This window comes from Cavia porcellus, unplaced genomic scaffold (genome assembly GCF_034190915.1).
Source record: "Cavia porcellus strain 051 isolate PalLab524CR breed Dunkin Hartley unplaced genomic scaffold, mCavPor4.1 scaffold_14, whole genome shotgun sequence".
NCBI lineage: Eukaryota > Metazoa > Chordata > Mammalia > Rodentia > Caviidae > Cavia > Cavia porcellus.
The window spans coordinates 67,307,477-67,587,538 of NW_026947497.1; the positions used below are offsets into that span (position 1 = coordinate 67,307,477).

Consider the following 280,062-nt stretch of genomic DNA (forward strand, 5'->3'; position numbering starts at 1 on the left):
GCAATGCCCAGCAAGCATTTAATAGTTTGTCTTCCTTTCCTTCCTTCCTTCTCAGACCTAGTATGCCCTTTAATTTGCCTCTTCAGTATTCCACATTTTTCACAAGTCTGCTCCTTCCCATCTCTCCTCGCTGCTGCAAAAAGTCTTTTCATGTGAAGATGAAATTAGGGGATAGGAAGGTGTAGGGTGGTGGCAGAGCACTTGCTTAGCATTTGTGAGGTCCTGTGCTGGGTTCCTAAATAAATACATAAGGAGAGCTTTGGGGGCTGGGGATATAGCTCAGTGACACACAATAGTGTGAGTTTAATCCCCAATGCTATCAAAAGAAAAAAAAAAGGGAGCTTGGGGTTCTGACACAGGACAGTCCCTTGGAGACTTTATGTGCACAAGCAGACAATCATCACTGTTTATCTCTCCTTAAACTTCCTTAGCCTATTGTCACCTCTTTTTCCTCTAGAAGACCTGGCCTTCTTCCCTTGGCTTGGCTCTATTTCAACGTCAAACCTTCTTTGAGGATCTTGTGTTGTATAAGGTTTCCTTGGTATTGCATATTAATAAATATATTCCATTTTTTCCCTGCTTGTCTATTGGACGTTCATTACATAAACTGAAATCATCCAGCTTCCAGAGGGGAAAGTCAATTAAAATTTTCTGTACACAATTTGCAGTAACCACGTAGTGTTAGCCTTTCTTTGGGAACTCAGTGGGGCACCCAGGTCATTCTTAGGATTGGTGTCCACCTGCAAGATCTGCCCTCAATCCCTAGGCTTGCCGCAGCTCGTGTCAATCAGTCAAAGAAGTGCAGTCAGGGAAACATATGTAGGGCATGAAAACCTCTGAGATCTCCCAGGATCTTTTAGGGGAGGGGAACTGATTAGCGTGTAGTTCTTTCAGCCCCACTGCACTTTGCACACCGCTTTACCACAGCGACCAACGATCTGCATTATAATTTGCAATTATCTACTTCCGGGTCTCTCCCAGTACCCGGACCTCTGGGGCACTGGACTGACGCTGGGATTCTTTCCCAGGCTCAAACTCCAACAGTGCCGGTAGATAGCTTCCTGATCTTGTGTCATTCGATTTTCCTTGTTCATAAAAAAGACGTAACATCTCTATTGTATTCGGTTTGAGGTAGATGTGGAGACAATCCAAAGGGCTCCTAAGACAGCAACACTTGTTAATTAACGTGGCCTACTTTTACCGCGAAAACACAAAAATCCAACACCAAGCTCTCGGGTCCCTGGAACGCTTGCTCCAGAGCCCAGAAACAGCTCACGTGGTCTGTGGGCCTTGTCTCGGGCCGATTCATGACTGGACAGAAAGAAAGCCCCACCCACATCCCTCCGGATCTCATCAGCGGTTGGCTCCGGACCTGGAGCAGGCCTTCTTGTTGCTAGGCTCACGTGGAGGGGGCGGTGCTAGGTTGCGCGTGCGCAGCTCAGGGATGAAGGTTTCCGGTCGGGCGGGAGGAGGTGACGTCAGGAGCAGTGGCGGGCGGGCGAGCTGAGGCCCCCTCTGCGCGGGGAGCGTGGAATACATGGGCCCTGGAATCGCGTCACCAGCCGGCGACTGTGTCTTGGCGGTGTGGGCCGAGGCGGGGAAGGAGGCGGCAGCGGCGGCGACAGCTCTGGGGTTTGCGTCTCGGGGTGTGTCGGCCGCCGCTGCTGCTTGGGCTTGGTATGTACAAATGGCTGGTTAGGATCCTCGGCACCATTTTCCGTTTCTGCGACCGCTCGGCGCCCGCTGCCCGGGCCCTGCTGAAGAGGCGGCGCTCGAACAGGTGAGAGGGAGAAGGGGCCGAGTAGGCAGCGGCGGCGGCGGCGGCCCGGGTGGCCCCTCCCCCACGGGCCGCGGTGTCCCAGTGACGTCGCCGCGCGGGGCCGCGGCTCCCGGGAGGGAGCGGAGCAGAGCAGAGAGCTCAGCGTCTCTGCAAGTGGCCGGCGATCGTGGCGGGGGTTTTGCATCCTGCACGGTCCGAGCAGGTTGCATTGTCGTGGTTCGCTGCTCTGAGGCTCAGAAGCAGGGGGACGCGGTGTGGCGGCGCCTTGTTTTGCAGCGTGCACTCCTCCAGGTGTCATCCGCGGCCAGGCGAAGCGCGGCCGAGGGAAAAGACGTTCGGAGCTTTGCCCAAAGTCGCTCTGACTGCACGCACTGTTCCCAGAACAGCAGCAGTCTTGTTCTGAAACAGCTGTCAAACTGTGTGTTGGGGCCCGGATTGTGTGCTTTAGAATTAGTTAATGAGGAGAAAAACAAAAAGAAAGTATTAGGTACCATCCTCGGTTTAAAGCTCACTAGGTGTACTCTAAAGTTTAGGGGAGAAACTGCAAATTTCTCTTGCTTGCCGTCTGCTACCTCGCATTGCTCATTTTATAGTATCCTCCCACCTTTGCCTAAGAATTAGTACAAAAAATAAAACCCTATGCAAATTCTACACACCTCCTAATTTTTGATGATCTAATTTCTCCTTTTGTTCCCTTTTAGTTTTGTTTTCTTTATTTTGCGACGCCAGGCCAGCTGTGTTGGCCACTCTTCCACAGCCACGCCCCCAACCTGATTCTTTTCCTTTTTCTCCTTTTTCCTCTCTTGCCTTCCTCTTCCCTCTCCTACCCTTCCTCTTTCTTTCTTCTTACTTCTTTTTTGTGAGCAGGATTTACCAAGTTGCCCAGGTTCAAGCCCTCTATCTGCGTCAGCCCCCCAATGATCTGGGATTACAGAACCTGGCTGGTTTATTTTTTAGCCTCAGGGTCAAGGGAAGTAGCCTGAAAGTTGGTATCTGGGAGCTTGAGGAAACAAAATGACTAATAGATGAGTCTAGAATGTAGGTCATGGATGACATTGACTGCTGACTAAACTGTAGTATGCTACAGTTTACCTTAAGTCTGAAGGTACTTAATTAATTTACTCTTGCTTTTTTTCAGTAAGGTTGAGCTTGGCACATATTTATTGAAGAGACTGTTAACTCATTGTCTTTTAAACACCACCCCCCCCAGCAGGGTGTGGTGGAATATGCCTGTAATCGTAGTACTTGGGAGGCAGAGGCAGGAGGATTACCATAAATTTGAGACCAGCCTCGGCTACACAGTGAGGCCCTGTCTCAATAAATAAATAACCCCTCCACAACTCAAGATTGAACCCAGGGTCTTTGCATCGAGCTACATTCCCAGCCTTTAAAAAACATTGTCTTTTCTTCATTTTGACACAGGGCCTTGCTAAGTCACTAAATTGTCCATGCTGGGCTTCCTCAACTTCCCAGAGTGCTGGGATTATAGACTTGCACCATGGCTGCTGCACCCTGTTCCATATTGTCTGTCTGTCTGTTTCTCTCTCTCTCTCTCTCTCTCTCTCTCTCTCTCTCTCTCTCTCTCTCACTGGGTCTCTCTGTGTAGTTTAGGCTGGCCTTGAGCTCACTTTGTAGCTCAGGCTGGCCTTGAACTCTCACGATCCTCCTGTCTCAGCCTGCCAAGTGCTGGGATTACAGGCAATACAGGCATTACAGGTGTGAGCCTCCACTTAATGTCTCTTTGGTGTTAATTCTGCTAGTCAGTAGGAATCAGGGTGTGGAAATCAAGCTCCTATTTTTTTCTATCGGTGCTCATATCCTGCAGCTAAAATAACTCAGTGCTTGGGGATGTAGCTCAGTGGTGGGGCACAATATAGAAGGCCCTGAGTTGGAACCCAGCCAATTTTCAGTTAAAATGAAGCCAAGAGGTCTTGGGGGGGAGTGTTTAAATTTATCATCTAGCTGTGCATATGGCACAAACCTGTAGTCCCAGCACTCAGGGAGCTAGAGCAGGAGGATTTCCAGTTTGAGGTCAGCCTAAGCAACATAGCAAGACTATCTTTTTTTTTTTTTTTTTTTTTTTTGTCTTTTTCATTTTTATCGGTACCGAGGATCGAACTCACGACCGCCTGCTTGCAAGGCAGGTGCTTATGCCGCTGAGCTAAATCCCCAGCCCCACAAGACTATCTTTTTTTAAAAAGGCAATATAGAATTATGATCTCTCATGGAATCTCCTTTCTGCTAATTTTTTCTAAATATGATTAATCTTAGGGATTCAGGAGAATGATTGGTGGTAAGTCTTATGTCTTTAACCTTTTTTTTTTTAAATTGCCTTTAACCTTCTTTACACAGGAGTCTAAAACCATTCCTGAAGCCCAAATTATTTATTATCACTGAAATAGTCTTGATTCAGGTGTAAAGATAACACCTTTTTCTAGCTAAGAACTGTTTTTAATGGTGCTTGTATTGTTACCTGAAGTGAAAGATAATTTTCTCTGCAGATCATCTTTCAAAAGGAAATTGTTTACTTTCGTTATTTGAATTTTAGCCGGGTTACAGATTATTATGTGGCAGGGATTTTTGGATCTCTCTCAAATAGTTGAAACCATGGTGTTAAATCCTCAAATGCTAAAGGCTTACATGGCATAGCATTCATTCTATTTTAAAATATCTGTCTTTTCTGACAAAGTGAATAGAAGACAGTTGTGTTGGATGATATGAAAAGGAAGATTGGTTGGTTTTGTTTGTTTGTTTTAGTGCTACAGATTGAACCCAGGACATTGGACATGTTAAGCACATAATACTACAAATGAGCTACAACCACAACCTCGACCACTTAAGTTTATTTTTAGAAATGGATATGTGTACATATTATATACATATGTACTTACATTCTTTCTGTCTTTTCAGCTCTGTGTTTTCTACAGTGGACACTGATGAAATACCAGCTAAAAGACCAAGATTAGGTACTAAATATAAATTTTGAAAATTAGTTTGTTAATAGAAAAATATATGTGGAATGAAATTCAACAGGATAAAAGTGCATGCAGTGACAAATCTCTTTCTTACTCCTTTGTCTTTCACAGAGGTAGTCACTGTTACTAGGGACTTGAGTGTTTTCCAGGTAAATCAGGTTTTGAATTGAGTATGCATTTTAAAGTTCTAAGTCCTCCTATAAAGAAAATACTTTTTTTGTATTTTTGAGGAGGAAACATTGTACACACTGCTTCAAACTAAGTGATTAAGTTTAGACAGCTGAGTGAAACCAATCTAATTTATTGTCACAGATCTTTTACTTACCTATTAACTGAAGAGTTGAAAGAGAATAAAGCTAGATTAAAGGGGAAAGGCACAGTAGAATACTATATTTCCCCTTTGCAACAATGACAATGCATTTGTGTCTACTCCAGATGTGATAAGTGTGGACCTGTGTTACTATTTCACTTAACTCCAGCGAATACTTACTGAGCATGTCTCAATGTAAGTAATGTGTTAGGTCCTATCAGAAGTACAAAAAGGGATGAAACCTGGTCTCAATGTTTAAAGGACTTTTGTGATTGTATGGTAAAGGGTATGAGATAAGCACTAAATAATGAAGACACAGGAACCAAGAAAGGCAGAATAGTAATCCTATGTGATTTAAAAGTGAGAGTCTCAGTAAATTTTTTTTTTTTTTTTTGGCAAGGTCTTGCTTTGTAGTTCAGGCTGGGCTTGAATTCACGGCAATCTTCCTGCCTCATTCTCCTGAGTGCTGGGACTACAGGCGTGTACCACCATGGCAAGCCATTAAGATTTTCTGAAAGGCAGTCTGTAGAAAGAAATCTAAGCCAAGGAAAAAGTGGTGACTAGCAAATGGAAACTTTTTAGTGAGTTTGTGAAATTCTGTACCTTGTTGACGAGTAGAATATCCTGCGATGATGGCTGCTGAGCATTTGAAGTGTGGTTACTTTGAATTTTGAATTTTAGTTAATTGAAATAAAATTAGTAGGTAACCACATATGGCTGTCACCTCTTCTGTTAGGCAGTACAGCGCTTGGATATTTTTGAGAGGAAAAAAAGAAGAGCAAGAGGAAAGAAAAGGGATAGCAAAGCAGCAAACTCATGACTTTACAGGTGAAAGGAGATCAACTTGGTCTGGTCCCAGGAAAATAGTCATCCTTTATCCATTCATCGCACAGAGAAGCAGACCTGCTTTCCTCCCATTTTAAAAAACTTGGTGAGGTCCTTGACATAATCTCAAGGCACACCCAGTTGTAAACAAAACTTGTAAGAAAATAAAATATTGCAGTAATTTTTGTGGCCACTGCTGACTGCTCTCCAGGGGCCAAGAGGGGCCTTGGAGTCTGGACCGTGGGCTGTGGGGTGAGCATCACCTGCCGAAACTCTTCGCTCACTTAGAAAGCACAGCTTGGGGCTGGGGATTTAGCTCAGCGACATAAGAACCTGCCTTGCAAGCGGGTGATCATGAGTTCGATCCCTGGTACCGATAAAAAAAAAAAAAATAGCAGGAAAGCACAGCTTGTGTCCCTCAGCACTGCCACAGGAAGAACGCGCAGTTCTTTGCAGTTCCAAAAACAGCAGTTTATTTGCAGTCTTGGTACTTTTAACTTTTCATAAGCAGCAAATTATTTCAAAGTTTATTCTACTTTACCTGGTCATCACATTGTCTCATTTGCTTAAGTTATTCGCCTGTCTTTCTGAAAAGTATTTATTTTGTATATTTTGGAGCTCTTACTGTGTAAAGCCACCATTTTGGGTAATTTTTCTGCAAAGTGATAATTAGCACATTAGAACACCCTTAATTAGGATGTGGAAGGAAATTATAGAAAACATAAGCTGTGTAGGAATTAAGAAGGTAGCATTGTGAGAGGAGGAAGAGGGAGAGCACTGAAATCTGTCTCCCCTTCCTCCTTGTTTACTCCCTCATTTTGCAATCTTTATTTTAGGAAGAGATGACTCTGAGGTCACCTAACATATCTACTCCAACAGAGGGGCAGCTGTGTTTTGTCATAGAGTACTCAGAGCCGCAGATATGTTGTGTACTTCCCCTAGCCAAGATTTACTAAAGCCCTGCAAAAGAGCTTAGTGAGGAGTTATTACAGGCACCTCTATTGTTACCTGCCTGAGGAATCAGGGCAAAGCAGCAATTTAGATTCCGTAAACCCCCCGGTACATGTTCCTTGGTTAACTATACCCTCATCTCTGGTAAAAACGTATTTTATATATTCTGGAAAACTCACTGCTTCAGAGCTGCCATTGCAAAACATTACTTTGTGATTCAGTTTGTCATTTGCTAAGGTGACAGTTTCATGGTTTTGGAGGATTTCGGTTATTTATTAAAAAAACAATCACAGTATTGGAATTCTAGTTATTCGGTTATACAAAAATACTTTTTAGATACTTTGTTATTTCAGTTTTTGAAATAGATTTTTTAATACAAATTAAAGGAGGTTCTTTCCAAGTGGTAATGTTTTCTTTCTTCACTAGAAGTTTATCGCTCTTTATTTATAGTTTGTGGCACTTTCTAGATTGCTTTATTCACCAAGTGAAAAGCCACCTCTACAATGCTGCCAGCTTGTTCGGGTTCCCATTCCAGCTGACCACAAAGTCCATGGTGACTTCTGCGTGTAACGGGACACGGAATGTGGCCCCTTCGGGAGAGGTAAGTGGGGTGGAGCTCCGCTTGGGGATACTGAGGGTTCTTGGCTTTTTTGTTTTATGTGATGCTAGGAATTGAACTCAAGGCCTTGTGCATGCTCCACAGGAGTTCTTTCACAGAATTACACCTCACCCCAAAAGCTGTCTATCTTTGTACTTGAAGTTAAATTGAAGTTAAATTTTAGAAATACTGCCTTTTGAGGAATGAATATGTAGAATTAATTCTTTCCAGAAATATTCATGTCTTTATTACCCATGCTATAAAGATAAAAAAATTAAATGGAAGAATTTAGATATTTAAAAAGCATTTGTAAAGAAAATTGGCTGGGCCTGGTGGCACACACCTATAATCCTAGCACTGGAGAGGCTCTGAGGTAGGAAGACCACTGGGAGTTTGAGGCCAGCCTAGGCTACATAGTGAGTTTAAGAACAGCCTGAACTGCCTAGTGAGACCCTGTGGAAAAGCCAAAAGAGTAAATAAATAAAAATTATTGCTTCTGATTTTCTTAAGTTTATGTAAACAGCCTGAATTTGTCATTTTTTATATCATTTTATGATCTTAACAAACATTTGAGCTTGATATCACTTCTTTGTGCTAAGAAATAATTGCTAATAGTGATCTTTCTGTGTGATAAAATCTTTTCAGTTACAAAATTTAGGTGCTACAGAGGTGATTCTGTTTGATTTTAAGGTATTTTCGAACTCTTCATCTTGTGAACTAATAGGTTCTGGATCCAAGAACAACATGCTGAAACTGGGTAAGGTGGTCAAAATATTTTTGCTTCCTTGTATTTTCTTCTGCACATTTTCCCCTAAGTTTTGAGAATATGAAAGGAATATGAGTTAGATTGAGATGAGAATGAAGACATATATTCTCTACCATTCTAAAAAGCAGGTACAGGTTGAATAAGTATTATCTGAAGTGTATGGAACCGAAGTGTTTCAGGTTTCAGAGTTTTTAGGTTTTGGAGTTTACCAACTCAGAAATCTGAAATCTGCAGTCAGAAATTTTTTAGGCCTCGGTACTTAGATTTTCAGATGAGGATCTCAACTTGGACCTTTCCTTTAGAATTAATGTCTGTTAATTTACTGTTGTGTTTTGTGTTTGTTTTCTCAGCGTGCTTAATGTGACTTAGATGAAGCCTCAGTCATTAAAAAAATGTTTCCCGAGAGCTTACCCTGTGCCAGGCACTATGCTAAGTTATTATCAGTGATACCAAGTAATGAAAGCTGTCCTTGAGGGGCTCATCATTTGCTTGGTGAGCAAGATTAGACTCCCAGTTCCTGCACTTGTGTGGATTAGGGACTTTTCCATATCATCATTAGATTCTGCAGTGAAATCACAGTTATTGTCTATTCAGTATAAAATGATATGTTGAGGAAAAGTAAGGAGAAGCCAGAGTTCTGAGAAATGGTGAGGTATCTGCTATATAATGAGACTTGTAAAGTTATAGAGGAAGGAGAAGTTAGGAAAATGATGTGTATTAGTTTTCTCTTGCTGGGACAAAATACCTGGCATCCACAATTTAAAGAGGAGAGGTTTATTTTGGCTCACAGTTTCAGAGGATGCAGTGCATAGTTGGCTGGATCTGAGGGAGAAATGGCATGGCAGAAGAGCCTGGTTGGGGGAAGGGCAGCTGTCCAACTCACAGCAGCCAGGAGGCAGAAAGGGAAGAGCCAGAGTCAGAATTGTGCTCCCCAGTGACTTCCCCAGTGACCTGCCGCCTCCAGGCCGGCCCTACTGCGGAGAGCACATTCAGCTGTGCACCCACCAGGTATCAACCCTGCACTCATCCCGCCACCTTCCAAATCCGCTCCTCTGAACATGTGAGACTTTTGCGAAGCATTTTACATCTAAACTACAACATGATACTGGGAAGGCTGTGGGCTCCACGGTCAAAAGTGTAAGAAGCTAAGAAAATGATGTGTACTTTGCAGTTACGCTTCTCAAATTCTTTTGGTAAAGTATCTCTGGTGCAGAGTAAATGCAATACCTTACTGAGGATCCAGTTCCAAAGGACTTGGAACAAAGATAATGTTGGAATTCTTGTATTTCAGAAGTTGATGGAAGTTGAATTCCATCTGTTCACATTGTGTGAATATTACATTGTTGTGGTTACTGTCATTTGTTACGGTGCTCCAACCCAGGGTCTCATGCATGCTGTGCAAGGCTCTCCCACTTGAGCTGTTCCCAGCCCATGTCAGTGCTTTTCATTAACTTTTTATAACATTTCTGCTGGATTCATATATATATATATTGTCTTTTTCCTTTTTATCAGTACCGGGGATCAAACTCACGACTGTCTGCTTGTAAGGCAGGTGCTTATGCCGCTGAGCTAAATCCCCAGCCCCCATTTCTGCTGGATTCTTACACTGTTTATTCAGGGAGTTTTAGAAAACAAGATACTTAGTTCTGTAATATAAATTGCTCGCAGATTTTTTGTCCTAATGCAGGCTGCTCACCAAAGTTTTTTTCTTCCTTTCATAATTGCAAATGTGTTCTTAAGGTAATAAGTCCCCCAATGGCGTGAGCGACTATCCAAAGATCAGAGTGATGGTGGCACGCGATCAGCCGCGGAGAGTCCTGCCCTCGTCTGGGTAAGCGTCGGATTCCGCCTCTCTGTAAGGGGAGACTTGGGCTTCTCAGGTGCTTGCTCCTGTCACGCACGCTCGCTGTTGTGCTCCTGTGTGGCACCTTGTGGACTCACCCATGTCACACAGCTAGTTAGAGACTTGAACTATTTCTTTAGGGGTTTTTTAGGCGTTCCGTTTTGTTTTGTTTTATTTTTTGAGATGAGGTCTCACTGTGTAGTGCAGGTTGGCCTCAAACTCACTGTGTAGTTAGGTTGGCCTCACACTCACAGTGATGTTCCTGCCTCAGCCTCCCATACGCAGGGACAACAGGCATGTGCCACAGCATCTGGCAGTTGAACTTTTTTACTGTGTGATTTGCCAATGGCCTGATCTGATTGAGAGCCTTTTAAAAGAATTGTTACTTTCTGAAGTTTTCAGGGGAATGGGACATGCATATGGAGAGGTATGGACGTCAAGTATGTGAGTTTCAGCACACTGACCCCCACACCTGTCAGCTCTGTAAAATGTTCTCCCACCCACCCCCAGTACGGGGATTGAGCCCAGGACCTTAATATTGAGTTGTAACTTCAGACCTTTATATCTTTTGAGGGATGGGGTCTCATTGAGTCGCTGAATTTCCCAGGCCAGACTTGCAGTCCTCCTACGTCAGCCTCTGGGAGTGCTGGGATTACAGGCATATACCACCTTGCTTGGCTTCTTGGCTTCTTATTTGATTACTCATTTTTCCCTCCTCTTTCTATATTCTTCCTTTCTAGTATTCTGATGTGTAGATGTTAGAGTTTTTGAATTGATACAGTTTTCCTGTTTGAGAGTATACTTTGTGGTAGCCTTGAATTTGAGGTCTGGTTGTTTTCTTGTGCACATAAGTTGTACATATCGGTGAATTGCCCTTTAGTTGTTTGGTACCTGGATACAGCACGCTGTGGTCGTTCTACCTCCTCTTACCTGCTAGCCTTTCCAATCCCCCTCCTGTTCTCTTCCTCTTTCCTAACAGTCTTGCTTCTACTTTTATTTGTCAGTCTCTGTTTTTTGGTGTTTTCGACAGAGCCTTGCTGTGAAGCCCTGCCTGGCCTTCAGCTCTTCATTCTGCCAAGTGCTGGGATTACAGTGGACCCAGGCCACCACCCCATCTTTCTCTTTTTTTACTGTTTTGTCGTGTTTTTGTAGATCCCACATGTGAGAGATAATACATAATATCTCTCTGACTTATTTCCCTTAGCATCTCAGGCCCTGGTCTGGTCCATTGTCCTATAGCCTGTAGGTGATGTGACTGTACCTGTGGCTGATAATACTGCACTGTGTACCTAACAGTTTCTGCACCCATCTGTGGCTGAGCACCTGGGCTGATAGGGCAGCTGAGCTCCTGGGAGTTGGGCTGCAATAGATACGGGTATGCACGTGTCCCTGCCCATGCAGGCTGATTCTCAGGGAATGTACCTGGCAGTGGCAGCCTCGGTCAAATTGTAGTTGTTTCTAGTTTTTTGAGGTTTCCTCCATAGTGCTTTCCATAGTGACTGTAATGACTAACATTGCCACCAAGAGTGTCTAAGAGATCTTTTTTCACGACATCCTTGACAACATTCATTTCAGTGCTGGAGTAGAAAGATAGAATCCAGTTTTTAAATTTTGAGACAGGATTTCACTAATTGCTCAAGGTAGCCTTGAATTTGAGGTCCTCCCGCCTCAGTTTCCTGAATAGTTAGGGATTACAGGCATGTATCATTGTGTCTGGCTGACCTGTGATGATTTCAAAGGCTCAGAGTATGTTGTTTAACTTCGAACTATTTGGAACATTCCAGATGTCTGTTACTGATTTCTAATTTAATTCTTTTATGGTCAGAGAATATACTTTGTGTAATTTTAGTTCTTTAAAGTTTGTTAATTTTTTTTAAACTTAGAACGTGGTCTTTTTACATGATTTTCCAGGCATCCTTAAAGAGAGTATGTATTCTGCTATTAGATAGGGTATTTGTAAATGTCAGGTCAGGTCAGGTTGAGTTTATAATGTTTTCTGGTTTTGCTCATTTTTTAATCTGCTTTTTTATTGATTGATGAGTAAAGAATAAATGTTGAAGTTTTCTACGTAATTTGAGTTAATCTCAACTCATAATTTGAGTTAATTCTCCTATTTGTATGTCACTTTTTACTCCATAGTTTTTTGAGGTTTTGTTTGTTTGGTTGTCTGTTGCTTGGTTGATTTGATTTGGCTTGGTTTTTGATACTGGGGATTGAACCAAGAGTTTTGCAGTGAGCTACATCCCCAACCTACTTGTTTATTTTTATTTTTGAGACAGGCTCTTTCTAAGGCAAATTTTCCCAGACTGGTCTCAGATTTGCAGTCCTCCCAGAGTGCTGGAATTACAAGCATGTGCCAACATGCCCAGCTATTTTCTTTTCATGTATTTTGAAACTCTGTGAGGTTTGGTTTGGTGTTTTGAGACAGGGTCTCGCCATGTGCCCCAGGTTGGCCTGGCACTCTTGCCTCAGCCTCCGGAGTGCTGGGACCACAGGTGTGTAGCACCACGCCCAGCCCTTGACCCACTTTCACCAGTTGTTACTCTGCTACGCCCAATTTTATCCTTCTCTGTCGTGAGTACATAATTTTTTTTCTGAACAGTTTGAGAGTATATCTTTGACTCTTACTCTTTAATTCTAAATAGTTGGGCTTATTTCTTTAGAACCAGTTATTTCCAGGTGTGGTGGCACATATCTGTAACGCCAGTTACTTGGGAGGCTGATGCAGTAGGGTCATGAATTTAATCCCAGCTGGGTGGCTTACCCTGTTGCAAAACTGAAAAATGCTGAAAAAGGGCTGGCGATGTAGCTCAAAGGCAGGCTGCTTGCCTCCGGCAGGGCAAAGCCTGAGTTCACTTCCTGCCCCGCCCCCAATAAAAAGAGGAGAGCTGGGTTACGTAATCGTAGATTACAAAAACAGAAAATGGAGCCTCAGTATAGTATTCTTATGTAATCTACAATCTCATTTGAATTTATCCACTATAGCTCTGCCTCCCACCCGAACCAGGCTCCAGTGCAAACTACACAACTCTGTCACACCTCCTTAGTCTTCCTTTGGCGTTCACCGCACTGATGTTCTCTTTTAGTCTGAGTTTAGTCAGGTCCTGCCTCATGGTGGTCCTTTCCAGAGAATCATGGCAGTCGGGCGTGACATGCTTGTTCTGTCACTGGTCACAGCAGGAGAGGAGATGAGTTCTGTCACCAGTTTCAGTGCCTTGAGCAGTTCCATTGCTTTGGTTCCTTAGCATTTATTAATTTTACCTGTTGTTTTTCATATCAAAAAGAGTATCACTTTAGGGTTGGTCATTCTTTTTTTTTTTTTTTTTTTTTTCCTTTCCTTTTTTATCGGTACTGGGGATTGAACTCATGACTGCCTGCTTCCAAGGCAGGCGCTTATGCCGCTGAGCTAAACCTCCAGCCCCCAGGTTGGTCATTCTTTATAACTCTCCAATACTGGTTTTTTGGAGACAAGGTTACACATAGTTCAGGCTGCAGCGGTCCTGCTGCCTCAGCCTCTTGAATGCTAGGATCACATTTTTTTTAAAAGCAGTGCTGGGAATTAATCCTGGGGCTTGAGCGCACAGTTCAGTCACAGAGATATGCCACCTCCTCCATTTTTCCCTCTTGATACAGGGTCTCACTGTGTTGCAGAGGTTGGCCTTGAACTGCAAGCCTTAAGATACCCTCCTGCCCCAGCCTCCTGAGTAGCTAGGACTATAGATACATGCCACCGTGACCAGCCAAGCATTTATTAACTTAGCATCCAGTAGAGTGGCTCTTGGTATAGATCCTGTACCAAGAAAGGGTGATAAAAAGATGTAGTGTTTCTTGTCATAGATTTAAAGTTCAATGTGGGGTATGGACACAAAGAATCTCATCAATAATTAATCCCTGTGTTGCCCAGTGACTAGAGAAATAGTGTTGGAGGGCTGATGGAGGAAGCTGCCTGAGGAAGGGGGCGTCAGTGAGATGCAGCCCATGTTCTACAGGAGGTGGCTGCTGCGGGACATGAGGCTGGGTCTCACGGGTGACTCTCGGCAGACGCAGTCAGGGCCTGTCTTCGCGCGTGGTCTGGGAGCTTAAGTTTCAGCCCTAGAAGCGGAAGCTTTGATGAGATTCTTTTTCTTCTTTTCCTCAGGTTTTCTTTGAACTCAGAAGGCTACAACAGAAGACCTAGTGGCCGTCGCCATAGCAAAGGCAACACCGAGAGTTTCCTGCTGTGGAGACCGCAGGAGCAGGCTGTCACCGAGATGGCACCTGAAGAGGGTGGCAAGGGGCTGCGGCGTCCCCACTGCACTGTGGAGGAAGTGAGTCTTCTCGGGTTGATTTCTAACGCTTTTTTATGCATGATTGAGCACGCGTGACCTCCTGGGGCAGCTGCAGACCCGTGCCAATCAGTTCCTGGAACGGGGAATACAAGGAATCCTAGGGAAGGAGACGAGGTGGAGATGTTTTTGGTTCCCGAATTACTCTAACTTGTCTCTTTTCTAAGCGTTCATAACGGTGACTCAGTAAACGGCACGTGTCTCTGCTTTTTCCTTCCCCTTTCAGAGCACTTACTGTGGTGGAAAGACACTCCTCGCTTGTCTCTCAAAGTCTTCGTTTATTCCAGGAGAATTGAGAATTATTCTACAGGGCCATCAACTGTTTTAATTTGCTAGGTGATTTTCAGAGATACTTGTTTCCTTTTCTTTCTTTTGTCTTTTTGAGAACAGGGTTCACTGTGCAGTTCAGGCTGACCTTGAACTCACTTTTTAGCCAAGGCAGTGAGCCTGCCTCGGCCTCCCAGGTGCTGGGCTTATAGGTATGCACCATCATGCCTGGCCTCAAACACTGTCACAGAGCTATGTATTTGAGTTCCAGGTTCTGAGCTAGTTGCCTGCAGTTCAAACTTTTATCTGTTGCTTGCCCTATAGGTGTTTTGATATAAATAATTATAATTCAATAAACAGGAAGGTAGAGAGAGGAAAGGACCACAATGTGGAACAGATTTGTAAGAGAGGAGTTAGAGATGTCCGGGTGATGGTGAGGAGCTGGAGGATGGGCTGAGCGAATGGATACGCAGAGGACAAATTCTGGAGATGCTTAGATAAAGTGTGGTGTGGCACAGGGAGAAGAGCCCGAGCCCCAGATCGCAGTCTTGGATAAACGCGTGTCACTGACCAAGATGCCCTGCCCTGTGTGTTTAGGCAGAAGATGTGACCTTAGTTGTTGTGGACATTGTTTAAAGTACCCATGAAACTCGCCAGAAGCCTTCTCCCGTAGACTCTTGGGTATAGGTGGTGGCAGATCTGAGAACAAGGCAGGGTTGGAGGCACATTCCTGAGGTAGTTGTGTACTGATATTTAAATCAAGGGAGCTATGATATTCTTCAGGGAAAGAAGGTAGCAGGAAAGAGATTTGGGCAAAACCATCAGAGTTTATGGTAGGTGAAGAGGGAATACCCTGCAGTGGAGACTGAGAAGAAAGTGCATCCACTTTCCAGGCGGGAAGGCAAGGTCAGCTAGCAGAGGTGCAGATGGCCTCACAGTCTCACTGCTGAGAAGGGCCTCTCGGACATGGCCATGGAAGGTCACTGCTGACTTCAGAAGCTGACAATTCTGCTTATAAGTAGAGTATTTCTGCTCTGTTTCTGTGTGGTGTATCTTTTCATTCAGCCCAATCCTGTCAGAAACCCAGATGCCATCAAAATCTAGCAGACTACGTAAGCCCTGTCAGTCAGTGCCTGGGGTGGCGCATACATGGCCCATCTGAAGGGAGTCGCAGATTGTGGGTATGCTTTTCAGTAGAGGCCAGAATTTGGGGTTGTGGTGTGGTTTTTTGTCTTTGTTTTTTTTTTTTTGTTTGAGACAGGGTCTCTGTGTAGTTCATTCTGGCCTTGAACTAAGGACTACTCTCCTGCCTCAGCCTCGAGTGCTAGGATTATAGGTGTGCATCACTATGCCAAGCTGGTTTTCGGTTTTTAATTTATAAAGTTGGAAGTTAATTCAAAGAAAACTTAAAAACACTATCCTGGCATGTGAAACACATCTGTAAATAGCATTTGACTTGTTCATCTCCAATCTTGATTTAATTTTAAGTTTCGTGCACTAGTGTTTATCTAACATGCTTTCTTTTATTCAGGGTGTTCAAAAAGAAGAAAGAGAGAAATATCAGAGGTTATTAGAGCGACTTAAAGAAGGTAGTCACGGAAGCTCTGTGCCTCCTGTAACTTCACATCATCACAGGTAAAATGAGCTAATAAGGTAAATGCTTTGTTAGGTGTTGTTTGCTTTGTTTTTGGAGAGGGCTTGATAAGAAGGACCTGTATAAAAAGGCTATTACTGAGCAGACAGCAGCGCTGCACACCCATAATCTCAGCACCCTCAGAGACTGGGGCAGGAACGTGGCAAGTATGAGCCCAGCCTGCGCATCTTAGTGGTCCAGAGACCTGTTCTCTAAGTCAGAAGCCCGAAGTGGGCTGAGATTGTAATGCAGCGCGACACCTTGGGTTCAAGCTGCAGCACGGCAAGCAAGAAAAGAAAAGACAGCTGACTGAGAGATGCCGCCCTGGAGTTTGCCTGGAGCCAGTGTCAGCAACACACTGTGCCGACCCAGGGGTTTTACCCCGCAGACCACTGGTGTTCTTTTTGCAGTGGTGTCATTAAGCCTCGAACTCATGACCCCCACCTCAGCCTCCTGAGTAGATGGGACTGCTGGCGAGCGCCACCAGGCCTGGCTCCAGAACAGCTTGTTAGCTTTCAACCACTTTGTCCAAGAGGAGGCTTAGTGAAATTCTGCTCTGGGAAAGCCGGTCGCAGGGGGAAGCAGCTTCCAGATGTGGAGCTTTCGCAGCCTCCTTGACACGTGTCCCCCATAGTCCCTGTCTCTCTCGTTCTCCCCTTCTCCTGCTGAATACAGGAAACTGTTACTTTGGAATTTTAATTTTGGTTGTAAACTGTTTTATACTTTTATTTGTTTCAGTCTTAGAATACTGAGTCAGAATGTTAAAACTTTCCTTTTTTTTTTGTTTTTTTTGTTTTTTTCTTTTTTATCGGTACCGGGAATTGAACTCACGACTGCCTGCTTGCAAGGCAGGCGCTTATACCGCTGAGCTAAATCCCCAGCCCCTAAAACTTTCCATTTTGATGAGCAGTATGCTTAATGAATTAGTTTGTCACTTTGACAAAAATCTTCAAATGGTTTTGCTTCTTTATATTCTTTCTTTTAATGCATTGTTATAGAATTTATTTAGATACAACAGCTTTACATCTTTCTTTATTTTATTTTTATTTTTCTAGTGCTAGAGATGAAACCTAGGCCTTGCACATGCTGTACTCTACGCCCCCAATCTTTTTCATCTTTGAATTTGAGTTTCATCACACTCAAATTTTTTAATCAGGAGGGCACTGTGATAGAGAACATCCAGTTTTAGAGATACACTGGAGAAAGTGAACATGGTGGTGCACACCTGAAATCCCAGCACCCGGGAGGCTGAGGCAGGAGGTTGGTTGCAAGTTCAAGACCAGCCTGGGCTATGTAGTGAGTTCAAGGCCAGCCTGAACTACATAGCAAGACCCTGTCCCAGGAAAAGAAAGAAAAAAATCCGTTGGAGGTTAGGTGGTGACTTGACCAAATAGTAGAATCTGAGTTAGACTGTACCGTGTCCCTTCCTCTTTGTTGTGGTTTGATGTTACAGAGCACACAGTGACCCCTCTATGGAGGAGCTCAGCAGACACAGATGATGAATATTCATGGTAGACTTTCCTTTTGTGTTTGATCTTTCTCATTTTTTGTGTTTCTAAGTTCTCAAAGAATTCACATGGACACGTTAAAGACCAAAGGCCGGGTGGAAGAGCAGAACCACGGAGTCAGAGCAACTCAGTTTGTTCCAAAACAGTGTGAGTTCCCAGCCTTCGCCCTGTTTTATCTCCTGGCCTTAGTCCGTGGTAGCATGTGCCGATGGTGGGCTGAAATTGACGCTCGCAGTGTGATCAAAAAATACAGTGAATGCTGCCATAAGCACCTTCCAGTGGAAAAGCAGGGATCTTTTTCTTTTGGGAATGGAGAATCAAACTCAGGACTTTGCGCTTGCCAGGCAGGCACTGTGCCACAGAGCTAAATGCCCATCCCCTAAAAGCAGGGATCTGGAGATTGAGAAGTGGCACCTCAAACCTTGAGAACAGCGGGCTCAGTTCGGTGCAGTCAGTAGCTGTGAGCTACAGTTGGAAAAAGGTGTGTTTTAAACTATGCCATAGGTCGTGGATCCCAGGCAACGCATTTCACTGGTGTCACTCCTGCCGTGTCAGATCCTAGCTTTGTAAGAGATGTCATCACGGGAGATGAAACTTAGGTCTATGATTGTGATCCTAAGACGGAGGTTCAGATTCTCAATGGAAGTCACCCAGTTTCCAAATGCGAAAAAGTGCATCCGTGGAGTTCCAGCACCAAGGCGATGTTGGTTGTGGTTTTTGACCTTGATAGAGTGGTGTGAGCTAAGTCTGGATCCAGGAGTGCAGCATTGAACTCCAAATACTGTAATGACTGTTTATATAAGAAATGGGATCACTCAGGAGGACCATGAGTTCTAGGCCAGCATGGACTGCGTAGTGAATTCAGGGCTACTTCGAATATGTAGAGAGACCCTATCTCAAAACATAAAAAGAAGAAAAGCCGAGAGAAAAAGAAAGGAAGTGATGTGCGTAGCAAAATGGCCAGACAGTTTCTTCCTCTACTGTGACAGTGCTCCATGTCCACGTCACTTCTGGTCAGCAGTTTCTGTCAAAAACATGACACTGTGTCCTCTGCTATCTTGTTTACTGGCTGTGCACCGTGCGACCTCTGGGCCATCTCCAAAGTCGGAATGACCATGCATGGTGAATGTTTTGAACCAGTACAGGACTCCGAGGCAGCCACAACTAACTACACGAAAAGGACTTCCAGAGCTGCTTCAGAAAGAGGCAAGAGTGACAAACACATTCCAAGCCAGGGGAGGTATTCTAAGGGAGGCGAATCGCAGTGTAACTCACTGTCATTGTTTAAAAATTTTTGTAGATATTCACTGTATGTTTTGATCATATTCACAAGTGAGATGGTGTTTCAAGCTTTAAAAGACCGTCAGATCTCAACACATTGACTGTACCACTCCAGTACTCAAGAGTTTCACTTTAAAAACTGTTTAAAAATAATACCAAGTGAGTGCTCTTGGTATTTATCCTCGCTCCCGCCGTGTGCACTGGTGTGTTTTGTGAGCCTGCAGTTCATGTGTGTTCCTCACATCGTCTTCCTTGTGTCTGTGCACTAACTGCCCACTGACTAAGTCTGCATGAGGCAATGCTAGTTGGTGCCAAAGATTCTGTTTAACGGACAGAGATTTATCCATTTTAAAGTTCTTAAGAAGGTCAGTATTTTTGGAATTCGTGTCAGCATTTTGTTGTAAATAAATGTCATACTTTGAAGACTGTCAGTTCAGATTATAGCCCATAATTGATTGGTAAGCAGTTTTTTCTTTTCCATTCTCACAGATAGAGCTTTCGAAACAAGGGGACCCTTCTGTCCAGTGAGAAGTGAAAAAAGGTACATGGTTCAGGTCACCCTAAGTTCTCCTTCAGTATGCATCTGTTCGCTCACATTTCAAGTTCCATCTATACTAACGAGGCCTGAGGACTTGGGCACTCTCTCCAGCCCTGGGGCTGTTGCCAAGTGTGAGTGCGTGGTAGCTGTTGATGTGGGTGCCAGCCCTCGCTCGGGTAGGTAGCCCTGGTCTCCTAAGGGCAGGGTTTGGAGACCTGCGGGGATGTTTCTTGCAGGGTGGTGGAGCAGCTCCTGTGATCACTGTTTCTAATATAGTCTCTGTGGGCCTAGGGCCTTGCACTGTGCTGAATAACAGTTTGTCAGCTGTGGCCAGAGGCCAATCTGGTCCGCCTCTATTGGTACAGTTGTGCTCATTCATTTACATACTGTGACTGCCTTTAATGTGTCCGTGACAGGCCAAAATTCATGTCTCCCTGCCAGGCGGCTCTGATTTAATTTTATTAATAAAAATGCTGCTAAACGTGATTGGATCCATTTGAACCACCGGTGGTTCACACCGGCTGGAACACGTAAAACTGCGGCAGGGAAGAAGAAAAGTCGTGACTGAGGCAGCAGTATGTAGGGTCTTGTTTCTTCAGAAAGGTGTGTCCCCACTGATTCAGGGACTGTACAAACTCAAGGCTTTTGTGTGTATGAATTAATCTTGATTCTAAAACTAGTCAAATATATATCAAAATCATCTATATGGTATAGCCCCTTAAAAAAGCATTAATGATGTTATCCCTATAAGTAAGTTTCCTAAAATAAATAAAATCCAGTCACCCAGCAGAAATCTATACTCTCTTAATATTTTCCCTCAGGTGTTCAAAGGGGAAAATTACTGATACAGAGAAGATGATTGGAATCAGGCTTGAAAATGAAGGTGTAAGTACAAGCTAGTTAAATTCTACCCCTACTGTCTCACCAGACTTGTATTCTGGTTTGCATGAAAGCTAAGAAAACATGATGTTACTTTGATTTCTAATTGTATTGTTTTCTTTGCAAAAACAGCAAGTTTCAAAGATGTACACTTTGTTTTCTTTCCACATTGCTGAATTTTTCCATCTCTGGTAGTCGCCCTATTTATGAGAGATGAGTCTGACAGCATGCATATGTATTGTATTACTTTTGGAAAATTGTTTAAAAATCATCTCTAGGAAAGATACATGTTCAGGGCTGTTTTCAGTTTCCTATTTTAATTTGGTTTTTTTTTTTTTTTTTTAATCTTTTTCCTTTTTATCAGTACCGGGGATCGAACTCACGACTGCCTGCTTTTAAGGCAGGCGCTTATGCCGCTGAGCTAAATCCCCAGCCCCTCCTATTTTAAGTTTTATATTTATTTGAAAACACTAGCAATCCAATGCTTTACTGGCTTTTACATGAAGTAATAAAATAAGTGTTCCAGTGATCTCCTTGTCAGCACTGACAGTTTTAACAGTGGCAAACTGTTTTGTTAAACATTTGCTACCTAGCAGAAGTGTATTCTGATCTTAAATGTAACATAAAGTCCTAGGTATTGATGATTTAGGTAGGTAGAGCTGCAGGAGTACAGGGTCTGCTTTAAGCCTGATTAAGTTTGTATTCTCTGATTGTACTTCTTAAGAGTTAGTCTTTGGGGAAAAAAAAAAGAGTCTTCAGGGCTGGGGATATAGGCTCAGTGACATAACATCTGCCTCGCAAGTGCAAGGTCCTGAGTTCGAACCCTGGTACCAAAAACAAAGTTTTTAAGCCAGGTTTGTTGGTGTACACTTGTCTTCCCAGATATTTGGAAGGCTGAGGCAGGAGGATTGAGAGTTCAAGGCCAGCCTGGGCACTTAGCAAGACCCTGTCCTAAAAAGGGACTGGAGGACCAGGGATTTAGTTCAGTGGCATGAGCACCTACCTGCCTTACAAGCGCATGGTCATGAGTTCAGTCCACACCACCAAAAAGGAAAAAACTGGGGATTTAGCTCAGCAGCATAAGCATCTGCCTGGAGAGCACAAGGTTGTAAGTTCCATCCTCAGTACAAAAAAAAAAACAAAAAAAAAAAAAAACCCAAAACAATAAATAAATAAAAAGGGGCTGGAGATGTAGTGCAGTGTTAAGAGTGCTTGCCTAGTGCTCGGCTCAACCCCCAGTACTGAATGAGCAAAAAAAAAAAAAAATAAAAAACCATCAAAAGGCTGAGTCGAGTCTCGTTGTGAGCTTTAGAGCTTCTCTTTCTTTAAAGTTCCCATTTCCATTAATTGGGAGTGGAGTTAATTATTATTATTATCTATCACCTGGAGAGCACAAACTAAAATACACCTGTGTTCACAGCAACATAGGGAGCTGAGGCGGGAATCACTTGAGTCCAGGAATTGGAGACCAGCCTGAAATCTCTTCAAAAAACAAAAAAGGAAATTAAGAGAAGGGAACTACATCTGAGCTGACAGAGTCCGACTCAGGACCCATCCTGCTCAGCCCGTACCAAAGCTCAGGAGAGACACCTGGCAGCTGGCTAGAATGAAGCTGCCTGTGCGCTATCTTTGAGCTATGGGATTCAGTCCTCGACTCTTATTTCTAAATATGTCTCCATTTTATTTTTTCCATCTTTATTTGTCAGCACTAAGGTGTCACACATGCTAGGCAAGCCCTCCACCAGGGCTACAGCCCAGCCCTGAATTTCCTAATTTCCAAACAGCTTAACTGTAGGTGACTTAAATCCAGTATGAACAGTTCCGTAGGTGCTGGTAGGGAAGGGACTTAGCCAAGTTCTGGGATGTGTGGAATTCCTTCCTTTGACTGTAATAGTCTTGTAGCCCAAAAACGAGCCCCCCAACTTGGTGTCCAAAATGGGGCAAGACATGTTTTTGAAGAAAAAGCAGTGCTGATTTATTTTACCTGGTACCAGGGACACAGTGCAGTTGGAGTTCGCAAAGCTATGTAACTCGCTTAAAACTTTCACAGACTTCCTTAGAAAGAGCAATTACAAAGTGAATGGCTTATGGGCGTGGATCAGGAAATCAGAAAATCCTTGATCCACAAAGGAATGAGGAAGACCTTTGTTTCCCTTTGCAGAGGACAGAGAGGTCTCACAGGAATTTACAATCCTTTGTCAACTAATTTTAGCACTTAATTTTAGATAACATCTGTCCTTTGCAGAGGGTCCTTTGCAGAGGGTCCTTTGCAGAGGGTAGCAATGGTTAACATATCAATCAGGTCACCCAGGAAGATGGCACATACAGAACAGTATGAGGGAGCGTTTGCAAAGGGAATTAACAGGTAATTTGGTCATATAACTTGGGCATTGGCAAATATAACACAAACATAACGAAGTTCTTTTTGTTAGTATATAACAAATAGCAGCCACATAGGTGTTCAATTTCCGAAAAGTGTGTTTTCATCATGTGTTTTTTTTTCCCCCTATCTACCTATTTGTTATAAAGGATATTGTAAAGAAGAAGAATGACCAGCCAGATAGAGAGGCCAGGGATGGGAGAGGTGGCCTAGGGCATCCGTGTCCTCTAAGCGTGGCCTCCCCTGGGCAGTTGTGCTCTGCAGCAATCTGCAAGCACCCCAGACCCAATGAGCTTTTGTGGGGGTTTCGTTACATAGGTATGATTCAATTAAAAAGATGAGATAGAATGTGTTTACTTAGTGCAAGGATAACCAAAACTTCTCAGCGATGGGTTATATAGGTCATAGTTTTTTGCTGTTTTAAACTTTTCAAAATGTGTTCTACCCCCATTAATTTTAAATGGGATAGAAGAATTGAAAATACTTTTTTAGGCACTTCCAAAGACAGTGGTATGTTCCATTTCATGGTTTGTTTTTTGAGACAGGGTCTCACTGTGTAGTTCACTGGATAGCTCAAACTGGCCTCAAATTTACTGTGAATCTGCCTTGGTCTTCTGAGTGCTGGGGTTACAGATGTGTCCCTCACAGCTGGCTGCTTTGTAATTGAGGTACCCTATGCACCCTAACTCAGACTTTTTGTTCTTCCTTACTAAAACAGTCAGGTATGATAAGTCTGCTTATTTAGAGACTGGCTAATTGTTGTTTCTCTCAAGATTATGACACTATCTTATGGTTCATGTGTGATGTATGTAACATGTGCAAGTGTGGGAGACAACTGGAGTGACCCCTCTTGAATGCAGAACATTTGCTGCGACTTTGGTTATATGGAGACTTACTTCCTTACACTGATGTGTTCAGAGCTGGCTGTGGTATTTCCTTCTCTCTTCAGTTGGCTTTAAGTATTGCAGATAAGGCCAGTGAGGTACTGATACGTAATCTCTAAAGCTACCAGACAGTCTCCTGTTTCCTTGCCTCGTGCTCTCTGTAAAATATATAAGCACAGTCAGATGTTAGAGCCCTCAGATCCCAGAATGTCAACTGGGTATGAGCCTCAAGGTAAAGAGGCTGTGATGCCCCAGGGCACAAGAGTTTACATAACAAAAACTAAAGGGACAGCCTCCCACAACAATTTAGTTGCTACCTTAATTAGATTATGTGAATTGATCTTTCTACATATCTTTATCTCTGCATTTTGCCCAGATGCTTTTCTCCCTACCTGGCCAGCTCAAGTTACTCACATAATTCCTGCCATCCTGACGCACTCATCCTTGAGCCGCCCCCCTTCTTCACAAGATAATAAATTGTGGGAGAGGCCTAGGATCAGGGTCTTTGTCCACACATCCTCATGGGGATTGGACTTAGGGCCCCTTGGCTGCCCTCGACTTGGAATCTGTTGTCTTGGTGTCTTTACTCTCGCCATGGGTTGCATTGGTTGTGGTAGATTGGAATTGTCTTGCTGGAATTCCAAAAATGTGTCAATGGAATTACAAATATAGCTTTTTGGATTGTGAGGAAAACTGGAAAAGGGATTGTGATAGTTGGATAACTGTACTCAGTATTTGGGATTACAATATGCAAGTATCAGATGTGGCAATAGAATATGGAAACCTTTTGCTCAGAGGAGAGGACACCAGCTGGAGCCTGACCTATCGGAAGAGGTGTCGGCCCGACTCCGCCTGGGCAGCGGCAGCAATGGCTTCCTCAGGAGGAAAATGTCCATACTGGAGGCCAAGGAAAAGAATTTCACAGGCAAAGAGAGAGACAGAAGAACAGACGATCTCCTTGAACTTACAGAGGTACTGTCCCTCGTGCTGGTCAGAGCAGGAGGCATGTTTTAAATACCTTTACTTACTCTATCCTCTATCTAGACTTGAATGTTTTGTTTTGAGGAGTTTCTCCAGGTGGAGCATAAGTCTATGAAAATAAAGATCAGACTCCAGGTCTGCTCACTTTGGTGAGCTTGGTGATCTGCAAAGGTGTCTCACAGAAGAAACAGAATGGATTCTGTGTAGATTCTTTTTCTATATAAACACATATAGGATAGAGTATGGTATTGAGAATGAGTGCATTGCAGATATTTTTAAATGAATAAATAGCACCCAAAACATTGCTTTCATTGATTATTGTAGTTGAAAGTAATAAGGCTTATAGAAGACAAGAGAATGAGAATAGTTAAGATTCTCATTTTAAGGGTGACCCTGCACCCGGGTTCTTCCTCTGTGGCTGGCTTGGTAGGTGCAAGTCCCAGTAGTGTGCATCTCTTGAGCATTCCTGCATGTTGGGCCCAGAGGTGGAGAGAACACCATCAGTAGCAGTTGTGCGCCATGGAGAGAAGCACTTGTAAAACTATTTGGATGAGAATAATCTTGATCGGGTCTACAGAATCAGTTTCATAGCTTAGCTACGCATTTATCTGCACACTCTGGAATGAGGAAGCCCACTATTCAGTAGAGAGAGAGCCATTGGCAGGAGTGCTTTGCTTTGCTAAGTTTGGACATTTTTATGCCACTTGGTAGGTCTCGGAAAGTATGTTTTTCTCAAGGTTGCAACTTGTTGACCTGAAAAGCTTTCTTCCGTCTCCGACCCTCCTACCTTTCTCTCGCAGGACATGGAGAAGGAGGTCAGTAACGCTCTTGGCCACGGCCCGCAGGATGAGATCCTGAGCAGCGCCTTCAAGTTGCGAATCACTAGAGGAGACATCCAGACCTTAAAGAATTATCACTGGCTTAATGATGAAGTAAGCTGTCTTCCTCCCCCACCGCAACCAAAGCCACCTATCACATTCACTCTCTGGGAGCCGCGAGCTCTTAGTACATCCCTGCTGCTATGACAAAGCACCACAGACAGATGCATGATTTCTGGACAACAGAAATTCATTGCTTACTGCACTGGGAGCCTGTGGTGATGAAAGTGGGTGCAGGGACCTCACGCGTGGTACAAGGGCACCTAGGACCCTCGTAGTCTCCCTTCAGCCTCTTTTCTGAGGACTCCAGCGTCACCCCGATGGTGGCGCCCTTGAAGCTGAATGGATTTCCAGAGGTGCCACTCGAAGTCCTCCCCAGGCCACCTCGTCCTCCCAAGCCCACTTAGTCCTGCCTAGCCCGCCTAGTCCTCGTCATGCTGCCTAGTCCTCCCCAGGCCACCTAGTCCTCCCCAGCCCACCTAGTTCTGCCTGGCCCACTTAGCCCTCCCCAGCCCACTTAGTCCTCCCCAGTCCACCTAGTCTTTCCCGGCCTGCAAAGTCCTCCCCAGGCCACTTAGCCCTCCCCAGCCCACTTAGTCCTCCCCAGTCCGCCTAGTCCTCCCCAGGCCACATAGTCCTCCCCAGGTTGCCTAACTCAGGAGTGCACTCCTCAGTGTTTCTGTGCACTTCCACGTTCTGGTCCTTTTATTCCCATTTTTAGTCCACTCATCCCTGCGTGTCTCATTCCTACTGACTCAGACAGAAGTTTAGTTTTGGTGATGTATTTGCCACATTCCAGCCTGTGTACTTGCTTGGTATTTTACAGGTTATTAATTTTTACATGAATCTTCTAGTGGAAAGAAATAAAAAGCAAGGCTACCCAGCACTTCACGCATTCAGTACTTTCTTCTACCCTAAATTAAAGTCTGGGGGTTACCAAGCCGTGAAACGATGGACCAAAGGGGTAAATCTCTTTGAGCAAGAGCTGATCCTGGTGCCGATTCATCGGAAGGTGCACTGGAGCCTTGTGGTGAGTGGAAGGCCTGAGGCGCGTGGGGCCTGGCGGGGTCGCTCAGGCCTCGGGAAAGTAGCCGCGTGCTCAAGGGGCTTTTGTTTAGAGCCAAAGGGTTTTTGTTTTCATTTTTGTTTTTGCTTTATTTAGTTTGTTTATAAGATGGTACAGGCCTGTTACAGAAAAATGAAGGTAAAACAGAAAACTAAAATCTCTCACCACAGTGGGAGGACTACTGATGTTTTGATGAAAAATTTTCTAGATTTCATCTAGGAGTGGAAATTATTATGCTCATCATCTGTGACTTTCTGTAACTTTTCTTAAAACTAAAGAATGTGTCAGGAGCTCAGTGGCACAAGTGGTGCCTACCTAGCAAGCACATGGTCACGAGTTTGATCCCCAGTACCAAAAAAAGTGGGGAGGGTGTGAAATTCATTCACGTTGGGTTGTTCAAATCATGCTTTTCTTTTCAAAAGTGAAATTGTTACTTCTATTAATGCTTAAGGTCTTTCTCTTTCTGGATGCTGTATTTTCCTATCACAGGTGATGGACCTAAGAAAAAAGTGTCTTAAGTATCTGGATTCTATGGGACAGAAAGGCCACAGGATCTGTGAGATTCTCCTGTAAGTACGGCTGAAACTGTCACTGTTGGCTCGATATACGTGTGGGAGGCGATCTTTTTATGTAGCCCTGGGAGGCTCTAGCTGAAAGTCCTTACTATACAGTTAAGGCTGTTTTCTCAGGGATTTAGGACTTTTGTTTCATTTTGTTTTGTTTTTTGGTTCTGGGGATCGAACTCACGATTTCATGTTTGCTAAGCAAGTGCTTATGCCACTGAGCTAAATCCCCAGCCCTGGTTTAGGACTTCTGAATCCATCTTTTTATCTAAAAATAACTTAATACATGATCTCACCTGAGAACTCCTACTCAGGATTATCATTGAAAGCAAGTTCTTTGCGTGTGTGTATGCAAGTGTGTGTGTGTGTGTGTGTGTGTGTGTGTGTGTGTGAGAGAGAGAGAGAGAGAGAGAGACACGAAATTGAACTCAGGGCCTTTTCACTGATCTACATCCTAGTCCTTTCTCAGTTTTTACAGTCTTACTAAGTCATGAGTTGCCCAGGCTGGGCCTGAACTTTTGATCCTCCTGCATTGGCCTCCCAGAGTACTGGGATTACAGGTATGCACCAGTGTGCCCAGCTAAATATATCTTATAAGAACCCTATGACTTGAGGTAGATTTCTGTGGGATTGATACATTACAGTAATACCTTGGTTCACGAACGCTTCTGTTTGCAAACAGAAGCATTCATGAAATTTTGTTCCCATTTATAAACTCTGCACTGAGTGATGAACACTACCATGGCCATCTTCCCCAAAATCGTGGAACAGGTTAAGTTCAGGAGCCGAGGCACCACTGTATTCCAGATTTCTAAAGAACTGTTCGCTGGGGAGTATCCATCATTTAAATTCAGAAGCCGACTCATGTTTGTGCTTTCTATTGATAGTTGGGTTTATCTCATAGAATTTGTTTTTTATGTTTGTAATACTAGAGATTGAACCCAAGTAGCCTTGAGCTACATCTTAAGCCTTCTCAGGACTTCTTTTTTTATCTTGTTGAGACAGGGTCTCATTATGTAGTTCAAGTTGGCTTTGAACTGTCTAGCCCAGGGTAGCCTCAAACTTGAGGTGATCCTGCTTCCTCAGCCTCCTGAGTGTGGGGAGCACAGGTGTGTGCCACCACACCCAGCCCTTTTCTCTTTAATTTTGAGTTAGGGGTTTGCCAAATTGCGCAGGCTGGCGTCTGGTGATCTCTCCATCTCAGCCTCCCAAGTATTGGGATTGCAGCTCTGTACCAATGCGGCTGGCTCCCAAGGGCATTTTTCCATTAAGGTGTTTGATTTGTAGGCAGCTCTTAACAGATCCACCAGGCATGTGTTACAGGTGGATGCTGAACCCTCAGATTGTACCAAGTCCTCTGTGTGCTGTTCGTTCCCCTTGCCCTGCACTGCTGCCTCTTAGGACCAGAGTCACTCTCTTTTTCTGTGTTTTATGCCTGGGGCTGACTTCGCATCATTATTTTTGCTCTCTGGGCCCACGAGGTAAAATAAGACTTAGTTGAGTACAGCACTGTGACACCAGACAGCCGATCTGATAACCGTGATGTCTGTGACCCGCAAGTGGGAAGCATGCAGGTGCAGGTGAGGAGATGAGCCACATCCTGTACAGCGTGAGCTTTCTTCATGTCTCTTAGAAACAGTGTGCAATTGAAAACTTGTGAATTACTTCTGTAATTTTTCATTTAATATTTTTAGACTGTGGGTAAACTGAAACTACAGAAAGCAAAGCCTCAGATAAGAGGGAACTTCTGCCAGGTATGGTGGCACACACCTGTAATCCCAGCACTCCAGAGGCTGAGGCAGGAGGATTACCTTGAGTTTGAGGCCAGGCTGGGCTACATAGTAAGCCCAGGCCAGCCTGAACTGTACAGTGAGACCCTGTCTCAAAAAGACAAAAATTAACTAATAAATAGACCAAATTGTTTGTAATCCTTCTAGTCTTTCCTATGTAAGATACTACATGCACAGAAACTGCTTCCTGAAATCATATAGCAGTTTTACTGCTTCTAACAGAATTTTTAAGAAGTACAGAGTTTTATTACATTCCTACCTTTTCCTTTCTTGAGTTCTATGGGCATCTGAGTCCACTTTTCTTGATACCCCTAGTCCAGTTTTTCTCAGCCTTTTTTAATTATTACCTTCCTCTAGGAGAAAATTTTAGTTTAATTTCTCCATAACAAGTAGAAATTAAGGAATAAGACTTAGCTGGCTCAGCCTTTAGAAGACCACAAACCACTGGAATCCCTGAGATCTTTACTTCCAGAGAACCAGTCTTCACTGGGTGGTGCTGTGATTGCTCCGTGGAGCGTGCGCATCCTGGCGTGTGTTGGTTGGCTTCTCATCAGTGTTGCCAAATACTGACACACACAGCATGGAGGAGGACAGGTGTATTTCAGCTCACAGTTTCAGATATCTCAGTCCACAGTTGGCTGGCTCCAAGGCGGAGACATGTGTCACACCAAAGGAAGGCTACACACTTTATCTTGTGGTAGCCAGGAAACAGAGAGAGACAGGGAAGGAAAAAAGAAGGAAAGAGCTGGCAACCCGAGTAGACCTTTCCGGTCACTCCCCAAAGACCTCCTTCTCTGCCCAGCCCCACCCCCTAGCTGCACAGTCATTCAGCTGATCAAAGGACCCCCGTCATCTCTGCCTTCCGAATGTCCTTATCTGCACTCAAGAGCTTTTGGGGGACATTTTAGATCAGACCATAACAGCCTGAGGCAGGCTTACCTTATATGCAGGTTGAGAACCGAGGTGTCTTCGTATTGAATTTGATAACCTGGAGATGTAGATAAAAATTAATCACAGAAAAAAGTTAGTCACTTAGTACTTAAGAGTGTATCTCCTAAAACTAAGAAAATTCTGTGTAAGTACAATGGTATCATCATACTTAAGACAATTACCAATGTGTAACATGTAATGTATGGTCCATATCTGAGGTTTTGTGTTATCTTCTATAGCTTTTTTTCCCCCGAGTTCAGGAGTAAATCAGTGTTCAGGAATGTCTTGGCCAAGAATGGTGGCACAAATCTGTAATCCAGAACTCAGGCTGAGACAAGAGGATTGCAAAAGTTTCAGTCCAGCCTAGGCAATTTAGCAAATTAGGGAGACCCTGTCTCAAAATAAAAAATAAGAAGGCCATAGCTGAGTGGGGAAGAAAGAGAGAGGAAAAGGACTCAATGTTTACATAGTGTCCTTTATTTTAGAATAGTTTTCTTACCTTTTTTTTTTCATGGCAATACTTTTTTTTTTTTTTTAGATTCCAGGCCATGTATTTTGTTTCTCATTTATTTCAAAGTGAGAAGAAAAGGTGTAAAAACTTCATCTGAACTGAATAAATTATGTGCTCATAATTTGTGTGTATGGTAATAGAGAGCTAGAAAAAAACAGCAAGTTGGCAGTCATGATTACTCCTACAGTAGTCATTGTAGGGGTCTTTCTTGTGAGTTTTTGTTTTTTTGTTTTGTTTTCCCGTGTGGTTTGGGGATTGACCCCAGGGACACCACCACAGAGCTGCATCCCTGGGCCTTTTTATTTGGAGACAGGGTTTTGCAGGGTTCCCCAGGGTAGCCTCCAACTTGCAGGTCTGCCTCTGCCTCCAGAGTAGCTAGAATTACAGGGTGGTGCCACCCTCCCTGACTTAGAGGGATCTTTGTCTTTTACCTCATTGTATATGTTTTAATTATTTAAAACAAGCATATGCAGTTTTGGTTAGTAGAAAAAGGCTTTCAGAATTAAAAACCCTAAAAGCAGTCACAGTTCTGAAAGCCCAGTGGGTGTCGTTTTTAGAATGGCAGATCCTATTAAACAACTCAAGTCTTTTGTAGTCATAATGCTTAGTCTCATCTGTATAACCTGTGTTGTTGTTTTCTTTAGTCAGTATTTACAGGACGAAAGCAAGACCAAAAGAAACATTGATCTGAACCTTCTAGAGTGGACCCGCTACAGCATGAAGCCACACGTAAGTGATGACCGAGCTTATTTGCCAGATATTGCATGTTGTATTATTCAAAAAGTCCTATCCTCCAGGCCAGGGTGGGTCTGGTTCACCTCAAGCTAATAGCAGAGGTGAAGATTCCAGGCCCATTCTGCACTCACCCTGCCCGGATCTGGCCACAAACCCCTGCAGACCACGAGGGTGGTTTTGTCTGTTTATAGTGAGCTGCGAAGAGAGGGCATGATGAGGGTACTCAAGGTAGTGGCCGTTATGAGTCAGGATAGCCACAGTGGTGTCTAGCTTGGTCCCTATGCATGTGCCAACATGTCTGATAGGGAATTGGACAACGGAGCATTGAGCTCAGCATCTCTTCCTGATTATTGCAAGGTCTTGGCCAAAGTGTGTCTGGGGATTTGTTTATTTAGGTCCCAGGGCCCCGTGGCATGGTCATCAGGAGTCACGCAGGCTGCCTGTGATGCGCTCTGCATCTTACCAGGTCCACGTGTCAGTTTGTACTTGAAAGGTGACCCGGCCTTGGCTCCTGCTGGCTTCACTTTGAAGTGAGCCACACAAATTCAGTTCATTCCTGACCTCTGTAGGGTGCTCAGCCTTCTTCATCCAAAGTATCCAAAGTTCAACACTGGATCACTTGAAAAGTCAGCATTGACATTTCCTGAGGAAAAGACAGAAGCAAGAGTATTCGGGGGCTGGGGATTTAGCTCACGGCATAAGCACTTGCCTTGCAAAGTCTGTATGAATGACCACCATGTCCTGGTACAGGAAGTGTGACAAAATCTCTTCTTTGTAGATTGGGATCTGTACTTCTTCCTACTCTGTGTAGCGCTAGACTCAGCAGAAATATAAGGCCCCAGCATGTGTTGTGCGTATTCTGTCTTTTTGAATGATGGGCTGCTTTCGTGAGTACGCACTCAGCTGCTGTCATTAGTGTTGGCCTGTCCCGTCCATTTTCTCTTACACACCTCACACATAGCTGCAGGTGTGTGACGGGGGGCCCTGGCCTGGGACTGTGAGCCTCTCCTCAGAGAGCTCCAAAGTGCTGCCTCGGGACTGGCCCTGCTCAAGGCACAGTCATCACCAGGAGAGCTGACCTATGGCTTCTTTCTCTGCCTCCCGAGACCGTAGGGGGCCAGGGCCAAGGCCTGTCATCCAGCCTTGGCGGAAGGAGGCGCTGTCTCTGCACTGTTGCAGCGGGTCCATTGTGTTTTCGATTGGCCCTCACTGTACCTTAACAGTAAAAGCTGTGTTCTTCTGTCTAGCATTCCTCTTAGGGCACCTTCAGTTCTGCTTTGTTCCTGGCTGCTGCAGTCTGGGGAGGGAGCTGGAGCACATGCTGGGCGGAGCCTCATCCAGCCCTCGACTGGTTTCCTTGAGTGAGAGCAAAGAGAGGGCCCCACTTCGCTTTCCTCTGGTTTTTTTTTTTAACTTTTTAAACTTTTTATCGGTACCGGGGATCGAACACACGACCGCCTGCTTGCAAGGCAGGTGCTTATGCCGCTGAGCTAAATCCCCAGCCCCTCCTCTTTTCTTCTGAGACCCGTTTCCTGTGGGGCCCCCACTCTAGGTTATAGTAGGGTTTTACACCACATGGAGTAAAGCTAATTACATCTGTGTGTGCCAGTTTGTGCGATAGCAGACTGAGCATTTACCAGGTTGTCATTTTCCCCAGCTATATGTAGAAAAAGCACAAGGAATTTATGTTGTGTGATATTTTACCTCTTTTCCCCTTCTGTTTTTGTAATTTTAGGAGATTCCTCAACAGCTGAATGGGAGTGATTGTGGAATGTTTACTTGTAAATACGCAGACTATATTTCTAGGGACAAACCTATCACTTTTACACAGGTGAGTGCAGGCCCTCCCCTCCACTCGCTTCTGTCCGAGACGACCGGCTGCCAGTGCCACACGCAGGAGGCCTCGGTGCAGCAGCTGCTCCCTGAAACGCCCATAAACCCCTGCTCGAGCCTCTGGCTGAGCCCTGCTCTCGCTGCCCTCAGGTGTCTCCTGCTCTTAGTGGCCGTGAGGATACAGCACAGCTTGATGCCTTGGTCCCTGTGAGTGTGTGAAAGCAAGGGAAAAGCAGGACTGTCAATACCACCTGCTCTCTGTGTTGCTTAGTTTGGGTTCTCCATGGTTCCGTGTCAGAGTAGAAACCCAGGCGTGTTGGGAACACTTGAGAAGCTCTGTTTCTAACTGCATTTGAAACCTCTTTGCAACCACCATAGAGGTGTAGCTTCATAGCCACTGTTCTCCAAATACATTGATTTTGTAGAGTGTCAGGACGGGTAATCCTGTTCTGAGTTTTGGTGCAGTGTCTGTAACCAGGAGCCCACACTGAATTCAGGCAACTCTAGTTTAACATAAAGGTGCTTATCAGTGACTCAACTCAGCAGGCTTACTAAGAATAAATGTATATTTTTACCAGATGTTTTGAACTATTTAAAATAAGAGTTGTAGGGGCTGGAGGTTTAGCTCAGTGGCATAAGCACCTGCTTGGCAAACAGCAAGGTTGTGAGTTTGATCCCTGGAACCAAAAATAAAATAAAATAAAACTTGTGTTTAGACTTACACATGCATGCACACACCACAAGCTCCCTGAGTGTCCAGTAAAGCTCGTTCGCTGTCCAAGTGTTCACAATGATAGTGCATAGCCCAAAGGCATGAGCCCCCCCCCCCATCTTATCATCAGGGACTGGGCAGCTGACTTGCAGGTAATCTTGGCGTCCTGTTGTGTCTGGCTGCTACTTTGAAAACTGCCCCATGCCATGATTAGTGGTTACAGCAGTAGCACATTAAGCAAAACATTTCATTCTTTGATGTTGTTAAATAGCAAGGTGTCTCTGAACCTAAGAATGTGAGGCTTCAAGAAAAGCTGTTTCTTGAACAGCATTGACCAAGTGCAATATTTGATAGAACAGAAAGAAATTTGACATTTTTCTTAAAGGTCACTTTTTCCATATGAAAGTGGGTTAGACTCATTCTAGATTATTTTTAAAATACGTGCAGAAAGGCGGCCCATTGTGCCACCATTTGGACTTTTCCATTTTTGCTAATGCTTCTATTCTACGCCGCCGTGTGTGGTTCCTGGTCCCTCTTTGGTTTTCCTGAGCACGCACAGCACTGAGTGTATTAACACAGCAGAGGTAGAAACCTGAGGCTCTATCAGCAGAGATGTCGGGGTTGACCTAAAGGACCTGGGCTCTGCCCTGTATTTACACAGTGACCTGCAGAGCTGGGACAGGGCTGCAGCAGCGGGTGACATGTGTGTTGTTCTCCGCAGCACCAGATGCCTCTGTTCCGAAAGAAGATGGTGTGGGAAATCCTACATCAGCAGCTGCTTTGAGAATGCCGCCCCCTCCTGCCAGCCACTGGTGGGCCCCTCCCAGCCGTCTCCATATACCTCCACATACCTCATGCATCGTGGGTTACCGAGTCCCTGCGTAGTGTCTGTTCTCCCACAGGTACCGTGCATGGAGGCCTCTCCGGGTACGGAGGGGCTGCTTGCCACCCTGACTGTAAGGCTGTGCCTGCTTGGAGCCCTGGACTGTTCAGCCCACACAAGAACAAACGCTAATTAATGTTTTGTTTTAAGAGTCATTTCCCTGGGAATGTGGGAAATGCAGGATCTACTCTATGAATCATTTTTTTCTGTGTGTTTGTTCACATGTATTCATTCGCTCGCTCGTTTGCAAATGTGGGGCGGTGGCCATTTCCCACTGCCTGCCACAGTTAACTCTAAGTGATGTGCTTGAACTATTTATTTCGGAGAGAAATGTCAACCAAGCTACCGCCCCCTGCTGACGACCGGGGGACAGCAGCAGGGGCAGACAGAGCGGTCACTGCCCACAAGAAGGTGGAGCCTTGCACACTCCAGAGGAAGCAGGATGCCACCACTGGGGGTCTGGTTCAGAGCAAGCAGACACTACCGCGTTGGCACCGTGCGACCCCAGCCGAGGAACCGTGGCCATCTATGCTCCCCAGAAGCACACCGAGCTCATCTCAAAGCCACTTCCCCCCAGAGTTGAGGTGACTCGGCTTACTCTGGAAACTGGATTCAAAGTAACTGTAAACCCTAAATCTTCATTCTGTCCGAGGTCCCGATGAGTGTAAACCTCAGAATTATAAGGGCTGGCCTGAGCTGTTTATTCAGAAGATACTGTTCAACTGAAAGCTATTTTTCCTCAAAGATTTTTTTTTTTCTATATACAAAGCTAAATTAAGTTTTGTACTCATTATGACCAATGTGCACACCTGCCCCACCCCCACCCCCCACCGAGATCTGGAAGAAAATGCAGGGCTCGGTTCCGAGGTCGCCGGTTACACAATAGTCTATTTTGCATATGGAAGTTTGTATTTAACTTTTTGTTCATTAAAAACCTTACAGATGTGGTTACGCATTTTTAATTCCAGAAAGTTCAAAGTTAGGACTGACTGCAAGGTCCAGTGCCTGCTGTCACTTTTCTGGCGTGACAAAGCTGAGTGGCAGTGCCTGGAGAGCGCCTGCAGGGTGAGACCCCGCCTGTGCTCCACCTCCGAGGAGAGCTGGGGCTCTCGGGGCGAGGCCAGGCCCCAGCTGACTCTGCGTCTTGTCAAGGGCCTGGCGAGGTGACCTGGGCGTGCACCTATTCCATGGCCAGCGGAGTGGCACAGAGGTCCCGCCCACAGCCCTGACCCTGGGACGCAGTTAGACCCGGGCCCAATGCAAGCAGACAGCCGCCCCAGCGCAGAAGGCCCGGAGGTTTGCGGGTCTCCGGCAACTGTTTCTGCTGAGCCTCCGCCCTGGCCGAGGCTTGTACCGTGCCAGGCGAGTCCTGTGGCCCTGTCAGTTTGTGTTGTGCCCTGGGGGCGGGGCTGGGGCTGACCCAGTGTCTGAAGGGCTTCTTAGGAGCGGATTTCACGGGGTCATTGCCAGCTCTTCAGTCTTCCAGGACCCGGGGCTTCGGAGTGCAAGGTGAGGCAGCAGCGCCACTGTCCTCCAGGCGCTGCCCCCTCCCTCGGGGCGCAGGAGCGTGCTGCTGTTAGGTTCTCTTGGGGTTTTGTTTTGTTTTGGTTTCTTTGGAGAAGGAGCACACTTCCAGTCCAGGCTAATGGTGAACTCACTGTGGAGCCCAGGTTGGCCTCAAATAGCAATCCTGCCTCAGCCTCCTCAGAGTGTTGAGGTTATAGGCCTGCACCGCTATGCCTGGAGGTAGTAGAATTTTTATATCTTAACACTCTACAAGAAAAATAGTCTGGTTATTTAAAAAAAAAACATTCATTTTGTCAGTACCAAATTTGCAACCCTAAATTCAGTCATTCTTTTAAAATTGCAGTAGTGTGAGGGCCTGAAAAAAGGCCATCCCTCTTTTTTTTAATAGGTTGTCTCTGTTACTAAAGCTTGACTGATTTTTTCTTTCTCAATATTTGCATTGTGCCAGAGCTGGGGTTGGGGTGGAAGAGAAACTTGGGGCATTTAAAAGATGTTCTTGGGAGCCCCGTATTCTACCTCAGTTACTGAACGCTGTAGGGATTTCTGAGCTTTTCCCTCCAGAGTCCTGAGCACCTTGGGCCCTACAAAGTGGGGCTCTGGGCGGAGTTGTCCTTAGAAACCCAGAGATGGCCCAATACAAATAAGCACTGCAGAAAGGCAGCGGTGGTGACAGTCTCGGTCCTGCAGGCCTGCTCCACAGTTTCTCGGCTTCTGCGAGCTACCTGGGAACTTCAGCACAGTTTCTTTGAGATAAAACTCCAAGAACCTGCTATTCAAGTAAACTTTTGGCACTTAGCTCCTTGTAGATTGGAGTTTTAGCTGGTTACATTGTATTGGTTTTTAAATTTTAATTTCCTTAATATATACAAGGATGGATTTGGGGTATATTGGAATAGACGTTGACTTTATTTACCAATAAACTCATCTCTTTAATTTAGCGGCTTTAAGTGTTTTTATTGCAACCCATGGTAATTTATTTGCTATTGTGACCAGTACAGTACACATACACACACAATTGTTATGTGATTATATATGCATACAAGAAAAGTTCACAGCATACAATTTATTCTAAGTCTAGTTTTATTTCCATTCCTTAAAAAAAAAAAAAAAATGTGGGTTGTTCTAAGCTCCTGCCTGGCAAGTGCAATGTTCTCGATTTGATCCCCAGTACAAAAAAAAAAAAAAAAAATGCGGGTTGTGACCAAGTGCTGTTTAGTCTTGTCAACTTGATCAGCTTGGAAAGCGGCTGGGAAATGAGTGAAACACATGTCTGGGTGTGTGTGAGAGTGTTTCCCACGTGAGGTAGTAAGTAACGGGAAGACGGGCCTTGGGTGGGCAGCACCAGCAGTGGGGGTGGGCTGACGGGATTGGAAGCAGGAGGAGGAAGCCTGAGTGCATCCTCTGCTTCCTGGCTGCAGGAGGACACTTTCCTCTGCCATGCCCTCCCGCTGTCTAGTTTCTACCTGGAGCCAACCATGAACTGATCCCACTGAAACCATGAGCCAAAAAGACTTTTTTTTTTTAGCTGTTATTGTCAGGTACTTTTTTTTTCCCCACAGCAATAAAAAGCTAACTTGAAACACTAAGTTGATATCTGTGCCTCTAATGAATAGATACTGAGGAGTTTTCCCCCCGCTTTGGCAGTGCTGGGATAGAACTCAGAGCCTTGCACATATTAGACAAGCAAGTGTTCAAAGAACTAATTTTAAAGCTATAAAGCTTGAAGCTGGGCATGGTGCATGCTAGGAATCCCAGCACTCTGGGAAACTGAGGGAGGAGGATTGCAAGTTAAAACCCAGCCTGGGAAACTTAGTGAAACTGTGTCTCAAATATACACATAAATGAAAAGGGGTAGGGCTGCAGCTCAGTGTGAAGATCCGGGTTCAATTCACTATAAAGTTTGAGGGAATTCCAGGGTTGGGGGTGGGGCTAAGGTCTACTCAGACCTGAGAGAACAGGTCAAGAGCTTCCAGACCCTTGATAGGAGTATATGGCATAAACCATCTTGATTCTTCAACTTTTACATTAACGTTCCCTAAAATGTGAGTAAAAGTTACGTCACTCATACACAGGATGAAAAACAAAGGGTTCTATGGCTCAGTAGGAGTCCTCCATTAGAACTATGGAAATTTTGAACTAATTATATCTTAACCTAGCACTTGTCAAGACCCTATGTTGAGGGTGATAGGATTATTTCCAAAAGATGAAAAATATTTCCAAAAGATGAGAAGTATAAAACAAAAAGCGGCCTTTATTCTGAGAACACGGAGAGAGATGACTGGCACCCCCACTGCTGGCGTCCAGCGGACACGTGGTGTGGGGGTTTGGAAGTAGCCTTGGTTTGGGGTGGAACCTAAGGCGGGCATTAGGGATGCACAGGTAGCCCATTGGTCCTAGGTTTCACGCCATAGGTAAATTTCCAGGGGCGGGAAGATGCGTCACAGGTAAATTCCTAGGGGCAGGGGAGTTAGGGGATTCCTGCTTCTGGTTGAGGCTTTCCTGGCTACAGTGTCCTGTCTGGGCCAAAACCCTTTCATATTCCGTCTTATGATTATTATTATGAAAAGGGGCAAAGATTTCTCTCTTTAATTACTTCCTGCTGGCAGAGGGCACTGTACTGGAGCCTAGGGGAGTCGACGGGATGAAGATTGATGCCCAGGTAGACGCTGGTGCCGGGTGTTTTGCCAGGACAACTTCACTGGTGAATGCACGTATGTCAGACTGGAAAAACAGAGAGACAAGATGTTATGAGGAGACATGGCACTGTCATATTTAAGGACCCAGGTGAGGTAGAGGGAAAGGTGCCTTTGATTTAGACATGTTCCATGGTAAGGCAGAATTCTGAAAATTAAACGTGGGGTTAGGAGGAGTGGAGTTATGAAAGGTGATTACTCCCTCACCTGAAAGCATAAAAGTTAAGATGGTAGATGTATAAAATTTGTCTCCAGTACAGGAGTTGAACTGGAAAAAATAGGGGGAGAGGGAAGGCAGTGGCTGTACCAGTATAGGGAAGGTAAGGGCTTAGGCTTTCAGGGATGTCACGTTTAACCAGACAGCTGAGGGTAGAAAGAACTGCGACTGTTACCATATAGAACATTATGAAGATTATCTTACGCATGATGTGGGAGTCTTTAGGAAAGACTGTCAAGAGTCCTGCTGTAAAAATGATCATTAATAGAATGTAAGGAATTAGGAACCAAAGTGGATAACAAAACATGACTTAGCCTGTTAACTGTGGCTGTGAGGCCTTGGTAAGGCAGAGATGAGTAGGAAAAGGATGGTTAGATCTAGGGCTTGAGTGATGTGAAACCAGGATGGCAGTCTAGCAACTTTGATTTAGGCATGGGTCACTGTAACCTGGTTGTATCAGCAGTTTACCTGGTTGTGGGAAAGGCTTTTATGTATCCTGAAAAAGTGTAAACAAAGTGAGAAGACAAAATGTATCTGTCAGTCTTGACCAGGGTTGCCTGAGAAATTGGTGAATAAGAAAGGAAGGGGGTGGTTTTATATCACTGAGGAGAGGTCCACCAGCGACAACAGGTGGAAGCTGTTGAGGCCTCAGTGTATCAAGTGAGCCTGCATAAATACAAGGGAGTGAAAGCATTTTAAGATTTAGGACTGGAGGGGCTGGGGATTTAGCTCAGCGGCATAAGCACCTGCCTTGCAAGCAGGCGGTTGTGAGTTCGATCCCTGGTACCGGTAAAAATGAAAAAGACAAAAAAAATAAAAAAATAAATAAAAAATTAAAAAAACAAACAAACAAAAAAAAAGATTTAGGACTGGGACCTGCACGAAATAGGCTCTGTTTATAAATGGCATAGGTTGACCATCAATACCCCATCATAGAGATTGAGGACTTAATATAGCAGCCTGAAAACTCAGGAAGAACTCTGTATATATGGCCTCTATGTCCACAAATATAGAGAATGTCTTACCTGAGAGTTTTAATGGAACTTGGACTCTTAAGACAGACACCCACAAAGGGAGCTGGCCCTCAGCCCCCTCAATCTTCAGCAGCACTTTTCTGTTGGTGACGAATCTGACAGTGTTGACATTTCGTGTGAGGGCTAGGAGTTAGGATGGCTTACCCACTCTCTGGTGGCTAGAACAGTCCAGCAGCCCTGGAGTAAGGTCTCAAAGAATGCCAGGATGGGGCGTTTTCTTGCCCAATGTCTTCTGCTGCACTTGAGCGTGGTCCATGGGGGGTGGGGGGCAGGCAGCTCCACCTTGTATAGGTTTACCTGCCTCAGAACTCCAAGTGTCAAAAGTGTTAAAAATATGAAAAACCATATTAAGATCTCTCTAAGGTTTGAAGGTCAAGTTTTGCCTTTTGTTTGGGATTTGGACTACAGTAGAATTAAGTAAGTATGCACGAGTTTAATATTGGCATTTCAGATCAGAGAGCAGGCTTTATCTGGATGGCATATCGCTTTTTTATAGGGTGACACGTGGAATTAACAAAAAAGGCTTTAGTCTGCCCAAAAGGCTTTAATGGAAACATTTTGCAGTAAAGGTCTACCAGTCTTATGAATAAATCTATAAAAACTGATCTAATACTGTCAAATTTTGAACACATTTACTTTTTTTAAACCTGTTATTTGCAGTAGTATGAACCAAGACAAATAAAATTCTAACAAAACCCTTGTCTTAGAACAAAGCTAGTGGTTTCCAGCAAAAAGGAATTTATAACCTTAGTTGTTAAACAGGAGATTGGTGAAGGCTTTGATTGATAAACAAGGCTGGTAAAATTATCAGGTGGCCAATAACCTTGATTAAATGGTTTAAGAATTGTAATAAAAAAATAGCATTGCTTGAATGGAGCTGAATTGTAAAAAAAAGCATGCCTGAGTGGAGCCGCTGAGCTGCTGCTTTGCGGCACACTGGCAGAGCACGCCCAGGGTGGGGGTGGGGCGAGCGTCAGGACGTAGCGCACAGGGGTGGGCTGGGACTGCCCCCAGAGACGTGTAAGGCGGTGGCAATGACAGTGCACGGGGGAGGGAGGGCTGGGAGGGCACATGGGGAAGGGGCTGGGAGGCGGCCCAACGAAGCGAGTGAAGCTGGAACTGCTCGCAGTGCATGAGGATTAGAAAGCCAATTTAGGAACACAACTGGGTTTTTATTAGCCTCTTGGAACTGTTTTAAAAGTTTGTTATAGTTAGTATGCTTGTCCTGCTCTGGCACAGCTATAGGCCCAGGGACATTATCAGCAGTGTTTACCTTATGTCTGTGATTAACTTCTTTCTGAGCTGCTTGCCACAGCTGATTCCGTTCTTGTGAGCTGAGAGTGGTATTTAGAACCACATAAACATCCTTAAAATGTAAATCATAACGATTAGTAATAAATTTAAATTGTCTGATATAATTCTGTGGGTCAACAGAGAAGCTACCTAATTTATGGGTAATCTGAGATAGATCAGAAAGGGAAAAAGCCACGTGGATGTTAACAAGTCCCTTGGGGCCAGCTTGCTCCCGAAGTAGTAGCAGAGCCTGAGGAGAAGATTCCGGAGCAGAGGGCCATTGGGCAGCCATCTGTCCAGTAGGCGTGTGTGAGCAATCATCTGTAGAGCGGCTATAGAGCTGCTGATGGTCACCCTGGGAAACACAGGCAGATGGCGTCTCACTGTGTGCCTTGCAGCGAGAGGATTGCTGTTGGCAGCACAATGGAGCAGGGTGGCTGTTGCAGTTCACATGAGGAGCCACAAGGGGGCACCCGTTGACAGTGAGGCCTGTACGAACATGGTGGCACCCGGCCACGTGGTGGAGGGTTGTAACATGGTGACTGTTCCGGCACAAGCCAGAACAATCACACGTCTTGCCGGAAGGGCACAATGACCAAGGGGGTATGGTGGGTGGGTGGCGAGAATGCTGTAGGGGATAGAGAATTCTCAGGAGAACAAGAAATCAGAGACTTTGAGGAAGCGCTAACAGAGTGATTAGAGTTGCTAGGAGAGTTATGGGTCCTGGAAGGTGGAGAGGGAGACGATTGCACAGCAGGAGGTAACTGTGACGCATTGGGACCAGGACTGCTGAGAGAATCAGGCACAGGGGGAGGGGAGAGCAGTCCGGTGGGAGGTAACAGCAGGGAACAAGTTTGGAGGTAGGCAGGTGGCGGCCAGGAAAACACCGGAGGAACGTCCTCAAGCGAATCCTGAGGGCAGGACGGGAAAGTTTGCAGCGCAGTAGAGTTAGCTAAAAGTATCTCAGTGGGAGCACAAGACTTACTGAGAAACTGGCATGTTCTCAGAATAAGAAAGGCCTGAATATAAGGGAGTTCTAATAACTTGTCGCCGGCCTGACAGAAATCATACAAATTCCTGAGAATGCAGGGGTCAAATGTTCCTTCCTTGGGCCAACGATTGCCGATAAGCAGGTAGATTGGCCAGACCTCCCAGCAGTAAAAAGTTAATTGTTTAGTTTTTATGGTACTTTTAATTTTTAGAGTATGTAAATTGGAAATTAGGCATTGTAAAAGGCGTCTCTTGGAAGTTAGAAAATACGTTTCCCATGACTGATTCAGGCAAGAAATAAGCCGTGGTCCAGAACAAGCTGTCAATTGTTTGTGGCACCACACAGTGGCTAAGGTTTCAAAAACTCATATATTCCAATCGTCACTGAGAGATTTATGAGTGGAGCCCACGTGGGGTCAGTAACAGTTTTGCCTGTGAAAGTGCAAGGCTTTAAGGAAGTGAGGGCCTTTCAGTGTGGGCAGTCCAAAAATCTCTGCTTTGGGCTATCCAAACCCAAAGAATGTGAGAGATTTTATAGAGTGTAGACACAGTTTAGCCCAGAAAGAACCCTGCCCTGGGCTGTCCTAAGGACATGAAAATGCATAGACCCACACGAATGGGGGGAACAGTCAACTGGGGCTGCCCAGTGCCAAAAGTTCCCTGGAGAGTGCTCACCTGAAATTAATCTGGCCGATGGTGAGTGCAGGCAGCTGGCAACAAGGACGTCTCGGGAGAGGAAAAAGCACGGAATTAATCCAGGATGTCATCGGCTGGGGACTCAACTGGGTGTGTCCCAGGAGTCAATCACCTGCCGATCGGAGTCACGGCACCAAATGATAGGATTATTTCCAAAAGATGAAAACTATTTCCAAAAGATGAGAAGTATAAAACAAAAAGTGGCCTTTATTCTGAGAACACGGAGAGAGATGACTGGCACCCCCCACCGCTGGCGTCTGGCGCTCTCTCTGGCGGACACGTGGTGTGGGGGTTTGGAAGTAGCCTTGGTTTGGGGTGGAACCTAAGGAGGGCATTAGGAATGCACAGGTAGCCCATTGGTCCTAGGTTTCGTGCCATAGGTAAATTTCCAGGGGCGGGAAGATGGTGTCACAGGTAACTTCCTAGGGGCAAGGAGATAGGGGCTTCCTGCTTCTGGTTGAGGCTTTCCTGGCTACAGTGTCCTGTCTGGGCCAAAACCCTTTCAGAGGGCGTTCCAGGAGACACTGTGGGAGTGCTCAGGGAACAGGCTTAGGAAAGCACCAACAACGACAGCCTAGGGGTCTTGGAAGCCAGCACCTGAAATCCCCACCAGGGGGGGCCCCCCAGTCCGCACAACCTGGCCCTTTGCTAAGCCTCTGACAACAGAGTTCCAGTCCCTCAGCACCACGCTGCCCCCTGGTAGTTTAATTGCATCAGTAAGAAGTACTCAGAGTAGAGAAGTGCAGTCTCAATCGCAGAGAAAGAAAATGTCTCGTGGGCCAGCCGGAGTTACTGCGCCACACCAACGCTCACTGTGACCCTGGCCTCCTGCCCACAGGCCCGGCCAGGCTTGTGCGCATGTGCAGTTCCTGTTACTAACAGACGAGGGACCAGGCTCTCTGTGGACACCCAGGAACTGCGTTGCACTGAGCTTAACCTTGAGTGTGTTTTCACATCCGCGAATGCATCATTTTAATTGCTGAGCAGTATACACAGTGGCCACAGTGCTTACTGCAGTATTACTGGGCACACAACCCTGTCTGTCTGGCTTTTCTTTAGTCAGACTCTTAGAATTCAAATTAACAGTGGCGCATGCTTGCAATCCCAGCACTCAGGAGGCTGAGGCAGGAGGATCATTGCAAGTTCGAGACCAGCCTGCACTACAAAGTGAGCTCAAGGCCGGCCTGAACCGCACCATGAGATCCTGTCTTGAAAAAGACAAAGCATAATAGTCCTTACATGTTTTTTAATCAAGAAACAACATCCATTGGTATTGTTTATTTTTTATTTTCTGCACAGAATAATGATATGTGTCTTGATGGGTTTAACTTTTACAATGTTTTCTCTGTGTAGGCCTCGGTTCATTCTGAGGGATTTACTTTCTCATTTTAGTGGATAGTTTTATCTTTTTTTCAACTACTTCACAAAAGACTCTTTGTTATGGGAATTTCAAGATGCACAGGAGAATAAAGGAAACAGCAGAATGAACCTTTCTGAGGTCATTTCCCCTCCGGCAGTCAGTCAGGGGTGGTTAGTCTTGGCTCACCATTTTCTTTCCATGTCAGACAGTCGGGTCTGGAATGTTCTAAAGCAAAGCCCTGACATCAGACATGTTATCTCACCTACATAATTCAGAATGTCTCCCTACTGGCATTTTTAAAATTTCGTATTTATTTTTATTTTTAAAATATTGCATTGTATTAGTATTTATTTTGACTACAAAGGCTTTTGGCATGCTTGTGGATTTTGCTGCACAAAGCGGGTTCCTCCCTCCCCTCAGCCTGTTCCTGATCCTGGTCCTGTGCTGTGTAAGGACTGAATTTTTGATACTCCCAGCAGCAGAGAGTGAGTGGGTAAGGCTTTTCCTGGGTGTTGTCGTCTGGTCTGGCATGAGTCTGAAAAAACATCAGATGTGAACTTTCAGGATCAGGCTCCCCCCAACTCCCCTTGGTTTTTTTTTTTTTTTTTTAACACCAAGTACATTTATTGGAAAAGAAGGAAGTTCTGAAATATCCTCATATCTTTCCTTAAGAAATTAGAAATAAAAGACAGGGTAAAACCAAAAACAAATGGAAGAAAATAATAAAGATCAGAAAACACAATCCCTTATCAAAATGCCAACATCATTTTTCATGACAATTAACAGTTTGATTCTTACATTTCTGAATAGAAAAGACTCAGAGTAGTCTAAAAAACTTTGATAAAGGAACAAAATCAGAGCTCCAGCCCTCCCAATCCCACGACTTACCACAAAGTTACACCAATCATGACAAAACGCACTGATATCAAGACAGACAAACCACCAAGGTACCAAGATGAAGTCCCAGCATAGATGCCCACATAACAGACCATTGATTTCTGGCAAAGGTGCAAAAGCAATTAAGTGGAGGAAGGATTGTACCCTCAGTAAATGCACTGGAACGACTGGATATCCACATGCAAAAAACCCAACCTTACAGCACGTCAGAAATTTCTTAAGACTCCCCAAAATCAACTCAAAATGGCTCACAGTGGATTAAAGTAAAGGCAGGTGTGACCTGAGTCGTTGCTTTGGCTGAGGTCATTCTCTCTGGGACGAAGAGGCTGGGATGAGGTGCAGAAGAAAAGGTAGAACCACAGAGGTGTTCATGGAAGGGAAGCATTGAATTTGTTTCTGAACAGGCCACGTGGAAGACAAAGGAGGCCATTACGCTTCTTTTTTTAACTATCTTAACTATTTTTACACAAATATACGTACATGTAAACATGTTTTTCTTTTAGGTTGTCACACTAGTGAAATAATGTGATGTTTACACATGTGTCTTATTTATTTCATTAATAGGTATGTTCTTAAGGTGCACCCATTTACCTATAAAAGTGTCCAGTTTATCATTCTTTATGGTTGAGTAGTATTCTATTGTATAGAAATCTTTTTTATCTATTTTTTATCTATTCCTCAGATGATGGGCATTTAGGCTATTTCTAAGATCTGGCTATTATAAACTATGCTGCTATAAACATGATGCACATATATTGCTGTGGGATGATGTTTTTAATTATTTTGGGAGGACATCCAGAAGGGAATAGCATGGTTGAATGGGACCTCCAATCCTAGTTTTTTGAGGAATCTCCAAGCTGATTTCCACGGTGGTTGCACCAGTCTGCATTCCCACCACCAGTAGAGAGGGCTCCTTTTTCCCCACAGCTCCCCCAGCATTTGTTATTGGTTGATTTTTTTCATACTAGCCATTCTTTCTGGGGTGAGGTAGAATTTCTGTGTTTTAATTTGCATCTCTTGAATGGCGAGTCCTGTTGGATAGTCTTTCACTTACTTATTTGCTGTTTGTACTTCTTCATCTGAGAAGTATGTGTTTACCTTGTTTTTGGATTGTGTCTTTAAATTTGGGAAGACTGATTTCTTTTTTAGCTCTTTATATGTGTTTTGATAGTAATCCTCCGAGGAACAGCTGGCAAACATTTCCTCCCACATTGTGGGTTGTCTCTTTATTCTGTTCATGGTTTCTCTTGCTGTGCAAAAGTTTTTCAGTAGGATGACATCCCGATTGTTGATTCTTGTGCAATCTGGGTTTTATTCATAAAGTCTTTTTTTTTTATATTTTTTTTTGGTCTTTTTCATTTTTATCGGTACCAGGGATTGAACTCACGACTGCCTGCTTGCAAGGCAGGCATTTATGCCGCTGAGCTAAATCCCCAGTCCCCTATTCATAAAGTCTTTACCTACACCAATATCTTCAAGAGTTTTACTTACTCTGTCTTCCAGCAGATTTAATGCTTCTGTTTTAATATTAAGACCTTTATTCCATTCTGATTTTAGCTTAGTATATGGTGAAAGATATAGGGCCAGTTTTAATCTTCAGCATATGTAGAGCCAGCTTTTCCAGCACCATTTATTAAAGAGGTTATCTTTCTTCCAGTGAATGTGTTTGGCCCCTTTGTCAAAGATAAGGTAGCTTACTATGTCTGCAGTTATTTCTGCATCTTCTACTCTTGATCTTCAGGTCTATTTTATTACCAGTACCATACCATTTTTATCACAGTAGCTTTATAGCATAATTTCAAGTCAGGGATTGCATGTCCCCATCTTCCCTTTGTTGCTCAGGACTTCCTTTGCTATTCAAGGTCTCTTCTGATTCCAGATGAATTTTAGGATTGTTTTCTCTAATTCTGTAAGATTTGCTATTGGAATTTTGATTGGGATTGCATTGAATCTGTATAATAATTTTGGAAGTATAGCCATTCTCACTATATTGGTTCTTCCTATCCAAGAGCATGGGCTATCTCTCCATTTTCTAATATCCTCTTCAACTTCCTTTTTCAGAGTACTGTAGATTTCAATGTAGAAGTCTCTTACATCCTGCATTAGATAGATGCCTCAGTATTTCATTTTTTTGATGCTATTGTAAAAGGTATTGTTTCCCTGATTTCTCTCTCAGTGAGTTTGTTATTTGTATACAAGAAGGCTATTGATTTTTGAGTGTTGGCTTTGTAACAAGCTACATTAAGTCTTTCAAGTTTTTGGAGTCTTCTATGTAGAGTATCATGTCATCTGCCAATAATAATAGTTTAATTTCTTCCTTTCATATTTTGATTCCTTGTATTTCTTTCTCTTATCTAATCACTCCGGCTAAAGTTTCCAGGACTGTGTTGAATAAAAGTGGAGACAGTAGACAGCCTTGTTTTGTTCTTGATTTTAGAGTAAAAGCTTTCAGTTTTTATCCACTTAGTATGATGACTGACTAGCAATTTAAAAACAAACAACTGTCATTTCACATCTGGCTATAAGAATTTACTAAAACATCTAGTTTATATTAACACCTCCCTAAATTATAGCCGGGATTTGGTGGCACACACCTGCAATCCAGCCACTCTAGAGGCTCAGGCAGCATCTGATCGCTAAAGCCTACTTAATGAGATCATCTCAAAATAAACTTTTTAAAAGGGAGGTGCAGGTTAGTGGTAGAGGGTTTGCCTAGTTTGTGCTAGGCCCTGGGTTCCATTGCTCCCCAAAGTTTTTTATTTATGTAATCAGGATATGTGATGGACAGAACAGGTAGCTGCCTAAAAAGCTCTCTCCACATCTTATAACCCCTAGAACCTGTGACTATTAGCTTACATGACAAAGTGAATATTAAATATTTCCTTATGTGACAAAAGTGTGATTGGCTTAAAGATCTTGAGAATAGCATTGATCTTAGATCACCTGGGTGAGGCCTACACACAGCCACGCATCTTATGTGAGAAAGAAGTTTCTGTTGTTGAGGTGTGGGGATCGAACCTGGGCCTTGCACATGCTGAACCAGGGCTCCGCCACCAAGCTGCTTCCCTGGCTCCTGGAAGTGCTTTCTTAGATCCCGGAAGTGCCTTGCAGTGGCAGGAGCAAGATACAGAGCTGAGGTAGCCTGGGCTCCAGTCTGCCCTGGAGTCTTGGTGGGGATTTGGCTCTGTCAGCAACTTGGTTTCTGATTTCAGCTTCTAGAATTCGGGGAAAATACATTTCTATTTTGTGTAGGCCATCAGGTTTGTCCAATTTGTCAACAGTAATCTCAGAAAGCTAATACAGGATCCAAATAAAATCAACGTGTTGCCTCCCCCCGCCCCACTTTCTGCTCCCCCTGGGGACTGAGTTGAGCCAAGGCCCTGAACGGAAATTCCTCTCAGCTCCCTGAAGAGCTGGGGTTCCAGGCATGCACCAATGTAGAGAAAATTTTAAAACTTGTATTTCTAACTCTAAGCATATTTCTAGCACAGTCTGTTCCCATGGTTAAAAACCTACCGACTTAATGAGCCTTGACACTCTGAGTGCCAATTGTAAGGTAAGTGTAGCTCAGCCAGGAAGAAATGTTTCTCTTGCTTCCAAGTCCCAGGGAATGATAACTGCAAGGACATCTCTGCCTGGTCTCAGACAATGATGGATTTTCCCTCTAAGTTGTACCATAGTAACCTCATTTAGTTGCTGTTTCTATGAGAATAAGTTCTGCCTAGCAACTAATGACAAAGACATATGTAACCAAATGTGGGATATTATGTTATCTGCCTTTTGTGCTTCCTTGTGGAAACACATATAAATGATTGGAAAACTCAAGTCAGTGCTAATGATTTGGACTTGGTCCCACCAGCCCGCTAGTGTAATAAACCGTTGTCCTCTAACTCCTCAATGCAAAGTCTTCCATTTGATTTGATACTGGTTTTTCTGCAACACCAACTTACTTGGCTTTATATTTGTTTAACCTCTTTTGTTCAGTAAGCAGTTCCTTATTATCTCTTTTTTGTTCTTATTTGTTGTTTACTAATTCAGTTATTATTTGTGTGGTATGGGAATTGAATCCAGGGCCTTTGCACTACTTTTTGAGATGCTGGGGTTGCCTGTGGACAGTCACTGTTCCAGATTTGACTGATAGCTCTGACACAGTCCTATTTGTTGTCTTTGTATACCCTGGGAGCTGGTGGGTTTCCAACTCCAGGCAACGCTTTCCTGGAGGGTGTGGGCTGGGATCTGACTGTTCCCCTACAAACTCCAAAAGTTGGACTGAAATAGTGAGTCAAAGTAAAATTTTTTCCTTTTATTATATACTTATTTACTCACAGTATTGGGGTTTGAATCCAGGAACTTTGCACTGAGCTACATTCCCAGCCCCTTTTCATTTTTATATCAAGAGAGTTTTGCTGAATTACTAAGTTTCCCAGCTCATGATCCACCTGCCTCAGCTTTCCAGAGTGCTGGATTTCAGTTGTGCAACACACACCAGGCTCAAAATAAACCTTAATTTTCTCAGGCATTTTTCTGGGTGAGGGAAGGCTGACTGATGTAGAGCCCAGGTTTATCAGGTGAGTGTCCAGGATGGTGAGCCTAGTGGTGCTGAGATCGAGTGGCAGTTCAGACTGTGAGGGCCTAAGATCACCATTTTGTTTCTCATCAATCTGTGATTTGAGTTTTATGTGATTATCTATTATTTCACAAGAGGTACAAAACAGTGATTTTTAAAAATTCTACTATTCCTTTTGTGTTCAGTGGCTTCAATTGTTCCATCAAGCAAAACTTTTTATTAATTATTTGGTTACCTTGAAAGGTAGTTGATACAGAAATTCATTGTAATTTCTTTTTAGTCATTTACCAGTATAATGAAAGCTAATCAGTAGGGCAAGACAATGCACACCTGTAATCTCAGGTACCTGGGGAGCCTGCAGCAACAGGACTACAAGTTTGAGGCCAGCCTGGGCAATTTAGTAAAATGAAAAATTTAATATCTTTGTTTTTAGACAGGGTCTCGGTACAGTTCAGGTTGGCCTGGAATTGGGGTGATCCGCCTGTCCCAGCCTCTCCAGTGTTGGGATTATAGGTATACCTAACTATTAAATACCTTTCTTTAAACTTTTATTTCATTATAAAAATGTGTGGTCATTTTAAAAAAGATAACAAAGAAAGTTACTTTGAAATTATAAACCTGTCAAAAAGTGTGCTTTTCATCACATAGGTCAAGAAGGAAACTATGTTTAATATTTGTGTCCTCACAATGTGACTGACACATCTGTGTTAGGAACAGATAGGAAGTATATATGGTAGAATGACATTTATGTAAAGCACACTTTAAAACATAAAGGAAACCACTCGGGGATGCTAAGGCAGGAGGATCACTGCAAGTTCAATACCAACCAGATCCTGTCTCAAAAACAAAAACAAAAACACGAAAAAGGAAAAAAAGTAAATAATAGTTTTTCTTGAGAATGATTATCTTATTTTAAAAAACAGTATAACTAAACTAAGCTTAAAGCACATCAGGAATTTGTGGAAGGTAAGTTTAAAAAGTCTTTTTAAGTATCAAAGAGATTTTTTTCTAAATAATTTGGAAATAAATATGTTTCATCACAAGCACTATTACATTTTATATTTTCAGGGAGGCGGTGAAACGTGTTGATGCCTAAGGTCTCGTGAAGGAAAGGGGAATGTTTCTACCTCTGGTGCTACCTGCTACTGATCAAACCCCTCACTCTGGACACAGGTGGAACCTGTGGGTCTAGTTGGAGATGACCCGGAAGTACTCCCAAGTGACCCGGAAACTCTCTGAAGTGACCCGAAAATGCTCTGCGGTGACGCTAGGGAGAGAATTGCTTCCCAGAAACACAGGTCTCTCTCTCTCTCTCTCTCTATATATATATATGTATATTATATAATACATTTTATATAATATAAATATATTTAATATCTATATCATATATATATCTGTATCGTGTAGCAGAGATTTCTTTATTGTTTTCGTTTGTGGTGCAGTGCTGGGGACGGAACCCAGGGGCTTGAGCCTCGCAATCCAGTCCCGCTCTCCTCCTGCTGTTCACAGATGAGAGGAGGGTGTTGCACAAGGCCATCTCCCCAGGTCTACGGGCAGGAAGAGGAGGCTTCTAGATCAGGGCTTTGTGTTGCTTTCCGGAGAGAAAGTAAGCCTGGTAGGAAGGAGGCAAACTGGCCAGGCCGAGCCATCTGCCGGCTGCCCCGGAAGCACGGAGCTCAGCCGGCGTCCCTTCTCCTGTTTGGGGAGCAGGACCCCTGGCTGCACCCCAATTACAGGCTCTGCAGGGCGGGATACAGGGCGAGGCCTGCTTTCCTTCACACCCTGCTGGAAGCAAAGCCTAGAGCAGCTGTCTTCTAGCTTGGGAGTTGTCCTAGGATGGGCAGGACATGAGCTGTGTGTGGCGAGACACTGGGGACAGGTTCAAGGCCTCTGAGGTCCTCTCAGAGCTCGGCAGGAGTCTGAGTTTACAAGAAATCAGTACAAATAGTCTTGTGACTAAGGAGGAATCATTGACTCCCACTGGGGGTTGTCCCAGTTACAGAAAGATCCGGGTAGGTAGGGATTGTGAGTTTCTCTTTCTGATCACTAGGGGGTATTCGAGGCCAGCAGGAGTCAGCCACATTTGAAAGACAGAGCTCATGCCCTAAAGTTCACTGGTGGGAGCCAGCCGAGGACTGCGATCCACCAGACCCAGCAGAGCCTAGGAGCACGGAGGTCTCGGTGCAGTGGCTCTGCCCTCGGGCCAGCCATGGTGGGAAAGCAAGAGCCACGCGTAACACTTGGCCTCGGCCCCTAGAGAAAAGGCCACCCAATGTGGCAGAGGCAGCTGGGCAGCAGGTGAGATGCACGGCACACGGCCCATTCCTCTTCCCCAGCCAGTGCGTCAGGGAAAAAGAGAGAGAGGAAGGAAGGAGAGCAGCGGTTGACAGTCCCCACGGGCCTGGTGGCAGTGTCTCTGGACTTTAGCAGCAGTGGAGACGCCTCCTATTGGCTGGAGGACCCTGGAAATTCAGAAGTTCATGGGATGCAGGCTGGGCTCCTTTTACAGTGGACACTTGGTGGGGTGGGGTGGTGCTGGCACCCACGGCCTCCCCTAGGGCCACAGGAACAAGTCTGGGCCAAGTATTTCATGCTCACCTTTCAATCTGCCCGGTCACTGGTCAGCTGTATCCTCCTGATGATGTGAGGTCATGGATTTTCTCCACGTGGCCTCCTGTCCCCAACCAGGTGCTCCCTTCCCCTTCGGTTCATCTTTCCCTTTGTTTCTTTGTCGAAACCCCCCAATTCTCCCAGTGTTGTGTTTTAAAGGTCTCTGGTGCTGCCGATCAGCAACCAGGCTCTTCTGTCTACCGCTCTTTTCCAAGCAGTGTCCAAGCGGGGGGAGAATGAGGCGGGCATAGTCACGGAAACCCACACGAGGACCTATGGGCCAGGGGCCACATCAGCAAGCGGGACCTTCTGTGGGTCGCAGGGTTGCAGGCAACTCAGAGGAGTGCAGCTTTGAGTAGCAGAGGCTGGGGAGGAAAACCTTTCTGCTGGGCCTAGTTTTAATCTGCTGGGCTTTTTTTTTACGTTGGTGTCAATTTATGCATAAGAGAGATGCTCTGGGATGTCACAAGGCCATGATAGGAAAAGCTTGAGACTTATAGCTAAAGACACTAGTGCAAGAGCAGTGCTCTGTCCCCACGTGGCGGGCAGGTCACCAGCACCCACGTCACCAGCCAAGCTGCTCTAGCTGCAGCAGGACGGGAGGATGCTGTCCCCTGGAGGACAAGGACACCTCTGCTGGGGCTGGCCTGGGGGCGCTCCAGAGCACCTCAGCCGGCACCATCACCAGCCCTGGAGCTCGGGAAGGGGCTCACTGTTACAGCTCACCTGTTCCCTTTCCACCTCTCCTGACCTGCCTCCCATCTCTGCAAGCCCAGGCTGCTTTCTGAGCGCTGCAGAGTGAGCCGGGTACTGCCTTGGCGCCTCCTCCCTTTTCTCGCACAGGTTCACAGACCAGCATTTTGGAAATGGGCATTTTAGGAGCCAAATTTGAAATTCTGCCATCAAAACCAAGACCACGGTGTGAAACCTTAGGGGTGGGGCAGAGAGGGTTGGTTCTGGGAAGGGTCCTGTCTCAGGCCCCTGGGGGCCACCACCATGCCCTGGCTTCACAGATGTGGCTGCTCCCTCCATTCGAAGACCCCTCTCAACCCAGGCCACCATTCCAGTCACAGCTGGCTGCCAGGAAGCTGGGCTTCACACAGGCAGGCAGCACAGTCTCTCCCACCTCTGGGCAGGCGGTGGGCTTAATCTTGGACTGGGGAGAGGAGAAGAAGCCGGCACGCAAGAGTTCCCACTGGCCCTGCACACCCAGGTCCACAGCAACCTGGATGGAGGGATGGCATCTATGTGCCAGGAAGTGGGCGAAGTGGAACCCACACATTTGAGCTCAGAAATGACAAAATCAGGTAGAGTATCAATGAACGGCCTTCCGGTGATTTAGGGGGAAAACGTAGTTACTGGGAAGTGCATCAGTTCAGGTCACCCCCTAAAGCCCAACTATCTCTGACAGTGAAGTACTAGTTCTTTTGATTTTTTTTTTTTTTTTGGTATCGGGGATTGAACTCATGACCCTGTGCTTGCCAGACAGGGACTTATGCCACCAAGCTAAATCCCTGGCACTCTTTGTTTTGAGACAGGATCTTACTGTGTCACCCAGGTTCAGTAGCTGGGACCCCAGGCATGCACCCCACTCCTGGCTACAGATTAGTGCCTTTTAGCTCTCTATGTGGATCCCACATGCCTGTGAGCAGCTGTTAACGGAGCAGCATTGCTGGTCCCACTTTCCCAGTGCCCACTTGCAGCCCGTGGTGACCCTGCTTTTGTCCGACCTCTGGGATCCCCCCTAAGCTGTGTCTCTCCTGGAATCAGGAAGTTGCACTTCTCCCGACCAGGGAAGTCTAACCCCTGGGCCAGGCTGGGGGGACCCCCACGGAAGAACTGGTCAGACACACAGTTGGTCTGCCCTTGGGTCCCGGGCAGGGGAATGACTCAGAGGGCCTGCAGAAGCTCCGATACTGGGCTGCACCCCACAAATCCTGGTGTTGGGTGCACCTCGAGATTGTGTTTCCACTAAGTTCCAGATGACACACTGCCAGTCTGGGGACCTTGCTTCTATCTCAGCTTCCTCCAAATACCCGCAAGGACCAAAGCTCACAGGCACCCAGCTCCTGTCTTCCGAGTCCCCGGGCCCCCAGAGCTGGGACCCAGGCCTGCTGCTCAGTAAAATAAGACGCCAAGACACTTGGATCTTGTTAGCTGGATATATTTTTTTCAGATTTTTTTTTTTTTTTTTTTTTCCTTTTTTGTCACAGAACACTGTTTGCAGTAGAGGAAACTGGCATTGCAGTCTGGCAGTAAATGGCTTGTTCACAAAACCAGAGCATGTTCATCCTTTAGCGCAGAAAGCCCTAATGGCGCGTACCCTATTGGAATTCAGGACCTCTCCAGTATTTTCTCTCTCTGTTTTTGTCTTCTTTTTTTCTTTTTAATAAACATTTTCAAGGTTTGTCCAAAAGAAGGCCATACAGGCTCTCGGCTAGCGGAAGACAATTCAGAACGGCTGTCACACACTTGGCCTGTCACCTTCTCCAGGCTGGCAGTTGATTTTTTTTCCAACTCATTTTTATTAAAAAAATAAAAAAATGCTCCAACTATCACTTTTACAAAATCTCTAAGGGAAACACAAGAGCAAGGTGCTGAGGTAAAAAACACCTGAGGTAGCTTTTTTTGTGTGTGTTTTTGTTTTTAAAAAATCTGTAAATTTTTAACGCCCTGGGCCAACAACCTTGTGTAAATTGTTATTTTCCTCCACTTTTTTTTTTTTTTTGTTTTGTTTTGAAAAGAAATCATTTCACTGAACATGGATGGCTTTATACACCACAATGTAAAACGACAAAATACATTCTTTCTCTATGGGCTTTTCCTCGGTTTGGGTGGCTGGTTGGTTTGACGGGTTCCTGTTTTCCTCTTCCGAAAGGCTAGGACAAGTACCACTGACTCTTGTTCTCTTGAGTGACCAAGTGTAAGCTGAGGCTGGTTTGTGTGTTCGCATTTGTTCCTCCTGCGTGATGTGAGACTCAGAGCACTGCTTTGCCTGGGGTGCAGAGATACGGGACGGATACAGAGTGGGATGAGAGACAGAGAGAGACAGAAAGTTCTATAGCAGATGCAAAAAACCAGTTTAAAACCTGTGAAGCCAAAAGAAACAGGTGTGAGCTAGACAGGTGGCGAGGGCCGGGCCCCCCCGCGAGACGGTACCCCTTCTGCTGAGACATGGTGACCCAGCACTGCTGCGTGCATCCTTCGACCAGAATCCCCTCTGGGTGAATTCTGTGGGTGGCCTTGAGGTTTCTTTCTACACCATGAGACCTCCCCCCAAGAAAGACTTTATTCTTTAAAGTCTAGAAAAGCCTGCTTTCTGGTTGAAAAAAGAAAACAAAATTAATAATTAATTGAGTAAAAATTGGGAGTTAGTCGAGTTATTTGATATATTATTTCTAAAATATATTAATGCTGCAGGCACCCTGTATAACCTACAGGCCACATATCTTAACATCTTTCCCCTTCTAATATGTACACACATGTACAGAGACGATTTTCCACAAAAGAGAAAAAAAAAAAAAAGGAAAAAAAAAAAAAGAAAAGAGGGGAATTTGCTTTGCTTTGAACACGTTCACCTATGTTAGTTCAACTAAAAGGGGTAGCGTCGTGGGGGTTGGGGAGGCCCGAGTGGATGGGTGTGATGGCTGGGAAGCCTGCAGAGGCGGGGAGGCGCGGCGGCTCTGGGGACCCCAGATTCCCGGCAGCCCCTCTTCGGCGTGGCGGCGTTGTGGGCGCTGCCCTGCAGACTTCTCGCCCCTCAGGATGGTCTTTGGTTTGCTCCCGATCTGCTGGCTGTGTTTGGTCGAGGCGGTCAGGTGTTGGGAGGGCTACATTCATCCGTTGTTTGCTGGTGCCGGGCAGCCTCACTTGCTGCGCTGTGAGGTGACTCCCTGAGGGTACTTCTGCTCCTGCTGCTTAACCTGCTGTACGATTTCCCTGATCTTGCGCTGTGCAGTCTGCAGCACAGAAGAGAAGGGGGGGGGGGGCAGGTCACTTCCTCCAGCCCTTACTGGGGGCCTTTCCTGCCCAGCAGTGAGTGGCAGAGGCCTCTTGCTCCGCAATGCAGGCCACTGAGGAGCAGGCAGAAATAGGACCCCACCAATTGGCAGCTCAAGGACACAAGGCTAGGTCGCAGCAGAGGGGTCTGGATGAGGGCCTTGTGGGGGACACCCAAGGGTGGGCTGTGTGACAGCTGGGAAGGAGAGGCCAGGCCGGGAGGGCTATGCAGATGGTAGCCAGGGCCACACCTGGTAGAGGCTGCAGGTCCCCACCAGCAAGGAACAGGGAAAACCCCCAAGTGAGGCGGGCATATGGGGGCTGTGCCATGAAGGGCCCTGAATAAGCCAGCAGCAGCGGTGTGCGGAGCTTGAACAGATGCCGTGGAGCAGTGAACAGGAAGTGGAGGGGAAAGCTTGGGTCCCTGCGATGCACACTGAACGTGTTGTGGTGACACCTTGGCACCAGGTCCCTCCAGGCCTTGGGGACCCCACGGGGAGGCAGGTGGGCACATAGGGGCTTTCTACACTGCTAGCTGCCCCACCTCCTTGGCTCTCCCTGCATGTGAGGGGAAGTGGGGAGAAGGAATGGGAGAGTCTCCCGCGTGGCTGGCAGTCCCTGCAGAGCCAGGAAGGGGGGCTACGCTGCAGGCGTTGGTGTAGGTGGGGGTGAGCGCAGCCTGGATGGTGGTGCCCAGCGGCCCCGGAGGAGGACTGGAAAGAAGGCAGCAAAGAGGGGCAGCCCAGAGGGTGCAGGTACCTGGCTGGCAAAGAAATGCCCGATAATCCTGACAATCACTTCCTCATTCTCATCTGGCGTTTGGTCACGAGGCACAATGACTTCAGCGCTGGTCAGGTTCTGCAGTTCATTCACCTGCAAGGGGAGGCAACCGTGGGAGGGTGGCCCCGAGGGAGACTGAGCAGGCCGTGGGGACAAGAGAGGGCGCCCCAGGGGCCCACACCCCTGCTGGTGCAGCTTCTTGCCGTCAGGGCTGCTGAGCACTCATGGTACCAGAGCTGCCCCCATGGCGTTAAGAAGGCCCCTGAAAGGCCAGAGTGCTGGGGAGGAGTGGACAGCTCGTCCGGCTGCTGCTCCCTCACAGGCCACCTCCTCGGGAAGCCCTAGCCTCCCCCAGGGTCACTGAGCCCTTCCTGGGGGGTGGTGCTCCTCCGCTGGCCCTGGCCGAGGTCAGTGAGTACGAGAGGAGCTCGGGGACTCAGGACACTAAATCCTGAGCACCTGTGCAGCGTGGGCTCAGAACTCTGCTCCGGGCTGCAGGAATGGGGCTGCTTCCACCCACAGGGGCCCGGCCCTGGGTCCCGGGACAAGGGCGGCTGCGCGGCTGATACACTAAGGCACTGAGGACTCTAGCCCCATGTTCTGGAGCGACGCTGACTGCCTATCTGATGCCCAGGGCGCCAAGGCAGCCGGTGCTGAGTGGGAAGGGCCAGAGGGCACAGAAGGCGGGAGGACAGGAGCTCCAGAGAGCTGGGGCCCACCAGCTGCCCGCCGTCCACTTACGGTTTTGCCGCCTTTGCCGATCACCCGGCCGGCGGTGGAGGAGGGTACTCTGATGTGGGCTTCCAGCTTCACCTCTTCTTTGGGGTTGAAGAAGTTTTCTTCTTTCAGTTTCCCGAAGATCCGTCCCTGCGCCTAGGGAGATGGTGTGACAGGGACCAGTCAGCTGGCAGCACTGCTCTGCTGGGTTGGGGAGGCAACAGGGCGGGCCGGGCCGGACACGAGGACCCGCATGTCACCTGCACAGCCTGGGATCTGCTGGGCACCTGGGCGCCCCAGCCAGTCCCTAAGTGCAAGGTGGGGGGCTGCAGACCCAGGCCTCTGCAGCTTAGCTGTGCAACAGCCTGTCACCCCACTCTGAAGCCAGTGCAGCCAAGAGGCCATTTCCTTAAACACAACCCCCACCCCCCTTTTCGAGCTTGGACAGACCACGTCTTGTCCACTCACACATGGAAGCAGTTCTGTGTTTGCAGTACTGGGGAATGAACCGGGGGTGCTCTCCACTGCCTTACATCCCAGCCCTCATTTTTTTCCTAAAGCACTCAGCTAGGCTCTATTTTGGGATCCTCCTGCCTCAGCCTCCAAGCATGCTGAGGTGACAGGTCTGCACCATGCAGCCTAGTGGAGGCTTGTTTTTGAATCATTTCTTGTGTTCATTTTATCCTTTTGGTTTAATGTTTTAAGCTTTTTATTAAAAGGGGTGCGTGTTTATAAATTAATACACATTTCTGGTTTTAGAACACTCGTTTATATAATTTTCCAAGAGGAGAGATCAAGGCAGAAAGACAAAACGATGCATCTCCTCGGACTCTTGAGGCCCCAGGCCTTTCAGCTTACACCCTGTGTTGACAACAGCCAGCCCGCCCAGGCCTCCGAGGTCACCCGCACTGACCTTGAACTGGGCTTCAGGGGGTCCGGTGATGATGACCATCCGCTCGCTGACATCAGGGCCTTCGGCCGGGGCAATCTGCAGGTCACCAGGAGAGGACCACACTTGCACGGGGGCTCTCGTGCTCACCTTCAGAGCCACCTCCACCCCCACCCAGCCTTAAGAAGCTGAGACCGTAAAGCTCAGGACTGAATGTCCATCTTCAGCCACAGAGGGATGGGGCGGCTCAGTGGTTCCTGCCTGGGCAGCTGCAGGGGAACCGGCCTCCTTTCACTACGCAGAGTGCCCACCAGAGCCCAGAGCCCAGAGCCCAGAGCCGCAGGGCTCTTCTCTCAGCAAGGACAGAGCCCAGCAGGGCAGGGAGGCGCCTCCTCTGGGCAAGGACCCAGGAGTCCTACAGCACCAGAGTAGGGGAGGACGCCAGGCTTCCAGCCCCAGCCTGGCCCTGAAAGACCCAGCCCTCCCCACACCTCTCCTGTCTCCTCGAGAAGGGTGTAGGATGGAGGTGAAGCACAGTGCCACCTCTGGACTCTGTCTGAATTCTTGTAACACAGACCACAGACCCAGTGAAGATTTCTTCAGTTAGAGGTCACTGTTCTTATTTATTTATTTATTTATTTATTTAATCGGTACCAGGGATCGAACTCACGACCACGTACTTGCAAGGTAGGCTCTTATGCTGCTGAGCTAAATCCCCAGCCCCATTGTTCATTTTTTAAAAATGTATTCTTGTCCTTATTCCAAAAAGATGTAACTTTAAAAAACACAAAATCAAGCCAGGTGCAGCGCTGCACTTACAGTCCCGGCTACTCTGAGGCTGCAGTGGAAGCCCAGGCGTTCACGACCAGCCAGGCAACATAGCAAGGAATACAAATTGAACAAATACAAAGCAAAACCCAATTAGCAAACTGTTACTTTCATTAAAAGTAAAATGAATTTGCAGTACACAGGCTGTTAGGAAGGTCAACATGAGCTAGGAATGAGCTTAGTACAAATAGTGCACTCACAAGGGGTCTCAGGGGGGCCAGGTTCATTTCCAAGGTGTTCTGTTTGCATTTGCAGTACCAAAACTGACCCCAGGACACTGCACTGAGCTACTTCCTAGCGTTTTTTTTTAATCGGTACCAGGGATCGAACTCACAACTGCCTGCTTGCAAGGCAGGAGCTTATGCCACTGAGCTAAATCCCCAGCCCCTCAGCCTTTTTGTTTTAAAACAAAGTGAACTTGGGATCCTCCTGCCTCAGCTTCCTAGAGCACAGGGATTAGTGGCATGCATTACCACTGCCAGCTCCACTTCTTACTAAGAGCAAATATAAAAAAGGAGACAGCCATTTACAGGGTTCCTAATGAAAAGCAACCCTGGCAGCACAGGGGAGACCCTGTTCCTGAGATTGAGCCCTGCTGGGAAAGAACTGGGACCTCCCACCCATGCCACACGTGTGGCTCTGGCCCCCAGTGTCCCTGCCTCAGCCTCTCTGGAAGCTGCAAGCTGTTCTCTCCACTGCTGTGCATCCTCCTCCTGAAGTCTACACTCAAAGACAGGCTCCTTGGGTGGACTCAGCACCCTGGCAGTCCTCAGAAATCACCCCGAGGCGCATGCTGACCCTGGCCTGCCCGAAAGGTAGGGCCTGGACCTGGTCTTTGAAGAGCTCTCTGGCCTTGACAACCACAAGGGTGAATGCACGTGAGACTCAGGTGACCCACAACTTGGCTTCTCAGGGTCCACCCTTCACCACAAGTAGCTACTTCTAGTTTCCAGGCAGTGGCCTCAGCAGCCCTGGGGTCCAGGACCCAGGGTGGGTCTCACACAGCTGGCAGGGGCTGGCAGTGACTAATCCATTCTGGTGCCACTGTCTACTTCCAGGTGACTGTGGTGCTCTGCCTGGATCCCCAAAGGAGCCCCCGCAGCTCTCCTTGTGTGCTTCCGAGGCTGTGGGACCATGTCCCAGGGGCAGGAAGGTGAAGCCTGCAGTGTCCACTGGATCCGAAGGTGCGAGGTGACACCAGGCTCACAAGGGAGGCAGAGGTCACAGAGGATTGGGAGTGGGAAGCCCTGGCCAATACTGTGGACTGTGTTTTGTGCTATGCTCAGAAGCCTGCTGACTGCAGCTCACAGAAAAGGTGGGTGACGGGAACCTGACCCCCATACCTCCTGGGACACAGCCCTGGTCCGGCTTAGCTGGCCATATGCTTGGCTTCCACGGCCCAGTGTGGAGCTCTCCCCACCCAGCAGCACCAGAAGTGCTTGGTTTCCAGGCCCTGAAGACCAGCAAGGCAGAAACCTGGTCTCTCAGGAGCCGGCGAGGTCCCCACCCCGTCCTGACTGCCAAGATGACAGGAATCCTGAGAAGATCACAGACACTCAAAGCAGAAGATTCCTCTTGAAAACACTTGGCTTTTCCAGTTTTCTTCCTTACACAGCGAGGTGTGGCTGAGTAGGAGATCGTAGGGCTCGAGTGAGCACAAAGCGGGCTCGCCCATCCTGACCTGGTGCAGCCCTGATGTCCCTGTCAGGGGTCACGAGCCCAGTGACACGGCATTGACTGACGGTGCTCGTGCAGACTGTGAAGGGTTCTGGGGTGCAGCCCAGGGACTGCGCTTTCTCCCCATTTCTCTACAGGCCTCCTGGGAATAGCCCAGAAGGGCATGAGGGCTCCTGTGGGGAGCAGAGGCAGCCCCAGCTCCTCCATTCTCCAGCTCTGTGGCCGTGGGGGTGTCTGTGGGACCCCCGAGCCCAGCTCCTGGGCAGCAGTGGATTTCAAACCCAAAAGCAGCACTGCTCCTATGGTGCCTGGACCCCGTCCTCATGCTCTGTGTCTGTTTCCTGACTGAGCAAAGGGAGATTTGAGGACCAGACCCCTCAGGTCCCTGCCATGGAAACGGGCTTATCAGGCTCTTGCTGGCACCTCCGACTGCAGCACTGAAGGGTGGGCAAGGCCCTTGGAGCAGCTGGCCAGGTCCACAAGCTCCCCATGCCACATGGGAACTGACAGGCCCCTAGGCGTCAGCGCCTGAGCCAGGGTCCTGCACATTGCCCACACCTCGGGCTCCATCTGCTAGGTCATCACCAGGCCTGGGGAGATAAGTGAGGCCTGAGAGGGAAACGATTTCCCAAGAGCGCATTCCTTCACGGTCTCACAATGGTCCCTGTGCTGTGCGACTCAGAGGGCTTTGTTTTTCTTTTTCCCCAACACACTTGCTGTGGGAGAAATTCCAGCGCTTCCTGGGCAGAGAGGAGAAGCATTCTTTCTCTCCAAGTCATGAGACCTCTTGTTCGGAATTCCGGGTTGTCTTGTGGTAGCAAATTGTTTTCATAACAACGGAAACTCTTGTTTCTGAGTGTTTCTCGGGGCTCGGAATGTGCTCAGCTCAGCGAGCTGCTGGGGAGTTGGGGCCCACAGCTGCTGGGCAGCAGGGCCAGGGCCCCTTGCAGCCACTCGGGGGGACGTGTGGTGGGTGCCGGAGCAGGGCCGTCACTGCGCTCACGCCTGCTCCCGTTCACCCAGCGACTGCTTCCTGGGCCTCCAGCTTTGGTTCACCTGTGATTTTATCATCACTTCGCAGAGTTTTGCATTCAAATCATCCCCACTGGCTGCTCAAGTGTGGAGTCACAAAGGCATCAGAGACAGCCATGCGCCAACAGCTGAGGCTCATAGCCCTGGAGCCCCCCACAGTGGTCCCCAACTTTTCGCTGCACTTTTGAGGAGGAGAGGAGGAAAGAGAAGGGAAGACAGAAGAATAGAGAAGTTAGACTGCAAAGAGGACCTGGCTGGGCTGCTCTTTTCGGTTTTTCTAATTCAGTTGTTAGCCGAATAGAGTAAGCAGAGGAAAATGGGAGGAGCTGGGAGGAGTCCTAGAGGTGACGCTCCCAGTCCCCGACTCTGTCCGGACGCTGTCAGAGCAGCCTGGGACTAGCAGAAGGACATGGGGACAAGGAGCAGGCGGGGTGGCCTTACCTTGATGGAGGCCCCTGCAAACCGCGCCAGCTGCTTGATGTGCGCCCCTTTCTTCCCGATGATGGCGCCGACGGCCTGGGTCGGGATGAAGAGATTCACGATCTCCTGCTCCGGGTACTGGAAAGGCAGCCGGGATGGGTAACACTGTTACAATGGGCCATCTCGTCTCAGCCATGAGCCAGGATAGTCTGGGAGCCCGAGGGGAGGCCACAAGACACAGGGAAACGGCAGGATGCCGCAGGGCGCTCTCTGGGGCCACAGTTGGAGTGGTCCTGCACCGGGCAGGCTGCCGGCCAGTCCCAGCGACCGCTCCTCCTCCGGAGCCTCCAAGGGTGCGGGGTGCCAACAGCTGCCCATCAGACACAGATCTGATAAGTGCTTTTCCAAGCTCCTCACCAAAGAAATCAAAACAGTGCTAAGCACAAGTGGCCAGGGTGCCTGGGAAAGGGAAGGAAAAGGTGCCCAGCCCACCCAGGGAGTCAGGAATCGAATCTGCTCTTGGCAACCACCCCTGCCCTGACCGGGCAGCATAATGACATCCCAGGGGATGGCCTGCCACCCATCCTGGAACCCTTTGGGCAGAGAGAAGGCTCTTGGGCAAGGCAGCCAGCAGGAGTCACGCCCCCTCTGCAGGGCTTTCTTCATACCAGAGACCAAGGAGACCGGGGCGGTGGTGGCAGGGGTAGAAGCAAGGGGCACTCACGGAGTGATGGTGCGGGAACGGGCCGAACTGGTGATGGGGGTACAGGCTGGAGAAGTATCCGGAGTGGGTCTGCGGCAGAACAAAGCAATTGACCCATGAGTAGTCGTTCCCACTGGACCGCTACCCAAGGCCACCGTCACGTCCTCATGCCTGGCCTCAGTGTCTCAGATTTATTTTCTCCTTTCCCTCCCTTGCACCACTGAAAACTTGGCAAGACATCACCTGACCACAGTAACCCTCTGGGCTGAGTGTTGGTTTCTAAGCCGCGCCATGCCGTAGGCTTCCTAGGAACTTGGCACTGGAGTGCTCGTGGGTGCGCACACCTACACAGAGTTCTGACTTGCCCTTGAGCAGAGAGACAGGGCTAGAGGCTTCCATTTCCTGGGGAATTGAGTGAGTCATGCACTACAGGGAACAGAGAGTCCTGGGACAGTATCTAAGTTACTCGGATCCAAGCGGGTGTGCTCCCAGAAGACAGACCACTCAGCTCCATCAGAGAACTGCACACAGGAGAGAGTGGAGAAACTGAGAGAGGTTGCAAAAGATAGCCAGAGAATGAATGAATGGGTGGATGTACTGGATGTGAACATGGAAAGAGGGACCCAGGAACAAGAGGGCAAATGTGGGCAGAAGGGATCACAGCCCCTGATGAGAAGATCTAGTTTAACTGAATACACCCACTGGGTGCCGCGCACTAAGACACACTTTATATATATTTGCAAGTCCTTTTAATCCTCCCAGTCATACTGCAAGACTGGAATGTCTGGTTTAATACATCCCTATGGCCAGAGTCCCTAAGGCTAGCTAACTGCTTCACACAGGGCCCAGTGGCACGGATGTTCTGTGAGAGGAGGGTCAGCTCTGGGTACCATGGCACCCGTGCCTGCACAATGGCACTCTGGGAAGACGGCCACAGCAGTGCAAGACACAGATGAAATTTGGGGTAGGGGACTTAGTTTCTGATGAAGGTCCCTGGCTTGTTTTCTGTCTCCTGAATCTTCAGCTGGACTCAGTTCAAGGTCATAAAGTTCAGCCTGTCTCCTTTGGGACCCAGTGGGACTGATTCTCTTTTGGAGCATGGGGAGAGAGAAGGCAGAGACTCCCCAACCCAGGGCTGCTGACTCTGCAACACGCTGGCCATAATCTGGAAAAAGGCTGCAGTGACACCCTATGCCCACAAGAGGGTGCTACAAAACCAGTGATTTCAAGGCAATCTCAAGGTACACAGCAAAGAGCTTGGTCTGGGGTCCTGCCTGTTTACGGAGAGCTACTTGGGAAGCCCATGGGCTCATGGGATCTAGATCCTTCTCTGTACAGGTCCCTGTCCTGCATCACGAAGGGCAGAAGGAAAATCCCTGCACCCTTTCTGCTCAAAGTTCTGTCCTGGGTAAAGAGCCTTCCACCCTCTTGTTGGAAGCACGGTCCCTGGGCTGTCACCGCAGAAACAGTTCCTTTCCCTTGTCACGTGCCTTCTCTTCTAAGGCTTGTGTGAAACCAAGAGCGTGGTGGCCCACTTTAGGCCCAAACAGGGCTAACGTAACCCTAATCACATGAGACCTACTGCTTGGGGTCAGGAGATTTCATTCACTGTAAAAGGGTAAGAAGGGTGAACTCCCTTCACTCACAGTCACCAGACAGCTGTAAGGAAGGAAGCTTGCAGTCCCTGCCAGTAGAGCCTGCAACCTCTGTGCACCTCTGTGGACACTGATGGAGCTGGAGATCCGGGTCTGCCTGGCCCGTTCTCCAAGCAGGGATGTCTGAGTAAATCACTGTCTTCTCCACACGAGGAATACAACGATCTCCAGCTCTTACACTATGGCTGGGAGGATTCACTCAACTGTTTATCCATTCATTCAAAAGCTCTTGAGTGCCTAAAGTGGGAGGCACCATTCCAGGTACTAGGGACACAGTTATTGGGGCAGAAACTGCCACCAGAGATTCATGATTCCTCAGAAGCAGACACAAAAGGTGACTCTGGAGAAGTGCACTGGCGGAAATAGAGAGGACGCAATGAAGAGGCATGGAAGCCTGGGGGTGGGGGGTGGCCCTCCCTGCAGTGGGGACAAGGACCAGAGGTGACCGAGCTGGAGCCCCGGGCAAGGCCAGGGGAACATTGTGCAGAGTGGGGCTCACAAAAGTCCAGAGCCAGGACCTGGCTTTCACATGTGCTTCCTTGATGCCTGGAAATACTAACCTGCCAGAGACCTGAAGAAAACAGGCTGCAGTCACCTGACAGGGACCCGGGAACCCAACCCAGCGCGCGGCAGTGTCTGTATATGGGAGAAGCTACTTTATCGCAAGGATGTAGGGAGTTTCAGGACAGCAGATGGGCACAGGCAGTGCGGCGGGACAGGTGCCCTGGTGCACCCCAGCCCAACACCCAGCAGACGGTGGCCCGAGTCATCCCCGTCCCTATTGATTTCTAACCCTGCCTGAGGCTTCTCCAGGTGATTCTGCTGGGGAATGGGAAGAGGACCACGCCTCCGACACAGCTGTGAACATTCGAAGGTGCCACCACCAGCCGGGCTGCTTTCACGGCAGAGCGCAGTGTCTGGGCTGCGTGTGGGAGCACCTGACCCGAGACTTCCGGGATGCTCGGAAACAGGAGGAAAGAGAGGAAAGAGAGAGGAACAGGAAGAGTGGGAGAGCGAGGACTCCTGCCCCGGCAGACCAGTCCCCCCGGTAAGCAGGGCCTCGGGCTGCAGAGGAAGGAGACCTGGTCAGAGGTGGCGGTGGGGACTCACAGGTGCCCTGTTCTGCCCCATCTGTCGGAGCGTCTCTGTCCGCGGTAGCTGTGTACCCGCCTCTGGGTGCTCCTGAGGACACTGAAGAGGGCCAGGGGAGCTAGAGACGGGTAAGTTCGCCAAGACGCACAAGAGATGTGCACACAGGTCTCTGTACGTGATCCCGCAGCCTGAGACCTTAACCCAGACGCACAACACTGCACCCATGGGGGTGCTGGAAGTCACTGCTGTGGATGGGGCCTCGGAGCGGGCTGTGAAAAGGCTTCAGTAAAGTGCTTGCTGTTGAGTTTAAGTCAAAATGGGTGACTGAAGCTTACTGGAAACATACCAGCAGAACCAGCCGCATCAAAGATGGGAGCAAAGCAAGCCAGGGACTCCCAGTGAATTTATTCAGAAAGAGGAAGAGCTTTTCAGAAAGTTCTGCTTCTTTGTTTTTTTTGTTTTTTTGGTCTTGAGACAAGATTTCACTATACAGTTCAGGCTGGCCTTGAACTTGCAACAATCCTCCTGCCTCAGCCTCCTGAACGCTGGGATTACAGGTGTGCACCACCATAGTGGGCCAGAAAGTTCTGCTTCTATTTCCTACTGAGATTCAAGAGTGCAGTGCTGAGGTAAAACATGAATAGACTGCTATGAGAAAAGACCACCAGACAGCTACACTGCTGACTCACTCCACAGGGGCAGGCACTTCGCAGAAGACGGTGCTGCAAGCCTACAGACTCAGGAGACACGGATGCAAAACAGCCCTGCAAATCAGAAAGTCAGAGGACAGTCAGACTGGGAACTTCAGAGGAGGTGGAGGAGAATCAATATGGAAATCAGTTATCGTACAGAATTTTATACCTCTGAGTCAAAGAATTTTAACCCTCACAGCAAAACACTCATATTCAGATGCCTGGATATGAAGGTAAAATGCTCTAAGGTCAGAAACCCTTCCGGACAGGGGAAAAGTTTTCTACAAAAGGAAGAGAATCAGGCCGACAGCACATCAATCAGGAAACTGCTAGGAAAGGAAGGATGGCCTAAGCATTTACAGAGACTCGTGAACTTTCATTTATGTTAAGGAGGGAAAGAAACATTTTTAGACACACAAAGGCTTAGAAATGAAGTACTATTTCCTGCCAAAAGTCGTCTGAGGAAATAGTCCAGCCCAACAGCAAAGTGCAGATAAGTAACTCACATGAGAGAATCAAGGACACGAGAAATAAAAGCCACATATATAATATACAGATATGTATGGAGAGACAGAGAAAGATGAAACAGATTTTCATGAAATAGATTTTCAGTACCGGGGATCAAACTCACATCTGCGTGCTTACAAGGCAGGCGCTTTTGCCGCTGAGCTAAATCCCCAGCCCCTGATTTTTTTTTCTTCTTTTTTTGGTGGTATTGGGGATCAAATTTATGAGCTTACAGTGTTAGGCAAACAGTCTACTACTGAGCTCTGAAGTAAACAGTTTTATGGGCAACTCTAAATCAATAAACGTCGTGAAAAACTTGTAAGAAACTGAAAGGGTATGATGGTCTTTCTTCAGAGTTGCTATGCCCTGATGTTTCATAGATGGGATGTATCAAATCTTCAGGGTGCAGAAAACTCCTATATATTCTTTTCCTCCAACATAGAAAAAATTGGCTAGCTTCCCAATTCACTCTTTGAGAGAAAAAACAAACAAAAAACCCACCAAAAACCAAGCTTGCAGTTAAACTCATCAAAGCTGGCAGAAACTCCCGGTAACTGCTGTAGGGAAAGACGTGACTAGAACACTACAGAGTCCAAGAACAAGACCGAGCAGGAACACACGGCATGCCGGAACTGGTGTTTCCAGGGGAGTGGGGCGGCAGGCACTCAGTAAGTGACCTGGGGTAACTGGGAGTCCGCTAGGAAAACGCAGATCTGGATCTCCAAGTGTAAGTCAGGAGAAACGCCTTGTGAATTACAGACATCAACTTCCCAGAGCCAACAACTGAAACTCAGCATAAGGAAACACAGGAAAGTATTTTTTGTTTTGGATGGGAGAAGGCTTTTTCCTTAGCACGACAAAAAACGGCCAAAAAGCTACTTTAAGAAAATGATTTAACCACCTTAATTCTTAAAATTTCTGCATGCTGTTAATGGGGAAAATTTGTGAATAATTAAAATGCACATACCCTTTAATGTGGACATTGTAGTCTTAAGAGATGTGACTTTCAGACATAATTACACACTTACGCAAAGACGCGGGAAGGAGACTCATTCTGATGCGGTTTGTAACAGGGAAAACCTAGGATCAACTGAAATGTCTAAACAGTGTGCTACAAAATTATGATAAATTCATGCACTAGAATATTATGCAGTTGTTAAAGAAGTTAAGTCTAGCTATGGAAAGATAATCGGAATAAGACTTTTAAGATTACAAACCAAAACAAAAATGTAATTCACAGGGTATGGTATTATTCCACTTACATTTGTATGGCTGAATAATGTAACCACATAATACTTAGTCCTGTGCTAAGAAACATTGTTTCAAAACGTGGAAGCATAACAGTGCTGTACTTCAAGGAATTAATGAAGGAAGGCTGAAGGGAAATTTTAAAATTTTATTTCATGTAGGTTCATCTGCTCATTATAACAGGTACATTTTAAATGATACGGCACAAGACACTGTGGGTAAAGCGTGAGCAATGAGAATCCGAGGAAGATGTGTACAGAGACCACTGCTAACAGCCTTGCTAGGTCACGAGCTGCAGGAGGCGAGATGCCAGGAGCAGCAGCTGTGATTTACAGAGTGGTCCCCACACAGGCACCTGCTCAGCCACCCTCTCCACAGCCCCAGAGGTGCTGGTGTTGCCAGCTCTGTCTTCTAGACGGGACACCGACACACACAGAGGCGAAGGCACTTGTCCACGGTCGAGAGCCACGAGGGACAGAACAGGGATTCGAATGTGGGTGGTCTAGTCCAGAACCTGAGCTACTTTGGTACAGAGTAACAGGCAAGAATTACTGTAAGTCAATTTGTTTGAGAAAAAAAAATTTACTAGTGAGGAAAAAAAATGGCCAGAAACCCCAAAACTATTTGATCTTATGATAAAAAAGGTGTATTTTAAATAACAACTACAAAGAATAATTCACTGGTAATGAGCATATGGGGAACTAAACCCCTGCTCTGTCATGTACTCTTGGCACTGAATCCAGGAGCCGGAGCTACTTCCCTGCTCCTCCTTACTGTTTTTATTTTGAGGCAAGGTTTCTCTAAATTGCCCAGGTAATCCTCCCACCTCAGCCTCCCCTCAATACATCCTGTGTCCTAAAACTTACGTAATAGGCATCAATTTGTAAAATCTACACGTTCTTTGACTCGGCACTTCTATTTCTAGGAACTTATTTTGAGGATGAGAGAGTAAAGAGGTAAATATGCAAGAACTCCTCCTGTCAGGTGAAAATTTGGGCTACAAGTATTACATATAAATATAAATATATGTATATATTTTGTCTTTTTCCTTTTTGTCGGTACTGGGGATCGAACTCATGACTTCTTGCTTTCAAGGCAGGTGCTTATGTCGCTGAGCTAAACCCCCAGCCCTCTACATATAAATATATTAACTCTATTTCTGTACCCACGGACATAGAAACACTGGTTATCTCTACGTTGTTACATTACTTGCTTCTTAAATACTCTGCATGTATTAACTTTTTTTTTTTAATCGGTACCGGGGATCGAACTCCTGACCGCCCACTTGCAAGGCAGGCACTTAAGCCACTGAGCTAAATCCCCAGCCCTGCATGTATTAACTTCTATAAACAGAACTAGTGCAGTGACATTTTCATACATACATACTACATACATTTATTTATATTTACATCAAGTTTAGTGCCCACCCTGAGTGTGATGTGACTCAGAGCAAAACAGTAGTTTTTTTTGTTGTTTTTGAGACAGGGTCTCCCTATGCAGTGCAGGCCAGCTTTGAGCTCATTTTGTAACCCCAGCTGGTCTCAAACTCAGCAAAGGATCCTCCTGCCTCAGCCTCCCAAGTGCTGGGATTATAGGCGTGAGCCACCACGCCTGGCTCAAAGCAGTAGTTTTGTGCTGTACACAAACCACCAAGAACACTGGTTCCCTGAAATCTGAATCCTACGTGACAAAAAGACAAGGCCTGGGCTGCGGCAAGGGCATGGCCAGCACTGCCCTCTCATGCATGACTGGTCCCTGCCCAGGCGCCATCCGCTCCAGCTCCACACACAGCTGCGGCACAGAGCCAAGGCCTGCATGCTCTTAAATTAGAGGCTAACATATGGCCAGGGAAGACAGGACTCGGGGCTTTTAGTTGGAAAACGAAATCTTACTTAAAACTTGTTTCATAAAGAATTTCACATTTTAGTAAAATTCTGAGTCTACCACTTTAGTTAAATTATCAAATGTAAAAAGGATTTCTGAAGGCAAAACCCATTTCTAAGCTCATAAAACAGTCTGCTATCACAGGAGAGTGCCTATTATTTGAGCTCAGGAACCAGCAAACTGTTTCTGTAACAAGCCAAATAACCCTCTTACGCTCTGCAGGCTGTGTGGCCTCTGAGGCACTGACTGAACTGTGCCACTGTGGTGGGAAAACATAGTAAAAATAGGTGAGCCTGTAGGGGGTGTAGCTCAGGGGCACAGCTTCCGCCTGGCAAGGGCAAGGTCCCGAGTTCCGCCCCCCTAAATGTGAACAGAGAGTGATCACTGTGTCCCAATAAACTCATTTTCTGATGGGGGATTCCCCAGGAAAGGAACTCAGGACCCTGGGTTGCCAGGCAGGCGCTTTTGTGCTGCTGAGCTATACCCCTGGCCCCAAACTCAGTATCTTTTTCTTCATTTTCAAAAGTACTTGTTGGGCCAGACCTGCTGTAGGCTATAGCCAACTCCTATTCAGTCGACAGGTTTGCAGCTGACCAAGACTGCAGAAGGGCACGTGTGTGCGTGGGGCGGAGGAGGACCAGGGTGCCAGCCGGCATCTCACTCTGCTGGTGAGAGCAGCAGTGGCCGAGGGGACTGACAGACAGACAGACATCTCCTGACCTCACAACGAAATGCCTGCACCATGGACCCCTCCCAGAGGGAAGCAGTGGTCTAAGGTAACCCTCACTCGCCCACCCAGTTCTCCCCTTTAAGCAGCATAAACATGGGAGGAGAAAAAGTGTGCTTAGAGAATCAACAATGCGGACAGAGGAAAGTGAGGAGTTAAAGAGGAGCTGTCAGAGACCCCGAGTCCCCGAGGGGCAGTGTACTTATCCTGACTGATGCTCCAGAGGGAGAGAGACAAGTGGCCAAGATGCCCTCCACATTGCTTTTGTTGTGAACTATATTTACTCCAAAATACTTACTGAGAACCAACTAAATACCAGGCATTGTACTGTTTAGACACAAACACTGTCATAATGTTTTTCCAAAACTGCCTGTTAATAGAATGCATTTGAATTATAGACATATGGAAGCATCCTGTGTATTTTTAAGAATCTTTCAGGTACCCTAATTAATAAGTTACTAAAGCTCATGAGGTTCTTTTTGAGTTAAATCTCTCTTTTTTTCCCCCAGATTAGCAACAGGCTCCCAGTGAATGGATCTGTGAGGTTTTTCTTTTGCAGACACCACACACACCGTGCGTGACAGTACACCAGAGGTGGTGCACTGTAGGTCTGCCCATGTTCTAAGAGGTTCGTCCTACGACTAAGCCCTCGGGAGGGCCTCAGGGGAACAGCTTCCTCCCTGACTCAGCCAGGTGGAGCACTGGTGCTGCCCGGAGGTGCCCAGACCTCTGATGCGCAGCTACTTACGGCGAAGGGGTGGTAGGGGGCAGTGGGGGGAGCCCCTCGGGGCCCTGCTGGTGGAGGCAGCACAGACAGTCCTGTTGAAAAGATGCCAAGTGCGCTGAGGTTCAACCCTGGTATCAGATTGGCTTGTTGCTGGGAACAGAAACGGAGAACACAGATGAGGGGAGGAGACCGGGGAGGCCCAGCTCGGCTGGGGCCTTCTGTCTGGAGAGCCAGCATCTCCCCCTCAGCTCTGCCCTGGCCCAGGGACCTTTCCACTGCGTGCTACAGGAGGACACCCAGCCCCCGCCTGACCACGGATGGCCACGGATGGCGCTCATTCGAAGCTTCCCCACAGCCCTGGCAATGGCTGCCCATCTTAACGTGGAGAAAGAGGGCTTCCTGGGGATCCAGTCTCTCTCCTGCCAAGTCCTCACTCCCACCTGCTCCGTCTGGCTCCCTAGACACCCCACATTCTCTCTCAGCCCCGGGTCTCCCCCAGGAGCTTCTCTCCCACCTGGCCCGGCTTAGTCTTTTCCCTCAGGCACGAGGCCCAAAGGCACTGGCTGCGCCCCCTACAAGTCTGGCTGGTTCCTCAGACCAGCACCCGTCACGCAGAGCTTCTCTCAGCTGCTCACTCCAGTCTTCACTCTGGACTGGAATGTCCCCAAAGGACAGAGGCTGTTTGGCCTAGCTCTGCATCCCAGTGCCTGGTACATAGTAAGTGCTCAATAAATATTTGTTAAAGGATACAGTGAGAACAAATTGGAAACTAACGCTTATTTCCCTAACTAACCGCAGACAGAGCAAGCTCTGCCTTAGGAGACCACAGTGGTAAACCACACTCCGCAGGTGAGGTGAGGAGGGCTCACAATTTCCGTCTCTGCATCATACAGTTGCCGGCTTCATGGTGGTCTCGGCTGCTTCTTTCACACCTAACCCTGGGGCTGCTCCGATGGGCAGAGGCGAGGCCCCGCCTTGCAGCCCATCAGGCCCTCATCTTTGCCTCCCTCAATAAGAAGCAGTTTCTGACATTTCCTACTTTGTTCTCTGCGGCCAGTCTCCCATCGCTCCCCTTCTTTGAGAATGGCTGTACTGGGACAAGAGAACCAGGGTCCTTCGCCTCTTCCCCATTTGCTGTGTAAGACCTGGGGATCGTGTGATTCATCTGTTCGAGCACGGCTTTGGTACAGACATGAATGAACTTAAGCGATGAGCTCAGGTATGGTTTTCTCAGCATCCAGGCCCTTTCAAGCATTTCCAGGTGTGCAGGGAAAGTTATTTCCTATCAAGAGCCCCAACAGGGGAATGAGCCGGTATGACATGGAGGGACACACCCATAGGCCCAGCACTCTGGAAAATGGGACAGAAGATCACGAGTTTGAGACCAGCTTGGGCTTCATGGAGAGTTCCAGGTCAGCCTGGGCTACCACACTGCAAGACCCTGCCTTACAGGAAGTACGTCCCAACACAGGGAGAAGGCCACACCGCTGTCTCCTCCTCCACCCTCCTCATCCTGTCCCGCAGTATGTGGTGAGTGAGGTATTCCGGTAAGGACTGGGGTGACGGAGGGGACAGTGCTGAGTGGGTGAAGGACCCGGGAAGGACTGCAGTGCGGGAGCCAGGGTTGTCCCACAGAGCTGTGTCAGCCTGTCCTACTCTGCTCAGTGCTGCCAGCTCCGGAGTCGGCCGGTCACTGTAGGGATGGGAGTGGGCGGAGGGGCTGGTGGGCACAGCAGGCCGCGGGTCGGTACCCATGGAAGGGCTCAGCACCCTGTGACTTCCAAGTCTCGTAGATGGCACGGAAAGTGTATGGAGCCTGGCTCTGCTGAGGACCAGTTCTTTTTAACATTATCTGGAAGGTGAGATCAGTGTCTCCCCACCATAAAGTGGGAGCTAGATAGCAAAACAGGAAGGATAAACCCAAACTAACCTGCTAGGGGTACTAGTGAGTGCTGGGGGGTGCAGCGTTTATTAGGTGATCCACAAGTGCGGGCCAGCAAGTAAGAGATCCGACTCAGAAGTGAATTTTAAAGCACATACATACAAACTTAAAAAGCAACAAGACGGTATTACTGAAAGTAGGGGGCAGATCCTACTTCCCCAACCTACCAAGATTTTAATTTTTGTAGGTAGTTTCCTAATCTTTTTTTCTAATCGGATTATTGATTAGAAAATCATATTATTGATCCATATTATTTTATATGATTTATAACCCCAGTCTGTTTTCTTAATAAATGCTGTATCATAAGCAGTTTTTCATCATACAGTCTTCAAAATTACTATTTTACGGCTTCACACTATTGCGTCCAGGTTTGTGTCCGAGGTGATTTCTCAGCTGTGTCCGGATGGGCCTCGTGTGTTTACGCTAGGATCTCGGGGAAACTCTACATCCCGCCTGGAAGGCAGCCCCTCCGAGCCCAGCAGGCTCAGGTCCTCCCCAGAAGCACACAGAGAAGTGGTGGCAGCAGCACGGGCACTCACATGAACGGCCAGCATGTCGTTTTCAAAGGCCTCACGAAGCTTCTTCATGATCTCCACTTCGGCGCTGGCGCAGGCTTCCACCGCACCCTTCACAGTGATGGTTCGCTCAGGGTTGTAGATGCTCAAATCCTGCAAACTGGCCAGCGGGAAAAAGAAAAGAGATTATGTTCCAGAAAAATCGCGAATGAGTTTTGGGCAACGGGAAGGTGAGATTTTCCTCCTCAGAAAACCTTGTATCTTATCGGTGACTGAGATGGCGTCCAGCGGGAAATGTTTTATGGGCAATAATGTATTCATTTTTGGTGATGATGGAGACAGTTACATCATTTATGATTATACTTTCAGTCTAGGGAAAACGCGTGGATGAACTGTGCCCGTCACAGTATTCATTACTGGACACAAACTGAAGGGGGGCTTACGATGAGATTGTAATCTTGGTCCCTGTCTCGTGCTCAATTTTCTTCAAATTTCTGCCTTCTTTGCCAATCAGCCTTCCAACCAAGCCATTGTGGGCCAAGATTTTCAGAGGAATCTCTTCGGCTCTAAAAAAGAGAGGGGTGATTATTTAACATTTCAGAGACACGTGATGGCCACCTCTGAAGAGCTGCTGCCCTGCTTTTCTCTGATGAATGGAAGCCAAGCTGTCCAGGTACCTGGCTAAGGGTACCAAGTGGGGAGGCCAGGGCCCCCGCTAAGCGCAGCTCATGACTTCTGATCAACACAAACCAAAGCCATGATCATGCTAATTGGTCGGAAGTGGGTCCACAAGGCAAATCTGGCCAAAGCTATGAATTAGAAATAGAGTTATCCTATAATCCAAGAATCCACTTCTAGATCTGAAAGAACTGCAAACAAGTTTTTAGGTTTAATAAAATTTATTTACTTTTTTGGTATTGGGGATTGAACTCACAACCTTGCACTTGCCAGGCAGGTTACTATGCCACCGCTGAGCTAAATCCCTGGCCCGAAAACAAGTTTTTAAAGAACTATTTACAAAGCCCATGTTCATGACAGTCCTATACACAATAACCCAGAGAAACAGCTCACAATACCCATCAGCAAATAAATAGATACACCAATGTGGTTTATACACATATGTAACTTTTATTCTTCCTTATTTAGAAAAAGAAAACCTGGTGCGGTGCTATACTATGGGTGGACCTCAAGGACAGCATGTCTACTGAAATAAATGAGTCACAAAAAGACAAACACTGCACGATTCCACTTATATAAGGCATCGTCAGTCATTCAATTCACAGACAGGAAGTAGCGCGGTTGTTTACCAGAGGTGCAGAGGCAGGAGGGAGAATTAACGGGTACAGAACCCAGACCCGCACGATGAAGAACTCTGGACCTCTCTTCCACAACCGTGTGAATCAATGCACTTAAACACTACGTAACTGAACACTTTTTTAAGAGGGTTAAAATGGTAGATTGTAAAGATGACCTCCTTTTGCAAGTTCAGTGGATTTTTCTGTGGCAATGCAAGATCTGAATCACCACAACCGTCCTGCCAGTGCCCTGGTAAGGAAAGCGAGGCAGCCAAATGTACCAGTCTTTGGGCCCAGGACTCAACTGACCCTGGCAGGATCATGTTAACTTTATGTGATATGTGACAGTCTTTTTTTTTTTTTTTGAGGCAGGGTCACTTCGTAGCCCAGGCTGATCTGGAATTCACAGCAACCCTCCTGCCTCAGCCTCATGCATGTTAGGATTACAGGCCACCACACCTGGCTTTTTTTTCTTTAAAGTTCTGTCTTACTACTACACTGATTGTGTTTTCTCTTACTGGACACCAAGAGCAGCTCATGGTCACACTACTAGTGTCTCAGAATAAACAGGATGCTTGAAGAAACTCAACTAGGTTTTAGAGGCAGGGGGCTTCTGTCAGCTTTGTTCACTCCAAGTTTGAGCACACAGAATAACGCTGGGATGCGGTACCTGCCCAATACATATTTGGAGAATGAATGAAAAGAGTTCTGAATCCCTGTTCTCCTGCATCTTTTACGTTCTACTTCTCTCCCTCTCCGGGGCTGTGTCACGCCCACTCCAAGGCCTTCGCCGAAATCCTCTCAAGTCCTTTCCTGTCCCCTCAATTCTGGACCAGGGCCTCTTGCTATGCTGCGTCTCTCTGCCAGGGCACTGATCACCTGGCTGCATTACTCACAGGTGTAATTATCTGCTTAATGTGTGTCCCTCCCCCTGGCACCCAAGTGCCACCAAAGCAAGGGCCGGGCCCCGCTGCTTGCTCATTTCCAACCCCAAGTCAAGTGCTTGGTGTGCCGCAGGCACCCGGGAACGTTTATTTCAGAGACATTCAAGCTCTTAGCGTGGCCTACATAAAACATTAAAACCCAATTAACACAGCAGCCTTCGTGACTCCTTAGAATTTTGTAGGTTTCTTGTGCCTAGGTCAAAGGAGCAAGAAAGGTGTAATCATAAAATCCTCAACAATTTGGAAAGAGGGTTTCCTTAGTTTATTTTTAAATTTTTAAAAACTGTTTTTATTCTCAGTTTAAACAAGGGCATCTGCTGGCATTCCAGAAACCTTAAGAAGAGCAACTAACGAGTAAATGAAAGATGAGAGACTCATTCATGGAACTTGAGAATAATTCTGCAGTGCTGCTCTTTTAAAAGTGACTTTCATCCTTTTAGTCTTGCAACAATATGCTTGACATTATTTGCCAAAATCCTTTTACATTTAAGTCGTCTTCCCAGGTTCTCTATAAAACTGCCACTACTGCCCACAGATTGGCCAAAACTACAGTCTTTTTTAAAAAAAAAAAACCTATAGTTTATTCTATTTCTATTACTAAATCAACTCATTTAGTAAGAACTTGCATGCGCCACTCACACTAACTGACATGAAGCTCAACCATACTGTGGACTGGCAAGAAGAATTTCGTATAAACAAGCAGGAGATAGAAGAAAAAAGAGGAAGCAGAGTACAATAACTAGCTTCTACGATCAGGGGAAATCAAATCTAATTTTATGATCTTAAATGGCTGAGAAGCCTGAAAGAGAACATCCTTTTCCGGACATGAAGGGGTGGCTTTGGGGACCCTCTATCTCCTACACCTCCAGTGTCTGGCCACTCACACGGCTTTCACATTAAAATCAGCTCAAGTACAGCATTCAGTGTGTCCACGGCCCCAGTCACCTCACCAGCACCCACAGCAGTGTGTGGCCAGTGGCTGTGTCCTGCGCGGTGGATGCACGAGTTCTACTGGGCAGCACGTGTGTGTATGTGCCTACCGCCAGTGATGGAAACACCAGGGTCACCAAAAGGCCAGTGCAGGAAGCCACCCTGGGGCCGGGGATTAGAGCTCAGTGGCAGAGCAAGTGCCTGGCAAGCACAAGGTCATGAGTTTGATCCCAGTACCAAAGGAAAAAAAAAAAACCCAATAACCAAACCAACCAACCAACCAACCAAACAAACCAAAAAACCCCTACTGTAAATGTATTCTTTTTGGAAACTTATTTCTTAAATATTCATCTCCCCCACTCCAACTCTCGTCTTCTTTCCTGAGTAACAGACTGAAGAGGTTTTTTTGGTTTGTTTTTTTTGAGACAGGACCTCACTATGTACCCCAGGCTGGCCTCCAACTCATGGTGACCCTCCTGCCTTAGCCTTCCCGAGTGTTGGGATTCCAGGCATGTGCCACCACACCCGGTTCCATCTAGAGGCTCTGCCACGGCTCTCACCCTTATTCTGTGGGCCATCCAGCACCGCACTCAAACTCACAGTTTGGTCTCATCAGCCTCCTTCTGCATGATTTCAAGGATCATGCGGCAGGCTTCGGATGTCCCCTCTGGGGTGGCATGGATGGTGACAGGCTTCTCTGCAGCCCCGGAGTTCTCCTTTCTGTGGATGTCTACCCTGTAGGAAAGAGTCGGGAGCCATGAGCAAGTCACCAGCTGGGAATGGGCTGAGTCCCCAGGGCAGTTACCATACCAGTTCCCGTACAGCAAGGACACAGGCAAGAGAGCATCACCAGCACGGTGTCACAGCCCTTCCCGAGGAGGAGGCAAGCAGTGCGGGGTCCCATGCCAACTGTAATCCTCTGCCACTCCTGCCCTGCCCTGTGACCAAGGCGCCACGCCAGCGTGGTGAGGCAGCCGGCCTGATAAATGAGGTGCTCCGTGCAGCCTTTCCTCAACCGCACACATGAAGAGGAAAGCGGGAAAATGCCGCACACTGGCACAGGGCCGGGCTCTGAACCCAAATCCAAACACCAAGTCCAAGCGGGCTCCACAGATGTGCATGTGGACGGGACACAGAGGCAGTCCCTCTCTGCCTCTGGAGGCTCTGGTTCCCGTTCTCTGAGCAGCCTGCCTTCTTCAGGCTCTTAAACAGATGGCTGGCGAGCTTGATGGCTTTATCAGACATCTCGGGGTAGCTTGTTTTTGATAACTTTCAAAGTCACGTAATTGATCACAGCCCTTTGTACTCTGGCTGTGGGAAAAGCCAGAGTCAGTTCTCCAGCCTCCTCCTTAAAAATGGGTACATACTTTGAGAACTAATCTCACTTTGATTAAACTTGTGCCATTTTTTAAAAGTCACCTTATGCAATTTTTGGAATAAAAAGACATACAAATGAAAATAACTTTAATAGTGAAATGAACTTGGTAAGAAAGAAAGGGCTGAGTTTTAAAATGAAAGGAATAGACAGTAACTCTACTACTTCATCATTTCTCTGCTAAGATTGTACACTCAGAACCTCGTTTATACCAGGGTCTCTTCTTGGGCATCACTTGGACACCTGAAGGAAAACAGTATTTTCTCTTTCAGCACACAAGACACTCAGCAAGTGACCTGAATGAAAGGCCCCAGCTCCTGCCCAGAACTGATATGCGTTAGTCACTCGGTGCTGTGCAGTTTACAACGTGCTTTCCTATCGATGATTTCATTCAGTCTGCCTCATTATATGAATTTCCACACTAAACCTGGCAGAACACAGTCATCTTTTTACATAAGAAGCAACTGATGCACGGAGCGGTCAATTTTTCCCCGAGATCACAGAGTCATCAGGTGGTAAACCTGAACGTGACTCACTGCTGTCAAGTCCTATACTGCGGTTTTATGGACACAGTTAATAAAATTGCTAACTCCCTAAGTCACTGCATCCACAGCTCCTTCTACCATTCAGTTCCTTCACACAGAGGAGACCGAGCACAAACCCATCGAACCTTCTCGCTTGCTCCTCGCAGCAGTGACTCACCACCCAGACGTGAGGCTACCTAGGTGGTCTCGAAGAACAGCTGCCCCGGGGCTGTGACTCAGCGCAGCAGAGCTCAGCAGAGCAGGTTCTAGGGCCTCACAGAGCCCCATACCTTGGCTGTTTCAGGCCTGGACACAGTCCCAGCCCCGAGTTAGCTATGGGAACTGCCCTGGCTGTGAGGTCATCGGTGCCCTCCACAGGAGCCCTTAGCTGTTGGGGTGTGTCTGTTACACTATTAGCACAAAAGCTCATCATTCAGGGCCCCCAGCTCGCTGTTAGTCTGTTAGTAGTTCTGCTCCAAGCTGCTGTCCCATTCAGCACAGAACCCATAGTGACCTGAGGATGCCTCAGACCCACCAGCACAGGGGACCCCTGGAAAGAAGCAAAGGAAGCCCCGGAGGCACGTACCGGGACTGCGTCTGCTTAGTGATGTTCTTTATGGTCAAGCCCTCCTTTCCGATGATGGCACCAACAAACTGGGTGGGGACCAGGATCCGCAGCGGGAAATCAATCTGTCTGGCCTGAGAAGAGCCCCCAGGGGCGTGGCCTTGCTCCCGGGAAGAGTGGTCCCCACGCTGGGCTCCCTGAGGGGGCGGAGGGGAGCTCACCTCTTCATCTGGGATGTAGGAAATCTTGAAGGAGTAGTTCTCAAACTGATGCCCACTTAGCTTCTCCATGGCTCTGAAATGAGCAGGGTGGGAGAGCTCTGTCAGAGAGCAGCACTGAGAACGCCTCTCCTGAGGACTGGTGCGGTCACTCAGTTTCCTGGGTGTCCGCAAGGGTGTGGTGCCAGGCCCCAAATCAGTGCTAAGCGAGACAAATGCCATCTTTGCTCCTCAGAGCTCACAGCTTTTTAAGAAACCATCTAAAGCTGCAGCTCTCTCACCAACATCTCTGTCAGAATCATTATAAAGTTAGATTCATTTTTTCTAACTTTAATTCGTGACTATCATTAAAAATAGAAATAGATAAGTACAAATTTCAAAATCCAAACCATCCTGGATCTTTTCTATCTTTCCTAAATATAAATGTGGATTAATACTATACCTGGTATTTTCTAACCTCTAAAGGTTAATAATCTTTCATGCCACATCATAAGTGTCTTCTGATAGAATGTTCAGTGGCTGTGTAACATTCTGTTGATTTCACATTCCATGGGTTTTGCAGCTGATCTTCCACTGTTATACAGTTTGTTGTATGATCCTTTACAGTTACATAGTATCTCTGTGGGCATTTTTGCAACTACGAATTCCTAATTGAATCCTGCATCAGAGAATACTGAAGTCTATCATTACGCTCAGGGGTTGCCCAGAGACCTTCTGGAGGATTTCAACATTTACTTCCCATGGAAGTTTAGTGAAGCGTCTATGTCCTCAGTCCTCCAAAGCATGGAGCATAGTCATTTAAAAACTGTTACTAGCACAGGAAGGTATAATTGATAACCCAGAGCACAGAATGGCAGTGCATGTGTCTACCACAGTGGCAGCTGGACAAAGCCTGCAATGGTGAGCTGCTGGTGGACACACATGCATGCAGAAGTTAACAGTAAATGAACCGTTCCTTTCTTCAGTGCAAAACTGACTTTCTGAAAAGTGTCGGCTTCAGAATGAATTAGTTAAACCTGTCTTTATGTGTGTTGAAAACCTGCAAAAGAAGTACAGTACAGCCCAGGAAGATGTGTAACAGGGGTTACGACACATCCATCAGGGCGACCACTTGTGACTATGGTTTTGGTAATCAGGACCTGACAGGAACTTCAAAGACCTCCCACAAAAAGAAATTTGCTTAATAAAACAAAACAAAACAAAAAAACCAAACTCAATTTTTTAAAAAAAGGGAAAAACCAGCTCAATCCCATAGTTGTTAATAGCTAAGCTGAAAAATTAGCTGTCATGGAAGCAAGTCAATAATGAATCAAAGCCATGTCCCACTCAGACACAGTTCGGCCTATCACTGCCACTGTGGTGGGTCCTCTTCAGCCCTGCACACAGGAAAAACTGATTTTCAGTATCTATCCAGCAGGTATAGAAAGAAAAGGATCATGCACCTTCCTCACGGTGCAGAGGAACCCCCAGGTAAGAGGAGCTTTAAGTAGCTGTCAAAGCAGAGAAGACAAGGTGTCGTGGAGCTGGTGGTGCCCTTGATTTCTGATCATGCTAAGACACGGCCTCTGCCATGGTCTGGATGCCAAAGCTCAACGTCTTTCAGGGAGAATTTCTGTCCAATCAACAAACATGATGGTATGGGTGCCCTGACACTCCACTTACCTGCTGGAGGGTGTAGCAGTGTCCAGGACCTGTACCAGGACATCTGACATACCTCAGGTGCCACACAGCACCCTAGATATTATGGTCCAAGGGATATGACCCTATGGATCTTTCCAGAAAGAGTTTATAAACACAGGCCTCAGCAGAATAGCAAAGCAAAACGAAAATAAATTGGAAAGGAAATGAGCTCAGATCCACTTACATTTTTGCTTCTTCTCTTGTTGCATATGTGACATTGACAACAGCAGTTTCTGTGTCTGTGTTGACTGGGGAAGAAGAGAAAGCGTGTTGTTGTTTTAAAGAAAGCTGTCACCCCATGGCTCCAGGCAGACAGAGAAATGCACAAAACACCTCATCACCTGAACTCTGTAGTTCTTTTGAGTTTCTATATTTATACTCCTGCTGTTCACAGTGATTTGTAACCAACTGCATATGTAACACAGAGCTACTGGTTTCATATATTCTATGAAGACTCCTGTGTGAATACTTACATCTGTCTGTTTGCCTGCTCATGTCGTTTTTAATTCTACATAGAGCTGCTGTCAACAAACGCATGATTTTTTGCCTAACCATTCTTCCAATGGCAAATTAGCGATTCCCAGCTTTGCTATTCTATTATTGCTAAACATCATCTATTACAAAACCTCATTTGATTTGGTATTTTAGTACCAGGAATCAAACTCAGAACCTCAAGCTCCCCAGGCAGGCATGTGCCACTAAGCTATATCCCTGGCTAAGAAATGCTTAGCCAGGAGAGTGACCCAAAGAAGAGCATTTTCTGGACATGCTTTTAATGCATGTTGTGAAGACTGCTTTCTCTAGAGGTTTGGATAAATATTTATTTACTTACTTCCTGGTGGTACTGGGAACTGAACCCAACGCTTTTCTACGGAGCCTATATCCCCAGCACTTTTTTAATGTTGAAACAGAGCCTCACTAAGATACCAAAGTATCTAGGCTGGATCTGAATTTGAGATCCACTTGGGATCTGGATTATAGGTGCATGCCACCATGCCTGGTTTGGAGAAATTTATTGTACTACTATTAAGACATGAATTTAAATTTCATAATTTTCTCTATTTGAAAATAAATGGAATACGAAATTAAATATTCTAATTTTGCACACTAAAGTTTTTAATTGATAAAAACTTTATATTTATAGCATGCATTCATTATGTTTTGATAAATGTGTACACTGTGGAATGATTAAATGAAGCTATTTATATACAAATTGTGAGCTAAATAAATTCTTCCACTTTTAATTTTGGGTGTTGGGTATTTTGCCTCAGCAATGAGAGAAAGGTGAAACAGTCTTGCTACAGCCTTTCACATCAGATATCTACTTCTGCAGTCTACTTTTCTGGGAGCTTCAGGTACTGTTCCCCTACCTTTTAAAAATGATGGTTTATGCTTTAGAAATTAAAAAATGAAAGTGACCCAAAGAAGAGCATTTTCTGGGCATCTGCAGTACTGTTTCTCAGAAAAGTTTTCAGACTTGAATGCACACAAAAATCATTTTAGTGTGCTTCATTCATGAGCTTCTCCCCACAGAGTCTTAGCAGGTCTATGGAGACCCCCTGGGAATCTGCATTTCCACACACACAGAAAGAAATTCCTGGTTTGGGGCCCCACTCCTTGGGAACACTCAATCCAACACTCAATCCAAGAGCTGTTTCTCAGCCAGGAAAAGGAAGGTAGCAACAGTGTAAATCCAGTGACTGCCAAGTCACTTAAGCTCACCCAGCCTGACAATGTTTGTCAAATTGTTAAAAAGGAAAAAGGAACTAGGATGGAGACAAGGGGAAAAGAAGGAAGGGAAAAGAGAGAAAAAAAATGCAAGTTAGTTACACTATTAGCGTCTCTTAGTTCACTGGGAAGGAAGATTTGTGTTTCTATCAATTGGAGAATTTTTATGCCCATATCTTCTACTCTGAGTAACTACTTTAAAGATAATAATATGCAATACATTAACTATTATTATTCTATTATCTTATGAAATTTTGTTTTCCCTTTTTTTCCATAAAAAAACCCTAAGTGATATGACTACATACAGATGGACAGACACAGATGTTTCGCGCACACAGGTACACAAACTTACACTCTAGGAAGCATATTTCAAAGAAGTATGAAATTTACCCTTTTTCCTTAGAGTTGAGCCCAGACCATTAAAAATAACAGGCAATGCCCCTCTGCAAAATTCAGTAGGCTGATTTCCTCGCTTATTACCTTGTTCCACATTCTCCACTGTTCCATACTGAGCCAAAAGTCCATCCAATACCTATAAAAGGAAACTTCAGTGTCAGAATGGGAAGGAAAGATCACAGTGCTATCCCCCAGCAAATAAGTAAATTAAAGCACAACAAGGACATGTACAGGAAAATTTAACAAAGCTGGTAATTCACGTCTTCTGTAACAGAACTGAATAAACACACAGCACTTTCATTTGCTTATTGGCCCCTAGGCAATCTAAGAAAACATCACACAAGTTCTGAATCTTGGTTAACTACATTCACCATGGAGGTCAGAACTCACCAACGGTTCCTGAAATGAGAAGCAGAGTAATAGTACAAGGCTCACTTTTCCTTCTTGGATTCTTTCTTCACTTTCCTCTAGGCAGTTCCTTATTTGTTACAAAGTAACGGCATGTATGCATTTGAAACTTTCCATAATAATAATAATAAAAAAAAACTTTCTTGGTACATTCACAAAAATGTTAAGATGCAACCTTCTTTTAAGGTTTCTTTTGGGTTGGGAAAGAAAACATGGGGCAGTTTGTTTTTAATGCAGTAAGGTCACTCCCTATATTCAATCTTATTTTATATATTAAGATAGAACTCTTATTTAAAAGTAGATTTACAGCTTTGAAAATGTATCTTAACTGTTACTATTAGCAGCTAACTCAAAACAAACAAAATCTGCTCAAAATAACAAAGAACTTTCTGTATCTGTTGGTTTTCCATTGATTTTTTTTTTCCAAATCGTAATGTGGAAAGATAAAAAATCTTATACCAAATCATGAGGTTAAAAAAAAAAAATCACAGGGATATATAGCTCAGTGGTACAGCGCCTGTCTGGCAAGTATGAGGTCGTGAGTTTGAGCCCCGGTACCAAAAAAAAAACCAAACAAATAAACCCAACATTACAGAACAGATCATTCTGTGGCACTTGGTGGCCTGACATTTGAGAAGACAGCGTGAGAGATCAAATCTTATTCTACATAATGACAAGGACAAATAGAAACCCAAACTCAAGAGAGACCACTATACCAGGGTACTGAAAAAGGAAGAGCCAGGATCCAGAGAAACCTGAGGATCTCTTAACTCCTAAATGTGAAAGGGAACTAAAAAAACAGGAACACTGTCCTGGTAATCTAGTAAAAAGTCACGTTGGCTTACCTCCCACTGGAGGTGAGGAGGGATATTTCGAATCTGAATTTTCCTGCTCCTGTAAAGATAAAATCAGACTCTGTAACACTTTCTCCAGGACATCAATTTCAGCAAATAACAAGAACAGGCTTAAAACTGAGTTCACTTTCTCACTAAGGATGTCCTCATGTATGACTGAGTTCTGGTCCTGCAAACAGGTCATTCAATGAATTGGTCATGAAATGAGAACGGTATGAAGTGTGCACGTTACAATATTCAGAACAAAGACACAGCGAAAGAAAACTCCAATCTGATGACTTTGCTCTTATCTGCAACTCTTACATGCAGCACTATAATGTCTAATGGAACACAGAACCACAGTACTGTACCATGCAGTGCAGTACAGTACAGTCGGCAAAATTACAGTGCTGCATAGCAAGGTGCACTGTACAGAAAAAGATACTGAGACTCAATAAACAAGATACAGAACTGATAAAAAAAGATGGGTCTTAAATCCAGTCATTAAACAAGTAAGCCATTAAATGAGGAATATCTGTATTTACCAAGACATCCACAAAAGATTCCTACTGTGAACAATGCTGAAAGGTTTTCAACTATGGAGGATGTTTTCTAAGGAACTCTGGCAAGCTAAAGAGACAACAATTTACATACAGATTTACCTTTTCAATTTCCTATCAATGCATTTATACTTTAAACCACCATTTAGATTCTGTTTGTAGAACTACCCTCTCCACATACAAGTCCTGCAAACGGTCCTTCCCCAAGTGGTAGCCAGGTGAAATTATGTATGGTCAAGGCTCAAACAAGGTCCGATTTCATGGGCTTCTTTTCTGCTGTAATACTTATAATTGTCTCTCAGAATAGGTAAAACACTATAAAATGGCCATGAAGTCTTCCTCCCTTCCACCAGAATACTTTCATTCCTTCTTGGTTCACCCTTCAGTTTGATGGGGTGTTTTATCTTTGCTGTTTTTGGTGCTTGGGACTGAACCTAGGGCCTCTGCATGGGGCTATGTACCGAACTCTATTTTAAATTTTGAGGCAAGGTCGTGGGAAGTCACTAAGTTACTTAGGCTGGGTTCAAATTTGCCATTTTCCTGCTTCAGCCTCCCAGAGTACTAGGATTACAAATGTATACCAATACACCCAGCTATCTTCAGTTTTCATTATAAAAACATAAACTCACCCCTTTCTTATAGAAATTTCTGGATATTTTATATGCTCCCTGCATCTTGCTTTCTCCCCACCAGCAGTAATATTTTGGAGCTCCTTCTCTCTTGGTAGACAGAGTGCTTCCTCATGCATATGGGTATCTCTGCACACATTTAGCCCACACTCTATCGATAGACCTTTGAACCTTTCCCTGTCTTTTTTGTCTGAGGCTGTTGCCAAGATATCCTGCTTGCTGGTCCATAGCCTTGACTGATTTAGATCCTTTTTTATGCAAACATTACAATGAGTCAGAAAAACAATTAAAATGTAAAACTAAGCTGGGTGTAGTGGCTCACGCCTGTAACCCAGCACCCAGAGGCTGAGGCAAGAGAATCATTGTGAGTTCGACACCAGCCTGGGCTACAAAGTGAGCTCAAGGCCAGCATGAACTACCCAGTAAGACCCAGTCTCAGAAAGACAAAAAAGGGAGAATCAGCCAGCATCTCCCGAGAACCCACCATGTTGGAACTTAGGGCTCCCCTGGTAAGCAGCCATGAACCTACCAGTGTGCAGGCGGGGAATCAAACATCCAGGCACGCCACCCCCCATTAGCAAATGGGAGCCAGAGATCTGAGCATCTCTTGGGAGGTTGACGGTATGCAATATAGCAAATGTGGGGGATTTCCTGCTACCATGTCTTTGAAAACAAATATTGTTAGCACTGTTTTGCTTTGTTCTGATTAACTGTATTGTTCTATTCAATACTGTTTTGATACGTTCTATAATGTTCTGTATTAAGGTTTTGAAAGGTTTTTGGCCCAGACAGGACACTGTAGCCAGGAAAACCTCAACCAGAAGCCCTATCTCCCCTACCCCTAGGAAGTTTACCTGTGACACCATCTTCCCGCCCCTGGAAATTTACATACGGCGCCAAACCTAGGACCAACCTGTACATCCCTAATGCCCGCCTTAGGTTCCACCCCAAACCGAGGCTATTTACATGCCCCCACACCACGTGTCCACCCCCTGGTCGTCTCTCTCCGGTGTTCTCAGAATAAAGGCCGCTTTTTATTTTATACTTCTCATCTTTTGGAAATAATCCTAGCAGGTTTGATTTTGCTATACTTGATTGAAAGAACAACTATTGTGAAGATAACGAGATACACCATGGTACCTATTACTGTTATCCCGGTAACCTGATGTTAAGTTCTGTACCAATTTCACTGCATTGTCTCGATTGGCTTTGTTCTGTTGTATTTTACTACCTTCAAAATAATTAAAAAAAAAAAAAAAAGCTGTTCTAGCTTTATGTAGTGTAGCAGATCCCAGAGAGAAGACACAATCGGCATTTAGAGGTCAGGAAGGCGGTTTCATTGAGGAGCATTGAAATCCCATCTGCACTCACTGTAGGGGGTTCCCGAAGAAGGACTATAGTGGTCACGTGGGAATTCCCATTTCTTTCCTGCTGGGCCCATGACTCCAAACAGCGGCCTTACATAGCCCTGTGTTTCCCCATGGCTTTAATCTGGGCAACAATCCCAGACAGAAATGCAGCAATTCGGGGCTGGGGATTTAGCTCAGTGGCATAAGTGCCTGCCTTGCAAGCCCACAGTCGTGAGTTCCATCCTTGGTACCAAAAAAATAAAAATAAAAAAGGCAGCAATTCAAGCAGAGAGGGAAAAGAAGAGAAAGGTTGAGATAGTGAACTAAACACAGGACTCGAGTTTTCTCAGCTCCCTGGTGCATGCAGACCTGGGGATAGAGCCTAGGCCCATGGCTGTAGGTTGCATCTCCAGATTTTTTTTTAAAGCCTTAAGAGCAGGTCTCACAAAGTTCCCCAGGCTGAGCTTGAACGTGTGATCCTCCTGCCTCAGCCTCAAAGAGGGCACACTACCAGGAAAAGGGGAAAGCAGACCACAATCATCTACCTTGGCTGGGAAAATTGGGTTACTTTGGCTGATTCTATATTCCAGTTAATTGGTGCTTACAGTATACAGGTGTAGGTCATCAAATTTGAAGAACTACAAAACAAAAGTACTTAACCTCAACTCCTGGAACTAATTCAACTGATGGTTTCCAAAATGTTCCAACATGCAGATACCCAGGTACTCTCTCTAAATGCTATCTTTGTACTGCAGAGGTCACAAAAGGCTCCAATTGAGTGAGTTTCACATATATTAGGTGTCTATTATTAAGAATATCAAGGGCCTGGCAGAAATTATTTTCTCATGGCAGAATTTGCTGCTCAACTAATTAGGCAGTCATCTTGAGAAATAAAATCATATGTAACACTGAAGAATCACTATGGAATTGAAGAACCATCTCATCTTCTTGACCATCTCTACCAAATAAAAGTACCATACCCACTTGCACGGAGGGAGGCTAATGCTGGGTTCTTCAGGTCTATGGTTCATTAAGTACAGGTTTTATCAGACACCTGGGGAACCCTTAATTCAGGCCCTGACCTCGCACCTGCATGTGTAAGTGGAGAACGAACTAACACACATTGAGGGAGCCCAGCCCCTAGAAGCCCTGGGGGCAGTCTGAGCTCTCAAAGATGACAGGACAGCCTCCTCTGGGTGGGAAATCACAGCCCTGTGGAGCATCATGTGCAAAGAGGGACGTGTGTGTTCACTGACTCCCCTCTGGCAGAGCTGGAACTGTAACTGCCAGAGGTCCTAAGCCCAGCAGCCTCTAGAGCAATGGTCACATTCTACTGCAGGTCACACGCTCATGGGCCTGCGGGCCATTTCACTATTTTCCATTCTGCACTAAGGACATCCTGAGCTATACTGAACTAGGTCCCAGGGCTGCTCAGGGAAGCAAACACTCACTGGTGACAGCCAAGTCCAACCGCCTACATTAAGTTCCTCCTCACCCTCACACACACGTTCTTATGTTCTGACTAGTAGCAGTTCTTTGGGCCCAGTCATAAAAGATTAAGTCAGATACTGTGGTGACCCCTTGCAGATAATTCTGAGCCAGGAGAACTGCAGTTATGAATCCACCATAACTTTCTTTGCTCTATAAACTCATGTCCATAAAACCATAAACCTTCATTAGCCCAAATAATTCATCTTCTTGAGCATGCAAGGACAGGACTTCATGGATGTTCACTCCTTGATTGAAACAGAAATCTGTGACTATCATGTCAGTGTCTCAAGTCTGTGTTGCCTGTAACAAAATGCCACAGGTTGTATAACTTATTAACACGTTCCACGGGCTTGAGCTACCTGCGGTACATGTACCACCATCCCATTCGGCTTGTATCACTGCTATGGGAATGTCCCATGCTGCCCAAAGGACAGTCAGTCACCCAACTGTCCATGGTCATTCAAGCCAGCAGGCACAGAATGTGTCCACTTAGAGCCCCGTTGTTAGTGTGCTAACCAAAAGAACTGTCTTCCTCATGGTTCTGTGGACTGAGAAGTCCAAGACCAAGGTTTCAGCATCTTGTGAGGGCCTTTGTGCTGCATGGACCCATGGTGGAGCAGCAAGCAGGGGAGACAGAGGGAGACAGAGAGGGGCTAGCTCTGCATGTTAGTACTTTGGGAATTAAAATTTCAACGTATGGATCGGAGGTGGTCGGGATACACATCGTCCGATAATAGCAACAGTCCAAGACCTTGTAATTCAGTTACCTCCTCACCCCCTCAAAGAACCCCCTCACTCACAGAGAGACTTGGACTCGGGTGTGGTGAGCAGCACTTGCTATAAATGACTGTCAAGCTTCACCCCAGGGCTGGTATTCCACAAGTCTTTGGAAAGCGATGCAAAGGCCATTTCCCATGAAAAGCAATCAGTGTGTCTGTTCACAGACTGTGGCCATCACACATTGTTTGAGTGAAGGAAATCACCAGATTTCTCAGGTTTAATTTTTACCTCTCTTAAATGAAGACTAACATCTAACATTTTCTTTTTTGAAATTCACAGTCAATTCTTATGGAAGGGGATTCTTTTCCTGGAATAGTGATAAACTGAAGAAAAGATTATAAAAATCTAATTAGAGAAAGAAAAATATTTTTCTTTTTTTTTTTTTTTTTTTGTCTTTTTCATTTTTACCGGTACCAGGGATTGAACTCACGACTGCCTGCTTACAAGGCAGGCGCTTATGCCGCTGAGCTAAACCTCCAGCCCCAAAAATATTTTTCTTTGTCAAAGATCTCCTTTAGGAGACTGGAGGTAAAAATGAAATAAAAAAAACACCAAAAACCGAAACATCCTCACACAGGAGAGCTGTAATACTATGAGGAAGCTTGTAGGTAATTCCCTGCAGAGGACACCAAATCTCTCAGGTTAAATTTTTACCTCTTTTAAATGAAAACATCTAACATTTTCTTTCTTGAAATTCACTCTTGCTTCCCCATCCCTAAATTACTTGACAAAGTCTACTAAAGTTTCAAAGGTACATCAGAATGCTCTTCACAGGGCTTAGCAGAGCGCTTTCCCCAAACCACCACAACTCTCCTGTAAGCTGTACCATTCCCTGTTTTTCAGATAAATACCTGAGGAAGCTGGGTGGGTGGGGCACACTTGTAAACCCAGTTTCTTCCGGGGCTGCGGCAGGGGGCTCACAAACTCAAGGCCTACTTGTGAAATCTGGCAAGACCACGTTTCACAACAAAATATTAAAGGCTGGAAGTATGGTTCAGTGGTTAGAATGTTTGCCTATCATGTGCAAGACCCTGGGTTCAATCCCCAGAAGCACTAAAAAGGAAAAATAGACACCCACACCCACCCCCTCACCCCTCATGACTAGAGCTGATGAGCCCTCCATCGCAGCCTCACAGCTGCGGACAATGCCAGCTCCTAGCTTGCCGCTGTGGACCTGCCCATTCATCCACAGAACCTGCACTGCAGGTGAGTGTTGCAGGTGCATAGTAGACAAGCTGTGTCCTGGGAGGCAAGGCTCAGGACGTTAGCTCAGGAACACATGTCCACCGTTTGCTCTCAGCATTGATCTTACTGTATTTTGTTCAATACCAGCGGCAGGAAAGCTGACCGGAGGTGGTGGATTCACTGTTTTGTTTATCGCTGGTCCCACCCGGCTGTGTCTGTGCCATACGGAGGGGCAGGAGGAAGTGTGAGAACCCTCCCCAGTGTGAGGATTACTCTACAACGGCAGCCAAAGGAATCGCAGACAGCCCATCTTCAGAAGGGCTTAGGAAATGCACATGTTCCTAAGTACAAATATTTGGAATTTGAAAGGTGCAACTTTGAGACAAAAGGCTGTGTTTTTCATGAGCCAAAAACCTGAGTACATACTATCTACTTGTGCTTTTCATGGTCTCAACACAGCAAGAAACAGAAAGCATGTTTTAAATGTTTTTACTCTGCTGTGAAGTTTCTAGTTAACAAAAACAAATTGTTTGTCTAGAAATAATTCATTGTTCTTCTCTGGCTCTCAATTCATTATCTGTAATTAAGATGAATCAGATAGAAATAGTAATTAAGGAAAGTTAAATTCACCTCTCATATATATACCCTTAAGCCCTAAGGAAGCAAGGGAAGGCTGGCCAAATCACATCCTCCTCCTTCTCCTCCACCTCAAACCAGCTCCCTTCCCTTGCTGGGCAAACCCAGCAATACTGCCCACCTCCCGGACGCCAGGAGGCATGTGTACAAACCACGTGTTTGGCCTGGAGATTAACAGACATTTTACCCAAATCTGGACTCCAGGGTGATCTCTAGGCTTAAACTGAAAATCTTGCACAACTTATTTAACAAATAGTCACTGGACAACTATCCGAGTTCAAGCACTGGGTTTTTCTTGGGCTAAATATCTCTGGTCATCAGTGAATATGGCAAAAATGCCCTCATACATTACATTACAGGGAGTAGAAGATAGGACAATACTGACCTTTACAATCCTTAGAACTTGATAATTTTAATAAATATTTTACAGTTGGATGCTGTTTGATCAGCTTGTGTTTTTAGACTTTTTATTTTTTATTTTTTCTAAAAATCAATCAAGGGGCTAGGGATTTAGCTCAGCAGAGTAAGTGCCTGCCTGGCAAGTGTGAGATCATGAGTTTGATCCCTGGTACAAAATAAATAAATAAAAATCAATCAAATTATCTTCTTTTCCTTTTTAAAAGAAATTACCTTTGCAACACATGATATTACATTTGTTTTCAGGAGCTGGTACATATACACTGTGCATCTAGATCACTTTTGGTCCAGCATCCCTCCTCTACCCATCCTCCCTTCCCCTCTTCCATTCTATTTATAATTGGGTTTTTCTTGTATTAAAAAATCACGTGATTTTGACTTTTTGGGGTCTGACTTATTTAGCTCTGTGGTATGATCTCAAGATCCACTCATCTTGCTACGAAAGACTCAAGTTCATTCTTTATGACTGAATGAAATTCGGCCACACAGATAGCCAGAAGCACACAGTGGGCATCTCGGCTGCTTCCAGGCGTAGCTGCTGTGAGTTGTACTGCTATTTATAACATGGGAACGTACGGCTCATGACAGCAGATAGACTAACTCCTTTGGGATCAAATATCTTTAAACACCTCTTTCTGCCTTGTCCTAACCACATGACAGCAGCTAGTAAACGGCACATGGAGTCACCGCGTCCAGGCAGCATGAGCCAGTGAAAGCTGACGCAAGGATCCCGTGTGACCGCCAGGGACACCATCCCTGCCCAGAAGCATGCTGAGGAAGCCTCCCTCCAGAGTCAGGGCCTCCCAGGCACAGAGCTCCCTGATTTCCTCTGCTACCCAAAAGGGGGCTCTGGAGAAAGTGAACAAAACTACCAAAATCCAAATCAAAACTCTAGGCTGAGACTGTTAACTTGCTCTGGACAGTGGAAGAGAAAGGACTTTCTTCAACACTCCAGGAAAAGTGATTTATCAAAATGTAGGGAAAGAGAGAAGAAAAATACCTTCTTACACAAGAGCAATTTCAACAACAGCATTTCGGGGGACGTTTGGTACTTCCTCAGATGTGGAAGTTTGGGCGTGCTGTGAGCACCTCACAGGGATCCACTGGGACTGAGGACTTGGTCCACGTGTGATGGTGTGGGGAGATGTCCTCAGGTCACTGGCATGTGACCTGTTTTCCTTGTGACCCCTTTGGCAGTTCTCACGAGTTCTCATAAAGAAGCAGCTTGGCTCCACACTTTGCTCTTGTTCAAAACACACTCACTTGCTCATTCATGCATACGCTTCATCCGCTGGTATCCCCAAAAGGTGACCGTCCTCACCGGAACTGCACCAACACAGGTGCAGCACCGTTCCACCTCCACACCTGTGAGCTACACAACCTTTCTTAATTATCGAGCTTGCTACCTCACATACAATAAAAAGCTACTCGCAAGATGTTGGTAAAAACAAACAAAAAGAGAATCACCAGTTCTTGGGGTTTGATGTTACATGATTTATATGCAATAAAACCCTCTGGAAGTCTCAACAGTCGACTTTCAAAGCAGATGAATGGGCCTGGCTGTGCAGCTCAGTGGTAGAGGTTTCACCTCACATGTTCAAAGCCCTGGGTTTGATCCCCACCCATGCAAACAAAACCAAAATAAAACAATAAAAACATGTCTAGTCTTGGGACAAAGTAAAAATTATTCTTATTTTACAAAGGACGCATTGAGGTTTCATCTTCAGAACACTTTAAATCAATTCTGAAGTGAAAATTAGCAGGAAGCTAACTTCCAATATACATGTGGCTTAGAATCACTATTGAGAGATTAGACTTTGCACAAAGAACGTTTTCCAGTGGTGCTGATAAAAATGCAAGTTTCCTGGACACCGTCTGCTTCCTGAACTATGCATCCCGTACTCCTATCCTCGCACATCCCCTGGGTGGAGGCTGGGGGCGTCTGACCTGTACACAATCGCTCGGTTAATTTGGCACACAAATGATGGTGCACAAAACGGTTAATGTCTCTGGCACTTAAACACACAATTCCTTCCAGCTACCGATTCACTCTGCCTTGTGAATTCCCTGTTTTACAAAAACGGTAAACACACCAACTGTCTCAGCTGGTTCCTGGGTTTTCACTGCTTCCTCTCAACCCAGGGCCGTTAGCTGGGCAGGCTCCAGGACTCACCAACAATTGGGAAGCGGCACAGAGGAGTCAACACCCGACTTGGATACGGATGAACAAGCTGCGTGGCCAGGCAGGTACCCACGGGAGGTCCCAGCTGCCACGCTCCAAACTCCTTTTCTTACCTCTTTCTTCTTCATTCTTCGCCGGATGCAGCCCAGGACTGACCCCTGCTTGTCAGACTCTGCTCCGTTTCTCATGTGGAACCCCGTCCTCACCAGCAGGACTTGGGGAAAACAGCCTGGCAGGCGCCCTCCACTCAGGTGTCCTCAGGTGTCCTCAGGGCACCGGCCCCCCTGGCGTGGGGATGAGCTCCTGCCATCGCCTCTGCCTTTCACCAAGCCCCAGGGAATAAGGAGGAAGTACTCTACAAGCTGTGGTACACCCTGCTAATGTGGGTATTGGGGTTATTTCAACAAAGGCACGATGCCCCCAAACTTCCCTTGTTCCTCTCATTCCCAGCACTAGTCCTCAAGTGCCCAGCAGAACATTTCCTGGTTTTGTGAAATGTGTGTGAATCTTATTTAACCTGATGAAACACAAGCAGCTACTGAACTTGACAGCTGCAGCCGGCCCTCCACTGAGAAAGAAACTACTGAAGTGACGTAGCAGTCACCTGTGATTCAGGCTAGAGACCCAGTTCCAGGGTAATTTCAGAAGCTGAAAACTGCTATTGTCAAATTGATGGATTCTAGTTTGCTTTTCACTTAAGAGCACTTTTAGTATTGTGCTTGTTAACTGAAAGTACTTTGTTCCTTGCTGAAAAATGCAAGATCTGTAATATTCAATCATGGATACATACAGAAATGTAAACTACTACGTATTACTGTCTACAAGCAAAGCAAAAGGTCTTGATTTTGTGCAGAAAAATGACTTAAAGGAAAAATAAAAATTTAAATGTATTGGTTTTTTTTTTTTTTCGTACTGAGAATCGAACTCAGAACCTTGCAGTTGCCAGGCAGGTGCTTATGTTACTGAGCTATATCCCCAGCCCTCTCTGGATTTTTGAACTAATCTTCCCCATCTCTAAACATTACATTGTTACCAGAGACTACTATTATTTCAACACTGGCAGCTGAGACAAGTAGGGAATTGGAGACCAATGTTTGTATCTAGCTTTATTACAGACAAGTTGTTAGACATTGGATCAGACTTTTAACCTCTCTAATGCTCCAGACACAAAACAGTAAGAAAAAACGACAGGTAGTTAGACAAGATTCCTTCCAAATCTAGGGCTTATCTCATTTTGGCAGCAAAATGTAAGTGCTGTAAGAGAAGGTGAGGAACATAAAGAAGAGGCACCGTGCAGGGGCTACGGACACTGGAATTAAAGTCATCTCAACAAATCTTGCATTTCATCAGAGTCACTATTTTTAATGACCTATTACATGAGTTAGAGAGTGAAGTCCACAGTGTTTGATAATCAGGTGGTTTACAAACAATGGGCTTGTGACTCTACAGCTTCAATTTACCCTATTTCTTCCCTCTTCCATCTTTCTGCAAAAAGCTGTAAGTTTACACTTTCAATACTGCCAGGGTTTCTCTTGTACAATCTCTGGTATCTGCACTTTGCAGGTACACATTATTTCATGAAAATTACTACAGCTAGAAGTACGTATTCGCAGCTGAGAGTGTGTCCTTTCCCTGGAGGTGTATATTGTACGACGCACTTTTGGTGGGAGACCTTGGATGAATATACTGGAATCTGCATCAAACTGCCTCCAAGGAATTTCACTGATGTCATAAACCACCAGATCAAAGCTTACATTTCCACTACACAGAAACAGAACTCTGGCCCATAATTTAGATGCTGGTTAATTAGTACTGTAGTGATACTCTCCTTGTTATTGCAACTTAGATCTACGTAGCTCTGGAAAGCTCACACTCAGTTTCTAAAGTGATGCACTTCAGCAGCGGGTTAAGGAAACCTCAGGCATGGCCTGTTCATTGGAAAAGCAGCAGTGAGTGGCCTGATTCAACAGAAAAACCACTAGACAACTGTGCCCAGCCCCTTCCAGCTCCAGGGGTCTAGATAACCAGGCCCTACAGCAAGACGATGAGGAGAAGCAGGTGACAGTCAACCATCGGGACGACACATCTGCGGATTACATACATGATGCTCTTTTTCCTCATGACTTAACTTACACAGAGCTCGGCAAATCTGAACACTTACTTCTACTGCTTAAAAAAGTATTTTTTTATAAATAAGTACTGCATGTTCTTTGTACAAAGTTCAAAAGCAACCAGAGAACCAAGTAGAAGAATTCTCTTTGCTATACTCATTCTTAAGTTCTTTACTAGGTTTTAAAAAATCCTCCTGGAGTAGCCTCTATTTGGAATATATCATTATATATGTTCTTTTTTCCCCTCCCAAAATTAGTGCTGTGTATGTGATTTTTTTCTTTTTCTTTTCCAGTCTACTTCACACTCCATCAACCACTCCAGCCCCCTTAGCCACTGTTCCTCTTAACTTCTGTGAGGTCAACCACAGAACTTGAGATTCCTGTACTGGGATCATGCAGAGCTTGTCTTTCCGTGCCTTACATCATGTAACATCATCTTCCCTCTGTCCACCCGTGTTTTCTCAAATGATCCAATCTGATTCTCTTTAATAGCTAAATACCCATTTACCCACTGATGGATACTCTGATTGATTCTGTGTCTTGGCTACTGTGAATCATGCTGCAATGAACACGAGCCTGACCATAGATGTCTCTTCCATGTAACGTGATTTAATTCCTTCTGGATATATTTTTCAGTAACAGCACTGCTAGACCTGTGCTTTTTTCTACTTGGATATTAGAAAATGTTATATATATACAGAGAGAGAGAGAGAGAGAGAGAGAGAGAGAGAGAGAGAGAGAGACAGAGAACTTTTTGTCAGCTATATAATACTAAATTTTATAGCTGTACCACAGTTAACTGGCAGACATGTCTCTGATATTCTGCTATTTCCAAAAAGTAAATGTTGAGCACCTGCCTACCAGTATATTTTAGATGCGCTCCAAGAATCGGAGAATAGTCACAGCTGTACAGTGTACTGTTAACACACACTGTAGATGTTGTTTTCCCCAAGCACCTGAAAATGTAGTTATCAAATTTAATTTTGACCCTTTATAGGTAAAATGCTATTTATTTGCACTTAAATTATTAGCAAGGTTAACCTCTTTCACATGTTAAAAACTGACCTCACTCTGCTCACCATGGGAAACTTCATGGAATTTTGCTCTATTTTTTTCTTTTTTCCAGCATTCAGACAGATGACAACTGGCTTTATGAGGTTTTCATTTATTTCACAAATCCTTACTGAGCACTTACTATGTCAGATGCCAAAAAGAGGTGACTAACCTGCTCCCAACCACAGGGCACGCACAGCCTGGCAGGGAGCTGCTGAGGTAGCAGGCCACGCACCCCCCTCATGCCATGGTGTGATGCCAGCCTGCATCATGCCAGAGGGCACCTGAGCAGCTGGCACACCAAGGGGGAACACGCAGGGCTCCAGGGGGAGCAGCACCTCAATGGAGCTCTGAGGTTCAGGAGGCAGAGCAGGCCACGGGCAAGTAGGTGTATAGTGGGGTCAGAAAACACCTTTCCAGTCAAGGGACTGCGCTGTGTGAAGGCATAGCTGCACTCCCTTCTGCTCCTTGCTGGTGCCTGGTTTGTAGCATTTATCACATCCCGCTGCAAATTCACTCTACTGCCTGAGATTTGTCCTCCCCATCATCTAGCTCCTTCTGTGTCCACAGGGTGACTGTGAACACAGGAACAGATGGGAGGCACGGCTGCCCTTTGTACCGAGTCATCAGCCTCTCAACTCAAACCCCTGTGTCAGTGCGGCCCCCCTGCATGGAGAGGCTGCATGTGATCAGGCTCCCTGCAGGTCTTCAGTGGACGTGGATCTCCTAGAGTGAACTCATCCCCTGAAGACTAGACGCCCTCCTTTACTGGGAGGCCACAAGTAGAGTCAGACTTGGCATGGAGGCTGCTGACACACAGCCACCACCTGGGCGTGTGCACACCGGCACTGTATTCCACTTCTCTGGGGCCTAATGGCTTCCCGCTAAGATCCTCTCTGGTGTCAAAAATTCTCCAGAGCTGCCTGCTGTCTTCGTGCATGCACAGAACAGCTGCCCCTTCCTCTCATAAACATGATGCAAGCACTGAACGGACCAAGCAAACTCCTACCCCACTTTTTTTTTTTTTTTTTGGTACCAGAGATCGAACTCATGACTGTACACTTGCAAGGCAGATGCTTGCACCACTGAGCTAAATCACCGGCCCCCCAAAACTCCCTTTAAAGAGAGAATTTCTGCATCTGAGTGCTTTACTCTGAGAATGGGGCTCTTGTTTCAGAAATCTTCATTCAATGTCAGAAACAGACTCTCACCTGTGAGCCAAGGAAAGTGGTTTGTAAAGGCTGCAAGAAAATACCACTGAGCCTGAGAACTTAAAAAATACCTCAAACCCACACTCGCTCTCAGGGAAAGACTGGGAATCAGCAGGGTCACAGCAGGCGAAGCATGAGCTCCAAACTGACACAAAGGCCACTGGCCGAAGGACGAAGGACGGCAAATGGTGTGGAACACAAATGCGGGCGACGACATACACACACCTGGAGTCTGCGGAGGACAATGGACACACCTCCCCCCAGAGCCTCTGGGGCAAGGCGGCACCTCACAGTGAGACACATCAAAGGGCTGCAGACACAGGACTGGCAATCGTCAGGTCCAGTGAGAGAGAAAGGACCCCTGGGGTGCCCAGAGGTGATGTGGGTGTTGGGAAGCATCCACAACTGCCATCCTCTGTGTGCTGTCTATGGAGCACGAAGTCTCAGGTATTGTACTTGAAATAAAAGGATAGAGGGTAAATTTCAGTCAGCTAACATCGCATGTGAAGGGAGAAACTCATATCCTTCCAAGTTCTCCCCTCGCTTTATTAATTTTATTTTTAGGGTTGAGACTTTTAATTCTGCTATCTGCTCACCTCGCCAAGCGAACTGTGAGTTTTACAGGAAGTCAGTTCTTTTAAATCCAAATGTGTTAGCTTTCTCCGTGGCTCTTGCTGCTTACAAGAATATTTCTTTAGCAGGTCAGGGTAGCAGATACACCTATTTACCAGCTCCTCACTCACAGACGCCTCACCAGAATTATGAAACTTAGGGGTAGCAAAGAAAGGCTACCTCATCCCTACCCTGTAGGGAATGAAACCACAGCACAAGAGGAACTCACAATCAGGAAAAGTCAGAGGGCGAGACACAAGATGACCCTGCAAGCTTTATGGTTCCCCCTTCCCCAAACTTCAGGAAAGAGGCTGCGGATGCAGCTCAGTGGTACAGCATTTGCTCAGCAGGCCCAAAGCCCTGGGTTCAACCCTTGGCATGGTAAAAACAAAACAATAGAGACATTACAGCAAGCACTGAATTAACCCTTAGCAAAGCACCGCTGCCGTCTCTGCTGTGAGGACACTATCACCTGTGTATGGTGAGACGCTGATTTGAGGTAAATGGGGTCCTTCAACTTCTCAAAGCTAAGCAGAGCAAAATCTCTCCCTGTTCACCAGTGGCCTCCTCTGCTCTGGCCAGCTAAGAAATCCGAGCGCATCGGGCTTCACTCACCAGTAAACAAGCTTACTGGAGAATTGTAGGAATGGCCTGATGAGTGGAGAATTCGGGACAGATTGCTTCTCTGGAGTGCAATCATTTTTGTAAATATGTACACAAATAACTACATATAACTACATCATTATAATTGAGTTATAAGAGTCCCTGACCAAAGAGTGCACTCAAGACCAGACTTGATTATGACAGAGAAAATTGTCAGTGGTAAGAGCAATGTCTGTCTCATCCCCAAAGGGATCTGTCATTGTGTCTTGTTGTTGCTAATTAAAGAGTTGAAAATCATTGAATCGCTTCTTATCCTGGAAGGAAGGCGGTAAGATTCAAGAGAAGAGATAAGACTCTCTTGATTGGAGGAATGAGTACCACTGAGTTTCTGTGGGGAAGGGAGAGTCTGTTATGATACCATCAAATGCAGCCTGCCACAGCGCCGTATCGGGGCATAATCAGAATTATGCAAACAACTGTGTTTCTGCTCCTTGGAAATTAAGATTATCGGATCAGATTTTCAACACATAAGGTTCACTGCTTAGTTCCACAGCAGCCCCACAGTCCAGTCCCGTCTGACAGTCACCTTCAGGGAGCACTGGGGAGAGGGGCTCTCCCAGGAACACTGCACCTCAGAGAAGCGATTTGTCCAAAGGCAAACAATTGCATTTAGGAAGACAAGCTGCATCTTCTAGCATCAAGAGCCCGACTCTTCATCCCGCCCATGTCCCTAAGGGTGAAATCTACCCGGTGTCACTGCTGGCCCCACACCAGCACGGATGTCCCAGGCTGAGACTTGGCTCTGAACAGAGACTGGTGACTCCAGGGTGAGTCACATACAGTTTCTTCCAGGCTCCTGGGGACCCCAGAGAACTAAACAACAGATTAATACACAACGGGGTGAAAAAAACCAATCTAAAAAAAATGCACAAGTTCCTATGTGAGCTCAGAGACCCAATCGCAGCCTCATGGCAGGTTAAGTAGGAACCTGACCTGAACCTTAATGAGCTGACATCTAGGTAGAGAAGAGGCAAAGGACATTCAGCCGGCAGAGGAATCGGCATTTTCAGGGTTGGGAGACAACCCCAGGAAGGATAACAGGTGCAGCATGGGTAGCTCCGGAGGAGCCATGGCCAGTGAGAAGTCCAACTTCACGGTGACAAAGCATTAACTCTACCTGGGGCTGCAAACACACCCAGGGTGCCCAGGAGTCCTAAGTGGGCAGCACTGTCCATCCAGGCAGGACTGAACAGACCAAGAGGACGCTAAGGCCTTCCAGAGAGCTCATGAGCGAAGCAGTCTGTCAGAGGTCTGCAGAGATGGGAAAAGATACTCACTGAGGTCACCCCCAGGCTTCTTGCATCCCTGGGGCCACACCCTGAGCTGGCTTGAACCATCAGAAGTCTTGTTTTGAGTTGTGAGTCCTCCAGGACAGGTTAGAGTCTAAGTTATAATCAATCCCAACACCTTTTTATAACTTGTCCTTCTGCCTTTCTGTCCTGATGGATATGGAGGTAGCATAACATGGGGACTGAGACTGTGGCCACAGGTCCTGATCTGTCTACTAACCAGGTGACCCTTGGTGGACGGTTTAATTTCCTCCGCTCATTTCCTTCACCTAGACCTCTGGAACTGTAGATGAGATGGGAATGCATAGAAAGTGCTTGAAACACAGTGCTTGGCACACAGGCAGTGTTCTAAGAGTGGTAGGTGTCCTATCGTCCCATCTAACACCAAGTTGGGCAAGATTTTAAAGGGATTCTATCATCCTGGCTTGGGTGGTGGGTTATATTTCCCAAAGAACAGGACATTGAACACTTTCACAGGTTGCTCCTCTTACAACTCTGACATTTCTCCTGCCAAGAGATGAGTTTCTATGTTCACTCACCTGGAATTCAGCCCAGGGTTATGAGCAAAGTGAACATGAGAGTAATTTCTGAAGCTACAACACAGCCTGCTCTCACAGGAATGCTTGTTCTTGGAACCCAGCCACCATGCTGGGAGGAAGCGCAAGCAACCACATGGAGAGGCCACTGTTTAAGCCAACAGTACCAGTTGAGGTCACAAGTCGAATCAAATTCCAAAAACTCAAATGAGTGAGCCTTCAGATGTAAATCACCCTGGTTGTTGAATCCTCCCAACAGCCCCAGACACTAGAGAAGAGAGACAAACCATCTTAGTGGGTCTTTTCTAACTTCCTGACCCACAGAATCTGTGAGTCTGATAAACAGTGTTTGTTTTAGGCCACTTACTTCGGGTTTGCTATGTAGCAACAGATGATCAATAACTGTTTTAATGTACTAGAGAACCTGGAAAAGCTTGGGAATGGTATAAATGCAAAATGAACATTGCTAGCTTGAGTGTGGTGGGCTGAAACTTACAGCAAGGAGGTTTACAGGAGATATGTACAAACCAAATCGGGGCTGGGCAAGTTTACAAGGCACAGATTACATGGGGGTGGGGGGCTGAGCTAAAGAGAGACACGCAAACAACTTAGGGTCTGAACAGTGGAACACTGGCAGATTTAGGTTACCCCAGAGGGGAGTGAAGTTTTCTTCTTCTGGTGGGTAGTGGGGTAGACTGGGGAGCAAATCCCACTCCAAATAGGGTGAATCTGCATAAGACCTGGACCTGTGTAGCAAGAAATTCAAGACTAGAAGCTGAACACTGGTCTTGACTAAAACCTTGAAAATAGGCGAGATTACCTGAGATTATGCTGCGAAAGCACAGGACTAGCTATATTTAAGGGAAATAACAGAGGGACCAAGAGTGACCAGTTCGGAGGCAGAATCCAGGGGACATAATGGTGCAACCAGTTTAGGGGCAAGTGCAAGTATTATCAGTGCCAAGAGGTCAGAGATGGAAGACTAACGCAAGGGACTGGAACCAAAGGACAAATAGCAGCACACAAAGCCCCCTCGGTACCTGGGAGGGTCGCCAGGCTCTGTTCAGCTAGACAGTTTCTGGGGAGTCTGGAAAGGGGACATGGGTAGGAACTCTTACAGTGAGATGGTGAAGTCACATTTCGAAGGCAGACAGTGGTTTAGAAATACCTGCCACTTATCTGCCTCACAAAGATAAAGGAGATTAGTTTCCTCTAAAATGCTTTGAGCTTTCTGGCATGGCAGTAGATCCACCTTGAAGAGGAACAGTTCCTAGCAGCAGCTGAGCTGAGCGCCACAGCATTCCTGGGAGGTAGATGTTATCATTGGATGAGGAAACAAAGGCCACACAGCAAGTCAAAAGCCAAGGCGAGATTAGAGCCAGAGCGGGGCCTGCCTTCCGTGTGGGGAAGTCCAGTTGGCTGGGTGCCTTCTGTGTCAGTAGTAAATTCTTTGATCTGCAACACAGAAGAGTTTTGTTTCTGGGGAGGTTGTGAGAAAAGATTCACTCATTACCATAAGGTTCTATGAAACTCACTGAAAGGGACAGGAGGGAGGAAAAAAAGTGTAGCCACCCAAACTATAGAAATAATAAAAAGAGATTCTAGGAACAGCAAGGGAGATCAGGGCACTTGGGAAAAGTGGTAACCAGGAAGAAGCAGGCATGTGGGGGACGGGCTGGGGGTGGCCTGGAGAGATGGCCACGTGCCAGCTACTTCCGCCTCTTCACTGTGGCCACAGGAGGAAGAGGCTGGCTGGACTCGGATGCTTGGCTCCAAAGACAGAGCAGTAATTGGATTACTCACTGGCTAAATTTGTGAACACAACCACAGATCACAGCACCTCAGGGGGCCCCGGAAACAGTGAAAGGAGAGGTTACGGTTTTGTGAAAGACTTGTCTAGAAACCCCCTGAGAAGCAGCCTCGCCTCACAGTTCATCTAGCACTATTTCCCCTTTTTCCTAAACACTCCGTTTCAGAGCTGTGTGTGGCAGCGCACGCCAGTAATCCCAGCACCCAGGAGGCTGAGGCAGGAGGATTGCTGAGTTCGAGGTCAGCCTGGGCTACAAAGTACGTGAAACCTTGCCTCAAAAAAGACCAAAGCAGAACAAAACCAACCAAACAACAACAATAAAAACACTCAATTTCTTAGTAAAAGAAAGAAAGCAATGACAACACTATTTGAATGTTAGGATCTAATTATAAAATAAGAGTTGGAGTTAAGATGAATGAGGCTGACATAGACCTTTACTGAATGCCCACAGTAAATATGTACCATCCCCCTAAGACACTGGCAGACCCATTCCACAGGGACTAAACAAAGGCCTGGGAAGGTTAATCCTCTCTGCAGGGCCCCACAGCTGTCTGTGATGGAGCCCTGACTTAGGCCCTGACATGCCTCATTCCAGAGCTCACAGACGGACTTTCTGTACACAGCACCGCCTACCTCTCAGCTCAGCCTTAGTCAGGTCTGAGATAATGAGATTATTGTAACGCCCTAGGGGATGACTGCTCCCCAGCTGCAGGACGAGCAGGGAGAGGCTTTCGTACTTACTTACACCAAAATTCTGCCAGCAGCTCACGCAAGGTAAGGTAACCAGGACCAACCCCAGTGCAGGCGAAGGCGCTGCCCCGTACCCTCCCCGTGGGCCTCACTTCATACCATCATATTACACACTGGCTGCTGACATCCTTGCCCCTCATCTTCTCATACAGCACCCCCCTTTCCTCAATTCCCTCAGGACCTCGACAGATTAAGAATTATAGTGTTAATCAAAAAGCCAATCGCAGTCAGGTATGATAGCACATGCCTGCCATCCCAGCCCTCGGGAGGCTGAGGCAGGAGGATGGCTGTGAGCTCAAGGCCAGCCTGAACTGCATAGCAAGACCCTGTCTCAAAATACAAAACAAAACAACAACAACAACAACAAAAAAACTAAAAAAAGCCAATTCCTGCTCAGTTGTTAGCTAACACATTACATCTCCTAAGATACGAGTTTTAAGAGTAAAGTAAAACAGGCAACAAGGAGAGATCTTTTGCAAAAGAGAAGGGGACTGAGAGACAGAAGGAGGGGGAGCGAGAGGAGGGGAAGCAAAAAGAACTGAGATGCATGAGCGCGGGCCCCAACTCCACACAAGGAACGTAATCAAGATGCACTGCAAACTCAGTTAACATGCACTTTGCCTCCAGAGGGTACAAAGGAATAATTACTGTAACAGGTGTCTCTACGACACCTAAGAGAGTGAAAGAGGAAACAGAATAACCTGCCTTTGGCATTTCCTCAGCCAGTCAATCAACTAATCACACAATCAATGAACTAGGTGTTGCATCTTACCAATACCCATTCATGGGTTTTACTGCTGGGTAAGTTAACTCATTTTTTGAAGTACGTACTACTATTATGCCCATTCTGTACAGAGAAAAGAGATTCAATATCCTCCCAAAGTCACACAACCAGTAAGTCACAGGAAAAGAACTAAGATTCTAACTCAGGTACAATCAATCCTGAGCTATATGCTGAGAACTGACCTACGCCGTTCTCAAAGTGATCTGCAGACCTACTGCCAAAACTACTATCCCAGTTACAGGAAGCTATTACGAGCCTTTTCTACGGCACTGATATTTGCACCGATGGTGCAAAAGAAATCGTGGATCACACTGCTAATGCCTGAGCCCACATCAAGGTGATGGCACCAAGCTGTTATGTACACTTAGTAAAGGGGAAAACCACTGGTTTCACCTAAAATTGTCCTTGCTGAAGTGATAAAAAAAATTTCACCTTTAAATACCTCAACCCTAAAATCTAGACCTTTGAAAAAACATTGTGGGGCACAGGGAGAAGTGTGTATAAAATACTTCTGCTGTCTACCTAAGTACGATATCTCCAAGGAAAGATACCTGGATGATTGAGCTGTGAGCTCACGTAGCAAATTTTCTTCAAGAAAAACCACTGCTACCAGCTCATACCTATAGCTATTCAGAATCGGATATGGGAGGGTCATTTTCCTAAAAACCATCAAAGTGAGCCTGTCACTTGAAAAAGTGTTTTATTCCAACGATGAAATCTGACCTCTCAGGCAAAAGTCAGAATTCCAGAAAATTTGTAGTGTTTATCCACCTGAGTTGGTAGCTTCCTCATACAGCATCTGAAAACTTCCAGGGTAAGGCTGCTTATGACAGTAGAATGTGATTTTTTGATACCATCTAGTCCAACGAGCCAACATTTGGAAGAGCTGAATAATTCAGTGAACCAGTATTTTCCAAATGATTAAAGTATGATCTTACAAAATCCTGCAATATTAAAAGCTTTTAATGTAACAGAGTATGAAAGCTCATTCATATGATTTCAGATACTACAGGGCAACTAACCTTTTAAGAGAGTAGGGTAGTAAGATTTTGGTATAGTATAGAAGAACATCCATAAATACCCGAATACATCTGTTCAAATTCCAATACTCCTGTTCAAGTACAGATCTAAGTGAGCCAAATTTCTCTTCATAGTTTTTCCACCCAAACAATAGATACATTGTGTCTCCCGGAACACAGAGGAAGCAACCCAAAGGATACATCTTCTCTTCAGCAAGGAACTAAACACACTTGTAAAAACAGCAAGGTAAAAGAATACCATTATTCTCCTTGAGTTTCTACTGGGTTCAGAATGCAATTATCTTAATAAAATGTTGTTTATGTTTACATGTCTTACATGTCTTATGTATTTCGTTTTTTGTGGTACTGGAGATTGAACTCTGGGCCTCTGCACTGAGTTACAACCTGGGCCCTTAAAAAAAAAAAATTAGATACAGGGTCTCAATACATTGCTAACATACCCAGGCGGGGCTTGAACTTGAGATCTTCCTGCCTCAGTCTCCCAGAGTGCTGGGAATAAAGACAAGTGCCACCATGCCCAGGTGTTGCCCAGCGCTCTCAGCAACTTCAGGGATCCACTTTCTCGGCAGGCTTCATAGCATAAGGACCACGATCACTAGGTTCCTTCTCACCTCTCAGCACTTCCTGGAGAGCCAGTCCCACCTCTGTTCTGTTCATTCACTCTCTCTCTTGTCCATCTGCTGCTCTCCTGTAAGACTCTTTCTCCTGCCAGCACCCTGTGTATTCCTCCCTCCTCTATCCAGCCTGGGGACTGAAGCCAGGGCCTCTGCACTGAGCTACATCTCCAGTCTGGCCATCTCCCTTTTTAAACTTTTTGTTTTCCTTCTAAAGACAGAGTCTTACTAAGTCACTAAGTTGCCCAGGTTGGGCCTGAATTTGTGATTCTCCTGCCTCAGCCTTCCAGAGTGCTAGAATTACAAGCATGTGCCACCATGCTTGGTTTTTTGGTTTTGCTTTGATTTTATAAAGTAATAGAGATTTACATGGCCTGTGACTCTGGTGGATGGAAAATCCAAACAGCATATCCTGGCATCTGATGAGGGGTCCCCAGCTGCATCACAACAGAGTAGGGAAACAGAAGGGACACAGCCACATGTAGAAAGGGACCAGGTGTGCAGCGACCTCCCTTGATAGCAACCTAGTTTCTCAACGGCTAATTTGGTCACTGACTTAGTAACCTTTCTCACTGATAAGAGGAAAGGGTTATTTCAGCTCACAGTTTGCAGAGATTTCAGTTCAAGCTGCCTGGCTCCTAGGCAGGGTGGCCTGGCAGAGGGGCATCACAGAGGAGAATAGTTCATGGCAGCAGCAGGCAGCAAGGTGGCCAGCTACCAGGGACGAGGAAGGGGCCTCTTTCTGTCCCTTATAGCTTACGCACACTTCCTATCCTGAGGGCGGGCAGCACTCACGTCCTCCTTTAATCCTAGCATCGCATCCTTGATCCCAGCATCACACACCCTGGATCAAACAACCTCCAAGGAGCCCCACCTGTGACTTCATGAGGCTTGGGGGGACATCCGGATATAAAGCCACAACAGTCACGGGGTCCTGACCCACTCCACGACACAGGGTTCATCAACATGGAGCCCCACTGCCTAACCACCTTTTAAAAAATCATAGTTATCTGCATACATTAGCACCTGGCTCTGGTATTTTTCTGTCTATCTCTCCCCCACCTGCCATCTCTCATCTCCCTCAGGAGCATGAGGTCTAAAACCTAGAATTTTATCTCTATCACAACATCTTAATCACTCAAAAGAGACCTGTCAAATTAATGAAACCACTTAACTCCCCAACAAACACCAAGCAGTCTTCCCAAAGCAGCCCAGCTTCTCCAGAGGAAGGCTAAGTTGACCAGCTGGGAAAACAGGGTTGGATTTTCAGTATCCTTCACTTGTTACACAGCTGACACTTGACTCACTATCGAGTCTTGTCAGACCAATGTTGGTTTGGAAACTAAAGCTGAGGCCCAAACCCAGGTCTACAAAACCCTCCAAGTCAAGGTCTTGCCATGTGTCACAAGCGCCCTTCCCAGGCAGACAAAGGCTTCCACCTGTGACACTGGACCGGCCGGGTGTGCTCTAAAACCAACCAAATGCTTCTCAGCAGCCATCCTTGAAAAACACGTTTTAGGTAAAATGCAGTGCAAATAAAATGAATTATCAACTCATTATGATTGGCTGGACTTCACCACTCACTGAGGGAAAAACGTTTTTCTTCCCAAATTGAACTTCACAGTGTGTGGGAAGAGCAGATGAGGGATCTGAGAGTCTCTGTGAGCATCTTGAAGAGGGTATCGCACCTCGCACCTCTGCACTCCTCAGCCTGTCGGGCACCCCATCTCCTTCCTTGTCCTGACACGGTACCTAGGAGCTGCGGACAGTTTTCAGGAATAAGAATCTCAAGGCCTTCTCAGGCTCTGACGAAGAATGAGACCCTATTTCTCTCTCACTACAGAGTTAAGAGCCTTAGAAAATCATCTATGTTTATGACTTTATTTTACTAAAAAGGAAACAGAAAATGGTAAAGTCACCTCCCTCAGGTCATTTTGTTGGAGCACAGTTATAATGTAAAAACACTTCTGTAAAACAGCAAACTTAATTACATGATCAATTAGAGCTCTCTAACCAAGTTTCTGTTCTGCTTTTTCTGCTGGATCCAACTGACCCTAACAGTAGCTGAAGCCCAGCTGTGTACCTCTGATGAGCACTGCATCAGAGTAACTGTCCACACCTGCAGGCGGGGGCTGGTCAAAAATGCCTTTAATTATGCTCACTAAAAAGGGCCCTTCCCTTATTCCCCCAGTGTTTCTGTATTAAGGCAAACAATTTCTCTGTAGCAACAAGTTTAATGTATGACTCAATACAATGTAACCAATTGTATAGCTTTTGTCACTTTGTACTCCCCACTGCTGAACTCACTATAATAACTAAACTCTGTAAATTCAGGGCTGTTGCCTTTGAAGAAATATCATGCAACAGTCCCTCCACTGGCTGGCTGGCATGGAGAGCAGCCTTCTTATCTCCTCCATAGGGAAGAGTCTTCCTTTTGGCCTGACTTGGGAATTTTCCCTGCAACATTTCCGGTACACTCCAGTAAAACTGGTGTTAAGAGGAAGGGCGTAGCCAACGTCAAAGGAGAAAAGGAACTGAAGAGTGGTTAACAATACTGACAGTATCCAGTCCACACTGTTTACTAAGCATCTACTGTATATATGCTGGGTGCCAGAGAGGGTCTTTTGGTTCTAATTGAACATCTGTTAAAATTTAAAATATAGGCAAGCCCCATGTATTTAAGTCTTCACAGATTTGAAATCTGAGTAAAAAAATGAAGTAAACGCAAGATATGTACGCATGAAGACACAAATGGGTTTTAATTCCCCAAAATAAATCTATTATGTATGGCAAATATATACTTTAAAAAAAAAGAGGCTTCAGTTCTGAATACAATATAAGGACTCACACACACACACCCCCCAAATAAATATAGTAATCTAGGAAAATAAAAAGCCTCACAAGAAAATGAAGTGGCAAAGAAATGGAAGAGGGAAAAATCCAGTAAGGGATAAAGAATTTATTCATATGTAAATTTAAGAATTTGTTTAGAATTACTGGGAAAGGATTTCTGGTAACCAAAAACCAACATTCTGTTGTTCTGATTACAACATTCAAGTATCTTTCAGATGTTCTTAACCTCTTTAGTTCGCCACAAGAGGGTGCACATTTCCTTACTGATACTGTAACCATGCAATTGCTTATTAAATTTCTCCGTTCCTCTGGGTGAGAGTAGCTCACCTCACTGGGGCACCTCTCCTCCGTACTCTGGGGCACAGGACATCAGATGACGGTGACAGTGAGGTGCCTCTACACAGTTATGGAGATTAAACCCCTTTCACACCCTTTATCTCACTTAAATTTAACATAACTCTTACGGATAGGGCAAAATGCATTAATCCCAGGCAACAGAAAGGGAGCAAAAAGAGCTGTGACTTGCCCTCAGTCAGGGAGCTCTTACTGTCAGAACACAAACTCCAATGAATGCCTTTTGAGCCCCAAATGTTGTGGTGTGTTCCTTATTCTCCCAGAGCATAACCAAAACCCCTATCATAATCATGCAATGCCTCTCGCTACCCATTCTGTTTTTCTAACCAAAGCATCATATACTGGGGAGATTCAAGACTGCCTGCTTTTATAAATTTAAAGCTGTTTTTGAAGTATTAGCACCTGGAAGTTAATTTTATAGCTTTCCAGGGAAGGGGGAAATCTGCCGACACTTGCCACCAGTATTGGAAGATGATAGGAACATGGACTAGAACAGTGTTAAACACTCACAACAGACAAATTAACTGTAGGCTCAGATTTCCTTACATAGATCCCAGAAGAGTCAGGCTAAAATCTAACTTCAAAGGCTTTGTTTCATGGCTAACAGTGGGGCAACGCTCATTAAGGAGTGGATGTGCCTTCTAAAAATCTCCACCATCATGGTTTTTTTCTTTCCTTTTTTTTTTTTTTTTTTGATAGGGTCTCGCCATGCAGTTCAGGCTGGCCTAGACTTTCTATGTAGCCCAGGCTGGCCTTGAACTTGCAGTGATCCTCCTGCCTCAGTTTCCCAAGTGCTGGGATTATAGGCGTGTGCCACCACCCTGAGCTCCACCACCACATTAACTCATTTTTATCATCATAAACTCCAAACTGGCCACTGCAGTGCGGCTCATCAAATTTTCTGAATAAGAAGTAGGACCAGTGGCACTAAAGAAGTGGCACAAACCATGGTGGTGCACACCTGTACTCAGGAGGCTGAGGCAGGAGGATCACTCTGAGTTTGAGGCCAGTCCCAGTTACAGAGTTCCAGATCAGCCTGCACTGCATCATGAAACCCTGTTTCAAAACACAAGACAAAAAACAAAATGCACAAAAACAGGGAAAAGATTAGTTTAAAAACTACCTGCGTATATACCGTTAACTCATCCCAGCTCTCAGGATGGGAAGTAGGGAGCTATATCTTTTGCAAAGCAGCAGACGACCAAGAGATGGAGAGAGGAAGGGAAGGGAAATGGATGAAAAAAGCACTAGGCTATGTTGTGTACAAGCACCAATTCCCCACAAGCAATGGGACCATGATGTACCAATAAAAAATAAAAATGGGAGGATAACTAACAACAAAAGAATGCTGGGCCACTCCAGTAAGGTCCACCTGAAAGCACTCTCCCATCTCCTGCCTCGGGACCTTTTCTTAGAGGTAATGTCACAGACTCCCCAAGGGGCCCTGAGGACGCCTTTCTTCAGTTATGTCCAGTTTTAGGGTTCAGTTCACCAGCACATGAAGGCTTGCTGTTCCGTGCATCCAGCTGAAGCTGCTTAGGTACCTCTGAGTCTACAATGGCACTGGATCTCACTGGAGGTCACTTGAGCTAAGGCAGGGTCTGCATGCCTTCCAGCTCCTTCCAGGAACCCCAACCCTAACCCTTCCAGACATCACACACCTGCTCTAAAGACTCCCTCTCAATTCCTGTTGAGTTGGAAGGACCTCCCTCCTGCCTGATTCCTACAGAGCAGGGATAATTTCAGCACTACATCTGAATGAAGGGTGAAGAGAAGATGTTTCATAGTGCTAACCTAAGATTTTATCTCACGTCCCCACCAGTTCTCATGCCCCTCTTGAGACCCAGCTTCACACATACAATATGTGCAATATGTCACTCCCTAGCCACACGGTGGGAAGTCAAGGGCCAGTGGACTGAATTTCCTTCCTTAGGAACTTGCATATCTGTGCAGTTGTTCATCACACAGGAGGTGCCTTTGCTGCTTTGCTCACAACCTGAGACTCCCAGCAGGGGGCACCATAGAGGGAGGAATCAAATGGCAGAGTTAATCAGCTGAATTCTTAGAGTTTCGATTTAGGCTTCCCTGACACTCTCTGCAACATCAGACTGCAAGATGTTGGAGATGTGCCTGGGTTTGGCTTCCACAAAGTGTAACAAGACTCTTCCCTTTGACCCTGATATGCAAAACTGTGCAACCAGAACTGAGTGGCAAATCCAGGCTAGGAAGGGCCATGACCTCAGCCATCAAAATTAGAACTGGAAAAGCCCTCTGCAAACCTAGGCAAAGCAGCTTGCTCCTAAATGTCTCCTATATAGGGCTCCTGAGACTTCCTGTGGGACTCCAATTTACAAACCAAGAAGTCATACTATGAAAACAACTTTTCTTGATATTTAGCATTAATTTTTATTTCCAGTTATATACTGCTTTGATCGGTTCTGAATACATTTTCCCTTTCCGTGATGTTTACATCCTTCACATTCTTAGGGCCTGTTATCATAGCCCTTTAATCATCCTTTGGCCAAGCTATACATAGTTAGCTCCTTTCATCTCTCCTACGTCCTTCCTTCCAATCTGTCAACATCTTTCCGGACGAATGCTCGCCCTCCCTTAATAAACGTTCTAGGTACTCCTGTTTCCTCAGAGTTCTCCAAAGACGCCTACAGTGAAAAGAAATTGGGCCAGGAGTCAGAACTGGTGGTTCTGGTTCTGGTACAAGCCTCAGCTGTCCCATCTTCGGCAGTAATACTTCTTCAGACTTGACCCAAAAGAGAACAAATACAAAATCTCTTTGCAGATTGTAAAGCGCTAAGCATGAAAAGTGTATGTGTAGATTGCTTGAGTGATAAAACGACTGGAAAGAAGCACGTCATTGTGGTGGTGGCTCTAGGTGTGAGTTACATCACTGTACATATTTACCACACAGGGCTACAGGGCTGCAAAGCTGCAGTTCAGAGTCTGTTGCCAGAAATCCTGCAATTTTGCAAATATCCTCTGCAGCAGCTTTTTACTTATTATTATTATTATTATTATTTTTTGGTCTTTTTCGTTTTTATTGGTACCAGGGATTAAACTCATGACTGCCAGCTTGCAAGGCAGGCGCTTATGCTACCGAGCTAAATCCCCAGCCTCACTTTTTACTTATTTATCTATTTAGTGACAGGAGGTTTGCAGATAGCCAATCTTCGAGCATTATCCAGCCGTCCTTGCTGCTGCCCTGCAATCCCCCTCTGGCAGCTGCACCAGCATTCTGTATCACAGCCCTTGCTGCATGCCCTGTGCTACCTCCAGTGTTTTCGGTTTGTCCTTCTTAAAGCCCCAAGATCTGTAAGATACCGCCAAAATGCCCTCCACCTCCCGAGGCATTATCAATACAGTATCTTATTAAAATTAACTTACATAACTGCAGGACACGTAGCATATTTAGGGTTTAACTCTTTACAATTCACAGGTGCATTAGGAATGTAATCCCCGTGAATTTTGAGGGGTTCATCGTAGTGACTTTTGTTTAAACTTTAAGGCATTGATCATTTATCCATTGACTAAAAGTATTTACTGAACTCTATCACACTCAAGGCAGTGGACTGAATGATGTAGGAGGATACAAAACAAGGACCTCAAGAGGTTATGGCAGCTCAGATCTTAGGATCTCACTGTATGGTCTGGATGACATAGTAGGAAGTTATTGCTGTTGACTTTTACATTATGCTTTATGCTTTATGCTATGACAAGGAGGTGTTTCTCCTTATTGCTTTGCAACAGATTCAAAGAAATAAAATTACTAGGTTGACAGAGGTGCCCAGGTGTACACTTCAAACTCTTTCCCAGAAAGGGAAGCCCACTTAAACCCTCATCCCTGATGTGTGTACGAGTGCTTCTTGCCATACCCTTGAGAAGCCTGGATATTATTTTTCCCTTCTAAATAATTGCTTTTCAGAATTATAAATAAAAGCATGAGAAAAATCTAAAATAAATCCATTTCTACCACTACAGAGTGTACCCCACATGGCACCTATTTTGGTGCTGCCTTGTGGTAAGAGGTAAGTGTTCAACAGAATCGTCTGTTTTTCAAAAGGCATTATCTGAGTGGCTTGTTATTTTCCAGGCAATAAACTGAGGATTAGACTACAAAGATGAAGTAGCCCAGAACATGCCCTCATAGGATTTTTAATTGGTGCAAAAGATAAACACTAATGGTTACAGAACACTATAGGGGGTGTGCCCTCTCTGAAAAGTGCAAAAGCAATGCAGGAGACAGAGCAGGACAGTGCAGAGGAGCTGGGGGAAGACTTCAAGAAGATCAGGGCATCTCAGCTGGGTTTTGAAGGACCAGAGAAGCAAGAATGAAAGACATTAATCCATGCAGAGGAATCAATTGTTCGTCTCTGCAGCCACCACCATCCTCCCCTACGGAGAGTTTTATTGTAATATAAAGTTTAGTAATTGAGAGTTAAGCCTCACAGACAGTTTTACTGCTTCACTGCTGTCATTTGCAGTTGTATTTCTGTTCATGGAGAAAGTAATCAGCAAATTTTCTGGGTATTTTACCCACCAAAGGGTGCGTGATTATTCCTGTTTCCTTCACAGAAGGTGTCTTACGAGATGGGTAGGAAGCAGTTTTTGCTGAATATAAAATTCAAAAATTAGATGTCAGCTGTTGGGGACCATGAATTCACAACGACTAGTTTTACATACTTCCCTAGGGATGAAAGGAGGTCTGGGATTATTGGTAACACCCTTCTGGGATTTCCCTTTATCTCACTAGGGGTAGGCATCCTCTCTCACCTACTAGGACTAAGACTAAAACTACTAAGCCCCACCAAGGGAAGATACTTAGCATCTTCTGAGTCATCTGGTAATCCCTCCAATTACTATATGCACTTGATAAATAGTAGCTAGCTCGGATTAGCTTGGAGTGTCACCTTCTGTCCTTCCTAAGGCACTGACCTCCTAGCTCCTTTAATAAATTACTAAATTTGCTTGCTTTTTTCTTCATTCTTCACCATATCCCTCATATGGTTAGCTGGGGATCTTGGCCAGGTCCTGATGGTCAGTCAGGAAACTGCAAGTTTGAGGGCAGCCTCAGCTACACAGTAAGAAAGAAAAAAGGGGGGAGAAAAAGAGGAAAGGATTGTCAGGGTCTATTATCTTTCTCAAGTATGGTGGAACCTATATGTAAATGAGATGGATAACTTTCCTTTGACTCCTACAAAAACCACCTGGATCCACACAAAACTGAAGCACTATACACTTTTAAAACAGCATAAGAATTAATGTAACTTTGTTCCCCTAATCTGATTTTTTCCTAGCTACCTACAACTACCACTACCTGCTAGAATGCAGCTGCACTTGGCCACTTATCCCTGATGGGGCAAGTTCTCCAGACAGGGTGCCAGGAGAAGGTGTGCCTGGGAATCCAGGTGGGAAATGAAATACAACTTTGGTTAACATCCAGCCCCATAGATAGTGTGGCCTGGGTTCCAGCTGGGGCTCCAAGGCCACAGGTCACCCTGTCCAGCACTCACATTCAGTGTTCCACTACAGAAAATTATCATTCATCTCCATCTTTATTTAAGAAGAAAGATATGGCTAGGTTTTTCTGTTTTAACTGTCAAAAAGCAAAAGAGATCCTTACAAACACAGAACACAATTCTGACCAGCTTGAAAAAAAGAAATCTTGTTTGCAAATTTAGGGGAAAAGAAGTCACACAAAAGACAGAGTAAGATACTACTTTTTCATGTGTTTATCATCTGACCAATAGCATTTACGATGAGCTAATTAAGTTTGGTACTGGGCTGGGGATACAAAAATGAGACAGCTCTCCCACCCTGAAAACACTATCTAGGACATACCAATAGGCCTTTGGGTTGAATTTCTGATAGAACTAGACTAGACCATCAGATTTACTCACTCTCCAATTTTAAAAACATAGTCCCTTTTGAATTTTTTTTCCAGTTTTATACTAATAATCATAATAGTTAGCACTGGTTGAACTGTCTTCTCTGAATCAATCACTGACCCGTTTTCAGTACAGTCTACAGTCGAGCAAAGCTTCCTGTAGCTACCAGTAACCACTGGGTCTTCAAAGGTGAAGAAACCAAGTTCAGAATCATAAAGCATACACCTAGCACGGGTAAGTGCTCAGATGTGAACCTGGGTCTACCCCACAGGACTGAGGTTCTCCCCTAACACAGTCTGTGGTCCCACTCTCTCAAGGGACTTTCAAGATCCCCCACAAATGGAGGAAATCTATTTCTTTCTTGAAGAACTACTCCATCAAAGGCACATGGGCAAAGTATTCAAGAAGCAAACAAGTAAGTTCAGCAGCTCTGCAAGCAGCTTAAAGCCCACTGATAGTTTTAGGAATCCAACTGTATACCATGTGAAGAATACCTTGCTGCCAAAAGCAACACAGCCTTGAAGGATAGCGGCTGTAAATTCTGATTTTCAGTAAACTTCCTACATGTGGAGCCTGATCTTCCAGATTCAACTTTCTTTTCTATACAGGATTCCTGGGTTATGTGTCTGACTGATAAACACATGATGCAAGAATGAATCAGTTACCAACAATGAGCATGAATAACTGCTATTTGTCACTGTTAAAAACCTGGGATTCACCCTGAACAGACAATTCCGGCCCTGAGGGACACAGATAAGGGGAGCTCACAACCCAAAATAGAAAGTCATGGGAAGTGTGACGACAACAGGAAATGGTCATTAGGATTATGAAAATGGGAGACCCAGATGGTCACACAGAGACCCACGCGCAGACGGGCCCTACACCTGGTTTAATGCTCTGCTGTTACCAAACAGAAATCCTTCATAATTCACCCTTTGTGTGTCATTAGCTCCAAGGGCACAGTGGAACTTGTCTATGCCCCAAGGAGACACGACGTACATTCCCTGGCATCTATCAGCAGCATACAGCAGTGGGGAAGCTCAGGGAGTACAGAATTCTAGTCCACTTGCAGTGTGGGCTCAGTGAGATTCAGAGCAGATTCAAGGTGAGCACTTTATACTGATCACTTAGTAAAAGTACAGCCCCAAGAAGACAGGTTTTCCACCAAAGTCAGAATTCCCTGAGGAGAAGGCAGAGGTAAAAGATGGGGAGCCCTAAAATATCCTTACTGATGTTACAACCTCACATGAGCCAGCCCTTACACTGAAAACAATGATTCATGGTGTAGGAGGGAAGGAAGTGACAGAGAAATCTCAATTCCTTTTTGATTAGTTCTTACTCATCGGTAAGCTGAGGGTAGAGTGCTGCCAGAATGTACATATACTAAATGGGGAAACAAAGCAGTTGGGGTAGTATTTGTACTCTTGCAACAAGAACAGTATGTGAGCTGCAAAATGCAAATTATGCAAATCACGACGCTCATGATTCTTCATATAAACTAACTGGTCTCATATTTACATTTTAAACTGCATTGTACAATATGATGGTAAAAAAATACCTTAACTTGGAATGAAAATAAAGTAGAAAATGAAACATATGACAAATGAAAAGACAGCAGAAAAGAGGAAAAAGCTTGTATTTCAGTACCTTTAACAACATCCCTGCCCCTGGTTGTTTTAAACAAGGGACCCACATTTTCACCACGGACTTGTCCCCACAATTTATGGAATTGGCCTTAGCACAGGTAAGAAAATTGAACTATGATTGATTCATTGCCGTTTCCCAATAAAACCTCAAACCAAAACTAGATAATTCAATAATAAAGCAAAAAAAAAAAAAAATTACTGCTTGGAATGCTGCCTTGGGCAATCAGCTAACACCCACCCACAGCTCCTCCCTCCAGATGCCACCATCCAGAGATCACAGCAAACCCAGAGTACTCAGCCTGAAATGGGAGAAAGGAGACCTAATATCAAGTCAATCCCAACAGTTTTCTGGGTATCTAAGACGATTCCAAAGGCGTTTCCCAAGAGCTGGAAACTCGCAGAGGGCAAGTCGTACAGTTGAGGCGTTTTCCAGTGCAGCTCTGTACGACACTACAGCAGCTCCAGATGCTGCCACGACCCACTATTCGTGGACACCTGTCACCTTTGGCACTTTGCAGGAAAAATTTAACTCCTAACATTCTATGGATGTTTTAAGGTCTGGTAAACACAAGCATTTTAATATAGTCTTACTTGATTTCTGTAACCACGCAAAGGCCTCACAATTTAACACAATCTTTGTTGTTTGTGTTCTAGTGATAAAAGTACATTACTTTTCATGTTCTCAGTATGAGGCATGGCTATGTAGATAGTCGCTTTACGTTCATTTAACTGAAGATACATGTTTCTGACCTTTTGTGTAATGGTATAGACTGAAGGGGAAAGGAAAGAACAAAAGGAAATTAATGTTCATTGTAGGAAATCAGACGACTACGTTGACTCCTTTGGTGTGAAGTACTACTGACAGCTTGATGCTTCCCTACTTTGCTTTTAAAAATCAGTTCCATGATGTTTTGTATTTTTCTTAAATTTGACATACTATTTTTTCATCAGGCAGCTAAAAAAAAAAAAAAAAACCAACATTGTATTTCTCAACAAAAATAAATTCTGGTTTATTTTAAGTCAATTCCCTTTTGAAGATACTTAGGTTGCTTCTCATTTATTTCCAAAATTACCAGAAAGCACCTGTGGGGTTCCATCGGCCCAGTTCTTGGTGTAGAGGACCAGAGGAAGCCACCACCCACCGGCTTTCGAGTTCAGTCCTCTGCACCTTTTGGATCACAAATTCAAGGCCCACACAGTGAAAGACAGCCCACCTGACCCTGTTCCATGATCTCCCTCTCTCCAAGGGGAAGCGCAGTGGACCAAGTTAGAACGAAGACCAGGAGGAATGAGCTCAGAGGGGATTTGGAGCAGCGACACCACCTCTGTTCTCTGAGCTGCTACTTGGAAGGCAGGGGAAGGAGAATACATTTCGCAAAGGTGCGAGGTGGCCGGCTCTGAGGTTAGGAGAGAGGTCTATAAATATTTACTGAACAGAACGCTGCCTGTTAACTGGCTGACACACAGCAAGGTGTGGTTTCTCCTGCCTGCCCCCAGAGGCCGCTGGGAAAGCTGGTCTGACAAACCAGTGGGAAACTCTGCCCTGCCAACGTGGAGCCCAGAGACGGCAAGCACGCCTAGGATGACTCAGAAATGAGTCCATCTCCTGACCGTCCTCTCCCTCAGCCCCCCACAACGCCCACTCTATTCACTGGAGCAGAAAACCAGAGAGGAGGCACACACGCACTAAACCCAGGCCACAAACAAAAAAAAGAGAAAGAGACAGAGCAAGAGCCCAGGCTAGGAGGCCAAACAGCCAGCTCTGGTCACAGTCCACAGTGGAGCATCACATTTACCACCGAGTGTCACAGGTGGCAATAAAAACCAGGCATTTGATTTTTATTCAAAGGCTCAGCCCTTCCTCTGGTTTAGTGGGTGGTCTGAAAGCTCTCCCTTACACAAGGCTGTGCCTTTAAAAAAAAAAAAAATCCCTTCTAACTGAAGTAGCCAAGAAGCTATGCAGGCGAAGGTGAACTTCACTCAGGTAGAACCACTACTAAGCCACTCCAGACCTGAAACAATCTACCCTATTCTAAGGACTCCATAGAGAGCTCCTTCTCATTTGATGAGAGCCCCCCCCCAACACACACACAAATTCAGCTCACACCTAATCCCTGATTCTGAAACTCACACTTATCATTCATGTAACTTAAAATACAGTCCACAAGGCCCAAGGGGTGGGCGAGGAACATCAGAGAGCCACCAAGCCATCATCTGGTGTGGCAGGTGCGTCCCCTGGTGACCAGGGCGACTCCAGGGCAACCTTGAGTCCTCCAGGTGACAGCAGGGGCTGATCATTACCCTCAGCCATCGTGACCCAGGAATCATCTACGTGGCCGTGAATGCTGGGTCTCACTGAAGGTGTCTCTTCTCTGGGTTGAAAACCACAGCTCTCACACTATAATGTGGGTACCAGACCCCATTTCATTTATAAGCCTTTGTGTTGTTATGAGAAAGATTGTATGTGGAGATGGGATAAAGGCAACAGAAAATATGTATCATATGCAAGCAGAGCACCCATTTATAAGTTTTATTTAAATTTACATTTAAATAATAGATTGAGGTAGAGATTGCTAACACAAGTATGCGAACTACTACAAAGAGGAGAAAAACCTACTCCTAGGTTTGGAAGTAAAGACCAAAAAGGGTCTCTTTGTCAGCTTAAGCCATGTTGAAAACATTGGTCTGTAAAGTTCTAGGGGCCCAAATGTCTCCATGCTAAATTTGAAGTATGGACTCTTTTTTGTTTTTAGCCTCCTTCTAGAAGACTGGTTGAATAAAAAGCAAAATAAAACACAAACAAAAGCAAGAACCAAGCAAACAGTAATTTAGAGGCCTAGAAAATTCCAAGTCAAGCAATTTCTAAATCAGTACAGAGTAATTATGAAGCTAGATAGCAATGAAATTAACATGTTGTAATGTTCAAGGATCTTCGTTCTTCCTAAATTAATTATCCACTTAAATGATGTCTTCACTTTCAATTTATAAACAAGTACTCTTGACTGCGTTGAGAACTACTCTGGAAATACAGTGATTCTTCGGTTTTCTCTCTTCTGGTACTACAGCACTGTCACCAACTGGCTTTGGTTATTTAGGGTCTTGGACCCTCTTTTGTTACAGGTTTTTTAAAACGGTATGGATGATGACTAGCTTATTGGGAATCCCCCGAATGTGATGAGCAAACTTTCCTTTTTATAACCATTAAAAGGGGTCTGCTATTCACACTTCCTCCACAGTAGGGACAGGTGGAGGGAGAATCCGACCTTGGCAGATGTTAGGTAAGCAGTGTTCTGTGGCCTGTGCTCGGGGATCAGGAACAGGCAGCACTGCACCTTGACTTTCAGAAGTGCAACTGGTGAACAGAAAAATACGCCCCAGAGCTGCCGCTGTTACCACTGAGCGAAGTCAAACAGCAATTTCTCTCTACCCAATAACAGGTTATATAAAAGCTTTCTTCCAAATTGCAGAATGTGCATTATTTCTAAAAAAAAAAAAAAAACCTCCCAGTCAGCAAATTCTAAAGCAGTAGAACAGGAAGGCATAGAACCCAACAGCTGTTAGAAGCTGAAATCTACTTTTGATTTAGAATATCCCCCACTGCCACCTTGCCCTCCCCAGACAGTCCTCCCTGAGGCAACATTGGGCCACAAAGTCGTACTAGCCTCATGGAGTTCTGAAGTCAGCCAGAGTTCCATTCTGCAAAACCTGTTCCCCAAGTCCATGAAGGGAAGTGCTGGAATCTCATTGATAACCCCACAGATTCCTACCAGCCATTAAAACTATCTAAAAATAGGTAATTTAAGAACTTCTTCTCCCTTTCGCAGCTTGACTTTATTAAGAACAGTAACTTAACCTAAACACTTACATCCCAAGGCTTTGTGAAGCATAATTGTCTATTAGCTTATTTATTAGACTCTGGGTCTTAAAAATAATGAGTAAAAAACTGAGGAGGTGAGGGTATCACATAAAGATTCAACTTGATTAACAAATTAAAATGCATAATCTATAACTGATTGGACACTAATGATGGTAATGAATTCTGGAGTACATAGTTTAAACAAGCAATCAGCATCAGTAAACAAGTAATGAATGAGCCAACAGCCCTTCTGAGTGGGATTGGTCTCAGTTCTCACATTGTGACAGTCTACGCTCCAATCTCTATGGAACTTCCTGCCCATTGCTCCCAGGTGCAGTGGTCCTAATGCAGAGCTCATCTTTTATGGACATTGCTCTTCTGAGAGGTAATTTGACGGAAAGAATAAACAAAATTTTCCCCCAGTATGAAAAATAAAATCGAGCCTAAGATTGGACTTGCAATTAGCCAGGATATGGTCTCTCATTAAAAAGCAAAGGTGCTATTATAATTAACAACACTACAGTGTGTTTAAGAGGTCCCTGATATCAAACCAAGAACATGAATTAGCTGGTTCAGAGAGAAAACAGCCTGCCCCTGAGATGAACGAGGCAAACACACATATCTAACAAAAATTAAAAGCGTTCCAGAAACACAAGAGCACTTTGGCTTCTATCTCCCTGGCTGACTGAAAATGTGACTGAAAGTTCTTCACAGGAAGGGACTAACCCAGAACGCTCTGGACACCACTTGCTGAACCACCCCCCTTTGAGTTTCTGCAGATTTGTGGGCCTGAGAATCTACATTCTAACAAGCGCTCAGCTGGTAAGTGATAAGGAGAGTCACTGTCCTGGCTCTCCTATTCACAGGGTAACAAGCGCTTACTTTTCGGTAAGCTTCTTCAGCCGGATTAGAAAGCTGCCTCATGTAATGCTTCGGGAAACACCATACTTTGCCTTTGACATTAGAAAGTATCTGTCGATTTTTAATCTACAAATTAAAACTTGTATGGATCTTAAGATCTTCAAAGCAAAGGTGGACAAGTCCCCTGGCCAGAAACACCTGGGAGATATTTACCCACATCTTTGAGATACAAGTTCTAGAGTAAAATGCACCTGCGTTTAAATCCTGAGTCTCTGAACTCTCAGGCAAGTTAAACTCTGAACCACGGTTTCTTTACAATTGCTGCACCTCAAATTTTGGCTGTAAGAATTCACCGAACCTATGTATTAAACCTCTTAGCCCAAATTCTAATTATAAGTCAACAAAATATCATGTCTGGCCCTTGCTGAAGGGTTCTAGAGTTCTCTGCCCAGGATCACCTGTCATCTAGGGAAGTCTTCATCCAAGCTACTCAGTTTTCTACAAAACATCAAGGCAAAAACCAAACCAGTATCGTTCTGGAAACCCATCACTCGCATCTTCTTGACTTCCTGGTTCTCCTGCCACCCCTGATCTGACGCTTCCTTGTGCTCCCACCTCAGAGGCTGCGGTGCCCCCAGACACCCTCAATACTTTCATCACTGTTCAAATCAGTCTTTCTAAACACGACGAAGAAAGGCGCCATCATGCATGCAGCCCACCAGCCAAGGACGGCTGTTGCTTCCTTGAGATTTATGTAAGCCTGCACATTCCCTCCTTTTGAAAATTTCCCTTCACTTGTATAATGTTTTTATTCTAAAATTAATGCATAGAAATTAAAAGTTAACACCACCAGAAATTCTATCACCCAGAGATAATCACTGGTAAGAATCTGACAAATGCTACCATCATTGCAGGTATTTTTACAAAAATGGGATCTTACTGCTTATTACATTGTAATCTTTTTCATTTACTACACTGCACAGATTTTAAAAATTTTTCTACAATGCTAAGTTTAATGGCTATAAAGGGTTTCATGACATTACCGGGCAATAATTAGGCCCTTGGATTCTCTGCTTTCTCACATTACATATACTCAGGACCTAAGAGAATGAACATATCAATTTATAATGTCACTCACCACGAGCAGGACTGTCAGATGATATAGCTAAAGGGCTCACTACTTTATAAACCTGCAGACTGACTTTCTCAGTCAAGGAAAAACGTTTACATTAATTAATTTAAAGACACTTCTATTCATTTTCTGCAGTCTCCTATTGGAGAGCAAGTGGGCATAAAGCCCCCTCCCTTTTGTATTCAAATATGCCAGAAACATTTTTTTAAATGAGGGTTTTTACTTTTATGGTACAGGGGACTGAACCCAGGGTCTCTGCGCTGGGTTTCATCACGCTCTTCCTGGCTTTGTTTTGAGACAGTGCCTCACTGAATTGCTGCATAGCCCAACCTGGGTTTGAACTGCAATCTTGCCTCAGCCTTCCAGGGTACTAGGATTGCAGGAGTGTACCATACCATGCCTGCTTAAATATGGCAACTGGATTTTTTTCCCAGTGAAAGCAGGATATATTTTATGCAAACTGTTCGGAGCCTAAAGCTAATAAGAGCATTTAAAAACTTTTAAAAAATAAAAGAGAGAATTAAGATATTCAGACTACATTTTAATTTCTCATTCACTATAGGGAGAACGCAGTGGACTGAGAATGGGAGAGACAAACCTGTTACACTGTACGCTGTATTTAGTTACTACTGTTAAGGAATCAAAGGCCCGGTGTGGTACCTCTTCTCTCTCACTAATTGTCTCAGATGTGTTCTACCCACCTTCCCCTGGAAGAACATCTCTGTTGCGAAAAATTACATTACCACCTCCCAGAACAGGTCATACCTTGGGGCCCAGGCTGCTGATGTCACAGGAAGGTAAGGCAACCGCCCAAATCAGAGAGAACAGACCCATCATGTTGTGCTTCTAAGAAGACACTTCCTTTTAATGTCTTAAGATTTAAAATCTCCCCTCCTCAAAGCCCACCTCCTCCTCCTCACCTTCCAATTTACTTTAATAAAACAACAGCAGCACCCTTCTCCCCAGAGCCCAGTTCAGGGTCAGCGAGCCACCTCTGATGATTCCGCCTCCATTCCTCTGCAAGGCTGGCATGTCCACTGGCTAACTGGGTGAGATTGGTTTCTTCCCTCTTCACAGGACCTTTTCCTAAGTCAAAACCCTGTTACCCAACCCTCAGTCCTACTCACAGCCTCCTACCTGCCTTCTCCCCAGTCAGTCCATTCCACCACCCACGGGCACTGTTTAGCACCTGTCTGCTAAACAGCAACCTAGAGGCTACAGTGCCATCCCTAAGTCTTCTGCACGGCACTCAAGGAATTCCCTTACTCTTGTCTCATCTCCTGGCCTAGCAAAGTAAATCTGCTGTCATGTTGGAGAAAGCTGCATGCTTACAACACTACTCCTGACATCCTTTCCCTGAATTACGAATGTCTTCCCTACTTCTCATTCTTATCTTCCTTCACATTCTTGGTTTTTTGTTGTTTTTTTCAGGGGACCAGCAATCAAACACAACCTCACACTTGCCAGGCAGGCACTATGCTGCTAAATCTCTGACCCCTTAAATTCTGTTACACTCAAATGTTTTACTCAAATAGAATTTTTCTATGAAGCTATCTAAAAAGCTATTAAGCTCGTCTATATTCATTTGAAAAATATTTACAGAGGGGCGGAGATTTAACTCAGTGGCATAAGCACCTGCCTGGTAATTCGAGGTTGTGAGTTCAATCCCAGTACCAAAAAAAGAAAAAAGAAAACTATTTACTGAGTTCTTATGATAAACCAGATACTAAGCTAGTCATTGAGTACTACAAAACAAAAAATACAGACAGGTTTCAATTTTTGTTTTCTTTTCTCCATGCATATTTTTTGTTTTTATTTATTTACTTATTTTGGGGTTTTTTTGAGACAGTTTTGCTATGCAGTTCAGGCTGGCCTTGAACTCAAGGCCATCTTCCTGCCTCAGCCTCCCGAGTACTAGGATTACAGGATGTGCACCACCATGCCTGGCCTCTCCATGAGTCTTATCTACACCAATTAGGTATAAACCTCTAGGGGGCTGGTATACTGCACGTTACTACTTTTTCCAGAACTACTGGCATGGTATCCAGCATGCGGCAAATGCTCAGAAAAAGTCTGATCAATTTTTTGATTGGTGGTTATAAATGCAGTTTATCGTCATATATACAAGCTGACTTGCCTGTGACAGCAGCTATTTACAAATCTAAGCAGAGAGCGTCATATTGGAAAAGACTAACCACGAACATTTATGTTCTAAACCCAACTGGTTAGGCCACTCACTGGTCACCTAACCAAGAGCAATGTCTTTCCCAGAGAACAGAGCAGTGGACACTTGGTACTGAGAGCACTGTGGGAAGTCCTGATCCACACACAAGAGCAAAAGACGTACGTGCTTCTGAATGACCGGAGAGGGCCTGGCACAAGGGGTCTCCCTGATGTACAGGCAACAAGATGCGCACTCGGCCAGCATCTCCACTCACTGAGTGCCTTCACTTCCATCACTTCCTCTCACAAGCCTCGGGAGGTATGCTCAGGGCCTTTTAAGCATCCAAACTGTGCACCAATTTAACAAGTATTTACTAAAAGAGGCAAAACATAAAGAAAAAGCATGGGTTTTAGAGCTGCAGAAACCCCGGGTTGATTTCTGGACTTATCGCTAGCTAGATTTTGTTCAGCTTTGGTTTCCTTTTGGTGAATAAAGGGAGATAAATTCTGCAGCATAAGGAGGTGCTCAGAAATGAGAGCTGCTGCTGCAGCTGAAGGAGAGGAGGAGTGGGCAGGGCGGTGTCCTGGTTACTCTTTTGTCATTGCTGGGACAAAATACAGAACACCCAAAATGAAGGAAGGAACGGTTTATTTAGCTCACTGTAGATGCTTCAGTCCACGATCAGCTGGCTCCAAGGCAGAGTGACATGGCACTTCATGGCAACAGCCAGCAAAAGCAGGACAAAAACTGGGGGAGACAAGCCTCTTTTCCTCCTTTATATTATGAGCAGACTCCCCCCACTCAGGACAGCACAGCACTCACCGCACTTCTGTGCCTTTCTCTTGCACAGGCTGAAGATATTCACAAAGCAAAGACTCTGGCTCCCTGCTGAGTCTCTCAGTTAACTTTCTAAACTTCTCAAATATCAACCGTGAGCATGGTGTCCCCACGCCGGGAGGTCAGCACTGTAGCATACCCAAAAGATGACTTCAAGGAGGACCCTGACTCAGTGAGGGAAATAAGATGAATAAGATGAATATGTATCTACAGCTGTAACTCAGAACTTTGTACTTGTCATTAAAATATAAGTAACGTGGAAACATGTCTCACTGACATCACAGTAACACTAAGTAACACTAAGGCATTCTTTCAGTAAAATACTCATCTCCAGCTATCCTGACATCATGGTCAGAAGGAGTTTTCAACAATTCATACTGTTTGGGGGTGGGGACTCAGCTCAGTGGAAGAACATTTAAATACTTTTACATACTTTATCTTTGGTATCTTGTGAATGCCTAGAAAGTTTCTATCCGAAAATCAGAGCTGATTCTTTACTGAAGATAACAGCAGGAATCCAAAAACTGGGCAAGAATTCATTCCTGTGCAGGCCACTGCAAAGAGATTACATCAGGCGTACAGGTGACACACAAATGCTTGCAGAACAAAAGAACAAATTTTGGTTACAGCTGACCTCTGTATTTGGTGTGTGATAAGCCTGGGATACCAACGAAATCAGTGTTACTATGAATAAGATTTTCCACTCTTTCAAGTCATGGCAGAACATGGAGCAAATACAAATGCCCAGTCTCAGTTTCTCCTGAGAACAAAGAGTAACTGAAAAAAGCACAGAAATAGATGCTGGCATCCACTCGGAAACATGTGCCACTGTCAACTCTACCCATTTCTTCCACCTCGAGGCTAATGTGTGCGTAGTTTTGTCAAGTGGGTTTCAAGTTTGAAGAGGAAGTCAAGGAGAAACGCTATTCTTCAGTATCTTGCCAAAACATCTGTCTCCATTCCCAAGAAAACATTAAATGTAAGCACTTTAGCATTCAGACCCCACCGCACAGCAGCGACAATCAGGAGACAGACCTGCAAAAGGCAAAATGATGCTGAAGATGTAAGCCAGGTGTTTTTTTCTTTTGGAAAAGTAGCATTCATGTCTGGGACACAGGACAGGCTGAAAAGGCTGTGGATGACCTTACTAGAATTTCATGCTCACTTTTACATGTGACTGAGAGCCAGGGTCCAGGCTTCCAATTGCTCAGAAGTCACCCATAAATCAGCCAATGAGACAAGTGCTGCAAATAGCATCATTTCTCATGAGCAAGAAGCCTGGCTATGCTGCTGGATTTTTCTGTAAAGGACAGAGAATGATCAAATCCGCCTTAAATTTTTCTCATGAAAATTTCTCAATTTACACAAAAAGTAGAAAGAAGGTGTATCTACCCTGTTTTCCAGTTACCAACAGAGGGCCAATCTTGTTCACTTATACTTAACCCATTCAATTATTCTTACCCAGATAGGAGAGCCTTTTATTGATACAGTACTTCAGGATGCATCACAAAAAGGATTTTTAAAAAATCTGCCTCAATATCACTATCATACACTAAAAACAAAAAGCAATGCCTTTATATTAGCAATTATGCCATTTTCCCTATTGTAACCATGTCATCTTTTTACAGTGGGGTCAATATTTGAATGTTCAAAATACAAATGAATCAGAGCGCTTAGCTTAATTTCTGCCCCATCTGGCCCAAACTATGCAAATAATACCTCACCTGTGTCACTGCCACCAAGAAGCATGTGTCTTACAGGAGACACAAACCTTATATTCATTAGCTATCCCCCCACCTGTTACGTTAGTTTACCATCTTTTACACGGTATTCTTTTTGCAGTACTGGAGACTGAACCCAGGGCCTCTGTACTGAGCCATCTGCCGGCCCATTTTTTTTTTTTTTTTTCTTTCTTTCTTTTGAGGTGGTATCTTGCAAAGTTTCTAAGTTTCCTAGGCTGGGCTCAAATTAGTGATCCACCAGCATTAGCCTCCTACAGTGCTGAGATTACAGGCAAACCCCATCCATCCCAGAAGTATAGGCTTTAAAAAAAATAAGTAACAGCTTTACTTAGTTATAATTCATATTAGCCATGTCAATGATTTTTAGTAAACTGCACAGCCACGCAATCATGAACTTCACAAAAACAAACCAAGTGCCCATTTGGGTCGCATTGATAGGTTCTGCTAGCCTGGGGTTTAGCTACATCCTCCCATCTCGGTACTGGACCCAGAGAAACAACTTACTGCTCCAAGAGTAACTTCCTCTTTTTGCGTGTGCGCCAAGCCCTCTCCAATCCCAAGTCTCCACTAGTGAATCTGTCTCCTGTTTTACACAGGCAGATGCACCTTTAAATCAGCAGTTAATGTCATTGTGCCCCCCAAACTCCTCCCCCAACTGGAACTGCTAAAAGTACTCCCACTTCGTTCTTGTTGAGAGCCTCTGAACTCCCTGCCCCGTGAAGCTCTCCCATGCCCGCATTAAAGGCCTCCTCCTTTGTCTCCTTCTTATTTCTCGTTTTCTCTGCGCTGCTTCAGATTGAGTGCCCCAAATACTCAATCACACATCTCGTGGGCCCTGGCTCTGGTCACCACCAACTGGTTTTCTATCTCTGGATTTTGATTTTGTTGCAATTCTTGCCCTACTCACACTATTTCCACCTGCTTGGGGTTCTCCCTCCACCCCCGCAGGACAGGAACTCTTCTGGGAGGGTCCTGGAGGTGCCTGACAGGCACTTCCACAGCAAGATTTCCTAGCAGATGCTCATCCCCCCACCAGCTCAGAACTGGAGGATTAACTGCTGTAGCTGTAGGAAAGCTCAGAGGTGAATCTGTTGCCAAACATTCACAAGGGTGCAGGATATTATGTATCTTATACATTTTGCTGACCAAACTTTCCCTCTGTCCTCACTCTAGTAGTCTACCTTACTCTGACTTTGGTTTTATTCATTTGCATTTTTTTTTACATTTCAAGTTTTTTTTTTTTTTAACTTTATCTCAAATACTTTTGGGGAGGGTGGAGACCAGAAAAGATTTAAATACTTTTCTCTCTAGAAATTCTGCCTTATCATATCTTAAAGCCTAGGAGAATCCCTCCCATTTGAGTAGGATTATTTTCTTCTGGGAAGTGGACACTTAGGCTAGCTCCCAGAAGTATGGCACCAGGACTCCAGGATGCAGAAGCGGAACGGATACAGAAACAGTTGAATGAGTGAGATGTGTGAAATTTACTCCTGTGCACACAAAAAGAGGGACACGCAGGGGTGGAATCTGTGAAGAAAATGTTGGTGATGCAATGGTTTAGAAAACTGAACCTACAAGAGCTGACAGGAAATGAAGAATAAGAAAAAAACGAGCCAGGGCAGGGAGCACTGTGGGGACGCTAGGCGGACGCCTCAGTAACACGCGTTTGCTGTGACGATGTGTGACAACTTCAGAAAACAGGACCCACAGCTTTACTGCTACAAGTGTGAGGTATTCATTCCAATTCCAAGCGCTGGCTAGTGAGGACATTTTACTTCGTGGTCCTGGCTGCTTTACTCTTGCCAAGAGAAAAATATTCTGTACCAACAACATTAAGACCTCAGGTTTCCCAAGGAAGGACCTCACAGGCAGAGGACATTAATTCCTCCCTTGACAGAGCTCAACAAAACTCTTCCTGCACCCAAGAATGCAAGGATAAATCAACTAAATTGGACGTGAGTTTTGTTCATATGTTCCAATCCTAAACATTCACTGAAATATTTGCATTGCAACCAAAACACTTTGGTTTGGACTTAAATACTATTCTATGACAGCATGTGAGTATGTCTCTGAACATGAAAGCCCAAACCTATTTAGCAAAATAACATTTCCTGCATTCAATCCAAGAGGGCAAAAAAATGTGTTACTGTGGTATGTTACAGACCTGCTACTTAACAGCTAGAGCAAGAGACCCAGGATTCCTTTTTCCCTTTGATAAGACTGAAGCAGACACTCTGCTTTGCAATACTAGATAACCTTAAGTGCACGTGTGTGTACACACACACACGCACACACACACACACACACACACACACACACACACACTCTGTGTGTTTCATTGGCATGAGGGTGTGTGTGTTAAGCTTTGAGATACAAATGTGAGGAATACCATATATGACACAAAGAATGTTTTGACCGTTTTTGAACCTGGGTCTTCCCTGGAAGAAGCTTGGATATACCGAGGTAAACAAGATGACCTAACTTGTTCTGGGTACATTCTACCTTAGCTATTGCCATAGGAGAAGGCAGCCTTAGCCATGGGAAGGAAGGAGAGGATATGAGCAAAGACTGTTTTCTTAATAATAGCTAGTGGATGGATTTTACTCAAGTGCTTTCAAGTATACCTAACACAGAACCATCTGTACCAGCTGAACTCACCCCACCAAAACGCTCAGCCTCATCTCCTGGTTTCTCCCAATAAGGTGACTGCAAGAGGTTGACTTTTTTTTTGTTTTTAAAGGGTTTTTGGGGCTGGGAGAATAGTTCAGAGATAGAGCACATGCTTAGCATGTCCAAGGTCCTGCGTTCAATCCCTAGCACCAGAAGTAATTTTTAAAAGTGGGCTTCCCTCCTTACATTGAGGTTCTCAAGCCCAGCTATACATTCTATCACTTAGATAACTTAAAAACAGAACAAATGCAGCTGATCTCACCAAAGATTCTAATTTAACTGGTCAGGGCCTGAGTCTAGGCACTGGTATCTTTAAAAAGTAAACACTATGTATTGCAAAAATGTACAAAAAAAATTCAAACCAGAACCAGGGTTAAAAAAGCAATGCACAAGACCTCCCCTTTTTGATATCTAGCCATGTAAGCCCTTTTTTTTAAGTACAATTTTTTTCTTTCAAGGCAAAACTCTTCTCCATCTAATATACTAACATCATCTTACCATGACAGGTCCTTTGTCCTTTAACCACTCCAGATACAGTTTCAATAGTGTACTCTTTGTATTTCTCCTACAACATACTACTCACATATTCAGCACTGCATTTACGAAGCAACCACAGTGCCTGTGTTTGTCGCCGTGGCTTGTGTTCAAGTTAAAGGCTTATCTCCCTCCCCCTTTGATTTACACAGGACGTTGGGCTGCTCATTACGTGAAAGTCACTGTGCTCAAAGTATGTGCATGCTGCAAAGATGAAAGTCACTCTTAGAGTTGTAGTTTGGAAAAGGAGCTAGCACGCTAGAAGGGGGTGAGACAAGAGTGAATAACAACACTACACTGCATACAAAGTCTATAATAAGCATTCAAAATGAACTCGATCCCTCTCAGCTACAGAGATATAAATCAAAATTCTTACAGCAAATTATCTCTGGAATTATGGATTTTATTCAGCACATGTATGTGGGTGTTGCCAAGTCTTTTATAAGGAGTTCGTGATGCCGAGCGTAATGGGACACACGTATGATCCCAGCACTCAGGAGGCCGAGGCAGGAGGATCACCATGAGTTTGACGCCAGCCTGGGCTACATAGTAAGTTCAAGACCAGCCTGAGCTACACAGCAAGACCCTGTCTTAAAAACAAAACAAACAAAAAAGAGTAATGAGACAAATACTCTCTAAGAAGATGAAGTCAGTTTGAAGAATGGAAAACTGACAGGCACCAAAAAAGTACCAATGTATCATGCAACAGGAGTGGCTCTCTACGGCTACAGCTCAGAACGCAAGAAACCGCGAGGGCGAGGCTGGCAAACTGGAACCACACTGCAGAGACCCCGGGCTGAGGCAGGAGGACACCAGAGACTAGGAGTTCAAGACCCACCGGGACAGCAAGGTGACACTCCATGTCAAAAAACAAAAAGTCAGAATACAAGGATGGACATAGCACACGATGCAAAAACAGAATAACAGGTGATCAAAAATGGTTACCATTATGCCTCTTGCCATCTTAAACAGAGTTGCCTATATCATCAGGTATAATAAAATTGAACAAAACAGTACAGAACAAGACCAATAAAACCTATACTGGAGACCTTATAGGACTTCAAAAGGAGACAATAGTCAAACCAGAATGGGCTTCATAGTAAATCTTATTGCCTTCAAAGTGGATAGCTATACCCTCAAACTTGATACTATCAAACAAAACAGAATACAGTAAAATCAGTCAGAACAAGATGGGGAGAGCAATACTGGGGTTCAAATCAGGTTAACAGGAAAAGTTACTATAATATATCCCACTATTTTTAAATTTAGTTTCCTCTTAATTAAAATAAGAAAAAAATAAATTAATTTTTTTAAAAAAAGGAAAGAAAGGGAGAGATTGAGATAAATGAGGACATAGTAACAGAACAACACGGGTCAGAACCGAACAATCTAAAGCATCATTGTGTTTCACCACCAGATAACCAGATAATAGTAGTCACCATAGTGTCTCTTTCCTTGAATTATTTGAGTATAACTTCGTATACTATAGCATCAAACATATCAAGACAGTGTGAAGCCATTCAAGAGAATGAAAGAATTACAGGGTATTTAGAACCAGCTAATAGAAAACAAACAATAGTTTCTATATTATCTCTTTGCCTATAAAAAATTTGTTCATACTATCGCATATAGTAAAATATAATAAGACACATGTTAAAACCAGTGGAAACAGACAAACAACAGCTTGATCGGACTTCAAAACAAGATGATATTAAATCAGCACTAGCTATTATGATACCTTGTTTTCTTCAAAATAGCTATTTGTACTATCACAGACAATAAAATCAAACAACCCAGGTTAAAACCATTCCAATTAGTGAGTGAAAACATTATATGACTTCAAACCTATATGACTGGGAATCATGATTAGCACATATTTTTATGTATTCTTATCATTTCTTATACTAGGGCAACTATTCGGTATTTATACATGTGAGTTGGATTTATTCACTTGAGTATGGTCTCAATCTGCATCCATTTATTTATAAATATCTCAATGTGATCATTCTTTATAGCTAAGTAGTATTCCATTGCATCACATTTGGTTTTTTTTTTCTTCAGAAAAAAAAAAAAGTTATAAGAACTGTGGGAGTAATAAAACCCAAAAAGTGTAATTGTTATTGTAAAAAAGAGAAGGAAAGAAAGTGGTCTAAAGGATTTAACTGCATGTATATTTAAGTGTGTAGGATAGAAAACCGTATTAATGAGTTTTTGTTGGATCATTTAACAGAACTGTCTGCAACCTCACTGTATAAATGTCCACTTTGTATGTTTTAATTTTGTAATTTGGACAACTGTTTCTAAGATGACAATATGTAATCTATTAACTAGTGATTTCTTACTGTGTATTTTTTTTTCTTGAAATTCTGTACTACTTGATACCCTTTTACTGCTTTGGTTTTTTTTTCCTTTCTCTTTAAATTAAAAAAAAAAAAAAAAAAGCCAAAACCCAGAGAATACAAGGGAGGACTTATCATCAGCAGTTGGAAGTTTCTAAATGGTACTTAGTATTATCACAAAAATAACATCATCCTAAAAAGCAGTGTGATGGTGTAACTGGAAAAGACCAAAAGCCATCAACTGAATAAAAGTGATCACCAGGGAGCTCGCCACGCACAGAAAAACCACCACTCACGAGCTGGTATATTTGCTTTCATCTTCTGGTCTTCTCTCTAGGGCGAGGGAGAGTTTTTGAGCAGGAATGTGCCGTCCTGGGAATGTCTCGGTAAGGCTGCCTCACCAGCCATTCTGGTACAAAGTTTGCTTTCCGGGCGCAGACATGACCAGGTGAGGCTTCTCCGTGCAGGTGTCTGCACCTGCACAGCCAGAAGCATCAGGCTGTGTCTGGCAGAGCCACAGACAGGGCCGGGGGACAAGCAGAAGTGAGGCGGAAGCCCTGGAGGGGGAGGTGGACAGTGTCCTCCTCCCCAGAGGAGCGGCCAGGAAGGGACCCAGTCCGCAGGGGTGGAAAGCACGCTTTTCTGGAGACCATCCTCACCACGATTCCCAGAAGGGAGCTTCCTAAAAATAGGCGATGACTGCATCTTGAATGTGATTATTACGTTACGACAAAACAGCTCACAGGGTGACAGCTACTGCCGATTAGTCACAAGCCCTGGACTGGGATCTCGGCCTCTGGAAGCCGAGGACCTGTGTCCGTCGCCCCGACAGGCTTTCGGGCCAAGTTCTCACAGCACGAGGTCTGGCCCCCTCCTCTGAGACAACGGGGCTCTGTCAAGGAGCAGAGGCCGAAGGACACTTGCACGCTCTTCTGCCCCGTGAGGTGTTTACTGTTTTGCGTACAAACAGGCTGTGCTCAGTGTTCTACCTCCTCCCCCTTCTTTCCTTTGCTAATTTTAACTCCATTCCAAATTAATATCTTTCAAGAGATAACTTAATTCCCAGCCCCTCCCACCCCTGTTTATGACTTGGGAATGAATGTAAGCACAAAACATCTTGTGATGGCCTCAAAATAGAAAGCAAGTTTAAAGTTTTATTTTTCTGTCCCAAAGCTGCCAAGGCGCTGGCGTGTTTTAACTTCTGCTCTACACACTGTTTCCCCCTTCCTCCCATCCAGCTATATTTAGTAAAGCCCAAATAAAAGGGATACATGCAAAGCAAATTTAAATATAGTTGCTCTGAATCAGAAAGCCCCGGAGCCGGTCTGTGTGATATCAGTGGAGACAGCACGGCTCGAGCCAGCACCGTGCACCCCGGAGGAGCGCTGTGCTCCGAGGACGGCTTCGGCTCACCTGGTGGGAAAGTGGCAGGAGCCTAGGAAGGCAGAGACCGCCCCTCGCCTGGCACCCGCATGGCCCCTTTCACTGCACCCCGTTTCTCTGCTGCCTGCTGCCAGGTGTTGCTGTCATTACAGCACACTCTGCTGACTGCCAGTACCCATCAGGCTGAGAAAAACTGAGGACAGATTTCTGCAAAAGCAAGGAAGCATGGGGAAGGGTCAGAAGCAAAGAAATCCCAAGCCATGCTTCCCCGGGCGTGCGGGTCACCCTCCACGCTGCTTCACACCGCACTGCCACTCTGCCGCTTCGCTTCTGTGGACTGGAGGTAATTCCACGGGACTTGAGGACAAGGAGAATACTATGGTTCTGATATCCTAATAGGGATGATGAAATTATAATGGCAGAAGTTCTTTGGGCAAAGAAAGTGTTGTCAGGGGCCAGGGATTTAGCTCAGTGGCTCAAATGCTTGCCTGTTAAGCACAAGGTCGTGAGTTCGATCCCTGGTACCAAAAAAAAAAAAAAAAAAAAAAAAAAAAAAAAAAAAACCCCAAAACAGTGTTGTCGGTAAGGCAGCAAAATTGTGAGGTTGAAGACCAAAGACTGCAAAAGCGAGCACAAGGTGGGTGAAGGGGCAGGGGCGGCATGGCACCACAGGAGACTCAGCTCTTCCTGTACACGTACCTGGTTCCCTCAAGCCTTTCCCACAACCAAAGGCGAATAGGACAACAGGGTAAAAGAGGTGAGGTCCCATGAAGCTGATCATTGGGCAGCAAAACCATCCTTCAGGGTCCTCACACCCGACCCCTAAGTAAACCTGATTTGACAGGAGAGAGGAAACCATCACCAAGTGCCGTGCAAACAGCAATGCAGACCACACACTCTCTGTGTAGACAACCGCCAGGTAGAGCCCCAGGGCATTAAGGTGAAACAGCTCTGTACTCTCACACATTTCAAATAGAGTATGGCAGCACAGTACATGGATCAGCAACGTAGGACTGAGAGAACAAACCTACCCAGCTGCCTGTATGGTCCACAAATTAAGAATGTTTTTTATTTTTTTTAAGTAGTGGAAAGAAAAAATAACAATATCCCATGACCTGAACAGCATATAATTTCAGTGTTCGTGAAGTCTAATTGAACAGTCCCACTCATTCACTTATACATTATCTGTGATTACTTTTGTAGGTTTGGTGGCTATGGCTTACAAAGACAAAAATACTTACTGTTGGGCCTTTTACAGAGAAAGATGATCAACCCCCGACCTAAAGCCAATCGGAGGGTGGAAAAACATATCTTTTACTTACTGAAACCTTTATGATTTCTCCAGATATATTTATAGCTGTTACCTTTTACCTTTATTCTGAGTCTGTTATATCACAGGGAATTATTAATTATATCTGCTTCAGAGATGAGTACATGGAGTCTGAAAATGGAGTTGCCCCAGGTCACATCACTGCCACGTGGGGTACAGCCAGAGCTATACCCCAGTTTTCTGACCTGTATCTAGAGGCGTTCACATTACACAACCCTGTTTTCTTGAACGCCTGCCAATGCTGGCTGCTCAGTCATTTATTCTCTCCGTATTTGATTGCTCTCTATAATGTAAAATCCCTCCTTCCAAAAATAAAATTGAAAACAAACTCCCAGCCCCACTTTGTACAGAGTAGAAACACATGACTGTGGACTCAGTGGTTCCCCATCTTGGCAGAGGTCGTTCTGATGGAAGCTTCTAGATGGTGACAGAAGTAGCAACCCCCTTGACAGACAAGTCCTGTGGCAGCCCCATAAATTCTACCTGGGGTCTACTTCTTCAGCCTTCCCAAAAATCCTATGACCTTTGGTATGTACTTTTATATATTATTTTATTTAATCTTGCTACCAAGGAATCTATTCCCCATCACTAAGTTCACAGGTCAGATCTTAACTCAGGTTCAAAAGGTTTTAGAATCCTTATAATTTTCTAGGTTCTAAAACACACTCCCAAATCCATTACATATTACCAGATGTTACTCTTTAAAAAGCATTCTGTAATTAAGCAAGTAAAATGTGACACATAAAGTTCCATAGATTACCACAAGACTTCTCCTGAGCCTTGCAATGCACAGATGCTTTTTATCAGTATCCAAGAGGGACAACTATGTAACATTTTAAAATGTATCTGACCACTGAACCATTTCTTAACACACCTCATTAGGAAAGTAATACATTTTGAAAAATATTGATCAATAAGTGCTCTAGTTAGAAAAATATCTGTAATTATAAAATGTTTTTAAGGTAAGGGGGTTGAAATGAGGGATACAATTCTGGAATATGTTAGGATGAAAAAATATGTTTATAAATAGCTGGTGGGTATGTATCAGTACAATCTTTCAGAGAAGTAATTCAGCAGTAGTTAGTAAATTCCTTAATATGTACTCTTTGATCCAGTAATCCCAGTTCTTGGAATCTGTCCTTCAAAACAAACCTACAATGTGGACAATCTTAGATTCCCTTCTCCTTATTTACACCTTTGTGACTGTGTCTGAAAGAAAAATGTTTTCTTGCCCGAGAAAAACAGAAAAGGGAGCTACTTTATCTCTGCACCAAGGTGAAAAAGGACTTCCTGATGACTGAGTGCAAAGCAACAAAGAGGCCTTTATACTCTCAGGGGTGTCGAGAGAGTATATAAACATTTTAGATCTTTACCTTCTATAGAAAAGGGAAGAAGGAAAGTTGAAAAGTTTCCCCCAAACACACCCATACAGGAACCAGGGAAGAGGTATGTAGGCGATGTGAATAGTGTACAGTACATGGCAGACCTCGCAATGGTGAACCACCCAAAGGCTCCAGCAAACCATAATCCTCTGGGACAAAGCTTCATCCCGGTGTTCAGGTAACTTGGCAGAGAACAAGATAATGGTGACAAAGAGCTGTATGCTAAAGCTTTTCTTAAGTAAATTAAACATCTTAAAGAGGTCACTTAATAGCACTTAAATACGTTCCAAATGTGTATATTTAATGCATATAAAAGATAAGAGAAATTTTAAGTAGGAGTCTGGAGGAGTAAAGGAAGCCTCAAATCCAGAACTTGTAGATTCGGATCATGTGACTTAAGGCAGTGCTGCCCTCTAGTGGTGGAGTACCACAGTCTGTGGCAGAAGAAAAACAACTTTGAAAGGCTCAGTTCACAAAAAGAAAGTTATGAAGAGGCTGCAAGAATGTCTTAAAACCTGAAGCTCTTGAACAGTAAAGGCCAAGTGACTAAGTGGGTACTCAGTTTAAAGACCATACATTGATTCCTCTCAGATCCATGTTAGAGATAGACACTGTCTTCAAAGGTAAGAAATAATTTCTTTTCAGCTGCAGAAATGATGCGACTCCAGAGGCCGGTACTAACCACACACCAAGGCTGGGTGAAATGTCTCTTCAATGCTACCTCTGAGTACCAACTGCCTACAACAGTGGCAGCCGCTGCATTCTTTCCAAGTTCAGCCCTGAGAACAAAGGGCCCATACAACCTTGTGAGGGTCAGACACCCGGAAAGGAAAAGACTCCTGACCTGTGCCCTCTCCGTCTTAGGCTCACTCGCGGCAATCTGTATCAGAAGACACAGCCCAAGTCCTGATTCTACTGGAGCACGCTGCGGAAGGCAAGCCAATTCCAGGGAGCAGATCTGAGGCATTAGAAGGAACTCCGATTCCTCAGGGAAAACAGGAGAGGCAAAAGCAGACAGCAGAGACCGATCCGTGCTGGCGGAAGGCACAGCAGTGGGTTAAATCTGCAGAACATTTTATTCATGGCAAAATATTCTCAAAACATCCCATGTGTTCTTGACGTATGACAAGTAGGCCTTTAATCCAAGCTTACAGATAAAAAAGGGCCATTAAATGACTTGTGTAACCTGGTGAGTTACAGCAGACACAAGACTCATCCTCACATCTACCGCTTCCCAGCAGTACCTATGAAGACCAGACCTCGAGGCCATAAATTAATGATCAGCAAACCTCCCTCAAAGGTAGGAGGCGAGGAGCTCCTATAGGCAGAGAAAGAGATAACACCCTGGAAAAGGTTTTAAGACCAAAGGAACAGTCATAGAACTTAAAGCAAAAGAAGCCTAAAACCATTTAAAATAGGGGCAAACAGGCTTACAGAACTTGAAATCAGCCTAAGGTAACCACTGCATTACAATTAAAATACGTTTGCTAGACTGTGTGTAAGAAGCAGGAAATCAGGAAATCCTTTTATGACTGCTATCCAAAACTGCTAAAACATTTTTGCTTAAGGAAGTAAACTTCCCGCTTTCCAAAAATCTTCCAGATAAACAAGTTCTGGCTACAGTCTCTGCTCAATAATTTCAGTCAATAAGTGCATCTCTCTTCTCTTCCTTCTATTCATTTCCCCCTCTCTTCACTCAGTTGCTGTAAGGGGTATCGCGCTCTGAATCTTTAAGATGGTACATTTCAAATCGGATGAGCTTACCTGCAATGCAGAACTTACTCTAGGTGCAAAAAGAAGCAACAGCACTGGACTGGGTATCAGGCCCACAGAGAACACAGGACTTTCAGCTTGCGGCCCGCGCTGCCTCTGCGAGGCCGGCTGATGGACACCCACTGAGGCCATCTCCGACTGGGTCCGGAGGAGATCTGAACCCAAACACAGCCACCCAGACACTTCTCCACTGTCACGCCTTTTTCTAACTTCCCTTGATTCTATTTCTATTCAAGTAAAAGCCTCTAAGTAATAGTTTATGTATTTATTTTTTCTGCTTCTCTATGATAAATTGTTTCTTCTACGGGGGCAGCGCTTTTTTAGTCTTGTTTTATTTTGTTTTAATCTGTTTTGTTCATTGTTCTAGGTCAAGTGACTAGAACAATGCCTGGCCCACAACAGATACTCCAAACATTTGCTGAAAAACAAATGTTGTGAGCCCTCTTGCAGTTTTCCCCACAGGACGTTTTATCCAGCATACACATCCTATCTGGAGAGAGGGCTCAGCCTGCAGATGGTCCTTACGGCCCTACCCACTCAGTCTCTCAAAGACTTTCAAAGTCATGCTTTGTCAGAAAGCCTTTCCTCGCGCTCCTGGGCCGATTCTCAACCCCACGTTACACACACGACCGTCTTTGCACTCCGTCTGCTGCAGATGGTGCATGCGTTCTCATCATCAGAGCCCACGTCCCCACGTTCCCCTTTCTTCCTTCTCTCTTAGCCTTCCAGATGTCGGCTCACAGTAAAATCACAGACCAGGCCGCCTACAGAGCGGACAGCAGACTTCACTCCTGCCCTGCAGGCTCTGAGAAGGGAAGCGCTGTCCGCGGGGGCACAGAGGACGGGAAGAATGCTCCAGAGGCTGCCAAAGAGCAGCCAAATAGGCACGGCTACCCAGGAGCCACACCCCACCGACACCCTTCAGACCCTGTCATGGAGGATCAGTGTGGACATGAACGGCACAGAAAGCTGGTCACATCTCTGGGCCTCTTGACACTTTCCCAGGGCTGATCACTGAGCTGTGTAGCTGCCGTGCTGATTATGGCGAAGGAGGACCCATCACTATGACGACACCAACGTTACAGAACTTGAGCTTTGGCTAAAAGATCAATGCATTGTCTTTAAAGAGACTTACAAGGCAGAAATGATAACAATAAACTGTTCCTATATAAAATTTATTGTTTTATGTTCAAAATTTTTATTTAAAATAAAACACAACCGATTTGAGGGGAGTTTAAGTTCCCCACGTTAAGTTAGGGAGACAAGAAGGGTCTTACGTGTAAGTGGAAAGAAGCACCATCACCAAGGGGTAAGTAAGTAACTGGCTTTATCCAGTTATTTTTTGTTAGGGATCAAACTCACGCAGGCGACTATGCAGCTGAGCTAAACCCCGGCTTCCACAGTATCTTGCAGCTTCTGTTCCATCTCATCTTCTCGTGCCACCTTCTTTTTGTGGCTGACACATCTCAGTGCAGCTTTGCAGGCTTACAGGCTTCTGCTTTTCTTCTGCTGTGCCCACTCATTAGTACTCGCAGGCTAAGTACCCTCAACACGAGCGCTCTGAAAAGCCCTTGTGCCTTACTTTCCACGTGTGGAGCACACTCGTGCCAGGGGCCAGACAAAGGCAAATACTTTACTGCCATTCTTCCATCCTTCGCACTTCTGGCCCTCCCTGCTACCAAGCCCTGCTGCTGCTCCGTAAGGGCCCTTTGCTCGCGCACGCGGGGGCCAGAGCCTCAGGCTCCTTTCTCCTGCTCCTTAACACCCTGCTCAACACAAGTGTTCAAGGGGGAAAGAGCCTAGAGCGTGGCCTCTTCATAGGGCAAAGGACTGCAGCACCACCCTACCTCCAGGTGACACAACTGAGAAGGGCAGGGAGGCTCCAGGGCCGAAAAGGGGGAAGCAGGGAACCCAACAGAGGGCTTCTAGGATGTTGGTGACATTCATCAGGTTGCAAATGTCCTCTTGCTTTCCTCCACTACTGTAAAATCACAGACTAAGAAAACCAAGCGACTTTAAGAAACAGCTATGCTTTCCCATAGAAAAAGAAGTACATTTCAGAGACAGCATATGTGATGCTTCAGGGGGAGGTGGGTTCAAACCTTAGCTCCACCATCGATGGAGCTAAGTTACTTAAACTTCTGTACCTGTTTCTCCATTTGTACAATAAGAAAGGATGATCACAAGATTGACCTCAAAGCACTCCACAGAAGACATGTAAAACATTACAATAATATGAAAGAGCTCAACAAACCATGACAGTAACAGAAACTGAGGAGTATTGTACTACTGTTGCTCTCTAAAGGAATTCCAAGAACTACAGTATTTTCATTCAGCAAACATTTTAATGAGCACGTAAGTCATGGATGGAGCTACGCCAGAGGGGACTCAGGAGCTACACTCTGGGCCTCCAACAGCATCAAATGGGGGTAGTAGGAACGCAGAGGGCTATATTGCAGACTGTAAGAGCTATAGCAGCCAAATGTAGGACCTGAAGGTTCAGAGGAAGAGAAGGATCCAAAGACAGACTGCAGTGCATCAAAAGAGGAGCAGGAAGATCAACCTGGGAGAGGACAGGAAATGGCCAAACATAAGACTCACAAGCTTCCTAGCTCTGAGGACAGAATGCTGGGCTTTTACGAGTCGGCCAAAGCTGTCCGGCGAAAGGGAAGCCAGAGACACAGAGCTGTCCCTGCTCAAGCCACGGGAGGGACTGCAGAGGCAAAGGCAGCCAGGACCCCGGGGGCCGGGGATGGGAGAAGCAGAGGAGGCGCGGGTCCCACAGTCACCAACATTTCTCCAATCTATGACGCTATTTTCATCCTCTTCGGTTCCATCAACAACTTTCTCAAACATTCCAAGGCCCTTTGTTTATATTCCATCTGGTTCACAAATATTTGAGGCAGTTTATGGTACAGATATACAGTAACACACTGAGATGATACGTCTGACAGAGAATATGTGGAACTGATTAGATCAGTCCAGGGCAGAGTGGGGGGACAAGAAATAAGCATAATCACGCAGGTCAGAGCAAACCAGAGGGTCATGGCAGCAAGAGATTTGGTTCTGATCATCCTAGTGGCCAAAGCATAAGAGCCAGGCAGTTACTCCATAAGAATAAACTACACTCTTCCTCGGGATTAAGTGATTTTGGTTTTGTTTTTTGGTCTTTTCGAGAGACAGGGTTTCACTATTCAGTTAGGCTGGCCTTGAGTTTGCAACAATCCTCCTGTCTCAGCCTCCTGAGTGCTGGGATTACAGGTGTGTGTCACCACGCCCTGCTGATTAATTGATTTTTCCAAAACCATTCATTAAAAAGTGAATGGTTCCTTGTGTTCTACCAAGCAAAGCAATACACAGTTTATGTAGCTGGTTAGAGTCCTGTAACAGGATGAAATGGTAGAAAGGGAAGTAGGCTACAAAGAGCTGATTCCAGGACTAGGTCCTCTACAGTCATGAACCAAAAGCAGAGCATTTCAATTTTTGTGCCTTGTTATTCCACTAGAAAACAAGTGCTTCCAATGAGCCAGGGTCAATGCTGTTCACGCTGATTCTCCAGTCCAGCAGACAGCGACATGGACGTTGCTACTTAACTACAGAACTCTCTTCTGCTGAAAAGACATCAAAATCCTGCTTAAATGTGTTGCAGGTGATCGGCCTGGCATTCTGGCCGTAGGGTTGTCTGACGTGCTCTAGGATTAACATACCACCACGGTGCAATCACACTTCGAGAACAAGGCTGGCTGACTACAGCTGCTGAGGTAGGTGGTACAGCAGTAGACAAGGCTCTTTTAATGGTCATTTTAAATTTTTTTTCTTTGTCTTTTTGAGACAGGGTCTCGCTGCAATTCAGGCTGACCTCGAGTTCACTTTGTAACCCTGACTGGTGTTTTTAAACTTCTGAAAATACTTTTAATATATTAAATTCACATGAATCAAAATATATGACTGATTAAAATAAAACACTTTCAAATCATCTACTAGAGGAAATCTTAGAAAGCACAGCAGCTTGCACCAAGCTGAAAATCTTTAGAACGACACAAATGTTGATTTTTTTTTTTTTCAAATACGTATTGTGAGCTTTTCGTGACACGTTCCACACAAGAGCAGGAATATGTAATAAACCCACATGTACCCATCACTTAGTCTTAACAACCAGGACATGTGCCACATGTGTTCGCAGCACCTAACTCTAAATAAAAGTCAGGCATTCTGGGGTAAGCATTCAAATACTTTTGGTAAAATACAACTTTTAAGGAAAATAACTCAAGTCCGTAAGCGAATGCATATGTACACCTGACCATGAAAACAGTCACTTCCTGGGGTCACTCACAAATAGGCTGCAGTAGGTCTGTTCTCTAGGTTCTTTTTACTCCAAGTATGGTTCTTGTTCAACGGCACCATGTGAGTTTTTCAGAACTAGACTCTCAGGTCTACTCTGGCCTATGCTGTGTCTGCAAAGCTCTTAACCAAATGACACAAAAAAAAAACAGACAAGAAACTAAAGTTTGAAAAAGAATATCCATTTTACTTGGGAAAGTAACTTTCTATTAACCAGCGTTAACTGAGGACCTGGCAATTCCACCTCTCAATACTGAATCAATCAGTCTCAACATTGAATACTGTATCTATCCTAAAGAAAACCTGTATCTCCTTAAGTAACAGTTCATTGCAAAGACATTTATTGCAATACTGTTTGGAATTTTTAACACCCCAGCTATCCATCAGTGGGTGATTGGGAAACATACACAGAGCAGTTTAGCAGAAGGTAAAGTAAACAAGCCAATACCTTCCCAGATGTAATTAATGTGCAGTGAAAAAAGCAAGTTGTAGCACACTTCAGTTAGGATGACAATGCGTATAAAACAAACAAAACTCCTCAAAATCTTCACTCTGTGTTCCCGCTTGTTGTGTAAGAGAAAGGGTCTGGAAAGGCAGATATAACATGGTCAGTTTAAGAGGGGATGAAGACCAGGATGAGAGGGAGGACAATGATTGATCTGTTTAGTTACTGAAATGGGAAGGCACCATATATCATTTACAGGACAAAGACTTTTAGGTAGCTGTATCGTTTTGTATTCCAAATGTATTTATGGAGAGGAAATAAGAGTCAGGATAAGGCTGTGAAGAAAAAAAAGCTGAAATTGGCAGAAAGCTGAAAGTTTTCTTTGATAAACTGCAGGTCTATGGAAACTAGGTATGTCTACAGCAGATCTCTAACAATGAACCACTTCTTCTTACGGTTTAACATATGCATTCTGCAGTACTGAACTGTACTACTTAAAAGTGTCTTTTAAAAGTGGTACGTAGCTGGGCACTGTGGCATACACCTGCAACCCCAGCACCCTGTGAGGCTAACAGGAGGATCAAGCCAAGCCTAGACAATGTCACAGGTTAGCAAAACCTTGTCACAAAAATAAAATATTTTAAACGGGCTGTAGATAAAACTCAGAGCGAAGGCCCTGAGCTTAATCCCAAGTATCACAAAGGAAAGTGGGGCAGGGAGGGGGAGTTGATTTTCCTTTGTATATTTGCATTTCTTCCACTTGGGAATTAGCTACCGGAAAACAAAATTACCACTGTGTTTCTGGGGCTGTATATTCCCAGGTCCTAGGTTAACATCATGGTGCATAGTAGTCATGAAGTACATCATCACACTATGTATGTAGCTCAGCAAAACCCCTAAAAAGTAGGCAAGGCATGAGTCATTCCTGCTTTACAGCTGAAGAAATCAGCTCTGAGACGACCATTCAGCTAATGGACAAGAGCTCCCGCCACTCCACCCAGACCCTCTGTCCTTTCCATCACACACATTCACCATAATACTTTTCTATCTTTAAAGGCAGTTTTTAAATACTTTCAGATTGGAAATTCTGGGGATAAATATTTAAATTCAAATAATATGTCCATTTGAGGACCCTAAATCTATCTGTCTTTTTACTTTGTCACTACATTGCCAGGGACAGCCCAAGAGATCGACTGGAAAAAGCTATTATCCCAGTCCAGCATAAAGTTAAAAAAAAAAAAAAAAACAATAAATTCCAGTTCTTCTGAGTTTTTGTTTGGCTTTTTCTTCTTATGTTGTCTAGGAAGCCTCGAACTTGCTATATCCCCCAGGATGGCCTCAAATTCACAAACCTCCTGCCTCAACCATGCTGCATGCTGGAATTACAGGTATGTACCATTATGCCTGGCTCTGTGCTGTCTTTACAACTTTATTTTAATTTATTATTGGAAAACACAACAGTAGACAGATACTATGTATCCATTTCTACATCCCAGCTTTGGTAATTTTCATGGCCCAACCAGAAAAAAAAGTTTGTTTTTTTTGGTACTGGGGATCGAACTCACAACTTCCTGTTTGCCAAACAGGCATTTATGCTGCTGAGCTAAACCCGCGGCCCATCCAACCAGAAAATATTAATGATGATGTAATCAATGTTTGGGAAGTTGGGAGACAAGGGGAAATCTCACTCTCCAGCTGTAATAGTGTCCACAAAATTCCATTCCTAAAGGAACGTGTCACAACAAACATACCTAGAAGCTTTTCACACTGAGTCTCTATCTGGCTGTTTTGTGAAGTTAAATGTAGTATCTTTTGTTTTGTTTTTAAGTTGGAAGTTGGATAACAAGTACCACTCAAGTCCTGAAAGAATTCTCTTCAGTGCTGTGGTTACAGAGGAGCAGCCCTGGTCGCAGACGCACACCTCTATTTATAAACGCAAGCACCAAGTCTTGTGGGAAAATCTCCTCGACCACTGAAAAAGCAAACTGTCTTAAGCACCTCCAACTTTCGAAGAATTTTGTTTTCATACTGTTCCCAAAAGTGGGGTCATATCTTGTACACATGCACACAAGGATGCACCTGCTTTTAAGAAATGTGTAAAACAAAAAACAAAAAAAAAAAAAAAAAAAAAGAAATGTGTAAAACAGGGGCTGGGGATTTAGTTCAGCGGCATAAGCGCCTGCCTTGTAAGCAGGCAGCCATGAGTTTGATCCCCAGTACCGATAAAAACAACAACAAAAAAAGACAGAAAAAAAAAAAAAAAGAAATGTGTAAAATGAGCTGAGTTTGAAGCATTATAGGCTGTATAAAGAACTTCAAGTCAGGGGCCAGGGGATTAGCTCAGTGGCACAAGCACCGGCCTGGCAAGCCTGAGGTTGTGAGTTTGATCCCTGGTACCCCCCAAAAAAACTTCAAGTAGGGTATATTTGTAACACAAGAGCCTATGACTCAAAAATAAATTATCTATGGAATTCTTCCTTAAAATCAGACAGAAAACATATTCTCTCTATATATATAGTCTCAGGAACATCACACTTTAAATGGAAGGCTTATTCCCACAACTGCTTAAAGATCTAACAGATCTAACTAAATTTAAACCCTGACTCAGCAGAGTAAGACAAGTTTGGAGGAGGGAAGAGTGAAGAGACTGTCCCAATTGACAATACCACTAAAAACACCCTCTGTGTGCCAGGAACTCCTTAATACTGCAGACAATTGTCAGCCCCACTCCCTTTCCTGGGATGAGAGAGCAAAGGGCTGCAGGTGGGATTAGGGTCACACAGCCAGCTTCCAGCGCTGGTCTATGTGACCACAGTCTGTGCCTTTCTTCTGTCACACTGACAACCAACCAGGCCTGACATCTGCATCGGAGTCCTAACATAAATCTTGCTGATCATCTCTGCTTGGAATTAACCTTTTGATCATGGCTTTCTCTAAGGCACCACTCTCATTCAGGAGCATTCATGGAATCCCAGCATGTAAGCGGCTGAGGTAGAAGGATCACCACTGGTCCAGGATCAGCCTGGGCACAAGGCCAGCCTGAACTGCAGAGCAAGATTCTGTCTCAAAAAACAAACAAAAAGGGCTGGGGATTTAGCTCAGTGGTGTAAGTGCCTGCCTGCAAGTGCAAGTGCAAAGTCATGAGCTCGATCTCCGACACCAAAAAAACAAACAAAAAAAGATACATCACCTTTATTTATAAACAAAGTTATAGCACCACCCACTAACTTTTTTGAGGAGGGTTCCCGGGGGTCAAACTCATGACCTCCCACTTGCCAGGCAGGTGCTTACACCACTAAGGTAAAACCCCAGCCCCTATCACCCACTAATTTTTTTTTTTTTTTTTTTTTGGTATTGAGGATCGAACTCTCAACCTCACACTTACCAGGCAGGCGCTTATGCTGCTGAGCTACATCCCCAGTTCACACCCACTAATTTTGAGAAGCCTTAAGAAAACGGTTTCCACTGCACCACGGCACTTACATAGTGATCAAGAACAGTTGTTCCTAGTAATTTTATCCCACCACCAGCAGCTCAGTAAGAACAAGGTCGACCACACTGGCCTTGTGTGAAAATAACTGCATGACTGTGTCCTCACAGCCACTGGAATATGCCGAATCCAAGACTCAGGGGTGCAGCCCTTCATGGGAGAGAGCCACCAGAAAAGTGGAGCAAGAGCCCAGCTTGGGAGCGGGCAGGTACAGGTCACTTGCTTTCTAACTTGGTCAGCATGTCTCATTCCCTTTAGATTTTTATCCCAAATTTCCTGGTGGTTGTTTACAGTTCTACCTTAGGGAACACACATGAAGAAGCGTGTAGTGCAGAGGAACCACCTGCAGCTCTAACCCCTCTGCGTTCCCAATGACAGGCTCGACTCGAAGAGCAGCTGTAATTAATTACATGATTTTTACTTCCCGTTAAATTCCACCAAAACATCACAGTTAAACAAGGCCATTTATGAAGGTGCATGGATAAACGGATGAAGATTAAAGGTATGATACATCTGATTCAAATCTGAGACGTGAAAGAAGTATGTGCTGGAAGTCGTCTTCTTGTCCTCTGAACAACAGTAAAGGTAAATGTGCCCTTTAGGAAGACAGGTTTCTGAATGGCTGGATCCTTACTGAAAACAGATCCCTGGCTCTGCATGAAGCGGGCCATGGGAAGCCTGATCCTACCTCACCCTCGGCCAGCAGAATGTGCAGGGCCTCTCTAGGGCTGGCGGAGACTGTGCAGGAGCTGAGGAAGTCCCAGGGTCACTGTGACTGCCAAGGCCAGCAAAGAAGTCCTCACCTTTGCAGACAGCACACAGGGTTCCCAGAGAGCCCACTGGGCAGTGATTACAAAACCCGGTATGAAAACTAGGGAGAAGCTAGCAGGGCTGTCACTGCCACGACTGTCATAGGCCCTGCTGCTGTGCTTGGCCCCATCTTTACTGCTTTAGGTGAAAATGCATCTCTACTTCTAAGGCCAAAGTGGTAATACCTGTTTGTGCACCACCAATGGCTGCATTCGGCTTCTCCATCCATGATGTAAGTCCGCACAGCACTTCAGAAGGATGGGCTGGGGACGGGATGGGTGACATTCATTTTTGCAGAGTATCAATTCCATGTAAAATATACTAGGTGCTTTTATATTACACCAAATACACACTTGGTGGGGTGCACTGCTAAAAATACACAAATGTTAAAAATAAATACAACTTTGGTCAACTAAATACTTAGATATAAAACATTTTATAATTTTTTAAAGTTTTTTTGTTCTCCCTTTTCTTCCCCTATTTTTTTGTGTTTTTTTTTTTGTTTTGTTTTTTTTTTTGGTCTTTCCCTACCCTCAAGTCTGGGGATTAAACCCAGGGCCATGCTAGGTGTGCACTCTAGCACCCCAGTCACAAAGACACAAGTTTATATTCAAGGAAGTCACTTAGGCGGACATCTCTTGAACTCCTGGGGGCGTCCTGCTCCAAAGAGAAAGTGGACAGAGCTGTCTGGAGAAACACTGGCCTGAAGGATCTCTCTGCAGCACCCCTCCGAGGTGTGGGCAGAATGAACGACCCTCTTCCCAAGTGCCACCTCCAGCTTCCAGCCCTGCGCTCCTGGAGGTGTGGCTCTTCAGAGCCGCCTGCGGGCTGGTACTGCTACTCAGGACGGGTCACACTATGAAGAGGTGCTCTGTGTATTGAGGGCTGCTGGCACAATCTTCTGCTATTCATTTGCACCTTACTACACACGGGCATCAAGCCGTGCAACAGCAGCGGAAAGATCACCTGCTACTGGGGCCGCGGGCACCTGCACCTACAGGAATGGTTCTGTGAGTGAGGGCAAGGTGGGGCAAAGGCAAACTGCTAGTAAGAATAACTTCAGGGCACAACAGGGCATGTACAGATCCACTCTCGGCACAGCCGGTCCCACAAGCACATTCTCCAGCCACCTCCCATGCTGGGCCCTGCTGTACCGAGGTGTGGAAGACACAGTGCTCGCCTGTGAGCAAGACCAGGGTGACCTAAGTTCTGGACATTTCAGCAGCCTGCTTTCCAAGCCTGAATATTATAATCAGACCTATTTATCCGGTAAAATAACGAGGTGCCCGTGTCTTCTACCCACACGGGAACTGCCACAGCTGTTGCACTTACACCGAGTCTTAGGGTGAGAGATCTTTATACCCAGCATCTACCATCCTTTGATTGCATCAATAATATACACACACACACACATGTACGCACACATACACACACGCGCGTGCACACACACACACACATGAGAATAAACCTGGTTTGACAAGCAAGAAGCACTTGTGTCATGTATCAGACTAACAAATCATTGGACGAACTTCTAAAAGGCTAAAAGCATTCTTTTTGCAAAGTTCCAGAATCTGAGAGATTCGCTCAGTGGTGAAGTTCATATTTAGCACGGATAAGGCTTGGGTTCGACACCAAGCATGCCCCTCTCCCCAGAATACCTAGTGCTGCAGAACGTCCACTGAGGGAGTGGAATCAGTGAACTGGACCAAAGGTTTCATTCCCTTAACCAGGAGGTAGCAAATTCAGCAAACTGAAGAAATACATAGGAGGAGTATTCGAAAAATATGTTTAAACTTTCCAAAAGCCTTCTTATAGTAAAAGACACATTGCTCAAAACAATGGGGTGTGTTCGAAGCAAGCAGGGGTATTCTGAGGGGAATTAATGACAGTGTCTTTTACCACAATAAGTGGGTTGGCATTCACCATATTTTTTGATCATACCGCATTAATCAAATATTTATGGCAATTTCTGTCAAATAAAAACATTACAGTGTGTCCTCATCCACTTTATTTGCTGGATCTGGCACTATGTAACCTCTGGCTCTTCCCCAAAATCAAAATGACCATGAAAGGTAAACATTTTGAATTAATTGAAGACATGCTGGCAAGCACAAGGTCCTGAGTTCGATTCCCTGTTACTGCCCCGCCTCCTGGCCAAAAAAATTCAGGACATGGAGGCAGCTAAAATCACTTACCTAAGAGGACTCCAGAGCTGCTTCAGAAAGCAACTAAAATGATGGAATAAAGAAGGGGAGAATTTGAAGAGGGGTTAATGTTCATGTGTCTTTTACTGTAATAAATATTTTAAAATGTAAACATTCACTGTTATTTCTTAGATCCCTGCTCAATGAGGGTATATTCACAAGTTAGGAAGGTATAGGTCTTGCCTTCTGGAATTCAGACCTGGGCCATGCTCCTCAAATTATCTTTCATGATCAATCCACTAATGAGCCTAATTAGATATATTTTCCAGATTGGCCAAGAAACTTTAATATCAGTAACATATCTCTTTATAGTTGCAGACTTTGGGAAGGCTACAAACATTGCAGTATCTAAGATTTCATTCCCTCAGAAACTATTTTTCACCAATTTTGAGGTAACATGACCCAAAATGAGTAATCATGGCTAGGAAAGATGTTCATATAACCCTCTTAAGACATGTAGGAAACACAGACATACATATATGTGTTTGTAAATGTGTATCTATTATCTATATAGGCCTACAGATAAAGGCATGTCTGTCTACCCAAAAGGACAAGACAATTTGTTCTGTTAAGGACTAGATAGGGAAGATCATAGGTTTTGTGGATTACCTGCCTTCAGGGGGTGGCTTTTTCTCCTCTGTTGTGTTTCTGTGTGTGTACGTGTGTGTGTATTATTAGTGATCAGAACCAGCACCTTTGCCTTAGATAGGATCTTTATCCCTAGGCTCCCCCTACTTTTTAAAAAACATTTATTTATTTAAAGATAGATTCTCGCTAAATTGCCTATACTAGGCTTAAACTTGTAATCCTTCTGCTTCAGCCTTCCAGAGTGCTGGGGTTACAGATATGGGCCACTACACTTGGCACAAATATCACTAATTATGTGTTTTGTTCCTTATTAATTAAAGTATAACCAGAGTTTCAGATCATAGAACAAAGAGAATTAGCATTCTAGTTAACCTGTTGTGATTTTAAGTAATGAATTGTAGGAATGCCCATTCCTTATCTGTCTGTCTCGTCCCAGGATCCTCAGTTTCTGGACCCAGGATTTAGAAATGAAAACTCGCCCACTTTTATCTCTGGGTCCTTGGCCCTTAGTGTTTGGGAAATACCCTAATATAAGATGAATGTTCAGCTCTCGTCCATCTGTGAAGGCTTAGGATGCTACACCTCAGCATGCTTATTCCAAGGATGCTCCAACAGCCGTAACTCCCAAAAACCCACTACAACACTGGGTGCTGTAAAACAGAAAAGCAACTTAAAGTCTAGCGGAGAATAAAGTTTATAAGCTGACAAAATTAACATCAACGAAAGATTGACGTTTTCAATGAACTGAGATTTTCAATGAATTGGGTAAAGAACCTTAATTAGTTGTCTAACTGGGTTCCGCGTGGGCTAAAGATACAGAAAAGCTGTGTGGCCTCCCCTTAAATAATTCCCTCAGGGCCATGTCCATCTGCCCCCCACCCCCGGCAGGTGGTACAAGCCAAACCTATCTCACAGACCTCATCTCTAAAGCTGTATAAACTGCCATAGGCACATGACCTGAGCCGTACCAATTAGAATTCTTCCCCAGGACTTTTCAAATTCAGTCGGGGCAAAGAATCTTGTTTTCTCTTAAATCATAGGGGCAAAGTGTCTACACAGTCATTGCCAGTAACTCTGGTCAGGTCCTCTTTCAGTAGAGGAAACCTATCTGCACTAAGAAAAAAAAAAAAATGAAGCCAACAGTGACAGAAACAAGAAGTAGAGAGAGGTAGGACAGACATACAAAGGTATTTTAAGTCTTTGGCTCTGAATGCCCTTAAAACCCACTTTTTTCTACTCATTCTGTAGATAGGTTAAGTGAGCAAAAGGATTCTCTTTTGCTTAACCAAGACTATGCAAGTCTCAGTTACTGGCAACCAGGAATCTTAACGCACGGGTGAGGAAGGAGTCTGACCTGGAAGGATAAAGCATGTCACCCTGGAGAAAGTAGGCCAAAGGTAACCAGCTCCTCACTCCCCGGCTTCTTCCTGGCCCTTCCTCCCTCTAGTTTCCATCTGAGAAACTAGGTTAAACCTCTTTGCTAGCAGGTGCCCTTAAATCTCTCAGACATGCAAACCTGACATCAAGTACTGTTTGCTCACTTTTGTTTTTAAGCAGGAGTGAGGCCTCCCGGAAGTCTCCAGATAAAATCATTTTTATCCTGAGAGCACCTTTACACTTTACAGAGCAACGGACCCCAGAAATAAGTGTGAAGTAGTCTGGGCTTCAGGTTATACATAACAAAGAGCTCAAGGGACCTACAGATATAATCTCTTCACTCATGGAAACTGGTTTATGGAAATAAAAAAAATTTCATTCTCTCTCAACCCCACCAACCAGCCAGTCATTCATCTTGCTGATTCTGTATTATTATTTTCTTACCTTTTCATTGGATTTTGGTTGTTTCCTTCCTTATGAAACCAAACAAAGCTATTCATGTTAAATCTGCTCAGTTCTACTGAAGCTATGAATAGAAACAGCATGCAACTAAATTAGTCACCAGCCACAAAGAAACCTGATGTTTGCCTTAATAGAAAACTCAGAAAATTAATAATTACGTAGCAAAATATTTGAAAATGGTTACTTAAAAAAAACTCATGTTATTATGTCAAGACTACTTGAAAAGAAAGGAAAGAATTACTCTCTAACCAGCCTACATAAAGGTAAATTGCCCACATTATGTTTTTCTTTAGTTTACTGTTAAAGACAATTTTCAATAATCCTAAAAGACACTGCTTCATCTCTGATATTTAAGGGAATTTTTAGAAGAACCTTTCCAAGTTGGGGATGTAGCTCAGTAACACAGCACGTGCCCAGCACGTACAAGGTCCTGGGTTTGATCCCCAGCACCATACAAATGTACCGCCATCAGAAACACAAGCTAACGGGCTTCTGGGAAGATGGTGGAGCAGCGAGCAGCAACAAATCAGCCTCTCTGAGATCGAGAACCCACATGCTGCAAAATAACAGCTCAGGGAACAAAAGAAGGAAGGAGGTGGACTCCCTGCCCCGGGACGGATCTGAAGGGAAAACTGAACCCAGAGAGAATGAAGAGACAAACCTCAATGCAGAAAAGCAAAGGGGCAGCCTGCACTTTCTCCCCAGCTCCTGGTTCCTGGCATAGAAAGCGTCTACAGACACTGTGAACGAGGGTGACTCTAGAGGCCTTCAGGGAGAAACACAGCAGTGGGATGGGCACGGCGTGCTGAGCGCTACCACAGCTGGGGAGTGACTCCAGTCCAAGCAACCACTGCTCTGCAGGATGTCACCTTAGGGAGGGGCCAATGAACCCAAGAGGCAGAGCGAGGTGGGTGAACTTCACCTCAGGGCTCACCATGGTAAACGCCAACAGTGACTGGCTGAGGGACGATCATGGGAGAGGTCAAGGCCAGCAAGAGACCCCAGAGTGCTATAAGGTAAGCAACTCAGACCCCAACCCTACAACCAGCACCAGGATAAGCCTGGACCTCTGTGGATTTGGAAGGTACCAGAATCGGTATCCCACCATAACCCTACCGCAGGCTTGCTGGCATTATCCTGTCCAGATTTGGGCTCTGACTGTCTCTTTTGTCTGCAACCTTATCTTTGACAAAGGGGCCCAACACTTTCACTGGAAGAAAAATAGCCTCTTTAATAAATGGTGTGTGGAAAACTGGCTCTATACATGGCAAAAATTGGATCTAGACACATCTCTCTCACCATGAACTGAAGTGTAAGGTGGAAATGGTTCAAAGATCTAAATATTAAAACAGAAACAATCTGCTAAAAGAGAGAACAGGTGTAGGCAAAGACTCTATGAACAAAACACTGGTCACACAGGAAATATTACCAAGAATCAGTAACGAGGATCACATCAAATTAAAAAGCTTTTGCTCAGCAAAAGAAATCACCAACAGAGTTGAAGAGATAACCTACATACGGGACAAAAATTTTTACAAGCTATTCATCAAAGGACTAACATCTAGAATAGATAAAGGACTAAAAAACAATGAAAGTGCAAACAAAAAACCAGATCCCACCAATTAAACAAACAATCCAAAAATGGGTATTCAAAATGAAAAGAGATTCAGGGCCAGGGATTTAGCTCAGTGGTATAAGTGCCTGCCTGGCAGGTTTGAGGTCGTGAGTTCGATCCCCAGTACCAAGAAAAAAAAAAATACAAACAGCAAATAAATGTATGAAAAAATGCTCACCAATGGTTACTTGAGAAATGCAAATTAAAACAACACTGAGATCCCCTCTCCAATGGCATCATCAAGAAATCAGCCAATAACAAATGATGGTGGGACTGTGGGGGAAAAAGGAATCCTTCTCCATTACTAGTAGAAATGTAAGCTGGAACAACCACTATAAAAACCAGTATGGAGATTCCTCAAAAAACTTAAAAACAGAGGTTCCATTTGCCCCAACTGTCCTCCTTCTAGGTAGGTAGAAGCATCATACCACAGTGACACACCCATGGAACACACCCATGTTTACACCACAATTATAACAGTTAAATCTTGGACACAGCCCAGATGCCCATCAACAGCTGAGAAGATAAAGAAAATGTGGTCTATACAAACAACAGAGCACTACTGTGCCACAGAGGCATGCACTTGAGCCATTCATAGGCAAACGGGTGCACCCTGAGCCCACAGTCTTAAGTGAAATGAACTGCATGCACAGGTCTAATACTGCATTGTTTCTCCTGTGTGGAAAACCCAAAGGCTGAACAAGGGGCATAATGGAGAACAGACACCGGGAAGCAGGAAGAGTCTGTTCACACCAGAAGGAGAACAAGGGAGCGGGGAGTGAAGGAACAGAAAAACATAAGGAAAAAGGAAAAAAATGGAAACAAAGCTTTGTATGGGGAGAGGAAGAGAGGTTGCAGAGAGGGAAGGAGAGCGGAAAAAAAATAGTCAGGATATATAATATACAGACACGAATTCCCTACAATGAATATGATCAATATGGCTGACAGATACATGTCAGTAAAAACAATTGTTTTTAAAAAAGAAACATAAGTGATTCAAAGTCCATCTACGTATTTCTAAAACGGCAGCACGTGGTAGGCTATCTGGCAAATAAGTAATTAAAGGGACCAAGAAATAAATCAAACTGCATTTTCTTCTTCCCACTTGGATGAAGAATTGGCAAACCCAAGTTCCTAGAGAAACTGCCAACGGTGAAAATGGGGAAGGTAAAAGTTTCTCTCCTTTCAGCGCAACTAAATTTAACCAGTTTATTTCCTGGCTGGGCAGGGCTCTGTGCCTGGTGTGCGTACCAGGTGTGAAGCTACAAAGACGCAGAGCTCCCCGACAAGGTGCATCCCCGGTGAGCTAACATCACCCGGGCGTCCATCTCCCTAGGACCTTGCTGCTCACCAGCAGGACTACAAAAGCACGAACAATGGACACGCCGCCACAGAGTGCTTTAGAAAACTGGGATTTTAAAGTTACTTAAGTATCCTGATTAGTCATGAAGAGCTTATAATATCATATAACCAATTATTTCCACAGAAAAATATATTCCAACAGAGAGCTTAGTTCCAGGGACATGGTCCCCAGATCCTAACCCTTCTCCTCCCATGAGGGCGGTGCTCAGTCAAATTTGGAGAGAAGGAGAAAGAGTAGAAACTCTTCTGGGAACGCAAAATATGAGTGGGAAAACTGGGGTGTGTGGCTCATTCAAGTATGTAAAGATGGAAGGGATTGCACCTTCACTTCTGAACCTCATTAAACCCAAACGCACGTCTTACTAAAATACTGACACTTTACTAAAAATATTACTGCCATCTACTTCAGTGTATGACCACAGACTCATCAAATGATAGTAAACTCTGTTAAAATGTTTACCATTTACTTGATGGACTCAGAAATCATCAAATTATAATCCCCCAAAACACACACACACACACACACACACACACACACACCACACACACACACACACAGTAGCTACACAGAACTAAAGTCTAATTTTAGAATTAGGTTTTGCCCCTCTCCCCAATGGTTAAAGGTAAAAAGAGAGACAGCAAATACAGTTAGCACAGATATTATGAAAGATATAAACAGTGATTCAAGGATATAAACAATGATCCTTTACAACTAACATGCCCTTTTAAGTATCCATCCATTCATTCATGTGTGAGTAATTATGTGTCAGATCCCACATCAGTCCTCTTTGGGGGGGTACCGGGAATTGAACTCAGGACCTCGTGCTTGCCAGGCAGGCACTGCGTCACTGAGCTATACCCACATTAGTCTTAGGAAAAACATTGGGGGAAGTGCAAAGGAGACACACCTTCAGTAAATAATCTCAAGCAGCATTTTTATTTATCTTAAAGCCTTACTGAATAACTAATCAGTGGAAGGGGGAGGTAAGATAAATTCTAAGACCTATCACATAATAAATTAGAAGTTAAAAATAGAGTAACAGTCACTATTACTTAGAAATACACAGGTGCAAAAAACTAAGGCGAGTATCTGGTCACACCACCAGCATTCCTAAAGGACACCATAAATAGCCCTAAAAGAACTGGTAGCATTTACACTCCCCTGACGGCTCCTCAGCCACACGAGACCTTCTCACAAGCAGCCACTGCTCTATCTCAGCAAGAACATTTTCCTACCTCACACGCAGGGGTACAGAGGAGTTACCCGATGCTTCGGTCATGGGAATTGAAAACATATCTCAAGAGTCATACGACCTTTCAGATCTCAGTATTGCAGGGGGAAATTACACCCAGGGCTCCTGCTTCTACTAACACTTTCCTGAACTTTCTGTGGTAAATGAGCCAACTGCACAAGGATCCCTATATTAAGAAGCAGTAGAGCAGAAAGACTGTGGGTTCTGCAGTCTCACAGGATGCTCAGATATAAAGTTTTGCACCTTTCTTGCTAGTGGCCTCGAGAGACTGCCCATCTCTCTGAAGTTCAGGCTCCTCTTCTGAAGAATAAGGCTGCCACCAGAGGGCTGTTGGAAGATCAGTAATAGTCCAAGCAAAGCAACTAGCCCAGCAAATAGCCCCTACTTTTCAAGCCGGTCTGTGTGTACCTCCTCTCACCCCGTGTACCCACAGGCTGACCACACATGGCACTCAGAGGGTTCAGGGTAGGCTTCGTCCTGTCGATCCAGCCATGCGTGCTTCATAAAGTCAAAGCTTTGCTATCATGAGCCCATGTGAAACCAAAGGGGGAGGATTCACTTGATACCAAATTAGGCGCTCGGAAGCCCATGAGAAACTACACTTTTATACAAACTGACATATTAGCCCAGGTAAGAATCTTTTCCCTGGGGAAGAGAAAGAATTAGGGAAGAGAAGTTCCATCCTTGCAGCAGTGATAAAGAAACTGATTTCCTCACATGTGCTGCAACTGCTCAGCAAAAAGCATGGACAGAAACAGCCCTGCCGCTGGGCCTGATATCCCTGCCAGCACACAGGTCCGGAAAGTCAACAGCTATGGAATTCTGGTCCTGCCTCGGAAGCAGGGAGGTAGGAGAGACAACAGATTAAAGATGCTTACAGTGTCTGCAAATGCACCCCAGATAAAGAATGATCAGAACAGGTTCTGGGAACCTAAGCAGCCCTCAGATCACAAGCAGGCTGAGCTCTTTATCCTCACACGGGTGGCTGTTCCTAAACAGTATTTCTAAGGACTTGTCACAGACTGGTAGAATTTTACAGCTGGCAGAAACACTGGAGACCAACCAGTCTACATCAGCACTTTACTAAAAACTAATGCCTATCTGGATAGATCACAGAGGTGGTTAATGACAGAATAATGACAGAACCAGAGTGAGCTGGGCCCAGCACAGCTTCCCATCCACTACACTTCACTGTCTCATTCAAGTAGCAATGAGCAGCCAACCGTCTACCAATCAGTACTGCTTTTTTTTTAAAGCTTTTTCAAAGTCTTGATTTTATTCCCAAGCTACTTTTTTCCTTTCAATCTTTTTTCATTGTGATAAAAATAACAAAGTTTACCCCATTAACCCTCTTTAGGTATACTGCTCAGTGTGTTAAGTGGATTCGCACTCTGGGGCAATCATCACCACCATATACTTCCAAATGGAATCATCCTCCAAAAGGAAACTGTTCCCATGCAATGGTACTTCCCTCGCGCCAGCCTGCCCCTCAGGACCCACCGATTTCTTTGGTGTGTGTACCTTTCACTACGCCAAGGTACCTCATATCTACCGACTAGCACAGACATGTCCTTTTGGGACTGGCTAATTTCACCAAGCACATCTTCTCCGCTCCTCTATGCTGCAACATGTGTCAGAATTCCCTTCCTTCCTTTAAGGATGAATGTCCCAGTGTACTAAATACCACATTTTGTTTACCCACTCATCTGTCAAGAGACACTTAAGCTGCTCCCACATTTTGGCTGCAGCAAATAATGTTGCTATAACCATGGATGTGCAAGTATCATTTCCAGTCTTTGCTTTCAATTATTTTGGTTACATATATCTGGAAGTGGAAATGCTGGCTCCAATGATGTGTCACTGCTATTTTAGAATGTGTCTAAAAAGTGACAAAGATGAGACTAAATTATCTTGGTAAATTCTTTAAGAAAATGAAGATTGGTTCTGTTTTTCAATTTTGCTTTACCTAAAAGCAGTAAGTTATAAGAAATACAAAGGAAACAGTGTAACAACAGTGGTCAGGAGACTGACTTTGTATCAAAATCCAGTATAACAAGCTTTTTTATCTAAGGTACCTATGCAAGCTTTTTTATCTAAGGGTGTGTGAATTTTCACAGGCAAGAAAATAAACCAAGAGCATTCTGTGGGTTCTCTGATTCTACAGAAACTTAAAATGTATTACTATGTTTCTTTTCATCGTTTTTTCCTTTAGTATAGTTTAAATCACCAAACATATTAGAGCTTTAAAAAGTATCTAGTTAAGGAATTTAGTGTACTATAAGAGTTCTTAAAGACAATTAGTTCCCCTGAGGTAGACAATCATGGCTGTGATTAAATACAATAAGCAGTAGTTTTTTCTCTAGCGATACATTTAAATTTGATAATTGCTTTAGAAGTTCTAGAACATAATACCTGTATAACCTGAGTCACAGCTTAATCTGAGTCACTGTGAACTTGTGGTTACCATGCAGGAGTTGGTATAATACTATTAATGCATACCAGGCTCAGTATCAACAGGGCATAACTGCCAAGGAAAGTTTGCTACAATCATTTGGTCCAAACAATACTTTGGTTACTGAGCAACATACAGTTGTCATCAAGATCCCCCAGTGACAATGCATTCTGGATCAAAATGCAAATGAGGTTCCAGGTAAGACACCATCCACTCGCAGATCTCTCCTAACATCCCAGAGACCAGACATCACTCTCTTTCCTGGGAAGGATCTGAAGAGTAAGACACATGCTCCCCTAGCCTCCTTCCCACAGCTCCCCTGGAACTGTTTTCTATTAGGTTTCTGCTTTCAACTTCCGGGGCCAGAAGGCCAAATAGAACTCCTGGTTTGCCTCACCAATGGATATTTCAACTACTTGATTTTATGGATGGTTACTTTTTTCTTTTTTGTAATTTTTATTTTAGAGAGAATAAAATCAAGCAAAATAAAACATACCCAATTAGAACAAAATACTGTAAATAACACAGGACTTCAAAACAAGATTAATAGGAAATCAACAATGGCTGCCAGAATGCCTCTTACTGTTTTCAACATAGCTGCCCATACCTTCAGACACAGTACAAATCAAAAAAACCAAAACAGAATAGAATCAATAAAACAAGCCAATGAATACAAGAAAGGACTTCAAAACAAGACAATAGTAAATCCAAAATGGCTACCATAATATGTCTTGTTACCTTTGAAACAACTGCCCATGCCATAAGATACAATAAAACAGAACAAGACAGAATGAAGCCTAACAAAACAAAAGAATGAAAATGACACAGGACTTTAAAATAAGATGATAGGGAAGTAATGATGGTCACCACCTTCAGCAGGAGATCCCCTATAGATGCTACACTGCATACTGTGATCCTCTGAATAGATGACCAGACTATGATACACTGTAACCTCCTCAGTCCCTCCCATCCTGAGTGAGGAGGGGTGGTTCGCACTCACATTGCAGGAAAAGGGACAAACTCAGGGAAGTGTCCCATCCAGGGCAACACCAGCAGTAAGGCACACAGCCAGGCTGGACCAGGTCTCCTGGACCATGCTCAGGGCTCTTTTTTGACACCCCATTTGCCCACACTCTCACAAGCCTGTGCCAACTTGGCCATCCCGAAAAAGAACATTTGAAGGTCCTCGCTTAAAAAGCAGCCTACAATTTAACAAGTGCACAGGTACTTTCAGCTCTCATATCTATTCAGCCGATAGGAAGGACTCTGAAAGAACCAAAGCCAGAGAAATTGGGGATCAGTCAGTCCCTTCACTTACAAGTGCTTTTCAGGAATATGAATACCCTTGTTCTCACCCCTCCAACAATGCCCTGGTCCCAGAGCCTTTAACCACCTCAGGGCTCATTCCCAAAGTCTACTGTGGGACAAGCCATCTACCTAAGACTTCCTTGGACCTTTTTTACAAACTCAGGTACTCCAACTCCAAATCTTTCCTATCCAAATTCTGAGGGGACAAAAAGCATGAATGTTTACTACATAGTATGTTCGGGAAACCATATACCTAAGATATAGTATATACACTTTTCCTCAACACTGAGAGTCTTGGAGGCCACTTAGGGTGTGCATGACATTCATGCCTATTTTATTGGACCTGGAGCATAACTTTATTATTTTAAATGACCATGATGGAGTAGAATTATCGTATGGTTGATTTTATGACATTTATTGATCTCATCTACAATTTACACGATGCCAAGGCCTTGATGAGGAAGTTAACACCCAAATATGACGCTGGTCCTGTGGGAAAACACCATGGCTTCCAAACAGCTGGTTTTATGGAGGTGTTTTTATGAATGGCAAGGCCGTGAAAGGGAACTGTCAATTCAATAAAACTCAAGTGAAGCAAAATGTTCTTCCTTATTCGATTTTTAGGAGGAATGAGTTGCAGAGGATGACGGGGAGCACATTCTCAATCTCTGCCCTGTTCCTCCACCCCTGGCACTGTTTGTGGCACAAGGGTCACCTGGGGACACTTAAAAACCAGTCATGCTATATACCCCACACCATGAATCAGAATTTCTGAGGGTAGACTCAGGCACGAGTTGGTTTTGTTTTGATTTGGTTTTAGGTAGTGCCAGAGACTGAATCCAGGATCTTCCCAGAGAGTTGTATTTGCAGCCCTCTCCCTCTTTTTTTTTTTTTTTTTTTTTTTTGGATACAGTCTTACTAAGTCGCTGTTTCCCAGGCTAGGCTCAATCTTGTGACCTTCTTGTCTCAGTCTCCTAGAGTGCTGGGACTACAGAAACGTAAACGAAATTAGTATTATTTTAAAAGATCAGACTGCTCCTCATTAAGAAGTGCTAAGATTTCAAGACGGTTTTCAACAGCATCAGACACAGGAAGAATTTTCTGCTTAACTATGGATTAAAACAGGTAACAGGATGTAGGATGCCCTAAGCATTTTCATTACTGAAGTTAAACCAGGATACACTGAGACACAATTTGAACCGAGGAAGAGCTGCCTATAGAACGGCTGGTGCAGTGTTAGCTCAGTGCCCGAGCTGTCATTTCTGCTGTTCTAGAGGAGTCAACACATTCCGACAACTGCCATGCTGAAATTCCCACACGGGGGAAGAGGGATTTGGAAGGACTGAGGGAGGTTTTACTCAGGACCAGCCTTCCAGTCTCCACCACCTGCTACAAAGGCTGCAACAGCAGCGCTAATTACTCCTGCTCTCAGAGTGCATCTGGACCTTGTCCCCCAGCTCCTAGGAGAGGAATGGGAACTACTGGCTGGTGGCAGGCTGTGGGGCTGCCCTCCTTTTGTATGCCCACGCTTCATGTATGGGGGCACTTGCTATGTTCTTGGGAGTAAAGAATGAGGTAAGCAGGAGGTCCTGAGTTTCATTCCCAGCACCCAAAATGAATGATGGGAAACGGACAAATGAATGATGCCATGTGGCAGCTTCAGGTACCCAATAGCAGAGCTGGGGGAGGAGGTAGAGGTCAGGTTCTAACTGAGTCTTTTGCTAAGTAGCAACCTGTCAAGCATTTTTAAATTAACTTTATTGGTACATTCATCAAAGGGAATCTGTACCTACACAGTAACTTCTTTTTGTTCTTCTCTCCCTACTCCCCTCAACCTTCTTCCCTTTTTTTCAGAGAAACTTTGTTTCCATTTTCCAAAGGAAAAGAGGTAGAAGGAAAAATGGAAGGAGTTTCTCCCTCCTGTTGGCCTCCTTCCTTCTCCATCTCTGAACACTGTTTCCAGTATCTGTTGTATATTTTGGTCTTTGTTTACACTTTCCGTTTCTCACCCAGAGAGACACTCCCATACTTGAACATGCATCCAATTTATCAAACTAAAGCGTGTAGACTCAAGGTGTATGCATTTACCTAGAAATGTCTCCATGGTTATCTTTATGACTGAGTAGTACTCCATCGTATTATAAAATCCCACATCTTTTTTATCCAGTCATCCATTTAGGGTCATTTGGGCTCTTTCCAAGATTTAGCTATTACAAACTGTGCTGCCATAAACATGTATTACTGTAGTATGAGGTTTTAAATTCTTTTTTTTTTTTTTTGTCTTTTTCTTTTAATCGGTACCAAGAATCGAACTCACGACTGCCTGCATACAAGACAGGTGCTTATGCCACTAAGCTAAATCCCCAGCGCCGATTTTAAATTCTTTTGGGAAGATACCAAGAAAGGGAATAGCTGGGTCAAATGGAACCTGTATTTTTAGTTTTTTGAGGAATCTCCACACTGATTCCCACAGTGGTCACACCAGTCTACACTCCCACCAGTGATGGAGAGGAGTTTGCTGCCCCCGCAGCCCCACCAGCATGTATCATTGGTTGATTTAAGAAGGGCTCTTAAGAATCACGGTAACACAAGAAGCTGGTCCTGGACTGGTAAGGGTGAGAAGCACCACTTTCCTGCGTATTTTTCTTAACAGTAACAGGAGACCCTTCATAGCAGGGTGAGAGAGGGGCTTCTGTGCCTTATTCTAACCCTTGCCCAGTATCTTGAACTCATCATTAAGTCTTAAGAACATTTCTAGATTATTCGAACATTATCTGACAACTGAACTGGGGAAACTGAATGCTAGCTAGTCAGTTACTTTCTTTTTTTTATGGGTACCGGGGATCGAACTCTTGACCACACTCTTGCAAGACAGGCGCTTATGCCGCTGAGCTAAATGCCTAGCCCCTAGTCAGTTACTTTCAAAATCCAAAGCAGTATCACCAACTAGGTAGCCAAGCCCCCCTAATCCCAAGTAACATAACTATCAGCTGAGTATAGGTCCCTAAAATCCCAGGACAGAAAATAAGTATCTACAAGTAAAGGATTTTTTCAAAATGAGAACACCCACAAACACTAATTATTAGAAGAACTGAAATCAGTGTAGAAGTTAAAGGCTAGATGTACGCAGTGGAACGCTGACCTGATAGACATTACAGACCACAGACAGCATCCTCCACCTACCAGCTGGAGATGCACAAGGTCCTATTTCTTTGTTTTTGTACTGGGAATCAAACTCAGGACCTTGCTCTTGCCAGTCAGGCACTTGTGCCACTGAACTACATCCCAGGCCAGAAATTAAACTAAAATTCAAATTCAAGAAAAGTACAGATCACACACTAGCCCCAAACTGCAATTAAAATACTACTGTTTGTTGGAGTCTTCTGAGTGACTACTGAAGTACTGGAAAACAAAAATTACTAAACTGAGTCTTCTGATCAAAACTGTTATTTTCTGTCAATTGAGTATTGCATTGTCATGATTTAAACTGAACGCAGTCTTCTGCATGGATGGATTTGCAGCCACTTTCGGTCATAGACAAGCCCTGAAGGCATCGTCCTTTCTTCTGTGCGGCCAGCACCTAGATGCGGAGTGTGTGTGCATGGTCAGGCTGGGGGTACAGTCAGCGGTAGGGCACTCACTTCGAATGTGCAGGCACAGAGTCCAATCCCTAGCACCACACGCACAAATAAACCAAGGGAGGGAGAAATAATCTGCGTCTCAAAGCTATCAGAAATCTACAACAAATCCATAGTGTAGTTCACTGTCCAGTGAAACAGAATGAAATAAGACCATGGGAATTTATTCTGCCTACCCTTTTTAAAAGAACATTAGTGTACGTTTGCAGTTTGTGCAGTTGAGGGTCCTCTGGGGGAGTGGGTGTGTGTGTGTGTGTGTAACACAGCTACATTTTCTTTTAAATCTCCTTCCCCCTTGCTCCCCACCTCTCTCTGCTTCCTCTAATTTCCCTATCCCCGTTTTCATTCTTGTTAGTATTAATCTTAGCTCTTGCTTATGTCATGTTTCCAGTCATTAAGGTTATTAGGCTCCAGGACATGGCAATCTCTACTCTGCTTATTTCCCCTTCCCCTCTCCCTCTCCACTCACCCATTCTCCAGCACTCCTTCCCCCTTGCAAGAGATCCACTCCTGTCTCCTCCTATCCATCCTTCATTCTCTCTCTGTTTATATTTTGTCTTACCCAATCCAGAGATACCATACAGTATTTATGCTGTGTGTCTGGTTTATTTCACCCAACATTGTATTTTCCAGGTGCATCCAGTTTCTTGCAAATGCAAATCTCAAACTTGCTCTTCTTTATGGTCAAGCAGTATTCCATTATACATAGATAGCACACTTCCTTTAGCGATCATTTGTTGACAGGTAAAGGCTGCTTCCAGTACTTAGCTATCACGAATTACGCTTCTACACACCTTGGTTCGCACGGATTGCTGCAATGCGGTGTCTTAAGCTCTTTGGGGAAGATGCCTCGCAGTGGGACAGCTGGGTCACATGGAAGTTCTCATTTTAGTTCTCTGAGAGAGCCCCATGCTGACTTCTATATGGCTGTACTAATTTACATTCCACCAACAACCTGAAAGGAGGGTTCATTTTTCACTGCAGCTTCGCCAGCATTTGTTGTTTTTTGATCCCTTGATGACAGCCCTTCCTTCCAGGGTAAAATGGAATCTTAGCGTTGCTTTAATTTACATTTCTCTAATGGCCAGGGATGCTGAGTATTTTTTCATATATTTGTTGGCCATTTGTACTTCTTATTGTGTGAAATGTTTATTCATGTCACTTGCCCATTTATTGTGTGTTTTATTTTAAGTGGTCTAACTTTTCTAGAGCTCTTTATATATTCTAGGTATTAGTCCTCTGAGGAGTAGCTGGCAAAAACAGTTTCCCATTCTGTAGGTCATTCACTCTGATTCCTTTGCTAAACAGATACTTTTTAATTTAAAGTAATCCCATTTTTTGATTCTTGCTGTTGTTTCTTGCACAATTATGATTCTATCTAGAAAATCTTTTCCTACACGTGACCTTTGTTTTACATTCTTTGAGGGAGGAAGCAGCGGTTATCCAACAAAGGAATCAATATAACAATAACAAAACCATAAGAAACAATATAAACCACTCAAGACAATTAGCTACCTAACATACTGCACAAGCATTTATAGAAAACTCATATGCTAGCTAGGGATAGTGGCACCTTTAATCCCAGCACTCTGAGGAGCTGAGACAGGAAAACCACAAATTTGAACCTACCCTGAGCAACTGGGTCTCAACATTTTAAAGGGGATGAGGAGCTAGCTCAGTGCAAAGGCTCTGGGTCCAATCCCCAGTAGGAGACCAAAACAAAACAAAACTAAAACACCTCATGTTAACTACAAAATCATTTTCTCTACCCAATGAAACTATCTGGCAGGACCGCTTTTTTTTAGTAGTCTTTTGTCAGTTTATTCATGTTATAATAGTTCACAGAAAGCAGTACAAAACATTTTTTTAATTGAAAGCAGGAGGATGTTTAATGTATGCATCTAAACTTCCTACTAATCACAGGTCTCCTTCTTAGTCCAACTGGTTTCATCAATGAAGCCCCTGTATAATTAAGTCTAACTCTGACCTCACACCAGGAACTGACTGGCGTCTACCAAACTCAGAGACACTGACACTGGTCTTGGTTCAGAAGGGGGGCTGTGGTGCACATGACAGTGAAGACACCCAAGTATCTGCACTTTCTGTGAGCTTCCCAAGACCCAGGCTCTCGGGCACACCTGGAGTGGGTCTACGCTAGCTCAGAAGCATTTCTGAAAGTCCAAGAAGCACGAGGTTTCCAAAGCCTGATAGCCACACACAGAGCACCCACGCCACAGTGGGACCCGCAGGAGTCCAACCAGAGCCCTGTGGGAAGGGCCGGTGCCCAGGCTCCACAGGAGACACCAGGAGGCAGGGCCACAGAGAAGCCCAAGAAGCGGCTCTGCAGGCCAAGTCAAGAATGTTCTCTTCTACCCTAAATGCTGCTTTTCTGGACTTGAAAAACAAACCAAGGGGCAAATTAAGGGCGGGGGAGCTGTCTTGAGACCTTAGCAGGTCACTGGAGCTGGCTCAGCCCGCCAGATGGCTTCTGGTTTTCCCTGCTCCCTCCTCCCCCAGGCTGGGATTATACGGAGAAGAAAAGTCACTGCAAAACATGAAGAAAAAATACATGCCCTTGAGAGCAGATCCACAGGCAGCCAAAATATTTTAAAAATGAACAGTAATAAAAAATAGGCACAGAGGTATAGATGACACTGGGCCCCCAGAGCTCAGTGGATTCCTTGTTCCTGCTTACCTGTAACCTCCTACCCTGGAGATCATACAAACCTGAAACACATCTTGAGCTCAGTCTCTTCACTAAGGGTAGTAAGGGAACTTTTTCTTAACTTTCTACAGCAGGAAAAAAGAGTAAATATAGCCGTTGAACTGCATTGTAAAGGAAAAAAACCCAGCATGATTCTAATCTATGGAGGGGTCAGCAAACCACTGAAGAGCACACAAAAAGAGAAGTGGGTGAAATGTTAGGGTACACTCCAGCTGACTAGACTATACAAGCTGTGCAGAAAATTTACTATTATATTTACCCTTAGATTTTTTTTTTTAAATGAAAAAGCTGTCTTTCCTAGAGAGCAACAATCCTAAGGGACTCTTATCATTCCCTAAGCCCCAATCTATACATGTTCAAAAGGAAAACAACCAAAATAACTTTCCGTTGCACATAACTCAAATTATTCAGACAAAAAAAAGTTAAACGGGTTATGGGAATATATAATGTAAACAAAGCACTGAAATTCAAAAAAAAATTTTTTTAAATATAACTATTAATATACTGTATTTGAAGTCAAAATGATTTAGGACATCCTACAGAGTTGAGAGTTTAGCAAAATGCTCATACAAAATAAATCACTCAACCTCAGCATGGATATGCTTGAGTCAGAAACAATCAGAAACAATGTAAGAATGCTATCTAATGTCCTATACCACTAGAAATGTCTGCAGTGTTGCTAATGTAGACTAAAGGTAGATACCAATGACCTGTGATGCTGTGGAATTTTAGCGGGGGAAGAGAACTGGAAATATATCAAAGTGACCACTGCATTTTGCTTGAGCAAGACTTAGTCATATTTGGTATAGTAAATGGCATATTTCTTAGAAAACCAATGATTTTAAAGAAGAGTAAATATATTTTCCTTTTGTAGACCATGGCTAACCGCAGTATGGCACAATTCTGGAGAATAAGACCTCACCCAGTTACAAAAATAGCCAAAAGGATTCTTGCTGCTGGCAGAAAAGTGACAAACATCTTTATTGATGCTAGAAAAGAAGTGTGCTAAAATTTTCAATCAGGCATTTAAAAAAAAAAAATCAGCACTTTCAGGTAAGACAGGGATTAATTAAGCAGCATTTTTCTAAAAGGTGACAAAATTGAAATCATTCTTCAGGAAAAAGAAAGTAAAAAGAAAAGGGAAAAATTTGAAGTTGAAAGCTACAAATGTGATCCTCCCTGGAATACTCTGAACATTCCAGGCCTTGGTTTTCTAACCTGTGAAACAGGGACAGGAAGGCCCAGCCATCCATCCCCTACTTACAAGCTGTTACGAAACTTCAGTAAGGGCTGTAAAAAGATTTACCAGCCCTGTTGTTTCACAAGACAAGCCAGGCGTGGTGGCACACTCCTGTAAGCCCAGCACTCAGGAGGCTGAGGCAGGAGGATCCCACAAGTTTGAGACCAGCCTGGGCTATAAGGTGAGCTCAAAGCCAGCCTGAACTGCATGGTAAGACCCCAAGAGTAGGCTGGACACAGTGTCCCACGCCTGACAAGGACAATGAGGCCGAGTGATGACACCCAGTGTGGTGACCGGTTATAAAAGGCGGTGTGGTGCAGGTCCCTTTCCCGTTCTCTGAGCTCCCTTGAGGGAAGCCCACTGTCCTGCCTTCAGTGAGAAACTGAGGCCTCTGGCTAATGTCCACAGGGGTGAGCCAGGTAGACCTTGCAGCCCTACTGAGCCTTCGGAGGTCTGCAGCCCATCTGGCAGCTCGCCCACCATCTCCCGAAAGACACTGAGAAACCCAGCTCAACTGCTGCCACCATATTCCTGACCTCAGGAAACCTGTGAAATAATAAGTGTTGGTTTTAAATCACTAACTCTGGGAGTCATTTGCTCAAAGCAATAGACCACTAACTCAGAGCATCTGATGGCATCTCACTTTGCAATTAATGTTTAAAATGAGCTACTTCTTTGAGTATGAATCACCATGTCCAACAGCAAATGGTGTTGTACTGGTCTTGGTTTTCTACAGTGACTTTTAAATTTGTCTATTTAATTTATTACAGGCTGAGCAGTCCTAATCCAGAAATCGGAAATGTGAAATTCTCCAAACTCTGAAACTTTTTGAGCACAGACATGCCACTACCAGTGGAAAATTTGAACCAAGGATGGTGGCATACCCTCGTAATCCCGGCACTCTGGAGGCTGAGGCAGGATGATTCCAAAGCCAAACACAGCCTTGGTGACTTAGCTATTTTAGTGAGATCCCCATCTCTCAAAATTAAACAAAAAGATACAGTTTTTCAATCCTAATTCCAACTGCCAAAGTCATTTTAATTTTGTTTTTTAAAAAAGTCCTTGAGGCAACTGGCAGTTTTTTCCTCTAGTTTGGCCTTTCTGAGAATTCACTGCGCCCAAGGCTTAGAATCCATATGGCCTTCAGTTTCCTCAACTTAAATACAAGAAAGTGCAACGTAACCAAAACACTTTTCCAACATTTTTAAAACCATTTTTTAACCACTGAATTTTTCTACCGGTACACACTGCTTTTAAAACCATTTGCCTTACATTAGTTGTGTAACAGACAGAATAACTCAAATTCTTATTTTAAAATAAGTGCTTGCCAGACATATAAGGATCATACTTTCTTAGAAAATGGCTTAAAATATAATCTATAGCCAGGGCTACAGCTCAATGGCAAAGCACCTGCCTCGCAAGCACAAGGTCCTGAGTTCAATTTCTGGTATCAAAAAAAAAAAAAAAAAAAATCACAAACAAACAAAAAAAAAAAACCACATACACACTGATAAAGAGACATGTTTTTCCCTTATATGAAAATAGAGGCTTATTTTTTCATGACCACATCTTATTAAACTCTATATGAACTTTTACAACTTCATACATTGAGTGTATGTACAGCAAGAGACAAACTTATGTTTTATATCAAAGAAGCCTATAAAAATATAGGGTGCTTCAAAATGGAGAAAGTAAAACAAAACAACTACCTCATACACCTAGATGAAGGAGAGCTGCTGTAACTGGGACCTAACTTACTTTTGGGCTTCCAAACAGCTACCGTTATTCAGTGAGACACATTGATTCTTCCAGTTTATCAAAGGAAGGACCTTTCCCTCCCACACACCAACCTACACGTGAGAGACACCAACACAGAGGACAGTATCGTCACCATTTTGAAGATGATCCAGATTTCCATGCGGCAGGAACTGCAAAATGAAAACCCACAAGCCAGACTAAATCCATGGTGGTGTCCTTCTGGGTCCTCACCGTGTCTATAAAAATGTTGGGGGCTGGGGATTTAGCTCAGCAGCACAATGCCTTCCTGGCAAGTGCAAAGTTGTGAGTTTGATTCCTGGTACCACAAAAAAAAAAAAAAAAAAAAAAAAAAAAAAAAAAAAAAACCACCTAAATTGGTACCTATGTTTTACAATGTGGAGATTTAACCTAAGAACTCTGACTTTTGGCTTTCCCCGAAAAATTAGATTTGGGAACACTGGCCCTGCATTTCCAAATGGCAGCAGGTGACCACAGCTGACCAAGAGCTGACTTCCTTCCCTGCATGCCCAGAAGCCTCCGGGTCACCACTCCTTCCCCCCATTGACCAGTATCGGCCTGTAGAAATGAGTATGGACTCCAATAAACACATGATGACTTCTCATGAAAATCCTACTGGACAAAAACTGGGTGCAAAGCCAGCCATGGTGGTGCTCTCCCATAATCCCAGCACTTGGGAATCTGAGGCAGGAGAATCGTTTCAAGTTCAAGACCAGCCTTGTCTCAAAAAAAACCCAAAAAATAAACAAACAAATAATAATAATAATAATAATACACACAAGGGCTTCAAGGACTTTTTTTCAGGGATTCCCAAGCGTCTTTAGCTATAGAGTAAGAAGTGGCAGAAGGAGTGGATTTCTGGTTTTGGTTTTTCAGTGCTACTAGAGATTAAATCCCAGGGCCTTTGCACTGAGCTGTGTTCCCCAGCTCATTATAATTTTTTTAAATTTTAAGACGGGATCTCATTAAGTTGTCTAGGCTGAGCACAAAGTTACAATCCTCCTGCCTCGGCCTCCCAAATGGAACACAGGCATGTGCTACTATGTCCGGCTGGGGAGTATTTCTCTCTATCTTTTTCTTTTTTAAACTGTAACCTTTTCCTGAACAAAAGTCATACTGGTAGGACTGAGATGAAAGAAGTGCACATTAGAGTGACACAGCTCATGTCCCATGGGACTGGTCAGGCATCCTTTCTAACTAGTTCAAAATGCCTTGAAGCTCACCCCTGTGTCCACAGGACCCCAGTATACACAACAGATAAAAGGAGAACTGCTCTGCTGCAAGAAGGGGTCACCAGGCCCACCTGCTTGGTCTCCTTAGTGCAGAAACATGTTCTCTTCCAGCTCTGGGCTCCACGTCACTACACTGGTCACTCTTCAAAGTCAGTTGACACCCATGGCTCTGCCAGGAGCCCGAATGCCAGCACAGGCCACGGAGCTACCTGGAACATTCTCGAAGGGCAAATATTCGGTTGGTGATTACAGGTAAACCCATAGGTTTACTAGACTGACATGCGGCTGGCAGAGCAAACATTTGTTTCTGAAGTGAACGTGACAGGAGGTGGAAGCCACGGCACAGGAAGCAGATGCAGAAGGAACCCGGCAAACCCTCCTGAGAAAGGCGCTCAGGATGGGCTCGAGGGCCGAATCAAAGAACGGAGTCCAGGTCCCGCGCTCTGCTCTTCTACACCAAACTCTAGACTGAGCGCCTGCCTGCCCAGGAAGCAGCGAAGAAAGCAGCCACTTCCACACTGCAAGGCGGGCCGGGGCCAGCGTGAGTGTAGGACGCACGGCCACCCCTTCCTCCCATTATTTCAGAATCTCCTCCGAACCCCAAGGCCCCCAGGAACAGTGAACAGTGTTAAAATTCAGCACCACCACAGGAATGAAAGATACGACTTTCGCCTGGAAATTTATAGGGCCGGTTTTAACATCATGACCACAATGGTTACATGTAAACTAAAGCCACCAATCAATTCTAGTATCTAAATGAAGGTTCTGACAACACACATCAAACCATAGCACCAGAATCAATGAATGAAAGACCCAAACTACTATGATGCAGAATTATGTTAGAACCAATCATCTGCTGCCATGCTCCCCGTCCCCTGTAACTCTGAAAACAATTCATTCTTTAAACTTACTTATTTCACACCTATATCTGTTTTGTTTCAAACAACTGAGCAACTAGCACCGCTCTGCCACCGTCAGTATCTTGTGAATAAAGAAAATGTGTAAAACTTCTAATAAGCAGCTAAACATTTAAATTATTAAGCAACTAGTATTTTGGTCTTGATTCCCTCAAAGGGACAACAGAGACCACATTTTGAAATATCTGAGTTTAAAGTTTGGTTTCTAAAGATTCACGATTTCATCATCTTCACTGGTGGCACAGCTCAGGGAGTCTGAAACAGCTTAGTTTACAAATTCAGTGTCCCTGACTGGAAGACATCACTATCAGTCTGAAGAAAAAGGAAAAAAGGAAGCCAGCTGGATCTGGAGGAGAGGTCAGATGATTTATGCACCCACAGCTCATTTTTCTCCTCTTCGATGGTGTGAAGAAGTGGTAAAGATGCTGTCCCTTTACAAAGGATAAACACAACTGCACTTCCAGGGAAAACAAAACAAAAACAAACCAAACCAAAACAAAAAAAACAAAAACAAAACCAGGCTTTCAGCACCAGAAAATTCCTTCCCAAACTTCCAACCATTTGCAGAAGTCGACAATGTGTGACCCCCCACACCCATTGAGGCTCGTGTGTCTGCGGCACATTCCAGGGAAGCGTGTGCCACAGAACCCATACATTCCAACACCCTGAGCAAGCACACACACGCCTCCCCGGCCGTCCCAAACCTCAGCCAACCAGGGGGCACCCAGGCTGAATGCAGCCCACACCCCGGGCTCTGCACCTCAGCCTTTCCCAGCCAGGATGTGCAAAGGGGCAGGAGAGACACCGGAGAGAAGGTGGTCTCTGCAAGGCCTGAAACAAAGACATGCAATCCCTTTGCAAGGCAGGCCAGCCGCGCACGCACAGAGTTTTTAAATGTCAAAGAAGGAAACAGGCTGCTGTCACACTGGCGTTACTGTCGGTGAGGACCAGCCATTCCCATTTCCCTGGCACACGCTACACACCAGGGTTTCGTCCCACAGTCACCTGTGCTTCAGAGGCCGCTACCCTCCCACCCCTTCCTTTCTTAATATTTGAAGACGTTAAACTGAGCTTCTTCTGCGAATCTGCTTATCATCACCTACATGGGCTCTCAAAGAGGCACAGAACATTTTACTTCCAACCTTATGCATACGATGATGAAGAAAAACACCCACTTTTCAAAGTATGCACACTATTCAAATCACAGAGATCAGGAAGCACAAAGTAAAAATGTCTCCAATAAAATAAAATAAAAGTTAAGCAAAGTAAAACACTTCTACACAGCACAAGAACTACATGGCCTGTCCCACTCAGTAGCATTTTCAAAATATCCTTTCTTTCTTAAATTCGTAGGTTTAGCTGAGCATGGTGGCACATGCTTGTAATCACAGCACTTGGGAGGCTGAGGCAGGAGCATTCTTGTGAGTTCGAAACCAGCTTAAGCGACAAAGTGAGCCCAAGGCCAGCCTGAACTGCATAGTTAGACCCTGTCTCAAAAAGACAAGACAAAAAAAACTTAGATTAATCTGTCCACAGAATTACCACTCAATTTTTGCCTAATTTTTGAAAGATAAAGAGTAAAGAGAATAACATGGTAATCAAAATGTATTTTCTAGTATTTTAAGGTCCCTGGCTAAAAAAACTTGTGATTTTATAATAAATTATACAAAATTATACTTTGATCAAAAAGTACCACCTCTCTTTCCAGGAATTTAGCTCAGTGGCATAAACTGCCTGCCTTGTAAGCACAAGATCGTGAGTTACATCCCCAGTACCGCAAAAAAAAAAAAAAAAAAGCACCACCTCTCTATCTGGAAGGAAACCTGTTATTTCACTGGTAACATAACTGTATCTTACACACTATGTTACTCAAGTCATCAATGCACAAGAGGTTTAATTTTATGTTAAAAGCAACATATAAATCTTTTTTACTCTCTATGGCTTTTTCATATGGCAGAAGGATTTAAAATTTTCTAATGTTAATAAAATAACCATTTCATAAAATATAATTTGAAGAATCCTGTATTTTGCCAGCCATGGTGGCATATGCCTGTGATCCCAGCACTCTGGAAGGCTGAGGCAGGAGAACCACACATTCAAGCGAGTCTGGGCAACTTAAGGACTTAGCAAGACCCTCTCTCAAAAAGCAAACAAACAAACAAATAGGGCTGAGGACATAGCTCAGTGCACAAACCCTGGGTTCAGCCCGCAGCACCACAAAATAAACTAATTAACTCGTTAAATTACAGATGTCAAACTTTAACATTCTGGTCAAAAGCTGAGCTGGTAAAATATGCCCATAATCCCAACACTCAGGAGGCTGAGGCAGGAGGCCTGTTGTGAGTTTAAGCCAGCCTGAGATACACCATGAGTTCAAGGTCAGCCTGGACTACACAGGGAGACTGTCTCAAAAAACAAAAACAACAAAGAACAAAAAGCCTAAGGATTTTTCAGGATTAAAAAAAATTTTTTTTGGTCCCAAAGATATGGATTACAGATAAGATTCCTCCCACATTTTCTACCCTTGACTTACAACCAATTTTTAAAGCTGCCTTTCTCCTTTCATATAACTACAAATGCCTCGAATATATAACTTCTTCAAGAAAGTTACTTCAAATTCAAGTTCATTTTTAGTTGTTTTTCAATGACACTAAATTAAAAATACACTGAACTTCAGCCCCTTATTCAGCCTATATGCTGTGTACCTCTTCTCATATTCTCAGTAAGGAGTAACATGCAATGTTACCTTATGAATTATGCCCATACTCTCATGATTTCCCGGGTTACTGTACTCGAGCTAGACGGATGGACAGCAAAGATAGATACTATGGCAGTGTGTGAAAGCAGTTTTGGTCTAGGGGAAGGAGACCTTTTAGAGTCTGAAGCCTGATGACCCTCTCTGTAAAAGGGACTAAATACAGTCCAGGTGTTGTTAGGAAGCCGAGCGCGTCCGGCTAGCGCAGCTCCTCAGTAAGTGCGGTCCTCACTACCCTTCTACCTCTTCCCATCTCCTGAGACACAATTTCATAAAAAATGCCACATCCACCCTGGACTGTACTAACCTGAAGACATACATGGAGCTCGAAATAACCTCTTTAACCTTTTTTTCCTGAGAAAATCCTCCCACCACCACCAATATAAAGTTCAAAGAAATTTAAAAGAACAAGAGAATAAATGCAGAAGAATTAGCAATTAAAGGAAAACAGAACTGTACTTCACACGCTTAATTACCTGGTATTGTATTCTGATTCATGGATGCAATGACTACATCATTAGTGAAGAGTTCTCAGGTCTCTATGGATGTTCACCCTATCCACATTCCCGAGAGATGTGAAAGACCTTATTCTGTACAGAAAGTGAAGCAGACAGAGACATCACCTCTAAAGCAAGTTTAGAGCAGAAGCTGAGAAGGACATGCCTCAACCAAAATGCAACACTGAGCTCCCCCAGGAGGGCCCCACCAGGTGGGTGCCTGCGCTGGACTTTCACCACATGGCACGCGGTTCTGAGCAAGGCCATTCCCACTGCTGCACCTGTGGGCTCCGCCGTGAAGGAAAGTGCCTGTTTTGGCAATGTCCTCTTCCATCACACAAAGAACACAACCACTTAAAAAAGCCTGGGCTTCCATCAATGGGCCATCAGGAAGATGGCAGTAGGTAATGCTGCTTTTAAAAGTACCCTGCTTTGTTTCTAATTATTTCTTCCTAGAAATAACTATAACAAAGTACAGATCATTCAGATGGAGGTAAGAATTAGGATTGTTGGAAGAGGTCAGTTTTCATGCATTCCCATCGCTTTTGAACAGCATCCTTTGAATATTACATTTTCAGTTGGCCTCTTTAATTCAAAAAGTAAATGGATGTGAAGCACATGAGAAAGAGGATGACAAGCCCTGGCTTCTAGCTGTTCAGCTTAATTTATTTAATCTGCCCTAGATAAATTAATTTCTCTGAGGATAAGTTTTTCCATCTGAGAAAAGGGATAATATCAATTTTGCTATCTTTTTTCACAAAATTATTTGAAAACATGAGATGATACAAAGGAGGCTGCAACAGCCTCCTCGCTTCATGAACCTAAGACGCAGGCACATAGAAATTCACCTGTCTATACCAGCAATGCTAGCGCTGTTTACACATCAACACTTGGAACCACAAAACAACCTTTTGAATCACATTTAAAACAAAAAAGTCAAGCTTCTCCCTAAAACAAATTCACACTTTAGGACCTGCAGATTTTTCTGATCACTAGGCACAATATTTCATATAGGAAAATACCAGAAAATCTAAAACATGTACCAGAACTCTTAATTTTCATTAATTGGGCTTATTAAAACACTTACTTTAACAGAATGAGAAAATCCTACTGAAAGGTTCACATCTTAAAAAAAAAAAAGTATAAAGCAACTAAATAATTAGAGAAATCCAAAACAAACCGACAGGTCTGTCTTACTGTTTAGCGAAAACCATCAGCCTGGGGAGATGTGTAACTCAAATGATGGACACAGGTTTGGCTATTAGACTTGATCAGCTCCCACTAACACAAAACCATCCATTTTCACTGGTCTCCTTATTTTACATCAATATGCCATCAAACTCTGAACTAAATTAAAGAAACAGTAATCACATCCCACCCCTCTCTTTTAGCAGCCAAAGTAACAGAATCTAAAGTTTTCTTAGCAAAAGAAAATAATTTTACTTCACTATTTTACGGAAAGACAAGACTAAAGTCCATGATTAAAACAGGAAAAGTAAAATCTTAAAAATAATGCTCTGAGCAGTCTGCAATTTTGCTGCCCAAAATAGAACCCATATAGTCCATGCCACCAAATGAAAATTATAAGTTTGTAAGCACGAAGTCAAATTATAAAGTAAAAGATCTAAAATGTTTTAATGGTAATAAATGGGAGGGAAAACTCTTATCTTTACTGGAAGGTGCTTGGTGTTTATTTACTAGTATCTGTTTAGTGTCCCAAACAAATCTGAACTTGAAAACTGAGTGTAGGACGGATAAAATTTGACTAACAAATTATTTGGCCATGTTCTGTTAAAACAGAACTGTCCCACCCCTCAAATTGAGAAGTCAGTCATAGCATTTGAGAGATTATGCTTTTGATTAAAATTTGAGAACACAACTTTTTTAATTTGGTTTAGCTGAGCACCACCAGTTTCTCACCCCAAAAACAAAATCAAAAGCACTTTTGTAGTGAGTAAATGTAATTTTTAAAACTATAGTCTGAAATTTTAAATTCAACTTTTTAAAAGCTTCCAAAGAAACCATTTCAAAGCTATGCTGCTTTTAAGGAAACTGACTCAGTATCTGTTATGCAAAATAACAAGAGTGCTTTCCAAAGTATAGAATTTTCTAAATGAAAACGCATGAAGTTGAAATTTTCTGACACTTAAAAAATGACTTACGGGTCATCAAAGCCTTCACAGAACCACTTAGGAGAGGTGACATGCAAGCTAAAGGGAAAGGAGGTAGATTCTGCCCTGGGATGATTCTCTGAGCAAGGTCATCATAGAAGCCGCCACAGGTGGCTGTGAGGACTTCCACAAGGTGAACCAGCTCCAAGGGTCAGGCCGGGGTGGGAACAAACACCCTCCCACCTGATTGCCTTCAAGAGTTTCACCACCCGGGACTGAAATCCAGAGCAACTGTTGCTCCATAACATCTCCTCCTCTTCCCTGTTGACACCTTCTGTCCCAAACGACTGTCCCCACAAACTAAGCACACACATTTGCACACACCCCACTGAATCAGAGATGACACACTTCACACAGTAATATCCTTGAACAACTCTGACCAATTGCTCATCTACTTTTGAGATTCATTACCAGATTTGGAAGAGTGATTCAGTTGTAGACAGCAAATATTTATAAAGTATAAAAGCATCAAACATACATAAGGATTTCCTGTAGCAATCTGTTTTTTCACAGCTTTTCTGAATTTTAACAAATGTAATCAGGTTACAGCTATTCTTTTAGGCACAATTCAACATCATTTACATTCTTTCCCAAGCCACTAAAAAAACTGGAGAAACCCCTGCACGTTTATTCAAAATAACACTGAAATTCTAGTTTTTGATTATGTAATTAGTTCTAAAGCTCCTAATTTCTTTAAATTTTTTCAAGTTAAACAGCATTTCTTTTAAAACTATATTGTACTTTAAATCATTATGTATAAAAAGCTTTGCACAAGGCCAGGGACATGGCTCAGCTGTGCAGCACCTGCCTGACAAATGCAAGGTCCTAAGTTCAATTCCTGATACCAAAAAAAAAAAAAAAAAAGGAAAAAAAAGGTTTGCACAAACATAACATTTCTCTTATCTATTAAATGATAGCCTCAGTTTAACATAATAAAACACAAAACTCTTAGACCATCTCTTTCTGGTTAGCTTATTAACTATAATTACAAGGAAATACTATTGAAAAGTACAATTTGGCAAATGCATTATGTACCTTTTAGAATTTACATTTAGGTATTTTGCTATTAAACACTTCCATAAATTGTTACTCTAGGATTTAAAATTAGCATTTAATGAATTAGGAAATCAAGCAAAACATAAAATCTATTTTGATTTGTAGATTTCACTGATTTTTAATGTTAAATAATATTTTTTAAAAAACCAAATGACTACTCTACTAAAAATATAAACTAGAGTTTTAAATCTACATCATTACCTAAGTTATCAAGTAAGTTTCTTTCTTTACTGCTTCTGTAACTGTAATGCCTATGTCTTACAAGTCACAGAAATGTGCACTCCCTAGAAGGGTATTAAAATTAACCTTAAAAGAGGAAACTAAATGTCCAATTCCAAAATCAAAAGTAACTTTAAAGTCTGATATTATATATTTTACATTAACATGTGATAATCACACATGAAATCTACAATAATTAAATCCAGGCATCAATTTGTAATTCAACAAATTCTTGAAATGAGACAACCATATAATTAAAAAGTCTCTTCTGTTTCTAGAAAATTAAAAATTGATACAGCAAAAGCCTTTGTTGCAGGGAGGGCTTGAGGTTGGGTGGTTTTCTCTCTCTTCTTTTTTTTAAATTCAACTATACACAATGTAGTACATACAAGCAAAGTACAATTGAGATACTGTTTTCTTTAACATTCCTATAGGAGACCAAATTCATTTGCATTGGAGAGAACACAATTACTGATTTTTAACCATGAAAGACAAATTCATAGCTTTTTTCCTACACTACCTCACAGCAGTCACACCATCTCAGTGGAAGCATGTCTAGCATCACTTAGTTACTTCCTAAAAGTGGGAAGAAATTGCATTTTTCAAAGTTTTGTTTCTCAGACTCATTCAACTTTAGATACAAAGGCACATTCAAGTCAGTATGTCTTAGCTCTGAACAATTTTTGTAACATGTTTGTGTACCTATACATGACTCTTTTTTTCAAAAGTAAACTTAATAACCAAAAAAGAAATTTCTATCAAGGAAGTTTCCACAACTTTAAAGGGTATCAGTCTTTTCATCTTTGATCCATATGTACTACCAAGCAATATGAACATAGAAAGAAGATCTAAGGACTTTTAATCCAGCAGACTGAAAACAACTTAGAGAAATGAATGTGTTGTTTGTGGTTTACATGAATTTGTACTTAAAAACAAAACTCACATGGCAAAAAGAATGTACTACTACTTAATGACTGACAAAATAATGGTATCTAGTCTGTCTACTGCATAACAGCCCATTTAAAATGATGCTGAAACTGTTTAATCAAAGGCTCAATTGGTAAGCAAATGGCATTCCAATAATTTTATAAATTAAGATAAAAATATCTCACTCCAAACTATCATTAGCTTAAAAAAAAAATCCATTTGGGATGCAGATAAAACTGCTTCTTGAAAAATCAAAGAAATAAGTACAACATACAGAAAATCAGCACTCAGTTGTTGAATATTTTTTAAGCAAGCAAGCAAGCAATGAGGCTAAACTATTTCCTTCACATTTTCACTTCATCTAACACAAAACCACATATAGAACTGACTTACAGCTCACAAATTTACTTCTAACTCGTTAATTTCCATAGAAATGCAACAAAAGGGCACCACAATAGTCGCCATGTAACATAAAAATTCTGGTTTCAAATGTCACAGGACCTGGTTTCTTGAAAGCCACCAGTGTGGCAGTGCCCAGTACCACACGAGAACACACAGCTGCCTCATCCCAGGACTCCACTCGGTTCCCAGTGCCAGCCATAGCTCTCTCCCTCAGCCTGCATACAAGTAGCTAATTTCTGCATTTTAATCTAATAGAGGAAAGGAAAAAAGATTAAAGCCATCCAATAGAAACGGTAACACTCCTCCACAGCAGCAGCTTATGCATACATTTGGTATGTTAAACATCTTCAAGCATAGTGAATCATAGACAGCACATTTTAATCTACCTTCTGGGTATTTCCTATCACCAATATGTTAAAAGATACATGTACTAATAGGGCAAAGTCCCAGATTGTTCTTTATACTAAAAACCTGAGACCTGCCTGTCATTCTAAATTTATACAGACAAAGTCATTTAAATGATACTCCAGCCAACAGCCAATATCTGCATTTGAAAGAAAAAAGCTAAAACTGATACATTTGTTCACAGATTTTTACTTGATGTTAATGACTTTAGATAAACGGGTGTTTCATGCCCACTGCCAAATTCAGTGATGTACACTGCAATGTGAAATGAGAAACCAGCTAACCAAAGTTAAGATTCCGGTGATGTTTATTAATTATAACCCCAAGAAGGATACACAATAGCTAAGGGTCAACAGAATTAGACATTTATAGAAACAGGGCGTCAAATATTTTCAATGGTTCTTTCAAACATTATTCAATATTGTCATCAAACTTCTAAGTGTTAGATGAATAATTTAAATTTAAATAGTATAACAGAAAGCTCCCACTTAGCCTCCTCAAGCAAAATACAAAAATTAAAGAAAAGTTTGTAAATCTAGAATACTTTATTAAAACCAAGCAGCTCCACATTGCTTCTTTTCCAACATAAGTAGCTTAATAGGAGACATGAAACTGGAAACTAACTCTTCTCTCTTTATTTTTAACAAAAGATATTAAGTAGTTCTCAATATGTCACAGAATCATTTGTGAAAGACATCCTGTGGTTTAAATTAAAATTTATCTGCAAGTGCGCTCACATGTTTTACAAATTCTTCAGCAACGCAACCAAGCCCTTATAAAATTAAAGAAGCTTGTTTTAAAATCTATTCAATCTTGGCGAAAAGCAAGACCACCCTACTGTCAACACAAATTGTGAAGGTGGTAAATCCAAGACTCCTCTTAGCCTTCCCAATTCAGCCACTTAATGACTAATGGTGAAGAAGAAAGTGGAGAACGGGGAAGCAAGGGCCCAAATTTAAAGTCCACCATAAACTTTAAACCAAGATGTTCTCCCTCATTCCTTCCTCCGCAGATATTTCTCCTGTTAGCAAATCACTGTTAAGTCCAACACCCACAAAGCTTGTCACCCCTTCATTAATACTGCACTTAAATATAACCCTACATTTTTGCCATTGCTATTTCAGCCTCAAACATTTCTTCAGAGCAACAATAACAACACAACGTGCTCACAAGCAACGCTCAGTTGTCTGGGACTATAAAGTCTAGCTTTTCACTGCCACCCAAACCAAACAAACCTACTTCTTTAGAAGGCTATGCAAAATCCTGACCCCTTACTGAATAATTTTATTTCACATTCATGTAAAAAAGAAAAGTAATTAATCGCGTAGTTGAGTTAAGCAATTCAGCTGACACAGTAAATATTTACTCTTAACATCTCACAGGAAGTCTTGACAAGCATTTGTTGCATTGTGTTGGGAGTAGGGGTGGGCGTGGGAAGTGGGGGGTGGGAGGCGATTTTTGATAAACAAGTTAAACGGTCCCAAAAAGCTGAACCTACCTTGCGTTTGCCTTCCCGACCCCCAATTAGGCAACCAGATATTTTCCAAGTACAGTAAACACCTTATATAATGAAACTAAAAAAGCTTAACTTTCTAAACTGTGTATCTCCCCTATGAAAACAAAAACCTTTTGTAAAACTGTAAGAACACATTTTTTAAAAAGTTAAAGTGTATCTTTTTTACTTAATACTTAAGCCCAGTCCACAAAAAAAAAGAAAGAAAGAAAAAACCAAGCAAAGGTCTGTATATTTACCTTAGCTTTTTAGAGACTGAATAATCAACTTCCATGATTTTCCCATGCAACTCCACTTTACCTTTAAAACAGAAATTTAAAACACTCAGAACCTTCCGGAGCTCAGACCCGGGGGGTCTAGAGAGGCGCGCACACAACTCTCAGCTCGGGCTCCGCCTTCGGGCGCCCTCAAGGGGTCTCCTACCCGGCTCCGGCTGGGCGAACTTGGTGCCCAGTGGGGAGAACGGTGGGCACCCTGGGGTCTCGGGCAGAGGTGGGGAGGGTGCGAGCTGGGGCCGACCCCAGGTAGAGCTGTGGGTGGCATTGACGGAAAAACAAATTTAATAAAGAGCGGCGCCAATTTGAAAGGATGAGCTCATTTGAAACTCAAGCTGCAGGGCTGGCGCGGCCCCACTCCTCTCCCGGCCCCCACCGTCCCATTCCGCTAATCCGGGACCCGAGGGCTCCACCGCGGGGTCCCCCTGACCCCCTGCCCTTCCCTCCCGGGGACCCCGAGAAGGCGCGCCCAAGCCCCCCGGCGGTGCCGCCGCCGCCGAAGCCCCGTCCCTGCCCGCTCCGGGGAGTCACCTTGGCCTGGCCGCCACCCCGCCCCCACCCACACCCCACGCGCCCCAAACCGAGGGGCTCCTGCGAACCGGGGCTCGGGGGGCGCGGGCCTGGGCCGGGGGCGAGCGCGGCTCGGCGCGGTGCGAGTGCAGCGGCGGGCGGCGAGCGCGCGCGGGGACGCTGTGTCGCGCTCCGACTCCGTCTGGGCTCCGGCGCGCTCGCGGGCCCCCCGGGCGCCTCTTTCCTGCTTCTCAGCCCGGGCCCCCACCGAGTTGAGACAGGGCACCTCGTAAAAAGGTGCTTCTGGCCAAGCGGGAGGCGGGGGCACGGGTGGCGGGAAGCCCCCAGCCCCGAGTTCTTCTCAATAAAATCGGACAAAAAATTCAGGGAAAAATAGGAGCGCTGGAGAGACCAGCCAGAGGGGACTGAGGCTCGGGAGCAGATCGCGGGAGATGTGTGGGCGCGCTGGGGCTGGGGTTCAGGGCCCCCCGAGACGCCGAGGGGCTCGTCAGGGTGGAGCTCAGGGGGTGCCGAAAGCGGGGGGCCGGGGGGCCAGGTGGGGAAGGGGCGCGAATTGAGAGTGCGGTTCGGGGACGCCAGAGGCGAAAGGTCCCGGGCACGAGGCTGGGCAAGAAGAAGGTCCGGCCGAGGAGGGAGGGATGCTGGACCCGGAGGGGGTCCCCGCAGAGGGGGTGACAGGAAGGTCAGGGAAGAGGGGGACCCGGGACTCCGGGGTGGGGGTGGGGGAACTCCAAGGAGCCGCGGGGGCACGGGCGCCCCCCGAGAGCCAGCGAGCAAGCCTCGGGGACCCTCGCAGGACGCGGGGCGCCCGGGTCGGCGGGCGGGGGCCGGGAGGGGCGCGGGCCGGCAGTGGGACCCGCGGGTCGGGTGCATGGAAGTGAGTGTTCGGGCGCGGGAGCCCCGCCGGGCGCCGCCCGCCGGACTCGGCCTCCCCGCGGGCACCGTCCCGGCCGAGCAGGGCTTAGCGGGGGCCGGGGTCGGCGGTCCGTGCTCACCCGAGAGGGTCTCGATGGCGCGGATGGCCCAGTTCTGGTCGGGGTAGTCCACGAAGGCGTAGCCGGACTTGAGCAGGACCTGTCCCGCCAGGGGCAGCTTCCTGTCCCCGAAGAGCTGCCGGAGGTCGTCGGCGGTGACGGCGGGGCTCAGGTTCCCGATGTAAAGCTTGTTCATCATCCGCGCCTTCCCCGAGAGCCCGCGGCTCCCCCGGCCCGGTACCCGGCGCTCCTCGCCGCCGCCGCCGCCCGCGCCTCCCGCGCCCGCCCGCCCCCCGCCCCCACCCGCGCCCTCGGCCTGGCTCCCCCCACCGCGGCCGCGCGGCCCGCCCGGGGGCAGGGGCGGAGGCGGGGACTGCGCGGCGGCCTCCTCGGGGCAGAGTCCCGGGCCGGGCGGCGGCGGCGCGCGGACAAAGCGCTCTCTCTGCCTCTCGCTCGCTGCTCTCCCTCTCGAGGCGGCGGCGGGAGGAGGAGGAGGAGCGGTGGCGGCGGCGGCGCACCCCGCGTGTGTCCCAGTCGGTGCGAGAGTTTGTGCGGGCGCGGCCGAGAGGAGCAGCGCCGAGCGCCCCTCCCCGGCCCGCGCCGCTGCGCCCCTCGCCGCGCGCCCCCCGCGTCCCGAGCGCTCGCACTGCTCCTCGGGCTCCCGCCTCGCGGCCGGGCAGGCGGAAGCGGGTCGCGGCCCTGGGCGCCGGAACCGCGGGCTCGGGCGCGGGCGCGGGCGCGGGTGGCAGCCGCGGGCGTGGGAGGCGGAGGGGCGCGGGGAGCGCGGAGCGGGCTGTGCTGTGCGCAAGGTGGACCGGATGTGAGCGCGCGGGCCGGCCGGTGGGGAGGTGCGGCTCGGAGGTGAGAGTCGAGGGCGGCCCCGGAGACGGCAACTTTCACGGCAACTTGGCCGAGCCCGGCTCCCTGCGCGTGCCCGAACGGTGCGCCTGCCCGGAGCCCCGCTTCTCGCCCGGGTCTTCGAGGCGACCATGGGGCACGTGCGATAGGAGGGTCGCAGGCGGGAGTCTGGAGAGCACGGACTGTGGACCCCGCTCCGGGAAGTCGCCTCCGCCGCGGGCCTCAGTTTCCCGACTTGTCAGGAGAGGCAGAAGGTCGAAGCAAACCCTGACCCTCTGCGCCCGAAGAACCCAGTCTGAGATTGACAGCTTCTCTTTACACTGGAAATGTTGAGGGCTCCCGTGCGGCCCCTCCGCGGCCAGGTGGCGGGTGGGGACGCGACTGTGGATGGGATCGGCTCGGGGTGGGGGTAGGGGCGACGCACGCTGCAACGCTGCACGGCGGGGCTCCCTACTCTGAGCCAGGGACGGGGGGGAGGGGTGTGGCTGGGAGCTGGGGTGCACGGGCTGCTGTAGGAGTTCCCCCAGAGTGGCAAGGAGCCGGCAGAGGAAAGACGTCCTTCCCAGCGGAGCAAACAGCTCTTCTGACGGAAGAGGCAGGCTTACGGTGGGAGCAGTACGAGGGAAGAGACCCGCCGACTGAGGATTGCGAGCTCCCGGGCCCAGCGGGATAGTCTGAAGGTTAGAGCCCGGTCGCAGCCAGGAAATGAAATTTTACAGGAAAGAGGAAAAGTGGCAGGCTTCAGAGTTTGAGAGAGCAGAAAAGTCCACCAAGCGACTGACTTTATGGGAGTCTCAGCCGAAGGGTTGATCAGAGAAGTGTTGGATTTTTTGGTGAGGGTTATGGGCAGCAAAAGGTTGCTCTGGGTGGTCAAGACACAAATGTAGGGATGGAACAGGTTCGGGTGTCCTGGCTGGGTCATGAAATATTATCCTTGTCTATTTTTGCCATTCATGAAGTGGGTGGAGAGAAGGTGGTTTGTGGGATGTTGTATCTTCAGAAGGTACTCTCATCTCATTCCCAGCACTGGTCCCGTAGAAGGCCTCCCTACTCCGCACAGACCTTTCTCCTCTGCCCAGCTGTGTGGCCTGACACGTCCCACCATCTTGAATCTAAGTGACTCTATAAAAAAGCTATAAAAACAAAAACCAAAAGGAAACCTTGCAGGGGATAGTGGTCAGAGTCGCCATGAACCCACGCTGCTTTTTTTTTTTTTTTTTTTTTTTTTTTTTTTTTTTTTTTTTTGCCCCTGGAACTTAAGAGCTTTAAAATACTTTATCTGGGGAAAAGAGATCTTCTTAATTAGTTGTCCAGAGAATAAAAATCTCACTGAAATTCTCACTGAATATTTGCAGTTTTTTTTTTTTAATTCTGGCCTTAGTCTCAAAGATCTATATATTTCCTCCTCTCTAGAATGAGTTGGATTTCATTCCTCCCAGAGTTGGAAATCAACTTTACCACTGTCCCCAAACTAACACACGAACTAGGTGTGGGTGCTTCCTTAGAGGTGAAGGAGAGTAACAGATGAGAAAGACTTGTAGAGTGCAGATATCACAGCAGAGTATCAGCCAACTATCCTCTGATTATTTACATAAAAGCCCCTAATTGGAAGTATCACCTTTGTGTGTTAGGACAGCTTGTTTTCTCATTTATAGTAATGCAAAGTTTCATGTTGTAAAATACAAAAAGGCAGGCATGGTTGGGCTCATTCCTCTAAAAGGTTAGTAACACTTTTGTTGTACAGTATTGTCTGACATGTGATCCGTTTGGAAAAGCAGAAATGGTCTAGCATGGGTGCTGTAGCAGGCGGCAGACAAAATCCAATGAGCTTTATCAGATAGCAGTGCCTTCTGGTGTGTTTCTGCTGCTCTGCAGGGTCACTTTGAAATTTCTTCTGTGACATAACTGCACTCTGCCGTACTTTGGTGTTTTCCGTCCTGCTGATGTTTTGTAAGCAGTGGAGCTGCAGAAAAAGAACTTGAATGCAAGCATGATAAAGGACTTTTTCTCATATCTCTGATTCACAGCACCTCTTGGTTCCTTATCCTGTTTATCTTGAGATTCCCTTTACTGGGGTTTTGGAGTTCCTTTTCCTACAATAAGGATGGAGTGAGTGGGGAGAACTTTAAAGACTACTGAGACAGCCTGCAAATGCAAAACCAGAAATCCAAGTCATGGCTCCTGCCTGACCAAACTTACGTGTTTTCTCTGAAGTCCTCCTAGCACATCCCTCTCTAGCAAGGTGAATGAGAACCACTTGGAGCTCTTGGGTACTGTGGACTCGATAGAAGCCTAACATGCCAAGAGTTTATGAATGATTAACTGAAGTCAGAAATTTGGAGAAACTTCTAATAGACATATGAGTTTTGCCTCAGGAGTCCTAAGGCAATTCTGAACCCTATGGTTTTCCAGCAGTTCTTTAGGACAACCTGATGGTAAGGTGTCTCAAACAACAGTTTGTTTTGTTTTGTTTTGTTTTTTTGTTTTTTGTCTTTTTCCTTTTCATCGGTACCAGGGATTGAACTCACAACTGCCTGCTTGCTAGGCAGGCGCTTATGCCGCTGAGCTAAATCCCCAGCCCCCAAACAACAGTTCTTAATCTCACTTTTCATATATGAAAAAAAAGCGTCCAGGAAAGTAGAAGACCCTCTTCGTGGTCACAGAGGGCTTGAAACACACCTGGAAAACATACATTAGTCTAAGAGTCCACAAACGATTAAGCTTTCATCTTGGGATTTCATGACCAAAACATTTCTGTCCTTATCAGTGCTCCTTCAGAGGGTATCACCATGGTAGCCTTAACTTTTTGAATCCATGAGACCCCAGTAGAAATGTGTTTTGCTCAACTGATAGCAGTCGTCAGTATAGACAGTTTTCTAGGTGATGTGAAGATTTGAATGAGAAAAATGAAACCTATTTATTGGAAGGCTGCGGCAAGACCTGCAGGGAGTAATTTTTGAAGAGGTCATGTCTTGGCATATGTATCAAGAATGACTTGGTGGTAAGGTGATGCCCCTAACAACTTTTGTTGAGTTGGTATTAAGGGAAAGTGTCGCACATTAGTTCAGCTACTTTACTTGTTTGTAAGACAGCCCAACCATTTCCTCACGATAAACTCTTTTTTACATTCTCCAAAGCCTGGGCCATCTCTGATCTCCACACCTTTGTTTCCTGTCCCTAGAATGCACTTCCTCCTCCAGTAAACTGCGCCTTCCTCTCCTGATGTGCCATCAAGATGCACTCAGCACTTCATGAGGACAAGAAATAACTTGTCTAGCAGAGATAGTTGTGTGACATTGTGAGCATACTGACAAAAACAGTGAAGTGTACATTTTATTTACTTTTATAAATTTCTGGGATTTTTTTAAATACTGGGAGTTGATCTGAGGTAGTGCTCTACCATTGAGCTCTAGCATTTGAATTCTACCTCAATTTTAACAATTATATCAGGAAGAAGACTTTAGAATGTATTCTATCTAATAAGATCTGGTTTATTTAATCTTTGAACCTCCTTCAGTCAATATGTAACCTGATGGGCACAGGGGCTTAGGTAGTCTGTGGAATGCTCAGCAACCATCTGAATGCTCAGATTGAGTGAAGGGGTACATGATGGTACCCACCTTGCACAGTGTTTGACATACAGCAGGAGGACCATTTCTCCCCTTTGAATTCATTTATCTACGCGTGCCGTTTTTACACAGTGTGTGGCCACCTCTCGATATCACGAAGTTTATGGTCAGTGAGGGAGGCAGAAGGATACACAAGCTATATGTATGCTTGACAGGTGCCACAGTAGCCCCTGAGCAGAAATGAGGGATTTCATTCAGCCTGTGCTTGCGAGGGATCATCCTAGAACTGAAGTTGGAAATGAGTTTTAAAGGATAAGTAAAGGCTAAGGATGTAACTGAGTAACACAGCTCTTGCCTTTTATGCACAAAGCTCTGAATCCGATCTCCAGTACCACAAAAAGAAAAATCAAAAAATAAATCAATAAAGCAAAGGATAAGTAGCAATCTGCTGATAGGACAAAGGCATGCAAGTACCTAGATCCTAGCCAAAGACAATAGCATTGTACAAAGGCACAGAGGTGTACATGATAAAGCATTGAAGTCAAGTGAACATGCAGTCAGAGATAAGTTTGAGAAAAAAGAATAATGCAAAATAAAAAGTTCCCAGAATCAAAGATATAGATCTCTAGATGAATATTGAGAAGTCCCAGTACAATGACACAATGTCCAGAGTGAGGTACATCATTGTGAAACTTAGAACCTAAGTTATAAAATCATTTGGAGCAAAACACCACACACACAGTATGGAAAGAGCATGAGAATATATTTTTTTTTCTGCTGGTCCTTGTTTTCAGTATATAATTACATTCCTGTGTGGAGTTGGCACATGGACATAACACATCTTTATTACTTTTCTTTCCTTCCTCCATCTCTTGATCTCTTCCTTTTTGCAAAATCTCTGTGTCGCCCTGTTTTCTACATTGTTTACTTGGTCTGTAATTTATTTATGTTTTGGGATCCTTTATAAGAGAAATCATTCAATATTTAAGTGTGTAGGTACATCCATTTTCCTACAAATAAGTTTATGGCAGAATAGTACGCCACTGCATAAACACTACATTTTATCTGTTCATCTGTTGATGGATATATATCATGCTTCCAAAATTTAGCTGGTATGAACTATGCTGCTATAAAAGTGGGTATACATATATCACTCTAATATGTCTTTAACTCTTGGGAAGATACATAGAGGAGGAATAGCTGGATTGAATGGAATTCCTAGTTTTAGTTTTTTGAGGAATCTCCATCCTGATTTCCACAGTGGTTGCACTAGTCTACATTCCCATTAACAATGTAGAAGGGTTTTTTCCTCCTGAAGTTTCACCAGCATTTGTTATTATTTGATTTCCTAATGATAGCCAGAAAATCCTATTTTTCTAAAACAAAAGAAACTAAAAAGCAGTACAGCGCCTTTGAGTGGCTCTGAGTGGAAATTACTTTCAATCTACAATTTGAAGACTAGGGAGACCAATTAAAAAGGCTTGCAGTGATTCAACATGTCTCCCTATGGGGGAAGCCACTCAGAAAACATGTGCCAACTATACCACGAAAAAAGAACATTAAAGTGTCAGCAATGCCTCCATCTAGCAATCAACCATTACAGCTTGGAACAAAAGGCTAGATGGCTCAGAATGAAGACATCAAGGGACAAAAAAAAAAAAATGTAATTCATTTTTATGAATGCAAATTAATTATTTCTGATAGGATAGCAGGTTTTGCGCAGTTGGGGAAAACACAGGTACATGGAAAACCAGGCAAATGGAAAAATAAGGAAATCATTAACTCTGAAAAACATACAAGAAAGGTGCAATGGTCAGGCTCAACAGAGAAAATACGTGTACACTCAGAATGCAAACACCAATGCATTATCCAGACTGCATAACGAGAACTTAGAAATCAATCAGGAAAAGATGATCATTAGAAAACTGGGCTGGGATTAGGAATAAGTCGCTTCACAACCATCATATTAATAAAGTTTTGAAAATTCTGAAGACACTGGGAGTCAGTAAAGATGAGTAGCCCTGGCTGGCAAGAGTAGAGACCTTCAAGAGTCCTACTTTGCACTGTAATTTATCATGATCTAGTAGAGCTGAAGGAAACTCCAGACCACTAGCTAGCTGTCATTCTTCGGGATGACTATTTATCTCATCTCTCTTCACACCTTCAGTTGTTCTTCCAGCCTGAGTCTCTCCTGATAACCTTGCTTCTAATTTCACTGAGAAAAGGATGAAATCCAAAGAGCACAGTGTATCTGCCCACACACTGGTGTCTGTAACCACAGACAGATGACTTTGCTGTAATACAGATGACTACGTGATTTCGAAGATGGGAAAACCAGCGACTCCGAGGAGATGAGTAAGCATGCGCGTCCTTTGACCTAGCAGTTTCTCTCTAAAGAAAATATGCATGGAGAAGCATATTCAAGATTTAATCACAGCACTGTGAAAGTCAGAAATTGGAAAGAACTTATCTTAGTCATTTTGTGTTTTTATACCGGAATACCACCAGCTGAGTAACCTTTTAACAATCGAAGCTTGTTTGGCTTATGACTCTGGAGGCTGAAAAGTCCAAGATGGAGGACTCACATCCGGTGAAGGCCTTCCAGTGCATCACGGCACAGTGGAGGGGCTGACGTAGAGACGTATGACGTGATGACGTGACGTGCATGAGACGCAAGAGGAGGCGGAGTTCACCTGTGTAAAAAGCTCATAGGTGATCACGGCTACAGGTCTTTCAGTACTTAATGGTCACTTCTCCCTTAAACACGGCTGCGTGGAGGATTAAGTTTCCAACAGAGGAACCTTAGAGGACACATTGGAAGCACAGCAGAATCTAAATGTCTATCAGCAAGAAAATGAAGTTTTTAAATTGTGGCACAGCAGCCAGGCACAGTGGTGTGAACTTGTAATTTTAGATAGAAAGCTGAAGCAAGAGGATTGCAAGCTCGAAGCCAGCCTGGGCGACCTGACCAGATTGTCCCTAAAAAATAAAAAAGGCTCTCAAATAGTTCTTGTAGAGGGTAAAGCACTGGTATAAGACTAACTTTTTAAATTTGCAGCATAGCTATAAATTGAATATTGTATGTCAGGTCCAAAGACAGAATGCTTATATATTTTTTTCTGCAATCATTCGTTTGCCTCTCTCTTCTGGATGAAATAAATGAAACAAGGTACATATATCAACATTAAAAACGAAAACATATGCTAAGCGAAGTTATGTCTAGAAGGATGTGTTTGCTATGTATCATTTACACAACGTTGGGAAACATGAAAAACTAGTGTTGATTTGGATGTATTTGTATGGTATAGTTCTATAAAACGAGCGGGAGCAACAAGCTCAATTTGTGATGATTATCTCTAGGACAAAAGAAAAGGGATGAGAATTTCAATTTTACTTGGTTTTTTGTTTGGTTTTAAAGCTACTTAGTGGGTTACATGGGTGTTTATCTTTTTTTGACTTTCCAATAACGAAAAATTTATTACACTGTGAAGCAGATGATGTTTCTTAAACCACAGTATGCATCATAATTTCCAAGAGAACTTAAAAAAGAAAACAGATTGTGGAAGCACATTCCAGTAAGGGAGGCTGAGACAGGAGGATCACAAGTTTGACCTCAGCTTGACTAACAGTGAGTTGGCAGGAACTTGTCTCAAAATAAGAAAATTTTTAAAAGAACTGGGGCATAGTCTAACATGAAGGTCCTGTGTTCAAACTCTTAGAGTGGGGAAAAAAATATAATTTCCACAAACCAGCAGCAGAACTCCTGAATCAAACCTCTACATTAGAGGCACAGAGACAGAGATGCACACCAATTATTTCTGTACATATACATATATAGGGTCAAACCTATGGAAAATTTGCAATGATAGTACAAGGAAGTCACATATATTGTTTACTCAGGTTCCCCAAATGTTTATATTTTACCACATTTGTTTTATTATTTTCTGTTTCTCAATCATTTGAGAATAAAGGGTAGGCAGAATATTCCTTTATGCCTAAATATTTCAGTTTGTATCTGCTGAAAAAAATATATAAATATGTATCTCTCTAATACGATGATAGGTAACTACTGATCCTATAATCTGTTGCTGCATTTGGTTATACCAACTGCATAAATGATGTTTATTATAGTAAAAGAAAATTCCAGCTCATTTGTTGTATTTGGTCTGTTGTCTTTTTACTCTGTCGTCTGCACAGTTCCTCGAGTGTTTTTTGTTTTTCATAGGATTGACATTCTTAATCAGTACAGCCTGTTTATTTGGTAGAACATCGCTCCATGTGGGTTTGTCTGGTGTTTGCTCCTGATTTAATTTAGATTCTGTATTTTCTCAAAGGGTAGCATAGAGGTGGTCCTGAGTCAGCAGCCACATGATCTTGATTTGCCAGGTACTAGTGAGTCTAGCTTTGGCTACTTGGTTTGGGTGGCGAGTTGGTATCAGGCTTCTGAATTGTAAAGCTACTAAGTATAGAAGGGCTACTTTGAAACCATGTACATTCTTTGTTACTTAAATTTCAAGGTGGGGAGGGTGGGGATTTAGCTCTGCAGCACAAGTGCCTGCCTGGCAAGCGCAAGGTTGTGAGTTCGATCCCCAGTATAAAAAAAAAAAAAATCAACCACTGGTTTTAATAATATCTATGGTGATTTTTTTTTTGAACAGGTAATTAAACTCAGGACCTTGTGCTTGTCAGGCAGACACTGTGCCACTGAGCTACATCCCCAGCCCTACAGTTGACTCTTACTGAATTAGTTATGGTTACCAAGTGGTGACTCCAATTTCATCATTCCTTTTATATTTATTATTTGGCTTTCTATTGTAAGGAAAGACTTTCCCTTCCCCCATATACAGCACTATGTCAGTGTACCCTAATAGATTCCTGTTTTAGTCAGCGTTTACCATTATTATTTTGATGCTTGAGTTGTCCCAGATTTGACTAGCAAGAGCCCCTTCAAGCTGGCACATGTGAACCTCTGATGTTATTCCAGGTTTGTACTTTTTCTCTGCCTCAGTCCTGTAATCAACCACTATCCAAGGCGCCTTAATACTTATTAGCAGAGAATGGTATGTAGAAACCAAGATCTACATGGTAGATATGCTCACTGCTGTGGGAATATCACTGAGTCTGGAGCCTCTCAGCTGGAGGAACTGGGGAAAAGATTGTATATGTAAACACACACACATACCTGTGTATGCTTATTTAGTGCTACATTAAAAATCACAAGTTCACACCAATACCTGTGATTTCAGTGAAGCACTACAGGTTCTCTCCTGTTTTTTATCACTCCTTCAACACTCAGAAACATGGCTCCCATTATCTATAATGTATTATTTGCTTAATCCTAGTATATGCAGAATTATTCATGCTTCTTCCAAATAGAACATAAAACAAAAAAAGCCTATTGCCTGCATTTCTGTGATCTGATACTTATTGACAGTTCTTTTGTCTTTTAAGGATGTGTAATTCAAATACAGTGTTTAAAGGTTGAGTTTCTTTGTTGAAATAGGGAGGGGAACAAAAAAGGGAGGGGGAAAGAAGAAAAAGTAAAAAAATGAGAAAAGAAAAACATGGAAACAAAGCTTTTGTAAATGGGAAGGAGTTGAAGGGAGGGTAGGGAAGTGAGGAAAAAACAAGTTATATCATGTATAGGTACAAATTCTCTCTGATGAACGTGATCACTATGTATATCTAAAATATACCAAGGCTGGGGATTTAGCTCAGCGGCATAAGTGCCTGCCTTGCAAGCAGACAGTCGTGAGTTCAGTTCCTGGTATTGATTAAAAGGAAAAAGACAAAAAACAAAAAAAAAACCCAGTCCAATCTGATTGTTAAAAAGTTGGGTTTTTAATTTTCCTCCTGCAACACTGATTATTCTATTCATTTGAAATTTGATTGGTTTGTTTGTTTCTGGGTTTTCCACTCTTGCTTCCTCTCCATTCTTTGATTTTTGTCTTTCTCCTTTTATTGTTATGTAAAATATTAACATGGTTGCAAAACACAGAAGATACGGTCAGGAACTCTGTCCCTTTCACATCTATTAGTGTCCAGCTCATTGCCACTAAGCCCTGAGGGTATCCAACCTCATGAATCTCTGATTAATTTCCCCGGTGTTTCTTTCTGCATGAATGAACATCCATATGCATATTTCTCTTTCCTTCAAAAGTGTAGCATATTACTGATACTCTTGCACACTTTTGCTTTCTTCACTTAACAATCAATCCTGGAAATCATTCCATATTGATTCATGGTGCTCTTTCTCATTTCTTAAGCGACTTCATGGCATTCGTGTCATTTACATGGACATGGGTTTCTAATACACAGTATTGGGTTTTTTGTTTTGTTTTGTTTTGTTGTCTTTTTCCTTTTTATCGGTACTGGGGATCGAACTCACGACTGCTGCTTTGCAAGGCAGGCACTTATGCCGCTGAGCTAAACCTCCAGCCCCTAATACACAGTATTGTAATCTCGCCAACAGTGATGTTCCGAATATCCTTGTATGTGTGTGCTTTTGCACTGTTGTAGGTTTATCTTCAGGGTAGATTCTTATGAGTGGAACTTCTGGCAAAAAAAAAAAGTATATGTGCAAGTATGTGTGTGTTAAGTGTATATTGTGAAATTCTCCATGAAGATTATGCCAGTTTGCATTCCACCAGTACTGAGTGCCTGTTTCCTTACAGCCTGCCAACAAAATGTGTGATTATGCTTTTTAATTTTGCCAATCTGATACATGAGAAATGATATCTCAATGTAGTTTTAATTTGTAATTCTTTTATTATGAGTAAGATAGCTTGTAGGGATCGTGTTTAAGGATCAGTGTCCTTATATTTTCTGTTCATGTCTCTTGCATGTATTTCATTCGGTTTTGATCTATTTTTCTCAATTTTTATAAGGTCTTTAAATATTAGGTACATAAGCCCTAATAGATGCTATAGGTGCATATATTCATGATACATCTTTGTAAATATTTTCTCCTGGATTTTAATTGTCTCTTCACTTTGTTTTAATTGTCTTTTAACTAGCTGTAAGATATCAAAATTCAAAACAACAAAAAGACTTTTCCCATGTAAAAGTGTAGTGAAATTGATGGGTCTTTCTCTAACTTCATTTGATTCTGAGTTACTTTTAGAAAGCTTTCCCCTATACCCAAGTTAAAAAGAAATTCATTCATTTTCTAAACAGGACATGTGTGGTTTCTTTTCTGTATTTAGATCCATGATCTATTTGGAATTTATTTTATGGCTGGTATGAGGTATGGATCTAATTTTACCATTTTTTCCCTGCATAGCTAACTAGTTGTTCAGGCACCAGTTATTTTAAAAATTGTTTTAACCTCCATGTTTTGAGGTGTACTAAAGTTTATCATGTACTAAAGTTTCACATGTTCTGAGCTTTTTATTGTTTACTCTTTCCCTCATTTTTTTATTGGTTATACAGATTAATGGGTTTTATTCTGGCAAATGTTTACGTGCATATAAGACAAATTGATGATTTTCACTCACCCTATGATCCCCCTAACTCTTTTCCCCTAGTGTCACGTGCTAGGTAAATGGAGTTTCAATGCATATGTATTTAGGGTTTAGTAGAGGAACAATACATACAGCTATCCTTCATTTAACGATCTACCTGTTTAACAACTATACAGGCTTATAACCTGCCACTGAGACTTACAACCCATCTTTTTCATTTGTACAGCTCTGTACATCTTGTTTATAAATCCTCCATGTCTTTTTTGTATAGTGTATCTTATTTATACAGTAGTGTCATTTTTGCTGGTTGTACAGTACAGTACTATAGTTTTATGTTGTTATACTGTAGTATTGCATGTAAGTTATGCAAATAAAAGCAAAGTCATCAAGTTGGAGTTTACTTTGACCATTTCTTTGTTCTAAATACCATATTGTACGTACTACAGAAAATTCCTCATTTAACGACCAGTTCATTAAATGACGTAGTCCCAGGAATCGAACTCAGTTGTTAAACAAGAGACATGATTACATAAAGGATTTACCCTTACCATGGCCACCTGTGGAATCAGGGTTGGAAGTGTGAAAAATGGCTTCCTCTGGACAGCCAGACGATGTAGAGGAACATGGACGTCCGGGAGCCCACTGCACAGTCTGGTGCAAGTACCTTTCTGAAAGCTGAAGAGTCTGCATTGGAAGGTGAGTGCATGCCCTGGAAGCCTGAAGAAATAGGAGACAACAGTCAAAGGCAAGGTCAAAGACTGGAGCCCCTCTGGAAAAAAACAGAAGGCTTCCTCCTCCTTTCCCTTTTTATTTCCTTTGGGCTGCAAGCCTATTGGTTGATACCACTCACATCCGGGGCGGGTCTTTGCTGCCCAATTCCCAGCCTTCCTATGGTTTATCCACAGACACCTCAGAGCCTCACTAATCTGTTAGGTGGTCCCTAGTCAAGTCAGGCTGACATAATTTACTAATTAACAATTCGCAGATACATCTTGCTCACAATCATCCCTCCATTACCCACCTCACCCCACCCCTCCCTCTTCCTTTTGTTTAGTAAGTCTGCCTTGTATTTTCTTGTCATCTTTTTTCAATTCCACACACGTATTAGAAAGAACAGGACTATTTGTCTTTCTGAGGCTGGTTAATCTGCTCAACATGATGGGTTACAGAGGCATCCATTTTCCTGCAAATGACAGAATTTTGTTCTTATTTATGGCTGAACTCTCACATTTGCTTTCTTCATTTACCTGTTAATGAGCAACTATGATGGTTCTGGATTTTTGAGAACTGCACTGAAATAAACATGACTACTTAGGTATCCCTATATTATGGTGACTTTAATTGCTTCAGGAAGACCAAAGAGTGGTGTAGCTAGATCAAACGGTAGCTCCATTTTTAGTTTATTGAGGAACCTTTGGACTGATTTTCATAGTGGCTACACTAATTTACATCCCCCCCAGCAGTGTCAAAATGTTACACGCACACCCAGCAATCGCACCAGCACTTTTTGTGTGTGTGCTTTGAGACAGGGTCTTGCTATGCAGTTCAGGCTGGCCTTGAGCTCACTTTGTAGCCCAGACTGGTTTCAAACTCGCAATGTTTGTCTCAGCCTCCCAAGTGCTGGGATTACAGCCATGTGCCACCATGCCCAGCCATCAGCATTTATTTCTGGATTCTTAGTGATAACCATTCTAACTGCGGTGAGATAGAACCTCATGTTGTTTTGATTTGTATTTGCCTGATAACTAAAGGCATTAAACATTTTTTTCATATAGTTATTGGCAATTTTCACTTTTTGGGAAAGTGTTTAATTCATTTCCTTATTTATTGATTGGGCTATTTGATTTTTTTTTGTTTGTTTTTGTTTTATGAATCAGGGTCTTGCTATGTAGTTGAGACTGGTCTTGAATTGACTTTATAACACCGGCTGGCCTCAAAATCATGGCAATACTCCTGCCTGAGCCTCCTCAATGCTGGGATTATATGCATATGCCACCACACACCTGGTATTTTGATTTTTTATGCTGTGTTTTGAGTTCATTCTATATTCTAGGTATTAATTCTCTGTCAAAAGAATAACTGGTAAATATTTTCTCCCATCCCATAGACTATCTCTCCACTCTGTTAGTTTTTCCCTTTGCTGCAAAGACACTTTTTAATTGAATATAGTCCCATTTGTGTTTCTTGCTATTTTTCTCTTGGGCTACTAGAGTCTAGTTCAGGAAGTCTTTGTCTGCGCCTAAGGCTTCAAGTGTTTCCTATTTTCTTTTATCAGGGTCAAAGTTCCTAGGTCTTTTAGCTGTTGAATTGATTTTTGTATAGGGTGAAAAATAGATTTACTTTCAGTCTTCTGTAGGTGGAAATCCAACTTTTGCAGCACCATTTGCTAAGAAGCTGTTTTCTCCAACATATATATTTTGGCTCCTTTGTTCATATTTGTTTGGTTGTAGTTCTGTAGTGTGTTTCTGTGTCCACTGTTATTTTCCATTGATTCGCGTGTCTGTTTTTGTGTCAGTATCATGCTGTTTTTGTCATTATAGCTTTGTAATATAATTCAACATTGACTTGTGGTGCCTCCAGCCTTGCTCTCTTGACTTAGGATGGCTATCCTGGGACTTTTGCATTTCCATATGAATTTTAGAATGATTTCTTCTAGTTCGAAGAATGCCATTGGCATTTTGATGAGTACTGCATTGAATCTGTAGCTTACTTTTGATAACGCAGACGTTTTGACATGAGTTCTGCCAATCCATGAACATAGGAGATCTCGGTGTCATCTTCAGTTTCTTTGGTGTTCTGAAATTTTCATTGTAGAAGTCTTTCACATCCTAATAGATTGCTTGCTAGGATTGTTTTTTAAAGCTCTTGTGAGTAGAATTGTTTTCCTGATTTCTCACCTAACCATCATTGAGGTATAGTAGACACTTTTGATTCTTTCATGTTAACTTTATATCCTCCTACACTAATGAATTCATTTATTGGCTTTATAAAGTATTTTGGTATAATCTTTTGCACCTTCTAAGGATCATATCATTTTCCTTTTCTACTGGTGTGCTTTCTTTTCCCCTCTTGCCTCATGGCTCTAACTGAAGAGCTATGCTGAATAAGAATAGGAATCCTTGCCTTAGTCCTGATTTTACACTGGACTTTATTTTCTACTAGTCTTCTTTTCTACTTGCGTCTCCCTCTTTTTTTTTTTTTTTTTTTTTGGTACCAGGGATTGAACTTGCGACCTTGCGCTTGCAGGGCAGGCGCTTACACCACTGAGCTAAATCCCCAGCCCCTAAAGACATTGGTATTGTTTTTTGTTTTTGGTACCGAGGATCAAACTCGTGACCTCATGCTTGGCAGGCAGGCGCTTATGCTGCTGAGCTACACCCCCAGCCTACCTGCTTCTTAGGGCTGCACCCCCACTGTTTAATTATAAAGAATCTACAGTATGCTCTAATATCTGCTAGGCCTCGTTTCCCCTCGTAACCCTTTTCTTAGTGTTTTCCTGGCTACTCTTGCATGTTTGTTTTTTCAGATGAAGTTTAGTGTCAGCTTATGAAGCTCCATAAAGAGTTTGTTGGCATTTGATTTTGACTGCCTTACATTACACATTAACTCAGGGCTAAGAGGCATCTGTATGCTGTTGAATTGTTCTATGTAAGAACAAAGGCTGTCTTTCCATTTACCAATCTCATTTAAAAAACAACACTGGGTTCTAAAGTTGTTGGAAAGAGAGTCAGGTGGGGGAGCTAAAAGTCACTGACTGGATGAGAAGTAATTAGATAACAGTTAAAACATGAATAAAAGACGGTATGAGGAAATTATTTAGAAATACATAGATACTAAGGAAAAGAACTATAAGCGTGAGGAGATTTTTTCTTTTTAATAAGGCTTTTAATATATGTGTTAGGGTCCTGGTAGAAAACTTAATGAGGGCAATTTAAAAATCTGAGCCAGTATGGTGGCACACACATGTAATCGCAGCACTTGGGAGGCTGAGGCAGGAGGTCACCACAAGTTTGAGGTCACTACATAGTGACCTATTCGGTGTGTGAATGAGGGTAAAAGACATAACAATAGCTGGTGAAGCAGACACAGCCATTAATCTTTCTCAAAATATTCCCCTTTTATCACTTGTAACTTGCCTCCTGGAGCAGTTCTGGAGTCCTCTTTTGTGAGTGTCTTTAGTTACACCATTGTGACTGCCCTGATGCCCTGAATCAATTCAAAGTGTTTCCCTTTCATGGTCATTTGGGCTTTAGGGACAAGCTGGCAGTCACACGTTGCCAGAACCCGTGAGTAAGATGGGGTGACACGATGGGGTGTCGAGGAGCCTGCCCTCCTGGTGGATGGCACAGGGCTGGCCACATCCAACACGTCTCATGACAGGTGACGAAGACCTGGGAGAGGACGTCCAGAACTGCTCAGAAAGCAGCCAGAATGGTGTGGTCAGTGTTCACGGTGAGGGAGGGTGCTGTGAGGGTGGTTCATGGCCATACATCTTTTACCATAATGAAGCTTTTAAACTGTAAAATGCAAGCATTCACGACATTTTTCATCACACCATGCAGGCATCGCTCACTGCAACATGACAGGAAGTCCAGGAACAGATGTCCCCTTCTCCCCCAGCCCTGCCATGGCCCTCTGAGGGCCACAGCAAAGCAGAAGGCAGAGCAGGAGCCTCCAGCAGCCACAGCAGTGTCAGGAAGGGTGGACAGCGGCTCTGGAGGGGCACAGGGAGATTCCCAGAAGCACTGCAGAAGTGCACAGCACATTCCTGTGACAACAAAAACACCGACACACACTTTCGCTACTGAATCTGTAGACTAAGGGGACACAGGTCCAATAATCACACAGGTTGGAAAATGGCAAATGCCTGACAGGAAGGGCTGTTCCCTGTGAAGGGACCCCAGGGGACACCCTGGAAGTGGTGGCCTTTGAGCTTGGAGTCTCACCTGCACCATCAGCCTGCCACAGCCGGTGATGGATGCTGGTTCACACTTCTGTGATAAAACATCCCCAGAGGAGCCCGGGATGCCGCTCAAACCTCAGGATTCTATGGTTCTGCTTCCTGTGGGTATTTACCGTTGCAACATTTTAAAAAATTAATTAGGCTTATTGGTACATCTTAGGTATACATAATGGTCACGTTCATCACAGGGTGTTTGTTCCCATACACGATGTATCTTGTTTCTTTTTTTCCTCCCTTTCCTCTACCCTTCCTTCAACCCCTCTCACCATCCCCATTTACAAAATCTTTGTTTCCATTTTTTCCTCATTTTCCCCTTTCTCTTCCTTCCTTTCCTCCTCCTCCCACCCTAGTTCCCATCTGAACATTTTTTTCCCCATTTCCAATATCTGTTATATAATTTTGGTCTTTATTTACACTTTTGGTTTCTCACATCAGGGAAGCAATGTGATATTTACACACAAGTGTTTGATTTATATTACTAAAGAGTACGGTCTCAAGGCGCATCCTTTGTCCTATAAATGTCTCAAGTTTATCCTCTTTGTGACAGAGTAGTACTCCATTATGTTTAAAAAAAAACTTTCACATTTTAAGGGTTTTTAAAAATTATAACTTTCAAATTCCTGTTTTATATTACTATCTTTAAGACAGAATGACCAGGGGCTGGGGATTTAGCTCAGTGGCATAAGCGCCTGCCTTGCAAGCAGGCAGTCGTGAGTTCGATCCCTGGTACCGGTAAAAACGAAAAAGACAAAAAAAAAAAAAAAAAAAAAAAAAACAGACAGAATGACCAAATCTGTACTCTTCCCCTGTCATAATGCAAAGGCCTTTAGATGCACAAGCTCATTTATTCTTTTTTTTTAAGTAATTGTTTGCAGTGCATGTTGATCACATTCATCGTGGGGAATGTATGTAACACATATTAATTTTTTTTACTTACCCTTTCCCTACTCCCCCTGTACCTCTTAATGCTCTTCCCATTTGTAAAAGCTCTATCTCCCTATTTCCTGTTGTCTATCTCTTATTTATACTTTGGGATTCTCATATAATAGGAGCATGGGAAATGGTTTATTTCACTTGACATTATGACTCAAATTTATCCTTTATGCAGAGCACACTTCATTGTATACAAATATCATATTTCCTTTATCCATTGTTTTGTTGATGGACATGTAGACCAATTCCAACATTCAGCTATTATGAATCGAACTACTATAAACATAGGTCCCAGCACTCTCGGGAGGCTGAGGCAAGAGGATCGTTGCAAGTTCAAGACCAGCGTGGGCTACAAAGTGAACTCAAGGCCAGCCTGCACTGCATAGTGAGACCCTGTCTCAATAAACAAACAAACATAGGCACTATAATTTGATGTTTTTAACTCCTTCAAGAAGATTCCTAAAATGGGAATACCTGGGTCAAATGGAATTCCTAGTTTTAGGGTTTTTTTTTTTTTTTTGAGAAATCTCCATACTGATTCCCATACTGGCATCTGAATTTGCATTCCCATCAACAATGTAGGATTCTTTTTTCCCCCCACAACCTTGCCAACATTTTTTATTATTTTATTTTTTTTCCTAGAGTGAGATGGTTATCTTAGAATTGTTTTAATTTACATGTCTTCAATCACTAGAGGTGTTGAACATTTGTCTTAATGTATTATTAGTTGTTTGTGCTGCTTTTCTGAAGTGTCTATTTGTTTCACTTGCCTACTTTTGGATTGAGTCTTTTATTTGGGGAGTATAAGGGTTTTTTGGTTATTAATATATTCTTTTTTTTTTTAACCCAGGAATTGAACTCAGGACCTTGTGCTTACCAGGCAGGTGCTTATGCCACTGAGCTGTATCCTGGCCTTTATATATTCTAGATATTAGCTCTCTACCTAAGGAGTAGTTAGCAAAAAACTTTCCCATTCCACAGTTCATTTCTTCATCTGTTGATTATTTCCTGTGCTTTGAAGATTTTCAAATTTGGTATGACTCCAAATGTTGATTATTGGTATTATTTCTTATACAATTGGGGTTCTGTTTAGAAAAGTCCCTACCTCTACCTATGTCTTCAAGGGTTTTACCTATCTTATCTTGTCTCATCTTAAGTATTTCTGTTTTAATGTTTAAGACTTTAATCCATTTTTATTTTATTTTAGCACATGGTGATAAATAAGATTCTGAACTCAATCTTCTACATGAGTGTCAACCAGATTTCCCAGAACCATCTGTTGTACACTATCTTTTCTCCATTGTATGCTTTCTATCTCTTTGTCAAAGGTCAGATGGTGGATGTGCCTGGGAGTGGTTTCTGCATCTTCTTTTCTGTTCCGTTGAGCCACATGTCTGTTGGGGGGGCAGTACCATACTGTTTTATCACTGTAGCTTTGTAATATAACTTGAAATCCAGGATTGTGATGCCTCCTGTTGCTTCTTTTACCCAAGATTACCTTCACTGTTCTGATTTTCTTCTGGTTTATATAAAGTTTAGATTGTTTTCTTCTAGTTCTGTGAGGAGTGCTGTTTGTCTTTTGATTGAGAACGCATTAAATATATGTCTCATCTTTCGGTAGCATGACCAGAATGTTGGTTCTGCCTATTCAGAAACAAGGACATTTTTCTGGGGTCCCTTTCCATCTCCTTTTTCAGCATACTGTAGTTTTTAAATAGAGGTTTTCCACTTCACTGGTAAAGCTAATTCCTCAGTATTAATTTTTCTCAAGATTATTATGAATGGTACTTTTTTTGCTAATTTCTTTCTCAGTAGCTTTATTACTGGTGCACATGAACACTATTGATTTTCATGTTGGTTTTGTGTTCTGCTACACTGCTGAATTTAGCTATTCGTTCAAGGAGTCTTTTGGTGGAATCTCTTGGGTCTTATATGTAAAGAATCACGTCATTCATGAATAATGACAGACAAACTTATGTATTCTTTACTAGCCTATAAGGTTAATTTTATTATTCCCTTTTTACAAATGAAAAACATTTGGAGGTAACTCACCGAAAAGCAAATAAGTGAGTCAAACCCACAAGCTAGGTTTGCTCCAAAGCTCACCTTTTAATCACCACCCTACACAGCCTCCCAAAGTGGGAATTTCAGGTGTAATTTCCAGATTATTTTATTAAGGGAAAAAAGTGATCCAATCTTTTCTTTTTCAGCTTCAACTCTTCTTTCTCTCAGAGCATGACTCATTAACCATGCCATTAGCTTGGTCATTCACTTGGTCATTCGCTTGGTCATCTTTTTGTCCAGTTAGAGTCCAGGCAAGGAAGAGTTAGTTTAGAAACCCCACAGTGCATACAAATAACCTGGGCACTGGTGCACTGGGGGAAAATCCATATTAATCCATTTTAAATAGTGGAAATTTTATTTTTAATTTTAAAGATAATAAAACTCAACTTAACAAAACAGTAAAGCCAATCAAAACAAAGCAGTGAAGGTGGGACAGAACTTGGAAGCAGGATAATAGGAAATCAACAACGGCTACCGCAGAGCATCTTACTATCTTCACAATAGCGGTCCACTCCATCAGACACAGTAAAACCAAATAACACAAAACAGAACAAAACCAGTCAAACAGAACGTTGGAAAGTAAAACAATAAATCAGAACAAGACAAGACAAGACAGTGAGAACAATTTTGGGTTTGCAAAGCAAGGCAGAAGGGAATCCCCATAGCTGCTATATTGCCTACTGTGTCCTCCTAATAGGTGCCCAGACCGCCGGCCCAGGACTGCAAAGCCAACCAAACAGTACAGCAGTCGGCTGGTTTTGTACCTCAGTTCCTATCAGCTCAGCCTGTCCTGGGAGCCAGCCGGCTGCCTGGGGTAGGGCGGGGGTGGGGGTTCTTGATGCACAGTGGGCTGACTGGAGGGGCCACCTCACTTCTACCTTCCTGGGCCGGGTGTGATTTGCAGGCTTACCAGAAGGGCAAATTGGCTTTTTCTTGATTTTGATGTGCTCCTGCCAGGCCCAGCATGGCATCTGTCGATTCATGAGAGGGGCAACCTGGCCTAACTGTGGGAAGTTTTATATCATCCTAGAGCGGACTTCTTTGTGGTGGGCTTTAGAAAATGACCCAGGGTCTCTGTTTTAACAGTTAGATGTCTAATATTGGTACTGCAGTCTCACAAACTTGGCATGTAAGTCCACATCACTGTGGGCCACGGCAGCTTAGGCTTTAGCTCACAATCCCTGGTGCACCTGGCTTTCCAGACATGCTACCCCATCTCTGTGTTTCTTGCCTTCTCCCATTATCCTGCTTCTCTGAGACGGGAAAACCTAGTGAAAAGTGCTTCATTGAATGGAGCAGAACTAAAGCTGAATTCCCTAGCTGTGTGAGCTTAGCGAAGTTGCTTAGCCTCTCTGTGCCTCACTTCCCTGTTGTAAAAGAATAACAAGTACCTCATGGCATTGTTAAGGGTGCTGTATGCCAAGTACCTAGCACCAGGCCTGCCACTCAGTAGCAGGAGACAGGGATGCTCCTGCCCTAGCATAGCCTGTTGGCCTCTCCCCCTTCCCACTGAGGATCCTGACTTGGAGACTTTCAGCATCACTATGATGAGAACTGCTACCCGGTCAGCTACTTAAGACAGGAGATGTTTTTCGATGTTTTTAGCAGTAACCTGGCCCTCCCGACCCCTGACTCTGCCTGTACCAGTGGACAGACAGCCCGCCTCCTCCTGACGCTGCCTGCTATTGGAAGACTGGTTAATTAGAACATAGCCTGTCCTTGCATTGAGCTGAAATCAGTTTCCCCAGTAATTACAGAGTCACAGCCACTTAGAGCTAAGAGCAACCCTAACATCTTCAAGTGCACCCGCTTATTTTATGAACAAAGGGGGAGAGGGGCTGTTTGTTAGAGAGGCACGGAGCACTCCCCCCTCCACCTTCCCGTTACCAATCCCAGTTCTTTTTCTTTTCTTACAGTGAATCATGAACCAAGGGCCTTCATTCTGAGCTACGACCACAGCACTCTGCAGTTTTTATTTTGAGGCAGGGCCTTGCTGGTTGCTCAACTGCCCCAGCTCTGCTTGAATTGGTAGTCTCCTCCTGCTGCAGCCTCCTAGAGTGCAGTGGGCCACTGTACCCCATTTCTTACGGTGATCCCCATTCCCTAACTCACCCTGTGTCCAGGGTCCCCTCCCACAGCTCCAGCCTCGCCTCTTTGCACGAGTAAGTTTGTGATGCTCAGAACTCTGCAGGATTCTTCTTGTGATCTGGCTCCAATGAGTGTGAGTGTGAGAGTCAGATTCCAGGCAAAGAAAGGCCCTGAGACCCGGAAAGAACAAGACTGTGAGCACAGTGAAGCTAGAAGCTGATTTATCAAAACACAGTGGTTGTGGTGGTTCTGGTCATGCTTGTGTCGAGCCCAAAGAAAGTGCTTGATAACATTTGACAAATTACTTTAGATTAGATCTTACCTTTTCCTCTAACACACAAAAGAAAAAGAGCCAGAATGGAAACAGAAGAAAATGGCAAAGAAAGACACTGAAATCAGGCCTGGTGACACACACCTGTGATCCTGGCACTCAGGAGGCTGAGGCAGGAGGGTTGCTGAGAGCGCAAGGCCAGCCTAGACTGTGTAGGAGACCCTGTCTCAAAAAATAAAACAAAAAGCAAGAAATTCGCCTGTTGTCTCAAAATTGGAGTCATAAATTAATAATTTTATCCAAATAAAGAATTGGACTTATTGCATATCTTTAAAAATAACCCTAAGCAAAATTTGTACGTGTCTGGCATTATTGGCATTTTCTGGACATGTTGATAGAGAAGATGTAATAAAGAACTGCCTGATGTAAAACCCAGTGCCATAGCAATAGTGAGACCTTATGTTCAAAGCCAGAGAAATCATCTCCGTGCATCTCACACTGTGTCTTGGAGGAGACTGGAGCAGCTATGGCTGAAAAGATGACCCTTACTCAACCAGGCCCTTCTTAGAGAAGTTACATGTTTGCTTTAGGAGTCTTTTTTTGTTTTGAGGCAGGGTCTTTCTATGTAGTTCACACTGGCCTTGAACTCACTATGCAGTCTAGGCTGGTCTCAAACTCATGGGGATCCTCCTTCCTCAGCCTCCCATGGGCTGGAATTACAGGGGCACACCACCACCCCTGGGGAGATGTTGTATGTTTCTATGAAACTGCTATAGTCATCAATGTATGTAGCAAGCTAATACTGTCTCAATACATCTGACAAAGATTTTCTTTTCTAAGTTGATAACTAGAATGGGCAAATGAAATTCTACTTTGAGTAGAAGTTGTCTGTGTTCATATCCCAAGTATCTCCAGTGGGTATTTTTTTTCTTTTCATTTATTTGTAATTTTTTTTTCAATTTTAGACATTTTATATGTGCCTTCCTAGATGTCTTTTACAGTCACTGCCCTTTATGTGAAAGATATTTGCAGGGATAATATCTCTGATATGGCTGATCTGATCAGATAATGACTCTCTAAAAAATACAACCAAAAAAAACAAAACAAAAAAAAAAAACCAAAACCCAAACCAGGCCTGAGGATCAATGGAACAGATCAGAAGACGCAGATACAACTACAAACACAGTCAGCCACCTAATCTTTGACAAAAGGACCAAACACATTCACTAGAGGAAACAGCCCTTTAAAAAATGGCGCTGGAAAAACTGGCTCTCTGCATACCAAAGACTAAGAGTAGACCCTGCCTATCACCATACACTAAGCTAAAGTCAGAATCAATCAAATATCTAAATAATAAAACAGAAACGGTAAATCTACTGGAAGAGGAAGTAAGTAGAAATCTTGAAGACAGAGGAGGAGGCAGAGAGTTCATAAACAAAAACCAAACTGCATGGGAAGTACTTCATAAATCAACAACTGGGATCTCACCTTATTAAAAATTTTTTGCGCATCAAAAGAAATCACAAACAGAATGAAAAGAAAACCCACAGATTGAGAAAAAAGTTGAGCCAACTGTCCCTCAAACAAAGGATTTCTAGCTAGAACATATAAAGAACTGAAAAAATCAGCCCCCCCCAATTTAAATACCCATCCCAAAAATGGGCATTTAAAATGAAAACATACTTCTCAGATAAAGAAATACAAATGGAAAACATATGAAAAATGTTCAGCATCACTGGTCATTCAAGAAAGGCAGATTAAAACAAGCCTGAAATTCTATCTCACCCCAGAGAGACTGACTACCATCAAGAAATCAACCAGTAACAAATGCTGGCAGGATGGTGGGGGGGAAAGGAACACTTCTCCAGTGTTGGTGGGAGTGTAGATTGGGGAAATCACTGGGGAAATCAGCATGGAAATTCCTCAAAAAACTAGGATTAGAGGTCCCCTTCAACCCAGCTATTCCCCTTCTGGGTGTTTATCCAGAAGAATTAAAAACACCATACCACAGTGACATATATGCACCCATGTTTATAGCAGCACAATCTGTAATATCTAAATCTTGGAAACAATCCAAATGCCCATCAACTGAGGAACAGATAAAAAAGATGCGGCATTTTTATACAATGGAGTACTACTCGGCCATAAATAAAGATAACTCAAGGCTTTTCTAGGTAAATGGATGCAACTTAAGTTCATATTCATAAGTGAACTCAGACTCACATGTGTAAACCTAATATTTATTTCCCTAGTGTGAGAAATGGAAAGAGTAAATAAGATCCAAAACCTATAATAGATTTTCTGAAAGGGAAAGAAAGAACTGAGACAGGGGAAAGGAGAATAAAGGAAGGAAAAAGAAAAAAAATATGAGTGAAAAAATATAGTTAAGATACTTATACTACTAATTTCTTTTAGTCCACTGAAGATAATGGTTTGTACATATATTGTTTGATAAGTTTTGCATGCCTATATCTTGTAATCTGACCAACTACTTTGAAAATAACAATACCTAATATATTAACCAGTTAATTTCCTATTGTACTGTTATGAATTCTGTATCATTGTTTTTATTGCTTTTTTCTTTTTAAAATAACAAAAAGTACAGCCAAATAAGTACCATGCCAGAACTAAAATTGTTTTTGTCAGAGGTTTGCTACTGTTCAAATAAGCCACTTTAAATTACACATGCGCACTGTTACGGGCATTTTTCAGCCATTGCTGCTGATTATGAAAACAAGCCAGCAGCCCCTGGGAGCCCTCAACAGGTGAAGGAAGTAAACCTCTAGCTCTGGAGGATTGGTTCCAGCTCCAGGAAGACCCCAGGCTAAGGATGCCAGCCGCCAGATACCACCGTGCTCCGGGCTCTGTGAAGAGCTTTCTGCAGCTTCACAAAACACATTGATTTGGTTTTAGTCCACTAGAGGAACTGCACTTTGTAGCTTACTTTGAATTTTTTTTTTAAAGACTAGTTTATAAAACCTTCTTGCTTCGTATTCATTTCATAGGCAAAACTTTTCTATGCTAAGAGATTATCAAATGAATAATGGAAATCGGTGGGGAAAGTGATTCAGTTTTTTGTTTTGTTTGATTTTGGGGTGTGTGTGTGTTGCTTTTGCTTTTGGTTTTTGAGACAAACGTGGTTCAGGCTTTAACTCTTATGTAGCCTAGACTGGCCTTGAATTTAGGGTGCTCCTCCTGTCTCAGCCTCCCATATGCTGAGACCACAGGTGTGTGTCACCCTGCTTAGCCTCAATTTTAAAATTAGCATTATTCTCAACTCTGTTAAAACTCTTTATCTGAGCTGTCTGGCTTTTCTGTAAGGAGAGTGGGGAAAGGGAGGTGGAGGAGGAGATTTTTGTATCTACAAAGACTACTATTCAGTTTAGCAATAAGGAATTTTGTGTTGTTCAACTTAGTTACTCCTGGAAATCTTTGCTGAAAACAAAAAGAGCAAAGAATGGTGACACAGACGTGACCGTCTGAGGTAGGCTATTTTTTATAATAAGTAAAAGTTTTATCAGTACATGTTTGCAGTACAAGAAGTTTACATCCACCTCAGGGAGGAGGTGCGTGTGCTAAACCCAGCTTGATTCTTTCTAAATTCCCTTCCCCTCCCCCTCCTTCCTCCTCTAAATCCCCTTTCTCCATTTTTGAGGTAAGTTATTAACTTCATGAGAAACAAAGTCCAGCGCCTCTTTAGAAACAGGAAAGCTGGATTCTGGGCCTCACGACTTCTTCACCCTGTGATCTTCCACCAGGGAAGTTTCCTCTCTGAAGGCAGAATGCTGAGCCTGGTTAGATTTCGGGGCTGTCTTTTGGCCATGAGGCGCACTAGCAGAATTCTTCCTGGGAAGAGCAGCTGTCTCTGTTTCAGGAAATACCATGACACACCCTGAGCATCAGGCTGGCTGGGGTTCAGGCAACCAGAAAGACCCTGGGGCCTCACTTGAAGAAGCAGGAAATTAGTTTCTCTTGGGGGTCAGCGTGAAAGAAGGTGCTCCCTGTGGGGGGGGCAGAAAGAAGGGGGTCAGAGACGTCAGTTTAGGGGCCCTAAGGAGGCGGGGAAAACTTCCTGTTGGGAAAGCGCAAAAGAACAAGCAAGCGTTCAATGTCACTGTCACTGGTTTGTGGCATAATGGGCAGTGTGACTCTTCCCCAGCACCCCTAAGCTTAGTGAATCTGAGGTGGACACAGTAAGGGACAAGGGCAGCCTCAGAAAGGCCCTCAGAAATTCAGGCCTTCAGGCATCTGCAGAGGTCTCGGAGGATTTAGGACCAGCCTGGAATGAGCAGCAGAGCCTGGCGCCAGCAGGTTACCCTGACGGGACTTTAATTTTGGTGGTCCTGGGAATTGAACCCAGGCCCTTGGCACTGAGCTCCATCCTAACCTCTTTTTAGATGTATTTTAGACAGTCTCACTAATATCCCCAGGGTGAGTTCCTGCCTCAACCTCCCAAAATGCCGGGATTACAGCACTTTCATACCAGTGACAAAGACTGACTTCAGAACTTCATGTGGTCAGCTCTGTCTCCACTATTTTGACTAGAATGCAACCCATTTTCTCCTAATAGCATTTCTCCTTCATATGTTTCTTAAAGCTAGGTGTAGTGGTACACGCCTGTGATCCCAGCCCTTGAGAGGCTGAGGCAAGAGGCCACCCTGGGCTACACAGTCAGTTCAAGGCAGCCTGAAGTACATAGCAAGACCCTGTTCATTCCCCCCAACCAAAAAAAAAAAAAAAAAAAAAAAAGAAAGAAACAGAACTGAATATCTCGCTGTATCAAGGTAAGTTCAAATTTGCTTATGCAAATATTCTAGAGTCTGTAAGTTCTGAGGTCTTCAACATCTAGGAACATTCATTTAATGCAACCCATTACATTGCATGGTATGACAGCCAGTCTGCAGGGGGGATGGAGATGTTTGCAGAAGGAATACACGACATTCTGGTATGGAGAAACTCTACAGTTTAGGGTTGGAAAGATAACGGATGTGAGCCAGCTCAGCGTATGGGCTGAACAGTGAGAAAGAAAACAAAATATGCTAGAGTCTGGAACTCAGAAGAAAGTCTTTTTTTCTTTTGGGGCCACAGAAATTCATTCCGTCAAGAGACCACAGCAAGAACATGAATGTAAAAAGTAGGAAATTCTAAACTTTAAAATCTTTTAAATTGAGGTAGAAGACCCCGAGACCCAGGCACTGTAAGCACCCTTTCCTGAGCTTTAAGCCCCACATTTATTGTCTCCTACCATTTTTCTGTTTTGCAAAAATGAGGTCATATTTTTTAATATTTCTAGTCTGCCACAAACTACTTTCATGTTTTGTTTTGTTTTTTGGTACCAGGAATCGAACTCAGGACCTTAAGCTTGCCAGGCAGGCCCTCGTGCTGCTGAGTTATATCCCCTGCCCATGAACTATTTTCTAAAGTATTATTCTTCCATGTTGTAGTGTTCAATGGCTACAAAGGATTCTCCCAATGGGCCAGCATCCTAAGGCGTCTACTGATTTAGGATGGGAACTCAGACAGAAACACTTTCTCCTATGTTCTATCTTCCACCTTTAAAACATGTTAAAAATGTGAGTCTGTTCCCAAAACAAGCATGCTGAAATTACCAGAAAGCAAATTATTGGAATGAGAGAAAAATAAATGATAGATAAAATAAATATTTGACTCAAAACAACGAAATAAGACATAGCAAGTAGAGTTGCATGAGATTCTCTAGGTATTCACTCATTTTTAATAAGAAATATCTATGACCAAGTGCACCATGAAATGCAACTTTGTATCTTTCATAAATCCAAACTCTGATAATTTACCCTAAGCCTATGACTCAAAATGAGAAGAAACCACAGGGTATATGACGGAGTAGCTCCTGGCAGATGCAGTCTTTGCACAACTACTAAATTCTGGACAAAACACAAAGCCTGCCAGGTGTGGTGGTGCACACCTATAATCCTAGCTGCTCAGGAAGCTGGATCAGGTCAACTGCAAGATCAAGGCCGGCATGCGCACCTTGGTGACATGCTGACTCAAAATTAAGAAGTTTTAAAGGGCTTGAGGTACAGTTTATTGGTAGACCACGCCCCTAGGTGAGGCTCAAAAACAAAAAAATATAACCCCCCCAAACACAAAATTTACAGAGTAGGTGGTAAAAAAAGCTGGAGTATTCTGGAGAGGAATCAACTAAATAAAAAAAACACCCTCGGGTAACAGCTGCATTTATGGAGCTTCTTTCCTGAGGCAGCCTCAGCCCACAGTACATGTGGAAGCTAAAACAGAGAACACTTGCTATCTTTCTGTTGTAAAGCAGCATAGAATAAAATGCAGGAAACCTGCACTGTGAACGGGAGAAGATAAAATTCTACAAGAATAGAGGCATAGAGGCCAGGCCATCAATTTTTCTGTGCAAACTTTGTCCAAATCTTGATTGACTCCTTAGCCATAGAAGTATAAGACAGACTTGAGCTAAGAACGAAAGAATTGGCATCAGTGGGACAGTTAACATTCAAGTCTAATCAAATTAATTTGCTGTTTTTCAAACAACCCATGTTCTTCAGAAACCACAGCAAAATCCAGAATCTCTACAATAAAGCATTTACAAAGTTCAGAATGGAGTTTGCACCCTCCCTGTGAATTGGCACCAGGCACAGGCCGCTGAGGGGAGGGCCAGATGCCAGCCCCTCCTGGGGGCGCGGGCTGAGAAACAAGAAGAGCCAACCTCAACCCACCACCTTACACGAGCAACTGGCTGGTCCAGAGACACACAGGCTGCGATGATGGCTATTGAGGTGAGACACATTTAATGCTTGTAGTGTTTAGTGTCTCGCTGACTTTGCAGGTCGAAGTCTGATCATCTATTTGGAGGATAACAATATGCAACATAGCATCTATGTGGAATCTTCTTCTGAAGGTGGTGGCCACTGTTAATTCCCTATTATCTTGTTTTGAAGTTCTGTATCATTTTCATTGTTTTGGGGGGTCAGGGTTTATCCTGTTTTGTATTGTTTGATTTTATTGTATCTGATGGCATGGGCAGCTGTTTCAAAGGTAACAAGATATATTGTGGTAGCCACTTTGGATTTACTATTATCTTGTTTTGAACTCTTTTATTGCATTCATTGTTTTGTTTTTATTGGTTCTTTTCTGTTCTGTTTTGTTTGATTTTTACTATGTCTGAAGGTATTTGCAGCTATTTTGAAGACAACAAGAGGCATTATGGTTACTTGTTGATTTCCTTATGTTTGAAGTCCTGTGTCACTTATACTGGTTTGTTTTGAATGGTTTTACTCTTTTATTTTGCTTGGTTTTATTCTCTTTAAAATAAATTTAAAAAGAATAGAGTTTGGAGATTCGTGTGTATGTCACCCATTTTTCAAGAGAAAAACAACAGAGATCAATGGTGAGCAGACTCAAACTTAGTTTGAAATTAGCTGATAACTATATTCAAAGAAGTTAAAAAAATTCTCAGAATGAATGGAAAGAGACATAATCTTAGGAGATATATGGAAACTCCAAGAAGGAACCAAATAGAAATTCTATTCCCAAAATTCTAAAACACAACCTCTGAAGTGTAAAAGTTACCTTTAAAATACCCAAATACAGATGACAGAGAAACAACCCAGGAAGCTTGAAAATAACCCAGTCTGAAGACCAAAGAAAAAAAATGTTGAAAAATAAATATGCAGAGCTCTAGGGACTTGTGGAACAATATAAAAAGTCCAAAAATGTGTAATCAAAGAAAAGAGAATGGGCCCCGGGCATGGTAGCGCACACCTGTAATCCTAGCACTTGGGAGGCTGAGGTAGGAGGATCACTGTGAATCTGAGGCCAGCCTGGGCTGCACAGGAAATTCAAGGCCAGTCTGAATTACATAATGAAACCCTGTTTTACAAATACAAATAAGAAGGAGAAGGAGAAGGAAGAAGAAAAGGACAAGGAGGAGGAAGAACAGGAGGATGAGGAGGAGGAGAGGAGGAGGGAGAAAAGAAGGCAAAGAGAATACTGGGAACGAATAGCCAAACATTTCCTACACCGAAAGCCCCCAGCTTAAATTGATTTGACTTTCAAGTTTCCATTTTTGTGACTGTGTGAAAGCAACACCATCAACAGAAACCATACACTGGGCTTTGGAGTTCGATCTTTTCCTGGACTAATGATACACTGTGTGTTATCTCTCAGCATGCCGGGGAGCAGTTGCTGCCACAGCGTCCAGATAATGTTAGGGATGATGAGTGTATTCAATTCACTCTCAACAATATTTTCAACTTGTGATAATTTATTGAAATGTGACCCCATCATAAACTCAAGGACTTCTGAGTTCAATCAAAGATAAATTTACAAATTAAAGAAAGTGAAATAAGCACAGTCACTAAAATAAAAAAAGATAAAGTCATGAAAACACACACAGGAGAACTTTTAAAAGAAACTTATGAGTACAATGAAACATTTTCAAATTCTAGAATTATATATCCAGAAAAAAACATCCTTCAGCAATAACAGTGAGCCAGGCATAGTGGTGCATGCCTGTAATCTTACCACTCAGGAGGCCGAGGTAGGAGGATCACGGCAAGTCTGAGGTCAGCCAGGGCTACACAATGAGTTCAAGGCCAGCCTGAACTGCATAGTGAGACCCTGTCTCAAACCAAGCAAAACAAGTGAAAGAATAAACTTTGCACATTAGGAAAGCTAGGTTATTACTACACACAAAAATAATGCTATAAGAAGTTCTTCAGGCTGAAGAGTATTGATGCCAAGCTGATAGTAGTTTTTGGGAAAGAATGCAGAGCATCAGAAATGGCAAATACCAGCCCTGGTGTGCTGGCATACGCCTGCAAGCCCAGTGCTCTGGGAAGCTGAAGCAGAAAGGTCTCCAGTTCAGTCTTGGCCTGGGCAACATTCTGGCTTAGCTAGACCCTGTCTCAAAATAAAAAATAAAAACTAGGGAGAGGGGAATGGATAGGGAGAGGAAGAGAGAGAGAAGAGAAGAAAGGAAAGAAAAAATCAGGTAAATATCTGGGTAATAAGAGTTTACCATTAGTTTCTTTAAAATAGAACTGTTTAAGGAAAAAATTATTAAAATCAATTATGAAGTACATAAGATACATAAAAGTAACACATACGACAAGTATAAAGTATGACGTGAATAGATTAATGTCCTTTAAATGTTCCATATTTTAGAAATACAAACAACAAATAAATATTTGAAAAATGTTCAATATCACTGGTCATTCGAGAGATGCAAATTAAAACAAACCCGAGTCTTCATCTCACTCCAGAAAGAATGCTGTCATCAAGAAATCAAGCAATAACAAATGCTGGAGGGGCTGTGGGGAAAAAGGAACCCTCTCCACTACTGGTGGGAATGCAGACTGGTACAACCATTGTGGAAACCAGTGTGGCAATTCCTCAAAAAACTAGGATTAGAGGTCCCAAACAACCCTTCAGGATATCTTCCCAAAAGAATTAAAAACATTACAACACAGCAATACGTGTGCACCCAGGTTTATAACAGCAAAATTTGTAATAGCCAAATCTTGGAAACAACTAAAAGCCCATCAACTGAGGAACGGATAAAAAGGATACAGCATTTTTATACAATAAAGAACAATAAAATGGAGACTTTTATAGGTAAATGCATTCAACTTGAGAACATATTCATTGCTGAGATTAAAAAGACACATGTGTAAACATTGTATTGTTTCATTAGTGTGAGAAGCTAAAAGAAAAAACATATGTGTATGGATATGTATATAAAAAATAGTTAAGATAGTTACGCTAATAGATATTACTCATTTCTCTGAGTTCCCTGAAGCAGTAACAAATGTTGGATGGACTGTGAGGCAAAAGGAACCCTTCTCTACTGCTGCTGGGAGTGCAAAATGGTGCAACCACTGTGGAAATCAGTGTGGAGATGTCTCAAAATCTCTTGACTCAGCTAGTCTCCTTTTGGATATCTTCCTAAAAGAATTGAAAGTATCATACCACAGCAATATATGCACACTCATGTTTATAGTGGCACAGTTTGTAATACCCAAATCTTGGAAAGAGCACAAATGCCCATCAACTGTTGAATGTGTGAAAAGATGTGGGTTTTTTTTATACAATGAAGTACTACTCTGCCATAAAGAAGGACAAGCTCAAGATACTTCTAGGTAAATGGATGTACCTGGCTGTGATTTGTTTAAATGTCCCCTCCTCTCAAATCCTCATGCAGTTATGCAGGCAGTGAATCTAGCATTGGTGATTGATTGGTTCACTGTCTAGTGCTGGGACTGGTGGTGTGAGTGCTGCACCTGCCCAGGGGCAGGTAGCCAGCATACAATATAAGGGAGAGAAAGAGGAGTGCATTCCCCTTCTTTGCTCTTTTTGCTCTGACTGCTTTTGCTGGCTGCTACTTTGAAATGTTGCCCCTGTGCCAATGCCACCCTGCTCAGGAGCCAGCTGATTATGGACTGAAACCTCCACAAACTATAAGCTAAGTAAATCTTCTCTTCCTTAATTTTGGGTGTTGGGTATTTTATCTCAGCAACAAGAAAAAAGTAAAACATACTCTTAAATGAAATAAATTGGATAGATGTGTAAATACCACATTTTCCCTCTAATGTGAGAAACTAAAGTATAAATAAGGACCAAGATGTATAATAGGTATTGTGAAACTGAAAGAAAATATTCAAATGGGGAGGGGAATGAAGAAGGGGAGAGGAGGAGAGAATGGAAGGAAAAAACAAAAAGAAAAAATGGGAACAAACTTTTGTAAACGGGGAGGCCAGGAGGGATTGAAGGAAGGGTAGAGAAAAGGGAAAAAAGAGAAGGCAGTTATACCATGTACAGCCACAAATTCCCGATGATGAATGTGATCATTATGTACATGAAAAAGTACCAGTAAAATCCTATTTAAAAAGCAAACAAAGGTTCTACCTTTTATATAAAGTGATACAAAATAAACTCAGACTGTGAAAAGTTGAGGATACACCCTGTCACCCTTTAGGAGGAGTCCTTTAGGCTGTGGCTGTTGGGTATTTTGTCCCAGGATGAGGAGGGTGTCTGAAGCTCTTTATTAAAAAGGATGAGCTCATGTGATCACGGAAGCTGATTCCTCCCAAGCTCTGCAGAGCGATCAGAAGGTTGGAAGCCCAGGAAAACCAACGGTGCAGCTCCAGGATGAAAGCCAGCAGCTCCAGCCCCAGAAGAGTTGGTGTTTCATGTAGCAAAGACAGGAAAATGCCGAATCCCTGCTGCCACCACCCACTCCCACCATGTTTGAAAGCAGCCAGGCGAGAGGGATCCCCTAAGAAGGGGAGGCTGACCCTTTTGTTTATAGAGGCCTCCAGCTGCCCGAATGAGGCCCATCCACAGGAGGACTGACCTGCTTCCTCTACTGATTGAGACTTTAATCTCATCCAGAAACACCAAGAGTAAAATCTGAAGGCCAAGGACAGTGGGTGTGACAAGGACTGAGTAGAAATATAAATCATGAAGAAAAAAAAAAGAAATATAAATCATGGAGTAGCAGACTGTACCTGCAGTGGCACCGTGAAGCCTGGAAAGTTATAAATAGGGAAAAATAAAAACTGTCTGTGAGATTACGGGAATTTTCCTTACACTTATTTCTCTGTTTCTCTCTCTGTCTCTATCTCTCCTCTCTGTCTGTCTGTCTGTCTGTCTGTCTGTCTGTCTGTCTGTCTCTCTGGTACTACAGGTTGGATCCAGGGCCTTTGCACCAAGCTATACCTCCAGCCCCCTTTCATTCCCAGGCAGGGTCTTCCTAAGACACAAGTCTCCCAGGCTAGCTTCAAGCTTGTGATCCTGCCCCAGCTTTGGGACTGCAGGTGTGCACCACCACGCCTGGATTAATGTTCAGTAACATCATTGTTCAAACCTAAGGAACTCGGCGTGGGGTGCCACGGAGCATGAGCCCCAACAATAAGCTGTGCCCAACAGGTTGTCCATATTCAGGAGCCACCGAGTGAATGACTGCTTTCTTCCGTCTTGCGCTTGGTTTCCCCTGGAGCACACTGGGACACAGGGTTTGAGGAGTTTATCTGGGAGTGAGCGAGCCTGGGGAGAGAAAGGGTGTGTTCATAAGGTCACTCTGGGAAGCAGCTGAGGTCCCATCCCCTGGCACCCTCAGGGAGAACTGCTCACAGGCTTCAGGTTCGTGACACTCCTGACACTCGGGGATAAAGGAGTTTTAATCTCCCAAACCCAGCTAGCCTGGGGTGGCCTCCTTGGCATTCCCGCCTTCCTGCCCCAAGCACGGGTGTGTCACACCTCAAAAGGAGTCCCAGGTGCGTGCAGTGAGGCCTTTGGGGGTGTGCAAACAGCAGGTGCTGGGGATTTGGGTGAGGCACCCACAGCTCAGGCAGATCAGGCAGTGATGCAGGCGCTTGGAGAAGCGGCCCCCACCTGGTTCCCTCGGTGAGCGGGGCTGTTGGAGAAATCACAGTGCAGGGAGTGGTGGCCTGCTCACGTGCCCAGGGTGAGATACAGACCCAGGAAATTACTGAAACTAGACGCCTAAGATTTTGGTTTTTTTCTCCCCCTCTCTCTTGGTACTTCTGTGTGAACTCAGCCCTGGAAACTTCTTAGGCCCACAGAAAGTAACACGGTGACCTCTGAAACGTGAGAACAATTCAGTTAGAGCAGAACATCTTAACTATCCAGGTCCAACCATGTTACCAATAAGTGGTAAAATCCTTAAGAGAAAGTCAGCACAAGAAAGATGCCTTCTATCATGGTGCCGTATGAATACCAGCTGAGACTCTGGCAAAGGTAAGAACACACGTTCACTGGGCGTGGTGGTGCATGCCTGTGATTCCAGCACTTGGGAGGCTGAGGCAGGAGGACTGCCATGAGTTTGAGGCCAGCCTGAGCTACACAGCAAGACCCAGGCTCAGAAAACAAAAAAAAAAAAAAAACAAAACAGATATTTTAAAAAGCCACCTTCCAAAAAAATTAAAGAACAAATCATGAGTGTGGAAATTCGTCGGAGTACTAAGAAAGCCAACCTGCCTTTATCACTGCTTCCCTCCGAGTCCCTCAGTGGCTCCATGGTGCCTTCAGTATAAGCCTTTAGTAGAGCACACAGGTGTCTTGAAGACCTGCCCTGGGCGACCTCGCTGCTCTGCAGCGTCCCCACTGGCCCACCCGGAATAACATTTCCCTCTGGCAAGGGCTGCTCTCATGGCCAGGAATTCCCTGTCTTCTCTACTGCAGCTAATTCCTATCTATCGTTCATGGCCTGGCGAGGTCATTACCTATTGTGGTGAAGTTTCTCAATCTCTCATTGTTTGTTTGTTTATTTATTTATTTTGAACCAGTGTCGCTGTGCAGTTCAGGCTGACCTTGAATTCACTATGTAGTTCAGGCTGGCCTCAAACTCACAGCAATCCTCCTGCCTCTGTTTCTCAATCTTTTAAAAGCCATGTCGCTAAGTACACTTTTTTTTTACACAGTGGCTCACTTAAAGCAGGTACACAAGTATTTGAGTATTTTGTTGAATGAATAAAAGAAAGCTAGACATAGATTATGTGAAAATATGTAAAACGCATTTAGATATCACCAAAGAAAGGTGCTGATGGTGATTTGCAAGCTTTGGCCCAAGAGGTAGAATATGATGTTGTTTTTTGTCTTGTCTTGTCTTATTTTGTTTTGTTTCTGTGCTGCAGCTTGAACACAAACCCTTTACAGTGAGCTACATCCCTCACCCTTTGTTTTTATTTTGAAACAGAGTCCGGCTGAGTTGCTAGATTGCCCAGGCTGGGCTTAAATTTGCAAGCCTTCTGCCTCAGCCTCCAAAAATGCTGGGATTACTGGCATGTGCTGCAGTGGCTGGCTAGAAACTGGGGACAGTTTCTGAATTTTCCACAGCCTTGCTGAGGCAGCATATGTCACCCCAGAGTCTAGGTCAGGAATCCAGTGAAGCTCCCTTGTCATCTTGAACTGCTTGTTCTCTGGGTTGTGCCCCTTTCAGAGGCAGGCATTGTGTGGGAGAAGCACACGCCCTGTGGGGGACCCACGCAGGTACCTCTTGGACCACAGAGAGCCAGTCTCTGGGTCTTAGCTAAGTACCAGCCCATGATGGATGAGAACCCTTGTCGGTCTCTCCCTGTGACACTAGCGTCCCCTAGCAGAGCTGGCCCTCAGCGCTGTGCAGCAGGGACCAGCCCACACAAGCCACACACATAATAAAATGACAGTGCCACAGAGCCATGAAGTCCCAGGTTGCTTTGTTACTCAGGCAGCAACAGAATCATCAGAACAACGTCCACCAGTTCTGAAGATACGGCTTAGTCACTGTTTACATTTTGTTTGAAGCCAGAATTTTATGAGCGGCAAATAAAGAAAAATAACATTTAGAGATCTTCAGTTAAGAAGGACCTTAAGACTTCCCCTGAGAGGATGGGTCAGAGAAAGACTAGGAGGAAATCAAGGAGAACCCATGCCTCCCAGACAGGATGAGCTTTCTCTTTGATGGTGGAAAGAAAGTCATGTCCTGATCTGCAGAATGTCACATGCGCAGAATTTCCAGGATATCTCACTACAAGGAGCAGTGGAAATCAATAAGCTCAAACATGGAGAATAAAATAAAGATACAGTATTCAAAAGGGACTGTAAACAGTGACAAGAGAGGCACTTTAACATTGTCACTATAATCTAGCCTGGTAGAGTGCTTTGCAAATGCAGGTTAAAATCCGTGACAAGGTCCTAAGAATCAATCAGGTTAGTGGCACTCAACCCACTTTTTAAAAAATTTTACTTAAGGAGAAAAAGAAAAAAAAAAGCAGAAAAAGGGTACAAGTTATACAGAATTTCAGAAAAATAAACAGTAGGAAATCACTAGTTTATAAATTACATATTGTCATCTTAGAAATAGTTGTTCAAGTTACAAAATTAAAGCATATAAAGTGGACATTCAAACAGTGAGACTGCAAACAGTCTCAGTGATCCAACAAAACTCAGTAATATGTTATCTCTGTTCAGTGATCCAACAAAACTCAGTAATATGTTATCTATCTTATACACTTAAATATACATGCAGTTATGTCCTTTAGAGCACTTTCTTTTCCTCTCTTCTGTACAATGACAATTACACATTTTGGGTTTTATTACTCCCACAGTTCTTATTACTTTTTTTTGAAGAGAGTAAAACTAAATGTGACATAACAGAACAGAGTCAGTCAAATCAAAAGGATGGACATAATATATAATGTAAAAACATAATACAAGGTGATCAACAATGGTTACCATAATGCCTCTTGCTATCTTAAAAAGAATTGCCTATATCACGTTATAATAAAATTGAACAAAACATTAAAGAACAAAACCAATAAAACTAAAACATTGGAGACATTACAGGTCTTCAAAAGAAGATAATAGTCAACCAGAATGTGCGTCATAATGAATCTTATTGTATTCACAGTTGTTGCCTATACTTTCGAACTTGGTACTATCAAGCAAAGCCGAATAGAGGAAAATCAGTCAAAACAAGAGGGTGAGAACAATACAGGGTTTCAAATCAAGTTAATAGGAAATCAAAGTGGGTTACTATAATATATCCTGCTATTTTTTATTTATTTTTCCCTTAATTAAAAGGATAAAAATGAAAAAGTAAATAATAAAAAAAGATTGAGATAAAAGAGGGCATAGCAACAAAAGAGCACAGGTCAAAACATAACCATTTAAGCGAAATAGTGTTTCACCACAAGATAATCCCAACATAAATGTAGGTACCATAGTGTCTCTTTCCTTGAAATCTTTGAGTATAACTTCATATACTGTAGCATTAAACATATCAAGACAATGTAAAACTGTTCAAGAGAATGACAGTATTACAGGGTATTTAGAATCAACTAACAGAAAATCAACAATGGTTTCTGTATAATCTCCTTGTCTATAAAAGTTTTTTATATCATTACATATAATAAAATCCAAAAAGATACAACATGTTAAGACCGATGGAGACAGAAGAACAAAAGCTTGATGGGACTTCAAAACAAGATGATACCAAATCAGCACTACCTATTATGATGTCTTGTTTTCTCCAAAATAGCTGTTACTACCATCCAACCTTCTCTGCCTCATTTCTGTTGAGCTCTTTTTCTGTCATTAGTTGTCAGTTTGTCTTCTTCATTTCGCTTTCTGCTCCGTTCATTGTGGCCTCTCTGCCACTGTTTCTGGAATCTTGGTATTTTTCTTTTTTAGAATGTCCTGCAGTATTCTCTGTAGAGTTGAATTGGTGGTTGCAAATTCCCCTAGTTCCTCTTTATCCTGGAAGCACCTTGTTTTTCCATCAGTTTCTAGGGACAGTTGTGCAGGATATATCAATCTTGGCTGGAGGTTATTATCTTTCAAAGCTTAAATTATTTCCCCCCACACTCTTTGTGATTTGATGGTTTGTGCCGAGAAGTCTGCTGTAATTCTATGGGTGTTCCCTTGTAAGTGATCTGTTTCTTGTCTCTGATGGCTTTTAATATTCTGTTCTTATACTGGATTTCTGGAATTTTGATTATTATATGCCTGGGTGTAGCTCTTTTTGGGGTGTAGGTGGCTGGGATCCTGTATGCCTCATACATCTGAGTATCTTTACCTTTTGCTAAATTAGGGGAATTCTCCTGGATTATTTCTCTGAATAGCTTTTGTAGTTCATTTGTTTGTGTCCCTACTTCTTTTTTTATGTTCTTAATTCTTAAGTTATAGATCCTCTTATCATCTTCTAGCCTTTGTATTATTGCTATTTGTTTTCTTGTTATTAAGAAGTTTTTCATTTCATGCTCCCACCTTACAAATCTGTCCTCCAATTCAGATAATCTATCCTTAGTTTCTTTCAAGCTGTTATGCCAGCTTTCAATAGAGTTTTTAGTTTCCTGGTAATCTCTTTGAATCTGCTTCACATATTCTATGTTTTCTCTATTTTCTCCTTCAAACAATTCTCCCCTTTTTTTCTGTTCTTCCATTCCACCGTCTGTTTTTTCTTGGGTGGTGCTTAGCATTTCTCTAACTATTCTACTTATATCTTCCTTTATTTCATTAAATACTTCACTTTTGAACTTGTCTATGAGGCTCCGGAGATAACGCTTTATGTCTATTGGTGCCATGCTTGATATTGCATGTTTTCTGTCTTCATTCTCCTTTGCATTTCCCTTTCCTGGATCAGTGTTCTCAGGATGGGGGACTGAGGACCCTTTCTTGTTGCTCCCTCTTCCCCATACTTTTTGTTCCTTCCATACAAGCGTATATAAGAGGCCCAGTTTTTTTTTCTTTGTCGGTTACAGTTTGTTTGAATTCCTCGGCTAGGTGTTCCCTCCCACTGCAGTGTACTAGGGAGACACAGACCCGGGCAGCATATGTTGGGCCTGTCCCACTAGGTCAACCTACCGAAGACTTCACTGCTAGGGTTTACCACCAGGCGCTGGGACCTGGTTTGGGCTAGCCTACTGGATCTTAGTCCACCGGCATCACCCAGGCCAACCGCTTCCCACCAATCCTGCTTGAGAGGGGAATATGCGACTAAAGTCACTGCAGCGTCCTCTTCTGGTTAGTCTGCCTGGTCCCAGAATGTCTTCTGTTGGAGCCTCCAAGTCTATGGAAGAGTCCCCGTTCCTCTCACTCACCACAGGTCGATGCAGGGCTCCCCACCAGTCCTGCTCTCAACTCTGTTTGCCGATTCCAGCTCTCAGAGCTTTCGCTTTTGCGTTTCTATCCCTGCTGTGCCAATTCAGACGCAGCAGCGGTGGCAGGAAATTCAAATTGCGGCTTCCAGTGGCGCAGGTTCTAGCTTCTGCGCTGAGATTTTATCTGTTCCTATCATAGTACCAGGATTGCATTTCCAGTTGGTTTCTCTCAGCTTAGTTCGTTCTTGGGTCTGCAGCATATATCTCCCCTTACTTAGGAGTCTTCACACCGCACCATTCCTGGATTCTAAGCTGGCAATCTCAAAGAGCCTCTGTAGCTTCTGTTATCTGTCTGCCATGTTCTCCTGGAAGAGCCACTCAACCATGGTTTTAAAACCATGACTAAAATGTCCTGGAGTATAGAATAGAAAACACCAGAGTTTATCATTTTTGTTGTTGTTGTTATAGTAATGGAAAATGGAACAGTACAGAGCCTTCAAACTTGGTTCATTATTTTTTGCAGTATAGGGATAGAAACCAGGGTTGCTCTACTACTGAGCTACATCTCTGACTCTTTTGTGCATTTTTAAATTTTGAGACAGGGTCTCACTACATTGCTCAGGCTGATTTTAAACTTGAGGTTCTCTTGGGGCTGGGGATTTAGCTCAGCAGCATAAGTGCCTGCCTTGCAAGCAGGCAGTTGTGGGTTTGATCCCCGGTACTGATAAAAAAGGAAAAAGACAAAAATGAAATAAAATAAACTTGACATTCTCTTCTCTCAGCCTCCCAAGTACCTGGGATTACAGGCGTGCACTACCATAAGCTGACTTTTTTTCCTTTGCTGTCTGAAAGAGGCTTTTTCAGGACTTGGGCAGCACGCAGAAGTGAGGTAACAGCCCCTGGGATTTGGAGGTTTGGCGTGGCGTTAGGCTCTGCTGTGATGCACACCTGATGTCAGCAGGCAGCCTTGGTGGTGCAGGGCAGCAGCCAGCACCCAGCCCCTCCAGCCCCCTCTGGATCCTTCAGCTCCACCAAATCCAGGCCAGGGCTGCGAGCAGCTCTGGCAAGCACTGTTCTAGCTTGTCTTCCAGTCACCTGTCATTGAAGTGGGTGGCCTGAAGTGAGAGACAACACACAACACAGGGTCCAGTGAGGGGCACACATTCCAGCTTGTTCTATTCTCTCTGCTTTGTTGCACCATCACCTAACTGCCAGCCGCGCTGACCTCAGCCCCAACATCAGCTGAAAGGCAAATGACAGAGAACTGACTAACCAGCTCCCCTTGGATCACCCCAGTGGCTCTGCCTCCTTGCCTGAACCTTAGCCTCTCCTGACTTTCATCTGGCCCCTCCCATGCCCCACTCCTGCCAGGAACTCATTTATCCTGCAGTTTCCCAGTGGGGATTTTGTAATTTGCTAATTGTGTCCCTATGGTGTTGCTTAACATGTTCCCCTGTCTCCTTTATTCCCTGTAAAGCCGTAGTTAAACCTAGAGGCTTGAGCAGGTTAAACTGGTTGGGCATTTTTGTTCTTTGTTTTGTTGTTTTTGGCAAGACATAAATAGTCTCTCTCTGGTCTCTCTACCTGTCTGTGTTTTTGTCTCTGTCTCTCTCTCTTTTTCTGAGATGATGTCTCACTATTTACCCTGGCCGGCCTTGAACTCTTGGGCACAAGCTATTCTCCTGCCTCAGCTTCCCCAGAGGAACATGTGCAAGCCAATGCACCCAGCGGTGGTTGCCCATTTCTGTCAGGAGCCGCACAATGTCTTGTAGTCTTTGTGTGTTAGCAGTCACTGATGATCAATACTAAGATCTGTTATTTCATTATTCTTCAAAAAATAAGATATCATTCTTTTATTAACCAGGATGCTTGTATAAAGAGAAACTTACCAATTGTTTTTTATACTCTGAGGTACATGTACTCCGAGGAAAAGCAAGATAAATGTTTACTTTTTTCCATTTAATTATTAGATTCTAAACTAGTGATTAGATCCCCTAGCATCTTCTAAAGATGATAGTTTGGGGTTTTTTTTAGTATCATTATGAACTTATAAGTATATGTGAGGAGTCTTAAATCACTGCAATTATTATTCTTACAGACATTTTGGGAATCTGGCAATTGTCCTATTTGTGGACTCCTCAATGAACTACATGGCTTCAGTTCACAGTCAGTTGACTCCAAGGCAGGGTGTCGTGGCAGAGGGGCATCACAGAGGAGAAACAGTTCACGGTGCAGAGAAGGAAGGGAGGATACAGCCGGCAAGCAGCCGCAGCCCTCTTTCTGCCCCTGGTAGTCTATCCTGGATACACACAATTAGGGTGGGCAGCCCCCACACCTGAGCTGGACCTTCCCATTATCCATCAGTCAGTGAACTTAGTGATCACACATGTTAGATTCAGCCACCTCTAAAAAGCCCCACCACGTGAGGCTTTGGGGGGCCTTCTAGACACAAGACATGCCATGTCCCTTCGGGTGTATGCACCATTTCCTTTAGTCATGCGTCCACTGATGACCAGTGGGTTGTTCCCATTGCTTGCCTATTGTGAATAGGGCAGTAAATACATGAGTGCAGATGTCTCTTCAACTGACTGATTTTACTTACTGTGAGTATATGTATTCTCTGTGGTAGGCCTGCTAGATCATATGTGAGTTCTAGTTTTAACTTTTTGAGGATGCATCATGTTTTCCATATAGCTGTACTAATTTACATTGCCACCGATAATATATGTTTCCTTTTTCCACATCCTCACCACAGTTTGCAGTCTTTTGTCTTTTTGATAAGATTCATTCTTATTATGGTTTGAGTCTACATGTTCCCCAAAACCTCATGTGATCACAGGTGGGACTTGTTTAGAGGGCTGAGTCTAGAGCATGTGTTGCTGGGATTGAGGCTGTGATTACTAAATTGATCCACTGATTGGTTCAGCACCACCCTAATCCCAGTAGCCTGGACACAGTCAGTATAAGGGACAGAAAGAGGGTTGTGTGGCCCTTGCTGACTTTCGCTGTCTTCTGTGTGTAATGAATTGTTGTTCTCCTCTACAGTGACCCTCTGTCATGTGCCACTCTGCTTTGGACTCAGCCAACTATGGACTGAAACCTCTACAAATTGTAGGCCTGCTTTTCGAGGGGTAGGTAGTGGGAACTGAACTCAAGATCTTGCACTTGCCTGGCAGTTACTGCAACACTGAGCTAAATCCCCAGCCCCCAAACTTTCTGCTTTTAACTTTGGGCATCAGGTGTCTTGTCTCAGCAAGAAAAGTGACTAAGACATAAAGTGAGGTAACATCTCATTGTGGTTTTGGTTTGCATTTCCCTCATAAATAGTGGTGCTGAGCATTGTTTCAAATACCTAAGCCCGGGCTGGGGATTTTAGTTCATGGGCTGGGGATTTAGCTCAGCGGCATAAGCGCCTGCCTTGCAAGCAGGCAGTCGTGAGTTTGATCCCCGGTACCGATAAAAAGGAAAAAGACAAAAAAAAAAAAAATCAAATACCTGAGCCCATTTCTATGTGTTCATTTAAAAAATGTTAAGTCTGGCATGGTGGCACACTTCTGTAATACCAGCATTTGGGAGGCTGAGGCAGGAGGATTGCTGAGAATTCAAGGCCAGCCTGGGCTGAGTAGTAAGTTCAAGGCCAAGCTGGACTATAGGTTGAGGCATCTCAAAAAAAAAAGTTTATTTAGGCCTATTGTCCATGTCATTTTTTATGTTGAATTTTTTTGTTTTTAGCTATTGGGCTTTTTAGAATATACTTTTCAAATACAAATAATTCCTATATATGAATGGATATAATCCCCTGCCAGATATATAGTTTATAATTACATGTTCACTTCTATTCACTGAGCCATTGTTTGTTTTTGTCTTTGTCTTGTTTCATTTTTTGGTCTTTTTTGCGATAGAGTTTCAGTATGCAGCTGGCCTTGAACTCACTTTGTAGCCCAGGCTGGTCTCAAACTCACAATGATCTTCCTGTCTCAGCCTCCCAAGTGCTGGGATTACAGTCATGAGCCACCATGTCTGTAACCATAAGAGATAGATATCTAGTTTAAGTCAAGTACATATGTGTATCGTATTTCCTATATATGAATAGACTGTCCTTTCTCACATGCTTGGGATCTTTGAAAATCAGTTTCCCAGGGGCCAGGGATATAGCTCAGTGGCACAGCACCTGCTTGGCAAGTGCAAGGTCATGAGTTCAATGACTGATATGAAAAAAAATCAGTTGGCTGTATTTATGTGCATTTATTCCTAGGCTCTCTAGTATCTTCCATTTGATCTTTATTTTATATCAATACCATCCTGTTTTGATTACTACAGTTTTTTAGTTTATTTTGAAATCAGGTGTATAATGCTTCCTGCTTAGTCTTTCTGTTTAAGATGGCTTGGGCTATTTGGATATCTTTGTGGTTCCATATGAATATAAATTTTGCCTAGTTCTGTGAAGATGTCTCTAGTATTTTGGCAGGGATTGGACTGTATCTGTAGATTGCTTTATGCAATATGGGCATTTTGACAATATTGATTTTTTCACTCCATGAACACAGGATGTCTTCTCATTTTTATGTGTAATCTTCTGTTCTCTCATCAATATTTTATATGTAGTTTTCATGCAGAGATCTTTTACTTCTTCAGTGAAATTTATTCCCTCATTCTGCTGTTGTGATGATCAGATTTACTGATTTGTATAGGTTAAGACACTCAAGTCTGGGATGAATTCCCCTTGATCATGGTGAATAATCTTTTTAATGTGTAATTGGGATTCAGTTTGTTATTATTTCATTGAGGATTTCACATCTATGTTCACCAAGAACATTTGTCCATAGTTTTATTTATAATATTCCTTGTCTGCTTTTAGTATCAGGGTAATGTTAGCCTCACAGAATATGTTTGGAAAAATTCCTTCTCTTTTGGTTTTTCAGAATAATTTAAGAATTCATATTGGTTCTTCTGTAGATGTTTTGTGGAATTCAGCAGTAAGGACCTCTGGTGCTAGGTTTTTCTTTGATGGGAGACTTTCTATTACTGATTCAATCTTATTACATATAATTGGTCAGTTCAGGGGTTTTGTTTTATTTTGGTACAGGGACTTGAACCCAGGACCTTGTGCTTGCCATGCAGACACTTATGCTATGAGCTTGGTTCAGATTTTTCATTCTCAATGATTCAATCTTAGTAAGGTGCATGTATCCAGGAATTTGTCCATTTCTCCTCGGTTATCAAATTTGTTAGTATTCCAGGAAGATAATGGGGTGATGAGCAGCAGAAAAAGAGCCTCTCTGAGATTTGCTGTCCAGACACTGAAATATAGAAATGTGAGGAAGGATCTACAGTGAGAATTGAAGCCCACAGGGAGAACAAAGAGAGATTTCAACAAAGAAAGAGAAGGTGGCAGGCAGCGTTTTCTCCCTGAGCCTGGATTCAAAACCTGAAGATGCATATAACTGCTGGTGACCCCAGAGGCCTCCACAAAGAAACACACCAAGGGACACAGCAGACTGCAGTGACTGGTGCGCTATCAGCTTCAGACATCCCCCAGGAGAGGGTGACTGGTCGGTATCCATGGGACAGAGTTTGGAATTCAGAGCAACTAGTGGCTCCATCCAGCAGCGCCATTGTCAGGGTAAGGGAGCCAAGTTCAAGTCAGCAGCAATTCAGGGAGCCCAGCTCAAGCCAGCAAGAAGCCAAGTTCAAGCTGAAGGGGTGCACTGGCTGTTCCAGGCTGAATGGGTCCGGTTCCAGCCTCAGAGCCAGAAATCAGCCCGAAACGCAGGGGAAATAAAGATGTAGGCTCACTGGGATTATCCAAAACCCCACTATAAGCTGGGCGTGGTGGCTCATGCCTGTAATCCCAGCACTCAGGAGGCTGAGGCAGGAGGATCGTTTTGAGTTCAAGACCAGCCTGGGCTACAAAGTGAGCTCAAGGCCAGCCTGAACTGCACATTGAGACTCTGTCTCAAAAAGACAAAAAAAAACCCACTATAAAGCTACAGTTGGTTTGCTGGGATTAATCAACTCCAATCTCAACTCTACCCACATTGTCTACCAGTGACGGCAGAGACACACTTGGAGTAGACATTTCTTTTCTTCTTTTCTTTCTATCTTTTCTTTTTTGTTTTGTTTGGCTTTTCCTTGTTTGTTCTGTTTTCATGAGTATGAACATGGTTCCTACTTTTGTGGTGTTGTTGTTCTATTCCATTTTTGTTTTCATTTCTTCCTTCTCTCTTTCTGTACTGTCCTTTTCACCGTTTTCCCAAAGTTTGTGTGATCTTCCTTTGTCCCCCAGCCTTGCTTCTGATCTCTTCCTCTTCTTCTATTTCTCTCTTTTTTCCCCAACCCCTTTTAAATTTTTCTGCCAGAGGGTACAATCACTATATTGAAAGCTTATTTACTGCATCAATTTTCTGATTCACTCTAGATTTTGTTATATAACCACAAACCTAGTTCATCCAGTTAAAGATGGAAAATTAATAGTTTTCTCAAGTTTGTCATTTTCTAGGCTATATTTGATGCATTGGTAATTGCTGACATAATTGTTCTAACCAGTTATTCTTCCGCTATGCAAAGGCTGAGATTAGCTGAAGGTCATAAAAAGTACTATAGACCAGTGCCAAAAAACCAGGTGCTCTGCCAAGTAGGCAGAAACCTCTCATCCCCAATAACTTGAAGAGGGAGGATCGTTTTTTTTTTTTTTTTTTTGTCTTTTTCTTTTTTTTATCGGTACCGGGGATCGGCAGGTGCTTATGCCACTGAGCTAAATCCCCAGCCCCAAGAGGGGGGATCTTGTAACATACTCGAAACCGAAATCCAGCTTACCTGAAAGACATCTCTGAGTAGTAGTCATTTACTAAGGGCTCTAAGTATAGCAATAAAGTTACTTGCCATAGGCAATTTATAAGCATCAACCTAGAAATTAAACTAAAAAAAGAGAAAAAGAAAGAAAAGGAAAAAAAGGAAAAAGAAAAAGAAAGAAAATGAAAAGACAAAATAGATCAACTGGTCTTCCAGCTCACTAAAAGCAAACCCAGAGGACAGTGAACTAGAGCAACCCAATAGCCAACCACCTGGGACTCCTGAAGTGGTGGCAACAAAAGTAGCAAAGCAAATGATCAAGGCTCTAGAAAAGAATCAAATTGCAAATAATTTCTCCAATAACTACAAAGGTTGTGACTATAATGAAAGACTTTTTTAGTGACTCTAGAGCATACAGAGGTAAAAACAAATAGAGAAGCTTAGAAAATGATGGAAACCATATCCAACATAGGAAACAAATGGAATCCAAGAAACAGATTCAATTAGATATCCGTGAGAAAAGGTATACCCAGCAGAATGAACCAATGTGAGAACAGAGTATCAAATCTAGAAGATAGGATTGTAGTTAGCAATCACGGAAAGAATGATTTCTTAAAAATAGCAAAGGACCACAAGAAACCAATCCAGAAGGTGCTAGGTGATGCAAAGAAGAGCATAGATTGATTGGAGTCAACATAAAAGCAGGAGATAGTGCAAATGACATTTAAAAAAAAAAAAAACCTGTTCACAAAGTTATGGCAGAAAACTTCCCAAAGCAGGGGAAAAGATTTTGGTATATAGAAAATTGAGACCTATAGAGCTCCAATAGCTATGATCAAAAAAAATCTACATCAAAACATACAATAGTCAACAGTGCAGGAATTCAATACAAAAACAGACTATTAAAGGCTGTTAGAGAAAAGAAACAAATCACTGATAAAGGAAAGCCCATCAAAATCACAGAAGACTTCTCAACACAAATCCTCAAGTCAAGGAAAGCTTGAAGTATTTTAAGTTGAAACACAAAACAACCTCCAACCTAGATTAATGTACCCCACAAAACTATCATTCAGAATTGATGGAGAAATAAGATACTTCCGGGGCTGGGGGTTTAGCTCAGCGGCATAAGCACCTGCCTTGCAAGCAGGCGGTCGTGAGTTCGATCCCCGGTACCGATAAAAATGAAAAAGACAAAAAAAAAAAAAAAAAAAAAAAAAAGAAATAAGATACTTCCACAAGAAGGAACAGCTGAGGAAATTCATGACCACCAAGCCAGCACTCCAGGGTGTTCTGAAGGACATTATGGAAAGAGATAACAAGGACTCCATGAACCTCAACAGAATGAATCCACTAGACAAGGCAAGCAAATAAACAGAGAAGGAAAAAAAGGAGCCAATAACAGGAGAAATAACATGACAAGGGTAAGTCAATATATATTAGTTATAATCATCAGTGTTAATGGTCTCAATTCATCAATCAAATTTGTTAGCATACAGTTGCTGAAAAGCTTACATGGTTAAATAAATCATAAGTGTATTAGCTACTTTCCCATTGCTGGGACAACATACCTGACACCTACAATTTATAGGATGTTGGTGGTTTTCAAAGTATGCAGTTCATGGTTGGCTAGCTCCAAGACAGAAATGCCATGGTGCAAGGGCCTGGTAGGGGTAGGGTAAAACTGCTTAACCCATAGCAACCAGGTACCTGGGTAGAGGGCCAGGGAGGGATATACAGTCTCTGAAGAATATACCCAATGACAGACTGCTCCAACCAGGCCCTACCTTCTGACATCACACGTAGCTATGAACTCATTGTGGACTGATTAATCTGCTTATGTGTATGGTGTCTCCATGATCCAATCACCTTCCAAAGGCCCACACCTGAGTACATGAGACTTCTGGGAGTCATTTTAGTTCTAAACTATAATGATAAGTTTATAACAATACTTCCAACTTAAATATAGGCTCTTTTCTTACCTCTATGTATCTTAATCTATTTCATCCTTTTTCTCATAACCAAAAAATCTAATACCATGATTCTTTTGTTCAATGCTTACTGCACATACAACACCCTTATAGAATAACAATGGCATGTCAAGCAGAAACACCAAAACAACACCCAAGATTTGGAGGCAGATATATTTACATTGATGGGCACTGATTGAGATCATTCCCAAAATATCAGGCCCTGATCTCTGGTGGTCTAGGGCTTACATGCGATAAGAAAGCAGGAAGTACAGAGACAGAATGGCTTGTCAAATGGGGATTGGTTTATACAAAGTGCATCATATGACCAGCTTTGCATCACAGAGACCAGCCACTTCTAAGACAGAAGCAACCAGAATTGGAACAGGAACTATTACCCAGGCAACTAAGAAACTGAAGAATACTGACTGGGAGAACCATTTTCTGTTACATTTACCCCTTCTTTTAGTTTCCCTGGCAAATCTTTGGTGGCTATCTTATGTGTTTATGTGGCTTATCTTATTTTTCTGAGACAAGTCCCACTAGAAGCAGTAACATTAGGGTTGTCAGTGATCCTAGGATGGGCCCTAGCCAAGCTCCTCAGGATTGTCTTATTACAGAGTTTTCTCTAAATTGTTTTTAGAAAGAGACATAATTTAGGTCTGTCTGTTCTTTAACATTACTCTGGCGGGGTAGTGAGGGAGTCAATCTGGTCTCTCCAGAGAGTGTCCAGTGTGGCTTGGTTACTCATCAAATCTTGGTCAAGTATTTGATTGTCCCTTACCTTAGGGCAACCACCTATAGAGTTTAAGGCAAAAACCTCAGCTAGTATGTGGGCAGGGAAGCAACAACTGGGGTAAGCAGCCTGAAAAGACCCAAAATTCAAGGGGAATAGGTATAAAATGAACGATAGCCTCAGACTTCAGTTGTGCATGGACCGGTCAGCATCCAGAGTGACCAGTGCAGGGCTTTGAGTGTATTATCTCTTCAGAGTGAGCCTCAGAAGAGCTGTCCTGGTAAATTTTCCAGCAGATCTAAGGCTGGATTTCTGAAACTTATAGAGGCAGTTAATATGCATCTGGGCTATATGTATGTCAGTTACAAATTTTTTTAACTTTTCTAGAGCTTTGTAGCCTATATGCTATATATAGTTGGGGAGAGTTTGCTATAATGTATGAGGTCAGAGCCAGTGACATAAATGCTGAAGCTTGAGCTGGCTGTAGGTGTTCAGGTGACAGGGCAGCATCTTGAGCAGCAGAACACATGGTGGGGGCAGGTCTGGCTCTGATCTTCTGGGAATACCAGGTCACTGTGATGGCAGCTTTCCAAACAGCAGCAGGAAGCAGTTTGCTGTACAGATCATACCTTCAGGACAGTTCTGGCCAAAACAGGTTAGTCTAAGGTGATCATAGCATATGTAGCCTGGTGGACTTCATTCCTAATGGAGTTACTTCCATTTATAAACAGATTGTACTCAGCATTTGTTAGGGCGTTGACAATGCAAATAAATATCATTATTTTAGTGAACTCAAGGATCCATATTTTATAGAAGCCAGCAGCTCTAAGAAATTTGCAGAGTTTCTTTTTTTTGTAACCAGGTTTTTCCAGTTATTGTAGCAGAGCTTTTGTTCCTTCCTAGAAGGACCAGTACTCAGAAGTGTTTTTCCAAAGATGAGACAAGTTTTTGAACCTCTGCAAAGTTGTGTCCAGGTCAGTTAAGTTTTGAGTCCAGAAGTGGGATTTTACAAAGAGCAGTGGCTGACAAGAGCCAATGGAGGTCAGAAGAAGGCATTCTGTAGGTCCAGGCAGGTGTAACAGCAGGCTGTGGGTGGCAGAAGACTGAGGCACATATAGGGAGGGCAACAGCAGTGTCACTGGCAGCTCAGGGATCATCAACTGGCTTTACAGGTAGGAGAGGGTATTTCAACACTTTGACAGTTTGCACTGTTTGCTCAGGGAACCATGCCAGGGCTAGAAGAACAAGGGAAACAGGCTATCTCAGAGGAAAGGTGCTGCTGGCTTGGCCAAATCTGTTGTTAAAGCCTGCTCCCCAAAAGTGGGAGACGTTTTATCTCCTTGTGGCAATTGACTCCAAAAGAGCTGGCCTTTTGCCTCAGGATCTTCTAGTTGAAGGAGCTTATGGGAGAAACTCACAAACAGAGGAAGGCATATTTTAAATCAAGAATAGTCCAAAAAGGGTATATGGGTCAGGAACCACAGAGTGCAAGGTGAAGACTGTGTTGCTGACATCACAGAGATCTTGCCCAAGGTGATTAACAGTCTGTCAGGCTAATGTGTGACTGGATGCCTGTTTGTGCTCCCCATGACATTTGACAGCAATGGGGTTGCAGAGAGGTGGCATGGTTGGTGGCCAGGCGCAGAGGTTAGTCTTTGGCCTATGCTTCTGGAAGGAGAATTTTCAGAACTTCAGGATTACAGTTGTCTGTCTCAGACTGATGCAGGTGCCAACTTTCTCTTGGGGAACAGTCAAAGTTGAAAGTGCAGGGTTAAACAAGAGGGAGACTGACAGGCTTGGTGTGAAGGTGATGTCCTCCCAGGCTGCAAGTTTCTGTCTGGCAGAAGGGGTGAGAGTCCCAGTTGCCAAGTGATGGTAACTTTTTGACAGCACTCTGAAGGCAGAGTTATGTTCCATTGTCTACCAGGAATGTCACAGGTTTGTGCCCAACTTCTGCAATGATTGTGGGCTCTCAGATCCCAATCTGATAGATCATGGTCTGTCATATCTATTCACACCTAACAGGATGTAACTCGTTTTTCAGGGCTGATGGTCCAATTTTGCCTCAGTAAAAATGTGGAACTCAGAAGGAAGCCTCTATTATACTGTATTTCAATCACCACAGAACCACCCATGAGAGCCCAATTAGCCACCACAACCAGTGGCTCCCAGTCTTGGTGCACAGATGGAGCAGCCTATTGCTTACACTGCCCATTCCACTCTCACAGTCATTCAGCATGCACTCCTTCCAACCCCCACCCTTCCCTTGAAGGTGGCCTTAACTAGCAAGCATTGATCAAGTTCTTCTTCTGCTAGGACTGAGCAGGACTGACAGACTGATTGAGATGCCCCCAGGGGTCTTACTGGAGTAAGTCAGGCAAGCAGACAAATAGACAGATTGTATCTTCCTCCCTTTGAGGTCAAAAGTGAGCCACTTGAGCAGGGAGCCAGGAATCCTCCTCCAGATCTGAAGGGACTCAAGAAATCTCAAGTGTGCACCCTCCCATTGGGACCCAGAGAGGTCCTTGTTCTGTCCACAAGACCCATGACCTGTAGCTAAAAAAATTAGCATGGTCAGTCTTCCTGGTCAATGCACCAGATGCAACAACAAGCCAAAATACCAAAATGACATGCAAGGTTTGGAGGCAGACTTATTGACATTGATGATAACTGATCACAAACATTCCCAAAAATATCAGGCCCTGATTTCTGGTGGTCTAGGACTTATATGAGATAAACAGGAAGTACAGAGAGAGAATGGCTTGTCTATTGGGGACTGGTTTATACAATGTGCATCATAGTGACCAGCTATGTATCACAGTGACCAGCCATGTGTAAGAGACAGAAGCAACCAGAAGTAACCAGAACTAGAATAGAAACTATTACCTGGGCAACTAAGAAACTGAAGCATGTTGGCTGGGTGTTAGGGGCATTTTCTCTTACAACAGTACTGACACCAGTACAAGCATGATAACTGACAATAGTGTAGGACTTCTAGTTTTTCATTTTGTGTTTTGGTCCTTAGCATGTATCCCACTAAGAATATACAGATATTATGGTATTTTAAATTTATTTGAAACTTGGTGTTTACATCACCAACTCCTTACTGTATATGGATAGGTTAATCTCATTTTGCTATTTTATATTGAGATTGATCTCTTAAATACATACTTTATAACCACGTAATTCGTTTACATGGCTCCACAGTTAAATGTATCAAACAAGATATATTTAGAGAGGTCTGGCTTCTGTCTCTTCCATCTATCCTTTCAGCACACTATACTCACTTTTTAGTTGCTTTATTTCATTTACTAATATTGCTGGGGTTTATCAATGTAAGGAGTATAAAAAGGTACTCCCTTCACATTTGCATGGAACTCCATTGTATGGATATACTGCAGTTCATCCAACCAGTTTCTTCTTAATGGATAATTGGGTTATTTCTAGTCTTTTGTTATAAATAATTAAATAACTGGGCTTTTAAAATACTTTTTTCAGATACTAAAGACACCTATTCCCAAGCTTATTGGTCATCTTCAGAGAAAGTACTAAGCAGTTTATGTGACACTAGAAAAAGACACATTTTTCTAGTTTCAATGTTTATCAATTTTGTTTATTTGGAATGTATCTTTGTTACATTTAAGTATTAATAATATTTAATACCAACTTTATTATAATTTTATTTATCGTGCATAGTAAGACTGTATACTTAGGGGCTGGAGGTTTAGCTCAGCGGCATAAGCGCCTGCCTTGCAAACAGGCAGTCGTGAGTTCGATCCCCAGTACCGATAAAAAGGAAAAAAGACAGAAAAAAAAAAAAGGACTATATACTTAAACCTTGTTTCTTGCATTAGATCATGATGTGAAAGTGTATTTCTTACTGTGAGGCAGAGTCAAAATGCACACAGAGGAGGATAGCATATCCACAGGTATTGCTAGTTGAGGGCTTGTGCTGTTTTATTATTTATTTTCAAATTATCTGATTGATTGATTGATTGATTGATTGACTGACTGGGTTTTTTTTTTTTTTTAAGTCAACGCCTCGCTCAGACTGACCTAAAACTCACAGAGATCCTCCTGTCTCAGCCTCTTGAGCTCTGGGATTACAGGCATGTGTCACTGCACCCAGTTTTTTTTTTTTTTTTTTTTTAATTCAACTTCAGTTGTTCTAAAGCAGATACCAGGCTGAGGAAGGAGAAATGCTGTAAGTCTGAGGCCAACCTGGGCTACACCCTGAGTTCAAAGCTAACCTACGTATACAGCAAGTCCCAGTCTCAAATCAACCAATCAGTAAATCCAGACACAGACCTTCCCACCCCAGAGGTTTTGTCCTCCATTTGTCTCCAGCTTGGTATCCTGACGTCAGCCTTTCACACCTGCATAGCTGTCTGCACTCCTCCCTCAGGTGACAACAGAGAAGCCACTTCCCCTTGTACAGCCTGGAGAAGACCTCGTTCACCAGACACCAGAGGGCGATTTGGAACCTGAAGGCAAAGGCGATGTGATTGTGAAAGGGGGCAGCGAAGCCTGAAACGTCAGTGACCTGGGTTATGTGGCCCCTCTGGAGCACAGTCCCCCAGTCCTCTCAGATCTGATAACACACAACTAGTTTCCTCTCCCTTCTTGCTCCCAGCAAGACATTCAGTGGGTCTGTGTGTCCCACTTCCACACATGAAGTCCGTGGGACCCAACCAAGGTGTCATTTGGAGGCAGAGTTACCACATGCGTGGAGGACCAAGCGCGTCTAGGGCAGCAGTGGGCTGGGTTTGAGAGAAGAACCTCGCGTTCTCAGCCCCAACAGCTAGGAAATTAAAAAGATGACTTCACATATCTGACCTTTTGTTTGTAGTCGGTCTCCAGAGAAAAATAAGACACACAAGCAGATCATGTAGCTAACTGCCAAGCAAACGAAAACCGGAAATTTGTAAGAAGTTTCTTCCAGGTTTTCACTTCTGGCCGCCACACAAAGTGTTGATACCTGATTGGCTTGTTCCCTCCTAGGCCCCACCCACTCCACTGGCCAGATGTCCTGATTGGTCCCAAGAATCTTATTGATTCCTCTGACCCAGTTCCATGTGAGTGAATCCTGGACTGTTGGGGAAGAATTTCTAAATACCAAAAAATATAACACAGAAATTCAAAGAGAGAGCTCATACAATGAATCTATAATGAAAACTAAGCAAAAACACTGCTCATATTCAATACTATGGAAGGGAGGCCATAACATTTTTTGAAAGTTTATCAGTAGAGAGAATAAAGAAGACAGAAACAGATTAAATTAACATTTAGACTAATTTTCAAAATTTATTTATACACTTAGGAACCATGTAAATATTTCATATAACCATGAAACGAAGTTATATTTTAAAACAATCTCTAAAGCACAGTAAAAAAGATGTCCCTAAGAGGAAATCAAATTAGTGCTATGGACACACGTAGGGGACCTAGTTCTGTGAGTTAGAAACTGAAAGGATTTTAGCCCAGGCGGGACACTGTAGCCAGTAAAGCCTTGGAGGCGGAACCAAGAGGCTCCATCTTCCCCACCCCTAGGAATTTACCTGTGGCGAAATGAGTACCAGTGGGCTACCTGTGCATCACTAATGCCCCTTAGACTCTACCCCAAATCTAAGCTGCATGTATGCCTCCACTCCACATGTCCCACGGAGAGAATGCCAGCCCCCGGAGACCCCAGAGGATCAGGGGGTCTCTCCTCGCATTCTTAAAATAAAGGTCATTTATATTTCATACTTCTTATCTTTTTAGCCATGCCAGAATTCTATCATATGGTTCCCTGACCGGGAATCCAATTCTGTCATATGGTGTCGTGACTCAGGTCGGCAGGCAAGTGACTTCTGGAATTCCCATTCTGCATCCTGGATTAATTCTGCACTTCTCAACACTCAGGAGCTGCTAAACTTGTCGCTGCTGGTTTGCAAACAACACCGGTCTAATTCATTTACCACAGGTGAGCAACCTCCGGAGATTACTCGCCACTGGGCCAGGCTCTACAGGGGTTTTCTCCACCTTCCCTGGACTCGAGTGATGCTCTCACATCCTTAGACAGCCCAAGGCAGAGTCTTTCTCCATGGGCCAGGCCCCACACTGGAAAACTCTCACATCCTTTAGAGCTTTAAGCTCTCACAGGCAGAGCCATTACTGAAATCCACGGGAAATCCACTCGTGTGTTGGTGACAGCCAATTATCACAAGCTTTGGAACTAAATTACTGATTACCATTTGTCTATGAGAAAAGGTGTCAATCTGACCTGGTTAGGCACCATGGTCAGTTGCCTCACCTGACTGTGACTCTGTGGGCCAGGCCCCACACCAGATTTTATCTTGGGGACCACTTCCTGTCTCCCCCCCAAAAAACCATACCTATTTATAGCTTATCACACTGATGGCAAGTTTACAAAAACTCTCTATCTTTGGGCCTTTATTTTGAGAATGTGTCCTCTTTCTTTCCTCCCCGTTTCCCCTCCCCCCACTGCACACTGCTTTCCCGCCAATGGGGGAGGTGCGCCCCAACAGTGTTGGGAGGTACACATGGGCTGTTCTGGGCTCTCATGCCGTGCCCCAGCTCCACGCAGGGTCCCGGCTTCATGCCACACCCTACTCTGCACACCCTGCCACGCACCCCACCACGTGCCCCGCACAGTCCCAGCTCCACACTGTGCCCCAGTTCTGCGCTCTGCTCCCACCCAGCACCTGTCTCCAAAGCAATCCTGGCTCTGCCCCATGCACTGCCCTAGCGCTTGCTCCGCCCTCGCTCTGCGTGTGCCGCCCCCACCCTGGGCACACCCCGCCCACTCTCCGAGTTCCGTCCCATCCTAGGCACTGTGGTCCCGGCCCCCACACCACAAGCGCAAGCGCCAGTCTGAGCACAAACACAGATGATGGGTGGCTCGTCGGCTCAGAGATGCTATTTCTTGGTCCACATCAGCCGTTTTTTACATTCTCAAACCATTTAATCAAGGTTTATTTAGGTTAAATAAACCGTGATAAAAAGACAATAGACAAACTTTGGCTGATAAATGGGAAAGTGGCCACCTGGTAATTTTACCAGCCTTGTTTATCAATTAAAGCCTTCAGTAATCTCCATAGCCTTATATGAGATACCTCAACTAAAGTTCATATGACTAAGACAACTCATTGTTGCTGATCTGATGGTGTATTCATGCTTTCAAATATAAAATTTCTGTTGCCCTTTTCTTGTGTTTCAGCCATGACAAATGTTTTCTTTCAGATCCAGACATACGCTTAGAGATGTTTCACAAATTTCTTCAGCGTTCAAATGTTAAAATGCTCATGGTTAATAGCCATTTAATGTTTTATGTTAAGCTTGTTGCCTATATTGTACTGTGCTGTTATGCATGCAAAACAACAAGACCAACACTGCAGCAGAAGCCAGACTTAAACCTTTCCCAGCCTGTCTGCCTGCCCTGGCTCAGCCCTCCACCGAGCCATAATTAACTATATTCAACTGATATTAAATGATACCATAGCTGATTTCTCTCCTAAATAAAAGGTAAAAATTAATAAAACAGGCCATCCTCCAAAAATCAGATGGCATTAGACATTTTAATAACATAAAGAGATACTTATATATGACATAAATGACATGTCAGTTCCTAAAATTCCCTGGTCCTTGTCCTCCTTATGAAAAGCCATTACAGATATCTTCTACTATAGACCAGATCCCAAGACAAAAGGCAAAACTTGGCCCTCAAACCCCACAGGGAGACCTCCTTAACATGGCTTTTCATGTTTTCAACAACAGAGGTAACAGTAACACTTGTGACACTTGGAGTTCTGAGACAGGTAAACCAACACAAGGTGGTGCTGTCTAAGCCCCACCATGGACCATGCCTCAAATGCAGCAGAAGGACATTTGGCAAGAGAGTGCCCCATCCTGGCGTTCCTTTGGGATCTTATCCCAGGGCTACTGGACTGTCCTAGCCACCAGAGAGTGAGTAAGCCATTCTAACTTCTAGCCCTCATAGGAAATGCCAACACTGCCAGATTCACTGCTGACAGATCTGCTTAAACTTGCTGCTGAAGATTGACAGGGCTCAGGGCCAACAACAGCCCACTTTAAGGTGTCCATCTCAGGGTCCCAAGTCCAACTAAAAGTCTCAGTAAGACATTCTCTATACTTGTGGACATAGAGGCCATATATATAGAGTTCTTCCTGAGCTTTCAGGCCACTATATTAAGTCCTCAGTTTCTATAGTGGGTATTGATGGTCAACCTATGCCATTTACAAACAGGGCCGTCCCAGACTGTTTCTTCTCAATACACCCAGTGGTGCCAAATCTTCCCTCCACCACTCACTCTACAGTCCTAAATCTTAAAAATGCTTTTTATTCCCTTGTGTTTATACAGGATGACCCAGATACTCTAAGGTCTCAACAGCTTACACCTGTTATTGCTAGTAAACCTCTCCTCAGGAATATATAGCACCCCCTTCCTTTCTTATTCACCAATTTCTCAGACACAACTCTGGTCAAGAATGACATAAATTTTGTCTTCTCACCTTTGTTTATACTTTTTCAGGATACATAAAAGCCTTTCCCACAACCATGGAGACTGGTAATATACTTACTAAAGTCCTGTTACAGCAAATCATCACAAGGACTACAACCAAGTTAGAGCGGTCCATACCTGGTCTTCTTGGCAACCTCAACAGCGGTCAAAGTTGCAAGAGTGCCATCCTGGTTTCACATCACTCAGGCTAAGGCTGCCCTTCCAGCCTTAGATCTAACCATCCTTTTGCCCACTCATCTCCACCTCACCAGGGCCTCACAGCCACAACTCTCAGGCTGTCATGTTTTGTTATCCAATTTGGTTCCTAATTTCTTATTCTTTTTACAGCAGGACTCTCAACAGTCTTTCCACATCATGCATACCAGAGACAAGCCTTGCCTACCTACCCTCTTAACTTTTACCCTTTCAGATGGGGGAATAATCACCTCTCATAACTTCACTCCTCCTAACCCCACATTTATTTTTCAGAATTCTACCTCACCGTGACAATGATTCTAACTCAATGTGGTCCTGATAAAATGACATGTCTAAATCAAAGGCACTTTTCCTTCAACCTCACCTGGGTCCTTAAATGTGATAGTGCCATGCCTCCTCATAACATCTTGTCTCTTTGTTTTCCCAGTCTAACATACAGGCATTCACCAGTGATAAAGTTGTCCTGGCTAAAACACCTGACACCAGCTTCTACATGGGCATCAACCTTCATCCCATCAACACTCCTAAACCCCAGTACAGTGCCCCCTTCCAGCAGGAAACAGTAAAAGAAAGAAAAACTTTGCCCTTTTTCCTAATAATCAAAAGATGGGACTGAAAGGATTTTGGCCCAGATGGCACACTGTAGCTGGTAAAGCCTTGGAGGTGGGACCAAGGGGCTCCATCTTCCCGGCCCCTAGGAATTTACCTATGGCGCGAAATGAGTACTAATGGGCTACCTGTGCATCACTAATGCCCCTTAGACTCCACCCCAAACCTAAGCTACATGTATGCTCCCACTCCACATGTCCAATGGAGAGAATGCCAGCCCCCGGAGACCCCGGAGGGTCAAGGGGTCTCTCCCCACATTCTTAAAATAAAGGTCATTTATATTTCATACTTCTTATCTTTTCAGCTGTGCCAGAATTCTATCATATGGTTCCCTGACCAGGAATCTAATTCTATCAGAAACCAAGTGATTTGATTGTTACCCCAGGAGGCTACCCCTTAAAGACAAAAGGACTACTATGAGAATGTTAAGCTGTTTGTGGCAATCATATTGTTGGTGGTAGAGCTAGCACTATTATTCTGACACTGGTGCATGTGTTTGGTGTAGTCAAGAAAATGAGTAATTATGTGATTTTACAGTATCATTTGCAGTGCTACTGAGAACCAGGGTGCTCAGCCTGGGGAAATGATGTATATGGAAGAAGGAAGAAGTTAAGTGTAAATCTTGAATTTGCTTTTAAATTTTTATTATTTATTTATTTACACATGTTAAATAATGATTATACTCATTAAGGGGAATTAGTACCTGTATATGACACATCTGAATTTTTTTTACCCCCTTCCCCTTCTATATCCTTTCTCCTCTTATCCTTCCATCTCTTGGTAAACTCTGAATTTGAATTGGAAGCATCATGACAAAATTGTGATGCATTAAAGCTTTGGAAAAGAAAAAAGTATTTTCTAGCCTGTCCATTTTTAGAGACCTTAAAAAAATGAACAATCAATAAAAATAAGTATAGGTGGTGCCCTGATTGTGATTTTATTTTTCCCATTTTTGGTTTCTTTGAGACAAAATCTTACTATGTAGTCCCGGCTGTCTTTGAACTCTGTGTGGCCAGGGTATACTCAAACTCATGGCAATCCTCCTGCCTTAGTCTCCTAGTGCTGGGATTACAAATATGCACTGACATCCTAGCAACTGTCATTTCCCACTAAGGGAACCAAAATTCCTTGAAAGACACAGATGAGGCCAGTCTGAGACACCAAACAACAACAAAATTATCAAAAACCACTACTCTTGTCAAAAGGGCTTAGAAGTTAAGTCTAAGAGACTCACACTAGCCAAAGATGGAGCAATTGGTGCATCAGATCAATATCTTTCCATCAATACCAACTCATATTCAGATAAAAATTTAATTTGTCACCATAAGCTGCTCTTAAACATTTCATGGCCCTGTGAGCTCTCTCAGCAACCTGGTCTCACTCTACAGAGCATACTTCTTTGCCTTCCTTTCTTAAAAGTAAAACTCTTACTATTTTAAAAAAAAAAAAGGTCATTATGGGGCTGGGGATTTAGCCCAGTGGCATAAGCGCCTGCCTTGCAAGCAGGCAGTCATGAGTTTGATCCCTGGTACCAATAAAAAGGAAAAAGACAAAAAAAAAAAAAAAAAAAAAAAAGAATAAAAAAGGTCATTATTTTGAGAAAGGCTAAATACAAGAATAGAATTAAGCATTGATCCTTTTTTCCCTTTATGATGAATACCATTTGGTAACCAAATAGTAGATGAGATAAAATTTCTTCATAAAATGAGTACAGCAAATAAATGAAGAAGACATGATAGAATGTAAACATCCAGATGTTGTTCGCCTCCAGAGAGAACACAATAGTGTTCATTGAAGTTGTCATGCAGAAGGAGGAGGAGGAGGAGGAGGAGTAGGAGGAGGAGGAGGAGGAGAGGAGAAAGAGGTCATCAAGTCTATGTAATCTCAGCACTCTGGTAGGCAGAGGCAGGAGGATCCTAAGTGCAAGCCCAACCTGGGCAACTTAGTGAGGTAGACTTTGTCTAAAAGTAAAAAAATAAAAATAATGGATGAGTGACACAGCTCCAAGCTTAGCCCCTAGATTTAATTCCCAGTAGTGCAAATAAATATTTAAGTAAGTTGAACTCAAACATGACCAAGCTCTAAAGTACCAATCTATAGGAGAAAGGAAACTGAGAGTATAGAAACATGTTTAATGGCTCCATGGGGGGCCAGGGGTGTCACTCAGCAGTAGATTATGTGTTTATCAAACACTGAGCCCTGGACTCCATCCCCAACACCAAAGGGGTGGGGGGAGAAGTTTCCATGGGAATGTAGTCATGAATGTAGTCATGAAATCCAGACTGTAAGGACACTTCAGGAGAAATTAATCATTTTCTTCAATAAGTAAAATTCAAGGGAAAAAAGAGATAATGGTGGAATCTATAGTAAAAGAGGTACAAGAATGTCCACTATGTTTTCCAATCATATTTAAGCACATTGTTAGGCATACACAGTCACAAGTGTTTATGACATGGAAGGCAAGTGCAAACTGAATACTGATTGCATATTTAATGATATTATAGAAGTTTATTTTCCTAGATATTGTGTGTTATGCTATGAGAAAATTATATATAGCACTGGGGGTTTTTATTATTTGGATTTTTGGCACTGGGAATCGAACCCAGAGCCTCATACATGCTCAGCATGCACTCTACCACTGATCTACAACCTCTGGTGTTGTTGTTGATGTTGACATTTATAGAAAACCCCTCTGGACCTTGTTGCAGTTTTGAAAAGTCCACATTTGTAACCCCATGGAGAAGTTATTGGAATTTTAATAGGTTACCTGCAACCTACCACTTCCAGGGAAAGAATAAAGACACTAACGCATATATGTAGTTGTGGGGAACCAAGGGAGTCCTAAGTTCAGTCAGAATAATGGCTGATTGGAACAAAGGCCTTGATCTGGGGCCTAACCTGGGTTTTATTAATTCATGAGGAGGGGAGTGGCTCTGGGATGAGTGACTGCGAGAGTGGTGGGAGGTACAAGTGCTAAGAGCTGGGTGAAGTAGGAGACCTGAGATCACCTCTGCAATGTGGAGAGAGAGAGAGACAGAGAGAGAGAGAGAGAGAGAAGAAAGAGAGACAGAGAGAGAGAGAGAGAGAAAGAGAGAGAGAGAGAGATGCAGGAAGAGTAACCCGCATATCACAGACTGGGGCAGTATCTACTATTTTGTTGTCAGTGCTTCAGGGTTTTTTTGGTGGGTTTTTCTTTCTTTTGGTACCAGGGATCGAATTCATGACCTAGCGTTTGCCAGGCAGACGCTTATGCCACTGAGCTAAATCCCTAGCCAGTGCTTCAGTTTTGATGTATAATTTTCAAACCCTGAGAAGTCATAGCCTGTCTTCCAGAGACTCACTCTCAGCCAACAGTGTGGCATCTCTTGGCCCAGCTCACACATTTTGCTTGGGAGCTGTAGGCAGGGCATCACTAACCTGTTGTATTGCTTTAAAGACTAAACTTCAGCACCTCATCAAGACACATTTGCATTGCTTAAAGCCAGTCAGGGGGATAAGGAAATGTCCTAGCCTGGACATATCGACACATGGAGGTAGGGTCAAATGCTCTTCTTTCATGGAGAGCCCTCCAGGTGTCCTCCACAGGTGTTTGATTTTGCTGTTTTTTGAGACAGGGTCTTGCTATATGTAGCTCAGGCTGGCCTTGAACTCACTATGTAGTTCAACCTGGTCTCAGGCTCACAAAGATTCTCCTACCTCAGCCTCCTAAGTGCTGGAATTATGGGCATGTGCCCAACTGTGTTGTTTTTCAAAAGACCTTATCATTTAGTAATACACATAAAATACTTGAAATTTTTTTAAAAATTGGGGGCCAAGCATGGTGGTGCACGCTGATAATTTTAACATTCAGGAGGAGGATGGTCATGAGTTTGAGAGCAGCCTGGACAATGTAGTGAGTTCAAGGCCTGCCTGAAGTAGATAGTGAGAACTTGTCTCAAAATAACTAAAAAAAAAAAAAATGGGAAAGGACAAGTAGCTGAAAGAATAGAAGACATTAGCGTGGCGATGTGTTGATTATTGTTAAAGATATGACAGACACTTGGGTGCTGCCTGAGTTACATTCCTGTCCTGAGACACAATACCTACAGCTCTAAGGAGGTGAGGTTTATTTTGGCTCAGTATGTCGTAGTGGCTTCAGTCCATAGCTGGCTGGCTCCAAGGCAGGGAGGCTTGACAGAGGGCCATCACAGAGGAGAAGCAGCTCATAGCATGGCAGCAGGAAGCAGAGAGAGATCAAGGGAGGAGGGAGAGAGATGGACCCCATAGGCCATGCCCCCCCAGTGACCCACCTCTCCAATCAGGCTTCACCTCCCAACATGACACTTGGCTGTAAACTCATCAGTGGACCAGTCCACTGATGGATGGATATCACACCCACACCAGCCAATCACCTCTCAAAAACCCCATCCATGAGTTCATGAGCCTTTGAGAGGGACATATAGATATAAACTAAAACAGGAACTCACCACTATCATGCCTACATTTATATAGATTTAAATTTTTCCATAATAAAAAGTTAAAATAGAATAAAAAGTAGAGCTCGCCTCCCTGGTAAGCCGCTGTGTGGCAGGCTGTGGCCCCTCCAAGGGGAGAATCACCAGTGACTCCTGAGATCCGCACCATGTTGGAACTTAGGACACTAGGAAACCAAGCAACCAGCTCGTGTCCCTGGTAAGCAGCTCTGGTGTGGCAGGCTGTGGCCCCTCCAGGGGGAGAACCACCAGCGTCTACTGAGATCTGCACCATGTTGGAAACCAAGCAATCAGCCTGCCTCCCTGGTAAGCAGTAGTGAGTCTACTGGTGCAGGGGCTAAGAGTCAATCAACCCACTTCCCCTAACCCCCATTAGTAAATGGGAACCAGAGATGTGAGCATCTCTTGGGAGGTTGACCATAGCAAATAAGGGGGATTTCCTTCTACCATCTCTTTGCAGGCAAATCTTTTTACTACTGTTTTGCTTTATTCTGATTAATGGTACTGCTCTATTCAATATTCTGTTTTTTTGTTTTTTTTTTTTTTTAATTTTATTTAAGGAGAAAAGAAAAAAAAGCAGAGAAAGGGTACAAGTTATACAGATTTGCAGAAAAAAAATGAACAGTAGGAAATCACTAGTTAATGGATTACATATTGTCATCTTAGAAATAATTGTTTAAGTCACAAAATTAAAGCTTGTAAAGTGAACATTCCATCAATGATACTGCAAACAGTTCTGTTCAATGATCCAATAAGACTCGGTGATATCATTTTCTATCTTATACACTTAAATATACATGCAGTTATATAGTATAGAGCACTTTCTTTTCCTCTCTTTTGTACAATGACTATTACACATTTTGGGTTTCATTGCTCCCATGGTTCTTATTACTTTTTTGGAAGAGAGTAAAACCAAATGTGATATAACAGAACAGAATCGGTCAAGTCAAAAGGGTGGACATAATAGATAATGTGAAAACATAATACAAGGTGATCAACAATGGTTACCATAATGCCTCCCGCTATCTCTAATAGAATTGCCTATATCATTAGTTACAATACAATTGAACAAAACAGTAAAGAATAAAACCGACAAAACCAAATCATTGGAGACATTGTAGGTCTTCAAAAATAGATAAAAGTCAACGAGAATGGGCGTTATAATGAATCTCATTATCTTCACAGCTGATGCCTAAATTTTCGAACCTGATACTATCCAGTAAAACAGAATAGGGGAACATCAGTTAAAAACCAGATGGTGAGAGTAATACAGGGCTTTAAACTGAGATAATAGAAAGTCAAAGTGGGTTACTATAATATATCCTGCTATTTTTTTCCTTTAATTAAAAGGATAAAAATAAAAAAGTAAATAATGGAGTGGAGATTGAGATAAAAGAGGGCATAACAATGAAACAGCACAGATCAAAACATAACCATTTAAGCAGAATAGTGTTTCACCACCAGATAATACTGATCTAAAAGTAGTTACCATATTGTCTCTTTCCTTGAAATCCTTGAGTACAACTTCGTACTGTAGCATTAAGTATATCAAAACAATGTAAAACCATTTAAGAGAATGACAGCATTACAGAGTATTTAGAATCGACTAACAGAAAATGAACAATGGTTTCTGTATAATCTCCTTGTCTTTAAAAGGTTTTTGCTTATACTATCATACATAAGAAAATCCAGTAAGATACAACCTATTTGGACCATTGGAGACAGAAGGACAAAAGCTAGATGAGACTTCAAAACAAGATGATATTAAATCAGTATTACCTATTAAGATGTCATTTTCTCCAAAATAGCTGTTCCTATTATCCAATCTTCTCTGCCTCATTTCTGTTGAGCTCTTATTCTGTCAGTAGCTGTCAGTTTGTCTTCTTCACTTTGTTCTCTGCTCCATTCGTTGTGGCCTCCATTATTTCTGGATTCTTTGTATTTTTCTTTTTTTAGAATATCCTGCAATACTCTCTGTAGAGTTGAATTGGTGGTTGCAAATTCCCCCAGTTCCTCTTTATCCTGGAAGCACCTTGTTTTTCCATCAATTTCCAGGGACAGTTGTGCAGGATATCTCAATCTTGGCTGGAGATTATTATCTTTCAAAGCTTGAATTATTTCCCCCCACGCTCTTCGTGATTTGATGGTTTGTGCAGAGAAATCTGCTGTAATTCTGATGGGTGCTCCCTTGTAAGTGGTCTGTTTCTTGTCTCTGACAGCTTTTAATATTCTGTTCTTGTATTGAATTTCTGGAATTTTTATTATTATATGCCTGGGTGTTGCTCTGTTTGGGTTGTAGGTAGCTGGGGTCCTGTATGCCTCATACATCTGAGTATCTTTACCTTTTGCTAAATTAGGAAAATTCTCCTGGATTATTTCTGTGAGTAGCTTTTGTAGTTCATTTGTTTGTGTCCCTACTTCTTCTTTTATGTTCTTAATCCTTAAGTTATGGATCCTCTTATCATCTTCTTGTCTTTGTATTATTGCTGTTTGTTTCTTTGTTATTTTTAAGAAGTTTTTCATTTCATTCTCCCATATTACAATTCTGCCCTCCAGTTCAGATAGTCTGTCCTTAGTTTCTTTCAAGCTGTTATGCCAGTCTTCGATAGACTTCTTAGTTTCTTGGTAGTCCCTTTGAACCTGCTTCACGTATTCTATGCTTTCCCTGTTTTCTCCATCAAACAATTCTCCCCTTTTTTTCTGTTCTTCCATTCCACCATCTGTTTTTTCTTGGGTGGTGCTTAGCATTTCTCTAACTATTTTGCATACTTCTAGCTTCAGGTCGTTGATAACTTCATTCCTGAATTGGTCTATGAGGCTCTCTATATGGCGCCTTATGTGTAATGGTGCGGTGTCTGCTATTGCCTGTTTCTCAGAATTGGGGGCCGAGGAGCCTTTCTTGTTGCTGCCTCTTCCCATATTCTCTGTTCCTTATATATGCAAGCTTATATGAGAGGCCCAGCTTCTCTCCCTGTCAGCCACAGCCTGATCGAATTGCGCCGGTTAGGTGTTCCCACTCACCGCTGCACACCAGGCAGCCTACGTGGGGCCCGCCCCTCCCGGCCTCCCAGCCTCCGTCAGGCTCTGGGATCTGGGTTGGGCCAGCCTACGGGGTCCGCCGGCAGCGTCACGCAGGCCAGGCACTTTTCACCAATCCCGCCCGAGAGGGGAATGTGTGGCTGGAGTCGCCACCGGGCCCAGAAAGTCCGCTGGAGTCAAACTGTGGTGGAGTGTCAGTTTCTCTCACTCACCTCGCCACAAGTCAGAACATGCCACCCTGCCCGTCCTGTTTTCGACTCCGTTCGCAGACTCCCGTTCTCAGAGTTTCCGTGCGTCTCTCTCCTTGCTGAGCCGATGTAGAGGCAGCCAGCCACTGCGCGGCGGGAAACCCAAATCGCAGCTTCCAATGGCGTGGGGTCCAGCCTCAGCAGCGAGGCTTTTCTGTTCCTGTTTTAGCACCAGGACTGCATTCCAAGTTAGTTTCTCTCAGCCGAGTTCGTTCCTGAGTCAGCAGAGCATAACTCTACCTGCTTATGTCTCTTTAGTCCGCACCATTCCTGGCTTCTGAGCCTAGTTTTCAGAGAGCCTCCGGTAGTTGCTGTTATCTGTCCGCCATGTTCTCCCGGAAGTCTCAATATTCTGTTTTGATAAGTTCTATAATGTTCTGTATTTCATTTTATTTTGCTATACATGATTGAAAGAACAACTACTATTGTGAAGATAACAAGATATACTGCGATACCTATTACTGTTATTCCAGTAACCTGCTGTGAAGTTCTGTACCAATTGGCTTTGTTCTGTCTTGTTCTGTTGTATTTTACTACCTTCAAAATAGAAAAAAAAAATTAAAAAAAAGAACAAAAAGTGGTTGCCAACATTATAAAATGCCAAAGCAAGGTCAAATGGCACGTAAGGCTGGGGATATAGCTCAGTGGCATAGTGCCTGCCTAAGTCCTGAGTTCGATTCCTAGTACCAAAAAACTGCACTGTAAACTAAGAGAGACTCTTTATTGGACAATTAGGTGTCTTTGATGGCATTTTCAGCAGTTTTACTGAAATAGAGACAACAGAAGAGGTCTACAGCTGGATAAAAGATAAATGATTTACAATACCTTTGTGCCGTAGGGGTAGCATTTTCTTCTCCCTGTTATGGTACATATCTTGATGTACCCCAAAGCCTTAGGTGCCCAGAGACAGGGCTTGAATGTGATTGGATGACCCCAGGCTCCAGCCATTTTGGTGTTAGGAGGTGGAGCTACGAGCAGAGGCAGGTCTCTGGGGGCGTGGCCTGGAAGGGCGTTTCTCCCTCTCGCCCCTCCCTTCACTCCCAGCTTCCTGCCTGCCATCACGCGAGCTGCTTTCTTCCTCCAGCTCCTTCCACCATGCCTAGGGCCATGTGAGGACTGAACTGTCTAAAATTTGAGCCACAGTCAACCTCTCCTCTTTTAAGTTGTGGGTATCAGGGATTGTGTCTCGGCGATAAGCAAGTGACTAGGACACTCTCTCTCTTTTCAATGTTTTTATCATAGACTATTGCAAACCAAAAATACAGTGAAGACATTTTTAAGAATTCCACATTACGGGGCTGGGGATTTAGTTCAGCGGCATAAGCGCCTGCCTTGCAAGCAGGCAGTCGTGAGTTCGATCCCCGGTACCAATAAAAACGAAAAAGACAAAAAAAAAAAAAAAAAATCCACATTACCCAGTATCTGTCACCCAGCTTCCCTCGTGTGAACACTGATTGTGCCTTTATCAGTGCATCTGCCTTTCTTTCTTCTTCTTCCCTCCTCTCCCTCCCTGCCTCTTTTTTTCTTTCTTTTTTCTGTTTTTCTTCAGTAGTAGGGATTAAACCCAGGCCCTTCACACAGAGCTACATCCCTAGCCATGTCCTGTTTTTTACTTTATAAAGCTTCTTGCTAAATCACTAAGCTACCTAGGCTGGGCTAGAACTTGCAATTCTACTTTAGCCTCTGAGATAGTAGGAGTTACAGGCCTGTGCTGATCACACCCAGCCTCCTTCTGAATCAATTGAAGTAAATCCCTAATATCGTTTAATTGCACTTGTACAGAATCCAGCTTTTGTTTATAATTGATATGAAGCTTTTCATAATTAACATCAGGAGCATAACTAACAAGATTAAAAATTTCTTAAGGAGACATATAACTATAAAGTTATAAGAATTGCCAAGAAAATGCTTGTTTTTTGTTTTTTTTTTTTTTAGGAAAATGCTTAAGTGTTTAACATTCAAGATTTAAAAACACTGCTTAACAAAGATCGTTGTTAAAAAAGGGAAAAGGTAGACTGAAAAAGACAACTGTGTATAATACAGATCTAAGAACCACAACCATTCAAAAGAAAAAGGCAAGTATCCAGATGTAGCGGCACACACCTGTATTCCTAGCACTTGGAAGACTGTGAGTTCAAGGCCCAGCCTGTGCTACATCTTGGATTGAAAGCCAGCATGAGCTATGCACATAGTAAGACCCTGTCTCAAGAAAAGTAAAACAGGCAATCTAATAGGAAAATAATCAAAAACACACCAGAAAACTTACAGAGCGTGCAATTTAACAAGTGGAGGCAAGGGGCTAGGGATTTAGCTCAGCCGCATAAGTGCCTGCCTTGCAAGCATGCAGTTGTGAGTTTGATCCCCGGTACCAAAAAACAAAAACAAAACAAAACAAAAAAAAAAAAACAAGAAGTGGAGGCAATTGAAAACCACAGTGAGTGAATTACCACTGTAAACTTTTAATATGACGAAACCATATGTTGACAAAGTAAATGGGAAACTAGAAATAAGACTCAGCATTCTCCTCTGAGGTGCGGAAGCTGTGTACACCTTGCGTGTGTAAGAAGGAAACAAGTCCAAGAACATTTATTGCATCATTGTGCACAATAGATATAATGGGAACCACCTACACATCCAACAGTAAGAAGATGGAGAGGTAACTTGTATTCTATTCATCTAATGAAGTGCTAAATAGAAGCTTACATATCAAGTTCAAAAATATGTGTTGAGCAAAGAATACAAATGCAGAGAAAATTAAAAAGTCACATTATTTGAAATTTTTCAAAATTTGATTTAAAAAGTTTTCAATATGACCAGGCTTGTGGCACATGCCTGTAATCCCAGTACTTGGGAGACTGAGGCAGCAGGATCACTGAGAGTCTGAGGCCAGTCTAGGCTATAGAGTAAGTTCAAAGCCCTCTGAATTGCATAGGGAGACCCTGACTCAACTAAAACAAAGCAGAAATTTGAATGTGGATATACATACACATAAAATAATAGTATTTAAACATATGAGAGAATAATACCAGTTTCAAAGTATAGAGTTGAGACTAGGAGTGTGATTTTTTTTTTTTTTTTTGTCTTTTTCCTTTTTATCGGTACCAGGGATCGAACTCACGACTGCCTGCTTGCAAGGCAGGTGCTTATGCCACTGAGCTAAATTCCCAGCCCCCAGGAGTGTGATTTTTTAAAAGAAGATTTTTTAAAAGAAGATTTAAATTTAAGAGCTAACGATTATATTCGGCATGGTGACACATGCCTATAATTCCAGCACTCAGGAGGCTAGGAGTTTGAGACCAGCCTGGGTTACAAAGTGAGCTCAAGACCAACCTGAACTATGTAGTGAGACTCTGTTTCAAAAAGACAACACACACAAAAAAAATCTAACTGGCACATCATGACATTTATTATACATTTTTCACTACAGCTTGTGTTTCGTTGGTATTTTGTTTTGTTTTGTTTTGTTTTGTTTTGCAGAGTGTTCAGCCCAGGGACTGGCACAGTCTATGTAAGTGCTCTATCACTGAGCTACATCCCCAGCCCTTTTAAGTTTTTATGCTGAAGAGTCAGGCATGATGGTGCACGCCTTAATCCCAGACTTTGGCAGGCTGACCCTGACAGTTGGAGCCTGCCTGGTCTACAGAGTGAGACCCTGTTTAAAAAATAAAATTATGCTGGGGCAGAATCTCACTAAGCTGCCTAGAGTGATCTTGGATTTGTAGTCCTGTCTCAGCTTCTCAAGATGCTGGGATGATAGGTGTGTGTCATTGCTCCTGTCTCCTGTGTACTGTTCACATGCTGAAATACAGCTAGAGAAAAGAGAGCTGGGCGGGCACACGCTTGTTATCCCAGCTGCTCAGGAGGCTGAGATGAGGTTCACAATTCAAGGCCAGGCTGGGCAAATTTAGCAAGAAGACCCTGTCTCCCAAGTAAAAAGGGCTGGGGCTGTAGCTCGGGGGTAGAGAACTTGCCTAGCATGCACGAGGCCCCAGGTTCCATCCCCAGCACAGAAAGGTAAAAGGGAAGAAAAAGGGTGAACAGGGAGCGGAAGACGCAGAAACACCAAGGCTCTTGACTCTGAAGCCAGCGAGAGGATAGGAGCTGAAAGCGAAGAGGGGCCAACACTTCTTAGTGGAGCCACAAGCTTTGAAGCGCTGCCAGGTCAAAGGCCACGCCATGCCTTTTCAGTTTTATTATCCCCATCCAATCTGACAAATAACGCTTGGCAGATAAGTGAGCACTCCATGACTTCTGGTGAATGGATGAATGGCCTTAACGGCCAGAATCGATTCCAGAGAAACACTTGGCGTCAGTGAGACAGAGTCAGACGTTCCCTGTGAACATTCTGCTCTGAACTTCCTGAACAGATGCCTGGGGCAGCTGCTTCCCTTCCTAAGAAAACCCTACCTCTGGCTGCATGGAGATTTGAGACAGCCCCCCTGGCACTGACTACAGTGCAGCGTCCATTCTTGATTAAAACTCTAAAGTAACTACATAGTATTTTAAAATAAAGCTTTAGCAAGGCCCGGTGGCACATGCCAGTGATCCCAGCATGCAGGAGCATGGAGGCAGGAGGATCGGCAGTCGCCGTGAGTTCAAGGCCAGCCTGAACCACATAGCAAGACCGTGTCTCAAAAAACAATCAAAGAACATAAATAAAACAACAGCTTTATTAAGATATAATTTACATACAATAAAATCTAGCCACATATTTATAAAATTTGATGGTTTTTAAATGTCTAAATTGATTTCTAAAAATTATGTATCTAATGGGTACCATGTATAGTTTCGATACATATGTTCATTTTATAATGCTGAACTTGGAATACACAAATTTACCTCCTCAAACTTTTATCTTTTTTTTTTTTTTGTCTTTTTCATTTTTATCGGTACCGGGGATCAAACTCACGACCGCCTGCTAGCAAGGCAGGTGCTTATGCCGCTGAGCTAAATCCCCAGCCCCACTTTTATCATTTCTTTATGACAGAAACATTTAAAATCTTTCCTTCTAGCTAAAAAAATATAAATACACAGACACACACGTGTCATAGTGGCATATTTTCTGGAGGCTGAGGCAGGATGATTGCCATGAGTTCAAGGTCAACCTGGACTACAAAGTGAGTTCAAGTCCAGACTGAACTACATAGCAAGACCTTGTCTCCAAAAACCAAAACTAAAGAAATAGTATATTGTCATTATCTGTAGCTACCCTACTATGCAATAACGCACCAAAACTTCCTGCTTCTACCTAATTATGGCCTAATACCCATTAATCAGCCTCACCCCATCTCCCACTCACCTCCGGTCTCTTCAGCAGGTAACCAGTGTTCCTTTCTCAACTTCTGTGAGAGATCAACCTGGTTTAGTTTCCAAATGCACATGTGATCATATCATATTTTTCTTTCCAAATCTGGCCTATCTAACAACTCTATCCACGTGGTCTCCAATATTTCTTGTGGTAGGAGTCCTTTTCATGGCAGAATAATGTAGTATTCCGTGGTTTATACGTAACCTGGGCTGGCCTTGACCTTTCGGTGACTCTTGCCTCCGCCTCAGAGTGCTGGGGTTACAGTTGTGCACTGCCACCTCACTGTGACTTTCATTTGCCTTTTCCTGATGATTGGTGATGCTGAGCTTTTTGTTCGCATTCCCATTAACCATTTGTCTGTCTTTCTTTGAAAACTGTCTATTTGGATACATTACATGCTTTTGGGTTTTTTGGAAACTTGAGTTTTGGGGTTCCTTGTATATTCTGTTTATTAACTCTTTGTCAGATGTGTGATCTCCCATTTTTTTTCTATTTTATAGTTTGTCTCTTCATGCTGTCCATTGTCTCCTTTGCTGTGTATAGCTTGTTCGTTTGATGGTACCCTATTTTTCTGTTTTTGCTTGTGTTTAGTGTGCTTTGGAATCTTGTTGAAAAACTCATTGCTCAAAAAATCAGACCCACCCCCAAATTTAAAGCCCCAACTCAAAATTGGGCATCTGAAACAAATAGACACTTCTCAGATGAAGAAGTAGAAATGACAAACAAATATTTGAAAAAATGTTCCATATCACTAGTCATTCAAGAGATGCAAATTAAAACAATGCTGAGATTCCAACTCACCCCAGAATGACTGCTATCAAGAAATCAGCCAAGGGGCTGGGGATTTAGCTCAGCAGCATAAGCGCCTGCCTTGCAAGCAGGCAGTCATGAGTTCTATTCCTGGTACCGATAAAAACGAAAAAGACAAAAAAAAAAAAAAAAAAAAAAGAAAGAAAGAAAGAAAAAAAAAAAAAGAAACCAGCCAATACCAAATGCTGGAGGGGCTGTGGGGAAAAGGGAATCCATCTCCACTGTTGGTGGGAGTGCAGCCTGGGGCAACTACTGGGAAAGTCAGTGTGAAGATTCTTCCAAAAACCAGGACTAGAGGTTCCATTTGACCCAGTTATTCCCCTTCTTGGTATCTTTCCCGAAGAATTAAAGCATCACGCCATGGTGATATATGCACAGCTATGTTTATAGTGGCACAGTTTGTAATAACTAAATCTTGGAAACAGCCCAAATGCCCTTCAACTGGTGAATGAATAAAGAAGAGGTGGGTTTTTGTTTTTGTTTTTTGGTAGTGGTTTTTTTTTATACAGTGGAGTACTACTTTGCCATACAGGATAAACTTGAGACATTTCTAGGTGAATGGATGCACTTTGAGCCCATATTGTTAAATGAAATAAGACACACGTGTGTAAATACTGCATTGTTTCTCTGGTGTGAGGAACCAAAAGTGTAAATAAGGACTGAGATGTATAATAGGTATTGTGAAACAGGAAGAAGACATTCAAACCGTAAAGGGAACAGAGGAGTGGGGAGGGGGAATGAAGGAAGTGAAAAGTAAAAAAAGAAAAGAAGGGAAAACCTAGAAACAAACGCTTTTGTAAATAAGGAGGGAGGAGGGTTTAAGGGAGGGTAGGGGAATGGGAAAAAAAGAAGCAAGTTATATCATGGACAAATGCAAATTCCTCACAATGAACACAATCATTATATACATGCAATGTACAAATAATTTTTTGAATTAAAAAAAATCTCGTTGCCCATTCCAGAGTTCTGTAGCATTTCCGTTATGTTTTCTTCTACTGGTTTCATGTCTTATAGTCAGTGATTTTTACTCTGTGTATGCAGTTGAATGACTATTGTCCCCATCCAGTGATAGAATGTTCCTGTCACCCTATTAAGTAACCTCATGCCTATCTGCAGTTAGTTTCTCCTTGTACCCTTGGCTCCAGGCCCCCTCTAATAGGCTGTTTCTATAAATTTACCTTGTCTGCACATTTCATATCAACAGGGTCATGTAAAATATGCTTGTGTCAAGTTTATTTCACTTAGCATGTTTCTGAAGTCTATCCACGCCAAAGCATGAATTAGAATTACATTCCTTTTTATTGCCAAATAGTATTCCATTGTATAGATATATTTTCTTTATTTACCAGACTTTGAATATTTAGTTTGTCTCCAGTTTTTGGATATTATGAAGAGCACTGTAATGAATGTTTGAGTACATGTTTTTTATAACTTCTTTTTTCAAGTACACTTTATTCAAAGATAAATGGAGGAGAAGGAGGAGGAGGAGGAAAAGAAGGAGAAGAGGAGGAGGAGAAGGAGGAGGAGGAGAAGAAGAAGAAGAACAAGAACAAGAACAAGAGGAACAAGAACAAGAACAAGAAGAAACTATAACAAAATTTCAAAGCATGTCCATCAGGGGGTAACAATGATACATACATTGTGTACTGTCATCCCCAAATCATTCACCCAGAGCACAAGACATCTACATTCAATTGTCTGAACAATACCAGTACAAATTTCTCTCTTTAGTGAACTCAGAGAAATCAGTAGTATAACTACCTTAAATATATATATATATATGTGGGGCTGGGGATTTAGCTCAGCGGCATAAGCGTCTGCCTTGCAAGCAGGCAGTCTTGAGTTTGATCCCCGGTACCGATAAAAAGGAAAAAGACAATATATATATGTATATATTACATGTATATACACACACACATATATATATTTTTTGCCTTTCAGCTTGTCACACTAATGAAACAATACAATGTTTACACGTGTGTCTTATTATTTCACTAATGAGTATGGTCTCGAGGTGCATCCATTTACCTATAAAAGTGGCTTATCATTCTTTATGACTGAGTAGTACTTTGTTGTATAAAAATCACACATCTTTTTTATCCATCCTTCAGCCAATTGGCTGAAGGATGGATAAAACTGTGGAGTACATGTTTTTTATGTGACTATGTTTTCATTTCTCTTGGACAGATTTCTAGGTGTGAAATGGCTGAGGTTTTTGTTCTGTTCTGTTTTCTTTTTCCGATCCTGGGGATTGAGCCTAGACCTTCACACTGAGCTACATCACCAGCCCTTGTTTCTTAATTTTTTTTTTATTTTGAGACAGGGTCTAAGTTGCTAAATTGTCCAGGCTTGGGCTCAAACTTGCAGTCCTCCTGCCTCAGCCTCCTAGAGTGCCAGGAATATGGGTGTGCACCGATGTTTTTTTTTAAAAAACAACCCAGTTTTCCAGGGTGAATGTACAGAACATTTCTACAGTCATGTTCTAAAGTTTCTCCACTTCCTCACTAATACTTGTTATTTTCTGTGTTTGCAGCCATTTTAATGGGTCTGAGGTGGTACCTCATAATAATATTAATTTGCATTTCTCTTATGACTAATGATGTCAAGCATATGTTCCTGAGTTTTGGGTAAAACGTTTATCAAGATTGTCATCATATTTCACAGTGGATATTGTTTTTCTTATTATCAAAGTGAGCAGCCATTCACCATGGCCTCCATTCAAGTCTTCTTTTATGGAGTTGGGAAATCAGCTCGTTCTGTAGCCATCCAAACTTGCTGCTCCTATGACCAAATATAGGTGAAAACATTCTACAGCATGAGTAATAAAAAATGCAAATTAAAATACAAAAGAGATACTATTTGCCTCCTAACAAACTGGCAAAGATGTTACAAATCTTTGGCAAGGACCAAAAAAAGCACAGGCTGATAGGCATTCCATCAACAGAGTATTTTTAGGGATTAGTTGAATTAAATACATTAAGTGCCTCAATGATATACTTATCTTTTGGTTCTGGACTTCCAAGTTAAGTTTTTTTTATAAAGAAATGTGTGTAGACAAAGAATTAGCAATGCATCTTTGTCTGTACAAAAATACCTAAAAACCATGTTTGTTTTAAAAGTTAAAGTAAATATACAAAGATACACTAAAAGAAAATAAACCAAAAATATTCATTGTGGGTGACTGAACAGTTGGACTAATAATGATTCTTAATTTTCTTCCTTTTGCTTTTCTAAATTTACATTTTCTTTAGCACACATACACAGTTGTGGGGGTGGGGTAAATGTAACCTCTTTGCAGCTAAAACAAGAATTGCTCAATAGGGAGAGGTTGAACGCTGGTGAAAAATTGGAGAAATAGACACTGATCAGTCTTCTTAAAGCACTAGCCCCAGTGGCCAAGTTGGAGCTTGTCAGGGAATCCAAGAAGCCAAGCATGAGTAACTACAAAAGCAGGACCACGTGTCTTAGCCACTTGTGTCCTTGCTGGTACAAAAAACGCAACACCTGAAATTTAAAGGAGGACAGATTTATTTTGATTCACAGTTTGTAGAGGCTTCAGTCCATAATCGGCTGGCTCCAAAGCAGAAAAGGTACGACAGAAGAGTCTGAGTGGAAGGAAAGATGGCGATCAGGAAGCAGGAAGAGTAAAGAGCCGGACTGGGGAGGGAAATACACATTTCAAGGCCACGCCCCCAGGGACCCTCCTCTCCCAATCAGATTCCACCTCCTAACTACCGTTAAGTCGCCAGGATCCAATCACCTCCCAAAGGCCCTGCCTATCAGCACATCTGTCCTCTACAGTGCAGCATCTAATGATAGGCCTGGCCCTCTGTTGGTCAGCAAGGTACATCTGCATAGATGAGCTAATGTCAATTAAGTGGCCAGTATCCATTAGGACAATACCAATTACAACCACAATAGCATAGCAATGTATACCCACCAACATAACACCAAATATTGGTGAGGAGAGGAGCAGAACTCTTACACACTGCTGGTAGAAGTGCCCATGGACCCTACTACTCTGGAAAATTGTCTTTCAAGGCTTTCTGAGGCTAACCACATGTAGATCTTCTAATCTAGGAATTCCACTCCTAATAATGTACCCAAGTGAGATAAGTGCATATGTCTACCAAAAGTGTGTAAGAATTTGTATAGCAACCTCACTCACAAGAGCTTCAAACTGGTAACCAACCACACAGTCATCAAAAGGAGGATGATCAAGTAAGTTATAAATGTCTATATAAGACAGACTGCCATGCACGGATGAAAAAGGTTGAATGAATTACATGTAACAACATAACTGAACTGCACAGATAAATTGGGCAAAAGCCAGAGCTAGAGTAGAAAAACAACAAAATTTATCTGTGGTGATAAGAGTCGGGATAGTGGCAGACTTGGTATGGACTGGAAAGAACTGGAGAGTCTTCGATAGTGTAGAAATGTTCCCTGTTCATTAGGATTGTTATCACATGCATCTATGCATGTGCACAAAGGTCCAATTTATGCACTCTACAGATATGTTTTCTACCCCAATTAAAAATAGGAGCTGAGGGCTAAGGGATGTAGCTCAGCAGCATAAGTGCCTGCATGGCAAATGTGAGCTTGTGAGTTCAATTCCTGGTACTAAAAAAAAAGGAGCTGGGCATAGTGGTGCACACCTGTGATCTTGGCACGCATCTTAGGTCACAAGTTCGGGAGGCGCACTCCTGTAATCCCAGCACGGAAAAGGATTGCAGTGCATTCAAGGCCAGCCTGGACTGCACAGTGAGCTTTGTCTCAACCAAACAAAACAGCAACAAGACAAAACAAAATGAAATAAAACAGGGGCTGGTGATACAGCTCAGTGTGCAAAAGCCTTGGCCTAAATTCAATCCTGAGTTACAGAAAATAACTAAATAAACAAGGGATATTTATCAGTAGAGCATTACAGTAACAAATATGGTTAGAACTTCCACCCCAGCCCAAGTCAGACGGTGGCCATGGGAGGAAGAGAGACCTCAGATTGGAGGGGTCTGCTGTGTTCGGGAGGTGTGCAGGGTCGGAGCAGGTACAGTCAGTGAACGTCCAGGTCTGCTGATTGCTACCATACTGCTGTGCAGTGGAGATATATGGAATGTGGGTCCCGTGAGGGTCCCTCTGCACCCAGGAGGTTTGGATGGTCTGAAGCTTCTGTTTGAATAAGGTCGCTGAAGACTGCAACAGAATGGTGGGCTTACATGGCCAACACCAGGCCACCTGTGACCTTACCACCCTTAGGACTTGAAGTGTTGGCATCTCCAGGGCTACGTGTCTGCCGGTGGCACTTTCCTGTTTTAGAAGGTTACAGCTGATGTAGGGTGACTGCAGAATCCCCGGACAATAGGATCCTTGAAGAAAGATACTTTATGTTACCCAACACTCTAACACAGGTTACTTTCTGATCGCTGAGACACAATTCTCAATCTCCATGGAGGTTTATCTAGCTTACAGTTTGTAGAGGCTTCAGTGCATTGTTGATTCTAAGGCAGGGAGGCACGGCAGAGGAGAGCGGCTCATTGCATGGCCCAGGGAGTAGGCAGAGCGGCCGGGAGGAGGGAAGGAGAGGGACCCTGGCAGGCCACGCCCCAGTGAGCCACCTCATCCAACCAGGCTTCGCCTACCAGCACCACATTTAGCTGGAAACTCAAGAGGACCAATCCACTGGTAGCTCTCATGCCCAGTGATCTAGGATCCTCCACAGTGCTCACCTACGAGGGCATGAGGCTTTGGTGGGTAGGGGATCTAGACATAAACCAAGGCAGGAGGATTGCTGCATGTGTGAGGCCAGCTTGGACTACCTAGTGAGTTCAAGGCCAGCCTGAGATACATAGTGAGACTCAAGTCTCAGGAAACAAAACAAAAAAGCCAGGATCTTGCTATGTTGGCTAGGTGGCCTCGAACTCCTAGGTTCAAGGGATCCTCCTGCCTCAACCTCCCCAATAGCTGAGACTATAAGTGTGAGCCACTCGGCCAAGATTTAACTCCCATAATAGACTTTTGGACTTCGTTCTAATTGATTGAATGAAAATTAGCTTAATTCTTTTGAAACATTTTTAAGGTTTTGTTTTTAGGGTGAGTCTAGAGAGGATTAGAGCTGCCTTCATCTTTTCCCTATAAACTGGGTTTCTCAGAGGTAGCCACTCAGATTTTTAAGGTATTTCCATTTCTGGCTGGTTGAAACTTGAACATCTCCCAGCCCCAAATGCGTAGCGATTTAGCTCCCAGCTAATTGCCAGTTAGTTGTTGCTGCCCTGCTCATCGCCCTGGGCCCATTGTCTTGGAGTCTCATGCTATGGACTTAGATACAGCTTCCAATTCAGCCAGGCTGGGGGGCCCTCAGCAGATTTCCGCAGCTTCTCCTGGACAGGGCTTCTTTCTTTTTGGTAATTTGCCACCACCACCCCGCCCCACCCACAAATTCCAGATAACTGAGGAGTCCGGCACTCTGCCCTCCCTGCATACAGCAGGAAGTGGGCTGTGCGTAGTTGGGACTTCACCTCCTGACCTCACTACCCAGAAACTGGCTCTGGACAGAAACCAGGGACACAGCTCCCCTGTCAAAGGCCTGTGTCACCGGCACAACAGTTATCAGACAGTACCGGATGTTTTGTCCAGCACGGCAATCATTCACTGTGGGAAAGCTGGCAAAGAGCTGCTTTCTTTTTTTATTTTTTTGCTTTTTTTTTTTTTTTGGTACTGGGGATTGAACTCACAACCTTGCACTTGCCAGGCAGGCACTTATGCTACTGAGCTAAATCTCCAGTCCCAGAGAACTACTTTCTGTCACTGCTACAAATATCAACACCTTTTGGCTGATTTTGCTTATAATTTTGAGAAGTGATAGAACTATTCTGCATTAGGCGTGTGAGCAATGGGTACGGGACTACAAAGCTGTCACGATGCCCCAAATTGTGTCCAAAACACCAGGATTACTTTTTGTGGTGCTGAGGCTCGTGCATGCTGGGAAAGCGCTCAGTCTCTGAGCTACACCCCACCCCCAAATTGGTATGGTTTGTTATATGTAAATTATACCTCACTAAATGCATAAAAGAGCACTATCAGAATAAATGCAGGCATGATGGCACAGGCCTGTAACCACAGCACTCAGGAAGCTGAGGCAGGAGAATTGCTGTGAGTTCAAGGACAGCCTAGACTAGATAGCAAGGCCTTGTCTCCAAACAAAGTTACTAAGTATTTTAGACTTGTGGAATCATATAGAATTGAATGTAGGAAATGCCTTTGTGCCAGGCATGGTGGTGGACTCCTGTAATCCCAGCACTTGGGAGGCTGAAGCAGGAGAATTGCTGCAAGTTTGAGGCCACCCTGGGATACAAAGTGAGTTCAAAGCCAGCCTGTACTGCATAGTGAAATCCTGTCACACACACACAAAAAGAGAGAAATGTCTTCTGTCACCCCAACCTCAGACAGATATATCATCTTACTTCCTGTGTGTGCCTCTCAAAAACTGTGGGGTCGTTCCCCTGCTTTTATTCAGAACTTTTTGGGGCAAGGTACCAGGGATCAAGCTCAGGACCTTGCACTTGCCAGGCAGGCATTTGCCAGGCAGACACTTGTGCCACCGAGCTACATCCCCGGCCCTTCCCCGACTCTTAAACTTTCCATACATGTTTCCTTCGTCTCCGTGTTTCTAAATGAGGTGACGGTGAAGAGCCAAACCCACAGCTAGAATGATGTGTATACAACATATAGCTTGGTGCTGGAAGATGGATGAAGTCACTGTCATTTCCGCCTCTACCCAGCGGTGAGAAAGTGAGTGTGCACACACTCCTGGCAAGTGGTAAGTGTCAGTGCGCAGGGAAGATGCATGGGTGTGTGTGCGTGTGCATGTGCACGTGCGTGCCCTTGCGTGTGTGTCAGGGCTGGGATGCTGCCACCCGCCCATGCTTGGCAGTTTCTGCTGGGAGATCGCTCCCAGGCCCCAGATGCAGGCTGGACCCTTAACGCTGTCCATGTTATCAGCCATGCAGGAAGGGTCTGAAACTCCATTCAACCCAGCTGCTACCCTCTAGGTATCTACCGGAAAGAGTTAAAGACAGCATGCTATGCCGATCCTGGGTACCCATCTTAATAGCAGCCAAATGTTGAAGACAGCCTGTGTGTTCATCCACAGATGGGTGAATAAAGAAAATGTGCTATCTACACATGGGGGAGTACTACTGTGGTGTAAAGAAGGTAACTTGGAGTCATCTGTAGAAAACAGATGCACCTTGAGACCACAGTGTTAGGTAAAATAAATCCGAGACAGAAGCTCTTATATGAGAAACCCCAAATATAAACAAAGAGTAAAAGAAAAGACAGATAATAGGAAACAGAGAGCTGGATCTTCTCCAAAAGGGAAGAGGACCAAAAGGGGAGGGAGTGGAGCGGGGAGGGAAGGGAACTGAGGGAAGAACTGAGATGTGTTCCGTGTATGAGGAGTGTGATCATTACGTACTGTGTACACAGTCATAAAAACGAACACTGAAAGTCCCCCAAAAGGGGAGAAAAGCAGCGACTGTAGCGCTTGTCTTGGGGACTCCTCCTCCTGTGTTCTGACTGGCACGCTGGCTGGCCCATTCTCGGAGCTCAGGCCCTAAGCTGCCCGCTCTGACCTTGGCTTGAGTCCCCAGCTCTGAGTAACAGCTGCTCCTCCGGGCTTTTACCTTCGTCCTCTTACGGATGTCAGCCCTGTCTGTCTGCCGCAGCACCTGTCTTGTTTTGTTGCATAGATAGAATCCGTGGCTTTAGAGCTGGGCACATGGTGACACACACCTGTGAGCCCGGCCCTGAGGCTGAGACCAGCCTGGGCTCCGTAGTGAGTTCAGGGCCAGCTGATCTGCAGAGCGAGACCCCGTCTCAAAAAGAAGAGAAAGTTAGGGACCTATGTCTGTTTTTGTGTCCTTCTGCCCTTAAGTTTTTAGCCTCCTTCTTAGTGTCCAGTAAAATGTCTAACGCAGCAACCACTATATAAATAACTGCTCTTGAAAGATGCCTTTTGTTTCACCAAATTTAAAACAACAGACATACTTCGCTCAGAGAACGGATGTGTAAACAGCAGTCTGTGTTCTCTAGTTTCACAATCCCATCCTTTCAGCTCATGTAAATCCTGGAAAACAAGCCATCAGCCGCACTCTCCAGCCAGACCACAGTGGGAAGCAGGGCTGGAGAAGCAGGAGTTTTGTTTTCTCCTGTCCTTTGCTTACTGTAAGTAGAGTTTCATTTTCTTTTCCATTGTTCTTTTGAGCTGAAACAAGCCCCTCCTCCTCGGTTCATTTCTTGGTTTCCCAACAGGTCAATGTGATCACCAGTGCAGTCAATTTCCTGAAATGCCACACAGCTGTGCCAGCAGGCACTGGCCGTTCTCAGCAGAAGCCAGAGACAGCAGGGGAGCCCAGGTCACGGAAACGCAGAGGCACCAGCCCCTCTTTTTCTGTTCTTTTCTCTCTCTGTCTCTCTATCTCTCTGTCTCTGTCTCTGTCCCCCCCCCCCGCCCCCACAGTAGGAACTGAACCCCAGGGCCTCCCACTGAGCTACATTTCCCTACAACACCCCTCCTTTTTAAAGCAGAGTCTGGCTACATTACCTAGAATGGGCTCTAACTTGTGATCCTCCTGTGTCAGCCTCCCAGAGTGCATGTGCTAGAGGAAAATTTAATGCAGAAAAAGTGATGAAAAGCATTCCACATCAGTTCACAGCCATACATTTTTTGCATGTTCATTTTTCTTCTGTTTTGCTTTTTCGTCTTTTTGAAACAGGGTCTCGGCTGGCATTGAGCTTACTTTGTAGTCCAAACTGATCTTGAACTCACAATGATCCTCCTGCCTCAGCCTTCTGAGTGCTGGGATTACAGGCATGCGCCACCACGCCTGGCTCTATAAAAGATATTTTAATCAACTAATTTAAAAACCATATACAAAGCTTATAAATAAAATTCGGGAATACTCTCCCTCTCTTTCTCTCCCTGCTTTTTCTTCAGAAAAGACTACCTAGAGCCAGGCATGGTGGCTCACGCCTGTAATCCCAACACTTCGAAGCCTGAGGCAGGAGGATCCTTTTGAGTTCGAGATCAGCCTGGGCTACAAAGAGGGCTCAAGGCCAGCCCGAACACATAGAGAGACTCTGTCTCAAAAAGACCAAATAACTATCTAAAATTATTGTAGCTTTTCACCAAGTGTCTACCTCTATTTCTAAATAAAAGGCTTATACTATCTTTTCTGGGATGGCTTGTTTGTTTGCAGCACTAGAGTTGCAACCCAGGACTTTACACAGGCTACCCAAGTGCTCTACTGCCGAGTTATACCCCCAGCTCTTTCTGTTTAATTCTATGACACGGTCTCACTGAATTCCTCAGGCTGGCCTTAAAATTGTCCTGCAATCCTCCTGCCTCAGCCTCCCAAGTAGCTGTGATTACAGGCTTGTACCACCAGGCCTGGATATTTTTCCTTTTTTAGTTTCAGACACAATCTGTTTCTGATATGCAAGCTGTTTCTTTCTTTTAATTAACTTTACTGGTACATTTTTGACGTACATAATGATCACATTCATCATAAGGAATTTGTACTTCTACATATTATATCTTAATCCCTTTTTCCCCCATTCCCTTCCCTTCAAGCCTTCCTCCCTTCACAAAACTTTCTTTCCATTCTTTTTAAGTTTTTAATCCCACTCGAGCATTTTCTTTCTACTTCCCAACTTCTCTCCTCCACTTTGGTCCTTATTTACCCCTTTAGGTCCCTCACACCAGAGAAACAATGCAGTTTTGACACACATAAATCCCATTTATTTCACTTATTCAAGGTGCATCCATTTAGCTAAAAATGTCTGCAGTTTATCCTCCCTTATGCAGTCCAACCCTTTGCTCCCAGCCTCTCTCCTCCTCTTCACACCTGAAGCCAATCCTGGTGTTACCAGACAGTGTTTGCCTGGACGATTATCTCAGACTTGTGCAAGCCGTCTTTGTGTTTTGCTTAGTTTGAGGCAGAGTCCCGCTATGTCCTCCCAGCTGGTCTGGAACTCACTATGTACGCAGCCCAGGCTCCTCAGCCTCCTGCTTCAGCCTTCTGAAACGCTGGGATTTCCAGGCATGCGCCACCACGCCCCGCTTGAAACCTCAAGTAGCCTTCTTTCTCAATTTCTGTGGATCAGCAGTTCTGGGAAGCCTCAACAGGGTGTTCCATCTTGAGGTCTGTAGTATGGCTGCGGCTACAGCTGAGAAGTTAATCCTGAGCTGCAGTCCTGTCTATGGCTGGAGTGGGGCTCACTTCCAAGATGCTGGCTCCTGGCGGTCAAGCTGATGCAGGCCAGAGCCCAGAGGCGGGGCTGGGTCCAGGGGCTCCTGCAGGGGCCTTGACCTTCCTCACAGTGTTATAGCTGGGCTCCCCCTGCACAAGGGACCCAGGGCACAATGACCCACAAGCTTCTCACAGCTAGCTTCCCTGGTTACACTCTGTCACCTGTAATTCAAAGGTCACTGTAGACGAGCACGGGGAGACTCTCCAAAAGTGGCCTAGACCCCAGAGGCTGGATCACTGTCAGGTGACCCCATTAAGAGTGTCTTTTGCCAGGCACAATGACACACACCTGTAATCCCAGCACTCCATAGGCTGAGGCAGGAGGACTGCACTGAGTTCCAGGCCAGCCTGGACTGCATAACAAACAAACAAACAAACAAACAAAGATGGTCTCCTCAAATTCTTTATAGACTTTATCTGCATAGCAAGCAGAAGGTACCAAAGACATACTTTTTTCCCAATTTGAGAAGTCAGCTAATTTGATCTATTTAAACTGTGTTGTCAAGTAGTCAATCACTTTTTAATTCTCAGGTCTTCATTCATTGACAGATATTTTTTTCTTGTGATGATACAAATGGATTTTGAATCCCATCCGACATTTTTGTGACAAATATTTCAAAATTCTTTAAAGCTCTTCCTAAAGTATCCACAAATGTTGCTCTGCTAATCTTAAAACTACTCTTCAGAACTCAAATTATAATGCAGATTTACCTTATTAAAAAGTTAACACCGATTTAGCCTATTAAGACCTTTTACTTTACTCTTTTTTATAGATTAGTTTTTTTCTTTGAATCCATAAGGATTAATATATTTTCACTGCGTCCTTATAATTTTTAACTAAATTCAAGAATATCACAGTGGTGTGCACCTGTAATCCCAGCCGGGGCAGCTTACAGAGAGCCTGTCTCAGATTCAAAGAAAAGAAAATTTAGGTGATAGGATTTTTTTCATTAAGCTTCTTGGTAAATTTAGATATATATAATGATCACATTCATTGCAGGAGTTTACACCTGTACTGATATATCTTGGTACCTCTTTCTTCCCTATTCTCCTCCCCTCCCTTCAGCTAGTCTTCCCATTATTTATAAGGTTTTGTTTCCATTTTATCCTTTTCTCACTTGAAAAAAAAATTTTTAAAGGGATGGAGATGGAGCTCCATATGAAGGCTCTGGGTTCAACCCCCAGCACAGCAAAAAAAAAAAAAAAAATCAAAACACCTCCTCACTTCATCAGATCTGCAAAGGGAGGACTATTTTCTCTCTCTCTCTCTCTCTCATACACACACACACACTCACACACACACATTCAGTTATTAAGCAAGCTCATCAGTTTTTAGCAAAATTCATGTGATAGTTTGTAAGGAACTTCTATTTTTATATTTTATGATGAAACATTAGAGAATCCCATTCCAACTCCATTTCTTTGTATAAAGCTGAAACCTGAAAATAGTTTCTTGGCTGTTGATGGCACAACATCTAATTCAAATCTAGATGCTCAGATTTCTCATTTGTGTGTATGATATGATAGAGAAAGGGAAGAGACAGAGGGAGAGTGGGAAAGAGGAAGACAGAAAGAGAGAGAGAGAGAGAGAGAGAGAGAGAGAGAGAGAAGAGAGAAAGAGAAAGAGAAAGAGAAAGAGAAAGAGAGAGAGAGAGAGGCTGGGCATTGAACCCAAGATCTTCACAATGAGCTACACCCAAAGATCTTTTAAAAATGTATTTTTTTAAAATTTTGAGACAGGGTCTCACTGTCACTAAATTGCCCAGGCTGAATTCAAACTTCAGATTCTCTTACTTCAGCCTCCCATGTGCTGGGTTTACAAGTGTGCACCATCACACCTCGCTCACATGCTTTAAAAAAAATCTGCATGAAAGTAGGTTGTAGGGAGGGCTGGGGATTTAGCTCAGCGGCATAAGTGCCTGCCTTGCAAGCAGGCAGTCGTGAGTTCGATCCCCGGTACCGATAAAAAATGAAAAAAAAAAAAAAAGTAGGTTGTAGGATGCCAGTGGTTTGATTACCAACATCGCTCCATTTGATTTAGATGGATACAGAGAAGCAGCATAGTAAACGCAGTTATGAGCCAATCCGACTTCACCAGGTAAGCTGTTTCCACCTGTGATTTCAGCAATGGGGAGGCCGTGGCAGGAGGATCTTAGTACGTGAACAGTCTGGGCTACTAGCAAGTCTAGGGGCAGCCTGAGCTCCACAGCAAGACCCTAACACAAAACACACACACACACACACACACACACACACACACACACACACACCTGAGATAGCCCTCTTTAGATTGACTATTTAGAAACAATCTTTTTATAGGAAGGCAAGGAAAACTATAGTATTTGACTAATGCATTATAGCTTTTTAACTTTAACAAAAATACTATGTTGAAGAAATAAATCCATTTCAACATAAAGCAACTGAGGAGTGTAGAGGCCTTTATAACTTCAGGACTTCCAACTTAAAGAGCTGGGGAAACTCCTGTATCTAGCAGTCATGAGAAAAGGTTGCAAGAAGAGGTTGGTGTTGCGAGGTGGGCTGCATGATACAGGGTCTGTATTGGCTCATAAATGCAAGGCGAAACCACTGACAGGCTTTAAAGCAAAAGATGGTATTGTAGTCAGGAAAACAATTATATATAGCATATGTAATTTATAATATTTTTAATGGTCACCCAAAGAGTCAAATACAAAGAAAGTGCAGGAAATCTGTCCACACTAGAGACCCAAAGAATCCAGCCAAGGGCCTGGATCCCATGGCAATATCCAGCATGAGTCCAGCTGAAGACCTAGAGCCCATAACAGTGCCTCCCATGAGTCCAGCTGGAGGCCTAGAGCCCACGACAGTGTCTCATGCAAATCTGTTTTATGGATCTGCACTAGGAAGGCCTCAGAGTCAGTAGTGGAAGCTAGAAAGTCTGTGATAACAAGGAGAAGTTTCTGCACTGGAGCCAGGGAGCGAAACTCAAACTAAGGATTGGGGCTCCTCTGAAAAGTATCATAGCCATCCTCAGTGACAACAAGGTCCTGAGCTCCTCCAACAATGAGAACAGCAGAGTTCATATCAGGAGGCCAGAGTGACACACCACCTTCCCCTCTGGAGCCAGGAAGCGTAAAGTAAGGACCAGAGCTCCCTCAAAATGAACCTCAGTCATTCTCTGGGACAACAAGGTCCAAGCTCCTCTGACAATGAGAACAGCCAAGTTCATCTCAGGAAAGAAGCTTGACCAGCTCCTCCAAGAGAACCAACAGCCGCAGGAGAACCAGAACCTCTTCTTCGCCAGGTCTCCTTTTTACGATGGCAGCTGTCCTCAGCTGGGCCCTCCACACCCAGCACCTCGCTGATCTAGTTCAGCTGGGTGTTAAGTTGACCACCAGTTTTTTTTTCCTTTTTTCTTTTTCTTTTTTATCGGTGCCGAGGATCGAACTCATGACCACACGAACTCATGACCACACACTTGCAAGGCTGAGCTAAAGACTCAGCCCCTGACCACCAGTTTTTAATTGAACCCAGATGGTATGATCTGAGTTACCTTTTTAAAATTTTATAGGTACATTTTAGCTATACCTAGTGATCACACTCAGCATAGGAATTTGTTCTTGTACATGGTATATCTGGCTTTTTGTTTTTTTTATCGGTACCGGGGGTCGAACTCAGGACTGCCTGCTTGCAAGGCAGGTGCTTATGCCACTGAGCTAAATCCCCAGCCCCTATCTGGCTTCTTTTTTTCCCATTCCCCTCCCCTCCCTTCATAGGTTACCTTTTAAGGCAGTCACCGTCCCAAGTGAAGCGTGGCTTGGAGGGGTCATGAATAAAGATGGAGAGATGGCCACCAATTAGGTATCATGACAAATGAGGGGTCTCAGTTATTGTCAACACAAAAAACAAGACCAGCCCAGAGCATAAAAAAAGTATGATTCCCTCCCAGCCCCACACGAGAACACTGGGTAGTTAGTTCCATGACTGAAGGAATGGGGAGGTTAGGTTTTGAAAACAGAAGCTAGAGTCACACTATGGCCTGCCCTACAACTTCAGATGGTACCCTACAAGGCCCTGGGCATGGGAGCTGGCATCTCCCCTCCCCCATGCTGCCATCTCTGAAACCCCTCAGCTGTTCCACCATCTCTGCTGCATGGCATCATTAGTTACTGATTTGATCTAGATGCGCTGATTATCCAAGGCCAGGTAACATGTGAAGGAGGCTGGGTACGAAAGTATCTGGGATTGTCAGCATGGGTGGCATTTGGTGGGCTCTTCGAAGGGAGAAATTTCCAAAACAAAGGCAGGAGGTGCTGAGCCCAGACAGCTGAGCAACTGCAAGAATGACACATCCTACAGCACGGAGAAACATGGTCTAGGCCAGGCATGGTGGCACAGGCCTGTGGTAATCACAGCACTGGACAGCCTGAGGCAGGAGGATCACTATGAGTTTGAGGCCAGCCTGGGCTACATAGCAAGACCCTGTCTCAACAAATAAACAAACAAACATGGTCTGGCAGGTTGCATTATTGATCATCTCTGTAGCTGTGCCCTTTGCCATCTAACTTTGTAATCCCCACTAAAAGAAGAGTTTCCTCATGCCGTGACTCGCTTTTGCCTACGGTGAGTGAATGAGACGGGATCTAGGTTTCAAATGCACGTGTGTGTTTGGGAATGGTGGCATGCATCTGCCACCACCATGAGCCCAACATGGGATCCTGTCTATTCAGCCCGGGGGGTTAGGCAGGTAGGACAGAATTGTGTCTCCCATGGCAGTGCCCCCCACTTCCTGCGAGGAGAGAGTGTCCTACTTCCCGCCCTCACCACTGGAACAAAATACCCAAGACACATACACACACAACTTAAAGGAGAAGTTTATTTGGCTCAAGTTTCAATCCATGGTCAGCAGGCTCTAAGGCAGCGTGGCGGAGGGGCAAAGCCAACAGGACACAAAGAAGAGAGGTGTTGGACGGGTAGATAGACCCTTCCCACCCACACCCCCAATCACCTGTGTCCTCCACCAGACCCTGCCCCTCACAGCAAATCAGCCACACCAACTCGTAATCCATGTACCTGCTAAAATCCCAGTCTGGACAGCAGGAGACTTTGCAGGATCCCGTAGATGGGCTACAGATGAGAGCTTAGTTGAGCATGGCAAGGCCCCTACCAGAGTCTTGGGAGCTAAATGATGCGCATTCATGTAAGCTGGAGATTTTAGGGTTATCGTGCAGCAATGGCTGACTAGACTCGGAGATAGTCAGAGGAGCACCACCAAGGTGGTGCAAAGGTTGGCAAATAAGCTTTAATTATGGACAACAAGGCTGTTCCAGAGTGTGGATAAGTCTAAAGGGATCCCTTTACACCCAAACCTACTAAGGGTGACTACTTGTGGGTTTTCGAAATTCTTTTCACATTTAGGCATTGTTTGCACTTTAGCAAACCTGCTCATAAAACCAGCACCTCTGCCAGGTGTGATGATGCACACCTGTATTCCCAGCACTCTGGAGGCTGAACCAGGAGGATCACTGCTAGTTCAAGGCCAGTCTGAATTAGAGCGAGACTGTCTCAAAAAAACCTGGAAAGAAATAAAAAGTCTTATAACTCAGTGATAGACAGACAGGTAGCTCAACTAAAGAATGAGCTGGCCAGGTGTGGTGGTGCACACCTGTAATCCCAGCACTCAAGAGGCTGACACAGGAGAATCACTTTGAGTTTAAAGCCAGCCTGAACTGCATAGTGAAACCAAAAACCAAACAAACAAAAAACTGGAAGCCAGGCATGGCTATAATCTCAGCACTCTGAGGTAGGAGGATCATCGAATTTGAGTCCAGCCTGGCAATATGGTGAGATGGCTTCAAGTAAGAGCTGGGGTGGAGATACAGCTCACTGTGAAGGCTCCAGATTCAATTCTTAATGCTGTGGGGGAGGGGCAAAACTTTGGTGGGGTCTCGGCTCAGTGGCAGAGCACCCGCCTTCTGTGTGTAAGCTCCTGAGTTTGATCCCCCACACTATGCTAATATTTGGTATACTTTGTTTTTTCATTTGTCTCTCTGAGAAAATGAGAAAAAGTATTTTGCCCTGAGAAAATGAGAAAAAGTATCCCCAAGACCTAAGACAATGTCTATAGCATAATTCTTAAATGTTGACTACATAAGTAAAAACTAAGTATTTCTTAGGACACATATAAAGCTAAAATGAATGACATGCATGTTGATTGAGGACTAGAGCTCCAGATAAACTCATTCCAATCCAACAGTTTAGTTTCTCTATGAAATGCCAAAGGGTATGGCATAATTCCATCATCCCATCCTGGAGAAAGTTATGCAGGAATGCATGAGCTGGAGAATGGAACGCCGTTGTGCTCTATCCCCAGTGTTTATCACTGAAAGAATGAAAGCAAACTTTAAACACAGAACCCAAGATGCAAGCATACAACCCTACATACCAGGTAATCCAGGTTTCCTAAAACTTGGGTAAAATGGTTTTACATATGAACCTGGAAAATGTTCCGTGGTGTTTGTTATTGTTCATATGCAGGTGTCCCAACAACTCATGTGATCATAGTGCAGACTTTGGAGAGGTGACTGGATTATTGTGCTGTCAGACCTGAGTTGCTACTAGCAAAGGTGAGTCTGGCCCAAGGAGGTAGGTCACCATGGCGTGACCTAGGAGGTCAGAACGCCCTTCCCAGCTTCAGCCACACATATAGTAAAATTGGAAAGTTTGGAGATGCTGAAAAAGCCCTAGAGCACTGTAAACTTAGCTGATTGAAGATTCTGTAGGGGCTCAGGAGACCAGATAAGAAGGCATACAGAAAATATCAAATTTATTTCAGATGAGAATAAGGACTCCATTGGTAGCTGGACTTCAGGCCATGTGTCATCATGCTTTGTCTATATTTTGCTTATGTCTTGAGACAACAGGAAATACAAGGGTGGTGAATTAATTAACCTGGCAGAGAAAATTTCAAGGTAGTCCAACATTTAGGGTGTGACAAGACTACTGCTGGGAGCAGTTGATTGAGAATCAAGAGCAAATGGCATTGCTGACTGATTTTAAATGTTTTGAGTTTCACCAGAAAGAAGGGTTCTATAAAGCTGGTACCCATAAAGATGGAGCAGAAAAGAGCGTGGTTGCTCAAAAGATTAGCATTAAAAAGAAGCCATATTAAAAAAAAAAAAAACATGTGAAGGTGAGAAGTATCAATGTGAAGGAGGCAGGAGTCTGAGATTACTCTAGGGCTAATCTAAGGGGCCTCTGATAGAAGTCATGTTGGGGCTCGGCCATTCTGATCTCTCTTCAGAGAACTGATTTAGTAGACCCTTGTAAAAGTTTAGCACATTCATCATTGGTTCCATCTCCATGACCATTTGCAGTTTGACAGCCTCTAGGCGAGAAGAAAATGCATGGCCTAACTAAAGACCAGAGTGAAAGACAGATTGTGACAAGAGGAGCAAAGTGAAATACTGTTGTTAAGGAACTAGAGTAGGGATTGTAATCATTTGGATCCTAAACCTGCCTGCTTATGGAGGCCACCTTGTATGATATTGCTTTTTACTGTTTTAAGGTCTTCTTCCACCTGATATATATCAAAACAGATAAGTTTTATTCATTAGTATGTGTGTCCCTCTAGTTTTGGTTATAAGATGATCAAGGTCTGTGGGGTTTTGGAGGGCTAGTTCAGCTAAGGAATTTAAAGATGCTGACTTTCCACAACTGCTACTGTGGCTTTTTAGCCTCACAGAACCGTAATAATCAACAGGTATAGTTGGAGCCTGCTGGAAGGGGTCAGTGGAGGGATTGGAGCTCTCAGTTCTTTTAGCTTTGGTCTCTAAACCTCACTTGTGGGAACTCAGATCAAGCAGTGTTAAATTTTGATGAAGCCCAATTAGTCTGTCTTTTGTTGCCTGTGATCTGGGTATCATATGTAAGACTCATTGTGAAATCCTGTATCATGAGGCTTTCCCTTACGTTATCTTAAGAGTTTTGAGTTAATTTTTGTGTATGATGTGAGGTGAGGGTCCCACTTCATTCTTTTTGATGTGGATACTCAATCTCAACTTGTTGAAGAGACTGAATTTTCCCTAGTGAGTGGTTCTGGCATTCATGTTGAAAATCACATGACTGTATATAAAATACTATCTTGGTAACCCGGAGCAACAAAGTAGTCATGTGGGCATTAGCAAGAGTTCCTGTAGACCTAACAGTCAGTGCTTAGGCCTTGTGAGAGGCAGGCTGGGGTGGAATGGAGTAAATATTGAGGGTGGAATAGAAGATAGAACGGGGGGGGGGGGAGAATCACAGAATCTGTGGGTTACAGAAGTTTGCTTTTACCAGGGATGTAACTGGAAACTGGGTGTGGGTGAGGAGCAACATAATCCTGTTTTTATTTCTACCCTGCCGTTAGGAACAGACTTAGAAGCGAAGGCCAGGACAAAGCACATCAGGGAAGAGAATACCCAAGCAAGAAAAGATGGAACCTGTAACAGGTCTCTCTCTCTCTCTCTCTCTCACACACACACACACACACACACACACACACACACACACACACAAATTAGCCAAGTACTCAGGACAATAGAAGGCTTGAGGGCATGTCAGAATCAAGATCTCTGCAGAATCAAAAGATAGAAAAGTACGACTTTGCTTTGAGAAGAAGGCACCAGTACACCCTGCTGGAAAAAGGCTTCCTGGAGTACTTTTCAAAGGTCACTTACTAAATGAGCTTTCTGAGACTCCTTTCACAGTGCTCAGCCACGACTCAAAGGCCCCTGCAGCCTGGGGCCTCTGAATTTACTTGCGCTGATGGTAGACCTTAGTGTCATTCATAAGTTCTGTTTTTACCAGCATGCAGAATACAGTTGTGGGTTCCACCCAATTTCAGAAAGCCATGGAGGTCAGGCATTTTAAAAAAACATTTTTTTAAAATCAGTACTGGAGATCCAACTCACAACCACACACAAGGCAGGTGCTTATGCCACTGAGCTAATCCCTGGCTCAAAAAAATTTTATTTATCGGAGGCCAGGTATTATGCTGAGGGCAGCGTGTGAAGGTGAACAAAGTCAGAAGTACAGGGAGACTACCGAAGTTGGAGAAGCCAGGAATGTGAAAACGAGGAAAGCCATGAGTGAGCAAAGCCAGCCTGAGACGCCCTGAGGGCTATAACCACCAGCAATGCTGTAGGTGCGGGTCTGCTTAACTCTGTAGTTCACATTTCACTGGTTTGGCCTGGAGCTGAACAAAGAAAGAACTATTAAGTTTAATATGTAATATTTACCCTGCTGAGTTTCCGTCTTGCTTTGGTCCCATTGGTTTTTATCCCATCTTTCCCTTTTGGAATGGGAGTATTTGCCTATGCCTTTGCATATTTGAAGTATTTCTTTCCTTTGGATTTTTAAAGGCTTTCACAGCTAAGAACCTTCTTAAGTCTCAGGAAATTTTTTCAAATTTTTGTACCAGGAATGAAACAATCTGTTGCATTTGCCAGACAGGCATTGTGCCAGTGAGCTATACCCCCAGGCTCTAGAAAACTGGAGTTGGAACTTTTTGCCTTTTGCATACATATGCAAATGAGCTGGAGGTGCAGAGGTGAAACACTGTGGCTTATTGGATGTTCCCCTAGAACCTGGGAAATCATGTTTGGGATATGACTCCATTGTTGGGGCAGGACAGCCAACTTGTTAGCAGATGGCTAGGTCCCATTGGTATGACCCAGAATGCTGTCCCTCCCTTTTCAGCTCCTCCTTTGATTGTTTAGTGAATGTCAAAGCGAGCAAGTTTTCACCCAAGCTCTTCGACCATAGCCTTAGAGCAAAAGACTGAAACTTCTATAAATTGGCCAAACACCTTTCTTTAAATTGGTTATTTTGTTCCAGCAAGGAAAGCAACTAAAGATGCTTAAAGATTCAGGCACTTCATCATTTCCTAGTGGAAAGGTAAGTCATCGTTCTGGGAAATCATTACTCACATATACAATCATCGTGTATTCAGAAGCCTGAAATATTCACACACCTCATCATGACTCATTTAATTCCATTTTAGGAACAGGCTCAACTCATCCTACTGCCTTGGTGTCCCAAAGCAGTGAGGACTACAGGTATGCACCACTACCCACCTGACAACTTCTAAATACTTTAGACATAAATTCTTTTTCCAAGGTATTTTCAAAGCAGGAAAATGTTCACACTATGAGCATGAGTGTAAAATATCTTGTGTTCCTATCCATTGGTTTTCTCTGGAGACTTCTGATGACAGACACCAAGTTGCATGGTAAAGGTATGCACAGGCCTCATGAAATACCAGGTCTAGAATGTTTTCAATGAGGAAAAAAAAAACTAATGGCCCCTTCACAATGGCGACTCAGAACACTACCTATGGTGCATTTTTCAACCAACCATATTTAACATTGAACAGGGTTGGTCACTTTAACTGCAAGCTAGCCCAACTGTTGTCAACTAAGCTAGGTGAGCAGACATCAACACAATAGGAAGCTGATTCTCTGGACTGTCACAAATACCAGGCTCTAAAGCCCTAATCCAAGCTGTACTACTCAACTGTACATGCCTTGCCTTGTCCTTGTCAGGGCTTTTATCTGAGAATTACACATTACAAGCTTATATACAAGGTTGAGTGATTGAGAATGTGCACAGTAATAGTGATCCTAACGTAGAAAGATGTGTACAATCAATGTATACCGACATATACATGTCAATTTGTATATGCCAAATAGCTCTAAATGGCCAATCCTATCTTAATTGCGCTCCAGGGAAGCTGCAACTTTCTCATCAGGTTAGGTAGAAAATCTACTGAGGCCTTTCACTGTAGCCCTTTTCACAACTCCAGTCTTTGACCACACTGATGACTACACATTATCCATGAATTCAGGCACACTCTCAGACCAAGACAATGAGATGACACTGTCAGGTTGCAATGAGATGTATCTTGTTATGCAGCTTACCTAAATCAGACCCAGATTAAATAGTACGGTTCAGGATCAACAAAGTGGGTAATTCAACCACTCTCAACAAAATGTCAACATAAACACCTAGTAAGATAGAGCCAGTGATTCAGGTTAAAAGTCATTTAGACCTAGTAGACCTTTCTCCAAAATAGCAAATGATTTTGGTTTTGTGAACTATGTGGTCCCTGACAAAACCGACAATGAATTTAGTGTGAAAGTTGTATACAACATGAACTGAACAGGTGCACAATAAAACAGGCAGAACTGGTTGACAGCTATAGTTTGCCAATGTGAGAACTATTGGGGCAAAATGGAAAGGTGAACCATTATCCTAAAAAAAAAATACATACTGCTTCTGACGTTTAAGAAAAATAGTGCTAGTCAAATAACCTGACTTAACACCTTTGTTACCCAAA

At 43.9% G+C, this 280,062-nt stretch overlaps 2 protein-coding genes and 1 long non-coding RNA gene across 13 annotated transcripts; 2 read left to right on the forward strand and 1 right to left on the reverse strand.

Annotated features, from left to right (window-relative positions):
• The first annotated feature begins 1,476 nt into the window (after positions 1-1,476).
• On the forward strand, positions 1,477-37,085 carry Senp2 (SUMO specific peptidase 2). Of its 4 annotated transcripts, none has more exons than XM_063261192.1 (18): positions 1,477-1,780; positions 4,691-4,746; positions 7,309-7,442; positions 8,130-8,196; positions 9,946-10,036; positions 14,187-14,355; positions 16,172-16,275; positions 17,834-17,928; positions 18,886-18,987; positions 19,552-19,603; positions 20,422-20,485; positions 24,539-24,715; positions 25,525-25,656; positions 26,429-26,632; positions 27,158-27,237; positions 31,107-31,191; positions 32,933-33,028; positions 34,464-37,085. In XM_063261192.1, the coding sequence occupies exons 1-18, from the start codon at positions 1,680-1,682 to the stop codon at positions 34,524-34,526; spliced, it is 1,872 nt and encodes a 623-aa protein (XP_063117262.1). In that variant the 5' UTR covers positions 1,477-1,679; the 3' UTR covers positions 34,527-37,085. The 4 variants fall into 4 exon arrangements, with proteins under 4 accessions (XP_063117262.1, XP_063117263.1, XP_003477116.1 ...); XM_063261194.1 differs by having other exon boundaries at positions 1,704-1,780; positions 7,292-7,442; XM_063261193.1 differs by lacking the exon at positions 4,691-4,746 and having other exon boundaries at positions 1,478-1,780.
• Positions 37,086-54,657: 17,572 nt separating this feature from the next.
• Positions 54,658-185,151, reverse strand: Igf2bp2 (insulin like growth factor 2 mRNA binding protein 2). Of its 6 annotated transcripts, none has more exons than XM_063261198.1 (17): positions 184,879-185,151; positions 183,317-183,377; positions 85,452-85,500; positions 84,193-84,334; positions 82,259-82,322; positions 80,398-80,470; positions 80,198-80,265; positions 78,313-78,447; positions 74,987-75,109; positions 74,568-74,703; positions 72,108-72,236; positions 63,576-63,644; positions 62,873-62,989; positions 58,919-58,993; positions 58,030-58,161; positions 57,268-57,381; positions 54,658-56,468 (listed from the first exon to the last, which is right to left on the reverse strand). In XM_063261198.1, exons 1-17 carry the CDS (start codon positions 185,054-185,056, stop codon positions 56,376-56,378), a joined length of 1,758 nt encoding a protein of 585 aa, XP_063117268.1. In that variant the 5' UTR covers positions 185,057-185,151; the 3' UTR covers positions 54,658-56,375. The 6 variants fall into 6 exon arrangements, with proteins under 6 accessions (XP_063117268.1, XP_063117270.1, XP_063117265.1 ...); XM_063261200.1 differs by having other exon boundaries at positions 84,283-84,334; positions 184,879-185,149; XM_063261195.1 differs by having other exon boundaries at positions 80,198-80,470; positions 184,879-185,150.
• LOC134478758 (uncharacterized) lies at positions 134,819-148,049 on the forward strand. 3 transcript variants are annotated; one of them, XR_010051626.1, is made up of 4 exons: positions 134,819-135,755; positions 138,770-143,658; positions 145,987-146,071; positions 146,512-148,049. It is a non-coding gene; the product is annotated as an uncharacterized LOC134478758 (long non-coding RNA). The 3 variants fall into 3 exon arrangements; XR_010051627.1 differs by having other exon boundaries at positions 138,989-143,658; XR_010051625.1 differs by having other exon boundaries at positions 134,819-143,658.
• Positions 185,152-280,062: the final 94,911 nt, after the last annotated feature.

What these genes read in the sequence shown, in the direction of transcription:
- Senp2 (XM_063261192.1), top strand. Translation starts at nt 1,680, where the DNA reads ATGTACAAATGGCTGGTTAGGATCCTCGGCACCATTTTCCGTTTCTGC. An exon ending in CCAGTGAGAAGTGAAAAAAG is followed by an intron (nt 19,604 to 20,421) that starts GTACATGGTTCA and finishes ATTTTCCCTCAG; the next exon opens with GTGTTCAAAGGGGAAAATTA. An exon ending in GCTACAGCATGAAGCCACAC is followed by an intron (nt 31,192 to 32,932) that starts GTAAGTGATGAC and finishes TTGTAATTTTAG; the next exon opens with GAGATTCCTCAACAGCTGAA.
- Igf2bp2 (XM_063261195.1), bottom strand. Translation starts at nt 185,056, where the DNA reads ATGATGAACAAGCTTTACATCGGGAACCTGAGCCCCGCCGTCACCGCC. An exon ending in ACTAAGCAGACGCAGTCCCG is followed by an intron (nt 78,448 to 80,197) that starts GTACGTGCCTCC and finishes TCTTTCCTACAG; the next exon opens with GGTAGACATCCACAGAAAGG. An exon ending in CCCCTGAAGCCCAGTTCAAG is followed by an intron (nt 58,162 to 58,918) that starts GTCAGTGCGGGT and finishes CCATCTCCCTAG; the next exon opens with GCGCAGGGACGGATCTTCGG.